The sequence below is a fragment of the Leucoraja erinacea genome, chromosome 25, assembly GCF_028641065.1.
Source record: "Leucoraja erinacea ecotype New England chromosome 25, Leri_hhj_1, whole genome shotgun sequence".
Taxonomy (NCBI): domain Eukaryota; kingdom Metazoa; phylum Chordata; class Chondrichthyes; order Rajiformes; family Rajidae; genus Leucoraja; species Leucoraja erinaceus.
The window spans coordinates 23,422,818-23,711,175 of NC_073401.1; the positions used below are offsets into that span (position 1 = coordinate 23,422,818).

At 45.2% G+C, this 288,358-nt stretch overlaps 4 protein-coding genes across 16 annotated transcripts; 3 read left to right on the forward strand and 1 right to left on the reverse strand.

The window, feature by feature from the left end:
* Nucleotides 1-484: 484 nt before the first annotated feature.
* LOC129709100 (oxysterol-binding protein 2-like) lies at nucleotides 485-180,967 on the forward strand. Of its 4 annotated transcripts, XM_055655214.1 has the most exons (15): nucleotides 513-846; nucleotides 27,308-27,516; nucleotides 104,089-104,339; nucleotides 130,539-130,737; nucleotides 144,158-144,205; nucleotides 154,279-154,396; nucleotides 157,345-157,411; nucleotides 159,607-159,774; nucleotides 168,285-168,530; nucleotides 171,030-171,150; nucleotides 173,180-173,283; nucleotides 174,686-174,781; nucleotides 175,534-175,718; nucleotides 177,365-177,585; nucleotides 179,530-180,967. In XM_055655214.1, exons 1-15 carry the CDS (start codon nucleotides 683-685, stop codon nucleotides 179,670-179,672), a joined length of 2,340 nt encoding a protein of 779 aa, XP_055511189.1. In that variant the 5' UTR covers nucleotides 513-682; the 3' UTR covers nucleotides 179,673-180,967. The 4 variants fall into 4 exon arrangements, with proteins under 4 accessions (XP_055511190.1, XP_055511189.1, XP_055511191.1 ...); XM_055655215.1 differs by lacking the exon at nucleotides 144,158-144,205 and having other exon boundaries at nucleotides 485-846; XM_055655216.1 differs by lacking the exons at nucleotides 513-846; nucleotides 27,308-27,516 and adding an exon at nucleotides 74,375-74,864.
* A 16,829-nt stretch (nucleotides 180,968-197,796) lies between these two features.
* Nucleotides 197,797-233,858, forward strand: si:ch211-102c2.8 (uncharacterized). Of its 5 annotated transcripts, none has more exons than XM_055655209.1 (18): nucleotides 197,799-199,031; nucleotides 200,967-201,048; nucleotides 202,656-204,167; nucleotides 206,352-206,433; nucleotides 207,547-207,697; nucleotides 209,512-209,624; nucleotides 211,181-211,307; nucleotides 211,834-211,953; nucleotides 215,386-215,490; nucleotides 216,105-216,287; nucleotides 217,106-217,225; nucleotides 218,636-218,883; nucleotides 220,932-221,070; nucleotides 222,894-222,980; nucleotides 226,150-226,319; nucleotides 229,876-229,951; nucleotides 231,672-231,893; nucleotides 233,720-233,858. In XM_055655209.1, exons 1-18 carry the CDS (start codon nucleotides 198,888-198,890, stop codon nucleotides 233,735-233,737), a joined length of 3,699 nt encoding a protein of 1,232 aa, XP_055511184.1. In that variant the 5' UTR covers nucleotides 197,799-198,887; the 3' UTR covers nucleotides 233,738-233,858. The 5 variants fall into 5 exon arrangements, 4 of the variants coding, with proteins under 4 accessions (XP_055511187.1, XP_055511184.1, XP_055511186.1 ...); XM_055655211.1 differs by having other exon boundaries at nucleotides 231,746-231,893; XM_055655212.1 differs by lacking the exon at nucleotides 217,106-217,225 and having other exon boundaries at nucleotides 197,797-199,031.
* ccdc117 (coiled-coil domain containing 117) lies at nucleotides 222,858-260,065 on the reverse strand. 5 transcript variants are annotated; one of them, XM_055655223.1, is made up of 7 exons: nucleotides 259,937-260,065; nucleotides 253,707-254,054; nucleotides 246,918-246,971; nucleotides 241,389-241,646; nucleotides 240,566-240,703; nucleotides 239,559-239,796; nucleotides 222,858-223,119 (listed from the first exon to the last, which is right to left on the reverse strand). In XM_055655223.1, exons 2-6 carry the CDS (start codon nucleotides 254,012-254,014, stop codon nucleotides 239,586-239,588), a joined length of 969 nt encoding a protein of 322 aa, XP_055511198.1. In that variant the 5' UTR covers nucleotides 254,015-254,054; nucleotides 259,937-260,065; the 3' UTR covers nucleotides 222,858-223,119; nucleotides 239,559-239,585. The 5 variants fall into 5 exon arrangements, with proteins under 5 accessions (XP_055511198.1, XP_055511195.1, XP_055511197.1 ...); XM_055655220.1 differs by lacking the exon at nucleotides 222,858-223,119 and having other exon boundaries at nucleotides 230,327-239,796; XM_055655222.1 differs by lacking the exons at nucleotides 222,858-223,119; nucleotides 259,937-260,065 and adding an exon at nucleotides 259,338-259,535 and having other exon boundaries at nucleotides 230,327-239,796.
* A 3,482-nt stretch (nucleotides 260,066-263,547) lies between these two features.
* On the forward strand, nucleotides 263,548-282,519 carry tcn2 (transcobalamin II). Of its 2 annotated transcripts, none has more exons than XM_055655218.1 (10): nucleotides 263,548-263,779; nucleotides 265,720-265,801; nucleotides 267,978-268,155; nucleotides 269,728-269,873; nucleotides 271,997-272,137; nucleotides 273,351-273,547; nucleotides 275,010-275,181; nucleotides 276,266-276,449; nucleotides 280,031-280,152; nucleotides 282,321-282,519. In XM_055655218.1, the coding sequence occupies exons 2-10, from the start codon at nucleotides 265,741-265,743 to the stop codon at nucleotides 282,380-282,382; spliced, it is 1,263 nt and encodes a 420-aa protein (XP_055511193.1). In that variant the 5' UTR covers nucleotides 263,548-263,779; nucleotides 265,720-265,740; the 3' UTR covers nucleotides 282,383-282,519. The 2 variants fall into 2 exon arrangements, with proteins under 2 accessions (XP_055511193.1, XP_055511194.1); XM_055655219.1 differs by having other exon boundaries at nucleotides 265,725-265,801.
* The last annotated feature ends 5,839 nt before the right edge of the window (nucleotides 282,520-288,358 follow it).

Below are 288,358 nucleotides of genomic sequence, written 5' to 3' on the forward strand. Positions count from 1 at the left end.
CTAACGTGCTGTTAGTGCCCCTTTAAAACTGTCTAGTGAAGGTGATTTGACTATATTGTTGTCTAGTTTATTCCATTCTCTTAAGGTTCTTACAGAGAATGAGGTCTTATAAATATCTGTCCTGTCGAATGGAATTTCTATTTGCAGATCATTTCTCTTTCTTGTTCTTTCTGTTGTGTCTTTAACAAACATATTCAACGTTTACGTAGGGAAGACTTGGATTAAAATCTGGAAATGGTTGAATAGACAGGGTAATTTAATGCATCAGTTAAATGCGTCCACCCTTTGAGGAACTCTCATCTCTGCCCACTAAACACAAGAACCATGTTTTAAGACTGGCGCCACTGATGTCCCAAAAGATGTATAAATATTTATTTTAAAACAGAGGACTGGCGTTGCTTGCAGATTGCTGCTGACAATTTGAAATAGGATTTTTGTTAACGTGTCTGTGTGTGTGTTATGCTGCAGAACTGAGGCTCAGGCTGGAGGCCGGTACCTGGAAGCCCCTCGGCGCAGCTTGCCGGACCTTCCCCCGAGGCTGGGCTGGTCTGGGCCGGGCCAGGTCAGGCCGCGCCGCCTCCTCCTCCTCCTCCTCTTCTCCGGGGCCCGCCTCCTCCATGGAGAAGCCGGCTGCCACTTCGCTTCTCTCGGCGTCGTGCGGAGACTTGCCTTCGGTCGCGGGATGAGTGAGGCGACTAGGGAGGCGGTGAGCTCGGCGGGCCCGGCGTTGCCCCAGGCCGCCAACGCCGACACCCGCCGGGGCTGGCTCCACAAATGGACCAACTACCTGAAGGGTTACCAGCGCCGCTGGTTCGTGCTGAGTAACGGGCTGCTCTCCTATTACAGGTAGGTACCAGGCACCGCTGCACTTAGTATTGTGCAAGTTAGGGGCACGGATTTGGGAAAATCCAGAATTACTGAGCATTTGTTTTGTGTGTGTGTTTGGTTTGAGGAGCGCACAGTTAAAATGACAACAAGTGAAGCGCTCCAGAGCTCAGTATTAGGAACATGTTGCTCTCAATTCACTTTAACGTGTTGAAAGAAGTTCATCTGCTGCTTGTGCGCGTTGGGTTTATTTTAATATAGTAAATCAGCCCGAGAGGCTTCAAGGGAACATTGTAAAACATTTTTGGCAGTGTGGTGGAAGCTGAAACACTTACTGCATGTGATAGATGCCTAGATGGCCACTAGAAGAGTCATTATCTACTAGGTACATTGGAAGAGCCATTATCTACGAGGGTATGTACTGAGACCTGGGAGGTGGGAGTAATTTAGTCAATTTTTGGTTGGCATAGGTGCACTTGATAGATTGATGGCACCATGTCGGGTGAAATTGGAGCAAATTGATAAAGGTTTGGGCAAGGAGGTAGGTCATAAAGAGAAACACAGAAAGACGCAAAAATGCTGGAGTAACTCAGCGCATCAGGCAGCATAGAAACATAGAAAATAGGTGCAGGAGTAGGCCATTCGGCCCTTCGAGCCTGCACCGCCATTCAATATGATCATGGCTGTTCATCCAACTCAGTATCCTGTACCTGGCTTCTCTCCATACCCCCTGATCCCTTTAGCAACAAGGGCCACATCTAACTCCCTCTGGATAGAAGGAATGGGTGACGTTTTGGGTCATGAAGAAGATGTGAACAGTTGGAAAGATGAAGAGAATTCTGGATTTAAGTCCTAGGCTCATGCGAACACGGGATCATTGATGGAGTGATTGGGATTCTTCAATACGATGTAATTAGTTTTGGGATGAGGGGCAAATCATGAACGTGGTTATCTTTAAAGCAGAAAATGGAAAGAAAATATGCTTTGTGCACAGTGAAGGTAAGCTAACGAAAATACATTTGCTATTTTAATCCATGAATGAAGAAGTATCCATTCAATGTAGAAGAACAATCAAGAAGGCAAATAGAGTACCATGACAAGGAGTCAAAAAGTAAACATAAATGGGTGGAAATGTGCTCAGAAATTATTGTCCTGCCCAAGCCCTGCAGTGTACGGTGCCATTTCTAATGTCTGGCATCGCAGGGGAGGATGTTTTAGCAGAGAACATCAAATTGATAGCTTGCATCTAATGAAGTATTGTAAAGAAATGCTTGGGAAATCTGAGCTTTTAAGCAGCAGAGATGGCTGAAGGTCGAGTTGGTGGAGTTCTTCAAAACATGTAAAGCAAATGCAAAAACAAAAACCTCAACTTTCAGATCAAGGATCACAGGTTTGAACTAAAACAAGAGGCACAGTCGGCATTACTTTCAAAATCATCTTCACATTCAATGACTGACATTAGAATGGATATCTGGGTGGATCTGTAGAACTTCAACAATGGACGGGGGGGGGGGGGGAAATCAACCACTACCTTTTCAAGTCCCAGTGGACGTGGAAATTTAAGCATGATTTTGTTCACACACTGCAATCCTAAGAATGATGCAAAGCAAAATGTGGAAGTAATGACTTTAAACATAATATATTTTAAGTGCTGTGCCAATTTCTCCTCTGGGGATTGGTACTCTGTAAATTACAGCCAATTAGGTACCAAATCCTTTTGTCGAGCAGGAAAGGATATCTAAAGTAATAAATGGAATTGCTGGAAATAATTGGCAGATCTATGAATACTGAAAATGCAAGAAAAACGTCTGGGAGTGATGATTATAAGAAGGCTGTAATGTGCCAAGGTGAATATTCAGTATATAGTGCCCTCTAAAATGTTTGGGACAAAGACCCGTCATTTATTTATTTGCATCTGTACTCCACAATTTGAGATTTGTAATAGAAACAAATCACAAGTGGTTAAAGTGCACATTGTCAGATTTTATTAAAGGGTGTTTTTATACATTTTGGTTTCACCATGTAGAAATTACAGCTGTGTTTATACATAGTCCCCCATTTCAGGGTACCATAATGTTTGGGACACATGGCTTCACAGGCGTTTGCAATTGCTCAGGTGTATTTAATTGCCTCCTTAATGCAGGTATAAGAGAGCTCAGCACCTAGTCTTTCCTCCAGTCTTTCCATCACCTTTGGAAAATGTTTTTGCTGTTTATCAACCTGAGGACCAAAGTTGTGCCAATGAAAGTCAAAGAAGCCATTATGAGACTGAGAAACAAGTATAAAACTGTTAGAGACATCAGCCAAACCTTAGGCTTACCAAAATCAACCATTTGGAACATCATTAAGAAGAAAGCGAGCTCTGGTGAAGCTTACTAATAGCAGGCCAAGGAAGACCTCCACAGTTGATGACAGAAGAATTATCTTCATAATCAAGAAAACAAAAACTCAAACACCTGTCTGACAGATCAGAAACACTCTTCAGGAGTCAGGTGTGGATTTGTCAATGACCACTGTCTGCAGAAGACTTCATGAACAAAAGTACAGAGGCTACACTGCAAGTTGCAAACCACTGGTTAGCCGCAAAAATAGGATGGCCGGGTTACAGTTTGCCAATAAGTACTTAAAAGAGCAACCACAGTTCTGGAAAAAGGTTTTGTGGACAAATGAGATGAAGATTAACATATCAAATTGATGGCAAGAGCAAAGTATGGAGGTGAGAAGCAACTGCCCAAGATCCAAAGCATAACACCTCATCTGTGAAACACGGTGGGGTGTTTTGGCCTGAGCATATATGGCTGCTGAAGGTACTGGCTCACTTATCTTCATTGATCGTACAACTGCTGATGGTGTTAGCATAATTAATGCTGAAGTGTATAGACACATTCTATCTGCTCGATTTCAAACAAATGCCGCAAAACTCATGAACCGGCGGTTCATTCTACAGCAAGACAATGATCCCAAACATACTGCTAAAGCAACAAAAATAATTTTTCAAAGCTAAAAAAATGGTCAATTCTTGAGGGGCCAAGTCAATCACCTGATCTGAACCTAATTGAGCATGTTGAAGAGAAAACTGAAGGAGACCAGCCCCCAAAACAAGCATAAGCTAAAGATGATTGCAATACAGGCCTGGAAGAGCATCACCAGAGAAGACACCTGGCAACTGGTGATGTCCATGAATCGCAGACTTCAAGCAGTCATTGCATGCAAAGGATATGCAACAAAATACTAAACATGACTATTTTCATTTACATGACATTGCTATATCTCAAACATTATGGTGCCCTGAAATCGGGGGACTACGTATAAACACTGCTGTAATTTCTACATGGTGAAGCCAAAATGTATAAAAATGACCTTTATTCAAATCTGACTGTGCACTTTAACCACCTGTGATTTTTTTTCTATTACATATCTCAAATTGTGGAGTACAGAGGCAAATAAATAAATAAATGATGGGTCTTGGTCCCAAACATTATGGAGGGCACGGTATGTATATATGTTGCCCCCAAGTCTGTGTAGTTCAGAGCCAATTTGGAGGTTATAGTGATTAATAGGTTGATGATTGTGGGGAAGAAGCTACTCCTGAACTTGGATTTAAAAAAAACCCACAAAGTGCTGGGGTAACTCAATGGGAACAGATCGGATGTTCCAATGGATAGGATGTTCCAACCAGAAACGCCACTTATCCATGTCTGAAGATGCCGACTGACCTGCTGAGGTACTCCAGCACTGTTTCTTTTGGAAGGTGAGATGTGTTTCTTGAACAAGCATTGACTTTAGAGCTGTTGATGAGAACAAGGTCACATAGCATGGATTGGAGATTTAAAGTTTCATCGTTAAATCTTATGGATTTGTGGGATAAACTATTTCCTCAGAACATGCCAGAACATGTCAGTTTTTCTTTCAACTTTTTCTTATTTTTTAGTATGTTTTAAAGTATGTATTTTGTGTTTCTTTGTGTGTTTTGTGTGGGGGGGTGGTAAGGGGGAAACCGCTTTGGTCGCCTCCTCCATGGAGAGGCGACTTTTTTCCAGGTCGCCTCCCCCGTGGCCTAACATCAAGGATTGGCACGGCCTTTCCCGGAGACGCGCCCGTGGCTTCAGCGGCGGGCGCAGCGTGGACTCTCGGCATGGAGCAGGTGAGCCCTCGCTGGGGCTCGCTAGAGGGGAGCGCTCCGTTTCGCTGGCCCGGGGCAGCCGGCAGCCTGAAGTCGCGGCCTGAAGTCGCGGTCTTCAGAGCTCCAGCTGGTGCGGCGTCTACAGCCCGGGATCCCTCGTGGGGGACCCGGGGGAAGAAGAAGCCATCACTGCCGGCCCGCGGCCAACTTCTACCGCGGGGCCGGCATGGACTTGCCAACACCCCTGGAGGGGAGCTTCAACCGCCGGCCCTGCAGTCTACGGTGCTTCTGGCTGCGGCGGAGACTTTAAATCTCGACCGCCGGCCTGCGGCCTACAACAACTTAAAGCCGCGGTCTCCGGTGAGGAAGAGCCGATCCTGGACTGACTCTGGACTCTGGTCCTGTCCACGGGGGGGAAATGGAGGAGGACTGGCCAAATGTTTGTGCCTTCCACCACAGTGATGAATGCTGTGGTGGATGTTTGTGTTACATTTTTTATTGTGGTTGTGTGTTCTTTATTATTGTATCGCTGCTGACAACCCAAATTCCACCTGCCTGGCTGTGTGGTCATTAAAATACAATACAATAAGAAAAGAGGAGCAGGATTAGACTGCTTGGCCCCAGATGCCTGCCCTGCTACTCCACACCACCGTGTCTTTTTGCAGGGGGTGTTGGGAAAATTGAGAAATTTCCAGCATTTTTCAGATTTATTTCAAATTTCCAGCAACTAGTTTTTTTTTTTAACTTTTAGAATGAATGCTGAGAGTTTGTAAATGTTCAGACAAGCATCAAATGTGTGTTTACAAACAATCCAGTGTTGGCCTTTACATTGGCCAGATTGAAAAGAGGTTGTTGGTGTGAATGCTTACTACAAATCCAACTGGCACAAGCAACTCTGCAAGAGTGCTTAAAGGCCAGATTGGCTTGGCTGCCTGCTGTTACTGCATGTTCAGTATGCATGACCCATACCAGATGTGACACACCCTGGAATACATTGGAGAAATAAATGAAACCGCTGATTAATGTTTTGATAAACCACATAAAGACCTCGATTGTACTTGAGGATCCAAAGATATTAAATATAATGTTGAATCATCCAGCACTAGTAGCAGTGAAGTTATTTGAGACTGATTTCAGCTATGAATTCACTATTTGTTAAATACATTGGTTGTACTGGAGAAGATGTATCCATGTTGTAAGAAGCAATGCTGTACAAGATATCTTAGGATAGATAACCTTATTTATTTTATCTAAAATGCCAAATATACTGTTTTGATGATGAGAACAGCATTCTAATTTCAGCTGTTTTTTCTGTGAATTTGTTTCAGTTATTGATCATAGTCTCTGTGTAAAGTTGCACAATAACATCCGTTCAGTAAGAGAGGTATTAAATAAATTGAATCAAGCACCATTCTGGTAAGGTCAACCTCACTGCACTTATGTTCTATCAGTTGACTTGCCAGCTCATTGGTTTCTCTTTCTCATCCCAGTCACTGATTAAGGATGAGACTCCTCACAAGACTTTGACCCGAATGAGCTATCTGAATCGAAGGTTTGTTATTTTAAGATCTCGAAGAACTTTCAAATATTCTCTCCCTCCATCCCCACCTGCAGCAAGGTGCGTCCGCACTTCTGTTACATAGATACATAGAAAATAGGTGCAGGAGTAGGCCATTCGGCCCTTCGAGCCTGCACAGCCATTCAATATGATCATGGCTGATCATCCAACTCAGTATCCCGTATCTGCCTTCTCTCCATACCCCCTGATCCCTTTAGCCACAAGGGCCACATCTAACTCCCTCTTAAATATAGCCAATGAACTGGCCTCAACGACCCTCTGTGGCAGAGAGTTCCAGAGATTCACCACTCTCTGTGTGAAAAAATGTTTTTCTCATCTCGGTCTTAAAGGATTTCCCCCTTATCCTTAAGCTGTGACCCCTTGTCCTGGACTTCCCCAACATCGGGAACAATATTCCTGCATCTAGCCTGTCCAACCCCTTAAGAATTTTGTAAGTTTCTATAAGATCCCCCTCAATCTTTTAAATTCTAGCGAGTACAAGCCGAGTCTATCCAGTCTTTCTTCATATGAAAGTCCTGACATCCCAGTTACATGTAGTCAGCTTTTCAACCAAAGGTCCAACCAAAACAGACAATTTCAGACGCTGGTTTTGTTTATCTAGTTCTGTCGAGTGTGCAGATTTGTTAGTTCTGAGCCAGGATGTCAGCTGATGCTGTTGAGTCGAGCAGCAGGAATTGTAAGTGAACAAAAGCTCTGTTTCAAGCTGCTCGGCCAGCTGCACTGAATGAGTTGCTGACCAGTCGACAATGATCCACAGGCATGGAAAAAATCTTCTGAATGTAATGAACAAAAGTGCCAGCACTGACCTCCCTTGTCCCTTTTAAACTTCTCCTTCACTCTCCTGAATTAGCGCCTCCACGTTATGTCATATCTCAACTGAAGGTATTGAAGTCTTCCACTGAAGAGTGCATTTTGGTTATATTTTGAGAAGATGTCTCGTGTGCTTGGATTCCTTGGTTTGAAAGTAGACTGGAGTTGATGGGACTGATAATAAATCAACCACCTAAATGGCAACTCCAATAAGTAAATGAAAACACAGGTTGACTGCATTTTCAGTGGAATGCTTTAGGGATTAGAATTGAGTCATTTTATCCAATCAAGTGTGCCTTTGTAACCTTCAGCAAATGGATATTGCAAGTAGATTAATTTTGTTATCAGTCTAATCGACAAAAAGCTAGAGGGTAGTAATTAGGTGGGAGTAAATGGGAAAATTACTGGTTTATTTCTGGGCTTGTTCTTTGAAGAGGTGCCCTTAAGACGAGCAAAGGAGACAGCTGGAAAATAAGTTAAGGAAAATCTAACATTGTTATTTAATTGCAGGATACTTGCTGGTCTGAAGCTTGCATAAACTGGCATGGTCTGACAAACGTGTAGCTTGCAGTAGGCATATTAACTGGACACATGATCCCTAATGGAGAGGTGTGTAGGAAGAGACTGCAGATGAGTTAAACTGAAGATAGACACAGAATGCTGGTATAACTCAGCAGTATCTCTGGTGAAAATAAATAGGTGAAGTTTAGGGTCGAGACCCTTCTTTCGACCGTCTAGATCTTTGAGACCTTGGATCTAAAGAAGGGCCTTGACCAAAAACATCACCTATTCCTTTCCTCTAGAGATGCTGCCTGACCTGCTTAGTTACTCCAGCATTTGTGTCTATCATCCCTAATGAAGAGACAGGTAGACTAGTGAAAAGCACTACAATAACGTTTGAGTAATGAATTATGGATATTGATGGGATTTCATTTTTTATGGCATGGTTACAACTAACTTCATTGCCTTAAATAAGTATGAGATCCATCTGTGAAATGAGATTGTTTGTCCTAAGATCGCTGTTCCTTGGGCCTGGCCTTCTGATCAGAAGCTAGCTTCTAGTTAATTGGCAAAGTTCCCTCCTGTCTGAGGCTTTTCTGACCAAAGTTGGCTGCTCTTGGGCCTGAAGATCAATATTATGAATGTGCAGCAATGTAATGGTCATTTCTGTATTTGTCTAAAAGTTGCAATCGTTTTTGCAAACAACTAAAAATCTTCAGTTCTTTTTTTTGTTCTGCTTAGTGTTGTTAAAATACATTGGATTTATTGGATTTTAGCACATTCCTCAGCTTCTTGCATCCTTTCAATTTAGTCTCAATGTCTGTCGTGGAGATGTTGCTGAGGTACTAGAATAGTCCAGATAAATTCCTCTCGGGGCAGGCATGATTCCGGAGGGGAAGTGACAGCAAACAACATTCTCTCATTCATGACCTTCCTACACTTGCCTCTAATCTGGTCCAGCCACATCCTTTTGCTGCGGCTTTTTAGCCAAAACATGACATCATTGTTAAATGTCATGTGCTTGACTTTGTTTTGGTTTATTTTAGTTGAGAGATACAGCGTGGAAACAGGCCCTTCGGCCCGCTGACCCTGGCACCATCCAGCCGTTTCCCCCACACACTAACGGTATCCGACACACAGGAGGGACAATTTACAATTTTTACCAAAGCCAATTAACCTACAAACCTGCACGTCTTTGAGGTGGGAGAGGAAATTGGAGCATCCAGAGAAAACCCACGCAGGACACGGGGAGAACATACAAACTCCAGATAGGCACAAAAAGCTGGGGTAACTCAGCAGGACAGGCAGCATCTCTGGAGAGAAGGAATGTGTGACGTTTCGGGTCAAGACCCTTCTTCAGACATACTCCATACCCGTAGTCAGGATTGGACCCGAGTCTCTGGCGCTGTAAGGCAGCAGCATCTCTACCGCTTTACTTTGTGGGTTCTTGCATGTTTGTCTCAGATGCCCACTGTGTGATATCTAAGTGAGTGTATATGGGAATATATTGTATGTACAGATTTTCTCAACGGATGAAAAGGAGAAATTTCAAAACAAATTCCATGTTTAGCTGGTTTTCTTGGTTATCAACCTGCAGAATAATTCCAACAAAAATATGCAGAACCCTATTTTGGGATTTGAAGCCACTCTTCAAGGATAGACATATTCTGGAGGGGGATGCCCACAGTCTTTTGCTTGCCTCTCGCCATTTCCAGCTTTCACAACCCAGCTCTCAGCTGCCTGAATGGGTGGTATACAATCCCTGGGCCATCAGCCGAGGTTCAGGATACCATCAGAGCCATGCATGACTGACAATCTGAGTTGGAAGGTCAGCAGATGTAAGAGGATGCCTATCAGCTTTGTGAGGAAACAGTGCCAAACTGCTGTCAGGACTTTACAATAAGTGCTGCAATGTTCTGTAATTGGACACCTATCCTGAATTGGAAATTGGCGGATTACAATTCCTGAGAAGGTTTAAATTTGAGTCTACTGATGTGGTTTATTCTTTGCTGCTGACTTCAGAAATGTTGTGGGCAAATATCACTTTTACGAACTCTATATATGTGGCCAAGATGTTTACGTTGCAAACATAATCCTTAAACTCTTCTTTGACTGTTTTTGAAACTTAGTTGTACCGTTAGAGAAGAAATATCCAGAGGCATTTCGTTTAGATTAGAGACACAGCATGGCAACAGGCCCTTCGGCCCACCGAGTCCTCACTGACCACCTTGCACTAGTTCTGTCCTAGACACTAGGGACAATTTACAGAAGCCAATCAACCATCAAACCCGCTCTTCCTTGAAGTGTGCGAGGAAATCGGAGCACCTGGAGAAAACCCACGCGGTCACAGGGAGAACATTGCAGACAAACTCGATACAGACAGCACCGGTAGTCGGGATTGAACCCAGGTCTCTGGCCTTGGGTGAGGCAGCAACTTTACTGCTGCACCACTGTGTTGCCCTTTTGCCCAAGGCATTGAGGGGAAAAAGGTCAATGAAGTTACATTAGGATCATTCTGATGAAGAACCGGGATGGGTTTGACAGTCTGCTTGATGTCATTTGTTGTATGTAAGCTTTTCTGAATGAATAGGCAGACCAAAATATTGTGGTGGCTGAAAACAAACTCAAAATGCTTTGTCAATAAGCTCAACAGCATATTCCAAAACACATAGTATAAACATTGTTGCCATTGTGATAGTGTTGTTGATTCTTCATGAAAAAACCTATTCAAGGTAGCACCGATGGAATATATATATAGTGTCATATATAATAAATATTATATCAAATAATATTATATCAAATAATATGTTATTGTATCAAATAACATATATATATATTGTATCAAATAACATATTATTTGATCGTATTATTTTATATATAATATATATGACAATAGAGGAGGAATAGAGGATTTGTTGTGTGCAGTCAGCAGACTGGAAGGTCAGATCAGGAAATGAATTTAAATCCTTGCCAAGATTAACTTCTCAAAGGTAACACAATGTTACAGAATTTCATATAAATTCTGAGAAGCTGCAACATAAACATAGTTGTGCAGTGATCAAATTATTGGACTAATCTGGAGAGGTTTCTGAGGGATAAGATATGTATGTTTTTGGATAGGCAGAGACTGATTAGGGATAGACACTATGGAGTGAGAGATAAATGGCACAGTTGCTGCCTTTCAGCACCCAGAGACCCAAGTTCGATCCTGACTGTGGGTGCTGCCTGTACAGAGTTTGTACGTCCTTGCTGTGACCGCGTGGGTTTTCTCCGGGTGCTCCGGTTTCCTCCCACACTCCAAAGACGTACAGGTTTGTAGGTAAATAGGCTTTGGTAAAATTGTAAATGTCCCTCGTGTGCAGGATAGTGCTAGTGTACAGGGTGTTTGCTGGTCGGCACAGGTTTGGTGAGTTGAAGGGCCTGTTTTTGTGCTGTATCTCAAGTGATGGTTGGCGAGCGTATAGTGTTGATCTTCGTGACTGTTTGCGCTGGCTGGAGGGGCCAAGTAGCCCACAAGTATTCCTAATTTGTGTATTAATATTTGGATCCTACGATTTCTTAGATTTGTCTCATTCAGCCACCAAGATTAGCAAGATATACAGAACATCATTATAGAGCACGATGAGCAAAGAAACCTTGCTTGTCCTTCTAAAGCTCGCTAACTGCCGAGATAATTGCACATTTCAACATGGTTTTAAAGCCTCCAACTATAGATTTGTTTGCCTCTTTATCGGAATGTTTTATTTTGCAGCCAATTTTATTGCTCTGATCTGGGTAATACTTACAAAGCTTTTAGTGTCAATTGAGATGTTTAACTGCTGATTACCATTTTTAGACATCTCTAAGTCCATTCAGCGCCTATTTTCTCAATCTGAAACAGTAAAAAGGGAAATACAAATAAATAATATTTGGAATTCAGATTTTATAAAAGGATGGAGTTTAAAAAAAATAAATAAATAAATAAAAATCTTGCTTACTGGAAAATCTTTGGATAGAATTCTCCAACACAGGTCACGGGGAGAACACCATACAGACAGCGTCCATAGTCGGGATGAATCCTGGGCCTCCGACGCTGTAAGGCAGCAACTCTATCACTGTGCTGCGTTTAAAAGAAAGTCATACTGATGTGTTTCTAACAATTTAAGTGAGTTCAATGTCGACATGATATGCTGGGAATAATCTTTGAAAAACAAGTAATTTTGGGTTTGGGTCACAGCCTGGGAATCTGCATTCACCCGAGTACTGAGAGATTGTTGCATCGTTATTGGCGCCAGTGAATTAAAAGTTCTGCAACTTTTTGGGAAGCGCAGGAATCTTTACGTGAGGCCAGCCTGTAAATATCCCTCTGTTACAAATGTCAAAAAATGCATGAACTGTTTATTATTCTCTTTATCAATATGTACACTTCTATGTGCAAGATTCCCGAATCTAGCATTGCCTTTCAAAGTAATTCATTATACACAGTGCTTTGGCACTTTTCTGAGGAACATGATAGACAATAGGTGCAGGAGTAGGCCATTCAGCCCTTCGAGCCAGCACCGCCATTCAATGTGATCTTGGCTGATCATCCCCAATCAGTACCCCATTCCTGCCTTCTCCCCATATCCCCTGACTCCGCTATTTTTAAGAGCCCTATCTAGCTCTCTCTTGAAAGCATTCAGAGAACTAGCTTCCACCGTGCTCTGAGGCTGAGAATTCCACAGACTCACCACTCACTGTGAGAAAAAGTGTTTCCTCGTCTCTGTTCTAAATGGCTTACTCCTTATTCTTAAACTGTGGCCCCTGGTTCTGGAAATGTTAATGATAATAAAATGATAAACATGATAAAATGTTCATTCTTTCTTTTGGGGAAATCGTCCCACTTAGGCTCAATGTGATGTCAATAGCACCATTATGTCTATATTAGTTCCCTACAAGTTGGACCATTCAGTGGGTAGCACAGTGATGCAGGACAGCACACAGCTTGTTGGGGCAAGCAACGAGTAGGACAGACAAAATGTGATAAAAAGGAACTGCAAATCCTGGAGTAACTCAGCAGGTCAGGCAACCTCCTTGGAGATATAGGTGATTGTTTTGGATCAGGAGCCTTCTTCAGCAAGGATTGGGACAGTTTTTCACAGAAAGCACAGTAGACCAGGGTATGCTATGGCCAGGAATTGCACTGGAATCCTGAATATGTAACAGCTTTAATAATTGTAAACAATGTCAATAGGTCGGAAACCCACAGCATTGGTGAAATGCTCATTTTACACCCCCTTAAGTATTTCTCTCTGCACTGACTTCGGTGAAGAATATAGGGCCTGTCCCACGAGCATGCGACCGCATGCGGCAAGCGCGACCAAACCGGAAGCGGGGGCCGCGCGGAGATCAAGTGAGTGACATGAAGTTCGAGCGAAGTCTGCGGGAAGTTCGTGCGTGACGTACGGCGTCGAGGCGGTGTGTACGCCCGTCGAGGCGGTGCGTACGGCCTCAATGCGGCTGCGGGCTGGCAGGGCGAAGCCACGCGGAATTTTTGAACTGTCAGTTTTCCGGAACCCCGCGTGATGTCGGAACCAGCTCCACACAACTCCGGCGATCGAAGTGGGACCGGCCCCGCGAGGCCGTACGGCTCAAGCGACCACGTTAGGTCACGCTTGCCGCATGCAGTCGCATGCTCGTGGGACAGGCCGTTAAGATTGTTTGGTTGGGAATCCAGCTTGCACCTAATCCGACCAATCCAGGTATGTGGAACGTAATATTCAATGTTCCGTCTTTATGTAATCTTAAAACATCCACTTTTCCACAGCCGTCTCTTTTAAAACTACAGATTATTACATTTTTGGAATTTATCAGTTTACAAACTCATTAACTTAAATTTTTTTTCAAAAGCTTATAGTAATTAGGACGTTTGTAAAATTCCAACATCCCTTATTCATAAGGTCATGTGATAGGAGAGGAATTAGGCCATTCGGCCCATCAATTCTGTTCCGCCATTCAATCATGGCAGATCTATCTCTCCCTCCTAATCCCATTCTCCAGCCTTCCCCCCCATAACCCCTGACACCCGTACTGATCAAGAATCAATCTATCTCTATTCTTTGCAATCTTGTTTATATTTTCTTTTTATCTTTAATTATCCACAGATGGATCACTTTTCCTCTGTTCCTTATTTCTTATTGGTGCAATAGCATGGTAGAAGCTGTAACTGAACCTGGATGTCACGGTTTTCAGATTCCTATACTTTCTCCCCTATGGCAGGAGTGAAATGAGAGTATGCCCAGGGCTGTGTGGGTCCTTGTTGAGGCTGGCTGCCTTTTCTGACAGCGCCTCATATGGATCCCTTCGATGATGGGGAGGTCAGTGTTTGCCACCGTTAATAATCTCCTTCATCCCTGAGCGTTCGAGTTGCCAAACCAGGCCGTGATGCAACCAGTCGATATGCTCTCTGCCTACACCTGCTGAAATTCAAGGCAGTATTCGTCGACATACTGAATATGAAGATGTTTTATGCGATATGACATCCTAACTGTAACGCCAACACTTACACCTATACAGACATTAGTTTTGAATGAGCTGCCCGAGTAGATAGTTGAGGCAGGTGCTATAACAGCATTTAAAAGACACTTGGATATAACATAGAAACATAGAAAATAGGTGCAGGAGTAGGCCATTCGGCCCTTCAAGCCTGCACCGCCATTCGATATGATCATGGCTGATCATCCAACTCGGTATCCAATCCCTGCCTTCTCTCCATACCCCCTGATCCCTTTAGCCACAAGGGCGACATCTAACTCCCTCTTAAATATAGCCAATGAACTGCCCTCAACTACCTTCTGTGGCAGAGAATTCCACAGATTCACCACTCTCTGTGTAAAAAATGATTTTCTCATCTCGGTCCTAAAAGACTTCCCTCTTATCCTTAAACTGTGACCCCTAGTTCTGGACTTCCCCAACATCGGGAATAATCTTCCTGCATCTAGCCTGTCCAACCCCTTAAGAATTTTGTAAGTTTCTATAAGATCCCCCCTCAATCTTCTGAATTCCGGCGTGTACAAGCCGAGTCTATCCAGTCTTTCTTCATATGAAAGCTCTGCCATCGAAGGAATCAGTCTGGTGAACCTTCTCTGTACTTCCTCTATGGCAAGAATGTATACATGGTTAGGAGAGGTTTAGTGGGATCTGGACCAAATGTGGGCAATTGGGACTAGCTTAGGGCATTGTGGTCAACATTAACAGATTGGGTGATGAGCCTGTTTCCCTGTTGTTTAACTCCAATCTCAATTTGCTACTTTTATTAAAATATTTTTGCTGCCTTTATGTGCATTTGACGGCAAACTCGAATCAGCCTTTAAATTGTCCGGTGCAGATTTAATACCGACCAACCCTATTTTTCAAATTGAAAATCTCCTTAGAAAAATGATAATAATAGGATGATAGTTTGAATTTACATAAGCATACGTGGAATAATCACTGATTATGCCACTTAAATGAAGGGCATTTAGATCTGTTCTTGTTAGTCATCCACGACTGATTTCACTGGGACTCTGAAATTACATAGCTAGATACCATTAAAATGAGTGGGATGGAAATGTAGATGCTGGTTTACACTGAAGATCGACACAAAATGCTGGACTGCTCTCAATCTAATGAAGGGTCTCGACCCGAAACATCGCCCATTCCTTCTCTCCAGGGATGCTGCCATTCCCGCTGAGTTACTCCAACATTTTGTGTCTGCCATTCAAACTAGTCAATTTCCCCACTAAAATAGCAACAAGCAGAATTCCAGAATGTAAGCTATTATTGCTAGCAGATGCTTTATATGTATTCAATCATTGAAAGTGAACCAGCTTTGTTGTGGGGAACAGGTAATGCGTAGCACAATTCTACTAATGTTGCCCAGAAGCTTATGTTAATATTTAACATTGAAGGATATAGTATTTCTGAGAATTTGTAAATTGTAATGCAAGGGTTTTTCAAAACTGCTGAAATCCGAATGCCTGAAAAAAATGGTGTGGTCTGCACTACACGTACATTACAGAAGTTAGTCACAAACAGAACGTTCTTTGTTCCGTGGGGACTGTGATGCTTTGTGTGTACTGAGACGGCACCATTCACTGGTGCAGTAGGCATGACAAGCAATAAATTCTTCTATTGCTCCACCAGCCCAGTGGGGCATAAATGATCAGTTGTGGGGATTTGCCACCTATGGTTGACCTAATCTAATTTTTGGAAAAGTTTATCCCCTAAGAATGTGTCTGACGGACATTTGGGACTTGGACCTTCAGGGACTGTGAACAGGTATCTATATTGTTGATTGATTGATTGAAATTTCTTTATCCCAGGAGGGAAATTGATCTGCCAACAGTCATAAAACACAAGATACATGAAAGATGAAATTAAAGTGACGAGTGGAAAGGATTGGGGATGTGCAAAGATTTGAGGAGGGGGTGGAGGGGAGTCGGTCTACCCCACGACAGAAGGGGGAGGAGTTGTACAGTTTGATAGCCACAGGGAAGAAGGATCTCATGTGGCGTTCTGTCCTGCAACTTGGTGGAACCAGTCTGTTGCTGAAGGTGCTCCTCAGGTTGACCAGTGTGTCATGGAGGGGGTGAGCTGTATTGTCCAAGATGCTCCGCAGTTTGAGGAGCATCCTCCCCTTCAAGACCAGGGCACAATATTATATGGCAACAAGCTGTATTTTATATGTGAAATATAACATATTTTGGGAAAGTTGGGTCACTCCAGATTATTCTCTGCATAAAAGTTGCTCAACAAAAGTGATGGATTCTAAAATAAGAATATTAACTATCGGTTTGGAGTCGAGGATTACAGGATATGTGTCATTTGAGGCATGATGTGGGAAATACTGAGGGTTGACAGTATTTTCAAACCTATATTTATCAAAGATCTTCAAAAATTTGGTTTTTATGGCATTTAAATTAGGTTCAGGAATTAGCCACTTCGGTATGGTATCCATGCAACAAGATCACGACTGACCTGATTGTCAACTCAACTGCATATTCCCAACTGTCAATGGTAATGTTTAATTCCCTTGCTTATTAAGGACCTTTCTGCCTCAAGTCCATCATAAAAATGTTCAAAGACTCAGCCACCACTGCCCTTTGAGGAAAAGAGTTCCAATGACCTATTTGGATAAAAACATTTTGGCTCATCGCTGTCTTAAATGCATGACCCTTTATTTTTAAATAATGGCAATTAGATCATGATTCTCCCACAAGAGGAAACATCTTCTCCAAGTCCACCCTGTCAAGACCCCTCAGTGTCTTGTATGTTTAATTATGGCACCTCTAACCACAAGCAAATGTAAACCTAGCCCATCTAACCTTTCCCAGAAAGTGCGGAAACAGGCCCTTCGGCCCACCGAGCCTGCACCGACCAGTAATCCCCACGCATTGACACTACCCTACACACACACTAGGGACAATTTTACATTTACACCATGCCAATGAACTTACCTGTACGTCTTTGGAGTGTGAGAGGAAAACAAAGACCTCTGAGAAAACCCACGCAGGACACGGAGAGAACGCACATAATCCGTACAGACAAGCACCCGTGGTCAGGATCGAACCCGGGACTCTGGCGCTGTAAGGCAGTAGCTCTACCACTGCGCCACCGTGCCGCCCTAGTCTACTAAACTTTTCAAACACCTTCCGTTACTGTAAAAGATACTCCTGATGTCCTGTGTAACTGATGGATAATCTCCCTACTTTTATTTTCTGTTCTCCCAGCAATATATCATCACATTCTGTTAGCTATCCTATTATCTGGCGTATCTAACCTGCTGCAAATCATGCACTTGGCCACGCAGATCCCTCTGCACCTCAGCGCGACAACCATTTTATTCTTCTTGCCAAAATTCCAGCTTTGGGTGGCACGGCAGTGCAGCGGTAGAGTTACTGCCTTACAGTGCTTGCAGCGCCGGAGACCCAGGTTCGATCCCGACCACGGGTGCTGTCTGTACGGAGTTTGCACGTTCTCCCCATGACCTGCATGGGTTTTCTCCGAGATCTTTGGTTTCCCTCCCACACTCCAAAGATGTACATGTATGTAAATGTAGGTAAATTGGCTTGGTAAATGGGAATAGTGTGTGTAGGAGAGTGTTACTGTGCGGGGATCGCTGGTTGGCGCGGACCCGGTGGGCGGAAGGGCCTGTTCCCGCGCTGTATCTCTAAACTAAAATGAACTTGTTACATGTTTCCAACAAGTTCTTCTTCTTTCGTGTGGCGTGCACAGCCTAAAGTTGTAGGACAACTTGTTCTATTTGATGTTCTGTTTGTGCACGTCGAGTTGATTGCATTAGTCGAAACAGGGCAGACCACGTGAAGGTTGCAATCTTCCACCCCACCAACAAGTAAAAGACCCATAAACATTTACTCGGGTTCCTATTAGCCAACTATTCCTCTATCCACACCAAATATTAACTTCGACATCGTGAGCTGCATTTCTCACTGTGATCTTTGCAATGCTTTCTGATGAGTCAGCGGGCATCATCAGAGACCTGCACAGCCACACTCTCTTCATCTGGTTGCATCACGGCCTGGTTCGGCAACACAAACACCCAGGAACGAAGAAGATTGCAAAAAGTGGTGAATGCTGCCCAGTCCATCACGGCTACTGACCTCCCCTCCATCGTCGGCTTCTACAAGAGTGGCTGTCTCGAAAAGGCAGCCAGCATCATCAGAGACCCACACCACCCTAGTCACACTCTCATTTTACTCCTGCTATCGGGAAGAAGGTGTAGGGGTCTGAAAACTGTAACGTCCAGGAGCAGCTTCTTCTCTTCAGCCATCAGGCTAATAAACACTACAACCTCCAAATAGGCTCCAAACTATATAGACTTGGGGGGAATTATTTTTTTACTTTTCACTATTAATTATAATAATAATAATAAATACTTTATTGATCCCCTCAAGGAAATTCAGATGTCCAGAAGCCCCCAACCAACAAACCCACAGATTCAAAACGAACTCAGACAGAAAATACATAGAATACACTGTGGACACAACCTGAGAGCAATAAATACTTAAAAAGACCAATAATTAACAATTAAAAATTAAAAATTGCAAAAATGCATCCCCCTACAGCCTAGCGGTCCGAATTATAAAATCTAATGGCTGCAGGGGTGAAGGATCTCCTGAACCGCTCCATTCTACAGGGCAGGGAGAGGAGCCAGTTGTTGTTCCGAGTGCTCTTTTGACTCTCCAGAATTACATGGAGGGGATGCCCGGGGTTTTTCAGGATGACCTGCACCTTGTGCCTCATACACCTGAGCACATCCATCCCAGAGTCTACTCTCCCCTCCAGCACTCAGCTAGCTCGTTTGACCAGTTTGTCCAGCTTCTTGTTGTTTTTTTCACTAATGCTATTGCCCCAGCAGACAACAGTGTAGAAAATAACACTTGCAACTACAGTGTTGTAAAACATGTGCAGCATATCACTACACACATGGAAGGATTTGAGCCTTCTGAGGAAAAAGAGTCTGCTCTGCCCTTTTTTGTAGAGGGAGTTAGAGTTGACAGACCAGTCCAGTTTGTTATCAAGGTGCACTCCAAGGTTTCGGAACATATGACAATGTAACACTCTTGACTCAAATGCTTTCTGTAAATTTGCATACATACACTGACTCTCCTTGATTCACAGAACAGGTCACTTATTCAAAGGATGCCCTAAATTTGTGAATTGTGATTTTACTACCACAAAACCATGTTATGCTATGCCGAGTTACCTTTATTTATTTATTTTCTCTTAAAGTAAGTATCTTTAATAATAGCTTCTCACATTGAGAGCAATTGGCTACCTTGATGTTAAGTGAGTTATGTGACAGGCTGGCCAGTAAGAGAGAAAAACAAATTAAGAGTAAAGATGAGTCTTGCTCTCCCATGTACAGTGGGTGCTCGATAGCCATTATCAACAGAGCTTTGATGAAGGCCATGTCATTGCTCGCGAGAAGAGCTTGTTAGGTAGCAGTGTTTATCACAACTAACTCATCCAGCCAAGCTTAGCTCGGGGACTTGCTTATTTTCTGTGAAGTAACAGGAAAGGTTGGATGTTTGAATCATGGCTCCTCTCTCTTTGAAATGCAAGCAAACAGGAGGGGTTGGACAATCTTGGATTGTTTCCTCTCAAGCATCGAAGGCAGAATCTGACTGTTGACGAACGCCCCAGAATCTGAAGAATAAATGCCTATTTCCTTCGCTTTGCTGCTGCACCCGCTGAGTTTCTCCAGCTTTTTTTGTGTAACCCAGAAACTTTGTGCTGGAGTAGCTCAGGAGGGGTTGGACAGGTCAGACAGCATCGAAGGCAGAATCTAGTTGCGAACTCTGTAACAAATAAATTCATGGTTGGAGTACTCATCAGACAGCCTTCCGACTTCATGGTTAGGCAAACCCTTCTCATCCCTCCCGACCCCCCCGATACCTTACCCCCCTGCAACCGCAGGAGTTGTAACACTTTTGATTGTCCAGAGATCCAACTAGAAAGTGCAGTTGGGTGGCCTTTGGGAAATTAAAACTCGGTGGTGATGTCCACTTTTGAAAAATGTCTATTAACGATGACCATTGTCAAATACCACAGTCTAATCATCGTGCAATTTTCAGGAGGAGGTAAGAGAATGCAAAACAAACCCCTTCAGAATTTGTAGGAAGGAACTGCAGATGCAGGTTTTAAACCGAAGATAGACACAAAATGCTGGAGTAACTCAGCAGGACATAGAACAGGTGACGTTTCGGGTCGAGACCCTTCAGAAGAAGAAGAGTCTCGACCCAAAACGTAACCCATTCCTTCCCTTCAGAGATGCTGCCTGTCCCGCTGATTTACTCCAGCATTTTGTGTCTGTCTTCCCTTTAAGTTTTCTTTGGATTTTGGCAGGAAGTCATATTTATCTCCTCGCCATCAACACTCCACCTTCGTCCCATTTGTGATTTGTTGTGCAACTGGGAAGAATGGTCAGCTCTTGAGCTGAGCAGCTGTGGGATGACTGTAGACAGGTGACGATCTCAAGTCATTTCATTCATCCTTGCCCTTAGGAAGGTATGTAATAACTTTCCTCTGCTATGCCAGAGGCTTGGGATTGTATTTAAAAGAAAATAGTATTTGTTCTCTGCAGTAAGCTGGACCTCTAGTGCGTTGTGCCATCGTTATTTATGCTCGGGAACCGAAGCCAAAGGCAGCTTAAGTTGAAACCATTAGTAATAGTATTCGGCACAATTGTCCTTCTGAATATATTGATGGTTGCTCTTGTGTGACGAGAAGGGAGCAGGATCAAAGAGGGGACATTGAATTCTCCTCTCTGGGGTGTTAATTACCGATGTGTTGCTTTTTAAAAACCTATTCCAAATTCAGCACCATTTGGACTGATCAATATTAACTTCAACTTGGATGGTGTCATTTGATTAGGCATGTTGTTCTGATGTTCCCTTTGTTTCATTTCAGAATTGTCATCAGTATCTGGTTTACGATCTCCACCTCCCGGTTCATTCTACCCATTGTGAGTTCAGGGATAGCCCTGTGAGAGTGTTCTACTGTTTAATTACATTGTGGCTGAACTCTCTTCCATATTCTTTTTCTGTTTTTGATCCAAATTGCCTTGTCTCATTTGACTCGGTTTTGCAAATTTCACTTGACCCAGTATTTGCAGTCATTTGGAAGGAGTGCATTCTAAATTTCCACAGATTTTGGATGGCACAGAGATGCAGTGGTAGAGTTGCTGCCTTACAGCGCCAGTTCGATCCAGACTGTGGGTACCATCTGTATGGAGCTTATATGTTCTCCCTGTGACCACATAGGCTTGGTCTGGTTTCCTCCCACGATCCAAAGACGTGCGGGTGTATAGGTTAATTGGCTTCTGTAAATTGTGCCCAGAGTGTAGGATCGAACTAGTGTAGGATAGAACTAGTGTGCAGGAAGGCCGTCAGCATCCATAAAGACTCCTCACACCCTTGTAATGGACTGTTCGAACCCCTACCTTCCGGCAGACGTTACAAGGCCTTCTACGCCCGCACCTCCAGACTCAAGAACAGCTTCATCCCCAGAGCTATAGCGGCTCTGAACCGGCCCTGCTGAGTGCCCCACAAACCCCATGAACTGTCTCCCTCGGATAATCACATCGCACAGACACATTTGCACTTTAGACTGTTTAGACTGTTTTACTGTTCTTTTTACAAACCATGTTCTCGGGGTATCTAAATCTAAATTTTATTAGTTGCTTAAGTTATGACATCGGATGGAAGCTGCATACCAAATCTCGTTGCACATATGTGCAATGGCAATAAAATATATTATTATTATTATTATTATCATTGGTCGGCGTGGGCTGAAGGGCCTGTTTCCACGTTATATCTCTAAACATAACCTAAATGCTACACGATGGTCTTGTGCTGACCTTTTATGATTGTATCCCTTGTTCCAAATATTCCCACTAGAGGAAATGTTTTTTTCTGTTAAATTCCTCGAAATGCCTCTTGTTCTCTCGGAACACTGTTGCATGACTTTAAAAACCAAAGTCTGGCAAATGTTGAAGGCCACTGCTTTCTCCATGCAAGGTTTAATGTATTCTTGTGTGAAGACAGTCCTGAGTTAGTGTAGAGGTCCTGTTTCATAAAGTCACATTGAACAAAGATCTCTCTAACTGTTTTCAGTTGGTATTCCTATTAACAGCAACAATGCATATTGAAAAAAGATGCTGACTATGTAGTTTAATGAGCATTGACAAACTCTGAATGATCTTAGCTGTTTGAAATGCTTTGAATGATTACTTGTTAAATGTAATTATTATGGTTTATCCATCTGGGTATATTTTCCATTGAATTATTACCATCACATTTCCTACTTCCCTTTGTAAATTTTACTTAACAAGATGTGGTCAAGTATACTATCGATGCGACCTGTCGCAATAATGTTTCCAGACATTGGTCCAACCAATGAGCCTGAAGATGGGTCTCTACCTGAAATGTCACCCATTCCTTCTATCCAGAGATGCTGCCTGTCCCACTGAGTTATTTCAGCATTTTGTGTCTATCTTCAGTGTAAATCAGCATCTGCAGTTCCCTCCTATACGGCCCAATACACCGTTAAGAACCAGTGGGCAGCACGGTGGCACAGCGGTAGAGTTGCTGCCTTACAGCACCAGAAACCCGGGTTTGATCCTGATGACGGGTGCTGTCTGTACGGAGTTTGTACGTTCTCCCTGTGACTACGTGGATTTTCTCGGAGTGCTCCGGTTTCCGCCAGCACTCCAAAGACGTACAGGTTTGTAGGTTAATTGTAAATTGTAAATTGTCCTGAGTGTGTAGAATAGTGCAAGTGTATGGGGTGATTGTTGGTCGGCACAGACTCTGTCGGCCGAAGGACCTGCTTCCACACTATATCTCTAAAGTCAGTGAATCTGTGCATGCAACACATGACGCAACTTCTAGCAGTGATCAGTTTTGATTTATTACCGAGTTTCTAAGAGGCTGGTCACTTGCTGTTACAATATTCAAACAAAGTTATTTGATGTCTGAACATCAGTTCACCAACACCTAAGTGCTTTTTCTGCACTTTCTAATGTTTTAAAAGAATTGGTAAACTTAAATCTCAGGCACCCCGCGTTTTACGTGGGGTTTTGAGCTTGAATAGCAGCGTGTAATTCAAAAATGTGTAAATTAAGCATTAGCAGCAAATTTGAACGGGTTATTCCAAAAATACCAGCATGTAAATCAAGCTTTGGTACTAATGGAACAAGCGCATCATTTCTGAAAAGCACATAAATCAAACACGCATAAAATGCAAGGTGCCTGTACAAATGTTTATATTGACTTTCACTAGACGAACAAGAAACATAGGGATCTCTGAATTTAATCAAACCAGAATTCAACGGCTGGGCTTGACAACTCTGGTCTACACCAAGCTGCTTGTCAAACAGTTCTATTTCCTAGGAAATTGATGCGGAGGGGAAGTGTTGTTCATTCTGAAGCATGTCAGTATTAAGTACTGGATGTCTTGGAGCACACAAGGGTGGGTAAATCCCCAGAGCCTGATAAGCTGCATCAAAGACTGTTGCAACTTTGTATGCTCCATGAGAGCTGAAAAATGCTCCACATGACCACAAAGGTCGTATAGCCAGTGACTTCACTTAATAATAAATTCAATCAAACCTGCATCAAAGAATCTGTCTAATTGGTCTGCAAGACCATGCTGGACATTCTGCTTCACATTATCTTCTCCCACCTTGTGCTAATGAGTTCAACATTCTCATTGACAATTTCCGCTGAACTTCCACATTCATTTGTTGCACCACACAATCTTCCCGTGAATGTCCTTACCCCAAGGTGATGTTCAGGGTAATGACCCTTCTTCAGGGTCCCGAACCGAAACGTCGCTGATCCACAATCCTCAGAGATGCTGCCTGACCTGTTGAGTTTCTCCAGCATTTTGTGGCTTTTTTTCCCCCCTCCATTCTATCCCCTATATTCTACTGTGTAAATCAAAAATTGCACTTGGTATTGTTCCTCTGCCAGTCTTGTATTTACAAAGTTGCATTTGGCTTCTAGCTAAACGACACTTCCGTTTAATGCTGTAATTCAATGTGATGAGTCATCTACCTCAAATGTTTAACTGTTTTTATCTCTGAAAATGTTGCCTGAGACATCAGGTAGTTCCTTTTTATATTTACGTAAGTACACACAGACATTTATTTCATCCTTGTTTTCAGACTCTCTATGCTATGACCATTTGCTCTTTTAACTGCCCTGTCCCGAGTCGAGATATCTGTTTTTTTCTTAGTGCCCCGATTGTAATGACTCTGATCAAATCCATAAACTCGAAGGTTCGCTTCATAAAATGTCTGCCTGTTTATCTTGCTTCTATTTTTTTTTCTTTGCCTCTGTCCTTCCCATTTGTTCCTTTCCAAGTGTTTAAAATCTTCTGCTTTGAGAAGTCTATTATTTTGTACATCCTTGTTCCTGGCTCAGCATCAGATTGTGTTGGCTATTACTCCCTGTGACATTTTGCTACATGTGAAGGCTCTATTTCAATGCAGTTTGGTCATCAAATACCTTCAACGCAAAGACCATCCGGAGGCACTTTGTTGAAATGAAGTGTGTACGTGTGGCCACTGTGTTGCTCTGAGAAACATGGCAGTCAATGAGGGGAGTTAAACTGTGGCAAACAAGAATGAGATAAGAACCAGATCACCTATTTCAGTGCCAGTTAAGCCATGCATCTTGTCCAAACACTGTGGCAATGACATTGTTCTAAGTGTAGAGTGTTTCCCTGAAGAGTATATCAGCTCTTTTAAGAAGCTGCCTGACAGACAACACTACTGCCAACATTGCATTCTAATAGTGCAGTACTCGAGTGTCTGCCACAAGTGTTGTCTCAAGATTCTAAATCGGTGCTCTAGCCATGATATTTTAAGTTGAGCAGATCTTGTATCATTGTTTAAATGCTTACACTGTTTTAAGTTAGATTTTCCACTAATAGAACGCCACATCTGACAAAACAAAATTTCCCCAAAGGCAAACAAGCATTGCAGCCGAGACTTTGCTGAAGTCGTGCCTAGAGTACAACTTGGAGATGCCAGGACTAGTAACTTGTGTGGATTTAGCCATACAGCATGGAAACAGGCCCTTTGGTCCAACTCGCTAGTCCCTCATTTCCATGCTTGGCCCATAACCCTCTAAACCTATCCTATCCATGTACCTGTCCAAATGTCTCTTAAATATTATGGTAATATCTGCCACAACTACCTTCTTCGACAGTGTGTTCCGCAAGAACCTCAGCAGCAAACACGATACACACTACGTTATGTCCCACCAACATAATTACAGGTTATCAAATCACACTATACCCACCACCCTTTGGGTAAAAAAAGTTACCCCTCAAGTTCCTATTAAATCCCCCCCCCCCCCCCCCCCCCCCCCCCCCCCCCTCCCCCCCCCCCCTCACCTTAATCCTATGTCCTCTGGTTCTCTATTCCCCAATTGGGCACATTTACCCAATCTATTCCAATTTCATTGTAAATTATACAATAAATGAGTCTGATCATAGCTTTTAATCCAGTGTAGAGAGGACTGAAGAGGTGCCTCGACCTGAAACGTCACTCATTCTTTCAGAGATGCTGCCTGTCCCGCTGAGTTACTACTTCATTTGGTTACATCTTCAGTGTAAACCAACATCTGCATTTATTGTTTATCACAGCTAGCTAATGGGCAAAGGCATTTTGTGTTGTATATGTTGCTCCATGGCATTTCACAATGCTTCACCTCATTGTGCTACTCCTGAATGACAAACAATCTGGTTTGGTTAAGGGACAAATGATTGACACTCTTCTAGAGCCATAATCATAGAGCCATAGTGATACAGTGTGGAAACAGGCCCTTCTCCCCAACTTGCCCACACCGGCCAACATGTCCCAGCTACACTAGTCCTATCTGCCTGCACTTGGTCCATATCCCTCCAAACCTGTCCTATCCATGTACCTGTCTAACTGTTTCTTAAACATTGGGATGGTCCCAGTGTCGACTACCTCCTCTGGCAGCTTATTCCATACACCCAACATACCCTTTGCGTGCAAAGGTTACCCCTCAGATTCCTATTAAATCTTTTTTCCTTTACCTTGAACCTATGTCCTGTGATCCTCGATTTCCCAACTCCGGGCAAGAAACTCCGTGCATTCTATTTTCTAACAATTTTGTATCTCATCCAAGGATGCATCAATAATGCAGTACATCCGCTTGAATTTGGTGGCTATCCTGAATGCGGTCTGGTGATGCATTGATCCCGATTGGACCTGCGCCACGCTGATAGTGCAGCTGCTTATGAACAATGGAGCTCTTTAATTGTTTTATGACTCGTTGCCTACGGAAGATGTCATCCGACTGTTCATGGGAAAAGATGATGAGCTGGAGGGGATGGGACAAGGGTTGGAGGATTCAAACCACACCAAAGAATGCAAGTGCAATTAGTCATTAATTGAATACAACAACTCCTTTGCAAGGGCATCTGCTTATCAAAGGGGTAATCAAGTAATCAAACATGTAAACCAAAAGATTTGGGCGTTTAATGGACCCTTCTGTACAGATAGCATGGTGGCAAGTGTGGTATCATTTCCTGTATCACACTCCCAGATCAGTAATTGTTCTTGTTCAGTGTTAGTTCTTAGAAAATTCATACACATGCCTTGAATAAGGATGGATCCCACTGCACTTGACCCTATCATTACTTACTGCGTTTGAGGAGTTTGCTCGCATGGCCCAGTGAGACCGGTTGGAAGAAGCTTCTGGCCTGTGATCAATATATATTTGGGAAAACAAAATAATAATCAACAATAATAAACATGTGAAAGACAGCCTGCTGATTGTATTTTCAGTAGGGCACATTTGTACGCTTAAGCGGAGGTAACTAAAATCATTATGTTCCTATGTAAAGCTCTTGAGTGTAACTGGTATGACCATTCACCAAGCCTTTTATTGTTTTGTCGTTTTCCCCAGGACCCAGGCGGAGATGGCGCACACGTGCAGAGGCACCATTAACCTAGCCACGGCCCACATCGATGTAGAGGATGCCTGCATCATTGTGCTGTCAGATAGTGGGCGCACGTACTACCTGAAACTAAGCTCGGAGGTGGAGCGGCAATGCTGGGTGACGGCACTTGAACTGGCCAAGTCCAAAGCTATTCGGATGATGAGCAATCAGTCAGGTAGCATCTGTGCAGGATGCTTAATATATGTCCCTCACTCCTACTTGATAATAATGTTGACTTCAAATCGCTTTGCACAGAGATACCTTTGCTGCATTCAATGTGAATTTGAAATTCACAGGTTGAATTTGCATTCTTCTTCACTAAATTCTTCAGACATTACAAGACTGCAGTTACAACCCATGTGTCGGGGTAGTGCGGTGGGTGGGAGGGTGGTGTTGAGGAGTGGGGATTTGGTAAAGAACTGCAGATGTTGATTTAAATCGAAGGTAGACACAAAATGCTGGAGTAACTCAGCGGGACATGCAGCATCTCTGGAGAGAAGGAATGGGTGACGTTTCGGGTTGAGACCCTTCTTCAGACTGATGTCTGGGGAGTGGGCGGGACAGAGATAGAAAGTAGTCGGGGAGAGTGAGACTGGTAGGAGAAATGGGAAGGGGGAGGGGATGGAGAGAGAGGGACAGCAATGGCTTCTTGTAGTTAGAGAAGTCAATGTTCATACTGCTGGGGTGCAAGGGACCCAAGCAAAATGAGGTGCTGTTCCTCCAACTTGCGCTGGGCCTCACTCTGACAATGGAGGAGTCCCAGGATAGAAAGGTCAGTGTGGGAATGGGAGGGGGAGTTAAAGTATTGAGCAACCGGGAGATCAGATGGGTTTAGGCAGACCGGCCAGAGAAATGATCAGTGAGCCTGCGCTTGGTCTCGCCGATATACAGGAGTCCACTCCCGGAGCAGCGGATACAGTAGGTGAGGTTGGAGGAGGTGCAAGTGAACCTCTGCCTCACATGAAAAGACTGTAGGGGTCTTTGGACGGAGTCGAGGGGGGAGGTATAGAGACAGGTGTTGCATCTCCTGCGGTTGCTGGGGAAAGTACCTGGGGAGGGGGTGGTTTGGGTGGGAAGGGACGATTTGACCAGGGAGTTGTGGAGGGAACAGTCTCTGTGGAAAGCAGTAAGGGGTGGAATGGGAAGATGTGGCTAATAGTGGGATGCTGTTGGAGGTTGGGAAAATGTCGGAGAATTATGTGCTGTATGTGGCGGCTGATGGGGTGGAAGGTGAGGACAAGGGGGACTGTCTTTGTTATGAATGGGGGGGGGAGGGATTTTTAAAAAAAAAAGCAGTTTTACAGGTTGAGCTATCTGTCTATGTATCTCTTATCAAGAAACTGTTTTCAAATGAGGTATTCCCAGTCCATCTCCCAACCATTGAAGGGATTTACAGGAGTCTCTGCCTCAAGAAGGCAGCCAGCATAATCAGGGACGAGAAGATATAGGAGCCTGAAAACTCTAACATCCAGATTCAGGAACAGCTTCTTCCCCACAGCCATCAAGTTATTAAACATTGCAACCTCCAAATAAGCTCCGAATTTTCCAATGACGTGCTGGTTTGTAGATTAATTGGCTTGGTAAAATTGTAAATTGTTGTGTGTGTGTGTGTGTGTGTGTGTGTGTGTGTGTGTGTGTGTGTGTGTGTGTGTGTGTGTGTGTGTGTGTGTGTGTGTGTGTGTGTGTGTGTGTGTGTGTGTGCCTTGTGTGTGTGTGTGTGTGTGTGTGTGTGTGTGTGTGTGTGTGTGTGTGTGTGTGTGTGTGTGTGTGTGTGTGTGTGTGTGTGTGTGTGTGTGTGTGTGTGTGTGTGTGTGAGTAATTTTAGCATGCGAAAAATTTTGATTTACTTTCCCCCCACAAACATCAATTTGCCTTGCTATGGCATGTAAGTGTCTCTAGATGGTGCTGCTGTGTTAATAATATTGTTTAGATAATCAAAGTAACATCAGAGTCTAATTTTCAGGGAGTACATTTCAACATTCAAAAAATTAACCAGATTTAGAGATGAAGCTTTAATTGAGGATTTATAACCGAACCTTTAAAAAAAAAAAAGAAGGTAGACAAAAATGCTGGAGAAATTCAGCGGGTGAGGCAGCATCTATGGAGCGAAGGAAATGGGTGACGTTTCGGGTCGAGACCCTTTTTCAGACTGAGGAAGTGTCTCGACCCGAAAGGTCACCTATTCCTTCACCCCATAGATGCTGCCTCATCCGCTGAGTTTCTCCAGCATTTTTGTCTACCTAAGAGAATCCAGCATCTTGATGAATGATGAAGGGATGCCCTCATTTTTCCCGTGGTATGGAAATGCTGAGGGATGTAGGCTGCCGTGCATGGGTTGGCTTTCATGCCGCTATTGGCATTTGCTTCATGCAAACTGCTTTGTACAAAACCATGAACATTTCGAAGATTATGTAAAGTCAACAAAAGTTGTCACTATCTGGGAACTGTCAAAACAATGACGTATCTGAAACACAAATGAAATTGGCAATAAAATCAAAGCCCCTGAGCTGCTTAAGATAGCAAATGAGAAGCTTACAGTTCGCAACAGCAGGTCTGTTGGAATTGCTTTGAGTTCTTCACTGCCGGAGGTAAGGGGAGATAAGTATTTAGCCTGAACCAGAATTCCAGATACATCTCTGTCTCAACGAGTTAGCATTTTATATGGTTAAGGCATTTGCTTTCAAAAGAATTGAGACATTATATACAAAACAGATGCCACTGCAGTTGATCAAGATGGGCCATATATAAATTGGATAAACATAAGTTACAGAAAATGTTCAAAGCAGATCTAACATTACTGTTAGATGTTAGATAAGAGAAGTGAAGAAATGAGTCAATCTGTCAAAGACCAACTCTTATCTGCCTGCACAGAATCCATCCCACCCATCCCTGCATATCCATGTGCTGATCCAACAATCTTTAAATGCCGCTATCACATGTGCCTCAATCACCACCACCGACAATGACAGCACATTCCAGGCACTCAATGACCCTATATATTAAAGAAATACTTGCTCTACATATCTTTAAACTTTGCCCCTGCCTTAAAGATATGCCCTCTAGTATTTGATTTTTTTTCTATCCTCTCATAGTTTTATACACCTCTGTCAGGTCTCCCTGCCATCATTTGGCGTTCCAGAGAAAACAATCCAAGCCTGTCCAACCTCTCCCTGTAGCTAAAGCCCCCCTAATTCGGGCATCATTCTCATAAACCTCCTCTGCACCATTTTCAAAGTCCCGTCGTCCTTCCTAAAACGGGGCGACCAGAACTGCACACAATACGGGCTAATCAACTTCCTATAAAGCTGTATTATGACTTTCTGACTCATGTACTCCATGCCTCCGATCAATGAATGCAAGCATACCCTATGCCTTCTTTACTGCGCTGTCTACTTTTGTTGCCACTTTGAGGGAGTTATGGACTTGAACTGAAGTAACAGAAAGCTCGCAAACATTTAAGTTCATCACAGCATCTTGTGTATCCAACAGAATGATGAATCAAATCGAGGAAATTTGTAGCTATGTTAATCCTATTGTGCAGCTAGCTTCTGGCAACAAAGCTGCCTGTCAGGAAATGCTTGGGGATAAAATGAAACTGTGACAATCCTTCTAACTATCTTGTGTGAGAGAACCAAATTACAGGTAACTATTGGTCATTCCTTAAACAGAATGCACTAATGTGTTTAACCTATTGGAAGATTAATCAATAAACAATACAGAGGAGTTGGAGAAAGGGCAGTCAATGCCAGTGTTTTATACACACATCTTTACCTGGTGCTCTATGTGCTAACAGCGGTGGGCTATAGAAATCGCTTGGTCCTTTGTCCAAATGTGTCTCATTGAAAGTGATGCGATTTGACGGGGACGCATTTGTAATTCAAAATGCTGTGATGACAGGATTTTCCGTAAGCACAAGAAAACTGTAATCTGATCAGGCATTAAGATTGAAATAAATAATTAGCATCAGGATTTCATTTGAACACTTATCGATGGTCCATAGTTAAACCAAATGGGATTGTGCAGTTACCCAAAGAATTTAGTCATAGAATCATACAGCTTGGAATGAGGCCCTTCAGCCTACTTGCCCATGCTGACCAAGATGCCCCATCTACATTAATCCCTCCTGCCTATGTTTGGCCCATATCCCTTTAAACCGTTCCAATCCACGTACCTATCTAAATGTCTTTTTAAATGGTGTTATAGAATACAGCTTCCAAAAAGTAACATGAAAAATACAATTGAAAATATTACAAAGCAGATTCAATGTAAGATGATAAGGGTTGTGTGGAATGCTGTTGGGAGCCTTGAGTACATGAGCATTGTGAGTTCTGTCTGAGTAGTTGTGTTTCTTCTGTAATTTTCATGGGAGTACAGGGCAGCCAAGTGTAAATGCAAGAGGGGAGCAACAGCTCACAAACTATCCATCCAACTCTTGCCCCATATAGCGCAGACTGCAGGTCCCACTTTGACCTCATCAGTCATCCCAGAACTCACAACATTTGTGTAGAATCGAAGAATCATGCTGGATTGCAAGGGAATACTTAAGAAGAGGAAGATGAAGACTTCTTAATGTCAGATCTTGCCTTGGCAAGATAAATGGAGACTTGGCAGCAACAGCAGTGTGATATATATCCTGTTGATGATGTAACACTCCGAGCCATTCCTCATGACATAGCATGATACTTGCAGGTTATTAGCCAAATGTCTCCACCAGGTCTGGAGGCTTGCAAATAAAGACAGTCACTTCATTCAGCTCACAATTTCTGTGATAATAATCGATACCATTAACCAGGGTAGCATCGTTCATTCTTCTTTGTGAAGACATTGGGCTATTGAACAATCCAGTATTGAATCTAACCCCCCACCTTCTCTGAGGAAGTGTCCTTGTGATTAGATGGGACAGAGAATTTCATTGAGATGCATGGCGAGATGGGGGGACCAATAAAACCCTGGGCCTTGCAATTACACTTGTTGTAGGACAATAGACAATGATTAGACTATCGGGGGAACTGTGTGGAAGTGGCGAGTCTTGGGGTCAACATGGTTGATCGCGACGAAATGAATGGAGGGGTGTGGCGGATTAGAGCTACGTGCAGGGTGCCATTCTGTATCTTATGTAACACTCTGAGCTGTTCCTCACAACATAGCGTTGTGCTTGACTTGAATAAGATGTGCATTGCTGTAGCCACTACAGGCCAGGGTGACTTAGTTCCTCATTAGTGGGGGGTGTCCTGACAATTTCTGTCAGAATGCCAAGGGGCTGTCTGGGAACAAAGCTTCAGGGGACCTTGAGCCTTTATGAAGTGCATTTAACATCTGATGATTTGATTAAATTAATGGAAGCAGATATAATTGTATTTGTTATGATGGAGGAAGGAGCGGGTTCTTTGAACAGCCCCCACTGAAGTATCAGCAGGTAGATGTAGTTCTAGAACATTCTGCACACTTAAAGTTTGGTTTTGAGATTTGGAATCACCAAAACAATATCTCCCCATTACCAGAGATCAGCAATATCTCGGCCATCTTCATAAGTTCATCGGGCATAGGAGCAGTATTAGGCCATTTGACCCATCGGGTCAGCTCCACCATTCGAACATAACTGATCTATTTTTCCCTCTCTCCCCCATTCTCCTGCCTTCTGCCAGTAACATTTGATGTCCTTTCCAATCAAGAATCTATCAATGTCCGCATTAAAAATACCCAATGACTTGGCCTCCACAGCCATCTATGGCAATGAATTCACCACAGATTCACCATCCTCTGGCTAAAGAAACTCCTCCTCATCTCCATCTCACAATCTATTATGATCCCATCACTGTTTATCACCCGGTCAACTGGTATCATCTGCAAATTTTGCTTCAACCGCTTGTTATTAATGTGTGGAAAATTTCTCCGCACTCCCATCATGGACTTCTGGGCAAAGTGCTATCTACCATCCTCCTGTCTGTCAAACAACTATTACTTACCATTCCCTGCTTTCTGCCTTTTAGCCAACTTCCTATCTGTGCTGCGACCAGGCTATTTAGTTCCCTGGACCTCAACTTTGCTAAGTGTTGCAATTTGATTAGCATTATGGTTGTGAAAACAATGTAGTCTTTATCTTTGAATTCTTGCTGTTACTTTACTCTTTGTCCATATTTTTACAATATATTAACTACTCACTCATTTATGCTTCCTGGTTTAAATTCTGCATGCTTGAGGTTTCTTTATTCTGATGGATTAAAATATCATGCTGTTGACGGCTTTGCTCCCTCGTGTTTCAAATCCTCTAGGAAAGGGCACGGCTTTAAAACGATCTTTGAATATGCGTTGCCGTTCAGAGGCCTGTGAAATGTATGTGGTCAGCGTGTTGAATACTGAACGCAATACCCTTCTGCACTGACGGCAAAAAAAAACAGGCGCTGGGTGGCATAGTGGCACTGGTGGAGCTGCTACCTACCTCACAGCGCCAGAGACCCAGGTTCGATCCTGGGCCTCCTCTGGGTGTGGTGCTGTCGATGTAGGTCTGAAGAACTTTGCACATTCGCCCTGTGACCAGAGTGGGCCTCCTCTGGGTCCAGCATTTTTGTCCGGTTTTCCTCTGTAAAATGCCCCACCTCATAAATCCAAAGTAGATGAGAAATGAGGCAGGTGAATCGTGATTGTAGGTCTGAAGAGGGGCTGTATCTCTCTGCACAATTTTTGTCTATTTTTATATTCCTGAATCCTGAATCCGATCTTGCATTGCAATAGTCTCTAGTCGGCACTGCGTTCAGCCACCTTCCTACTATCTGAAGAACGCTCATATTTCTATGTTCAGTTAATTTTGCCATCCATTCAGCTACTTGTCCTATGACTTCAAAATGTTATTTTCTATTTTGTGTTTCTATTATCAATGGCCGTTTTTAAATTCAGATGGATGATATATTCTTGGAAAGATGTCAGCTAAGTAGACTGTGCCTGTGATATATTATCTTTGTTTATCTTTCTGCCATCTTTCCAAGAATCTTGACAGATCATTTAAGCATAACTCAGCCTTTGGGAATTGATGTTGACTTTTTTTGTTGTATTTTGCGTCTTTAAATAAAATCATCAAGAAATACAACACAGTATCGGGTCCCTCAATCCATCAAATCCACGATGACTATCAACCACCTACTTGCATTAAGCCTACATGAATCCCATTTTATTCCCCATGCATTCCCATCAGATTCAAGAAGGTACCACTGGGGATCATTTACAGTGGCCAATTAACCAGTCTTTGAGGTGTGCGAGGTGCCTGGAGAATAGACAAGCTCCGTGCAGACATCACCGATGGTCAGGATTGAACCTGCGTCTCTGGCACTGAGGCAGTTGCTCAACCAGCTGCATTATTGTGTTTAAGAAGGAACTGCAGATGCTGGAAAATCGTAGATACACAAAAATGTTGTAGAAACTCAGCGGGTGCAGCAGCATCTATGGAGCGAAGGAAATAGGCAAAGTTTTGGGTCAAAACCCTTCTTCAGACAGCATTATTGTGTTGCCCTGTGAGTGACTAAGTTGAATCCCGCACTTTTCGACGAGAAGGTTAACTAAGGCAATTCATGAATACTGTGGATACAAGAGTCTGTTCGAGGACTGGCTCACCACGTACCAGAATAAGCATTCACTCTGTGGATCTCCATGGCTGCATTGTGTATTATCAGCTGTATAATCCAATGCAGTCTTCTTCTCCCTCGTGTCCGGCCATCTTCTATGTCACATCTTTCCGGTCGGTCAGTGACGGCTGCAGAATTGGCTACTTCAGTCAGTCACTGTGGTGCAGTTTCTGTCGTCGGCATTGCTAGGGATGCGCCACGTGGAGGCTTCTGCTTGCATCATTCCAATTCAGTAATGCCCTTGTCCCACTTCGGAAACCTGAATGGAAACTTCTGGAGACTTTGCGCCCGACCCAAGGTTTCCGTTCGGTTCCTGGAGGTTGCAGGTGGTTGCCGGAGGTTGCAGGTAGTGGAAGCAGGTAGGGAGACTGACAAAAACCTCCGGGAACCGCACGGAAACCTTGGGTGGGGCGCAAAGTCTCCAGAGGTTTCCGTTCAGGTTTCCTAAGTGGGACAGGGGCATTACTCATCAAGTTGTCGGATAATATTTCCAAACGTATGGCCTCTTCCTGCTGGAAGGGCGAGAGAACGGGGGGGGGGGGGGGGGGGGGGGGGGGGGCACAGTGGTGCAACGGTACAGTTGATGCTTTACAGCGCCGGGGACCCGGGTTCGATCCTGACTATGGGAGTTGTCTGTTCTCCCTATGGAGTTGTCTGGAGTTTGTACGTTCTCCCTATGACAGTGTGGGTTTTTTCCGGATGCTCCGGATTCCTCCTACACACCAAAGACGTACGGGTTCATCGGTTAATTGGCTTTGGGTTAAAATAAACTTTGTAAACTGTTCCTGGTTTGTAGGATTGTGTTAGTGTTCGGGGTGATCGCTGGTCAGCATGGACTCGGTGGGCCGAAGGGCCTGTTTCCGCACTGTAACTCTAATATCTAAACGGGTTCGTAGGATAAACACCACCTGAAACGTTTCTTTCAAGTTGCACGTGATCCTAACTAGGAAAGATATTTCTGTTCCTTCATCTTTGTGTCTTCTAAAGCTTGGCATTCTCTATCCAGCAATACTACAGGAGTATCTATACTTGACAGCATCTAGTACAAGAAAGAGGCTTAACACCAGTTCTCGGGGCAATTGGGGATGGACAATTAATGCTGGGCTTGCTCGTGACTATATAAAGTTAAATGCTTCCTATCCTTTGGAGAGGAGCAGATTTGTCTTTCTGCATCTTGGCTTTCCTTTATTTAGTTCTTGCAAATTGTGCATTGCCTTTGTTCCTCCTGTTCTTTCTCAATATTTTAACAATTTTGTTGTTCAACTATTGGTTAATTTCCTTTAAAGTGTTGCAGTTGAATCATCTTGCAGCTCCATTATCAGCCGTGTGTTCCAGGCTGGAATGATTTGCTGTGTTGTGCTCCAGTTCCTACCTCTCTTTCCTCGGACATTCTCTGGTGTTTTTTATTCTGGCACTGGAAACAATTTCATATTTACTCAATGAAAACACTAGTTTTGAACAAAGCAGCAATCTCTGTTTCTCCAAATAACACAAGTCTATTTTCCCGACTACATTTTAGCAAATTTTCTCAGCATCTTTATCAAGGTCTTAATGTCCTTTCGAAACTCAGCTGCCCTGAGCTGGAAGCAAACTTGATCCAGTGATTTGTAATGGTTCAGTACGCTTTTGTACACTGTGCTTGTTGATGAAGCCAGAGATCCTTTATATCCCATTAAAATCTCTTCTCGATTTGTCCCATTACCTTCAATGGATTTGCCTTTGTTAATTCCAATTCTCTGTTGATTGCTACTCCCCTATAATATAGTACCACTTGGTTCAATCTACCAGATATTATTATGCTGTACAAAATTAATGATCTTCCTACTTCTGTTAACTGTCAAAGCTAGCAATTTATCCATGTCCTCCTGAAGTCTGATAGTGTTTTTTTTTGTTTGTTACATTTCCAAGTGTGGGATTTCTCCGGGTGTTCCAGTTTCCTCCCACACTCCAAAGACGTTCAAGTTTGTAGGTTCATTGGCTTTCGTAAAAATTGTAAAGTTGTCCCCAATGTGTAGGACAGCGGGACAGGCAGCATCTCTGGAGAGAGGGAATGGGTGACGTTTTGGGTCGAGACCCTTCTCCAGTCTGGAGAACTGGAGATCCTTTCTTTCTTTCCAGAGATGCTGCCTGTCCCGCTGAGTTATGTGTCTATCTTCGGTTTAAACCAGCAACTGCAGTTCCTTCCAAAACTAAACTAAAGTTCCTTAGTCAATTTTGTATTCACATTGCCACTGCTTCTCTCGTCTCTGTGGGAAGACTGTTAGCCATTACACTCACGTGTTCTGGACAGTGTTCAAGGCACTGGCACAGCTGTGCGATGCTTTACACAGTCGACTTGTTTGCTCTCTCAGCAGTGCGGAACCATCACATAGTCTGCTCTCACTAAAAATAAATCTAATGCAGCATCTGCCTTTGTTCAGTTATACATTTTTGTGTTCCACTATAAAAAACGTTAGAGGTTTCTTTCTCCTGATTTTAGAGTACTGCTTCAGTCTGAAGTACAGAATCCTACATAAATTCACTTCCTGACCTCCTGATTTGTTAAATGAGGACTTCAGGAAAACAGCTGCAGCCAAAAAAAAAAATGATTGAGGTGAAAGTGCTCCAGTATTCATGACGTCAGGCGGCTTCATAAAAGAGAAATTAAAGTCACATCTCAGGTCTTTACTGGAAAATGTGAACGTGGTTTTAAGCAGGCACAGAGACTAAAAGTAAGGAGAGGAGAAAGAACTGAAGGGAAGGCCAGTGAAGGGTAGAAGGCAAAGATTAAATGACAATGGGGATGGTAATAGAACACATGAAGAAACAAATAATTGACCTGGAGCACATGTATAGGGGAATAGCACTTGTCCAAAAGGCTATGAAGATGCTTCCCTGAAAGATGAGATATTGGTCGCCAAACTTGCCTTGGGTTACATTGCAATGTTGTGGGAGCTGCACAATGAAATTGACTAGTTGCCCCAAAATGGGATTCAGGCCAGCCTTAGGAACAGATCAATGTGTTTGCAGAGTGATCGTTCAATCTCGGGTTTGTGGTGCGTTGCAGAGTCCCACAAGATATAATGAAATTAGCAGCAAATCCCTGTTTCAGCTCAGGAAATGTATAGAGCTCTAGTTGGTTGGAAGAGAATAAATGTGAGCGCATGTGATACCCATCCTTCCCTCGTGTGGATGAAGGAAGAGTTAGTGGTTGAAGAGTGAACCAGAATTGTGGAGGGAATTGATCTTTTGAGTTACTGAAAGGAAAGTGAAGATGATGTCGGAGGGTAAAATTGCTCTGAAGCTGGTGAAAATTGAAGGACATAATTGTGATGGGTGAAACTACTAGGGACAAGATCAGTTGCTTCTTGTTTCAGGGATGGGGAAGTGGTGAGAAAAATGCAGTGTCAGACCAACAAAATTAAAGACGCTGACATGATTGATGGTGGAGGTGTGTGGATAAGGAAAATATCAGAAGCTGAAACATTAATTATGTTTCTCTTTCATCAGATGCTGCGAGATTGACTGAGTTTTCAGAATTTTCAGTTTTTGTTATTATCAACAACAAATGGACTCTCAAGTAATGCATTTCCTCTCAAATGAAAGTTGGCAACTGTTTTTCACCCTGTCTTGCCATTCTTTCATTCTTATCGCAAATTCTGAATGTGTAAGTAAGTCATGGGACCTGCATCTCCGATATCCCATTGCCTTATTAAACACCAAAACAGTGGAAGGAAATACATAATCTGGCAGATCAATCTCTGGGTCTAAGTAACTTTAAAAAAGAATAATCTAGAGAGTATTTTCATTAACCCCATGGCTGGTTTCAGCAGCAGTTGGATTTGGGACAAAATTGTTCAGTTTAGTTCAGAGATCCAGCGCGGAAACAGGCCCTTCGGCCCACCGAGTCCGTGCCAACCAGTGATCCCCGTACACTAAAACTATCCTACACACTAGGGACAATTTACAATTTACAGGGGAAGAGGATTAATTATTATGATGCCTGCAAGTGATTTTAGGAAACTACAAGCAATTTGCAATTTGAAACTTAATGCAGAGAAACTTGCATTGTTGAATTGGAGTGAAAGTCTACACAAGGGCTGCATTTTAAAAGGACGAGAGAAACAAATTAAAATTGTTCTATTGATTGCTTTTGCTGCTATTCCGAGCTCCATATAATAGACTTGTGGGAATGTTATTGGTCTCAGCTGGTTTACCAGATTCAGTCTCCATTATTGCTATTGTACCATTTTACCTGTCCATTTTCTCCAGGGATGCTGCCTGACCCACTGAGTTACTTCCAGCACTTTAATTCTCCATATTCTTGATGCTTCCATTGTTGCGGTTCCATAGCTCACCACCAGATGGTGAACACACAGAGACATTCATGGTCCACTTGTCCAGTGTGTTTGGGTTTAATATCAATATTTATTACATGTCATTTGAACCTCATTGAGGCTCAAACGAAACTGCGTTTCCACAGCCATACAAACAAAGACAATATCATACAGACATGCACACAATTCAATTTACAAAAACATCCATCACAGTGAACCCACTGTGATGGAAGGCAAAGTCTTTTCTCTCCCCTGTTTTCCATTTCTCTCCCGATGTCCAAGCCCCAGGCGGGCGATGATAAGTCCCACGGCCACTTTAGGCCACGTGGGGCGATGTAGGGCCCCGCTCCGGGTCGTTCAAACCCCGTGACTCGGGCTAGAGAAGACGCGTTGCGGGAGCTCCGGAAAGCGGCCTCTCCACCCGCGAGCTCCCGATGTCCCGACAGTCCACCGGACCTGCGGCTGCAGCTGGAGCCTCTGGGCTACGTGGTCGAGCCGCAGCAGCGAGTCACCACCGCTCCCCACGCTCCGATACCGGCCAGCCCCACGATGGTAAGTCCGCAGCTCCGCAGGCTCCGTGACTGGAGCCTCCAGGTCGTTCAGGCTGGAGACCGCTCCACGGCGCTAGGCCCCAACGACAACGGAGACCCGACAGGAAAAAGCTCGGGCCTCCCGTACAGGGAAGAGATTTTTACAAAGTTTCCCCCTTTCCCCTGCCCCCCACATATACACAGTTAAAACACTATTAAAAAACACAAACAACTACATTTAACTAGACAAAAAATAAAAAAAAGGCAGACCAGCTGTAGGGGCCACTGCAACAGTGAGCCGCTCCGCCAACCTTGATAACAAAGTGGCTTCTCGTGCATTTTATACTGACACTTAAGTTTTGCCCAAAATCTGTATTACATAACCCCACTGTGCTACTTGTTTTGTATATGCACAGCATTAGTGCCACCTGGAAAGGCGATTTGCATTGCTGCACCCAAATTTTGCACTTTCAAGATGAAATGACCTCTGTACAGCTTCACTTGTGTATCCTGCTAAAATGAGAAATTTGAACAAACACTCGCAGAAGATATGTGAAGGGAGCGGACTGCGGGACTGTTGTAGGGACTGAATGCATCAGTGGAGGAAATATTGTCCCTTTTGACATTTGACATTGGGAACACTGATTATGCACATATTCTAATCAACACTGTTCACCAAATGCCACTCTCAAAATGTCAGCTCGAATCAGTTTCCTTTTTCACCAACCTGCCTCCAAATTTCATTGCAACTCAAGTCACTGCAATTTCTTCCACTTGTCTTCACCAACTGTTGCGATGTTGGGGAAACAAGCTAAGATGTTCAAGCGGATTGCAGACGTATTGAATGTAATCATTTCTTCTTGCTGTAGAATGGAAGATTTGTTTTAGTCCCTTGTGCCTTTCTCAGTTTACCAGCAAGACATACAATTCAGCTTCTTGATGCCTAACACTGCAGTGTGCAGAGTGTGCAGAGTTGGAGAGAATACTGCACATATACATGATGGGCAAACATTTAAAAAATGTGTTTCTTGGGGGAGTAGATTAGTTAAATCTGTAGCCAGATACAACTACTCTCCATGGTTGCAGACAGGAACTGCAGATGCTGGTTTACTTTGAAGATGGACAAAATGCTGGAGCAACTCACCGGGACAGGCAGCATCTCTGGATAGAAGAAATGGGTGACATTTTGGATCGAGACCAGAAACGTCACCCATTCCTTCTCTCCAGAGATGCCCCGCTGAGTTACTCCAGCATTTTGTACTTTCCATGGGTAACAGTCGTGCAGTTCAGAATAACATGGGGAAATCTAAGGATTCCTGATCACATCTGGAATTAAACAAGATTGCACTCTCTCCTCTATTGCATTGAATCTTTTGTCGAACGGCTGACTACCCGAGGCAACAGAGGCACTCGTGACAATCCTTCCCTTTACCTGGATGATGTGCTTTGACGCACTGTCACTCTGCAGAATGGTGCATATCTGTGACCATGTTTGGAGGCCAGGATTCATTGCTACAAAAACAAGACTGTGTTCTTGAGTAACTGGTTGGACCAATACTCTGTTCACTCGCCGTTGAGTCTGTTTAACTGAAGATGCCTGAAATCTAGTTTGGAGAAGCTAAGGCATCCGCCCAGAACTAGTGGAGCACATAGTCAAGGTAAATAGGTTGGGGTGCTCCCTCTCTACTGTGGTGAAGAATTTGGCCATCGGGTGCAAGGTTCACTTAGTGTCGCTGTTTGTGGTGCTGGTGTGAATCATACCCCAGCACCGTGCTGCGGCAGTTGTTCAAGCTGCCTTCCATTTCATCTGTAGATCCAAAACCAGTCAGTGAAATAGGAATTTGCTGGTCTTCCAGTTCAAGGTCTTGTCTGCAACCAAATGCTGCAGACTACATTCCAAGGTGCAGAAATCCACATTGAAAGATGCACTGAAGCCTGGCACAGTGGCTACAAAGGCCCTTTGGGGGGGGGAAAGCTACAGTCCAGGGATCTCCCACCACCAGACACATTGAGACAGCCGTATGTAATAATCTCTCAAACCCAAGATCTTAAACACATGATATGTGAAGAGAATTGCCAATTCCAACCAATTACTGATCCCTCTTCTGTATAATGTCAGGGATCATCAAGTTGCTGCATGAGTGGGCCATTGCAACTTGTTGCCTGTTATTAAAAAAACAGCACATATATAATTAAGCCAAATTATTTCACAGCCGTGGCAACTACTTATGATATACGCATTGAAAATAACATGTATGGTCTGCAGGTAATGTATTAGGTCGACTCGGATCGCTAAACAAAACCATCTTTTTCAGGAAATGGCAATCTGAATCTGGTTTACAGGCAGATTTATTTTGCAGGAGCCAACTATGCATGCCACATAAAATCAATAGCCAGTGTAAATTAGAGGAATCTGTATCTGTTTGAGTTGAGACTAATATCGCAAATCTGTGAAGGCTGATTGGTAGCAACCTTGAAGCCTTTTGCAGGGGGTTTAATTTTGCTGGAAGTGTTGGCGGATTGGGAAAACAGCAAAACATTGTGACATGACAGGAATTTGATGAGCTGTTTACAGCAATCCATCGGTCTGCTGCAGTACCACCATTCTCTCACAACACCAGGGTATATATACTTGGTATTGCCGTTGGTTTATTATTGTTATGTGTACCAAGATACAGTGAAAAGTGTTCGTGTGCTATTCGGTGAAATCAAATCAAATTGTACATGTGGTGAATCAGGCCTTACGCAAAGTACAACTTATGGTGGAAAAAGAAATTTACCATTGTGTGGAATTTACACTTGAGACTGCATGGAGACTGGCCCTTGGGCCCACCTGGTCCACGTTGACCAACAATCAGCATTAGTATTATCCTACACACTACGGACAATTTACAGTTTACAGAAGCCAATTAACCTACAAGCCTGGGTTACACAAAAAAGCTGGAGAAACTCAGCGGGTGCAGCAGCATCTATGATGCTGCTGCACCCGCTGAGTTTCTCCAGCTTTTTTGTGTAACCTTCGATTCTCCAGCATCTGCAGTTCCTTCTTAACCTACAAGCCTGTATGTTTTTGGAATGGGGAGGAAACCGGAGCATCCAGAGAAAATTCACGGGGACAGGGAGAATGTCTAATCTCCGTACAGACAGCACCCATAGTCATGATCCAACCCCGGGTCTCTGGCGCTGTAAGGCTGCAACTGTACCGCTGCACCGCCCTAATTGTTTCAGCAGTGTAGCAATACAATTACAAAGAAAACGTCTTGGGTCCATAAGTAGGTAGGTCGGAAGATCGGAATACTTTGCCTATGTGAGGATCGTTCAGAAGTCTCATAACACTGGGGCAGAAGCTGGTCCTGAATCCTATTGTACATGGCTTCAAGTATTTGTATCTTCTGCCTAACTGGAGAGAGGAAAAGAGAGGATGACTGGGGTGTTGGCTGCTTTCCCAAAGAAGCATGAAGTGCAGATGGAGTTTATGGTTGGGTGATGGACAGGATTATGGCCACATCTCTCTGCAATTTCTTGCGGTCTTGGGCAGAGCAGTTGCCTCACCAAGCTGTGATGCATGCCGATAGTATGCTTCCACTGTGCATCTGTAGAAGTTTGTAAGTGTCATTGGAAAAATGGCAAACTTCCTGAGGAAGGAGAGGCTTTGGTGTGTTTTCCTGGCCACAGCTTCAATGTGATTGACCCAGGACAAGTTGTTGGTGATAATCACACATTGCAGCTTGAAGCTCTCGACCATCTCCACTTCAAAACCATGGGGCGTGCACTCCTCCTTGGGGTACTTTCCCCTTCAACAGCAGAACCTGTAACACCCGTCACTATACCTCCCTCCTCAACTCCATCCAGGGACCCCAGCAGTCCTTCCAGGTTCTTCCATTGTTCCCGAGTGAATAGCCAACAGCAGAAGGCCACTGTGATTTGTCTTGCTTTTTTCTGGACCGTTGCCACAGAAGGCTGGACAGAGTTGACGTGGATAAGCTTTTTCCATTGAGAGTAGGGAAGATTCAAACAAGAGGACATTATTTGAGAATTAAGGGACAGAGGTTTAGGGGTAACACGAGGGGGAACTTCTTTACTCAGAGAGCGGTAGCTGTGTGGAATGAGCTTCCAGTGGAAGTGGTGGAGGTAGGTTCGATTTTATCATTTAAAAATAAATTGGATAGGTATATGGACGGGAAAGGAATGGAGGGTTATGGTCTGAGTGTAGGTAGATACGACTAGGTGAGAGTAAGTGTTCGGCACGGACTAGAAGGGCCGAGATGGCCTGTTTCCGTGCTGTAATTGTTATATAGTTATAAGGCTGCGGATATTTTCAAGGCAGAGATAGATAGATTCTTGCTTAGTACTGGTGTCAGAGGTGATGGGGAGAAGGATAATGGAGTTAGGAGGGAGAAATAGATCAGCCATGATTGAATGGCAGAGTAGACTAGATGGGCTGAATGGCCTAATTCTACTCGGTCTATTCCTTATGACTTTATGATAAGGAGGAAAATCGAGTAAGATCCTTCTCTTCCTCACTCCTGAATATCTCTTTTTAATAGAGTGACTATAGATTAAAAGCACAATGCCAACAGTTATCACAGTTGAAGAGCTGGGGTGATGTAGAATTTGGTTGTTGCCAGTATAGTGACTTTTTTGGCCAAAACATGGTGGAAACTTGATGAAACTACCTGGGGAGTGGGTGGTTTGGGTGGGAAGGGACCAGTGAACCAAGAAGTTGCAGAGGGAGTGGTCTCTATGGAAGGCGGAAAGGGGTGGGATTGGTAAATGTGATAAGTGGTGGGATCACGTTGAACGTCACGGAAATGTCAGAGGATGATGTATGTGTTGGATGCAGAGGCTGGTGGAGTGAAAGGTGTGGACCTTCTCTGCCCTTCTTCTGGGGGGGGGGGGGGGGGGGGGGGGGGGGGGGGGGGGGGGGGGGGGAGCAAGAGCAGAACTGCGGGACACAGAGGAGATGTGGGTGACGGATCCATCCGAGGGGAAAAAACACATTTACTAAAAAAGGACATCTCGGATGTCAAAACGAGTACAGTAAAATCAAACATAAAACATTCAGATATATGGCTTGAACTAGTTAACAGTTGAAGGACAAATGGTGCCCAAAGTCACAGTCGTTCTTGGAAATAATCATTCTTGGAGACAGTGCCATGCATCCATTTGTGAGTGAAGATGAAACCTTGGTTTAAATCTCATTCGAAGGACATCATCCTTGTCCTTGCAGCGTCGACTCGTTACTGCACTGAAATGTCAGCCTGGATTACACGCGGAAGCCTCTGGAGTTGAAGCCCCAACCCCTGCCGTCTCACACGAGACGGATGCTGTTAAAGCAAAACTGACACTTACAGTATAACATGCCCGTGTTATTGACATCAGAGGGAAGGTGGTGGTGCTCTTTGCCAGCCTCAAAGTGTAACCAACATCGGTCGGGATATTGGAGAAGCCATTCAGCCTTTGGTGTATGTCCTGGCTATCTCTCTTAATATCACCAAACCACCCTACCTCATACACATCCAATGGATGGGAGGAGACTTCAAGCTCTGGGAAGTTTATAAATGTATTCAAAGCTTATTTTGATGAAGGAGAGGAGCTTTCACCCTGATTAATGAATCTGCGGGAAAAAACATATTCACAACGTGCCAATCGTTTAACCTGAGTCTCCAGCATCCCCAAATTCTGAATGTGAATCTAACGACTATTGCAATGATTATTTGTGGTTCGTCCTATCCAAAATGAGCTGTTACATTGACAGTCCCATAAATTTGATGTCATCTGTTCAGTCACTGAAACGATCTCGAGGAGAGGTTCTGTTGAAACGTTTGAAGGGGAAAGTTGAAATGTGATTAGTCAACAGAGGTTAAGACGGAGGCGATATTTTTCATTATTGCATGGACTTCCATTTTGTTTATGCTTTCCATTAATTTGTGAGTGTTCCTCTGGTTTGGTGTTGGAAAATATTGAATGTACTGCACCTTCACCGGCTGTTTGAATGGCTATTGATATTTCAGGGATATACTTTTTTCCAGACATTGAATTTGATTTATATCTTACACACACCCTAGGGCAGGATAATTGAACTGAGGGCGTGCTGTTGGAAGGATTAGAATTGAAGGTAGACCTTTCACTGCTGGCATTGTTGATCTATTTGCCACTGACATATTAAATGCATGGATTTTATAGTTATCAGACAATGGCTTCATTAATCATTCAGAATGCCTAAGAGCCTCTTATGGTCAAAACTCAAGTGATCGTAGCACATAATTGGAAGCTACTTTCTTACATCTGAGGTCCGAGGGGACTCGTTTTGTCATTCATGTATTGCCATGTGTATCAGCAGCGCTTTGCTAGTTGGACAGCTACTTCACTATTTTGTGTCGGAAGGAACTGCAGGTGCTGGTTTACACCGATGATAGACACAAAATGCTGCAGTAACTCAGTGGGATAGGCAGCATCTCTAGAAGGTGATCAAGAAGGAACTGCAGATGCTGGAAGATCGAAGGTACACAAAAGTGCTGGAGTGCTGCTCGAGACCGTATATAAACTTGTCGTGTTCAAGAAGGAAGTGCAGATGCTGGAAAATCGAAGGTAGACTTGCTGGAGAAACTCAGCGGTGCAGCAGCATCCATGGAGCGAAGGAAATGGGCAACGTTTCGGGCCGAAACCTTTCTTCAGACTGACTTCTATAAACTTGTCGTGTTGTATATACATCCTCCTGCCGTGATGCAGCCTTCCTCTTCGAGGGAGAATGACATGACTATAGAGTGTGGTGTGTTTACATGGATGGTTCCCAATACAATTCATAGATTTTAGATGTTTGGTTTAGAGATAAAGCGCAGAAACAGCCCATCGGCCACCGAGTCTGCGCCGACCAGCAATCTGAAGGGTCTCGACTCTCTCTTCCCGAAACGTAACCCATTCCTTCAGCCTAAAGTTGTAGGTGCAACTTGTTCTATTTGATCTTGTTTGTGCACGTCGGGTTGATTGCATTAGTCGAAACAGGGTGGACCACGTGGAGGTAGCAATCTCCCACCCCACCCATACACTAGTATTATCCTACACACTAGGTACAATTTATAATTTTACCAAGCCAATAGACCTACAGATCTGTACGCCCTTGGCAGCTGCCCGTAGTCAGGATCGAACTCGGGTCTCTGACACTGTAGTCACAAGGCAGCAACTCTAACGATGTGCCACTGTGCCCTTGGTGATGAATAGATCGGCAGTTAGTGCATGGATATCTTAAATAATCAATGTATCGCAAATTTAAAAAGTGAAAGTGCTCATTTGGCTGTGATGGCATTACAGTGTTTAATAATTGATCGATCCAGGTTATTGTAACATCTGTGAAAAGGGCACATTGATGTCTACTGCTGTCAGACATTCTGATCTAAAATGGCACCGCGTCGTAGTCTATTTAAATTTGCATGATGCAGTCCAAAGAAATTGATGTGGTTATGTGCCTACTGCTTTGTAGTCATTGTATTCTAGCCTGGCAAACCACCAGGCTAGCAAAGATGTTTTATCAATCAGCAGTTTATATGTAACCCCCCCACCCACACACCCCTGGTCTCTGCTCGAAGGTTGACACAAAATGCTGGAGTAACTCAGCGGGACAGGCAGCATCTCTGGAGAGAAGGAATGGGTGACGTTTCGGGTCGAGACCCATCTTCAGACTGGTCACTGCTCCATGTCTTCCAAAGTTCTTGCATCTGCTCAGCTGTCCCCCCTTTCAATCATGCGCTGGTTATTCAAGCAGCAACATCTTGCTGTTATTTATATCCCTAACAGGTTATGTGCACAGGAAGATCTTACAGGACTATCAACAGAAATAAATTCCACTGAGCCACATAAAATGGGTAGACGAGCGACAAAAGGCGTAGCTAAATAGATTGCTTTTTTAAAAGAATAAAGATCGGTTTGTGAAAATAATAGATTCCAGTGATTGAGGCGCAGAGAGCTGACGGCGGGGCAGCTTTGGTGGGGAAATGCAAAAATAAATCTGTACCTGCTGGAAATACGAAATAAAATTCAGGATGAAATATAATCGAGCTGAAACGTTAAGGTCTCTCTCCACTATTGGCCGCCCGCCCCTGTGTTTATTTCCTGTTCAAGAAGGAACTGCAGACGCTGGAAAATCGAAGGTACACAAAAATGCTGGAGAAACTCAGCGGGTGCAGCAGCATCTATGTAGCGAAGGAAATAGGCAACGTTTCGGGGCGAAACGTTGCCTATTTCCTTCGCTCCATAGATGCTGCTGCACTCGCTGAGTTTCTCCAGCATTTTTGTGTACCTTCGATTTTCCAACTACAAGCGATTTTCCAACTGAAGAAGGGGTTGTCTCCGCCTGAAATACTTATCCTTTCATGCCTTGCCATCTCCCTTTTAGCTCGTTGGTCTGCTGGAAGTTTTTATTTGCGTGGGTTGTGTTTGGGTTTCAGTACAGTGTGTGTGCAGAGCAAACTTCAGCCGCGTCTGCTGTGTGGGTCGTTCAGCTCCGGGATTCATCAGAGTTGAAGCCCGAATCAGGTCAGGACATGGGAGTGTGGTGGATTTGGCTGTTGGGAGCCTCAATGGACGGAATACTTTACCTCGGCTTACGTGGCCAGTCAGTGCAGGCGGGCGGAGGTGGTTGGCGGTGAGGGGTGATGGGGCTGGGGAATGTGAGGGAGCGGCAAGGTGGGGTTGCTGCCGCTCCCTCAGCGCTGGAGACCCGGGTTCGATCCTGACTACGGGTGGAGTTTGTACGGAGTTTGAGCATTGTCCCTGTGACCTGTGTGGGTTTTCTCCGGGTCCTCCGGTTTCCTGACACACTCCAAAAACGCATGGGTTTGTAGGTTAATAGACTTCGGTAAAAATTGTAATTTGCCACTGGTGTGTGTAGGATATTGTAGGGCAATCGCTGGTCGGCGCGGACTCGGTGGGCCGAAGGGTTTGTTTCCACGCTGTATCTCTAAAATATAAATCCAGCTCATTTGAGATCCCCTGGGGAACGGTAGGTGCTGGAATCGTGAGCGAAACACAAAGTGCTGGAGGAACTCAGTGGGTCAGGCAGCATCTGCCTGGTTAGTGTCAGGGGTTACGGGGCGAAGGCAGGGGAGTGGGGTTAGGAGGGAGAGGTAGATCAGCCATGATTGAATGGCGGAGTAGACTTGATGGGCTGAATGGCCTAATTGTACTCCTGTCACTTATGACGTTATGATCTGGAGAGGGAATGGTCGGCCTGAAGAAGGATCAAGACCCGAACCGTTCCCCATCCATTGCCCCCCACCGACGCTGCCTGAGCCGCCGAGTTCCTCCAGCACTCTGTGGGGTTATTGGTTCAGATGCTCCCCCCCGCCTGTAGTAGGAGTTTCAACGTCAACCGTGGGGAAGTGGCGTCTCCTGCCACGTTCCTCATAAAGAGGAGACATAATAAACAGCAGATACTGAAATCATGAACAAAAACAGTCTGAAGAAGGGTCCCGACTCCGAACGCCGTCTGCTCTTTCCCTCCCCAGATACCCCCGTCCAGCAGTTAGTGTTTTGCTTTCATAAGTATTTTCCCTGGAAGAAATGTTTAGCGTGAATTCAACCCGCGCGCTATAATGTTTACAACACGGCAGGAAACTGTCTTCCAGATTGCTTTAAAATGATAGAAATGTACCTGGAAAATGTGGACTTACTGCCTTGTAATTGGGTGTTGGGGTTGTCTGTCCACATCAGCAGACACATTCACATATAAATATATATATATACAAGCTCGCACTCATGTATTCTGTCCAAGCTGTTCACAACTGTCAGAGTCAGAGGGCTGTGTTATTTTTGGATGTGGTGTTTTATTGGACGGAAGATGTCTTACGCAGCCCCTGAGGTAGTGGGACTGTGTTCAGTGGGGTTGGCGAGAGAGCCTCCGTCTGCCTCGGCAGCCGCGCACTGCTCTCTCTCCACAAGCTGGGAGCGACCCTCTCTGCACGGGAGGTGAGTGGATCACGTTGGATGGGACGAAAACATCGGACTGACCAGTGATCAGGTAGACATTCGGCTTGCTTTGTTTCCGGTTGGCATTTGGTTCTCTCCATCTCTTTGTACTTGTGTGTTGTTTGTCCTGGTAGTTCAGGTCAGTCAGTCGAGATTTTGGGTTTTCACAATCTTTCGTCGAATAAACCTCTTATTTTCAGTCTCTGTTTCTCCCGTCACATATGAATGTGAATCACCCTGTGTGTGTGTGTGTGTCGGTCTGTCTGTGTGTGTGTGTGTCTCTCTCTCCCCCCCTCTCTTTCTCTCTCTCTCAATCCCCTCTTTCATTGATCTGACCAGCTCACAATTAATGCCGAGATCCTAGCAGGCATGAAAGTGAAGAAAAACAATGTGTCTTTCTCAGCCACGTCGTGGAGGTTACGTTGCTGGTATAAGTCGAGTCTCAAACACTGATCTTTGTGCCTTGGGAAACATAAGCAGTTGAAGCCGAGTGTTTATTTTATGCAGAGCGAGGAGCAATCTGCTTGGTATTTCAGTTGGCCGTTTTGACCTCTCCCGGAACGTAGACATACAGTAATGTCTGTTTGGCAGCTATTTGGCAATAACTAACCTTTGACGATTTTCACCCGACCCCGGGGAAATACAACGCTGCCGAGCTGTTATGGCTCCTTAATTAGTATTTATAAATAAACCAGGTCCCTAATGAAATATCTGAAAGTCACATATTGTGGTCAGCATCGAACAAGTAAATACGCGATGACTCTTTTGTGAGGGCGCAGGGGAGATTTACTGGGGATGTTGAGCAAAACCACAGTGCTGGAGGAAATCACTGGGTCAGGCAGCATCCGTGGAGGGAATGGACAGACGACGTTTCGGGTCGCCAGGAATGGAGCAGCTCAGATTTTCTTTGGAAGCGATGAGGCTGAGAGGAGATTGAACTGAGTTGTTTTTCAATAAATGGGGCGTAGAAAAACTAGCAGAAGGTAGAAAAAACAGAAACGCAGAGAACAAAGATATAATTTATTTGGTGAAGGGGTTCGAGGGGAGACGAGGAATAATCTTGTTGCACAGGGTCTGGGAGGGAATCTGATGCTCCCGGACTGAAAGGCAGAAACCACCCTCACGTTAAGACACAACCTGGGCGTGTGTTTGATGAACCGAGGCCCGGCTAAGCACCCGGCGCTGGAAGGAGCGATGATCCCGCGTTCTCCCGGCATAGACACGAGGGGCCGAGCGGCCTCCCTCCTAATAAACATTTCTTGAACCTGACGGGAACGTCGTCCAGTGAGACGTATTTTCGAGCCCTTGGCTCTTGGATGGGACGCTCGCCATTTATAGTCACACAGCGCGGAAACAGTCCATTCGGCCCAACTCGACCATGCCGACCAAGATGCCCCATCCAAACATCCCATGTGGCCATAGCCCTCTTAAACCTTCCCTGTCCATGTCCACATACGCGTTGTTACTGTATCTGCCTCAACTACTTCCTCTGGCAGCTTGTTCCATGCATCCACCACCCGCCGTGTGAAAGGTGTCCCTCAGGTTCCTATTAAACCTCAACCCCTCACCTTAAACCGATGCCCTCTAGTTCTTGATTTCCCTACCCTGAGAAAAAGACTGTGTGCATTCGCCCTGCCCTGCCCGCCAGAGATGATGTTTGGCCTGCTGAGTTCCTCCAGCACTTTGTGCCTTACACAAGATTTCAGCACCTGCAGCCCCTTGTTTAGTTTAGAGATACAGCACGGAAACAGGCCCTTCGGCCCACCAGCGATCCCTACACCTACTAGGGACATATCTTACATTTACCAAGCCAATTAACCTACAAACGTGTACGTCTTTGGGAAGAAACCGAAGATCTCGGATAAATCCCACGCAGGTCACTGGGAGAACGTACAAACTCCGTACAGACAGCACCCGTAGTCGGGATCGAACCCGGGTCTCCGGCGCTGCATTCGCTGTGAGGCAACAACTCTACCGCTGTGCCACCGTGACTGTGCGGACCGTTATTGTTTTGATGCTCCCGAGTCCTATTAGCCGGTTCGGGCCATGCTTTGGGGCATTAAGGTGATTGAGGTACATATAGACCCAGTGATCAGGCGAGATCTACCCTAACTACCGGAGTTTTTTTATTAACGTCCGTGGTTTGTTAGAATTCGACTGAGAGAGAGAGAGAGAGAGAGAGAGAGATGGAACGCGCCTGAACCAAGCCTTGGAGTTAATGTTGGAAACAAAGAACTGCAGACACTGGTTTATACCAAAGATGGACACAAAATGCTCGAGTAACTTGGCGCGCCAGGTCGCATCTCTGAAGAAAAATGATAGGTGACGTTTCACGCCGTGACCTTTCTTCCGACTGATTGCAGAGTCCCGACCCAAACCGTCACCTATTCATTTTCTCCAGAGGCCCGATGCTGCCTGGCCCGCTGAGTTACCCCAGCATTTCGCGTCCATTCATGGGATTCTGTTGCCCTGGGTTGGAGCCTGGTCTGGCGGTCTAGGGGCAGTGAGGTCAGAACGGTGCTCCCCAACTCGTGTGTAGGAAGGAACTGCAGATGCTGGTTTACACCGGAGATAAACACAAAATACCGGAGTAACTCAGCGGGACGGGCAGCACCTCCGGAGGGAAGGAACGGGTGACGTTTCGGGTTGAGACCCATTTTCGTTCTTCTGGTTCATGGGAGGAGACCGGGGATTGTGTACAAGAGGATAGGCACGAAAAGCTGGAGTAACTCAGCGGGACAGGCAGCAGCATCTCTGGGTAGAAATAATGAACTGCAGATGCTGGTTTAAACCGAAGATAGACTCTACACAATTGTGTACAGATGTCCCTCAAGCCATTGGAATGGCGCTGGGAGACGGAGAAATGACAAGGCGAGGGAGGGGGGAAGGAAATCAAATATTGTTAAGTGCACAAAGCGACACACACACACACACACACACACATCCTCCCGGCGTCTCGCTGCATCTGCTCGCTGGCTTTGTTCCACCCCCCTGCCCTCCGCTGGCTGTGCCGGGGGTTAAGGGCGCTCCAGCGGGTAATGCTGTAATGCTCGGCTCCCCGGGAGCGCTGCCTGGCAAGAAGTCGAGAGTCCGCCTCGTCCCCTCTGCATGTACCCACGTGGAGCTCCGAGGTGCAGCGATGTGTCTCAAACTCTTCAGTCACCTGCGCCTGCAGCTGCACCAGACTGCAGCGTGTCTCTTCAGCGGCTGGCAAGGTCAGAAGGTCGAATATGAAACACCTGGCGTGGAAGAAGGGGCTTTGTTTTTTGTCAGCTGCGGTAGAGTTGCTGCCTTACACTTACAGCGCCAGAGAGAGCGCGGGGACTGTCTGTGCACTGAGTTTGTTACGTTCTCCCCGGTTTCCTCCCACACCCCCAAAGACGTGCAGGTTTGTTGGTGTGTAAGAAGGAACTGCAGGTAACTGTTGGTTTACAGCGAAGACAGACTCAAAAATCTGGAGTAACACAGCGGGACAGGCAGTATCTCCGGACCCCTTCTTCAGACTGAAAAAGTAGCTTCGGTAAAAACTGTAAATTGTCCCTAAGTGTGTGGGATAGTGATAGTGTACTTGGTGATCGCTGGTCGGTGCAGACTCGGTGGGCCGAAGGGTGTGTGTTTCTAAACACAAAAACGAGGGGAAAAAACAGAGCGACACATTTAGCAGATTTGGTCGTTCTCAGCATCTCCCTGTGTCTGTTTGTCTGTCTGTCTGTCTGTGCGTTGTTCTCGCTTTCTTTATGTTTTGTGATGTGATTCCATCGCGGTTGCGGGAAGCGACCGGTTACAGTTCGCGGCGGCAAGGTGGCGCAGCGGTAGAGTTGCTGCCTTCCAGCACCGGAGACCCGGGTTCGATCCTGACTACCGGCGCTGTCGGTACAGAATTGGTAGATTCTCCCTGTGACTGCGTGGATTTTCCCCGGCCGGGTGCTGCGTTTTCCTCCCAAGACGTGCAGGTTTGTAGGTTAATTGTCTTCTGTAAATTGTCCCTAGTGTGTGGGACAGATATCGCTGGTAGGCGCGGAGTCGGTGGGCATAGGTGGTCCTGTTTCCGCGCTGTATCTCGAAACTGCGGTTTATCATTGCAAGTAGGGGAGTCTCTACTGTTGCTGAGGTCGGCGCGGTTGAAGTGTAGCAGGGAAAGAGGTCCAGATAGGTTTGGAGAAGGAAGTGGGCAATCACACCGTTCACTAGATGGAGAAGTTGTGTCAGATTCTCATTCATTTCATTAGTGAACCTCGGCTTCAATGTAACACTCGTTTATCATTGAAATTTGGGAAGAACAGGCGAGGAAATAAACGCTCTGGTCAATCAGTTGTAGATCAAATCTCCCGGTCCTTCATAGACCATACAAGAGTCAAGAAGTCAGCGTTGGAATTAACATTGGGAATCAGCCAGGAAAGTCTTGCCTGAACCTCATCCAGGGATGGGGGGGAGAGCATTGGCGCTACGAGTAGACCCGCTGTCTTACGGCGCCACATACCCTGGTTCAATACCCACCAGGGGAGCTGTGGCCACTAGTAAATTAGAAACATAGAAAGTAGGCGCAGGAGTATGCCATTCGGTCCTTCGAGCCAGCACCGCCATTCAATACGATCATGGTTGACCATCCAGAATCAGTACCTTGTTCCTGCTCCCCCCCCCCCCCCCCTCCCCCACATCCCTTGATTCCGTTAGCCCTAAGATCCATATCTAACTCTCGCTTGAATACATCGAGTGAATGGGCCTCCACTGCCTTCTGTCGCAGAGAATTCCACAGAATCACAACTCTCTGGGTGAAAAAATGTTTCCTCATCTCAGTCCTAAATGGCCTACCCCTTATTCTTAAACTGTGACCCCTGGTTCTGGAGGTTTGCAAATGAATGGTTGAAGGTCGGGAGAATAAAAACATGAATTAATAGTCGACTAAGACTTGTGAGAATGGATGATTGATGGTCAGTGCCACTCCATTTGCCTTGTCTCTCTGCTACTCTTTGAATCTAATTTGGGGTTTTATTGAAGGGAAGTATTTGGAACAAAATGTCTGTATATGTGAAGCCACAAGGAACTGCAAATGCTGGAATCTTGAGGGAGAAAAACATAATGTGCTGGAGGAACTCAGCGGGTCGGGCAGCATTTTGGGAGGGACCGCATGGGTTTCCTCCAGGTGCTCTGTTTTCCTCCCACCTCCCAAAGACTTGCAGGTTTGTAGGTTAATTGGCCCTCAGGTGTAAGCGGATTGATGAGGAAGTGAGATTATATCAAACTAGTGTGAATGATGGTTGGCGTGGACTCGGTGGGTCGATGGACCTGTTCCCTTGCTGTTTCTCTAAACTAGACCTTCAGTCTGAAGTAGATTCCCAAACATTACCTCCCCAGATGCTCTCTCCGACCCGCTGAGTTTCTCCAGCACTTTGTGTTTTGCTCTGTATATTTTGAGTTAGATTGGCCATTGTTTAAATGTTAGCTTCCTCTAATGAGGTTTGTGTAAGCCTCTGTGGTGTTTTGTAATTGACCATGTATAGTTGCTAGAATATAGACACAAAATGCTGGAGTAAGGAGCCTGTCCCACTTACGCGATCTTTACAGGCGCCTGCGGCACATATCTTAGGTCGTCGAAATTTTCAACATGTTGAAAATTCAGCAGCGACTCTTTGGAAAAACCGTAGGCTGTATGGTCATGAGACGTCTCCTAAGGTCGTGAGAGATCGCCAAAGAGTCGTAGCATCTTTCTGGTCACTGCTGAATTTTCAACATGTTGACATTTTCGGCGACCTATGACGGGTGCTGGCGGTCGTCTGTAAAGGTCGCGTAAGTGGGACAGGCCCTTAACTCAGCGGGTCAGGCAGCATCTCGGGAGAAAAAGGATGGGTGATGTTTTCGGGTCGGGACCCTTCTTCAGACTCTTTGGGTCTGTAGAAGGGTGCTGACCTGAAACGTCACCCATCCTTTCAGTCTGAAGAAGGGTCCCGACCCTGAGTAACTCCAGCACTTTGAGTCTATCTTCGGTGTAGACCAGCATTTGAAGTTCCTTTCTACACGTGAATAGGTGTGAGGGAGATCTTCCCAGAGACCTTCTCCCTTTGGCTTCCTACTGCTGATGCCCAATTAGTGACTCTCAGCAGCTGAGTTCCGAGATCCTTTCAGAACATTGAGCTTTAGCAAAATCCTGCAGTGAAGAAAGATCGGGAGGTTTGAACCACAGCTAATTTAAAAGTGAAATGCTAATTATTGATCTAATAGTGCTGGTGAAATCTTTGTTTAAATTGCATAAGGACTACACAATGCTGACTGATTGTGCGGGTTGGTGAGTTGTATGCTCAGCAAAGTGCAGGAGGACAGCTCCTACTGCATTACATTCCCTGGGCAAATAAAGCTAGAGTGGGTATAAATTAATCTGGATGCAGCAGACAATAGCTGACACTGTATAAGTGCAGCCAATGCATTTTTCACCTTTGTCATTGTAATAATATTTTGTGCAATTTCCTTGTCACTTTTAAACTTATTAAAGTTGGGAACTTTAGCTAAAGAGCCAGAGCTCATGCCAAAAGATTCTTCCTAATGGGTAAATGTAGAAAAATAATACCAGGTATTTTAAATCTGTAAGATAGGCCTGGCCAAATAGGCTTTTATTAAATATCCTGTTTGTGAAAATAATTCAGCTCCGAGTAAACTCCAGGGAAAGAATAAGTTCATAAATTCTAGGAGCAGAATTAGGCCATTTGGCCCATCAAGTCTACTCTGCCATTTAATCATGGTGGATCTATCTTTCCCTCTCAACCTCATTCTCCTGTTTTTGCCCCATAACCCCATGACAGCCTTGGAACAAGAGACAGATGAGTTCAGATTTTGAACATTGAGGATTAGGTGTGAGGAAGCCACGTTTGAAGAATAGTTAAAGGGGAACATTTACTAACCTGTTCTGCTGAAGTGGTGGTGGGTGGGTTTGGGGTGAGGGAAGGGGAGGAGATGGGAAAGATCAGAATGGACAAGAGCTATAAGAAAGGACCATGTTGCCTGTTCATTCCCTCCACTGACATTGCCTGACCTGCTGAGTTATTCCACCAGTGTTCTGCTCAAGATTCCAGCATCTGCTGTTCCTTGTGCCTCCATTGTATCCACTTGTTTAATTCTTAGCTGAAGTGAAATCGTTTCATGCTGGTGATGTGACTGAGCTGCAAAAAAAGATTGAAGTGGAGGATAAAATATAGCTTATCACCAAAGAAGCAAAGAATTTTGATAGTTATTGTGAAAGGAATAAATAATAACAGGAAGCTGATTTATTCAACTTTTGAAAAATATTGGGTGATTTTGGTTAAAGTTTGGACCTCAGCACGGTTTGCTTTTGTTGAATGGTTGCAGATTGCTTTCTGTGAGTGAATGCTGATTCTGGGTAGGGATGTTTTCCATTGTCTAGTAGCTGCAATATTTTGTAACTGTACTAGCTTTGTGGCTCTATTCCTTGAACCTTGGCTCAATGCTATTTACTCTGTGTTTGAAGTTACAGTCCAGCGTTCAAACAATTTCAATTTCTAAAAAAACATTTTGTCTAAAAAACAATGTAAAAGTAATCATCCTAACATTAGAAATTGAAATGGGACTTGTGATCCTTTGAAATGCTATGGTTATCAGCACAATTGCTGTGGGATCTTTATTAGCTGGGCAAGTGGGCTGAAGAATGGCAAATGGAGTTAAATTCAAATAGGTGTGAGCAGTTGTATTTTGGAAAGTCAAACCAGATGAGAGCAGTGAATGATAGGCCTGATGAGTGTGTTAGAGCAGAGGGGTCTATGACTACTGGTACACAGTGACCTGAAGCTGGCATCTAAGTCTTTTGGCATGGTGACAGGGAATTAACTCTAAAAGTTGGAACATTATGCTACAGTTGTACTAGACTTTGATGAGGCTGTACTTGGAGTATAATATGCAGTTTTAGTCACCTTGCTGTAAGAAAGATGCCATTAAGCTGGAAAGAGCGCAGAGAAGATTTACAAGGATATTGCCAGGACTTGAGGCTTAAGCTGCAGGGAAGGTTTAGGCAGGCTAGGACTTTATTCTTTGGAGCGCAGGAGGCTAATGGGTGATTTTCTGGAGGTGTATAAAATCATGAGGAGAATAAATAGGTTGAATGTGGTGTCTTTTTCTCAGGGTAGAGAAATCAAGAGCTCGAGGACATAGGTCTAAGGTGAGAGGGAAACAATTTAATAGGAATCTGAGAGGCAACATTTATATAGAGGGTGTTGGGTGCATGGAATGAGTTGAACAATGAAGGGGTTGAAACAAGTACCATAACAACATTTAAAAGACATTTGGACATATATGGACGGAAAAGGTTTAGAAGGGTATGGGCCAAATGTGATCAAATAGGACTATCTTGGATGGGCATCTTGGTTGGCGTGAATGAGTTGGGCCAACAGAGTCTTTTCCAATGCTGCCTATCTCTCTGACCTAAAAATAGAGATTGGTGGAAATACTGAGTGGTCAAGAGATATTAGTGCAGAGAAATACTCAGCTGGCATTTCAGGTCAAGGATCCTACATCAAGACTGGGAAAGTGAGAAGGTGCATGTTTTAAGTTGCAATAAGGGTGGAAGTGGACAGTTCAACAGGGATGTCAGTGAAGCAGAACAGAATTGTCAAGATAATGATTACTTTAAAAACCATCAGTTGGAACAAAATAATTGAGAGACAAATGTGAAGCTTAACAAATTGAAATAGAAAAGTATGACCATATCAGTTGAAGTTGAAAAGAAAAGTACAATATTTCAATAAATATTCAGTTAGCCACAAGTGGAAAAGTCTAGAATTGTCTAGAACATCTGTGTCCATACCCTTCTAAACGTTGTGGAACTTCAATTTCCTAACTGTCGAGTTTGCAGGATGAGAATACACTGCCAATTTGGCAACTATTCAGTTTCAGTCCCAGTGTCTACCAATTCAGCAATAAATACCTATTTAAATACATCCAATTGATTTATTGATCAAAATGGATACTGCCCAAGCGGCAATAGGCCAGACGAGGTGCAATTTTTTATTCACCAATAAATGTCAATATAAGCCCATTTTGCCTTAGTGACAAAAAAAAAACACTTATTGCGTTAAAAATAATCATAATTTATTAAACCAGCCAAATATTTTAAAATATAGACAGCCCACTGAAGTCATATTTGTATTTTTCAATAGTTTTCCCTTTCAACCAACATGCTGTTTTAAAGCTGGTAAGATTACATTATTAATCTATGTATAATTCACTTTTTATATTTTGACAGGTGATTAATTAAAACTTTTTATTGTATATTATCATTGGTAAATAGTTTGTACACACATCTAATTTTGTGTAGCCCTGAAAATTCAAATCTACATAAATGGAAATAAATTCCTAAAAATACTGATTTTTATCTATTGAAATTATGAAATTACAAAAATTGTTTTCTATTAAGATTGACTATTTAGCCGTCTGAAGAAGGGTCTCGACCCGAAATGTCGCCCATTCCTTCTGTCCAGAGATGCTGTTCCGCGGAGTTACTCTTGCATTTGGTTGTCTATCTTCGATTTAAACCAGCATCTGCAGTTCTTTCCTACACACTGACTATTTAGCTTATTTATTATATTCTCACAATTTCTCTACTCCAGAGCTTGTATCTCCTCCCTGTCATGTACAGTCCAGCTATGATATGAGAATATGAACTAAACCATTTTGTTATAAAACCAAACTCTCAGACTAGCCTAGCTCATATCCAGAACTATTTGAGAAAAAAATTCACAACCTGTGCAAATCCCAAAGTGAGTTACCACCAATTGAAGTGTCATCTGGATTGTAACATGGGAAATGCAACAACAGTAACTATCTTTACACAGCGATCTCCCACAAGAAATAACCTGATAGCTTATTGTGATATTATTTGCAGGGTAAATATTAACCAGTAAACTTGGGGCAAATGCCAAGCTCTTCCCTGAGGTGGTGTCCTGGGATTTTTCACATACACCAACATCCCTGATTTAATATTTCATCTTTAGTTTAGTTTGGAGATACAGCACGTAAACTGGCCCTTTGGCCCACCAAGTCCGCCCCAACCAGCGATCCCCCTACACTAGCACTATCCTACACACAAGGGACAATTTGCAATCTTTACCGAAGCCAAAATATATTTGATAACCTGTGCATCTTTGGAGCGTTGGAGGAAACCGGAGAACCTGGGGAAAACCCACACGGTCACAGCGAGAACGCAGGCAGCACTCGTAGACAGGATTGAACCCAGGTCTCTGGCGCTGTAAGGCAGCAACTGTACCACCGTGCCATCGGTTTGATAGCAATGCAGCACTCCTTCAGTTTTGCATCGGAGTGGCCATCTACATTTTTGTGCTACACGTTTCTGAAGTGGAATTTGAGCCTATAGCCTTCTGTATGAACTGAGTTACGGGCAAAATCCTTTACAATAAACTCCTTCTGCACGCCTCTGATCATAATCATTAGACAATGCCAGGTAGTAATAAATGTTTGGTGTCCTTGGAACAGAACACATTGAAAGATAAAGTGCAGGCCCAGCAGCAATTAGGATGGCAAATAGCTTTTATTTGCCTGTAATGAGACAAGTTTTGTGCAGGAGTAAAGACATCTTGCTGTCATTATGTGCAGCCCTGGTGAAAATCCACCTGGCTGGAAGGATGATATAATAATTGTGAGAAAATAAAAATGAGAGATAATAATTATTGATACCGATATTTATAGAATGACAATAGGTTTAGAGGGATCTGGGCAGGTGGAACTAGTGTAGTTGGGGCACGTTGGTCGGCGTGGGCTTGTTGGGCGAAGGGCCTGTTTCCTTGCTGTGTGATATGACTGATATTTTTTCTAGGATACTTACTTACTAATATCGATTGATTCCAAACTCTGGGAAGTCCCATCGTTTAAGTGGGGTTGGGGTAATTCCAGAGCCAGCGTTAGATTAGATTTATGTTACATTATCTTACCTTTTAATATAAATTTATCCACTTGCCATACTGAGAGTCAGAAGAAGATTGACTAGACTGGTTCCTGGTTTGGTAAGTTTGTCCTATGAGGAGAGATAGATAGGATGGCACAGGTAGGGTGGCACAATGGCACAGCAGTAGAGTTGCTGCCTTACTGCGCCAGAGAACCGGGTTCGATCCTGACTACGGGTGCTTGTCTGTACGGAGTTTGTATGTTCTCCCCCGTGATCTGCGTGGGTTTTTCTCCGAGATCTTCGGTTTCCTCACACACTGCAAAGACGTACAGGTTTGTAGGTTAAGTGGCTTGGTATAAGTGTAAATTGCCCCTAGTGTGTGTAGGGTGGTGTCAGTGTGTGGGGATTGTGGACGCGGTGGGCTGAAGGGCCTGTTTCCACACAGTATCTCTAAACTAAACTGAATGAACTAAGATTGAATTGACTTTGCCAAGTGCTATTCTTGTGACGGCACGTGCCACTACACATTTGACATCTTTAAAAAAAAATGTCATTATTTCATTTATCCAGCCAGGTGACACGTATGTTTATTAAATGTCCGTACTGGCAACATTTTTGTCTACAAAAGACACACTAGGTGAGTATTTTCTGGAGTTTAGATGAATGAAAGTAGGAAATTCTACTTTAACTACTTAATAACAAAACTTGGAAATTTGCAGGATTATCCTCCCCTCCGTGGGGGAGTTGTGAACCAGGCATTACAGTTTTTTTTTAAAGTATGGTGGGCCATTTATGACTGAGGACTGAGATGAGAGGGATTCCTTCAATCCAAGAGTGGTGAACCTTCGGAGTTCTCTACCATGGACGACTGTAGAGTCTCAGCCATTGAGTTCATTCCAAGCAGGGGTTGCCAGATCTTTGGTTCCTTAAACAATCAAGGAATTGGTGGGGGTTGGTGGGAGGGGGGATGGTGCTGTGCTGGAAGACCTGTTGTAATCTTGAAACTCAAGGGCCAAGATAATCTACTCCTGCTCTTCCTTCTTATGTTCATATGTTTATAATTCCTGGGATGTTCGTTTGTGTTCTCACTCCTGGAACATGGGTATCATTAAAATGCTGACCTTGCACACGGACAAGGTGAATCCTCCATAAGTATTTGAATAAGGTTTCCTCCTGGTTGCTTACTTGCTTGTCACCAACGTCTGGCTTCACTTGGATCATGATAAAGGTGTGTGCGGCACAGTGAGTTGGAACAGTGGAGAAGGGGGAAATAAAATACATCTTTAAATTGAACTTTATTGTCACCAGGTACACAGAAATTCCCTTTTGTGCATATAATTTAGTAAAAATCTTATTGTGCATTGGCACAATCATACGTTAAGTACAAGAGTGTAAGAATTGTAGATAGACGCAAAATGCTGGTGTAACTCAGCTTGTCTGGTGGCATCTCTGGAGAAAAGGGAAAAAGTTCTGGGTCGGAACAGGTCTATTGTCTATTGGAACCTTTCCAAGAATTGTAGATCACTCTGCGGCAGTACACAGTACACGTTTCCGGCGTCAACTTGTATCCTTCAAGTTGCAAACATCTTAAAAATGTAGAATATTAACTTGGCCTTAAAGGCCCGTTGTCCTGGCGATAGCACTGGGTCGGTGTTGGCATGGCCTGGCCATGATGTCGGTGTCCTCCTACGCTGCTCCATGCTGCTGCAGGCCGCGTCCAATCCCCGTGTTCGGCCATTGTGAGGTCTCCAACAGTGCCCAATCTAATTGATCCCCCAGCTGCTGCAGGACCTCCAGTGGCCCAGTCCATGGACACATCGACCCACAGACACACCATCCCCTCGTCTCCTGCAGCCCCCCTTCCCATCACCCCCTTGAGCCCGTTCACTGGGGCACCTCCCACAGCTGACCCAAGTCTGTGCACTGGTGCACCTCCCGCCACAGCAACACCCAGAGCGCCTCCTAGGGCACGGGAGGTGAGCTCACAGCCCGCTCGCCAGCACCGTTCCTCTCATCTATCTGCCACGACCGCCATCTTGAATCATAGGCCAACTATATCTCCTACTAACGATTTCTGAATTATGAGCATTTTCTAACTGCACTAGATTTTTTATTTTATTTATTCATTTTCTGGCATCTAGGTATCATTTCCCTACCAAATGTAGGTAATCCAGTGTACATTTAATGCTGTGATATGATTATGTCTATTGGGAAACTAGCCTCAAGCAAAATAATTGTTAAAAATATTTTCTCACGAAGAATCACATGTATAGAGCTAAAAGCAGATGTCATATCATCTGAATGAAGAAGCAGGTTTGCTAACTGGCCTGGAATGGGAATGAGGAAATGAAAATAATTATAAAGCCACAAGATGAGATATTCTATGTGATGTTGACAACCTGGTGCTCAGAAAACAATCTGGCTCTGAACACCAGGAAAACAAAAGAGCTCATTGTCGACTTCAGGAGGCACAGCACCGACTTAGTCCCCCTACACATTAACGGCGAGTGTGTGGAGAGGGTCAACACCTTCCGGTTTCTCGGCATCCATATCGCTGCTGACATCTCCTGGACGGACAACACGACGGCGGTCATCAAGAAGGCTCAGCAGCGGCTGCACTTCCTGAGGGTCCTCAGGAAGCACAACCTGGACTCTAACCTGCTGCTGACCTTCTACCGCTCGTCCATCGAGAGCCTGCTGACATACTGCATTACAGCATGGTATGGCAGCTGCACCATGGCAGACAGGGAGAGGCTTCAGAGGGTCACCAGGACAGCGCAGAGGATCATTGGTTGCCCTCTCCCCTCCCTGATGGACATCTACACCTCCCGCTGCCTTAGCAGGGCAAAGAAGATCACCAAAGACAGCTCCTATCCTGCGTTTGGACTGTTCGACCTGCTGCCCTCTGGAAGGCGCTATAGGTGCATCAAATCCAGGACAAACAGACTCAGGAATAGCTGCTTCCCGAGAATTATATCTACCATAAATTCAAATCCACACATGCACTGACTACACCGCCCAACACGGACTTCCATCTGTATATATGTATATATGTATGTAGCGCCGTAGAATTTGTGCACCTATTCCCCCCCCCCCCATCTCCCTTCTGTTTTGTTTTTCTGTTTCTTGTTTTTTGTGTAAAATTGTATGTATGCACTGAGTACGAGCAGCTTTCAGTTTCACTGTACATGTATAGTGACAATAAATGGCATATCATATCATATCATGTGATGATTCTGAGCAACTCTAATGATGATGGCCGTAGCTGTAACTATTTTCAATGGAATTACAATTAGACGCTAATCTTGCTCTGTTGAAAGTCACTGTTGGGGATTAACATCCTCAGGGCTTGTTCTCCAGAGAATGCGGTGTATCTCTTCCATTCATGAAGAGTCTTGCAGATGTTGCTGTAGGTTGCTCTGTGGACGCAAGATGAACAACAAAATGGCAATGAGAGAGACCTCATAGTGCAGGAGCAACTCAACGGATCAGGCAGCATCTCTGGAGAAAAGGAATAGTTCTGGTCATCGGACTTCTGGATCTGATGAAGGGTCTCCATCTGAAACGTCACCTATTCCTTTTCTCCAGAGATGCTGCCTGCCCCACTGAGCTACTCCAGCATTTTGTGTCTATCTTTGGTGTAAACCAGCATCTGCAGTTCCTTCAAACACAAAATGGCAGTTGGATTGGGCAGGAAAATTGGATGTTCAAGTGCGTTGTGCTAGTTTTCCGATGAACCATTCTGAGGCAGAGAGAAAGGGAAACTGTGTTTGCAGAAGGATTTAGGGCTTGGCAGGAGGAACATTTGTGTTGCAGCCCAGTAATACTTTAACTAAAGAGAGAGTTGGACCTTGTAATACATGAAACGTATTATGCTGAGGATTGTTAACATCACATGGCTCTTTGTATTTACATTAAACATCAAGTGTTTTACATCAAATTATGTCCATGGATGTTTCAGAGACGGTGTTTATAAAACCACATGACTAATCTGGGAATTTTAACTCTCTTGTTTCTATTTTATTGATGCTTTTGAAGTCGTTGCTCCTCTAATCCACCTCCAATGTTGGCCTCATGCATTACCCCTGTGTATTTTCTCCTTGGAACATAGAATAGGGCTGCATGGTTGCGCAGCGGTAGAGTTGCTGCCTTACAGCGCCTGAGACCTGGGTTTGATCCTGGCTACGGGAGCCTGTCCGTACGGAGTTTGTCCGTTCTCCCCGTGACGTGCGTGGGTTTCCACCGAAAACTTCGGTTTCCGCCCACACTCCAAAGACGTTCCGGTTTGTAGGTTAATTGGCTTTGTATGAATGTAAAAATTGTCCCTAGCATAGGATAGTGTTAATTAAGTAAGTACGTAAGTAAGTACGTTTATTGGCCAAGTATTCACATACAAGGAATTTGCCTTGGTGCTCCGCCCACAAGTAACAACATGACATACAGTGACAGTTACGAATGACTCGAAAACACTAAACATTAATAATAATAAAACATTAATGATAAAGCACCATTGATCAAGCATGTGAACCAACAAAATACCAGATCAAAGGGAGGCTACAGATTTTTGGCTGTTGAGTAGAGCAACTACTTGTGGATAAAAACTGTTTTTATGTCTGGCTGTGGCAGCTTTGACAGTCCGGAGTCGCCTTCCAGAAGGAAGTGATTCAAAGAGTTTGTGGCCAGGGTGGAGGGGGTCAGAGATGATCATTAATGTGCAGGGATCGCTGTTCAGTGTGGACTCGCTGGCCCAAGGGGCCCGTTTCCATGCTGTATCTCTAAACTAAACTCAGCAGTACAGTGCAGGAACAGGCCCTTTGGCCCATAATGTCCTTGCCGAACATGATGCCAAGTTAAACTGATCTCTTCTGCCTACATGTGATACATATAATCTCCATTCCCTGCATATCGTGTGCCTATCCAAAAGCCTCTCAAGCGCCACTTTTATATCTGCCTCCTCCACCACCCTAGACATCCACCACTCTCTTGTGGTGGACACAAAAGCTGCCTTATTATTGCAGGGCCTCAGAGCTGTCCAGCTGATTCATTTTAAACCCAAACCCGCTGTTGCCCAATTATTAATTTTGACCTTACTTCAGCCCACAATGTTGATGTTAAATATGATACCTAGTTAAACTGATCTCACCTGTCTGTACAGGATCCATATCCTTCTATTCATTGTACTTCCATGTGCCTAATTAATAGCTTCTTGAACACCACTATCGTACCTGCCTCCATCACCAGCCCTGGCAACGCATTCCAGGCTCCCACCACTCTCTGTGTAACAAAATACTTGCCCAACGCGTCTCCATTTAACTTTTCCCCTCTCACCTTTTAGCTGTGCTCTCTAGTGGTGGACATTTCCAACCCTGGGGAAAAGGCTCTGACTGTCTACCTTATCTATGTCAATCTTCCTTGTGTCTTTCGCTCTTCTTACTCCTGACAGTGGAATGTTGAGATCAACGTCCATACTGCTGGGTTTGTAAACTGCCCAAGCGAAATATGAGATGGACACAAAATGCTGGAGTAACTCAGCGGGACAGGCAGCATCGCTGGAGAGAAGGAATGGGTGATGTTTCGGGTCGAGACCCTTCTTCAGGATGAGGTTGTGTTCCTCCATTTTCCGTGTGGCCTCTTCCCGACAGTGGAGGAGGCCCATGACTGAGAGGTCAGTCTGGCAATATACTGTTGTTCAGGTGGTGGCTTTGCAACAAAAGCCAGTGTCTGAGTAAACCTTGGAGTTGACTTCAGCATAGTATCTCCACACATCTTCCAATAGCGTGCAGAAGAGGCGAGCACCGATTAGACAACGGTTGGCACAGTCTTGACAGTATTTGTGGAGTTACTTGACATGGAAGGTCAGGAAATGTGGTCACGGTGTTTACGATGGCCAAAGCAAGGAATGACGACAGATTAATGGAGAGGATGAGGCAAAGCTGCCAAAGGAGGAGAGTCTGGATCGTGATTTAATTTAAGGTGAGCAATATTTCATGATGACTTGTAATAATGGCTGGATGTGTTCAGGGTTGTTGCACTTTGTCTAGCCTTAGCCACCACTGTGCACTGTATTTCAGTTACATTGTTATAGTTATGGAGGGTGTGCTAGCAAGATTTGCAGATGGCAGTAAAGTAAGAGGAATAACTTATTATTTAGAGAACTGTGGAAAGTGTAAAATATGCTTGGGGGGGCACACAAGCTAGATTGCATTCAATATAAATAATAATGAAAATAATAGCAATTCTACTCTGAATGAAAAGAGACTGTGTATGTTAAACTGGAAGGATTCAGGGCTTTATACATTCACAGAATATTAAAGGACATCTCAGTTTGATAAGGCTAATAGATTTAATAATGAGAAGTTTAATATAAAAGCTGAGAGATGCCAGCATAAAACTTTAATAACATTGAAGTTAATTTTGCATAATACCAAGTGCAGGTAATTCAGAGTCCCAGTTAATGCTGTAATAAGATTCTGCCTGTTTGGAAATTAGCCTCACCTGACATGAATGTTAAAAGTATGGCATTTTCCCACAAAGAATCACTTGTGTGAAATACACCTGCTGTAAGGGCAGGTGACACATCATCTGAATAAAGACGTAGGTTGATGGAGTTGATGTAATGGGATTGAGGCGAGTGGAAGAGATATTTATAAAGCACGAGATGATGTATTCAACGCATCTTGATAGTTCTGAGCTACTGGTGTGATGACTGTTTTGAGTGATAAGCTATACTTGGAAAAGTGGAGGTGGAATTGCTATCGGCATTAATCAGTGCTCCACTGAAACCAATCAGAGGTTTATGTGTGGTACCAGACTCCACACTCTAGGATTATTGAGGCACAATCAGATTCACGCGATTTCCAGCCAGTGCAAGGAAAGATAATTAAAAAGAAAAGACTCGAGGCTGTTCTTGTAGGAACAGTGCAGAGATTAAGGCAATGTGGGACAAGGCAGACAGCGAAAGATTGTCTGCAATAGTGGTAGAGTCCAGAAATCAAATTCATAATTACAAGGTTAAATGTAAGAAATGTAAAACGAAGAATAAAATAAGCTTTGCATACATCGAGAGTGTTCTGAATTTAGTTTAGTGATAGGGCATGGAAGCAGGCCCTTCGGCCCACCAAGTCCATGCCAACCCGTTCGCACCAGTTTGATGTTATCACACTTTTACATCTGCTTCCTACACATTAGGGGCAATTTACAGAGGCCCATTAGCCTACCAGCCTTCACGTCTTTAGGATGTGGGAGGAAACTGGAGCACCAGGAGGGATCGCATTCAGTCACAGGGAGGGCGTACAAACTCCACGCAAACAGCACACGTGGACAGGGTGGAACCAGGGTCTCTGGTGCTGTGAGGCAGCAGCTCTACCATTTTCACCACTATGCTGCCCTCTGTGGCACATTCCTCCAACATTGAGGTAGAAATAAGGGAATACAGGAAAAGGGATGTGGGAACGTTAGATTAATGGGGTAAAGTCTATTTGCTCACCTGAAGACTACATGCCAAGACAAATTAATTAGGCCAGATGATATGATTCCGTAGAAAGAAGGAACTGAGAATGCTGATTTACAAATGAAGACACTAAGGGCTGGGTGTTGCTGCCTCACAGTGCCTGGGTTCGATACTGACTACATGTGCTGTCTGTGTGGAGTTTGTAAGTTCTCCCTGTGACTGTGTGGGTTTGCCGCGGGTGTTCCGGTTACCTCCCACTTTCCAAAGACATGTGGGTTTGCAGATTAATTGGTTTCTGTAAATTGTCCTCAGTGTGTAGGATAGAACTAGTGCACAGGCGATCTTTGGTTGGGCTGGACTCGACGGGCCGAAGGCCGTGTTTCCACGCTGCATCTCTAAACTAAAGCTGAGCTAAACTCAGTGGGTCAGGAGAGTTCTCAGGGGAACATGAACAGGTAACGTTTTAGGTCAGGACCCTTCTTCAGATGGACTGTGGGGGGGGAGGGGGTGGGAAAGAAAGCCGGAAGAGAGGATGGCTGGGACCAAGGCTGACAAAGGTAAGGAGATTACTTGATAGATGGGTGGTTGGAATAGGGGAAGAGATGAAAAGACAGAGTGTGTGAGACAAGAGTGTTGAAGAGTTGCGATTTGTGCAACAAGAGGAAGGAGAGGATAGTGGAGCAGCTGCAGTTTGCTGCCTTACCCCACCACAGACCCAGGTTCGATCCTGACTATGGGTGCTGTCTGTATGCAGGTTTTATGTTCTCCAGGTGGGATTTCTCTGGGTGCTCTGGTTTCCAAAGATGAGGTTTGTAGGTTAATTGGCCTCTGTAAATGAGTGTGTAGGATGGGTCCTGGGTGATTGCTGGTCAATACGGACTCGGTGGGTCGAAGGGGGTGTTTCCACGTTGTATCTCTAAACTAAACTAAACTACAGGAAGGGATGTAGGTGGAAGGGGAGGGGGAGAGGAGAAATAGATGTGAACCCAGGTGGGGCACTGGGGAGAGGTGGGGAGGAAGAAGGGGAGTTATTGGGGGAAGAAGGAAGTGATGGAGGGTTTTGTAGTTACCTAAAGTTGGACAATGTAGTATTCATCCCATTGGGTTGTGAGCTACCCAAGTGGAATGTGAGGTGTCGTTCCTCCAGTTTGCGTGTGGCCCCTGTCCCACTTAGGAAACCTGAACGGAAACCTCTGGAGACTTTGCGCCCCACCCAAGGTTTCCGTGCGGTTCCCGGAGGTTGCAGGTGGTTGCCGGAGGTTGCAGGTAGTTATCTCACCTTTATCAACCTATTACTGAAGATAGACACAAAATGCTGGAGTCGCTCAGGCAGCATGTCTGGAGAAAAGGAACAGGTGACGTTCCGGGTCGGGACCTTATAGGCTTTGTCCTGCCCCTCCTCTCTTCCAGCCTTCTTACCACCACCCCCTCGCCCCCTCCACCTACAATCAGTGGGAAGAAGTACCCGACCCGAAGCATCACTGATCCATGTTCTCCAGAGATGCTGCCTGACCCACTGAGTAACTCGAGCACATGGTGTCTTCTAAAATCCTTTTGGATTTGCGAGACTCAGTGGCCTTGATTGCCATTAGTCGATTGTGCCAGCAGGGTGGAGTGAAACTGCTTTCCCCATCCAAAAACGTATCATGGGAAAGAGGGTAATGGGCAGAAGTCAACCAACCATGTCTCCATCTTGCCCGCCACCCCGCTGAGCATTGTGTTAATCAGAAGATAGACACAAAACGCTGGAGTGACTCCGCGGGACAGGCAGCATCTCTGGAGAGAAGGAATGGGTGACGTTTCGCATCGAGACCTTTCTTCGGTCTCCACCCAAAACGTCACCCATTCCTTCTCTCCAGAGATGCTGCCTGTCCCGCTGGGTTACTCCGGCTTTTTGTGTCTATCTTCGGTTTAAATCAGCATCTGCAGTCCCTTCCTACACATTGATTTAATCAGTGTCTATTCCAGATTTGCTGAAACAAAACAGAAAGAGGCAGAAAATCCCAGCCTAAGCTTGGTTTTGAATTGTTTGCAGTGGCTGTGACATCCCTTATAAAGTACAGGGATTGGCACAAATGCGGAGTTCACAGTCTATCTCTTGACGTAGTGGGGGACATCTGCGCACATTATAGTCTGCCAATGAAAGCTTTGTGAATATCCCTGCACTCATTATGTCCAACTGCACGGGGAAGGATTATTTAAAGTCTGCCGATGTGATAAGTGAGGTTGCCATTTCTGTACAAGGAGTTTGGTTTACGTACTTGTGATTTGGTGACTTTTCCCACCTGCAGATTGACGATTGACGGCAAACGCGTTCATTAGAAGGTGAACGATGGAAAGTAGGTGGAAGGGAGGGAGAGGATAAAGTAGATACAAGGCCAGGTGGGGGCAAAGGGGAGAGGATGATGAGCTGCTATTCCCCCAGTTTGCCTGTGGCCCAGAATAGAAAGGTAAGTATGGAAATGGGAAGAGGAGTTAAAATGGTTAGCAAACGGGAGATTATGTAGGCTTTAGTGGACAACTGCCTGCATTAGCATCTAAATCCGTTGACTTGGCTGTAATGTAAAGGTATTTGTTTTTTTTAATTTCAAAAAATAAACTTTATGGAAGCATATTCAGATCTTATCACTGGCTGCAATCTGATAGGATGGAGTTATTGATGCAGATTATGGGTTTTAGAGCTACAGGTGGTGAGAGGATGGATTTCAATGCTAATCAGAACAGCTGGATTTTAAGCCCTTGGTTATATTGCATGCTTGATTACTAATTACAGCGAGCAAGCACTGGTGTCTATAACCTGTTTTGTTAACATACCTTTAATACCTTTAGATCAGTCTTAATGCCTGCTTCTTGGCTGGGCGTCAGTTTTCATCTGATTACGTTCCACTCTGGTAGTTTTGAATGCTTCTCCATGTTAAAGGCACTATTACACGGCACAAAGACAGACACAAAATACTGGAGTAACTCAGCGGGACAGGCAGCATCTCTGGAGAGAAGGAATAGATGATGTTTTGGGTCGGAACCCTTCTTCAGATAGGCAGGTGGTTGGACAAAGGCCAGCGATGAAAAAGCAGAAGATGTACATCATTCGATTTCTTTACCAAGTGGTATTGCAAGATGTGGATGTAAAGGACAACATTCCACAAGCGTTGATTATTATCTGTATCAGGCCACGGCATTTTACTGACTAATGTGCACAGGCTCACACTAGTCCCTTTCCTTGCTTCTCATCATTTACGATGCCCTTTACTTGCCACTCTCCACTCGGGTGCAATGGTCGACCTCACGTTTGGCGACATTGAAATCCAGTTTATTAATATTTCTTTGTAATTTAATGCATTTGATGCTGTGTAAGTAATTAATTTGAGATCATCAGTGGGGTGGTCCACACATATTCTCTGATGCTTAAAAAGACCAATAAATCAGGAAATCTGCTGCAACGTCATTGATTATTGCTTCAGAAAATCGACCGCACGTTTAATGTTTAATTTATTATTGTCACGAGGTACAGTGAAAAGCTTTTGTTTGCGTGGCAGCCAGTGAAAGGAAAGATTAAACATGAATACAAACAAGCCGTCCACACTGCACAATTACAGGATAAAGGATACAATATTTTATTGCAAGAATGTAACATTGAAGTCCGATAAAGTCTAATTAAAGATAGTTCAAGAGGTCCCCAATGAGGTAGATGGGAGGTCAGGGCCACACTCGAACTGATGACAGGACCATTCAATTGCCTGATAACAGCTGGGAAGAAACTGGTCCTGAAATGCTTTTCTTTCTGAGTGAAATAAGCAAAATAATCAGCTGATGTGTTGATGCCAAGGGCTGAATTCACAACAGGGATAAGCATCCCTGGAAATATAGATCTCATTGTCACGGGTAACAGTCTTCATGGTCCAATCATCCTCAAAGGCATCGAGGAACAGATTCTGTACAAAACGCTCAACCTCTGCCCTGATGCCCCGGGAGGATGTGTAGTCGATTGTGAAGTGGTAAATGCTAATCTTAGCACCGCAGGATGTGAGCTGAATCAGCAATACAGAAGTCTCTGAAGAGGATCTGTGCAATGGAATACTAAAGCAGGAGACCTATGCAATCTGAAGCAAAAATAGTAAAAGGGGGATATCGTGTGCAGGTCGGGCAAGTTCTGTTCTGACAAAAGGTCTCAGATCTGAAGTATTGATTATGTCTTCTTTCACAAATGCTGTCTGACCTGCTTGTGGTTCTGGCATTTTCTGTTTTTGCTTCACCTCCTGACATCCCAATAGTTTTGCTACCATCTACAAGGTGCTGGTCTACAGGTGCTGGTCTACAAGGTGCTGGACTACACCATCAATTGCCTAACCATTCAAACCTTGCATCAGAAGCGCATAGTGCCTACAATATATAGAATCTCGTAAGTACGCTGCAGTTACTTGTACTGGAGCCACAGAAGTGAGTCTCCATTCACGCATTACAATCGCACTACTCTTTTAAATCTCTACTCCGACTTCCCTTTATCGTGTATCTGTACACTGTGGACGGCCCGATTGTAATCTTGTCTTGTCTCTCTGCTGACTGGTTAGCGCGCAACAAAAGCTTTTCACTGTACCTCGGTACACCTGAGAATAAACTAAACTCAAGAAACTAAACTCAAAACTCAAAATGGCTTTGCTAATCCAGCTTTGTCTCCCAAACCCACCACCCCTCGCCCCCCGCACAAGGGCAGCGAGTGTTTGGGGGTCTGCAGCTCTCCTCCCAAACTCGTACATCATGCCGACTTGGAAAACTGTTGCCGCTCTTTATCCCGACGGGTTTGAATCCTGCAGGAGCCCTTTCTCCAGAAGGATGCCACTTCCTTCTCACAGGCTGTAAATACCAGACCAGCCCGAGATGCTCAAATATAGACAAATGGGAATAAAGAAAAAAAAAAAATGCTTCTATTGGAGAATAATGCTATAGCAGCCTTTCAGAACTTGCATTAGAAATGCCTCAGTTGGTAGAACTCTGAATCAAACAATCATGGATCATGGAAGGGTTCTGATCCGAAACATCACCTGTTCCTTTTCTCCGCAGATGCTGCCCGACTCGCTGAGTTACTCCAGCATCTTGTGTCGATCTTTGGATCATGGACCAAATTGGACCAGACTGGCACTCCCTCTGCAGTATTGATAGGGTACTGCAGTTCAGAAGCAGGCCCTTTGAAGCAGCACATCTATGACTGAAGAAAGACACAAAATGCTGGAGTTAAGGGCCTGTCCCACTTATGCAACTTTTACAGGCGACTGCCGGCACCTGTGACACGTCGCTGAAATTTTCAACGTTGAAAATTCAGCAGCGACCAGAAAGACACTCCCATTCTTTGGGGACCTCACCCCCCCATTTGGTCGTGAGACGTTTCCAAACAGTCGTAGCGTCCTTCTGGTCACCGCTAAATTTTCAACATGTTGAAAATTTCAACGACCTGTCAACATGGGTGCCAGCAGTCGCCTGTATAGGTCGCGTAAGTGGGACTGGCCCTTAACTCAGCGGGTCAGGCAGTTGCTCAGGAGAAAAGGAATAGGTGGCATTTCTGGTCGAGACCCTCATTCTGACTGCCTGGGACCTGGGTTTGACCCTGATACAGAGTGTGCATGTTCTCCCTGTGACTGCGTTGGTTTCTTCCGCGTGCTCTGGTTTCCTCCCACATTTCAAAGAATGCCCAGAGACTTTCACTCCAGAGTAAGGGAATCAAAAACAAGAGGACATCTGTTTAGGTGAGAGGGCAAAGATTTAATAGGAACCTGAGGGGTGACCTTTTTACCGAGAGGTTGGTGGATGTATAGAATGACCCGCCGAAGGGCCTGTTTCCGCGCTGTATCTCTAAACTAAACTAAACCAGAATATAGAGATGCAGTACTTAAGTTTTTTGGCAGTCCGTACAGCTCCTTGCTGTGAAATAGAGGCATTGCCTTTACAGCTGCACAGCATAGAAACAGGCCCTTTGGCCTAACCTGTCCATGTTGACCAAGTTGACATACTGGACTAGATTTATTAGCCTGTATCTGGCCCATGGCCCTCTGAATCCTTACTAATCATACGTGTGTGTGTGTGCCGGAGTAACTCAGTGGGTCCGGCAGCATCTCTGGAGAACATGGATAGGTGGCATTTTGGATCGGGAGTCTCGGGACCCTTCCTCAGTCTGAAGAAGGGTCTCGTCCCGAAACGCCACCTATCCATGTTCTCCAGAGATGCTGCCTGACCCGCTGAGCTGCTCCAACCCACTTTGTGTCTTTTAAAATAAATCAGATTTGGTTACAGATTGCAGCTCATTTCAAGAGATCTGTTTGAACTCCGTCAGTTCAAATGAGAAGTGTTCCCGATGTAATCTAGATTAAAGTGGACGGCGTGCAGCCGTTATGCTGTGTTCAGTCTGGATGGCAACGAAGGGGTTAAGCGCTGGTCCATGCTTTAGTGTAAGCAGCGGTGCATTGTGGTATGGAAGCCTGCAAGTCAGCACTGATGCAACGAGTGAAGCGGAGAGCGTGGGAGAGTACCCGGTGAATGGGACAGCCTGCTGCTGCTGCCCGGGCCCGTGAAGGATGTATCCTGAGAGAAGCGTGGCTGCTGACTGAGGAAGACCACTGAGGAGAAGAGCTGCCACTACGCCTTGCCTCGTTGTCCGACCCTGCCTCGCTTCCCAGGGCGATGAAGGGCAGAGGCTGCTGGGAGACGGCATCCAACCGCTCCTTCTGCAACTCCGGCTGCCTGAGCAAACTGAAGAGGGGTTAGTGGCCTTGTTCTCTAGTGCTTCTCCTTTAACACAAAGCCTGGCTGGCTGGTGAATAGCAGGCATCCTTGTGCACGCCTTTAAAAAAAACCCATAGTCAGCAGCTTACACGAGCTGTAATTGCAGCATACACCTTTGGATCGGAATAAAATCCTGTAAAATATAACAGTTCTTACTCTCACGTGCAGAGGAGATTTGAACGTACATTGTCGATAATAAATTTCAGGGCCATTATCATGTGCATGTCTCATTTGGTTTAATAGTCCATTATTAATCACTGTATCGCTATGCGTTGCAATGAGCGAGTGACATTCCTTCAGTACTGTGGGTAGGGCAGCGTTTTTGCCTGCTTTCATGGAATTATTTTTCATAAAGATTAAGGAACACTGCAACAGTAAAAGTGGGACAAGGATCAGCAAAAAAAAAAATCTGATATATTCGATCTATTGAATGTGTCCCTATTTCCTTACACAGAGGGTGTGACTAGAATGCAAAAGCTTCACATGGTTTTATCATTACAGCAAGTTTTATTCGTGAATTCATCAGTCAGAAGGGCAAAATAAGGACATTCGGCCCATCGAGTCTACTCCACCATTCAATCGTGGCTGATCCATCTTTCACTCTCAACCCCATTCTCCTGCCTTCTCCCCATGACCTTTGACACCGTTATGGGCCTGTCCCACTTAGGCGACTCTTTAGGAGACTACCAGGGACTAGTTTGAATGGAATTCACCTACGACAACCTGGCGACAGCCTATGACAGCACCTACGACAACCTATGACCGCAAGAATTGTCGCCAATGTCGCTGAAAAATTTTCAACATGCTTTAAAAATACCTAAGGACTTGGCTTCCACAGCGATCTGTGGCAGTGAATTCCACAGATTCACCACCCGTGGTCACTTCCAGATACAGTTGCCCAAAAATCGGAGCCATTTGCACATTTTTAATGCATAAATACAGTTTAGGGCCTCCTGGATCATACTTTTCATTGTTGCTTGATGCCTGTAGGATTTTCTTCTGGGCCCCAATGCCCCTGTCCCACTTAGGAAATCTGAACGGAAACCTCTGGAGACTTTGCACCCCACCCAAGGTTTCCGTGCGGTTCCCGGAGGTTGCAGGTGGTTGCCGGAGGTTGCAGGTAGTGGTAGCAGGTAGGGAGGCTGACAAAAACCTCCGGGAACCGCACGGAAACCTTGGGTGGGGTGCAAAGTCTCCAGAGGTTTCCGTTCAGGTTTCCTAAGTGGGACAGGGGCTTAAGGTAGGATTTGTCTCACTGTCTCCAAGGTTTGCTTTGCATTAGATGTGGATTATTTCCCTGCTGCTCACCGACAGAAACTGACTGTTCAAGTGCAACCTTGGACCAGCTTTCCTCACCAACCAAAACGGGGAGTAAACCGTGCAGAAAGTAGGCAAAGAGATGCAACTTTAGAGATCCCGCTGAGGCATTGGTGTTTGACCACGGTCCCTGCAGACCCATTTCCCCCAACTCCAAGTTTATTCCCTGGCTACATCACCACGTCCGGCACCTCAGAATTAAAGGAACGCTCTCTTAGAGATGAAGAGACATTTCTCTAGTCAGAGGGTGGTGAATCTGTAGAAGCTGTTGCCACAGAAGGCTGTGGCGGTATAGTCAGTGGATATTCTTAAACCAGAGATAGATAGATAGATTCTTCATTAGTACAGGTGGAAGAGGTCATGGGGAGAAGGCACGAGAATGGGGTTAGGAGGGAGAGATAGATCAGCCATGATGGAATGGCGGAGTAGACTTGATGGGCCAAATGGCCTAATTCTATTCCTATCACATGATAATATGACCTTATGCTGCACTCACCGACCGGTACCTTGATGAATTCTTGCCTCGTGGTGAAGGGGAGAAGGGGAGGTTGGAAGAAGGGGAGGGGGGAAGCCAGGGGGGGAGGGAAGGGGGGGGGGGGGGGGGGGGGGGGGAGGACTCTCAGTGCTGGTGCCCCTCAGGCCAGACTACATCATGGATGCACAGCAGAACTCTGAATCCCTCTCCCATACACCTCCCTCAACAGCTCATTACCATAGCAACCCTGACCTCCCACAAAGCGAAACTCCCCCTGTTCTATCCATCCCATTGCAAGTTGAAATAAACTTTTCCCTCTTTCCCGGTCTGAAGGATTATCCAGCTGAAATCTTATCTCCTCTTCCCCATCCACGCATGCTGCTCCCTGACGCGTTGAGTGCATCCAGCATTTTCTGGTTTGAATTGAGTTTAGTTTATTGTCATGTGTACCGAGGTACAGTGAAAAGCTTTTGTTGCGTGCTATCCAGTCAGCAGAAAGTCAATACATGATTACAATTGTATAGTGTATAGATTCAAAGGTTTCAAAGGCTTCAAAGGTCTTTTATTGTCACATGTAGCAATTAAGGTAAAGTGATATGTGAATTACCATACAGCCATGCGGAAAAAAACTAACAAGACACACAACTACATAAAAGATAACATAAACATTCCCCGCATTCCTCATGATAAGGGAATAACGTGCATTTACTGGCTTTAGTGCAAGCTAAAGCCAGTAAAGTCCGATCAAGGATAGTCCGAGGGTCACCAAAGAGGTAGGATGATTCAGTTGCTGATAACAGCTGGGAAGAAACTGTCCCCGAATCTGGAGGTGTGCGTTTTCATACTTCTATACCTTTTGCCTGATGGAAGAGGGGAGAAGAGGGAGTGGCCAGGGTGTGACTCATCCTCGATTATGCTGCTGGCCTTGCTGAGGCAGCGTGAGGTATAAATGGAGTCAATAGAAGGGGAGGTAGGCACAAAATGCTGGAAATAGCAAGCTTTAACTTACAGTTATAGAGTCATTGGGTCTTACAGCGTGGAAACAGGCCCTTCGGCCCAACTTGCCCACGCATGTCCCATCTACCTGCCTGCGTTTGGCTCCTGTCCCTCTTAATCTGTCCTATCCATGCACCAGCGTATAAAGTCTGAAGAAGGGTCTCGACCTGAAACGTCACTCATTCCTTCTCTCCAGAGATGCTGCCTGTCCCGTTGAGTTACTCCAGCATTTTGTGTCTACCTTCGATTTAAACCAGCATCTGCAGTTCTTTCCCACATATTTTACCAGTGTTTAAATGTACCTTAAAAGTTGTGATAGTGCCTGTCTCAACTACCTCCTCCGGCAGCTCATTCCATACACCCACAAGCCTTTTTGGCTCACATCCCTCTAATCCTGTCCTATCTACGTGCCTGTCCAAATGGTTCTCAAGTGGTGTCATACTACAGGTACCTGCCTCAACTAACTCTTCCGGCTGTTTTTCCATGCACTCACACCCTCAGTGTGAAAAGGTTACCTGTCAGATTCCCATTAAATCTTTCCCCTCTCACCTTAAACCTATGTCCCCTGGTTCTTGCTCCCCCTACTCTGGGCAAGAGACTGTGAGCCTTGCTGCTACCAAACATCTATCGTTCCAAGAAGTCGCCTCTCGGAGGTCACTTTCTAAGCTGTCCCTTTAACTACTTTGATACATGTCTTCCTCCCAGAACCTGCCCATCTATGGATGATCTTGGGGAAAGCGAGTCACATATTTGCCACCCAAGAAGCTATCTGCCTGTGTTCAGATTAAATAATGCTGGATGTACGTAGCAGTTCATGGCATGGACACAGGGCTTTAGGCCCAGCTTGCCCATACCCCACTACAATCGTCCCACATTCCTGCGTTTGGCCCACATCCCTCTAGCCCTTTCCTATTCATGTACCTGTCAGGGAGCACGTGTGAATGAAGAAAAAGAGAGAATATTTCAGGTCAAAAATCCTTCAGACGTGGAAAGATAGAAAATGTTGTTTTAACTTGCAGAGGGGTGCAGAGGGGTAACTTGGGCCGGCATGGTGGTGCAGGGGTAGGGTTGCAGCCTTACAGTGCCCGAGACCCGGGCTCGATCCTGACAATGGGTACTGTCTGTACGGAGTTTGTACGTTCTCCCTGTGACCGCATGGGTTTTCCCCCCCACGCTCCAAAGACGTCCAGTTTTGTATGGAGTTTGTACGGGTGCTCCGGTTTCTTCCCACACTCCAAAGACGTACAGGTTTTTGGGTTAATTGGCTTGGTAAAATTGTAAATTGTCCCTAGTGTGTAGGATAGTGTTAGTGTGTGGGAATCACTGGTGAGAGTGGACTCGGCGAACCAAAGGGCCTGTTTCTGCGCTGTATCTCTAAAGTCTTAAAATCAAAATATCTTTTTAAGTTCCGTCAAATGAAGGGTGAATGTCATACAGGGCCCTGTGGACAATTCCTCTGCTCTTTTTCAACTGGTCCCATGGGATTGTGTGGAAAGCAGACGAGAGCTGAGTTTACGATATGATAAAACTTTATTTAACCCAGGAGGAAAATTGTTCTGCCAACAGTCATAAAACGCAACAACGTACATAAAACATGAAATTAAAGTGACGAGTGGATAGTCCAGGATTGGGGGGGGTGCAAAACTGGGGGGGGGGGGGGGGGGGGGGGGGGGGGGGGGAGGAGGTTGGAGGAGGGGGAGGAGGGGGGAGGGTCAGTCTACCCCACGACAGGAGGATGAGTGGTTGTACTGTTTGATAGCCGCAGGGGAAAAGGATCTCCTGTGGCGTTCTGTGCTGCAGGGCACAGAACATCTCATCTGAAAGATAGATCTCCACCAACATTCACAGATTTTTGTTGTCAGTTCCTGGAGTGAGAATTGAACCTGCAAACTTCTGACACAAAGAGGCAAGAGTGCCTTCAATTAAGTCACAGCTAACACCGATGCTTCATCCTTGCCATCTCCACCTCTCCCCAACCTCACCTTTAACTGTTGCCTCAGTCACAGTGACAATAGACAACAGGTGCAGGAGTAGACCATTCGGTTCTTCGAGCCAGCACCGCCATTCACTGTGATCATGGCTGATCATCCGCAACCCGTTCCTGCCTTCTCTCCATATCCCTTGACTCCGCTATCTTTAAGAGCTCTATCTAACTCTTAAGAGCTCTATCTCTCTAAGCATGCAGCTGTTTCCCAAAACTGTTAGAGCGGAGGTCTGACCAACACCTCATTGTAAATTGAATTTGACAGGTTAATTAAACTGTTGCAGAAGCAAACCCTTTGTACATTTCACCCCCATTCCTGCTGCTTAGGAATCTATACTTTACTAATGTTGCTTTCCTGCCTGCTTGTGCTCTGTAACCTGCAAGTAATAGGGTTTTGATGCTTCCTTACTGCATGGGCACAGACTGCACGGAAACGCTGCATGCCCTGTTTGGTGGGAACAGGCTTTGGACTGATACCGTAGCCTACAGTAATCGTGGAGTCTGAAGAAGGGTCTCAACCCAAAACATCACCCATTCCTTCTCTCCAGAGATGCTGCCTGTCCCATTGAGTTACTCCGGCATTTTGTGTCTGCAGTAACCACGTGGACAGACTTAATGATGGCTTCATCGTTTTGAAATAAACGGGTTAGCTCCAATGTTAAAAAGTACAAAAAAGGATATTGAGGTTCAGCTGCCCATGTCCTCCAGAGATGCTTCCTGACCCGCTGAGTTACTCTAGTACACTGTGTTCCACACAAGCTCTCAGCATTTACAGTTCATGTTTGCATATTCATATTCATATCTGTAAATATTTGGATAGACACAAAATGCTGGACTAACTCAGCAGGTCAGGCTGCATCTCTGGAGAAAAGGAATAGGTGATGTTTCGGGTTGATACCCGTCTTCAGACTGGGAGTCCGGGGAGAGGGAAACTAGGGGTGTGTAAAGGTTGAGAACAAATCAGAGCCGGCACCGATGACCAAGGTAAGGCGGAGCTCACAACGGTCCATTGTTGGCTGTGGAAGAGGTTAGTGAAGGGTGCGTGGATGCTGACAGTGAAACCAGCAGGGTGACTAGGGAGGGGCGGGACAGAGAGAGAGGGGTTACTTGTTCAGGCGCCCGGCAGAGAGCCACAAATGTAACTAACTGCTGATCACACAGAGGGTGGTGGATATAAGGAGCGAGCTGCCAGAGGAAGTAGTTGGGGCAGGTATCCCCATTTTGACAGATATATGGATAGGAAAGGTTTAGATGGATATGGGCAAAATGCAGGCCAATGGGACTAGCTAAGATGGAGTCAATTGGTCAACAAGCCTCTTTAATGCTGTATCACTCCAGGACATGACTTACTTGCATTGAAAGATGCATGCCAGCCTCATCCTTGTATTGGCAATGTACTTAAATACATTTCATATACATTACAGGTACTTTGTACATCTGCAATATATTGTGTGATGTAGATTGCATATCTGTCTTGCTTATTGTATAACATTTTCTTGTCAAACTTTGGTAAAGACTATTTACTGTTACGAAACCCATCATGTTCAACAGAGGCAAAGGAAATTTACAAGAAGAGGGATTCCTGAACAAGATATTACAAAGCTGAGAGTGAGATGTGATAATATGGGTACATGGCCACAGTGATGCATCCTCTGTACAGCCCCCTGACTGGATAGCACACAACAAAAGCTTTTCACTGTACCTTGGTGCACACACGTCAATAAGCTAAACTGAAGCAACGACACACTGCACCCTGTGTTTGTTCACATTGTATTTCAGGGACAGTGTGAAACAATGTGACTCACTGCACCCTGTAACATTAGCACAGTGGGCGATGCACTATACCCTGTATATCCCAGACCGTCGCACAAATCAACCTCCCTTCCATTGACTCCATCTCTACTTCACGCTGCCTACATGCAAGGCCACCAGCATGATCAACGACCAATCTCACCCCCTCTTCTCCTCTTTCCCATCAGGCAAGAGGTGCAGGGGTTTGATAAAACATACCTCCATATTCAGGGGCCGTTTCTTCTCAGCTGTATTCAGGCAGCTGAACCATCCTCTCAAAACTAAAGAGCAAAACCTCCCATCTACCTCATTGGAGACCTTTGAACGATCTTTAATTGGACTTTATCGGATTTTATCTTGCACTCAACTTTTTTATGAGTTTGCGTTTAGCTTATTGTCACTCAAAACAAAACGTTCAAAGTTAAAAACCAGTAAAGCCTGATTAAAGATCGTTCTAAGGTCTCCAATGTCTTACACAGAAGTGAGATATTACATCTTGTGACCTGTGACATTGACACAATAGTCAATTGTGTCTTTGATTGTGTCCATAGTGTTTCACTGTATCCTGTGTCCACCTGCACTGTAACACACTGTATCCACATTGTAACACATTGTAACACACTGTATCCACACATTGTAACACACTGTAACACATTGTAACACATTGTAACACTGTACCCTGTGCCTTTCCACATTTTACCCTGTGGGATTTACACTATGACTTGCACACTGGGTTTATTGCACTGGGATGAGGCATTGGTCCCTGTGCTGTTTACACTGTGGTGACACACTGCCTTGCTGTTGCCATGAGGTGCTGTACTGGTCCCTATGTTGAAGCACCACACAGAACTTGTCACTCTAATGAATCCCTTGCGTTCTCATTTGTCGAGTCTGACTCGCGTTTCGTGCTGTCCTGATCCTGTCAGTCGCTTTGCGGTTCTTTGCAGTTAGCCCCTTTTGATTGACTGGTACTTTATTGTCACGTGTACTCGGTACAGTGAAAGTCTTTGTTTTGCAGAAATGCACTAGTACACAAAGAGTCGCCACGTTTAGGATGCTGATAACGTTACAACAGCATTCAAGATTGTCCCTGTGACCCTGTTCCCCCGCACACACGCTGGGCCCCTCATTGTTCTCTCAGCAGTAAACTGTGTTATTACAGCAGGTGCTGTAAACAGTGTTATTAGTTTCCTTTAGTTTTAGAGATACTGCGCGGAAACAGGTCCTTTGGTCCACTAAGCCGGCGATGACCAGTGTTCCCTGTACACTAGCACTATCCAGCACACTAGGGACAATTTACAATCTTTACTGAAGCCGACTAATCTACAACAGGTATTTGTGATATGGAATTATTAAATTGGATAGTTATATGGACGGGAAAGGAATGGAGGGTTATGGTCTGAGTGCAGGTAGATGGGACTAGGGGAGAATACGTGTTCGGCACGGACTAGAAGGGCCGAGATGGCCTGTTTCCATGCTGTCATTGTTATATGGTTATATGGAGAGTGGGAGGAAACCGGAGCATCCAGAGGAAACCCACGCAGGCCACGGGAAGAACGTACGGAATTAGTTTGGGTGTAAAGTAAGGAAGAGCAGGGAAAAAAATACATGGATGGGACTGGTCCATATATTCCTAAAGAGAGTTTACTCATGGTAGTACAATGTATAGATAGAGAATGAGTAAATGCATGTGCAAAACGGACTGGCAAGGGTATCACAAAAGAAAAAATTGTAAAGTGGTTGATGGATTGTTTCTTTGAGCAAGAACGTTCCCATGAACAGGTATTTCCGAATTGTTATAACAAGGAACTGCAGATACTGGTTTATACCAAAGATAGACACAAAATGCTGGAGGAATTCAGCGGGTCAGGCAGCATTTCTGAAGGAAATGGTTAGGAGATATTTCCATTTCAGACTGAAGAAATGTATCGACACTAAAAGTCGCCTATCCATCTTTTCCAGAAATGTTGCCTGACCCGCTGAGTTACTGTTTCTATTTCCAGCTTAGTTTAGTTTGGTTTAGAGATATAAACATGGAAACAGATCCTTCGGCCCACTGAGTCGGCCCGCGCCGACCAGCGATCTCTGCACATTAACATTATCCAACGTACACTCGGGAAATTTACAATTTTAACAAGCCAAAATACCCAGCCTACCAACCTGTACATCTTTGTGGTGTGGGAGGAAACCGGAGCACCCGGAGAAAACCCACTCAGGTCACAGAGAGAATGTACAAAGGCCGGGCCGACAAGCACCCATTGGCAGGATCGAACCTGGGTCTCTGGCGCTGTAAGGCAGCAACTCTACCGCTGCACCACCAGTGCCACAGGTACCTGTTTGTTCATGTGTATGAAGTAGAACTAATAACATATCTGGTAGTTAAAAATCCTGGAGGGAGTAGTGGTCACAACATGGTAGCGTTCCAGATCTGACTCTAGGGTCGACAATCTCACTCCATCAACTTATATATGGGCAATTACAAAGCATAAAGAGAGAGTTGTCAGGACTGGACTGGGAAACTAGTGTTAGAGAAAGGTCAGTCAATGCCCAGTGATTGATATTTAAGCCTCGAGTCTATAAAGTCAGCAGTAATTTATCCGAGAAAGAAAGATGATGCGAAAGCTGAACTATCTATGGCTAACAACAAAGGTCATGGCAATTATTAAATCAAAAATCTCAGTCCTGGATAGAGTGGATGTGGAGAGGATGTTGCCAATATTGGAGGGGGGGGAGGGGTGTCTAGGATCATAGGCCAAACGCCTCAGAATAAAAGGACAGACCTTTAGAAAGGAGAAGAAGATACATTTCTTCAGTCAGAGGGCATCGAATCTGTGGAAGTTGATAACACAGAAGGTTGTGGAAACCACGTCAATGGATTTTTTAAAAGATGGAGATTGATAAGTTGATGATTAGTACGGGTGTCAGTTATGAGGAGAAGGCAGGAGAACGGGGTTGAGAGGGACAGATAAATCAGCCATGATTGAATGGCGGAGTAGACTTGATGGGCCGAATGGCCTAATTCCACTCTTGTGACTTATCAACTTAAGAGCATAGAGAATGGTGAAAGCTGAAGTTGGACCAGAGGACTGGGAACTGTTCAAGGATCAGCTGCTGATGAGTAAACAGACTAATAAATAGAAAGAAATTGCTTATAACAGTAAACTGGCAAGTAATAGCAAAATAAACAGCAAGAGCTTCTGTGGTTGTAAAGAAAGGATAGCTGCTGTTGTACGTCATTCATCCTTGAGTAAGAATGTGACACCTAGTGTATGGCAAAAATAAGACACAATGTGCTGGAGTAACTCAGCAGGTCAGGCAGCATCTCTGGAGAATGTGGATAGGCAATGTATCGATTTGGGCCCCTTCCCGAAACCGAGACGTGGGAAGGAAGGAACGCGACCCGAACTAAGGGGAGACGAGTTCTGACCTGAAACGTCACCGATCCATGTTCTTCCGAGATGCTGCCCGACCAGCTGAGGGTTCTGGGCATCATGTTGTAGGAACTATGTTGTCAAGCTGGAAAGGGTGCAGAGAAGATTTACGAGGATGTTGCCAGGACTCAAGGGTGAGGTTAAGCAGGCTCAGACTCTATTTCTTGGAGCACAGGAGGATGAGGGATGATCTTATAGAGGTGTGTAAAATCATGAGGGGAATAGATCGAGTGGACACACAGAGTCTCTTGCCCAGAGTAGGGGAATCAAGAACCAGTGGACACAGGTTTACGGTGAGCGGGGAAAAGATTTAATAGGAACCCGACTAACTTTTTCGCACAGACGGTGGTGGTTGTATGGATCGAGGTGCCGGAAGACGTTGTTGAGGCAGGGTGTATGACAACGTTTAAGAAACATTTGGACAGGTGCGTGGATAGGACAGGTATGGACATGGCCCAAACACAAGCAGGTGGGACTAGTGTAGGTGGGATATGTTGGCTGTTTTGGTCATGTTGGGCCAAAGGATCTATTTCCACACTGTATGACTATAACTCAGGACTCTATGTCAGGAAACATCACTGGAGAAAAAGGATAGATGACATTTTGGGTCAGGAAGGGTCTGAAGAAGGGTCTTGACCAGAAACAATAGACAATAGGTGCTGGAGTAGGCCATTCGGCCCTTCGAGCCAGCACCGCCAGAAACCTCACCCAAGTTACACCAGCACTTTGTGTGTATCTGTGGCATGGAAGAGAAGGCCAGATCAGCCATGGTCATTTTAAATGGGGACGGGGGGTGGGGGGAGTGGAGGAAGAGGGCGAATGGAAAGCTGGAAGGGTTGAGGACCAGGTGGATTCTCCTACTTCCATCTTCTCGTGCTCTTGAGCGCTTGCCGTTTCCTTGCCCAGTCTCCCCTTCGTCAATGGGGAAAATGGTGTGGTGCACATGATCTCTCAAAGGGCAATCTCCAACAAAATTGTCATCATGGTCACACAGTCATCAATAGTCACTGCCTGTGGAGTAAAAGATGCTGTGTCAACGTAACGGGAGAATTGCCCGGAGACCAGGAAGCGGTTTGTAGAAGTGGATGATCGTGCGATGAACAGATAGGAAAGATCCAAGATCCTCACTACTCTCTGAGGGGTTAAAAAAAATTCCTATACACACCTATAGTCATTCTGCCAAAACCCATTTTCCACAGTCATTATAAACTAACTGTGAGCAGCCTGCATGTATAAGTTGACCCACCATGCTCGATCCAAGACCAAACTGTTGATCTATAAAATTCCAGCAAGATATATTTGCTGTCTTCCCTTATTTGTAAATCCACATCACTTCAAGCTGTTTGTCTCCCAACCATCTTATCGACTTTGACTTCGATCCCTGCTGAATTTGGTTCACACTGCTGTGAAAAACAAATTGTAATCATGTATTCACTTAATTAACAGGATGGAATGCAGTGAAGGTAATTCTACAAATTGCCGTCGCATCTGCTTCTCATGTCTGCGCATCAACACATTCAGATTCACTCCTACTTCCCACACCTAGAAGTGAACTTGACAGTGCAGTGGATAACGCGTGTATACAAACTTTGGAGTCAACCAATTTCCGCACAAGAAGGACCCAAAGTAACTCAACAAGTCGTTGCTTTGGCAACACAGTGGCGCATAGCTAGAGTTGCTGCCTCACAACGCCAGAGACCCGGGTTCGATTCTGACTATGGGTGCTGTCTGTACGGAGTTTGTACGCTCTTCCCCTGACATGTGAGGGTTTTCTCCGGGAGCTCAGCTTTCCTCCCACACGCCAAGGACTTGCAGGTTTGTAGGCCAATAGGCTTGGTAAAATTGTAAATTGTCCCTAGTGTGTGTAGGATCATGTTAGTGTGCGGGTGTCGCTGGTCGGCGAGGACCCAGTGGGCCGAAAGGCCTATTTCCACGCTATATCTCTGAACTAAAGTAAACTAAGTCAGGGAGCATCCCTGGAGAACATGGATAGATGCTTCCCGGAGGTTCCCGGAGGTTTTTGTCAGTCTCCCTACCTGCTTCCACTACCTGCAACCTCTGGCAACCACCTGCAACCTCCGGGAACTGCACGGAAACCTTGGGTGGGGCGCAAAGTCTCCAGAGGTTTCCGTTCAGGTTTCCTAAGTGGGGCAGGGGCATTGGCATAACACTATCCTACACACACTAAGGATAATTTACACTTATACCGAGCCAATTAATCTACACACCTGTACGTCTTTGGAGTGTGGAAGGAAACCGAAGATCTCGAAGAAAACCCACGGGGTCACGGGGAGAACGTACAAACTCCATATAGACAGCACCCGTAGTCAGGATCGAACCCGGGTCTCTGGTGCCTTAAGGCAGCAACTCTACTGCTGCGCCACCGTGCCGCCCCAATTTGGAATTGGAAGAGATTGGATAATCATACTACCATTTATTGTAGGATTAAGAAAACTTTGGTTATTGTCCATGGAATTATTTATTACAAATGTAGATTATTGTGGTTGTTGGAGCTGGAACATCTCTGGACTTTGCCACAGGACTTCCTCAGTCCCAGCCCAACAACAGTGTGTCAATGACCTTCCATGGACTGGATCACCAATAGGATCTCCACAGATAGTTGAGCTGCCTTCAGTTCCACCTGCTGTTCTATTGAAGTAATCCATGTCTACCTGCTCACCGGGACAATACTCAGGCCGAGAGGTGCAGTGCGTGACCAGTGGGGGGGCAGGAAGTGCCACAGTGCTTGATGCAGCAGGAGGCAATGACTGGAGGAGTGTGAGGAGGCATCGAAGAGGCAACCGCTGAAGCAATGTGGAGAGGGTGAGGGAGCGGAGAGCGCTGTGGCATTTGTGTCTTTAAGCCTGACTAAAAATATAATTATAAAAAGATAAGAGGTAAAATAAATTGTTGTGAACAGCCACTGGGAATAGTTTGGGCTGTAAATGTTCCACAAAGTTTGTTGCTCTGAATCCTCTTTTGCACACTGTGTTACCTCAATTTGCAATATTCTTTTTCTTTGTCCTTGACCTGCTGTCTAAAGCTGAATTGAAATCATCTTGGGTCAGCTTCTTTCTTGTCCGCTTCACTAACTCAACTCTTTCCTCAGCTGTGCCTCGCTTCTCTCTCACTATCCTGCTCTTTAAGACCTGCTCACTTTAGTGGGGGGAGGTCAAGCACGATGTTCAACATGGAACATGTACAGGCGGGCAAGCAGGGAGAGCTTCAATCCCAATAGGATTATTTTTCACTCATACCAAATGAACGGGACTGTCGTATGCTGAGATAATGGAGCAGCTGGGCTTGTACACTCTGGAGTTTAGAAGGATGAGAGGGCATCTCATTGAAACATATAGGATTGTTAAGGGCTTGGACATGCTAGAGGCAGGAAACATGTTCCCGATTTTGGGGGAGTGCAGAAGCAGGGGCCACTTTTTAAGAATAAGGAGTAAGTCATTTAGAACAGAGACGAGGAAACACTTTTTCTCACAGAGAGTGGTGAGTCTGTGGAATTCTCTGCCTCAGAGGGCAGTGGAGGCAGGTTCTCTGGATGCTTTCAAGAGAGAGCTAGATAGGGCTCTTAAAAATAGTGGAGTCAGGGGATATGGGGAGAAGGCAGGAACGGGGTACTGATTGGGGATGATCAGCCATGATCACATTGAATGGCGGTGCTGGCTCTAATCCTGCATCTATTTTCTATTGTCTATTGTCTATTGAACCAAATGAATCAGTTGCTGGGGAAATTTGCCATGGTTAATCTATTTAACTTCGATAGTTCCCAAAATCATTTTCTGAGGTTGAATGGGAAGCATTGGTTAGTGTGTAGGAAGGAACAGCAGATGCTGATTAAAACCACTAAAGGCTGGAGTAACTCAGCGGGTCAGTCCAACATCTCTGGAGAAAAGGAACAGGAGAAGTTTCGGGTCGAGGCCCTTCTTCAAACTGAGAGTTAGAGGAAAGGGAAACGAGATATCGACGGAGATATAGCGAGATATGAAACAAATGTATGAAAGATATGCAAAAAAGTAACGCTGGTAAAGGAAACAGGCCACTGTTAGATGTGGGAAAAGGTGAAAACAAGTTACTGACAATGAGACTCAACAAGACGACTTTGAAACTAGTACAGCAACTTGGGTGGGATAGGGATGGAGAGAGAGAGGGGATGCAAGGGTCAAGATGCATTAGTCAGCATCTGGAAACATATGTCTCATTGGAGACATCCAAAGTAAGATTCATAACACAAAGTGCTGGAGAAACTCAGTGGGTCAGGCAGCATCTGGGGAGTTAAGGATCACAAGCTGAAACATCATGTGGCCATTCCCTCCCCCACATGCTGCCTGCCCTGCTGAGTTCCTCCAGCACTTTGTGTTTTGCTCAAGATTCCAGCATCTGCTATATCTTGTGTCTCTAAAAAAGATTAATCGAGAACAATGCACACCAACATGATAACAGTGAAGGTATCTTTTTGTATTCAATCGTCATCTGGCATGTGTAGGATGGCAAGTTATCACGGAAACTTGGTCTGATTTAGACTTGGACTTTACTTTAGAGATACAGCGTGGAAACAGGCCCTTGGGGGCATGGAGTCCCTGCTGACCAGTGATCATCCCGTACACTAACACTATCCTACACACTCGGGACCATTTACAACTTAAAGAAGCCACCTAACCTACAAACCTGTACGTCTTTGGAGCGTGGGAGGAAACCGGAGCACCCAGAGAAAACGTGATTGAGAACAGGCAAACTCCGTATAGACAGCACCCGTCGTCAGGATTGAACCCGGGTCTCAGGCGCTCTAAGGCAGCAACTTTACCATTGTGCCACCGTGCCTGTAATATTTCCGCTTGTTTGGTACGAATGGAAAGGTTTAACAATGACTGAATTAAGCCCAGTGTAACAATGATTTTGGGCAGTACAGTACCGTCAAATCTTCAGTTTGAATTGGACTTATCTCTGCAACTTTGTTGGGTCAATACTTGTTGGGAAAGTTAGCCCAGCCCATTATCCCTGTGAACACATGGGTTTTCTCCGGGTGCTCCGTTTCAATCCACATCCCAAAGTTTGAGGTTTAATTGGCATCTGTGAATTGTTCCTAGCGTCTGGGATAGAACTACAGGTGATTGTTGGTCTATGCGGACTCAATGGGCTGAGGAGCCTGTTTCCACATTATATCTCTAAACCAGTGGTTCCCAACCTTTTTTAGCTCATGGCCCCCGTGGGAGCTTTTAATTTTTCTGTGCCCCCCCCCCCCCCCCGACATTATTAGCGGAAAAAAAGTACTTCAATATTATAATACCTTCCATAAAAATATCTGTGTCTATTCATTGCACATATATTCTCTTTTATTCTATTCCACAAACATCAAAAATATTTCAACTACATAGATTTAAATTTATTAGAATTGAAATTTAGGAGGCAACAGGGTGGTAGCTCTGTGGCCCCCTTCATTGAACCTGTGGCCCCCTAAATCCCAAAATGTTTCTGTGGCCCCCCCTGAAATTTGCCATGGCCCCAGGTTGGGAATCACTGCTCTAAACTAAACTAGACAGTGGTTATATGATATTCTCTCCGTATTTTCCAGCCTTTGTCTATTCTCACTTGTTGGCGCTGAAATCTCTCAGTCTTTTCTTATTGTCAGTGTTGGGTTCTTGGATCATTGGTCCTCCAAAATATTCCAAATGGAATTTAAACTGGAGGTGGTGGAGGGAGGGCTTAAGCCAGAAAGGGTTATTGGGAAGAAAGAGCTACTTTAAATTTAGTTGCATCTGGTTGGGTAACTATAGTTGGGTGGAGATTATTCCATGCTTTAATTGTGCGGGGGAAGAACGAATTGCTGTACACATCTGTCTTTGTAGCTGGGATCACAAATTGGATCGAATGCCCTTGTCTGCTCCTAATTGGTTTGGGTTTGGTGTAGGTCTTGTAGTCTATGTCGAGCTGACCATTTAACATTTTGTAAAAACAGGTCAAACGGTGAGCTTCACGTCTGTCTTGGAGAGGGTTCCACCCCAGAGAATTCAGACGTCTGGTGACACCCGCTTCTCTATCATAGGTGTTAGTAACAAATCGAGCTGCTTGTCTCTCTCAAGTCAAGTCAAGTCAAGTTTATTTGTCACATACATATACGAGATGTGCAGTGAAATGAAAGTGGCAATGCTCGCGGACTTTTGTGCAAAAGACAAACAACAAAACAACCAAACAAATTATAAACACAATCATAACACACATATTCTTTTACATAATACACTCTCTCTCCATTCTCATCTTTGTTGCTGAAGGTAGTCTTTGCTTTGTCATTGAGCTGTTGCTCCAATGAGGGACTTTTTCAGTCTGTGATAAGCTCTCCAGATAGACAGAGGAGGCTTTTCACGACCTGTTCCTTTACACATTTAATGCTATTTGAGTAATCAGTGTGGGAGGTGCTTTGGAGTTGTAGAACATGAAAGCTGAATCACTGCAAAGTTTGCCGGATCTGTCAACCCACTTTTCGGCAATTAATTCTTTTTTTAAACAAAAATTGTGCGATTATTCAAAGATTAGAAGAGTCACTAAATATATCAGGGAATCAGGAGGTACTTTATGCTCTTGTTTTGATGCAGGCTAATGGTCAGCGTTGCCAACCCATTACCCCATGAAGATAGACACAAAATACTGGAGTAACTCAGCGGGACAGGCAGCTTCTGTGAGAATGTCAAATAACTCTGAATCCATACATGAGTGTTTAAGAAGGAACTGCAGATGCTGGAAAATCGAAGGTACACAAAAATGCCGGAGAAGCTCAGCGGGTGCAGCAGCATCTATGGAGCGAAGGAGATAGGCAACGTTTCGGGACGAAACGTTGCCTATCTCCTTCGCTCCATAGATGCTGCTGCGCCCGCTGAGTTCATCCATACATCAGTGTAAGTTGTTTATTAAGAAAGCACACAGAGCTCAAATACATAGGTGTTGTTAGCTCAAGCTCAATGACGAATCTAACTAGAGGCTGGACTAGTTAGCAGGCTAGATGATATATGAGACACTAAAATTAGATAGCTGATCGAGTATGCAGTGGTATGCAGGAAAACATAACATGCACGTCTGGAGGTAAGGAATGGGTGACATTTCCGGTCGAGACCCTTCTTCAGATTGAGAGTCAGGGGAAAGGGAATCCAGAGATATAGACAGTGATGAAGAGAGATATGGAAATATGGAGATATGGAGAGATATGGAACAAATCTACTGTAGACCGGGGCTTCACGATGTTACAGGCCGCAGTTTCCCTCTCTCCCTGACTCCCAGTCTGAGGAAGGGTCCCGACCCGAAACGTCACCTATTCCTTTACTCCAGAGGTGCTGCCTGACCCGCAGAGTTACTCCAGCATGTTGTGCCTATCTCCTTATGAATGGTCAGGTAATGCTACTCACTTACTCGCTGGCCGACAACAGACCTGTTGTGACCCATTTGCAGTGATCCGTCGCAGATTAAGCTGCTTTGCTCTTCTATAAATAAGCATCCACTACGATCACACATCTCCGTGGCAACCATTTAATTGCCTGGAGCCTGGCAAACTGTATTCCCCAAAGCAGCAGCTTGAGATTCTGCGAACAACTGTGGGATTCCATCAAATTGATGCAGTTGGAAAGGAAGAAATGTGTGGACCCTGGGAGAGGAAGGAAGAGATTAGTACGGGTGTCAGGGGTTGCGGGGAGAAGGCAGGAGAATGTGGTTAAGAGGTAGAGATATAGATCAGGATGATTGATGAGTACGAATGGCCTGACTCTGTCATCGCTTGGGTGCTGCGGGCCATTAAGAAAAGGCAGGAGAATGTGGTGCAGGAGTAGGATTCGGGAGAGATATGATCAGATCATCCATGACCTGCCTTCTCTCCATACCCCCTGATCCCCTTAGCCACAAGGGCCAATGGCGGAATAGCCAATTGATGAGTTCCGATTCAATGGCCTGATCTCTGCTCCTATCGCTTGTTGTTCTAACATCGGGAACAATCTTTGAGCCTGTCCACCCTGCTGCAGGAAAGATGCCATTAAGCTGAAAATAGAGCAGAGATGATTTACAAGCAGGGAAGAGGACAGAGTTCTCAGAGCAATGGAATCTGGTTGTGGTTCCTAATCTGAGGAAAGACATTCTTGCCATAGAGGGAGTACAGAGAAGGTTCGCCAGACTGATTCCTGGGATGGCAGGACTTTCATATGAAGAAAGACTGGAAAGACCCGGCTTGTACTCGCTAGAATTTAGAAGATTGAGGGGGGGATCTTATAGAAACTTACAAAATTCTTAAGGGGTTGGACAGGCTAGATGCAGGAAGATTGTTCCCGATGTTGGGGAAATCCAGAACAAGGAGTCACAGTTTAAGGATAAAGGGGAAAGTCTTTTAGGACTGAGATGAGAAAATCATTTTTTACACAGAGAGTGGTGAATCTCTGGAACTCTCTGCCACAGAAGGTAGTTGAGGCCAGTTAATTGGCTATATTTAAGAGGGAGTTAGATGTGGCCCTTGTGGCTAAAGGTATCAGGGGGTATGGAGAGAAGGCAGGGATGGGATACTGAGTTGGATGATCAGCCATGATCATATTGAATGGCGGTGCAGGCTCGAAGCGCCGAATGGCCTACTATTTTCTATGTTTCTATGTTTGGGGAGGGAGGTGAGAGGCTCCAGGAGACTGCTTTAAGGATTGGGTGATGAAATGCCCAAAACCAGGGCCTGGTGCTCCTCAGGGAACAGGTCTGTGTTGGCAGACTTCTGGCCGGTGCACCCTCTGGGTTAATGGGGTGGAGGTTCTGAGACTGGGAGGTGCTGAAGGAGTCTGTCCAGTGTAAACTATTGCACAGCCATCATGCAATGCTGTGGAGTATCACAAAATGCTGGAGCAGCTCAGCGGGACAGGCGGCACCTCTGGAGAGAAGGAATGGGTGATGTTTTGGGTCAAGACCCTACTTCAGACTGAGGGTCCGGGGAGAGGGAGACCAGAGATGGGGAAGGGTATGGACTCCCACTCTGTTCAAGAAGGAACTGCAGATGCTGGAAAATCGAAGGCTGGAGAAACTCAGCGGGTGAGGCAGCATCTATGGAGCAGAGGAAATGGGCAAGGTTTCGGGCGGAAACCCTTCTTCAGACCCAGTCTCAATAAGAAGCATCACCCATTCCTTCTCTCCAGAGATGCTGCATGACCCGCTGAGTTACTCCAGCATTTTGTGTTTATCTTCGGTGTGCACCAGCATCTGCAGTTCCCTCCTCCACATAACCCAGTGGATTGGCAGCTCTAGCAGTGTGCGGGAATTGGGGAAGGTCAGCGGTTAGGAGAACAGAATTAATTGGAAAAGAAAATGTGTCAGGTTTTCTCTCTCCATCTCCAACGAGCCGACTGCTCCCCTGGGGAGAGTTCTGTAGCTGCTCCCTGTATCTGAGGAAAGGGCAATAATTGGGTCTTGGCTCTGCAACTGTGACAGCTACATCTAACGAGGCCACTTATGCTGCCGAGCTTCTTGCTTCCTGTCAATCAGTCTCCTCCCCCCCGCAGTTCATAGGCGAGACTGATATCGTTCATCCATTTCAGTGCAATGAGACGTACAGAGAGAAGAGCAGCCTCTCTGGTCTTGCGGACATGACAAGAATAGTTTATTTTCCCAGCTATTCTGCCATTTTTCTTAAATACGTTCCACCATTTCTAACCCTCTCTTTTCTAAATCCTCCCCTTTACCAAACCTTTTTACTGACGATAGATACAAAAAGCTGGAGTAACTCAGCGGGTCAGGGAGCATCTCTGGAGAAGAGGATTAAGGTGACGTTTTGGGTTGAGACCCTTCGTTTAATTGTCCATTCCCCTTTTATTCCTCTCCCATTTGTCTTCCTTATTCATTTTTCTCTTGCCCGACCATCCCTTCCCCATCCTGTTTTCCTCTTGTCCCTGTCTTCCCCTCCTTTACTATTTCCTCACCTTGTCTCCTCTCATCCATTGCTCTCTCCCACCTCTCTCTCCCCTCCCACCTCTCCCACTCCTCCCCCACTTTCCTCTTTCCCCTCCCAACTCTCTCTCCCTCTTCTATCTCCCCTCCCATCTTTCTCTCTCCCCTCCCACCTCTCTCTCTCCCCTCCCACCTCTCCCACTTTCCTCTTTCCCCTCCCAACTCTCTCCCCCCCTTCTATCTCCCTCGCCCCACCATGTCTTGTCCGACCACGGGTGAACATTGGGGAACATCGGCGAGGAGGTTGACTGGACTTTGGTTCCTTCCCTCAGAGTGGGGAACTTTGGTGCTGCTGTGGGGATGTTTGTGTTGTGGACAACCGTGTTTTGGTGTTTTGTGTTTTTTTTTTTTTTTTTTTCTTGTATGAATGTAAGGAAAAAATAATTTCATTGTCTCTTCATTGAAGACAATGACAATACATTAAATCAAATCAAAATCAAATCAGTCTTTCCCCAGCCCTCCACAAAGCCCTTCTCCTTTGGCCTCTGCACCCTGCTGCTTTGTTCTATATCACCCTACCCCTGTCCCTCCTATACCTGCCCCATCATGTGTCCCACAATAGCTCTCACCAGTGCTTAACGTGCTGTTTTGAAGCAGTAATCTGGCACAGTTTTCTAAACGCACCAAGACAGACGCACCAAATCGGAAACACTTCCAAGGGTATTAAAAGATTGCACATTTTCTGCAAATTTATTGAAATCGAATTTCCATTAATTTACAGTTGCACACTGTATTCCATCCTTGTGCTTGCTGGTGTAACTTGGTGTGAATCAATAACATACTGATCCACTATATTCATATCATTCACCACAATGTTTCCTGTGAGGCCACTGTAAATGTCAAAACCAGCAATGATGTTTAGTTTAGATTATACATCGCGGAAACAGGCCCTTCGGCCCGCCGAGTCCGTGCCAACCGGCGGTCCCAAGTAAAATCAATCATCGCCCATGTTAACACTGAGCATAAATGCTTCCTCAAGCCATTTAAATTAAAGTAAATCTTTTCAATGCAGCTAAGTTATTCGTCTACACTATTCTATATATTTAAAAAAAAAATAATATCTTTGTGTTTTTATTTGATTAATAGGATTTGAGTAATCTCTAAACAAAAACAGAAAGTGCTGGAGTTACCAATTTGCCTGCTATGGGATGAAGTTATTTTGCAAATATTCAGTAGTGGTTATGCTCCTTAAATTGCATTTAAATTTAAATAGCAGTGTCTCTTCGGGTTGTGTCACTAGGTATAGCTTTTTCTCAAGGTACTTACTCAACTCCATCTTTCCTATAATTTTTTTTCAGAATTATACGCTATGATAGAACTTTATTTATCCCAGGAGGGAAATTGATTTGGCAACTGTCGTGAACCATAAAATACATGAAACATCAAATTAAAGTGACGAGTGGAAAGGATTGGGGATGTGCAAAGATTGGGTGGGGAGGGGTGGGGGAGGGTCAGTCTACCCCACGACAGAAGGGGGAGGAGTTTGTACAATTTGACAGTTGCAGGGAAGAAGGATCTCCTGTGGCGTTCTGTACTTAATAAATATACTTAAATAAAGCTTGCGGATTTAATTTAAAGATTGACACAAAATGCTGGAGTAGCTCAGCAGGTCAGGCAGCATCTCTGGAGAACATGGAAAGGTGACATTTCAGGTCGGAATGTCTCCAGACCCTTCTTCTTGACCTATACATGTTCTCCATCGATGCTGCCTGACCCACTCAGTTACTCCAGCACTTTCTGTCACTTTTTGAGTACAAACCAACATCTGCAGCTCCTTGTATCTTCTGAGTTATTTCTAATGTTGGTAAACGCAAGACGGCACTGGAGGTGATACTTACTGCTCCTTTGGAAAACAAAGGAGTTCATAAGTTATAGGAGCAGAATGAGGCCATTCAGCCCATCAGGTCCACTCCACCATTTAATCATGGCTTGGCTATCCCTCACTCTCACCCCCATTCTCTTCCCTTCTCCCCATACCCCCTGACACCTTTAATAATCAAAAATCTGTCAATCTCCGCCTTAAAAATATCCGTTGACTTGGCCTCCACAGCGATAAAGAATATAAATTGTCCATAATGTGTAGGGATAGTGTTAATGCACGGGGATGTCTGGTCGGCAAGGACTCGATGGGCTGAAGGGCCTGTTTCTGCGCTGTATCTCTAAACCAAATCTAAACTAAAAATAGAAAATGCAGGCAGGCCTGGTGCAACCGACACACCCATCCCCTCGGCCTCCGCAAGCTTGCCCCTATGTATGTGCTGTCCATAAGTCGATCATTGGAACCCTGGGGGACAAACATATATCTGCATTGCTCCATGTATGCTCTATATAGCGAAGATTATCTGTTCAATTAATCCACCATCTCCTTGATTTCTATTCTCAATTCCCCAGCCGTCGATGTTGGCAGGAGCAACGTTCAATTTATTACCCACCTTTTTACAATATCAACACAACCTCTTACATACAGACTTGCATACAGTGCTGTTTTTTTCCCTTGCATATAATCCTTCAGTCATTTGTTGACTCCTCGATCCTGTGTTGAAGATCCACCCCTTAATTCCTGGACCTGTGTCAGGTGATGACTGAATGAAGCAGGCGTGAGCTGAGGCTGTGTGAATTCACGCCCATTGGACTGCTTGTTATATGGGATTTGCTAACCTGGCCTCTTAGCGAACTGCAGCGGATCCAGCTCTAATGGAATAAATTAAACTCTAGAGGAACTGGCACTGAGCCTCCGCAGTCAAAATGTTAATATCCCTCCTGTCACCTTATTCAGAAAATGAGGCTTTACCTTGCTTAACTTTGCACTAAACGTTATTCCCATATCATGTATCTGTACACTGTAAATGGCTCGATTGCAATCATGTATTGTCATTCTGCTGACTGGATAGCACGCAGCAAAAGCTTTTCACTGTACCTCGGCACACGTGACAATACAATAAAATAAACTGATGTGTTGGAGGTGCATCTCTCTTCCATCAGGCAAGAGGTATCGAAGTGTGAAAAAGCACACCTCCAGATTCAGGGACAGATTCTTCCCAGGAAAAAGCTGGAGAAACTCAGCGGGTGCAGCAGCATCTATGGAGCGAAGGAAATAGGCAACGTTTCGAAACCCTTCTTCGGCCCGAAACGTTGCCTATTTCCTTCGCTCCATAGATGCTGCTGCACCCGCTGAGTTTCTCCAGCTTTTTTGTGTAACCTTCGATTCTCCAGCATCTGCAGTTCCCTCTTAAACACAGATTCTTCCCAGCTGTTATCAGGTAACTGAACCATCCTAGCACAACTAGAGAGCAGTGTCCTGAGCTACTATCTACCTGACTGGAGACCCTTGGACTATCTTTAATTGGACTTCACTGCACTTTATTTGGACTTCACTGCACAGTAAATGTTATTCCCTTAATCATGCATCTGTATTCTGTGGATGCAGCGACTGTAATCATGCATAGTCTTTCTCTTGACATGTGTAGCAAGTATCAAAAGCTTTTCACTGTACCTTGGTGTACATGAAAATAAAATAAACTAATCTAAAACAAATAAACAGTATCATACATGCTTTTGGAAATGTTAGTTAGGTTTGAGTTTTTAACTTAATCGGTAATTCTATTGAATTTAAACTGTAATGTTGAAATTTTAAATTCTGAGTTTCTGACATTATATTTCTCTTTGATTGACACAAAAAGTTGGAGTAACTCAACGGGTCAGGCAGCATCTGTGGAGAAAAGGAATACGTGACACTTCAGGCCCGAGACACTTCCTCAGCCAGACGCCTCGACCCGAAACGTCACCGATCCCTTCTCTCCAGAGATGCTGCCTGACCCACTAAGTTATGCCCCTGTCCCACTTAGGAAACCTGTACGGAAACCTCTGGAGACTTTGCGCCCCACCCAAGGTTTCCGTGCGGTTCCCGGAGGTTTTTGTCAGTCTCCCTAATGGTCGAAAGTGGTTTCCGCTTCTTCTATGTTCCGGTGATTATTTCAAAAAATTCAAAACCGGCCGCGACTAAAAATAGGTTGTAGTTTTAAAAATCGGTAATTTTTTAGTCGAAGCCGGTTGCGATGCTAGTTGAAGGTGGTTGCCGGAGGTTGCAGGTGGTTGCCGGAGGTTGCAGGTGGTTGCCGGAGGTTGCAGGTGGTTGCCGGAGGTTCTATGTTCCGGCAACCTCTGGCAACCACCTTCAACTAGCATTGCCACCGGCTTTTGAATTTTTTGAGATAATCGCTGGAACATAGAAAAAAACGGAAACCACTTTCAACCATTAGGGGAGACTGGCAAAAATCTCCGGGAACCGCACGGAAACCTTGGGTGGGGCGTAAAGTCTCCAGAGGTTTCCGTTCAGGTTTCCTAAGTGGGACAGGGGCATTACTCCAGCTTTTTGTGTCAATCTTCGGTTTAAACCAGCATCTGCAGTTCCTCCCCGCACATTATATTTCCCTTTATTTGAACCTCACAGTGATACTTTTACCAGCCACTGTGGTGGTGGATGCTTAAAACATAGATTGATAATGGGGGCTAGAGAGCGTTCACATTGACTGTATGCTGTGTCAATGCACTCCATAATAACAAGACTGATGGGGGTATATTCCGTCTATGAACCTGCTCCTATAAAACCCATCATAGCCACATCAATCAGTGCTGAAATTTGTATTCTACGTTCAATTAAACGCTTTTTGTTTTGCCCCATTAAAATTCAGGCACTGTTCATTGTCGTGGGTGCAGCTCATCAGCTGTGCAGTGTGCCGTTTGTCTTCATAAAATATTGAAATTTGTTAGACGGAAGTAATTTCCAATTCCTATGAATTTCATGACAGGCCATCTAATTCTGAGCATGGCCCAGCCTGAATGCAACTTGCATGTTCACCCCTCTTCTGCAGATTAACCTGATGGATGAAACTGCGCCAGTTGATACAAATTGCACTCTTAGGAATAAATGAATATTTCCCCCAGGCTGACACTGATACAAGCCGTGAATCTTTCCCATGTGAGGCGATTAATGTTTCTTGTGCTAGCAATGCCCAGACCCGTTGGCTGGTAAGGGGTGTGCCGTTCCTAAGCTATATAGCGCCAGAGAGGACTCAGCAGGTCCGGCATCATCTCTGGGGGACATCTACCCTTCTGCAGAAGGGTCTCAACCCGGGTCACAGTTTAAGGATAAGGGGGAAATCTTTTAGGACCGAGATGAGAAAAACATTTTTCACACAGAGAGTGGTGAATCTGTGGAATTCTCTGCCACAGAGGGTAGTTGAGGCCAGTTCATTGGCTATATTTAAGAGGGAGTTAGATGTGGCCCTTGTGGCTAAAGGGATCAGGGGGTACGGAGAGAAGGCAGGTACAAGATACTGAGTTGGATGATCAGCCATGATCATATTGAATGGCGGTGCAGGCTCGAAGGGCCGAATGGCCTACTCCTGCACCTATTTTCTATGTTTCTATGAAATGTCACCCATCCATGTTCTCCGGAGATGCAGTCTGACCTTCTTAAGTTACTCCGGCACGGGGTTAGACGGGATGCTGCGGTGGAGCACCAGAGACCCGGGTTTGATCCTGACTACGGGCGCTGTTTGTGCGGAGTTTGTACGCTCTTCCTGTGGGTAAATGCGTGGGTTTTCTCCGAGAACTCCGGTTTCCTCCCACGCTCCAAAGACGTACAGGTTTGCAGGTTCATTGGCTTTTGTAAAATGGTAAATTACCCCTTGTGTGCCGGGTAGTGTGAGTGTGCAGGGACCGCTGGTCAGTGGGCCGAAGGGCCTGTTTCCATGCTGTATCTCTCAACTAAATTAAACTGAAACCACCATTCGCAGTTCTCTGTTTCTACATCACTTCAGGGAGGATTGAAATGTTTCTTTGCAGTAGAATAACGAGGACAGCCTTCATGATACCAGATTTGTTCTGGTCCTTTTCATGCCTTGTAGACTCCCTCTCCCCTGACCCTCAGACTGAAGAAGGGTCTCGGCTCGAAACGTCGCCCATTCCTTTTCTCCAGAGATGCGGTCTGACCATCTGAGTTACTCCTGCATTGTGTGTCTACCGTATGTGTATTCCTGATGGTTTCAAGATCACCCATCTCTAAACACTTTGTCCAGCCTCTCACAACCATCTCCAGTATCTTTACAGATTGAAAAATAAAATGTTCATAACTAGGAACGGTGGCGCAGCGGTAGAGTTGCTGCTTTACAGCGTTTGCAGTGCTGGAGACCCGGGTTCGATCCCAACTACTGGTGCTGTATGTACGGAGTTTGTACGTCTCCCCGTGAGTTTTCTCCAAGGTCATCGGTTTTCCACGCCAAAGACGTACTGTGCAGGTTTACAGGTTAATTGAGTTGGTGTGTGTAAATTGTCCCTAGTCTGTGCAGGACGGGATAGATAGATAGATAGATAGATAGGTAGATAGATAGATAGATAGATAGATAGATAGATAGATAGATAGATAGATAGATAGATAGATAGATAGATAGATAGATAGATAGATAGATAGATAGATAGATAGATAGATAGATAGATAGATAGATAGATAGATAGATAGATAGATAGATAGATAGATAGATAGATAGATAGATAGATAGCCTTTTATTGTCATTCAGACCGAAGTCTGAACGAAATTGCAGCAGTCATACATATAATACAATACAATAAAACAACAATAAACACATATTAACATCCACCACAGTGAGTCCACCCAGCATCTCCTCACTGTGATGGAGGCAAAAGTCTTAGGTCGCAGTCTCTTCTCTCCTCTTCTCCCTCTGCGCTGGGGCGATACCCCCCGGGCGATGTTAAAAACAGTCCCGCGGCTCAAACACCGCGGCCCGGGGTGGTTGAAGCTGCCGCCCACCAGTTCTGCAGACGCAGCCGCTGGCCCGCGGCCGAACCCCGGACTCAGGCCACCACCGCCAGAACACCATCCCAGCCACCCTCACGTGAGTACTGTGCCGTCTTCAGCCTCGGGCTGGGCCGCCCCGACATGGGCGCCGAACCTCCCCCGGACCGGGCCGCCCCGACTTCGGCGCCGACTAATGTGCGGGACTCGCTGGTCGGCACGGACTCGATGGGCCGAAGGGCCTTTTTCTGCGCTGTATCTCTAAAACTAAACTAAGGAATACCGATAATTGTTCTCCTTTGTTGTTGCAGCTATGTTTAGTTTAGTTTAGTTGCTTGTTGTCACCTGTACTGAGGTACAGTGAAAAGCTTTGTTTTGCGTGCTATGCTGTCAACGAAACGCCAATACATACGTTACGATACGATAGAAGTATATTTATCGCAGGAGGTAAATTGGTCAACATGATTACATTCAAGCCCACAGTGTACAGATATAAGATAAAGGGAGAGGATTGTAATGAATGTTAGCAGATCGTCTTCTGGGACCAGCACGCCAAGAGTAGCCTGGCTTTGGAGCCATCTTTGAAGCAATAATTAGTTGAGGAGGCAAGTTCTTGAAATGCCCCAAGGTTAGAAACTTTACACAGCTGCTGAATGTGCCCGTGGAGATTGTAACCTGTCACTAGAGATGAATACCAACAGTGAGGAAGGAATTCATCTCTGGTGACACGTTACAACCTCCAAGGCTACATAAATCAGTTCATTGTACCATTGTACTTTGTAAAGCATCGGTTGGTGAATTTGTGCAGTCTCTATACATGCAGAAAGGGGGAGAGAGAAAGAAAGAGGGGGAGAGAGAGAGAGAGAAAGTGAGAGAGCGAGAGGGAGGAAAAAGGAGAGGGAGAGAGTGAGAGAGAGAAGATGAGAGAGTGGAAGGGAGGGACAGAGAGAGAGAGAGAGCAATCTAGCACTAGTTAATGTTAATGTCATTCTATGTTAGGCTGACAGATAGCTTCTTCAAATCGCAAATCAAAATCAAATTTTGATACCAAAGTGGATAACCTCACTTTTATCCACATTAAACTCCATCTGCCATGCATCTGCCCACTTACCCAACCTGTCCAAGTCACCCTGCATTCTCATAGCATCCTCCCCACAGTTCACACTGCCACCCAGCCTTATTGCATCTGCAAATTTGCTAATGTTACTTTGAATCCCTTCATCCAAATCATTGATGTTTATTGTAAATTGCTGTGGTCCCAGCACCGAGCCTTGCGGCACCCTACTAGTCACTGCCTGCCATTCTGAAAGGGACCCGTTAATCCCTACTCTTTGTTTCATGTCTGCCAACCAATTTTCTATAAAATGTCCGCACTCTTCCCCCAATACCACGTGCCCCAATTTTGCCCACTAATCTCTTATGTGGGACCTTATCAAATGCTTTCTAAAAGTCCAGGTACACTACATCCACTGGCTCTCCCTTGTCTATTTTCCTAATTACGTCCTCAAAAAATTCCAGAAGATTAGTCACGCATGATTTCCCCTTCGTAAATCCATGCTGACTGGGACCGATCCTGTTACTGCTATCCAAATGTGCGGCTATTTCATCTTTTTATAATTGACTCCAGCATCTTCCCCACCAACGATGTCAGGCTAACTGGACTATAATTCCCTGTTTTCCCTCTCCCGCTTTTCTTAAAAAGTGGGATAACATTAGCTACCCTCCAATCCACAGGAACTGATCCTGAATCTATAGAACACTGGAAAATTATCACCAATGCATCCACGATTTCTAGAGCCTTTTCCTTAAGTACCCTGGGATGCAGACCATCAGGCCCTGGGGATTTATCAGCCTTCAGTCCCATCAGTCTACCCAACACCATTTCCTGCCTAATGTGGATATCCTTCAGTTCCTCCGTCACCCCAGATCCTCTGGCCACGACTATATCAGGCCTACTAAATTCACCCCACATCCTCCTGCATTCCAAGGAATAGAATCCCAGCCTGCTCAGCCTCTCCCTAGAACTCAGGCACCTCGAGTCCTCTCTTGTTCCTGTATTGGATGTGTCCCGGGTTAAGGGGAGAAGGGAGGCGAATGAGGTTAGGAGGGAGAGATAGATCAGCCATGATTGAATGGAGGTGTAGACGGGCCGAATGGCCTAATTCTGCTCCTATCACTTATGACCTTTAGTTTAGTTTAGTTTATTGTCACATGAACCGAGGCACAGTGAAAATCTTTTGTTGTGAGCTAACCAGCCAGCGTAAAAACAATCCATGATTACAATCGAGCCATTCGCAGTGTAGATACATCATAAGGGAATAATGTTCAGTGCAAGGTAAAGCCAGTAAAGTCAGATGAAAGAAAGTTCACGACTACCATCCTGTCCTAAATGGTCAGTGGTGTAACCATGGCGACTGTTGCTCCCTTCCGCAGATGACTCTGGTGACGAGGAGCCGACGTCGCAGTCGGACAAGAGTGAGCTGTACACCACCCTGCGGACACTGGCCAGCAAGCTCGACGACCTGAGCCAGTGCAACGACCTCATCGCCAAGCACGGGGCCGCCCTGCAGCGGTCCCTGAGCGAGCTCGAGACGCTGAAGCTGCCGGCCGAGAGCGGAGAGAAGATCAAAGCCGTCACTGAGCGGGCCACCCTCTTCCGCATCACCTCCAATGCTATGATCAATGTAAGTGTAACCATTGCTCACCCTGGCTGTTGTTTAAGCACCGTGTCCCACTTAGTACGTGTCATGTCACTAAATGTTGCTCATCTGTGCCTCCCCCTCTCATTTTCCTCCCCCTCTCCTCCTCCCCCCTCTCACCTCCTCCCTCCTCCCCTCCTCCCCTCCTCTCCCCTCTCCTCCTCCCTCTCCTCCCTCTCTCATCCCTCTCCCCCTCCCCCTCCTCCCTCCCTCCCTCCTCTCCTCCCTCCCTCTCCTCCCTCCCCCCCTCCCTCTCCTCCCCCACTCCTCCCCCCTCCCCCCCCCTCCCCTCCCCCCTCTCCTCCCCCCTCTCCTCCCCCTCCCTCTCCTCCCTCTCTCCTTCCCCCATCTCTCCGCCCTCCCCCCTCCCCCCCCCCTCCTCCCTCCCTCTCCTCCCCCTCTCTCCCTCCCCTCCCTCCTCTACCCCCCCCCCCTCCTCCCCCCTCCCTCCCCCCTCTCCCCCCCCCCTCCTCCCCCCTCCTCCCCCCCTCCCCCCCTCTCCTTCCCCACTATCCTTTCCCCTCTCTCTTCCCCACTCTTCCCCTCTCCATTCCCCTCTCCTTCCCCCTCCTTTCCACTCTCCTTCCCCCCTCCTCCTCCCCCCTCTCCCCCTTCCCTCTCCCCGACTCTCACCTCTCCCCACTCTCCCTCTCACACTCTCCTAATAAAAGGGTTATAAATGTATAACTGTTTCAAGATCATAAAGGTATTGAATTTGTAGGACGTTTGGTTTCCCTTATTGTCATGAGCACCGAGGTACAGTGAAAAGCTTTTGTGGTGTACTAACCAGACAGCGGAAAGACAATACATGATCCCAATAAGAAGGAACTGCAGATGCTGATTGATACTGAAGATGGACACAAAATGCTGGAGTAACTCAGCTGAATAATTGTGCTCAGTCCGCCTTAGCCTACGCGATCTCCCGGTTACTAAAGATTTTCACTTCCCGTTCCCACACAGGCCTTTCTGTCCTGGGCCTCCTCCACTGTCAGAGTGGGGCAACATGCAAATTGGAGGAACAACACCTCATATTTTGCTTGGGCAGCTAATGAATGGCAGAGTAGACTCGCTGGGGTGAATGGCCTAAGACTGCTCCTGTGTCGAGTGGTCCATTTTGTGCTAAAAATCTTGTTTCCCTAGGCAACAGGCCCAGTAAAACAGAGCACCATGGACATCTGTTTACATAGACCCCTTGAAAAATGATTTTTAGCTGCCAACCTCATTAACGTACCTCTCTCTGTGATATAAGTGGCTTAGAATTAATTGTTTATCATTCAGGCGTTTGATGGGCATGATTGATAGAGGGAGGTTTAATGATGGCATGCGGTAGATGGATGTCCAATTATACTGTTGGTGTGAAGTGGAACTGTTTTGTAGATAGTTTGATGTTCTCTGTAATAGAGTCAGGTTGTTAATCCCTCCAGCAACTTGCCTGTCTTAAAATAACCATGCACGTGCAAACGCTCACACCACAGAGGCGTGAGAGATGTCTTAATGCAGGACAAGCTGTTTCAATATGTTCAGTGGCATGGTGGCGCAGCGGTGGATGAGCTGCCTTGCAGCGGCAGAGAACCGGGATGGTGACACCGGGAGCTCGCGGGTCCCCGGTGGGAGACCGCTTTACGGAGCACCAGCAACCGCAACTTCTCCCGCCCGAATTGCGGGGTTGAATGTGACCTGTAGCGGGGCCTTACATCGCCCGGCGCGGCTTTAAATGGCACCGGACTTGCTAGCGCCCGCCGGGGGCTTTGACTTTGACTTTGACATCGGGAGAAGAATGGAGAGCAGGGGAGAGACAAGACTTTGCCTTCCATCACAGCGAGGAGGAGATTCACTGTGATGGATGTCTGTGTAAATTGCTAGCGCCCGCCTTGGTTCTTTTGACTTGAGAAACCAAATCGGTTTGAAGAATGGAGTGAGGTTCAAATGACAAGACTTTGCCTTGTATCACAGTGAGGATTGAGATCCTCACCATGGGCGCTGTCTGTACGGGGTACGTGCGTTCTCCCCGTGACTGCGTTGGATTTCTCCGGGTGCTCTGGTTTCCCCCCACACTCCAAAGACATAGAGGCTTTGTAGGTTAATGGGCGTCGGTAAAGATTGTAAATACTGTTAGCGTACGGGGTGATCGCTGGTCGGCGCGGACTCGGTGGGCTGAAGGGCCTGTTCCAGCACTGTATCTCTAAACTAAACTAAACTAAATTAAGAGAATCTGTTTTCTTTTTTGCCGGTTTATTTTTCACTCCGTGGCTAATTCCTATACGTTCCTCACAGCAACATAACAGAACCGGGGGTATAATCCGGATTGCCAGCCCATTACAGCATGATTGAATTGTATCTTTATGCAGGCATATCTGATCGTTGACACTGTGCATGCTTGATGTTACCAGATACATTTTATGCAATCGATTAAAATAGACTTCAAACCCGTTTTTGGGTGCTGTGCTATTGGAAATCTCCTCGCCCCTAAAAGAGCGCATTTGATCTGTTTGCTTTCGATTCTTGAGCTGACAGAGGGTTGGTGATGAGTAATTGAAGCATTGATTTCCTAGAAGGCACCGTTCACCCTGCTTCTTTCTGCATTCATTCAGCTGCAGCTGAGGTTTAATGTTTGGTTTTAGGACCAGAGGCCGTAGCCCCAGAAAGGAAATGAGGAGGAATTTATTTGGTCAGAACAGGGTGGTGAATGTGCGGAATTCATTGCTGCAGATGGATATTTTGAAGATGGAGATTGACAGATACTTGATTAGTACGAGTGTCAGGTGGTTATGGGGAGAAGGCAGGAGATCGGGGTTGGGAAGGAAAGAGAAATCAGCCACGAATGGTGCTCCATTGGTGTTCCACACCCTTTCCTGTTGGAGATCTATCAGAAGCGGAGCATCCGCAGAGCCACCTCCATTATTAAGGACCCCTACCACCCATCACACCACATCTTCTCCATTCTGCCATCTGGGAAGAGGTACAGGAGCATCAGCTGCAAAACCAGCAGGATGCTACACAGCTTCTTCCCACAGGCAATAAGACTGGTTAACGGACTGTATCTCCTCCCCATACATCATACACCAACACATCTAACCTCGCCCATACTTTGACAGCTAGGCACCTGCCAAAGCAAAGCCACTGTTCGGTCTGAATGTCTGTTTTTATTTCAATTTTTAGGCCTATTTTAGATATGGTGATTTTAATTTTTAAAGCTATATGTATTGATTCTGTTTTTATTAACCGCACTGACGGGAACTGATCGAGAAACAATGTTTTCGTTTCATCTGTGTATGTAAATACTCAGTGAAAATGACATTAAAGTAAATACTGAATACTGATTGAATGGCGGGGTAGACTTGATGGGCCGAATGGCCTAATTCTGCTCCTAGAGCTTATGAACTTATGAACATGACATTTCAGAAAATACATTAAAATCAGCTGGAAGGTAAAAGCAGATTTTGATTTTAAAGATTGGGATTGGATGAATGCCATATTTACTGGGTTTTCTGAGCATCAATTAGCTGTCATTAGTCACATTGGGAAACTATTCATTCAATGTTATCTCCATTCACTAATAGTGATTTCACTGCACTGGGTAGTCCAGGACAAGATTTGTTGCTTGTAACTAGCTGACAAAGAACAGATTTGGTGAGGGGATCTGAAACTCTTGGCAGGTTGAAAAGCAACTTTAATAAGCACAGCAGCAGCTTTCGATCCGACAGGCATTTTGGACTCTGATGAGCATTACTTGTGGTGGCCGCGTAACTCAGTCTCAACGGTGAAGCCAGTGTTTTCATTGCCTTGGGAACGGCCCCCCTCCCGTGCGAATCGTAGCTGCTATGGCCTATCATCCCCGGACACGGTGGTGCAGCGGTAGAGTTGCTGCCTTACAGCGCTTGCAGCGCCGGACACCCGACCACGGGTGCTGTCTGTACGGAGTTTGCACGTTCTCCCCTTGACCACGTGGGTTATCTTTGGTTTCCTCCCACACTCCAAAGGCGTGCAGGTTTTGGAGGTTAATTAGCTCGGTATAAGTGTAAATTGCCCCGAGTGTGTGGTGGATAATGCGGGGATCGCTGGTCGGCGTGGACTCGGCGGGCCGAAGGGCTAGTTTCCGCGCTGTTTCTCTAAACTAAAGTAAACGGGGACACTCTGAGTCTGAGGAAAGTCAAAGGCGTTGGGCTTGCAAACAGCGACCCTCATCCACTTATTGCAAAGGATTCACTGATGCAATTTAAATACGAGAACTCCGTCCTGTCCCGTGGCACTCTGTGAAGGTACGGTGATTGTGATTTGTTTGAACAGGGCCTCTGAAGCTCGCTGGAGGCTGTGGCTTTGAAGCAGCAATGTAATGAATGCTGAGGAAAGCAGCAGCTGATTAAAGGGAGCAAGGTTTCAGCACGGCAACAGAATAATCACTGCAGTTGTCGCCAGAGGATTCTGTCCTCCAGTCCCAATGGGAAAGTGGAGATAAAGGTGACCTTACATTAGTTGGAGAGAAGGGATTTGATTTGGTACAAAGGAAATGAGCACTGAGGGTTGCAGAGCTAAGAAAGAAACAGTGAAGGCATAAACAAATTCTGTAATTTAATATTTCCAAGTATAGAAACATAGAAAATAGGTGCAGAAGTAGGCCATTCGGCCCCTTTGAGCCAGCACCACCATTCAATATAATCATGGCTGATCATCCTAAATCAGTGCCCTGCTCCTGCTTTCTCCTCATATCCTTTGATCCCTAAGAGCTAAATCTAACTCGCTATTGAAAACATCCAGTGAATTGGCTTCCACTGCCTTCTGTGGCAGAGAACCCCACAGATTCACAACTCTCTGGGTGAAATATAGGAATACTTATTGCCATGTGACTAAGCACAGTGAGATTCTTTGCTTGCCTACACAATGTATACAACTAGCAGCCACGTACGGCACTGACAAAGTTACAAACCACGCCGGCTCCCCCTTATATCCGCCCCTCCACAGCAGTTCCCCCACGTCGGGTCCCCATTGTCCTTTGTCTCCCCCACCCCATTGTCCATTGTCCTTCCCGTCCCCCCTCATGGTGGTTCTCCACGCTCTCCGCGACCATCGACCGTGGCTTCCACCCACGAGCGCCCGGCCGGGCCCCGACCCAGGCATCGAGACTGTGGCGCCTCGAATAACGGCCTCCGGCTGTGTTCCCTGCCCACAGACGCGGCCCGTCGATAAGCCTTCAGGCCGCGCCACAAGTTTGTTTCCAAACGTGCAGACAAATGGCTTTCACTGTACCTGGACTGTGAGAATAATATTGTATTGTGACAAGAATAACTCCAGAGTGTTTAATTGTCAGATGTCCCAGATAGAACAATGACATACTTCCTTCCGGCAGCACAACAGAATATGTATCAATGCGACACGTGACTATATTAAACACAACTAAACTAAAAAAACAAAAACATTGGTTAAAACCTTCATTCACAAACAGCAGCAAATTAATCCTGTTTCATTTTGAAAACTCTGGTATGAAATATTCCTTTCCCGATTATTAGTACTTTATGCAGACTATAGATATTTTCTTTTTTGTTCTGGTTTAGGTTTTAAAATTTAAGAATGACCCTGATCATTCCCTCTCCTGCACTCTCCCAATGGGCAGAAGATACAAAAGTTTGAAAGCACGTCACACCAGATTCAGGAACAGCTTCTATCCGGCTGTTATCAGACTGTTGAATGTAACTCTCATCACCTTAGGTGGACCGTGAATTTGTTTAATCTGCACTTTCTCTGCAGCTCGACATTATAACTCCGCATTCTGCACTTTGGTTATTTCTCTCTTTGCACTACCTGTTGTACTTGTGTATAGTTTGATTGTAAACAAGTGTGATATTATTTGCCAAAATAGCACACAGAACAAAGTTTTTAATCCTGCATCTCTGTACACGTGACAATGGATCTAGGTTTATTATTGTTCAGTGTACCGAGGTAAAGTGGAAAGCTTTGTTTTGCATGTGATTGAAACAGATCAGATATACCCCACATAAATACAATCAAATCAAACTCCAATAGGTAGAGCAAAGGGATAAGGGTGCAAGAGTACACAGGTTCTCTGGATGCTTTCAAGAGAGAGCTAGATAGGGCTCTTAAAAATAGCGGAGTCAGGTGATATGGGGAGAAGGCAGGAACGGGGTACTGATTGGGGATGATCAGCTATGATCACATTGAATAGCGGTGCTGGCTCAAAGGGCCGAATGGCCTACTCCTGCACCTGTTGTCTATTGTCTATTAAGATACAGTTCTCAGCGTTGTAGCACTATTAATATCACAAGGAGTTCAGCGAAATGATCGCCGAGCCTGCGCTTGGTCTCGCCGATGTTTAAGAGTCCACAGCTGGAACAGCGGATACAGTTGATGAGGTTGGAGGAGGTGCAGGTGAACCTCCGCCTCACTTGAAAGGACTGTCTGGGTCCTTGGACAGAGTCGAGGGAGGAGGTATAGGGACAGGTGTTGCATTTCCTGCGGTTGCAAGAAGAGATCATGTAGGTCTAGGCAGACTGAGCAGAGGTGTTCAGCGATCTATAGCCCTGTCCCACGGTACGAGTTCATTCAAGAGCTCTCCCGAGTTTAAAAATAAATCAAACATGCGGTAAGCACGTAGAATGAACGTAGCGGGTACGTCGGAGCACGGGGACGTCTCTTAGCGGCCCGTAACGCTAACGGCAGGTACTCGGGAAGAACTCTCTAATGGCAGGTAAGCTCGGGAAGACTCGTGAAGATTTTGCAACTTGTTGAAAAATGTGTCCACGAGATGTGGCCCTTCTGGCTAAGGGGATCAGGGTGTATGGATAGAAGGCTTACGAGCGGCCATTACCGTAAATCTCTGAGTTTGAATCAGGGCAAACTCGGGGAGAACTCTTGAATGAACTTGTACAGTGGGACAGGGCTTTAAAGCTTCTATGGTGCAGGACACTCTCCAACTAGATGTTGTCATGGGTAATTAATAATGGGCAATAAACAGCGGCTTTGTGGAGGGCAACCTCACCCTGTAAGTGAATAATACACGTGTTAATTAGAAAGCAGTTAAAACGAGCTGGAATCTGTTTTACTGATGTGTTAGAAGGTGCTTTATAGGCTTTAAATCTCTGACTACTGTTGTAGGGTGAGGGAAGATACAGTCAGTGACAGCTTGCGGGTGACAGATGGGCTGTGCTGACTCCAGCTGCCAGGTTATTTTGCTTCACTAACTTCCACAACTGGAGTTTGATGTTGTGCTGGGGAGATGTTTCAATGGGGCCTGTCCTCCCGGCGTGAGTCATCTGTAATGTATTTAACGTGAGGGTTTGTAAACACATTAAATATCACGGCCGTGTGGTCCTGCGGTTCACAAGTCACGCTGAGAAAGTGTTGGCATGAGCAACGCAGGAGTTGTTTTCTGGATGGACTTATGCCACACAACCTTGGCCACGCTCTCACTTCACTCCTGCCGTCGAGATGAAGGTACAGGAGCCTGAAAACTGTAACTTTAGGCTCAGGAACGACTTCTTCCCTGCAGCCACCAGGCTATTAAATACCACAACCTCCAAATATGCTCTGAACTACATAGACGGGGGGCATTGTTTTTGTCTTTTGCACTATGATTGTTTGCACTATGATTGTTTGTTTTATATATATGTGTGTGTGTGTGTGTGTGTATATATGTGTATATACGTGTGTCTGAAATGCTCACACATATATACACATATATACATATTCACACACACACACACACTTTGTTCACATATATATGCATCTATGAGTATACATGTGTGTGTGTGTGTATATATATATGGATATATATCTATGTATATATATGTGTATGTGTGTGTATATACATATGATATATATACACACACACACACACACACACATACATACACGCGCGCACATACATACATACACACACACATACACGCGTATGTACATACATATATATATTGAACTTCTTTTGTTTATTCTGTTGTTTGCAGAGTACTATTTTTACATATTTTTACATATTCTGTAGTGCTGCCTGCAAATAGAAATGCCATTGTTCTGATGGGACATATGGCAATAAAACACTCTTGATGAGGAGCTTCAATTAGCAGTGGTTTCAGGAGACAGCCGGAGAGGTCACAGAGCCTGGAGATGCCTGTCACAGACTGACTGGGCAGCCGTTGCAGTGTTACTGTGTGTGTGTGCGTGTGTGTGTGTGTGTGTGTGTGTGTGTGTGCCCTGCTGCCAAGCCAGTCTGACCAGCAGGGGAGTGAGTCTCACTCAGACCAGAATTAATTCCAGCAACCTGCAAACCGGTGCGGATACCATCAACCGCCTGGAAGGTAGACACAAGACTGGATAGACTCGGCTTGTACTCGCTAGAATTCAGCAGATTCAGGGAGGATCTTATAGAAACATACAAAATTCTTAAGGGGTTGGACAGGCTAGATGCAGGAAGATTATTCCCGATGTTGGGGAAGTCCAGAACTAGGGGTCACAGTTTAAGGATAAGAGGGAAGTCTTTTAGGACCGTGATGAGAAAATCATTTTTCACACAGAGAGTGGTGAATCTGTGGAATTCTCTGCCTCAGAAGGTAGTTGAGGCCAGTTCATTGGCTATATTTAAGAGGGAGTTCGATGTGGCCCTTGTGGCTAAAGGGATCAGGGGGTATGGAGAGAAGGCAGGTATGGGATACTGAGTTGGATAATCAGCCATGATCATATTGAATCGCAGTGCAGGCTCGAAGGGCCGAATGGCCTACACCTGCACCTATTTTCTATGTTTCTATGTAACTCCAGATGCTGGTTTACAACAAAAAGGACGTACATCTCCTTTGTTTCCTGGCATCATGATGAACATGGGTGAATGATTCTGTTGACTTTTGCTCACCACTCCCATTATCGTCCCTTGTCCTTCATTGCTGGCTCTGAGTAGCCACACTACTGGCCCCGCGCTTCAGATTGGTAAGGGCTCGGTGGGGGGGTGGGAGGGAGGGAAGATGGAGGCTTGATGCTGCCTCTGCCAGCCGCACTCGTTCATCTCTGTCCGCCCTTCGGGAATCCTGTAAAATTAACTCATGGAGATTGTTGCGTCTCGAGAGATACCAGAAGCATTCCAAAACGCATTTGGCATTGACAAATGGACTATCCATTGCTCCACCCGTCCTGTTTTGTCACAATCATTGATCGCTGTTGCCAGAGACTGAGATTGATTGTGGCTGTAATCCGTGATGCACCTTGCTGTTGGTAAAGTCAAACCTAAAGAGGAAAGCTAGGCATGAAAACCCTCTGAAGAAGGGTTTCGACCCGAAACGTTGCCTATTTCCTTCGCTCCATAGATGCTGCCTCACCCGCTGAGTTTCTCCAGCATTTTTGTCTACCTTCGATTTTCCAGCATCTGCAGTTCCTTCTTAAACATGAAAACCCTCTCACTGTTTGACCAATTGGCTGGAGAATGGAGCCACAGCATGCTCCGGCTACCTCCTGCACTGCACGCCAGCCATTATACGATGCTGCCCTTAAACCTCTGGGGGTAAGTCTCAGTATGATATATCCCAGGTGTTCTAAGTATCTAGGAAAACAACAAACCTTCTCGGGCGATAGACACAAAATGCTGGAGTAACTCAGCGGGTCAGGCAGCATCTCTGGAGAAAAGGAATAGGTAGGTGATGCTTCGAGTTGAGACCTGGAATAGGACAAAATTACCTTAGTTTAGAGATACAACATGAAACAGGCCTTTCAGCCCATCGAGTCCACACTGACTATTGATGACCCGTTAACACAAGTTCTATGTTATCCCAGTTTCACACCACTTCCTGCACACTGGGGACAATTTACAAGGCCAATTATACTACAAATCCGCACGTCTTTGGATGTGGGAAGATACCAGAGCACCCGGAGGAGACCCTTGTGGTCACAGGGAGAACATGCAAACTCCACACAGACAGCACTGGAGGTCAGGATCGAATCCGGGTCTCTGGCGCTGTGAGGGAGGTGCTTTACATGCTGGGCTACTGTACTGGCCTCTTCAAAAATACAATATCCGCTAAAATAACATTGTCTGAATTAACATTGAATTGGGACTGTTTGGCAATTTGTTGTGCTGATACAGACGAGATGGACGGAGTGCCTTTGAGCCTGACGTTCATGTTCACATGCTCATAAGTGATAGGAGCAGAATTAGACCATTCGGCCCATCAAGTCTATTCCGCCATTCAATCATGGCTGATCTATCTTTCCCTCAACCCCATTCTCCTGTCTTCTTCCCATAACTCCTGACACCTGTACTAATCAAGAATCTATCTATTTCTGCCATAAAATATCCATTGACGGACTCTACAGCCTTCTGTGGCAAATAATTCCACAGATTCACCACCCTCTGACTAAAGATATTCCTCCTCATCTCCTTCCTAAAGAGTCGTCCTTTAATTCTGAGGCTATGACCTCTGGTCCTAGACTCTCCCACTAGTGGAAACATCCTCTCCACATCCACTCTATCCAGGTCTTTCAGTATTCGGTGAGTTTCAATGAAGTTTCCCCCCCTCATCCTTCTAAACTCTGGCGAGTACAAGCCCAGTGCCATCGAACGCTCATCATATGTTCTTCCAATCATTCCTGGGATTATTCTCCTCCGGACCTTCTTCAGCCCCAGCACACCCTTCCTAAGATGTGGGGACCAAAATTGCTCACAATACTCCAAGTACAGTCATGGGGGGAGCTGGGTTTATAAGCAGTACAGGTGCAGGAAGTGAGGGATCGATCGTTCTGATTGCCACGTGTGGCGACATCATCAACATGTTCATTTAGGAATGCATTTGTGATGTCACTGCATATAGCAACATCGCATCTCCAGGAGCCAGTAACATCGTACACTGGCTGGGAGCACAAGCTAACACCAACAGGAGCTGGAGAAAGCAGGAGAGGTACAGGCTGGCTACCACGCATTCTCACTCCTGATGAATGAAGTGGCAAGAACCATAATTTGAAATATAAGAGTTCAAATACTTACGCCAAATGTTTGGATGAAGTGTGTCACATGATGTCTCCTTTCCGTTTGTGAATCAGGCACTGTGGTTTTATGCTTGGGCACCTTACAACCCAGCGGTATGAATCTTGACTTCAAGTAACCCTTATATATCCCCTCTACCTCTGTCCCTCCCACACCCTAGTCGTTGTGCTAGTTTCACTGTCGCCCTGGTGAGTTTCATTGTCTGTACAACTCATTATCACCCAGCCCACAGTCAACAATGGACCCGTTCCTTCATCATCGTTACTTTTTTGCATATCTTTCATTCATTTGTTGTATATCTCTCTATATCACCATCCATATCTCTTGTTTCCCTATCCCCTGAATCTCAGTCTGAAGAAGGGTCTCAACCTAAAACGTCACCTATTCCTTTTCTCCAGAGATGCTGCCTGACCAGCTGAGTTACTCCAGCTTTTCATGTCCATCTTATCCTTTTCATGGGGTTTTTTTTCCCCAGGTGACCATAGCTATGGGGAATGTTTAAAATATCACTTTTAGTCTGCTTTGGACAAAGTTCAGGGTTATTTGCTGAAAGTTAACGCATTAATCTTCTGGGTCAGATGTATAACATTTGCCTTCAAAGTCGATTGCATAACACTTTCTTTCAGGCTATTTCAATTGAATACAAATTGTTTCTGGGGTAAAATGTGTTAACGACCATTGTTGCCTTTACCTTGCACTAAACGTTATTCCCTTGTCATGTATCTATACACTGTGAATGGCTCGATTGTAATCATGTATTGTCTTTGCGCTGGCGGGTTAGCACGCAACAAAAGATTTTCACTGTACCTCAGTACATGTGACAATAAACTAAACTGAAACTGAAATTGAAACCCCTTGAATTCCTCGTGGTTCCAATGACTGTCATTCTCCACCTTGAATATATTTAGTGACTCCACTGAAATATGGTTTGTGTTGGGGATGATAATTCCCTACCTTGCCGTCTCCTTTTATAGCCCAGCAACCTTGTACTTGCCTTGACCATTAGAAATACAATTGGAACATATATAGGTTGTTGATTTGATGTACATTATATGCCCCAGCATGCCACAAGGTAAACTGGCAGCAATGGGAAGGAATAAATCCCAGTTATCTCCCTCATGCTTCGAATTTAAAGGGAAAAGAAAGGAATATTGAATTCCGTAAAGTGGAAGCACTTCATTCAATGAATAAGTAAAGCACATGGATTAAAATAAATGCATTGGGTAAAATCTGCCTTTTTTGGTAACTACGTGTGCATCATAAAACATTTGGAGCTTTTTATTTTGCAGTATCACACGGTGGCGCAGCAGTAGAGTTGTTGCCTTACAGCGCCAGAGACCCGCGTTCGACCCTGACTATGGGCGCCATCTGTAAGGAGTTGATGCATTCTCCCTGTGACCGTGTGGGTTTTCTCCGGGTGCTCAGCTTTCCTCCCACACTCCCAAGACGTGCAGGTTAATTGTCGGTTAATTGGCATTGGTAAAATTGTAAATTATCCCCAGTGTGTAGGATAGTGCTAATGTTTGGGGATTGCTGGTTGGCACGGACTCGGTGGGCTGAAGGGCCTGATTCCCCGCTGAATCTCTAAAGTCTGAAGTCACAGTTCTGCTCTGGATCAGGGACGTGGGATCATTTGAAAGGAAATCTGACAATTGGCAACATATATCCTCCCTCTTGATCGAGCCAAACATGATTCAGATAACCAGGACTCTGAGCAAGTGATAATGACTAAAGATGTACGATACAGTGCCTTATGAGATCTTCACACTCAAACTGGAATGCAATCTAACTGCAATAATCTGTCATTATAGTCAAGTGTTTGATTTGTCCTCTGGGCAACTTAATCTCAGGGAAACAGAAGTTTTAATGTGTATAACTGAGGTAGGCATGAAGTCTATGCAGCAGAGGTGTAACAGCTCAAGATCCAGTTGACCAGTCTGTGTCCTGATTACATTTTATCTTTGTATGCTTCATTTTCAACTTCCCCAAGCTAACAATGATCTATCTATTCTACATTTTCATTGAGCTTTGTCCCCAGTGATATCTTGCTCTCCCCCAACTCTCATTTTGAAGAAGGGTCTCGACCCCGAACCCCATTCACCCATTTCTTCTATCCAGAGATGCTGCCGGTCCCACTGCGTTACACCAGCACTTTGAGTCTATCTTCGGTGTAAACCAGCATCTGCAGTTCCTTCCTACACATCCAGTTGACTTGCTCTCTCTTTCATCAGCAGCAAAGTAGACTGTGATGCAGCCTCTGTTTGTATTTTCGAAGGGGCTGCTCCTTGCTTTCTGGCTCCACTTTAGTCCCACCACCCTCATCCATGGGCACCCAGTGCGTAGGGGGAGTGTGTAGGACTGAGGATGTCCTGGTTGGTTTGCTCCTGGGCCTGGCCAAGTTGGCCATTTGTGGGTCACGGCTCCTTTTCCGAGGTTACATCTGTGCCAGGGTGTCCCTTGAGAAAGAACATGCGGTGCCCACGGGCACCATGGATGGGTTCTGGGACCGCTGGGCATGGGGGAGGGGTCAGCTTTATCCTGGGAGAACGTGCAAACTCCGTACAGACAGCACCCGTCGTCAGGATTGATCCCGTGTCTCTGGCGATGTGAGGCAGAAACTCTACGGCTGCGCTACCATGTAAACTGTGCAGAGTCTGCTGAAAACTGGCTTACGCATCTCCACGGTTACACAATGACGCCCGACAGACTGCGCACAATACTGAGTTTATACCGCACTCAAATTCACCACCTCTCACCTCTTTCCGCCTGAAGCCATTTATTTGCAGTCGCCTTCTCACCACTAGAGGGAGTTGATGGCAATAAAGTCCCAGAGACACAAGGAACTGCAGGGGGTGGGAGATTGCAACCTTCACGTGGTCCGCCCTGTTTCGACGAATGCAATCAACCCGGCGGGCACAATCAACTAAGATCAAATAGAACAAGTTGTCCTACAACTTTAGACTGTGCATGCCATACGCAAGAAGACGAAGAAGGAACTGCAGGTGCTGAAATCGTGAGCAAAACCCAAAGTGCTGGAGGAACTCGGGTAACATCTGTGGAGGGAATGGAAAGGCAACATTTCGAGTAGGGACCCTTCCTTCTTCAGACTGACATAAGGAACTGCAGATGCGGGAAACCTGAACAAAACACAAAGCTCTGGAATAACTCAGAAGGTCAGGCAGCATCTGTGGAGGGACATGAATTCTGAGGACGGGTTTGACCCGCTGAGTTACTTCAGCATTTTGTACTTAGCTCAAGCTTTGCAATTGTTCATCCTTAAGGTGGATTTAAAGAATAATACTTATAATACGGTTGAAGAAATACAATAATTTAATAATCCTATATAGCATTTCCATTTTTACCAGATCAATCTACCTGGTTCCTTCCTATCCATTTAGTCTCTCCAGCCCTTTTTCCTTCCTACAGCAACATGCAGGTCATATTTTGAGTTTCTTGCTGAGTTTCACTCTGTAAAACCCGTTATCACCCACCGTACAGCCAACAATGGACCATTGTGGGCTCCACCTTTCCTTGATCATGGTTGCTTTTTGCATATCTTTCATTAATTTGTTCTTTGCACCTTCTATATCTCTCGTTTCCCCCTCCTGACTCTCAGTCTGAAGAAAAGTCTCGACCCGAAATGTCACCTATTCCTTTTCTCCAGAGATGCTGCCTGTCCCGCTGAATTGCTCCAGGTTTTTGTGTGTCTGTCTTGAGAGTATTATGTGTAAGCAGGAACCGCGGATGCTGGTTTAAACTGAAGTTAGACACAAAAAACTGGAGTAACTCAGCGGGACAGGCAACATCTCTGGAGAGAAGGAACGGGTGACATTTCGGGTCGAGACCCTTCTTCAGACCTAACTTCAGACTTGAGCATATTAGTTTAAGAAGGAACTGCAGATGCTGGAAAATCGAAGGTAGACAAAAGTGCTGGAGAAACTCAGCGGGTGCAGCAGCATCTCTGGAGCGAAGGAAATAGGCAACGTTTCGTCCCGAAACGTTGCCTATTTCCTTCGCTCCATAGATGCTGCTGCACCCGCTGGAGTAACTCAGCGGGTCAGGCAGCATCTCTGGAGAAAAGGAATAGGTTACATTTCAGGTCCAGATCCTTCTTCCTCTCTCTCTCTCCCACTTTCTCTCCTCCTCCTCTGCCTACCCTTCATGCCTCTCCTCTTTCCCCATCCCTACCCTTCTTCCTTCCCCCCCCCCCCCCCTCCCCCCCCCCCTTCCCATTCCCTCCCTCTCTCCTGCTCTTTCCCTTTCTACTCTCTATGCTTTTCCCTGCTTCCCCCTCCTGTTTGTCTACCTCTGTTAATCTGCCCCCTCCCCCCATTCTCTCTCGCTCACTCACTCACTAACACACACACACACTCACTTATATCGGTTCGCCCTCTGCCAATCCCTTCTCTCTGGGTCTCTCTCGCGGTGGCATCACCCGAGACGGAGCATTGTAACTACACGACAGATGGCTGTTAGTGTCATCCTCCTCTCAGTCACACGGCGGCACTTCTGGTTAATTAGAGTACTCAGTCACATGTGTTTGATTCGGCTGCTGAATCTTGAGCCAGCCTTCCCCACTTGGAAGCGACTGACAACAGAGCAACAGAATAAGGTGAGCGCGGCTCCTGTGTACAAGGCGGGGACTCTCTCTCTCTCCCTTCCTCCAGCAGTGTGTTTCGGTGATCTCTGTAGAAAGCATGCCAGAGGGGAGGGGAGGGGGGGGGATGTGTTGAAATCTGTCTGTGTCTAGCGCTGTGCACCGCCACTCTAAAACTGGCTTTCTGTTGTTTGGGCTCGGGGAACAGGCTGGGAGATGTGAGGAGAGGGAAGATAGACACAAAAAGCTGGAGTAACTCAGCGGGTCAGGCAGCATCTCTGGAGAGAAGGAATGGGTGACGTTTGGAATCGAGACCCTTCTTCAGGCTGGGAGTCAGGGGAAAGGGAAACGAGCGATACAGCCGGTGATATAGAACAAACTAATGAAAGACATGCAAACATGGGCTGGGTGAAAACCAGTCCAGACATTGAAACTCAACAAGATGTGACTGGGAGCTGGTGTTGTTTACGCCTTGCTGAATCTGGTCAAAGCCTCTGGGGTCCTGCCAGTTTGGACAATGTATAACCCAGATGTTTTTGTGCAGAGACGTGAAGGAAATTGGAATATCGGAGTCCGTGGGGATCTTAGTGGAAAATCTGTGACAACATATTATTTGTTTTATTTTTCTCTTTCTCCCTCTCCCTCCCCTCCCCCTCCCTCCCTCCCTCCCTCTCTCCCTCTCTCTCTCTCTCTCTCACACACACACACATACGATTGTTTGTCAAGCTCCTTTCTCTGAGTAACGTCCGGCATTGGTGAGTGGAATTTCTCCTTGGCAGTCCAGTCCAGGTTTTGCTCTAGATATTTACACTTTATCCACTTTCTGCCTCAGTGTGTTTCACACCTCTCAGATGCGCTGGCAACGCAACGCTGAAAGCCACAGTATACCAATTAACTAACGAGCCTTAATGACTGCCGGAACCCAGTCAGCTCAGCAAGATGTGGGTATAAGGAACCTACGTGATCGAATCTGCATTCCCCAGGGATTGCCTGTTCTCCAGGATAGTCCTAGAGTCTCCTGACATGGGGAGGTGCGGGGATAGAGTGACGTGATTAATGTACTGACATTGCTGTTGCTCAGAAGTGACAGGAGCAGAGTGAGACCATCATGTAGAAGATTGAGAGGGGACCTTATAGAAACTTACAACATTCTTAAGGGGTTGGACAGGCTAGATGCAGGAAGATTGTTCCCGATGTTGGGGAAGTCCAGAACAAGGGGTCACAGATTAAGGATAAGGGGGAAATCTTTTAGGACCGAGATGAGAAAAACATTTGTCACACAGAGAGTGGTGAATCTGTGGAATTCTCTGCCACAGAAGGTAGTTGAGGCCAGTTCATTGACTATATTTAAGAGGGAGTTAGATGTGGCCCTTGTAGCTAAAGGGATCAGGGGGTATGGAGAGAAGGCAGGTACAGGGTACTGAGTTGGATGATCAGCCATGAATGGCGGTGCAGGCTCGAAGGGCCGAATGTTTCTATGTCTACTCCGGCATTCAATCATGCCTGATCTATCTTTCCCTCGTCACCCCATTCTTCTGCCTTCTCCCCATAACCCATGACATCCATATATGTTCCTGTGTTTTATAAAATCAGTGTGTGTCTGAAACACTGTTCACACGATGCTGAGAATCTAACGCAGCTACTCTAGGCTTTCTGCTTGTTCACAATACATCCTGTGTAGGAGGGAACTGCAGCTGCTGGTTTATACCGAAGATAGATACAAAGTGCCGGAGTAACTCAGCGGGTCCAGCAGCATCTCAGCAGAAAATGATGGGTGATGTTTCTGGACCGAACCCTTTTTGAAGAGAAAACTCAGGGACTCAAGTAGGCAAGAGGAGGGAGGGGGGGGGGGGGGGGGGGGGTGAACTTTGACAGGATAAGACTCTCTGTGGAAAAATAGTCTTGATTGTGTAAATGTGCAATATCCATAGAAAATGCTGTGAATGGAGTAACTCGGCAAGTCAGGGGCAGCATCTCTGGAGAACATGGATAGGTGACGTTTTGGGTCGGGGACCCCTCTTCACACTTGTTTCTCCATGTTTATGTGTAAAGTGGATACCGCAGTGTCTTGGTGTATGGTGCACATGTCGTGTATAGGTATATAGAGTCATAGAGTGATACAATGTGGAAACAGGCCCAACCTGCTTACACCTGCCAACATGTCCCAGCTACACTAGTCCCACGTGCCCGCGTTTGGTCCATACCCCTCCAAACCGGTCCTATCCATGTACCTGTCTAACAGTTTCTTAAACGTCGGGATAGTCCCAGCCTCTCAACTACCTCCTCTGGCAACTCGTTCCATACACCCACCACCCTTTATGTGAAAAGGTTTCCCCTTCAGATTCCTATGATATCTTTTCTCCTGCACCTTAAACCTATGTCCCCTGACCCTCGATTCACCTACTCTGGGCAAGATATAAGTAAAGTCATGAATTTTACATCCTGTCAGCCCAGGGGAAGAGAAAACTCAGGGACTCAAGTAGGCAAGAGGGGGGAGGGGGGTGAACTTTGACGGGAAGCAGGCCATTCGGGACCATCTTAACTTGTCCATCCCCCATGGAGTGCATTAACCTATTGAGCCCAGGATCCCCCAGTGAGCCCGGAATTAAATTCCAAGAGATGACCATTTGATGCGTGGATACTACACAATGGATACACTCATGTATACTCATGGTACATGTATCATAGAGGTTGCACATCAACATGGTTGCAAGAATCAAGGAATTTAGGTCGACTGATTTGTTGTGAAAATCAAGGTCACTCGGAAGGACGTTAGTCTTGCCTGTAATGTGTCTGGGTTGTCGGTGCAACGCATAAGAATAAGAAAATATATTTATTTTGAAACTTGGTGTCACTTCATTTAATCTGCTTTTTGTAGAGATACACACAGAGAGCCAGTTCTTCACCAGTTAGTTAATGCTTTATACTGCAGTATTTCACATTAACTGCATTTTAGATACTTTAGACCTTAGAGATACAGCCTTTCGGCCCACCGAGTCCACGCCGACCAGCGATCACCCCGTACACTAACACTATCCTCCACACTAGGGACAATTTGCAATTTCACCAAAGCCAATTAGCCTACAAACCTGTAGTCTTAGGAGTGTGGGAGGAAACTGGAGCACCTGGAGAAAACCCACACGGCCACAGGGAGAACGTACAAGTTCCTTACCGACGGCACCCATAGATCGACCCCGGGTCTCTACTACTGTAAGGCAGCAACTCTACCGCCGCGCCACCATGCCGCCCACAACATGCCGCCCACAATATCCTTCACCATTGCGGATTGATATCCTTGCATTTTCAACCCAACGCCCCTTTGACAACTCAACAGCTCTGGGAGGGGGTCAGTCATCACCTCATTAGGTCTACCACCCAACCAATGCCAATTATCAATTTTTGTAAACGGGCACCTGCAGTTCCGTGAGCCCATCGATGACCAACTCTGCCCTGAGAATATTCCTGATAATGAACACTCCGACTTAGAATGAACCATTCTACATTTCCTTGAGCATCTTCTGTTTTGATCTGTCATTTTCACACCTTGCCCTTTCATATCTCTAGTTTCCCTCTCCCCTGACTTTCGGTCTGAAGGAAGGCCTTGACCCGAAACGTCAGCCCATTCCTTCTCTCCAGAGATGCTGCCTGACCTGCTGCGTTACTCCAGCATTGTGTGTTCAACATAGACCTTAAGTATGGTGTGCTGGTTATTATCTGTATTAAAAGCATGTTGCTTTTTGCATATTGCTGCAAGTTTAGTTTTAGTTTAGAGATGCAGCATGGGAACCGGCCCTACGGCCAACTGAGTCCTCGCCAATCAGTGCTTAGCTTAGAGACACGGTGTGAAACAGGCCGTTCGGTCCACTGAGTCTGGCCAACTACTCGTTCTATTCTACACACTAGGGACAATTTATAGAAGCCAATGAACCTAAGCATCTTTGGAGAGTGGGAGGAAACCAGAGCACCCGGAGCAAACCCTTGTGGTCACAGGAAGAACGTACAATCCCCATACATATAGCAGGCGTAGTCGGGATCGAACCCAAGTCTCTGGCGCTTTAAGGCAGCAGGTCTACCACTGCGCCACCATGCCACCAGGTTGTAATTTGTGTGTTATGAAGGTGAAATAAGATCCTTGGTCTTCTACAGAATCTTCTGCTGAACCATAGCAACAATCGATCTTCACCAAAATGTGGTGTCACACTGGAGTTGTCCCTCGAGGTGTGAGGATCATGTAATAGTTTCAATCTCTTGTCTGTGTGCTCCTGCTTCCAACAACATGGTGCTTGCTGTCAATGTGACAGCCATCCCTGGCGTGAGACCAGTATTGGGACAATTTACAACAAACTGTTCAGACACACGGGCAGTCACAAACGACCAGGAGTGGAAGCTATAAGTGACAGTGTATGGCATCTGCAGCTTCTAACCAGCTCACAAAAAAAAAGCAATGATCTTCTGCACAACAAATCTAATTATCATCTTAGGTACACAAAAAAGCTGGAGAAACTCAGCGGGTGCAGCAGCATCTATGGAGTGAAGGAAATAGGCAACGTTTCGGCCCGAAACGTTGCCTATTTCCTTTTCCTTCGTTCCATAGATGCTGCTGCACCCGCTGAGTTTCTCCAGCTTTTTTGTGTACCTTCGATTTTCTAGCTTCTGCAGTTCCTTCTTAAACACTAATTATCATCTTATACAGGCATTTCACAAATGAACTCAGAGGAGAAAACAATGACCGGCAGCAACAGTTTACAGTCAACAAAATTGTTCATAAGTCATAGGAGCAGAAGTAGGCCATTCAGTCCATCGATTCTACTCTGGCATTCAATCACGGCTGATCTATCTTTCCCTCTCAACCCCATTCTCCTGCTTTCTCCCCATAACCCCTGACACCCCTGCTAACTATGAGCCTTAAACATATCCTAATGACTTGGCCTCTACAGCCCAAGTCTAGTGTACTTTTAGTTTTGTATTATGGGAGGGGGTGGTGGGGGGAAACTTTTTTTATCTCTTTCCTCGATGGAGATGCAAGTTTTTCCGTGTTGTATCTCCGTCTGCACTGCGGCCTAACATCGAGGAGCTTGCGGTCCCTTTGCGGTCCCTTTGCTGGGAATCGACTTCGGGAGCTCCAAGCTGCAGGAGCTTCGACTGCCCTGACACGGGAGCGTCAACCGACCTGATCACGGGCGCTTCGATCTCCGCGACGTGGGCGCTTTGATCGTCCCGACGCGCTGGCTTCAATCGCCCCAATGCGGGAGCTTCTATCTTCCAAACTGCGGATGGTTCGACTCCCCCGATAGCGGGAGTAAAGCAGGAAAGATGGTAAGACTTTATTGCCTTCCATCACATTGGGGAATGTGGAGGAGCCGTTGTGGTGGATGTTTATGTCCAATTGTTAAGTGGTTGCTTTTTTGGTTTCACTGCATGGTAAACCAAATACCTTGTATGTTGCCAAACATACTTAGCTAATAAATTATGATTATGATTATGATCTATATATGGCAATGAATTCCACAGATTCACCACCCTCTGACTAAATAAACAACCCCTCTGTATCTACCCAGTTCAAGCCTTTCACTATTCAGTAAATTTCAATAAGGTACTCCCTCATTTCTCTAAACTCCAGCGAGTACAGGCTCAGTGCCATCAGAAGCTCATCATACATGAATCCAGTCATCCCCAGGATCATTCTCGTAAATATCCTCTGGACCCTCTCCAACGCCAGCACATTCTTCCTCAGTTATGGGGCCCAAAGCTGCTCACAATATTCCAAATGCGGTCTGACCAGTTCCTTATAAAGCCTCAGCATTAAATTCCTATTTTTATACTCTAGTCCTCTCGAAATAAATGCTAACATTGCATTTGCCTTCCTTACTGTAAATAAACCATTTGCACCTTCATTTTCTGAATCCTCTCCTCATTTAGAAAACACTCTGCATATTCGAGGGCAGCGCCGTCGTAGAGTCTGAAGAAAGGTCTCGACCCGAAAACGTCACCCATTCCTACTCTCCAGAGATGCTGCCTGACCCGCTGAGTTACTCCAGCATTTCGTGACTACCTTCGCTTTAAACCAGCATCTGCAGTTCTATCCCGCACAGTGGTAGAGTTGCTGCTTTGTCACATCGCCTGAAACCTTTGTTCAATCGTGTCTGCTGGTGCTGTCTGTGCGGAGTTTGTACGTTCTCCCTGTGACCGCGTGGGTTTTCTTCCAGGTGCTCCGGTTTCCCCCCACACTCCAAAGACACCATATTTGCAGGTTAATTGGCTTTGGTCAGTTGCAAAAACTCTTCCCTAGTGTGTGGGAAACGGGGTGATTGCTGGTCGGGCGTGGGCTCGGCGGACTGAAGGGCCTGTTCCCGTGCTGTATCTCAAAAGTCTAAAGTCACCGTGTACTGTTTAAACTGAATTCAATCTGCGCTTTTACCACTTAACGTGTTGCTGGAGTTTAACCCATCGATGGAAATGTGGTGGGTTCAGTGTTTGCCGGAACATTTTGTGTGCGGGTGATTACTGAGCTGAGGGGAGCTTAGTGCAGCGTGAGAGATGTCCTCCACATTGAGTCAACATTCAAGTTCAAGTTCAAGTGAGTTTATTGTCATGTGTCCCTGTATAGGACAATGAAATTCTTGCTTTGCTTAAGCACACAGAACATAGTAGGCATTTACTACAAAACAGATAAATGTGTCCATAGACCATGATATAAATATATACACACATGAATAAATAAACTGGTAAAGTGGAAATAGCAGAAAGTAGTTATTAATAATCAGAGTTTTGTCCGAGCCAGGTTTAATAGCCTGATGGCTGTGGGGAAGTAGCTATTCCTGAACCTGGTCCGAGTTGTTGTACACTGGAGGGTAACTTGCACCCTGAGCATAGCCGACCACTATAGTCGTCACAAATTGGGGAAGGAGAAAGGTTGCCGTAGCCATGAGTTAGCAATGATTGTGAAGACAAGACACAAACAGCTGGAGTAACTCAGCGGGACAGGCAGCATCTCTGGAGAGAAGGAATGGGTGACGTTTCGGGAGTGAGGCTGAACGCAAATTGGAGGAACAGCATCTCATATTTCGCTTGGGCAGCTTACAGCCCAGTGGTATGAATATAGATTTCTCTCACTTCAGGTAGCCCCGGCATTCCCTCTCTCTGTCCCTCCCCCACCCAAGTTGCAATAGCTTCTCATTTTCACCCTACAAACAGCTAACAATGGCCTGTTTTGTTTATCATTGTTACTTTTTTGCATATCTTTTATCCATTGTTCTTTATCTCTCCACATCATCGTCTATATCTCTCATTTCCCTTATCCCTAACCAGTCTGAAGAAGGGTCTTGACCCGAAATGTCACCCATTCCTTCTCTTCAGTGATGCTGCCTGATCCACTGAGTTACTCCAGCTTTTTGTGTCAATCTTTGGTTTAAACCAGCATCTGCAGTTCCTTCCTACACGAGCAGTTATTGTGAACTGGTGATGATTTATTAATACTCTGTGGATTTTTCGGTCGATGCTGTCATCGCCTGGAGCTTTTGCCTCTGAGCGTCTGAGATATTTGCTGAACTGTGTTACAATTACGCGGGAGGGTCCATTTTGATTGCCTTGGGTTCGCCTCAGGATCCGATGAATTAATGACGATGTGAATCGAAGTGAGAGACTTGCTCGAATCCCTTGATATCAGCAATGTGCGAACAACACAGGAATGCTTGTGCCTTAATGCTTAACGTCCACTAATGACATTCTAGATCAGTGCTTGCTGAATGTAGAATGCCATGTATTTAACCACCTCTCCTTGTAGTCACATATGGGAATGTTGATGCCATCTCCCTTGTCCCCTCCACAATGTCGCAGCGGTAGTGTTGCTGCCTCACAGCACCAGAGACCCAGGTTCCATCCTGACTATCCTGACTATGTACGGAGTTTTACGCTCTCCCTGTGACCTGCCTGGATTTTCTCCGGGTGCTCCGATTTTCTCCGACACTCCAAAGATGTATTTGGGTTTGTAGTTCAATTGGCTTGGTAAAATTGTAAATTGTCCCTTGTGTGTGTAGGATGGCGTTAGTGTACAGGGATCGCTGGAGGAGACCCAGGGCAGAGAGGTCAGATTGGGCGTGGACCCAGTGGATTGCAAGGCCTGTTTCTAAACTAAACTAAACTAAAAAATATATGGATTTTGTCATTGTTTTAACTGCATGCACGGAAGTAACTTCAAAAAAACAATGTTTTCAACAAAGGTCAGAGCAGCTTGTAAGGAATGTAGATTTGCAAATCGATGCATTAATGTGAGATGCAATTCAATGAAGCAGCCTTAAGACCCCAGTCTATCACACAGACCAACTTCCCCACCATCAACTCCATCTAGACTTCAGGCTGCCTTGGAAAAGCAGCTAATGTAATCGGGGATATATTTTACCCCAGATATTCCCCTTCTCTTCTCTCCCATCAGACAGAAGATACATAAGCTTGAAAGCACATATCACCAGATTCAGGAACAACTTCTTCCCCGCTGTTACCAGACTACTGAACAGCCCTCTCATAAGCGAGGGTGCAGTCCTGACCTACCTCATTGTGGACCTTGGATATTTTCTCTGTAACTATGACGCTATAATACTGTAACACTATATTCTGTAATCTAGTATTTTTCTCTTTGCGCTACCTGTGGTACTTGTGCATGACTTGATTGTACTCATGTACAGTACTGAAAGAGTTAATAGTCAAAAGTAATGTCGTACTACAGTGACAATAACAAACCAATACCAATATAATCTGATACCACCTCACCTATCATTCAGCTACAAAATATTATTCACATAGTTTGAAACTAAATTTACATATAACCTTGTCTAAACCTAGTTGAAGCATCCAACTAATTCCATTGGACTAAATACCTTCTCGTGTATTCTCCCAAGTTTATGGTATTCCAATGGGCCAGATGTGCACAGTTCTGATTTCCTTTTCTCTCTCCATTTAGGCCATGTAAAGGACCAGGTTCTTTCGTTTCCATTTCTTTCATGTTGACTTTCTGTACTGGCTCGCTGATGTATCTAATGAACAACCAGTAGTTTGGGACATGGATATATTTCTCAATATATGTTCAGCATCTGGGTATATTGGAATGGCCAAACTGGACTGCTTGCATTAACTGGAATGCTATTTCATACGGTTGGCAGTACCTTTTCAAAGCAAGGTTGAAGAACGGGCGGCAAAGTGGCATAGGGCTGCTGCCTTACAGCGCCAGAGACCCGGGTTCGATCCTGACTACGGATGCTGTCTGTACGGAATTTGTACGTTCTCCCTGTGACCAAACTCAATGCTAGCATTAATTTCAAGAGGGCTTGCATACAAAAGCAGGGGTGTAATGTTGAGGCTCTCTACAAGGCGTTGGTAAGGCCGCATTTGGAATATAGTGAGCAATTTTGGGCAACATATCTGAGGAAGAATGTGTTGGCTCTGGAGAGGGTCCAGAGGAGGTTTACAGGAATGATCCCAGTAATGAATAGGTTAACCTATGATGAGCGTTTGGCGGCACTGAGCCTGTACTCGCTGGAGTTTAGAAGAATGAGGGGGGAACCTCATTGAAACATCCAGAAGTTATTGTATTTTGTCTGTGCATCCTCAGACTCACTCTCTCTGATCAGTTTTCCAACTCCAGTGAGTTACTAGCACAGAGTGCACCTGCTACCTTGCTTTCTAGAGAGCGGTCCTCAACTGCTATCTACCTCATTGATGACCCCTGCTACCTTTGATCAGACGTTACTGGCTTCACCCGGCACTAAACGTTATTCCCACATCGTGCATCTGTACACTGTGAATAGCTCGATTGTAATCAAGTATTGTCTTTCCGCGGACTGGTTTGCACGCAACAAAAGCTTTTCACTGCACCTCGGTACATGTGACAATAAACTAAACTGAACTGGGTGTAGGATAGTGTTAGTGTGCGGGGATCGCTGGTCAGCGCAGACTTGGTGAGCCAAAGGGCCTGTTTCCGTGCTGTATCATTAACTAAACTAATATTGTAATTCCAAGTCTACAGTGTGTATACAATCTTGAGCGGAATAAACAGGATGAATACACAGAGATGGAGAGTCAAGGACCAGAGGAGGTAGGTTTAAGGTGAGAGAGGCGAGATTTAATAGGAACCTGAAGGGCAACTTTTTCACAAAGAGGGTGGTAGGTACATGGAATAAGCTGCCGTAGGTGGTTGTTGAGGCAGGCACGAGAACATTTGGACAGGTACATGGATAGGAAAGGTTTAGAGGGATATGGACCAAGGGTGGGCAAGTGGCATAAGTGTAGATGGGACATATTGGTTGGCATGGGCAGGTTGGGCTGAAGGGCCTGTTTCCATGCTCTATGACTTTATGAATAACCACATTGAGTTCACGGCAACGCCGAGGCAAGAGACAATGAAGGATGGGCAATAGAGTCCTTTAACTGCATCGCATGAAAACAGACCTTTCGGCCCAACTCATCCATGCTGACCAAGTTGCCTAACCAAGCTGGTCCAGGTGCAGGCACCATAACCTTGCCCATGGATGCAGGTCTTTCCCATGCACCCATTGACCATTGCTTCACTCCCTCTCACCTTGTTACTGATTGCTGGTAAGCGTTGCCCCTTGCTGTCTGTCCTCAGGCATGCCGGGACTTTCTGGAGTTAGCAGAGACGCACAGTCGCAAATGGCAGCGGGCCTTGCAGTACGAGCGTGAGCAGCGGCTGCGCCTGGAGGAGACCATCGAGCAGCTGGCCAAGCAGCACAACAGCCTGGAACGAGCCTGCCGCGGAGCTCCTGCACTGCCCAGCAGCTCCACAGAGCTATCCAACGCCAGCAAAGGTAAGCCTGGATAGACACACACTGTCACACTGACAGACAGACGATAGATAGACAGACAAACAGACAGACAGACAGACAGACAGACAGACAGACAGATAGATAAAAATGCAGAAGGAGTAGGTGACGTTTCGGGTCGAGACCCTTCTTCAGACTGAAGAAGGTCTGAAGTAGGGTCTCGACCCAAAATGTCACCTATTCCTTCGTTCCACAGATGCTGCCTCACCAGCTGAGTTTCTCCAGCATTTTTGGCTACCTCCGATTTTTCCAGCATCTGCAGTTCTTTCTTAAACATAGATAGATAGATAAAGATAGATAGATAGATAGATAGATACTGTATTGCCACACGCTCTGTGAAGCTACAGTGAATTATTTTGTATTTACATACAAAGTACACACAAGTATTACCCCTAGGGCTGATTGCATTCTGAGGAAAAGTTAGATAGACTGGGCTTGTATCTACTGATGTGTACAAGAGTGAAAAGTGACTTCATTGAAACATGTAAGATTTTGAGGGATCTTAAAGTGATCTTTTGAAAGATCGACACAAAAAGCTGGAGTAACTCAGTGGGACAGGCAGCATCTCTGGAGAGAAGGAATGGGTGACGTTTCGGGTCAAGACCCTTCCACAGACTGCCAACCATAGACACACTAAGCTGGAGTAACTCAGCGGGACAGGCATTCTGCATTGAAGAAGCTCTCCTCGTCTCTCTGACGAGAATTCTGCAACAGTCTGAAAAAGGGTCTCAACCCGAAACGTCACCCATTCCTTCTCTCCAACAATGCTGCCTGACCTGCTGAGTTACTCCAGCTTTGTGTGTCTATCTTCAGTTTAAACCAGCATCTGCAGTTCCATCTTACACACGTGATGTTTTGGAACGCTCTCCCTGATTGCAAAGTGATGGAGGCAGAGTCTTTGAGTATTTTTAAGGCAGCGATGTGTCTTCTCTTGCTGAACAAAGGGGTGAGCAGTTAACACAAGGAGTCAGGAATGTGGAGCTGAAGTTAGACATAAAACGCTGGAGTAACTCAGCTGGTCAGGCAGCATCTGTGGAGAAAAGGAATAGGTGACATTTTGGGTCAGAACCCTTCTTTGGACATAAAGTAGAGGTTGGGGGGGTGGAGGGGGGGGGGGGGGAAGATATAACCAACACGAGAAAAGGTCAGAACAAATCAGGGCTGGCAACAGGAAGGGTGGAGCCCACAATGGCCCATTGTTGGCTGGGAAAGGTGTGATAACAGGAGAGATACAAGGATGTGAACTGTGGAACAGGTAGAACGACCAGGACGGGGGAAGGGGGGAGAGAGGGGAGGAGAGGGAATGCAGGAATTACTTGAAATTAGAGAAATCAATGTTCATACCGCTGGGCCGTAAGTTAATTAGTTTGTTAATTAGATCAGCCGTGATCTTATTAAATTGGAGTGGGCCTGAGGGCTGAACTGGCATCCTGACTCATAGAGCATGTGCACTAATATGTCTGTCTCCGGGGTACGGTGAACATTGCCTGCTTATTTTGCAGGACCATTTGTACAGGAATAGAACTTCGCAAGAGCCGGTTCCCAATATGACCGCACTTGTTGTAGTAAAGCCCAAGGAAGTTCAATTGCCCACTTTTGGCTTCCTTCAAAATGTAGCCCATCTCCTGATTCCGCAAACCTCCGCTTCTCGAGTTTATCGTGATGGTCTTTCACTGATGATTGCAAATGAACGGTTAGGTTCTGGGCCTGAGGAAGAGTCTCGATCCGAAACGTCACCTATTCCTTCTCTCCAGAGATGCTACCTGTCCTGCTGAGTAACTCCAGCATTTTGTGTCTATCTCTGGTGTAAAACCAGCATCTGCAGTTCCTTCCCACACAATTCACTGGTCATCTTGTTTTCCACAATAGTTAATAAGATGGCTTTTGTGAATATTGTGTGGAAAAAAAACTTTTTTCACACAGAGAGTGGTGAATCTCTGGAATTCTCTGCCACAGAAGATGGTTGAGGCCAGTTCATTGGCTATATTTAAGAGGGAGTTAGATATGGCCCTTGTGGCTAAAGGGAGAAAAGGCAGGTACAGGGTACTGAGTTGGATGATTAGCCATGATCATATTGAATGGCGGTGCAGGTTCGAAGGGCCGAATGGCCTACTCCTGCACCTATTTTCTATGTTTCTATTAGCATTAATTTAAATGTAAGATTTACCTTCTCAGTTCCTTGCGTTTAAAGTATTTTTGAGGTGCTTCTCCAATTAATCCTTGGCAAACCTCTTCCCTTCTTCCTTGATCACTTCTGTTGAGGTTTCACGGAGTGACCAGGAAAACTCCCTGTAGTTTCACATTTATTCAGTTTTGGGGATTTTAGGTGGTGCTAACGAGACGGACATTTTTTCCCATCCCTCATTTCTTTGGACAGGATGTTGGGGTCTGACTCCTTGAATCACTGCAAGATAGTTCAGAGCTTCCTGCACTGTTGGAGCTGTACTCATCCAGGTAATTGGAGAGTATTTCAACATGCTTCTGATTTGTGCCTTGTAAATAATGGCAGGAAGGTTTTGGGGGTCAGAGTGTGAGTCACGAGCCACAGAACACGTCCGCTCTGGGCTGCTCTAGTTTGGAGATACGGCACAGAAATAGGCCCTTCGGCCCACCGAGCCCATGCAGGCCAGCGGTCCCCGCACACTAACATGGCCCCACGCACACGAGGGACAATTTACAATGATACCAAGCCAATTAGCCTATAAAACCTGTACGTCTTTGGAGTGGGGCAGAAAACGGAAAACCCTGACTGCACAATATTCAACTCCTCAGCAATCGAATAAAAACGTGAAAAGAAGAAACTACAGTGATGTGGGGAAAGGACAAGGGAAAAATGGTGAGATGGGGGAAATGGGTGAGCTCATTTTAAGAGCTAAGTCATTACAAAGGCATATTGGCATGGTGTGTAACGGTAGAGTTGCTGCCTTACAGCACCAGAGATCCACGTTCAATCCTGACTACGGGTGCAGTCTGTGCAGAGTTTGTATGTTCTCCCCGTGACCTGTGTGGGTTTCCTCCAGGAGCTCCAGTTTCCTCCCGCACGCCAAAGAAGTACAGGTTTGTAGGCTAATTGGCTTGGTATAATTGTAGATTGTCCTTAGTGTGTGTGTGTAGGATAGTATTAGTGCACGGGGATTGCTGGTCGGAGCCGGCTCGGTGGGCCAAAGGGTCTGTTTCCGCGCTGTATCTCTAAACTAAATGGTTAAGTTGAACTTGTTCTGTGTTGAAGTTTGCTGTGAATCTCTGTAACATGTTTAAAAATATACAAGACCTTCAGCTGGCAACTAACTGCCTGTAATTATAAACAGCTGCAACCAGAATCTCATCACTAAAGTCTCAATAAAGTGTAAAAATGTGATTTAAATGGTTTGAGGATCTCATTGTGCCTGATAGCACCAGAGCATTGGTAAGTACCAGATAAGTGCTCAATAAGTTGCCTATAAATAACCCGTACCCATAACACTGTAATTACCTGCTTTAAATATAATTGGAAGTGCTTGGCCGATACAGGACCCTTCTTCATAAATATGTTATGAAGAGGGGGAGGGAATTCAAAGGGAATCATATTAATAATGATTAAGGCCCAGTCTGAAAAAGGGTCTCGACTCGAAACGTCATCCATTCCTTCTCTCCAGAGATGCTGCTGGTCCCACTGAGTTACTCCAGCTTTTTGTGTCCATGTTCGGTTTACACATAGACAATAGGTGCAGGAGTACGCCATTCGGCCCTTCGAGCCAGAACCAGCAACAGTTTAAACCAGCATCTGCAGTTCCTTCTTACACATATTAATAATCTATCTGTTTTGTTCATTTGATCTATTGGTTGGTTTAAAAAGATTATCCAGATCACATGAAAACACTCTTCATTCTATAAAGAAACTAGAATGACATGATGCCACATAAAGGATCCAGTATATGGAATTTGATGATAGACACAAAATGCTGGAGTAACTCAGCGGGACGGGTAGCATCTCTGGATCGAAGGAATGGGTGACGTTTTCGGGTCGAGACCCTTCTTCAGACTGAGAGTCAGGGGGGGTGGGAGACAGATATATAGACGGCTAAGATGTTAGATCAAAGGGGACGAAGATCAAGAATACATCATTGATAGCTGAGGGGAAGGTGACAACGAGGCATACAATCAGTAAAATTTAATCAGGATGATGTCTCTGTGATATTCTTTGAAATGGGTGTGAGGACATTATTCGGAGTGTATGGCGTTGATAATCCTGAGAACATTTCTAATTCAAAACGATGTATTGTACACATGAAGGATAACTGGGGGGTGGAAAACAGTAATGCCGTCAGTCAGGATACATTTGGTGGAAAGTCTTGAGTAGGTCATGTAGCATTTGTAGTGGATACACAAAATTGTAAAATTGCCTTTAGTGTGTGTAGGATAGTGTTAGTGTGCGTAGATCGCTGGTCGGTGCAGACTCGGCGGGTAGAAGGTCCTGTTCCGGCGCTGTATCTCTAAACTAAACGATGATTCATGCAACCACCCTTGACAGGTAGGGAGGGATACGGAGTGCGATAGGGATTGTACGAATAATTTACCTGTATTTAATTGAAAGAAACAAGAAACTAGTTTACAAAAATAGACACAAAGTGCTGGAGTCATTCAGCGGGTCAGGCCAGCATCTCTGGGGAACATAGATAAGCGACGTTTCAGGTCGCCTCCCACTTGTTCCAAATTAAAACTGTAGCTATGGACACATGCATGGGCCCCAGCTATGCCTGCCTTATTGTCGGTTATGTCGAACTGTCCTTGTTCCAAACATACCCTGACACCATCCTCCAACTACATTGGCGACTGCATTGGGGCTGCCTCCTGCACCCATGCAGAACATTGATTTCATTAACTTTTACCACTTACTTGTTTTGCAAGAATGATCCCAGGAATGAGTCGGCTAACCTATGATAAGTGTTTGTCGGCAGTGGGCCTGTACTCGCTGGAGTTTAGAAGAATGAAGAGGGACCTCATTGAAACATACAGAATAGTGAAAGACTTGGATAGAGTGTATGTGGAGTGGATGTTTCCACTAGTGGGAGAGTCTGGGACTAGAGGTCACAGCCTCAGAATTAAAGGACGTTCTTTTGGGAAGGAGGTGAGGAGACATTTCTTGAGTCAGAGTGTGGTGAATCTGTGGAATTCCTTCCCACAGAATGCTGTAGTGGCCAAGTCAGTGGATATTTTTACAGCAGAAATAGAAAGATTCTCGATTAGTACAGGTATCAGATGTTGTGGGAGAAGGCAGGAGAATGGGGTGAGGAGGGAGAGATAGATCAGCCATGATTGAATGGCGGAGTAGACTTGATGACATGAGATGAGGTAGATATCATCTAGTTCATTTTATGTCCTTTACTCATCTCTATCGTCTCCTCCAAGCATACCGCCCTCTGATAGATGATTCTCGTTACCTCAGTTTCATCCTGCATGGTCCCGAGCCCCGCAGTTTTGTCCAAACCTCTCTGCTGGCCACCTCACTTTCCTTTACCACTCCCCTGTAATCTTGTTCCTTTTAATTCATCTGCTCATATCCCTTTCTGTAGATTGGGAACAGTTTTTGTTTGATTAAGCCTGTGGTCTATTTTGAGGGCAATTAATAATTTGAATTATTCATACAGAAAACAGCCCAAAACAGACTGTTTCAGACTCAGCACAGCTGTGAAGCAGGTTATCATTATGAATTATGAATTCTGCAGATGACAACTCTGTGTGTAATGAGGGCGTTCTCTATTGGCGTGATGTTGCACCAAGGGACTTGCGCTGTGATGCTATTGTACAGGGGGATTATTGTACAGCAGTCATATTCTACAGAGGGTGGAGGAAGGAACTACAGATGCTGGTTTGCACCAAATATAGACACAAAATGCTGGAGTAACTCAGCGGGACAGGCAGCATCTCTGGAGAGAAGAAATGGGTGACTCTTCGGGTTGAGACCCTTCTTCAAACTGAGGAAGTCTGAAGTTAATGTTATTCCCTTCATCTGTGCACTGTGGATGGCTCGATTGTGATCATGTAATCTTTCCGTTGACTGGTTAACACGCAACAAAAGATTTTCACTGTACCTCGGTACACATGACTATAAACTAATAAACTAAACTAAGCCATAATGAGGGGGACACACTGCAGTGACTTACAGAGGGAGCCAGGCTGCTCTGATGGTGTATAATGCATGTGGCCAAATGTTCCTGTGTGGAGAAAATAAAGTGTGAATATTCCTCTGTTGAATTAGATGCAGCTTCACAGTCCCATTTTCCCCACATGTTCTCACATCTTTGTACTCATTGCCTTTTCACTTAACTCGCAAAATCTCATAAAGATCCTATTTAAAGACCATAACTGTAAATTGGGCTTGACGAATGACAAGATATTTCACACTCGGTAATCATGTTTCTATGTACAGCTGATATTCTTTTTCACATTCATTGTTTGCGAAGTCGTCACCAGCTGCAAAGCCAATGTTTCTTGCCTTTCCGTCGCTGCTCCTGAACAGAGTGGTGTGTGCTGGGATATTTAATACTCATCGATCAGCATTGAGGGTCAGTTAGCCATGGAATGAACAAACTGGTTAAGGGCTACACATGTACTCCTCCGAAAGATTTAATGAACGAGATGGGTTTGTAAACAAAACTCTGGTAGTTTTGTTTGCTTTAGTTTAGAGGTACAGCAGTGAAACAGGCCCTTCGGCCCACCAAGCCCAGGCCGACCAGCGAATCCCCCACACTAGCATTGCCATACACACGCACTTGGGACAATTTGCATTTTATACCAAGCCAATTCGTACGGAATGCGCCCGTAGTCAGGATCGAACCCGTGTCTCTGGCGCTGTAAGGCAGCAACTCTACTGCTGTGCCTCTGTGCCGCCTGACATCCTCATGGTTATCACAGCGCTAGAGATCCCGGTTCGATCCTAACTTCCTGCTGTCTGTGTAGAATTTACACGTTCTTGCTGTGACCTCGTGGGTTTCCTCCGGGTGCTCCAGTTTCCTCCCACATTCCAAAGACGTACAGGTTTGTAGGTTAATTGGCCTCTGTAATAAAAATGGCCCGGTATGTGTAGCCGTATTAGGAGTGGCACAGGGGTAAAGTTGTTGCTGTACATCACCAGAGATCCAGGTTCAATCCTGACTATGGATGCTGTCTGTGTGGAGTTTATGCGTTCTCCCTGTGACTGCTTGGGTTTTATCCAGGTGCCTCATTTTCCTCCCACACTCCAACCACTTGCAGGTTTGTAGGTTCTATTAATTGTACATTGTTCCTGGTTTGTAGGCTAGTGCTGGTCAACGGGGTTATTACTGGTCGAGACCCTTCATTCAGACTAACATCAAATTCATTGTTTTTTTTCCAATTCCAGATTATTAACTGAGTTTGATTTTAAATTCCACTATTGCTATGCTGGGATTTGAACTCTTATTTGTGGATCGTTAGATCAGGTCCTAGATTAACAACTGCATCACCACTATACTATAGAGCTGTGAAATCAATGAGAAAACTAGTTTTAGCTGATACACCCACCTGTATCCTACTTAACTGGACTCGGGCTACAGTAATCCAAGTGAAGTTGATTCGACAGGGTGTTAATACAATGGTTTAATGTTGGATGAATTTGCATGCAAATATTAGACTGAAGCTATTCTGAGATCTCTGTGATATGTGCAATGACATTAAGCATTTTATCGCGATGCATCACACAATGGTTTGGAAACAGCTCCATCCAAGGCCTCATGAAATTGCAGAGAATTGTGGACGCAGCCCAGACCATCACACAAACCAACCTCCCTTCCATTGACTCCATTTACACTTCACGCTGCCTCGGCAAGGCCAGCAGCGTAATCAAAGTCGAGTCGCACCCTGGCTACTCCCTCTATTCCCCTCTCCCATCAGGCAAGAGGCACACAAGTGTGAAAATATACACCTCCAGATTCAGGGACAGTTTCTTCCCAGCTGTTATCAGGCAACGGAACCATCCTATCAACAGCTGGAGAGCGGTACTGAGCTTCCATCTACCTCATTAGAGACATTCGGCCTATCTTTAATTGGACTTTACTGGACTTTATCTTGCACTAAACGTTATTCCCTTTATCCTGTATCTGCACACTGTGGATGGCTCGAGTGCAATCACGTATAGTCTTTCCACAATGCTGGAGTAACTCCGCGGGACAGGCAGCATCTCTCGAGACCCTTCTTCAGACCCGAAACGAGAATTTCGACTCGAAACGTCACCCATTCCTTCTCTCCAGAGATGCTGCCTGTCCCGTGAGTTACTCCAACATTTTGTGTCTAAAATGTAAAGTTGTGCATTTTGGAGTGCTCAATAAAAGAACAATATTGATTAAATGGGAGAAAAATTATAGAAATTCTTTCCGATACAACTTTACATTTTACTCCCTTTGCCAACTTTTTGTACATCGATTTAACCCATCAACCTCTGCAAAATGCTTGTTTCATCCTCGTTTTGCCCAGCCACTTCTTTTGGTATCAAATGCAAAGATTGGCTATCGTACATTTTTTTTTCTCTCTGTCATTGATATATATTGCAGTCTCGGCACTGATACCTGTGGTATCTACACTCTTATACTTGGAATGAGTGTGCCTCGTGTATAGTAGGATTGCCCTTGAATGGTACGCAAAAAATAATTGCTGTACTTACTGTAGGTTCACATGATAATAAATGAACACATTGAATTGAGCATTGAATAAAGTGGAGTAATGTGAGATTATCCACTTCACAAGGAAGAATGCAAAGCAAATGATCATTTAAACGTAATAAGCCTAAAAAAAGTTGCGGCTTCTGACACACTGCGCCCATGTTCCATGCAATTTAAAATTAACTTGTGATCTCAGTTTTCCAGCACTGCTTGCAGAGACACTTGTGTAGCATCTTTATCACTGGTGCTGCCTGTTTGTTTAGAGCCTTTTCTATGCTTATCCCACTCACAGTCTCATCTAAAGGACGTCCTTTTACGAAGGAGATGAGGAGAAATTTCTTGAGTCAGAGGGTGGTGAATCTGTAGAATTCTTTGCCACAGACAGCGGTGGATATTTTTAAGGCAGAGATAGATAGATTCTTGATTAGTACGGATGTCAGAGGTTACGGGGAGAAGGCAGGAGAACGGGGTTGTTAGGAGGGAGAGATACATCAGCCATTATTGAATAGTGGAGTAGACTTGATGGGCAGAGTGGCCTAATTCCTTGTGGCCTTATGAGGTTATCTCTTTATTGACCAGTTCTACGGTACTTAATCTAGTGTTAAGGGCCTGTCCCACGAGCATGCGACTCCATGCAGCAAGCGCGACCTAACCAGAAGCGGGGGCCGCGCGGAGGTCGAGTGAGTGACATGAAGTGCGAGTGAAGTCCGCGGGAAGTTTGCGCGTGATGTATGGGCGTCGAGGCAGCTGCGGGCCGGCAGGCCGTTGCCACGTGGAATTTTTGAACACGGTCAGTTTTTCTGAGCCCCGCGCGATGTCTGGACCAGCTCCGCACAACTCCATATGGCTCTGGCGATCGAAGTGGGACCGGCCCCGCGAGGCCGTACGGCTCAAGCGACCACGTTAGGTTGCGCTTGCCACATGGAGTCGCTTAGGTTGCGCTTGCCGCATGGAGTCGCATGCTCGTGGGATAGGCCCTTTAGTAATCCAGTTATCCTTCCTCGCTCTCTGCCTTGCTCCTGCCTGTTCTGTCCATTGAACTTCCTTCTATGGTCGTGCATAGAAGATATACAGAGGGTAGGAAGCAGGGAGATTCCCATTCTCACACTGACCTTTCTGTCCTGGGCCTCCTCCATTGTCACAGTGAGCCAAACATAAATGAGGAACAACAGCTCATATTTCGCTTGGGCAGTTTACAACCCAGCGGTATGAATATTGATTTCTGTAACTGAGTAACCCCTGCATCCATCCCCCCCCCTAGTCATATTACTAATTTCACTGTTGCCCTCTTGAGTTTCACTGTCTGCATAACTCTGTATAACTCATTATCGCCTAGCCCACGGCCAACAATGGACCATTGTGGGCTCCACCTTTCCTTCATCATTGTTACTATTTGCATTTATTTAATTCATTTGTTCCATATTTCTCCATATCACCATCTGTATCTCTCATTTCCCTCTCCCCTGACTCTCAGTCTGAAGAAGGGTCTCGCACCAAAACGTTGCCTATCTCCTTCGCTCCATAGATGCTGCTGCACCCGCTGAGTTTCTCCAGTATTTTTGTGTACCTTCGGTTTTCCAGCATCTGCAGTTCCTTCTTAAACACTTATCTGGAGGTTGTAGTGTTAATACCAATAATGACTGCAGGGGGAGAAGCTGCTCCTGAACCTTAACATTACAGTTTTCAGGCTCCTATATCTTCTTCCCGACGGCAGGAGGTAAATGAGAGCGTGGCCAGGGTGCTGTGTGTCTCTGACTGGCGGCATTATCTAGCCCCTTGAATAATGATCTACAGTAACCATTATTGCAAATTGATTTTTAAATGCCATTTGTATGAATGACTTGCTGTTTGCTCAGTACCACGTTGGTGTGTGTTGCGATTTGTCACAGCAAGTCACTGTCAGTGTCACAAGAGTCAACAGCACATTGCACAGACAGAATGGGTCCAAAGGATTTAACAGTCAGCTTATTCAGTTTACTTTCAATTCATTGTTATTTTGGTGTTTTGTTTCATATCTGCTCACACAGCAGTGATTATTGTCGCTGACCTAGACCTAGATGGCCTTATTTTCAAGGCCCTGTTAACATCCTCCAGCCCACTCTATTTCTCCAAGATGCCTCGTCTCCAAATTGTGTCCCCCTTATTGGAAGCACGTCTAGTCGCAGAGGCCCTCGACCAGTGGCGGACTGGGTCTAAAAATATTGGTTGCCAGGAGACAAAGGGGGCCCACCCACAACTACAATGCTATCATTTAACAGGGGCCCACTTGCCATCACTTGCTATCACTTCATCAGGGGCCCACTTGCCATCGGGCAAGCTGACACCCTGGCCAGTCCGCCACTGCCCTCCACTCTGCACTTTTCTCTATCTCTCCCTCATTCTAAGATCCTCCGTAAAAAACCCAACCTCCTTGGCCAAGCTTCTGACGATAGAATTAATGTGGCAGCGCTTGGAGATGGCGGGGGTGAGGAAGAGACGCAGGGTTTGTCTATTTGGATGAAGTCTGCTGGCTTTACAATGACTGTGGGAGAGTGATGGGGTGATGTGCGACTGTTGTGTGAATAAGCTGCAGCAGGACAGGGAAATCAGGAGAGGAGGAATGGGACTAATGGGATTGCTGCCCTGAGAGATGGCCTGAACAATGGGCCGCCTTCTGCTTCGACGTTAGTCCTCTTGTACAACAGATGTCACCCGGAAACTTTTGAGCCCAAATAAATGAATGGAATCGGGGATTGTGCCCTAGAGCAGATCTCGGTGGTGTATCTGGACAGCTACTGGTTTGTTGAATGAGACAGTCGCACAGTTAATCACACTGTTCATTACAATCCATCTGTCAGACCTGCTTTCTGATTCCTCGTTGGGCTCTGACTGTCACGGGTAGTTAACGACATCGATGAGCGCGGGTGGACAGCATTGGTAAATAGGCGTCAGCCTCCACTGAGCAGGCACTCAGCATTAAACATGAACTAACTGGATGAGGGAGAAACCGAAGCAACGTGAGATTTGCTGCCCTTGGCAAGACAGTGTTGTGAGTTACGAAAGTGCTGCAGAGTTGATCAGAGGATGCCTGGCCTAGGTCCTTACACAGCTGTCCTTGTTGAAGTAACGTGAAGTCTGCTCCCACTAAAATCAACACCAGCTCCGTTCAAGTAACTGGTATAATTGGTAGGCACAAGATGCAAGAGTAACTCAGCGGGTCAGGCAGCATCTCTGGAGTATCATCTTGTGTATGTGCATCATATTGTGTATGTGATCAATACATCTGATTTATTGATTGATTGGAGAAAAATTATGGGTGACATTTTGGGTCGGGACTCTTCTTGAGCCTGAAAGTAGGGTGGGGGTGAGTGAAGAACTGAAGGTGAGAAAAGACCAGGATTGAAATTGGGGGTAGAATTGCAGCTTCCCATCTGCTCATCGGCCTCTCTCCATGTTGGAGATGGTAGACTGGAGCAATGCTGCGAAATCTGAGGGGTGGCAATACAGAAATAAGAAATTAACCAAATATTGAGCAGATATTAAATTTCAAGAGAGAGTTTGATTTAGCTCTCGGGGCTAACGGAATTAAGGAATATGGGGAGAAAGCAGGAACGGGGTATTGATTTTAGGTGATCAGCCATGATCATATTGAATGGTGGTTCTGGCTCGATGGACCAAATGGCCTACACCTGCATCTATTTTCTACGTTTCTGCAAAAAGTTGCAATCTTTTGCAATCATCTGCATTTTTTGCTGTTTGTCAAAACGGACAATTTAATACAGATATAATTATTCCCACGTCAGAGAGGCAAGTTGTGACTTCATTTCAGAATGGAGAAAATCAAAATGATGTCCCTATTTTTGCCCTAATGTTGTGTACTGCTGCATTCTTTAAAGTTTTCCTAATATTTATTTTATGGGGATGTGCATTGTATTATTGGAAGGAATAAGTGCAAATAATTTCAAAGGCAATTTCCAAGAGTCTCCTGCCGTGATATGTTTTTGGGATCGTTGAACAAATGGCCTTGCTCAAGGCTGCTGCTTATCTTAAGTTGTTCTCTCTGTTCCTCGTCCCAAAGTAGATACCAAGGATTTGAAGCTGCAGTTGTCTCCCCCCACACCCACCTGTTCCTTTGCTCTTTTTTCCTGCTGGAGGTTCGTTCATTCTTCATGTCTGTCCTGTTCTATCCGAGTAGACTGTATTGATTGGTACTAGTGTTAGCGGGTACATTTACTGGACCTTGGTTCATCTTCCAAACCAGAAGCGGAGAGTTCAAGTCCTTCTCCAGGTCCTTGGTCAAGATCCTTCTCCCAGACTCAAGTCCTTACATTAGTTGTAGGCACACAATCCAGGTTGTTTCAGCTCCATGTTGTGGGAGGTACACAAAAATGCTGGAGAAACTCAGCGGGTGCAGCAGCATCTATGGTGCGAAGGAAATAGGCAACGTTTCGGGCCGAAACCCTTCTTCAGACTGAGGGAGCACTGCACTATCATTGGTACATTATGTCAAATGGCAATGGAAGATTTTCCCAATGTCTAAGCCAATAATTATCGATTAATTAAGGCAATTAATCTCATTATCATCACATGAAAATAATTTATAAGGAATAGGAAATTTATAAGAACATTGTATGCACTTATTGGCTGTGGCTTTTTGTAGTGACTGCACTTACAAAGTATTCAATGAGCTATAAAGTGTTTTAAGACACTTTTAAGTAGTGGAAAGTGCAATATAAATGCTAGTCTGTCTTTCTTTTACATGCCTTCCAAAGGAAGCTGGACCGATTCTTGGCTGGGGAAGAGATCGCACTGTTTAAAAGGTAGGTAGATTAACTGTTAATGATCACATTGGATGTCCTTATCTTGATTGCCTGCGAGTGATGAGTGGAGGTAGATTTGGTTACGATGCCTCAAACTGATGCGGGACGGTTCAGGAAGATTGCTTTTCAATGCATCGAGATCACACTTGATGTTCTGCTGGATTTTAGCACACACAATCTCAATGGTTCAATAGTGTTGTATTTGACACATGTGAAGCTGTATATTTACACATGTTTTAGCGCCCTTTCCAAAGTCCAAAGTCCGGTCCCCCCACCAGCTTGGTCTACCGGAGGCTCCTGCAGGTATAATGAAGATAGAGTCTCTTAATTAGAATTTTTAGGACCAACATCCCTGTCATCATCGAGATTATGTAATGGCATCTTGTATAGTTCGTAAGTTATACAGTATATCACATGAATTAAGGTAGACGTTGTCATCTTGATGATATAGTCGAGCATTCTGTTCCATATGAGGACAACAGACATAGTCCATTTGTGTCTTGTTTCTGCCACTTCCTGATAGTTGCGTCTTCACGGGCAACCAAACTCCAATAATCTGCTAATCCCGAGCACCTTTTCATATCGCTCCTGACTCTCAGTCCACAGAAGGGTCTCGACCCGAAACATCATTCAGAGATGCTGGTATACAAAAATGCTGGAGAAACTCAGCGGGTGCAGCAACATCTATGGAGCGAAGGAAATAGGCAACGTTTCGGGAGTTCCTTCCTACACATGTGTTGGTGGTTCAGCATCAGGCTCAGGGGGAATGGATCCAGTGCCCACGTTCCCTCTAGAACTAGTTAGCATCAGTTCCCGAAATCTTTCTCACTCACCAACAGCTACATTCTCATGCTCCTTTCAACACCCTGACGTTGCCATAACTTGCCCTCCATTAACAGATTCCATCCCCCTCCCCTGCCCCGTTTCCTTGCTTCCTTCAACGTACTGGAGGACTGGTTCCTGCACCCCCCCCTTCAACACATGAGGGCTTTAGTTCCTGTCCTCACATGTTAGCTCACCGGGAGACCATTTCCATGTTCTCTTGAAATTCAACTGCTTTCTGTTTCCCTGGCTCCACTGGGATTCACTTTTTTTTCCTGTTGCCCATACTCCCATGAAACTCACTGAGTTGATTGGAAAATGTATTCCTCCAGTTTGCAACATCTCAAAGAAGATGTGAGTTAAGAGATGTGTTGGAGTTTTAATAAGAATGTCAACCTTCCATTGACTTTATGCTGCCTCCTTCCATTGATGCCACCTACACCTGACGCTGCCTCGGCAAGGCCACCAACACAATCAAGCACCAGTCTCACCCCGGTTACTCCCTCTTCAACCCCTTCCCCCATCAGGCAAGAGAGCACACCTCCAGATTCAGGGACATAGCAACATAGAAAATAGGTGCAGGAGTAGGCCATTCGGCCATTCGAGCCTGCACCGCCATTCAATATGATCATGGCTGATCATCCAACTCAGTATCCTGTACCTGCTTTCTCTCCATACCCCCAGTTTCTTCCCAGCTGTTATCAAGCAACTGAACTAGAGAGGGGTCCTGAGCTACTATCCACCTAATTGGAGACCCTCAGATTATCTTTTAGAAAGAACTGCAGATGCCGGAAAAATTGAAGGTAGACAAAAATGCTGGAGAAACTCAGCGGGTGAGGCAGCATCTATGGAGCGAAGGAATAGGTGATGTTTTGGGTCAGTCTGAAGAAGGGTCTCAACCCGAAACGTCATCTATTCCTTCGCTCCATAGATGCTGCCTCACCCACTGAGTTTCTCCAGCATTTTCGTCCACCTCAGATTATCTTTCATCGGACTGTACTGGACTTTATCTTGTGCTAATTGTTTTACCGTTTATCCTGTGTCTGTGCACCATGAACGGTTCGATCGTAATCATGTATAGTCTTTCCACCGACTGGTTAGCACGCAACAAAAAGCTTTTCACTGTACCTCAGTACCGGTGGCAATAAACAAAACTAAACCATCTGGGGCCTCCAAAGTCCCAAACTGCTGGAGTAGCAAGTACATTTTGCCTTTAAATTAAATCACTTTAATGCTTTTTGATTAAAATGTTATGTTGGGGAACAAGAAGTAAGGAAGTAAAATCCAACAAGATGTATGGATCTATATTTATAGCAGCAATATAATCCTCTTTGTGTTTTAAGCCCAAGCGAATGAATTTTATATCGCTGCTTAGCATATAATTATGTGGTAATTAGTATTGTATTATTCAGTGCAATCAGCAGTCATGGCTGGTAATGACTTAATTATCTTTGTTACAGATTGTTTGAGAGTTGATTGCGTTGAATGAAAATCAGGTTCATGGTTTCTTCTAGATACCTAACTTCCCGACTGAACTGATGGTTTTGTAATGGAAGAGCAGTTATCTATTTCTTGAAATAAATGGATTTGCCAATTAGTTTATCACAAGTGAGGCAGACTCTCTCTGGAGTGTTGATACTGCTGGGAGAAACTACCACAACAGTTATAGTCATAGAGTCTTACAGCGTAGAAACAGGCCCAACTTGCCCACACCGGCCAACATACCCCATCTGCACGAGCCCCATCTGCCTGCATTTGGCCCACATCCCTCTAAAATGTCCTATCCATGTACTCTGTCTCATTGTTTCTTAAACGTTCCAATTGTGTCCGCCTCAACTACCTCTTCCAGCAACTCGTTCTCTGCACCTACTGCCCTGTGCGTGAAAATATTACCCCTCAGGTTCCTATTAAATCTTTGCCCTCTCACCTTAAACTTATGTCCTCTGGTCCTTGATTCCAAGCGGCGAGAGACTGTGCGTTTACCTGATCGATTCCTCTCAAGACTTTGTACACTTACACTTTTTGTACACGTTTGTACAGTTATGAACAAGTTGAATGACAGAGCAACATTGAAGGTTCTGAATGATAATAGGACAATATTTTCCTATTGTCTATGAAAATGTCTTCCCAAGTAAGAGCCTGCCCACCATCCGTGTTTCTATGTAAATAATGTGTAATTCTCTGCAGTTCAAAATTCAGCCGATGACCTTCATTGGTCTGTACGGCTTTATTTTATTATTCATTAGGAAGAGAGGGTAGCATCTCTATATGACCCACTTGCTGCCGACCTGGCATTGGGAGAACTGGCATCCAACTATCCAAAAGCCATTTGGAGCTGGATAGTGGGAAGGTAGAGGTGGCACGGTGGCACAGCGGTAGATCTACTGCCTTACAGCGCCAGAGACCCAGGTTCAATCTTGACTGTGGGTGCTTGTCTGTACGGAGTTTGTACCTTGTCCCCGTGACCTGCATGGGTTTTCTCTGAGAGCTTCGGTTTCCTGCCACACTCCAAAGAAGTACAGGTTTGTAGGTTAATTAAAGTTAAATTGTCCCTAGTGTGTGGTAGGGTAATGTTAATGTGTGGGGGTCGATGGTCGGCGCGGACTCGGTGAGCCATCGGGCCTGTTGCCACGCTGTATCTCTAACCTAAACTAAACTAAAATGCGTGTGATACAGTGAGACCGTGAGTGATGTTGAAACAGGTGAGAAATGGGAGAAACTAAGAATGAATCTGTCCCAACTAGTGCAGAGCAGCAACTAACAAAACAATTACCTGAAGTTGGAACAGTGGTCAAGGTCTTGTTGGAGAAGCAAGGAACCGCAGATGCTGGTTTACCAAGGAAAGACATAAAGTCCTGGAGTAACTCAGCAGGTCAGGCAGCGCCTCTGGCGAACATGGATAGGTGACGATTCGGCTCGAGTGACTTCTTCCTGACCCGACCCGGAATGTCACCTGTACAGAGCGTCTTCGACGTTAACAACGCCAGAAAAATAATGGCTGTGAATTCAACTTTAACCTAATTTTATTTTTAACTGCAGATGAAGGTGGTATCTGGATGTAAACAGAAAATCTTGTGCTTTTCTAGAATGTGGAGTAAATCCTTTTCTTTCTCAGTGAAGGGAGAAGATTTCGATGTTTAAAAGCAAACCTCTTCTGCGTTACATGGACAGCATTTGGTCCATGCTAAAATTCACCCAATTCACAAATTTGGTCCAAAATTTGTGAACCATACATATTTTTCCATTGACGTTTTACTGAATACAGGAAATATGGTTAAGGTCTCATAGGTAACATTTATTAATTACAGGTTAAATGCTTGATTACAATGTGTATTGGCCCATAGTACATTTACATTGTGCTCAGGAAATAATGCCCCCCATAATATTAAGTGGAGAACTGTAATTTAGATTTGAGTGTTATTGTAAAAGAAACAAATTGCATATCTGTTAATTTTCATTTCCGTCATCTTCAATGATTCAAAGTAAAAATGTCCCCGATGGATTGTTTTGTTATGTAATCTATCTCACAGCATTATTTTCAAGAAGCTTTGCAATCACTGACTGATGTGATGCTGTTGGGCACGTTGCACTATAGAAGCATCTGCTCCTGGGTAAAGCTGTGATTCATTCCATTTAATTATCGTTGAGTAAATGGACTGCAGCTCACCCTGAAGTCTATGTACTTCAGAAATGGGGAATGGCATTTTGGAAATGTCCTCACAATTTTAGAACATGAATCAGAATTTAGCATGAAGCAGCTTGTTTGCAGCTTTTAAACCAAGATGCTGGTAAATGTCTCGTCTTGAATCCTTCCCTTCTACCTCGAGTTTTCAACACCATTTTTTCATCATACAAAACATAGAAAATAGGTGCAGGAGTAGGCCATTCGGCCCTTCGAGCCTGCACCGACATTCAATATGATCATGGCTGATCATCCAACTCAGTCTCCTGTACCTGCCTTCTCTCCATACCCCCTGATCCCTTTAGCCACAAGGGCCACATCTAACTCCCTCTTAAATATAGCCAATGAACTGGCCTCAACTACCATCTGTGGCAGAGAATTCCAGAGATTCACCACTCTTCTGTGTGAAAAATGTTTTTCTCATCTCGGTCCTAAAAGATTTCCCCCTTATCCTTAAACTGTTACCCCTTGTTCTGGACTTCCCCAACATCGGAAACAATCTTCCTGCATCTAGCCTGTCCAACCCCTTAAGAATTTTGTAAGTTTCTATAAGATACCCCCTCAGTCTTCTAAATTCTAGCGAGTACAAGCCGAGCTAGTGAGTACAAGCTTTATCATAAGGGCGGCATGGTGGTGCAGCAGTAGAGTTGCTGCCTTACAGCGCTAGAGACCCAAATTCGATACCGACTACGGGTCAGTCAGTCCAGCCAGTCAGTTTAGTTTATTCGTCACGTGTACCGAGGTACAGTGAAAAGCCTTTTGTTGCGTGCTAACCAGTCAGCAGAAAGACAATACATTATTACAATCAATCCATTTACAGTGATAAGGGAATAAGGTGATAACGTGATAAGGCAATAAGGGTGCTGAATGTATGGAGTTTGTACGTTCTCCCCGTGATCACGTGGGTTTTCTCCGAAATCTTCGATTTCCTCCCACACTCCAAAGATGTCCAGGTTTGTAGGTTAATTGGCTTGGTAAAAATGTAAATTCTCCATAGTGTGTGTAGGATAGTGTCAAAGTGATGGGATCACTGGTCGGTGCAGACTCTGGACCACAGGGCCTGTTTCCGCGCTGTAACTCTAAACTAGACTAAAACTAAACTCAGCAGGGCAGACGGCATCTCTGGAGAGAAGGAAGGGGTGATGTTTTGGGTCAAAACCCTGCTCCTGTTTTCTCCCGTTTGCATTCTGTAAATTGCAGCTGGTTCAAGGACCTGTTTATAGATCCCAACGTCTACAGACCATTCTACACAGAAGCCCACCCTGAGCACACGTCACTCAGCCCATGGTGTATGTTCTGGAAACTAATGCTGCAAGAATGATGTGTAATAAGGCAACCAACTGCCTATTTTTTTTATTATCAAGTTGAATATAGTGATTTGAGTATAGAAGCTGGGAGAGAGATACAAAATGCTTGAGTAACTCAGTGGGTCAGGAGGGATCTCTGGAGAAAAGGAATAGGTGACGTTTCGGGTTGAGACCCTTCTTCAGTCTGAAATCTGAGTCAGGGAATGGTTTGCCCAGAGTTGGGGAATTGAGAATAGGTTTAATGTGCAGGGGGAAAGATTTAATAGGAGCGGGGCCTGTCCCACTTAGGCAATTATTTGGGTGACTGCCACAAAATCTTCAACGTGTTGAACATTTTTTGGCAACAGTGGTGACAATTTTTGCTGTCGTAGGTGCTGTCATAGGTTGTCACCAGGTGTATAGGTGAATTCCATTGAAACTAGCCCTTGGTTGACTAAAGAGTCGCCTAAGTGGGACAGGCCCTTTCAGGGGTAACTTTTTTACACAACGGGTAGTGGGTATATGGAACAAGTTGCCAGAGGAGGTAGTTGAGGCAGGTACTATCGCAACGTTTAAGAAACATTTAGACAGGTATATGGATAAGGGTAGGTTTAGAGGGATATGGGCCAAAAGCAGGCAGGTGGGACTAGTGTAGATGGGGCATGTTGGTCACTGTGGGCAGGCTGCATCATAGGGTCTGTTCCCACACTGTATGACTCTACAACTCTGAGGTAGGGTTATATTGTTAGTTTATTTGGCCCTGCTGGAAAGTCTACACATCTGAACATGGAGCTGAGTTTGCTGCACTGCCCCCGTCTGTGACTATAATCAAATTGTCCGCCAACCCGAGAAGAATTGAGGTGAAGGAAGAATTGCCATGGTAACTAGGCTTTCGGGATCTGGAAGGGTGAAAAGTACATGAGCTCCTGCTAACAGATATCCTAGATATTCGGTGTACGTAGCTACCAGGCGGATCACAGCCCCAGGACTCCACCGTTGACCTTTGAGTTTCAGTGGCATAGCTTTGCAGGTTTGCCATGAGGATCAGTTGTTGTTCTGTTTATTTATTTCCCAGGTTTAAGGTGAGGGGGAACCTGAGGGGCAACACAAAGGGTGGTAGGGGTAGAGTGACACGGGGGCACAGTGGTGCAGCGGTAGAGTTGCTGCCTTACAGCGCCAGAAACCTGGGCTTGATGCTGCCTAGGGGTGCTGTCTGTACAGAGGTTTGTACTTTTCCCCCTGTGACCAGCTGGGTTTTCTCCGGGTGCTACGGATTCCTCCCACACTCCAAAAGCAAACAGATTTGTAGGTTCAGTATCTGAGGTAAAAGTCCTTAGTGTGAGGGATAGTGTGAGTGTATGGTGTGATCGCTGGTCGGTGTGGGCTCAGTGGGCTGAAGGCCCGGTTACAACGCTGTATTTCTAACGTCTAAAGTAAAGTCTATGGAATGAGCTGCCAGAGGTGTTCGTTGAGACGGACATTATCACAATGTTTTAAAAACATTTGGACAGGTCAGGATATGTTTAGAGGGAAGGTACACAAAAAAGCTGGAGAAACTCAGCGGGTGCAGCAGCATCTATGGAGCGAAGGAAATAGGCAACATTTCGGCCCGAAACGTTGCCCTATTTCCTTCGCTCCATAGATGCTGCTGCACCCGCTGAGTTTCTCCAGCTTTTTTGTGTACCTTCGATTCTCCAGCATCTGCAGTTCCTTCTTAAACACTAGGTTTAGAGGGATATGGGCCAAATGCAGGCAGGTGGGACTAGTGTAGATGGATGGGGCATGTTGGGCGGTGTGGGCAAGTTGGGCTGAAGGGCTTGTTTCCACACTGTGTGACTTCTATGACCAGAGCATTAGTCAAGGCAAGGCCACCAGTCATTGCCCATTCTTCAGTGTTCTGGAGATGGTGGTGGCGAATCTTACATTTCTGCAAGGTTTCTGGGTGGAAGTTTTCCCTCAGTGTTTTGTAGGGTGGAGAGATTTTTGACAGCGACACATGAAATGCAGAAAACAGTTTGTGTGTCTTATGCTGCCACAAGAACAGTGTAATGAAGATAAATGGGATCCAAAATTATCCATTGAATATGAAATACAAATAGACCCATAAATCATTCTAAACAATGACTGTCCAATAACCAGTGCCATGAAAATAAAAAGAGTGCACAGGCTGGAAATTTGAAAATGCCGGAAGCTCTCAGCAGGTCAACCACACACAGCGCCACACACCCGGGTTCAATCCCGACTACAGGTGCTGGCTAAGAATTTGTACGTTTATACGTTCTCTCTCTCTCTGACTCCAGTTGCTGCAGTTTCCTCCCACATCCCAAAGACGTACAGGTTTGCAGGTTCATTGGTTTCTGTAAATTGTAAATTGTCCCTATTGTGTAGTATAGTGCTAGGGTAAGGGGTGATCGCTGGTCGGCGTGGACTCGGTGACACGAAGGGCCTGCTTCCACACAGTATCTCTGCAGTCTTTAGCCACTTTCAGATCAAAGAGACTATGACGTGAAATGTTAGCTGTTTTTCTTTTCATCGATGCTGCTTGACCTGCTGAGTATTTTCAGCAGTTTCTGTTTTTATTTAAGCTGGTGCTGGGTGTTTGGTGACTTATTCAGTGCCTGTAACCTCTGACATTTTAAATCATTTTAATATTTTCCTGAGAATGGAGAGATTTAATCTTGATGCCTCACCATTCACATTTTTTCTATAACTTTCACCTTGTGGAGTGATGTGATCTGTGGTCCACCCTCACCCGTCCACTAATGCGAAACGCTGATGGTCTTGTAATGTTAAACTTTTCACCTGCGTCCAAGCTCAGGGGAAAACCATCGCACACAGCTCGACATTAAGTTGTTGGAAGGAACTGCAGATGCTGGATTAAATCCAAGATAGACGCAAAATGCTGGAGTAACTCAGCGGGACAGGCAGCATCTCACAAGACAAGGAATGGGTGACATTCCGGGTCGAAGCCCTTTGTCAGACTAGTCAGGGGAGAGGGAAACAAGAGATATAGACAGTAATGTAGAGAGATATAGAACAAATGAATGAAAGGTATGCAAAAAAGTAATGATGATAAAGGAAACAGGCCTTTGTTAGCTGTTTGCTAGGTGAGAATAAGAAGCTGGTGTGGCTTGGGTGAGGGAGGGAAGAAGAGAGAGGGAATGCAGGGGTACTTGAAGTTAGAGAAATCAATACTCATACCACTGGGTTGTAAGCTGCCGAAGCGAAATATGAGATGCTTTTCTTCCAAGGAAGTTCATTTAGTTGTCATTAAGTTGTCATTTGCACTAACAAAGTGTGGGAATGAGAGGTGCAGGAGACAGAGAGATCTGGGGCAACAAGAGCTACTCGTGTGACAGTATTGCTTCTGTATAAAGACACTAAGCAGCGGGCATTTGCCACCGACCAGGGCCCTCGGTGCTGTTTCTCCTCCCACCAAGTTACAATGGAGCATCATAAGCAAAATGAGCCAAGTTACATATTTCGCTTGGGCACCCAGCGGTATGAATATTGATTTCTCTAACTTCATGTAACCCTTGCATCCCCCTCTCTCTCCGTCCCTGTCCCTCCCCCTCCCCCACCCTAGTCGTCGTGCTAGTTTCACTGTCGTCCAGCTGAGTTTCACTGTTTGCATCCACTCATTATCATCTTCTCCACAGCCCAACAATGGACCATGGTAGACGCCACCTTTCCTTCATCTTTTCTGTCTTTGATCTATCCCTTTGCATACGTTTCATTCATTTGTCCTACGTACCTTTTCACAGCTTCCGTTTCTATCTCCCCTGACTCTCTGTCTGTAGAAGGGCCTTGACCCAAAACGTCTCCTATTCCTCTTCTCCAGAGATGCTGCCTGGCCCGCTGAGTTACTCCAGCGTTTTGTGTCTATCTTTGGTGTAAACCAGCATCAGCAGTTCCTTCCTGTACATACCATGGAGACAAGCTCTGTGGACATTTTTTTCCGACGAAGCCCAAGGAAACTAACTGAACGCAGCCGTAATTCCCAGTTCTCAGGAGGTTCTGTTGGGAGACCGAGAGATTTCAGTGCTGTGTACTTGCGTATTACAAATGGAGCTAAATACACTCGGTGGCTGGAGTTGTACAAAAGAGAGCTTTATTGTAAAACAAATCTGCCCTGTACATGACCCTGCGGAGACTGTTGAGGCGGAGAATTATGAACCGTTTAGTTCCTGGCATCAACAGCCATCACTTTAATCGGGAGGGGTAAGATAGTGCTTGCATCCTACATAACAAAGGGCCCATTTTAACCCAGTTCTTCAATGCAGCGAGAACAAGACTCGTGAAAGGGGAGACAAGTGATGAAGATGAGGAGACCGAGTATTTTGATGCCATGGAGAGTGCACCAGACTTCATCACAGTAACCACGGACCCGACGGAACACAGGTGAGTGATCAGTGCCGCCGAGCGCAGAGACGCTGCTCATTCACCTTGAGCACAAATAGTTACTTCCAGCCCTGACTGACAAAATGAAATGCCTTCTCTGTGAAATGTGTGTTTTTTTTTTAAATTTTCTATTTGTAACCTTGTTTTAAAGAGATGAGGCATAACAATCTCCACCTTCAGATCTCGGTATGAAAGCTCCTAAAACAGTCCGAGGGTGTATACAGTCAGTTAGGTGCGGCACGCTGGCGCTGCAGTAGAGTTGCTGCCTTACAGTGCCCGAGACCTGAGTTCAATCCTGATTACAGGTGCTGTCTGTACGGAGTTTGTATGTTCTGACTGTGACCACGTGGATTTTCTCCGAGTGCTCCCATTTCCTCCAAAGACATACAGGTTTGTAGGTTAATTGGCTTCTGCAAATTGTAAATTGTCCCCAGTGTGTAGGATAGTTCTAGTGTAAGTGTAAAGATTATCCCTCAATGATTGATCCACCCACACTCCATAGACATACAGGTTTGTAGGTTAATTGACTTTTGTAAATTGTGCCTAGTGTGTAGGATAGTTCTAGTGTACGGGGTCACTGGTTGGCTTGGACTCAGTGGGCCGAAGGGCCTGTTTCTACGCTGTATCTCTAAAGAAACTAAAGTCTAAAGCTGAAGTGGAAAAAATCAGCAACGCAAGGGATAATCTCTCCGAAACCTAAGAATCTTTTCCCTTTGGAAAGAGATCATAACCCACGCTGAGCCTCTTTAGGATAGAGAATTGTTTCCTACTTTAGGAATACACAAGCAAGATTATTGTTACAAGTTATAAATTCCTTTGGTGTGTTACCAGTGTGCAGGAATTGATGTGATTATCAACTCCGATCATCATGTTCCCATGTCCCTCAAGGGGTGGGTAATATTCTTCTGATTTAGTCACCAAATTGCTGAGGGATATTTAATTTGTGATTCATAGTGGATTCTGTAACCCTACACAAAATAAACTCAAATCAAATCATGCACATTAGGCAGTTTACAACCCAGCGGTATGAACATTGATGTCTCTAATTTCAAGAAACCCTTGCCTTCCCTCACTCTCCGTCCCTCCCCCACCCTAGTGCCCTGCCAGTTTCACTGTTCATATCCCTTCACCTCTTCCACAGCCAACAATGGACCATTGTGGGCTTCACTTTTATAGTCATCTGTAATGTGTTCTGTACCTTTTCATACCTCTAGTTTCCCTCTCCCCTGACTCTCAGTTTGAAGAAGGGTCTCGACCCGAATCGTCACCTGTTCCTTTCCTCCAGAGATGTTGCCCGTCCCACTGAGCGATTCCATTTTGTGTCTATCTTCAATGCAGATTACAAACCCATTTCAAAATCAATCTTGTCACAGAGGCTCCATCATATCTTTAGCCACAGACCAACCAGTTGAAGCTTTTTATTGTAGGATGAATAGTTAGTTTTGTGTGTTTTTGAGAGCTCCCTCTGTCTGTTGAAATAATATTTTGTTCCAGGCATCAGTGGTGACTCAGTGAAACAACCCTGACATGGACAGTTACAATTGGTCCGGTTGATGGTCACACCACTGGCATGCTTTGTTGCTGAGATTAGTCATCGTTTCGACGTGTAGTTTTACAACTAACCAAAAGAAAAATAAATTTGTGTTTTATATTTTGGAATCTCAACACACTTTATAGCAATCTCCTGTCAACAAAATGCCATAAACAATGAGATACTGACCAACCTAATCTGATTTAATGTACAACAGGTAGAAATGCTCAGCAGAGGCAGTGAATTGCTGGTGCTTTTATGTACAGTAAACCCTTGTTATAATGGACCATTGGTTGGCATCCATTGTCGTCAAGTGTCCTCTATAACCGAGTTAACCATATAACCATATAACAATTACAGCACGGAAACAGGCCATCTCGGCCCTACAAGTCCATGCCGAACAAATTGTTTTCCCCTTAGTCCCACCTGCCTGCACTCATACCATAACCCTCCATTCCCTTCTCATCCATATGCCTATCCAATTTATTTTTAAATGATACCAATAAACCTGCCTCCACCACTTCCACTGGAAGCTCATTCCACACCGCCACCACTCTCTGCGTAAAGAAGTTCGCCCTCATGTTACCCCTAAATTTCTGTCCCTTAATTCTGAAGTCATGTCCTCTTGTTTGAATCTTCCCTATTCTCAAAGGGAAAAGCTTGTCCACATCAACTCTGTCCATCCCTCTCATCATTTTAAAGACCTCTATCAGGTCCCCCCCGATAGGGGGTTAATATTAACTAGTTTAACCCAAGGCCGGGGGGGGAGCGGGGCAGTGGGGGGGGGGGGGGGGGGGGGGGGGGGGGGGGGGGGGGGGGTATTCAGAGCCCGGGGCACGTCAGAGCCCGCAACCCCACACGCGGTGAAGAGCCTGTTTCTGTGCTGTACAACTCTACGACTCTATGAATCCAGTTACTAATGTGCAGTTCCCTCAATGCCCGTAGAGTGACTCTAGAAAGACAGCAACATTGCCCCGCCAGTATTTCATTGCTCACATCACAAATCACTTTTAGATTTGTTTAGAGATACAGCATGGATACAGGCCCTTCAGTCCACGCTGACCAGTGATCATAGTCATACATCATGGAAACAGGCAATTCAACCCAACTTGCCCATGCCGACTGACATGCCCCATCTACACTAGTCCCACTTGCCTGTTTTCAGCCCATAATTTACAGAAGCCAATTAATTAACCTACAAACCGGCACGTCTTTGGAATATGGGAGGAAGCCGGAGCACCCGGATAAAACCCACACGGTCACTGGGAGAACATGCAAACTCCGTACAGACAACACTGGTAGTTAGGGTGGAACCCGGGACTCTGGCTCCACCGCTGCACCACTTTTGTTGAGGTAAGGGGCGTGCCTAAATGCTGCCTCACCTGTTTGAAATTTCTCACCTTGTGTTTGCGTGCAGGCGCACAGGAAGCAATGTCAGTGCGACGAGCAGCGAGCAGACTGAAACTTGGAACCTGGACAGTCAGGTGAGTAGCAACGGGTAGCAGCGATCGCCGGTCTTGCCCTTTACACCTCCTGAATTTGCCCTCAACTGATTGATCGATGAAAGGCGGTCGGTCATTCACACTTGGTCTTGTGGCATCAGATGACCGCGGGCTCGTCTTTAATCAGCACAACCCCAGCAGCTGAAGAAGGGTCCTGACCTGAAACGTCACCTGTCCATTTTCTCCAGAGATGCTGCCTGACCCACTGAATTACTCTCGCACTTTGTGCCTGTCCCCAGCAGATGAAGTGTTCCTTGTTGTGAAATGCATGGCGATTAACAACCTAACCCCACAGCCAAAGACGTGCGGGTTTTATAGGCTAACTGTCCTCTGTAAAATTGCCCCTAATGTGTAGGGAATAGGTGAGACAGTGGCATAACATAAAACTAGTGTAACTGGGCGATTGATGGTCGGAGTAGACTCACAGGGCTGAATAATAGACACAAAATGCTGGAGTAACTCAGCGGGACAGGCAGCATCTCCGGAGAAAAGTACTAGGTGACTTCTCAGGTCGAGACCCTTCTTCAGAGTCAAGCACCTGACCCACTGAGTTACACCAGCATTTGTGTCTATCTTTGGTGTAAACCAGCATCTACACAATGGGCCAAATGGCCTGTTTCTATGTTCACGCGTTCACAAGTTATAGGAGTAGAATTAGGCCATTCGGCCCATCGAGTCTACTCCGCCATTCAATCATGGCTGATATCTGCCTCCCATTTTCCGATATCTAATCCCATTTTCCTGCCTTCTCCTCATAACCCTTGACACCATGCTGTCCTCTCTAAACTAAACTAAAATGTCAAAATCGTGTGACCTTCAGAAACTGAGTATCAGTCCTGTGACGATATGTGGGGGGCCATGGGGCATTAGGCGGGACCTCAGCTCCTGCCACTTGTGGACTACTTGCAACATTAATATTACTTACATTTTGTTCAGCAAAACGACTACTAACCTTGAACCACCTGCCCTCCAAATACAGGGGAACTGAGGGGCCAGGTATAAAGTGTGATCGACCCCAACTTTAATCCGACTTGCCAATGACATTTCATTGCCCCTTCTAACCCTTCTAATAAGCCTGTTTAAGTTCTATCTTGCTTGCTTTATATTCCTCAAAGCCCCTTTCTGATTTTGTCTTCCTAAGCTTTCCTTCCTTGGTTCCTTTTCCTTTTCTCCAAATTTAGAACCTCATCTAAGATTCCCTTACCTTGCCATCCTTATCCCTCCTCCTGACAGGAACGTGCCTGTCCTGAACTCTGAATGACAATGACTCTCATATAGCCAGTGCGGACACCCAATAAAAAGTGGTCCCAATTGACTCCTTTTAGCACCTGCCCGACAATGCTGCAGTCTGCCTAATCCCAATTAAGTGCATTCCCAGAAGGTCCAGACTTATCCTATTCATAACTATTTTAAAACTTATGTAGTTGTGATCACTGCTCACAAAGTGTTTTTGCACTGAAATACCAGTCATCTGGGTGGCGTAAGGTGCAGATTTGATGAACAGCACCTTGTATTCCGTCCCAGTACACATCAACCCGTCAGTATGAAGACTGAATTATCTAACTTCAGGTAACCTGCTGCCCCAGTCCCTCTATCCACATGCATCCTCCCATATGGGCCTTTCTTTCCCCCAAACCCTGCTGCCCCCTCTACTCAGCTTCTTTCCCACACACTCCTCCCGTCACGTCCCATCCTCCCCCTCTTCCCATCCACCTGTTATTTGGACCAATGCTTCACCTTCCTTTCCTATCATCAGATTCCTTCTTCTTCCACCCTGGTTACCTCCACCGATCACCTCCCAGCCTCTGCTATTATTCCCAGCCCTCTCTTCCTCTCTCTCCCTGACTCCAATCCACCCTTCCTCACATGGATCCATCTATCGCTTGCCAGCTCTTACGCCAACCCCTTTACCTCTTTGTACTGACGATCTCCCCTCCATTCTTAAAGGTTTCGACCTGAAACCTCAATTGTCCATTGGCCTCCACAGATGCTGCCGGACCCGCTGAGATCCGACAGCAAGTTTGTGTTTTGCTCCTGTAGTCACAAAGTTGCTCAGTCAACTGTAAAAATTGTGCATTTTAAATGTATTAATTTTTTCTTGGAACTGGTGCCGAGCCTGGTTTCATGAAGTGTCTGAACCGAACCTCACACTGGCCGTTTTGCCGTCCTTTCTGCAGGGCTTTGACCTTCCACACCAGGCTTCCTCCAGTACATCAGCAAATAGAACGGTGAAGCTAAACAGAAAGAGACGGACCCATATCCCGGAGAAACCCAACTACAGCCTTAACCTTTGGAGCATTATGAAAAACTGTATTGGGAAGGAGCTGTCCAAAATCCCCATGCCTGTAAGTAACCTACTTCCGCATCCCGTTTTCTGTGTGTTGCTTCAGATGCTGGTGCGAGGCAGTGTTTATTACACTGCCAACTGGTATGGACTCGTAACTCCAAGGTACATTTCCTCCCATTTTATTAAATTGAACTCTCCTAAGTGCGTTTTACTACTTGGCTGGAAAAAGAGGACGTTGGACTCAAATACGAAAGACTCATGGCATAGGACCTGTAGTTGATCTTTTTAGTTTAGTTCAGGGATACAGCACGGAAACAGTCCCTTCGGTCCACTGAGTCCGCACCAACCAGCCATCCCCGCACACTTACACTATCCTACACACACTAGGGACAATTTACAGTTTTACCAAGCCAATTAGCCAACAAACCTGTACGACCTTGGAGTGTGGGAGGAAACCGGAGCTCCTGGAGAAAACCCACACGGGTCACGGGGAGAACGTACAAACTCCGTACAGACAGACAGCACACTGGATCGAACCCGGGACTCTGGCGCTGTAAGGCAACAACTCTACCGCTGCACCACCACGCTGCCCTGTTGTCAGCCTCCTGAAGTTGCTGTGCCATTCAATAAGAACGTGGTTGAACTCCCAATACCAATAACTCCACATTTTCGGCCTACCTCGGGTAACCTTTCACCTCCGTAGACGTATGAGGAATCTGTCCAAGGACCCAGAGATAGTTTGAAATACTCACAAGCTACAGACTGAAGAGATTTTGCCTCATTTCTGTTTTTAGTGGATGAGTAAAAAAAATCATAGAGGGAAAAAGGCCCTTTGGCCCAACTCGCCCATGCTGACCAAGATGCACATCTAAGCTAACACATTTGGCCCATATCCCTTACTATTTATGTACCTATCCAAATGTATTTTAAACATTGTTTTTGTAGCTGCTTCAATCATTGTCTCTGGCAGCTCGTTCCATATCTGTGTGAAGAAGCTGCCCCTCGCGTCTCTTTTAAGTCTTTCCCTTCTCACCTCAGCCTATTTCTTTTACTCCCCTTCCATGGAAAAGCACCAGTGTACAATCACCTTATTTCACTCATGATTTCATACACCTCTCTGTGGTCACCCCTCAGTCTTCTCCCCTCCAAGGAATAAATTCCGAGCCTGCCCAAATTTTCCGATGCCTCAACCCTTGATTCCTGGCAACATTCACGCAAATCCTCTTTGGACTCAAACCAGCTTAATCACACCTTTCCTGTAACGGGGCGACCAAAATTGTACGCAACACTCCGTCCGTTGCGGGATCACTGACCTCGGGGTTTTTCTCCGGGATATCTGGTTTCCTCCCACACTCCAAAGACGTACAGGTTTGTAGATTTAATTGGCTTTGGTAAAATTGTTAATTATCCCCCATGTGTGCAGGACAGAGATAATGTGCGAGCATCGCTGGTCGGCCCGGACTCGGTGGGCCGAAGGGCCTGTTTCTGCGCTGTGTCTCTAAAATGAACTAAAAACGAAACTACATTCTGGACACAGCAGGTGTGTAAGGAAATTGCAACGTTCATTGTTTTGCTGTATAAGCCGGCGCTGATGTGAGGTAGAGGCAGGCCGATTGCTATCTCGCTCACATTAATACGCAGTTTGGAGCCCAGCTCACTATAAACTATAGTGGCAAGGTGACCTTGAAAAGGTAATTGGAGGCGTCCAATTAAGTAAGGTTCACTGAGTATGTTCCTCTGCTTCCTAAAGCAGAGATCTGCAGATTAGAGTTTGTACATTATATTTACGACAAGGCAACTTTGGAACACCGAGCCCATTCCGACCAGCTATTGCCCCAGACGCCAACACTATCCTACACACTAGGGACAATTGACTATTTCTTTACCAAAGCCAATTAGCCTACAAACCTGTACGTCTTTGGAGTGTGGGTGGAAACCGGAGCACCCGGAGAAAACCCACGCGGTCATGGGGAGAAAGTACAAACTCCGTACAGACAGCAGCCGTAGTCAGGATCGAACCCGGGTCACTGGCGCTGTAAGGCAGCGACTCTACTAATATACCACAGTGGCACCTTCCTCTTATTTCACATTTCCAGCCTGTTGGATTTATTTATTTATGTAAAGCGGCGCATTGTTAATTGAATGATAGGGTTGCTGCAACATTGAAGGATCCCACTCCCTCCGCTCTGTCCCGTTGCCCTGCAGGTTATCTTCCCTCGTGCTCGTCTCCTCAAGCCCTCCCACCAGTTCTGTGGGTCCTGGGATGGCTGTTGAGGGCAGTGTGGGGAATGCAGCAGGTGGGGCGGGTGCTCTGTGGTGGATGTTCCTGGTGCTCCTGTCCACTCCCCCTGTGCTCCTGATCCACTCCCTCTGCTCCTGATCCACTCCTCCTGTGCTCCTGGTTCACTGCCTCGGTGAAAGCTCCTTTCCCCCCGTCAGTGGTCCTGGGTCACGGGTTGCCAGGGGTTGGTGAGAATGCTACAATTCTTCATGGAAACTTTCTGTACAATTGCCTTTTGAAAGCAATGATTGACTCCATTGCCACCCCCTTTAAAGGTTAGACAATGTCACTGCTCTCTGCAATTTTTTTTTCTTAACATCGTCCGTCAGTTTATTAAATCACTTTGAGATCACTTTCTGGCTCACTGTTTCTCCCCCTCTCTCTCTCTCTCTCTCTAACTCTCTCTCTCTGAGTCATTATCTCTTTCTAATTGTCTGATTTTCCTGCTCATTGTCTCTCTCTCTCACTCATTCTTTCTCCTTTGCCACCTTTCCTCTCTGTTGCAAAACTCTGAATGCTCTGGGATTATACATATGCAATGCATATACCAGGTACTTGATGAAGGCTTCCTTTAATAGCACGAGATTTGCTGCGAGGGTGATGACGAAAGCCCACAGCAGCTTATTTCTGAGGATGCATGTGTTGTTGCATTTCCAGGGAAGGCGCAGGTGAAAAAATATTGGAAACTGGGGCAGCTATTTATAGTGAGTGTGAGGAGCTGGAATAATTAATGTCTCCTAGGAAACTGCCAATTTGGAAGAGAATACCTTGACTGTGACAGGCTTGTCTTGCAAGATGTGGAGCCACAAGATGGTTGGGAATGGGATCACTCTTTAATCTGCTGCATTGTGGAATGGAAGCCTATATTACAGGTTATATGCCTACAGCATGTGCCCTTCCCTCCTACTTTGTACAGTATGACTGATTATGAATTATGATTATGAATGCATTGGACATTTGTGTTCAGTGGAGTGTTGGGTGGGTGTGTTTGGAAAAGTGTTTGCTCTAAGTGGGTAGGGGACGTGGGAGTGCTTGTTTTCTTGATTGGTTTATATAGTTTAGTTTAATTTAGAGATACTGCGCATAAACAGGCCCTTCGGCCCAACGAGTCTGTGCTGATCGGCGACCCCCGCACACTAACAATATCCTACACACACTCGGGACAATTTACAATTATACCAGGCCAATTAGTCAACAAGCCTGTATGTGGCTGGGGTATGGGAGGAAACGGAGCACCTGGAGAAAACCCGCACAGGTCACGGGGAGAAGTTACCAACAGCGTACAGACAGCACCCGGAGTCAGGATTGAACCTGGGTCTCTGGCGCTGTAAGGCAGCAAATCCACCGCTGCATCACTGTGCCGCCCCCAAAGTAATTTTGCCTGATTCCGATCCTTTTTTCTGTTCTTTGCCAGTTCCTGAATAACATATTTGGCTTATTCTCCTTTCTGCCCAGAATAGAAATGAAAGCAATTGGTAACCCACATAAAATTTCCCGCCTACTTCGAGAATGGCAAACGAAAATTGAGCCAGAAAATGTAGTTCAATTAAATCTTTAAAGCTTGGCCTGCTTTAGGCTGACATATACTCTTTCTAACATGCTAACCTTTATGCTTTAATTGGATGTGACGTTGTAACCTTTTCCAAAGCACTAGGTCAGTCTCATAATTGTAGATTTGTTATTATAACATCCTGCTAAAAATGGAAATGGTATCCCATAGTGTGATTGTCGAATCTGAAATGATCTCTTCCTAAAATTCCCCAGCCCAATAAGCAGTTATTTTTGGCACTTAGCTATTCCTAAACCAAACTAATTATTCCTAAACTAAACTAATGCATTTCGTTGTCTCTGTACTGTACACTGACAATGACAATTAAAATTGAAGAATCTGAACCAATGTAGATTCAGAGTTAAATTACAAAAGACTTGTGTTTAGCCACAAGTGATCACCTTTGTAGTTTAAAGGCACAGCGTGGAAGCAAGCCCTTCGGCCCACCCAGTACTCGCCGACCAGCGTGCACCAGTTCTATCCTACACACTAGGGGCAATTTACAGAAGCTAATTAACCTACAAACCTGCATGTCTTTGGAATGTGGGAGGAAACCTGATCACCCGGAGGAAACCCACACAGGTCAGGGGGAGAACGTACAAACTCCGTACAGACAACATCCGTAGTCAGGATCGAACCCTGGTCTCTGGCGCTGTAAGGCAGCTGCTCCACCGTGCCGACCCCCTCTTCTGACCTCTTGCTGACCTCTTTCACCGTCAAACGCTTCCACATTGACACAAACTTATCTTCTTCATGAGCTGTGACCATAGCACAGCACATTTCTTTCGTGAAGGAACAAGGTTATTGATAATCCGGACACTGGGAGTTCTATTGATCAGTAGGTTTGGTGTTAGTCCAGAACCTTAGTTTGCAGTGGAAGTTGAAAAAGTGACAATGGGAAATATAAAATGGACAGTGGCCATCCTGTTTAAGATGGAGACACTGTACAACATTGATGCATTTTCCAGTGGACTCCAAGCTGCGAGCCTTGGTCACTGCGCTCGACATCTACAGGAGACAGTGCCACCTACTGGAGCCATAAATTAAAAGCATCAACGCAGAGAGAATGGAGGAGACAAGGCAAAGATTATAGGATAAATAGAAAGTAACAATGGTGCAATAGATCTTTATTATCATAGAATCGTACGGTGTGGAAACAGGCCCTTTGGCCTAACTTGCCCACATCGACCAACATGTTGCATCTACACCAGTCCCACCTGCCTGCGTTTTGCCCATATGCCTCTAAACCTGTCCTATCCATTTACCAAATATCCAAATATTTTTTCAATGTTGCGATAGGATCTGCCACAACTACCTCCTCCAGCAGCTTGTGTGTCCCCCCCCCCCTCCATATGCCGAGGTGCAGTGAATTCTCTTTTGCTTCAGGATCAGTGAGGTTATTGCCATACATACGTACAAACTCTGATTAAGTACAGAATGCATAGAAACAGCCCACTCCTGTACGGAGTTTGCACATTCTCCCCATGACCTGCGTGGGTTTTCTCCAGGATCTCTGGCTTCCATCCACATCCCAAAGACGTGCAGGTTTGAAGGTTAATGGCCTTCTGTAAAATTGTAAATTGTCCTTGGTGTGTAGGATCGTGCTCTTGTACGGGGCGATTGCTGGTCGGCACGGAGTCAGTGGGCCGAAGGGCCTGTTTCCGTGCTGTATCTCTAAAGTAAAGCTGCCAGACCACACTCTTGAAAGAGTGGGGGGAGTCGAGGGGGGGCTGCAGTGGGGATGACAGGGGTCGATTGAGTAGAGTCCAGCAGATTCAAGATTCAAAATTCAAGAGAGTTTATTGTCATGTGTCCCCGATAGGACAATGAAATTCTTGCTTTGCTTCAGCACAACATTGAGTTATACTCAATTGGAATAATCTCCACAGGAGCCAATCTGTCAGGTTTTTCTTGAAGGTTTTCCCTGCAGGGTGCTGACACTATTTGCATCTGCATCAGGACTTTCATCAGCAGTCAAAAATAATCCCTTAAACTGGAGTAAATCTTTGAATAGCTTTGACCCAAATGCTTGCTGTTTCCCTGCTGTCTAAGCTGATCAAGGTCTATCTGAAGTTACGTCCTGTGACTCAACCTGCACAAAGAACAGCAGGCTGGTATAGCCAGGAGATCCTGCCACTGTTGATTTTATTTAACTGACAAAGCAGACAAAAGGTATAAAACACTCAAATCCCATCCTCGGAGGGGAATCAGTGTCACAGATATCACCCACTCCAGTGCACAGCTGGTGACATGGAGACACAGAGCTGTACAGCCCTTCGGCCCAACTTCCCCACACTGACCAACATGCCCCATCTACATTAGTCCCACATGCCTGCATTTGGCCCATATCCCTTTAAGCCAAAGGTATAGACAAAATGCTGAAGTAACGAATCGTTACAGGCAACATCTCTGGAGAGAAGGAATAGGTGACGTTTCGGGTTGAGACCCTTCTTCAGACTTGTTCTATCCATGTACCTGCCTAATTGTTTCTTAAACATTGCAACAGTCCCTGCCTCAACCACCTCCTCTGGCAGCCACCACCCTTTGTGTAAAAACGTTACCCCTCGGATTCCTGTTAAATCTTTCCCCCTTCACCTTAAAGTTTAGTTTGGAAAAATTAACTTGGTAAATATTATGACTCAATATGAAATGGAGGTAAGATTCTTGCCATCTTCTGAGTGAGTATCTCAGTGCACTGGAAATTTGTGTATTCAGTGATACAGCTGTTGTTCCCCCTTCTGAAGAAGGGTCTCAATCCGAAACATCATCCATCCGTATTCTCGGAGGCTGCTGAGTTACCCCAGCACTTTGTGTCCTTTTTTCCCATTATTGATCCTTGCTCAACGACTTCTAATCCGTAAGGTTTGGATCAGATTTTAGATTTTTAAATTTAAGAGATGCAGTGCGGAAACAGGCCCTTCGGCCCACAGGATCGATGCCGACCAGTGATCACCCTGTACACACGCACTATCCTACATACTAGGGACAACTTGCTATTTTACCAAGGCCAATTAAGCTATAAACCTACAAACCTGTACATCTTTGGAGTGTGGGAGGACACCGGGCCACTCTGAGAATACCCATGTGGTTGCAGGGAGAACATACAAACTCTGAACAGACAGCACCCGTAGTCAGGATCGAACCCAGGACCCTGGTGCTGTAAGGCAGCAACTCTACTGTTGCACCGTGTGCCGCCCAATAAGATTGAACCCATTTGTGATGCTTCATTGTGGTCGAATCGCTTTCCAGCACTTAACTCAACTCTGGATCAGTGATGTGTTCAAGAAGGAACTCCAGATGCTGGAAAATCGAAGGTACACAAAAATGCTGGAGAAACTCAGCGGGTGCAGCAGCATCTATGGAGCGAAGGAAATAGGCAACGTTTCGTCCCGAAACGTTGCCTATTTCCTTCGCTCCATAGATGCTGCTGCACCCGCTGAGTTTCTCCAACATTTTTGTGTACCTCTGGATCAGTGATGTCAAGAGTAAAGAGTGTTATATTGTCACATGTCCCAAAATGGAACTAAAAAATCCTTACTGGCAGCAGCGCAACAGGTATGTAAACATAGACTCAAGACTAAAGACTTATCTTTACTCCCAAGCCTCTCCTGACGTCCTCTGAGTGAGGGCTACATGTAGATATGTATGTAGTTTCTTTTGTTGTGCTATTCTTATAACAAATGTAAAGCACTTTGGCCAACGAGAGTTGTTTTTTAAATGTGCTATATAAATAAATTTGACTTAACTAGTATTCTGTAAACAGCATAATAAACAAGCAAACAATAATAGTGTAAAGTGTAATAATAGTGTAATAATAGTGTAAATAATAGTGTACTCGCTAGAATTTAAGAGATTGAGGGGGGATCTTATAGAAACTTACAAAATTCGTAAGGGGTTGGACAGGCTAGATGCTGGAAGATTGTTCCCGATGTTGGGGAAGTCCAGGACAAGGGGGTCACAGTTTAAGGATAAAGGGGAAATCCTTTAGGACCGAGATGAGAAAAACATTTTTCACACAGAGAGTGGTGAATCTCTGGAACTCTCTGCCACAGAAGGTAGTTGAGGCCAGTTCATTGGCTATATTTAAGAGGGAATTAGATGTGGCCCTTGTGGCTAAAGGGATCAGGTGGTATGGAGAGAAGGCAGGTACGGGATACTGAGTTGGATGATCAGCCATGATCATATTGAATGGCGGTGCAGGCTCGAAGGGCCGAATGGCCTACTCCTGCACCTATGTTCTATGTTTCTAAAGACAACAATGATGTCCCAAAATCTATGAGGTTCAGAGCTTATTTGGAAGTGTTTAAGAACCTGATGGTTGCAGGGAAGAAGCTGCTGCTGAACCTGGACGTTATCGTTTTCAGGCTCCTATACCTCCTTCCCGATGGCAGGGGTGAAATGAGTGTGTGGCCAGGGTGGTGTGGGTCTCTGATGATGCTGGCTGTCTTTTTGAGGCAGCGACTCTTATAAATCCCTTCTGTGGTGGGGAGGTTGCCACCCGTGATGGACTGGGCAGTGTTCACCACTTTTTGCAATCTTCTTTGATCCTGGGCATTTATGTTGCTAAATCAGGCTGTGGTGCAACCAGTCAGTATGCTCTCTACTGTTCACCTGTAGACATTTAAGAGAATATTCATCGAATTAAAAGATGGGTGTGAAAAATTAATGCCACGTGCAATTGTATCCTCATCGACTTAATTAAGCAAGACCTTTGACCTAATGTTTCTTCTACTTGCAGGTTAATTTCAATGAGCCTTTATCAATGCTTCAAAGACTAACTGAAGATTTAGAATATCACGAGCTATTGGACAAGGCAGCTCAGTGTGAAAACCCGGCTGAGCAAATGTGCTACGTGGCCGCATTCTCCGTGTCTTCCTACTCAACCACCATCCATCGCACAGCAAAGCCATTTAACCCTCTGCTTGGGGAGACCTTCGAGCTGGACAGGCTGGCGGAGAGTGGCTACCGCTCACTATGTGAACAGGTGAGGGGGGACCCTTTGCGGCAGGCAGGGGCCTTGAACTATACTGTACATTTCCTTGATCATCATCTGCTTTGACCTGTGTCGGAAGGAACTGCAGATGCTGGTTTACGCCGAAGATAGTCACAAAATGCTGAAGTAACTCAAGCAACATCTATGGGAGGAAGGAATGGGTGACGTTTCGAGTTCAGACTGATCTGCTTTGATCTGTTCTTTTCAAAATCTTACATTTTCTTTGCACCCTTCCCCCTCTCTCGTCTCCCTCTCCCCGACTCAATCAGAAGAAGGGTCTTGACTCAAAACGTCACCCATTCCTTCTCTCTAGAGATGCTGCCCGTCCCGCTGACTTACTCCAGCATTTTGTGTCTCTCTTACTGTGTTCCCTGTCGGATTCTCATGCCCAATAATTTCGGGTTATGAAGCATGTCTCGCCAAAAAAGTGGATGGGGCTGCAGCCCCATCCGGTTCCGCGGCCCATGTTCTGAGCTTGAAAGACCATTCCCTTTCATTTCATTGGAACATTTCTTCCTGTTTTTGGCCTGTAACTGTGTGTTGCAAGAATGTAAAGCCATGTTAAATCTTGGGTCAATTCAATTTGGGTCGATGACCAAATGATCTGGATCTAGGATCCTCTGGCCAGAAATATTCCACCCCACGGATTCGACCGGAAATTAATTTGTTATGGTGTGGTCAAAGGTCTGATCATCATCTACTACTTCATCGTTTTGTGCGGCACAGTGACGCAGCGGTAGAGCTCCTGTCTTACAGCCAGAGACCCGGAATCGACCCTGACTACGGATCCTACGGTGCTGTATGGAGTTTGTACGTTCCCCCCCATGACCTGCGGAGGTTTTCTCCGGGATCTCCAGTTTCCTCCCACACTCCAAAGACGTACTCGTTTGTTGGTTAATTGGCTTGGTAAAATGGTAAATTGACCCTAGGATAGTGTAGGGCATGGGTGGGGAACCTTTTTATGTTGGAAGGCCACATTAAGTTAGCTGTAATCTAATAAGGCGGCATCCAAGAAACTTCAATTAGATATAGGATTATTTTGTTGAATCTTCTTTTACTCTTTGGTATTTTAAATACGTTCATTTAAAGATTAAAATTAAAATAATGAAAGACGAACAAAAACATATTAATAAAAATAAAAGGATTTGTTGTACAAAATTTGGATTAATTCAAAAGACTGCACCTAATGGCCTAGAATGCCGCATGAGGCCTTAAGGCCACAGGTTCCCCACCCCTGGTGTAGGACTCGGTAGGCCGAAGTGCCTGTTTCCACAGTATCTCTAAACTAAACTAAACTAAATCTAGCATGCATACCCAGGATTAAATCTCCAAAAACTGAGTAGTGCAAAATCAGTGAACTTGATGGATTGACAAAATAATAAGATTTTGTTCCAGTCATTAATTGACCCAACTGTAAAAATGACACACAACGACAGAAACTCTAAGGCTGTTAAACTCATGAATATTAAGAACCAATCTTGCATATTCTGTCATACACTATTACATTGATGACTGCAAGCTCGATTTATAATTAAAAGCCCAGTAAAGGTGTTGATGCTTTCTGTCACTAATAATTACAGTTAATATACATTCGTGGTGTATTCATAAATAAATTTGAATATTTTTGGAAATTATATAGCGATGCCATTTTCTGCTTGGGTTATTCTACTTCGTTACTGCTGAAAATTAATTTGGAATATGGATTTTCTCCTGAGCTCAAGCTGCCAGAATACCCCACTCGCGTCCCCAGAAGTTCCACTGGTTCCAGCTTTGTGTAGCAAGGAACTGCAGACGCTGGTTCACACCGAAGATAGACGCAAAATGCTGGAGTAACTCAGCGGGACAGGCTGAAGGAATGGGTGATGTTTGGGGTTGAGACCCTCTTCAGAGTCTGAAGAAGGGTCTCGAACCCAAACGTCACCCGTTGGTTCCAGCGTCGTTCATTCTGGGGAACAAGCACCCTGCGGCTCTCTTTATTATCAGTGGGCCTTTACAATCACTACCCATTAATGTCTAGATCAGTATCTCCAAGCCACCACTTTGTTTTGCCATCTGGATCCAGTCCCCTCATATTCCTCACCCTCCACTTCCAATGTTGCTTCTCTCTTTCCATCCCCAGTCCCCTGCATCTCTCACTCCATTTCCTACCCAGCTCTTTCTCTCCCAACATTTCTTGTCTCTTCTCCTTTTTTTCCCCCTCCATTCCGTCACCTCACCTTCTCTCCATCCATTCCTTGCCCCGTCCCTTCCATTTCCTGCCTCTGCTTCTCTCTCTCTCCATTTTACACCCCGCATCTTCTCTCTCTCTCCATTTCCTGCCCCCTCTCCTTCACTCCCTCCATTATCCGTCCCTGAGACCTCTCCCCCTCATCCCCTATGTTTGCTCCACCTCCCTGTAACAATGAAACTTCCAACAGCTTTTTCTGCTGATATTGAGGCACATCTTGTTGGCTTGCCCTGATTAGTTTTCTCTCACCCTCCTGCACGCAGGTGAGCCACCATCCACCCGCTGCGGCCCACCACGTCTACTCCAAGTGCGGCTGGACCCTATGGCAGGAAATCACCATCGCCAGCAAGTTCCGTGGGAAGTACCTCTCCATCATGCCGCTAGGTAAGAGACTGGTTTTAGTTTTTTAGTTCCGTTTATTGGTACGGTGAAAAGCTTTAGTTGCGTGCTATCCAGTGAGCAGAATGACAACCCATGATTACAATCGAGCCATTTAGTGTGTGGATACATGATAAGGGAATAAAGTTTAGTGCAAGGTAAAGGCAGCAAAGTCCGATCAAGGATAGTCCAAAGGGGTAGATAGTACTTCAGCTCAGCTCTCTGGTTGAGGTAGGATGATTCAGTTGCCTGATAACAGCTGGGAAGAAACTGTTGCCAAATCTGAAGGTGTCCCTCAGCTTGCAGCTGGGATAATGGGATATCCAACAGTGCTCTTCACAACAAGACCTGTGCAATTTTCTATCCAACACACAAGGAGGCAGTCAAACACTTTGCAATGAAAAGTCCCCAACCTTGGGTTGACTTTTGCTAGCATTTGTCTCTGGCACAGGGAGGAGGAGCAGTTCATAGTCATAAAGGGGGGAAACAGGCCCTTTGGCTCAACTTTCCCACACCGCCCAACATGCCCCATGCTGGTCCCACCTGCCTGCATTTGGCCTACATCCCTCCAAACCTATCCTACCCATGTACCTGTCTAAATGTTGCATAACCGTCGCGACAGTATCTGCCTCATCTGCCTCCTCTGGCAGCTTGCGCCATACACCTACCAACCTTTGTGTAAAACAAGTTGCCCCTCATGTTCCTATTAAATCTTTTCCCCCTCACCTTAAACCAGTGTCCTCTGGTTCTCAATTCCCCTTCTCTGGGTGAAACAATCTGTGCATTTATCCCATCTATTGCTTCCCCTCTGGAGATTTGGATGAGGAATTAACATTCTCAGATTATTTGAACATGTGTGGCACGAAAGTTAATTCCCATCTGATCATTCCAATCTTCACACGATGTTTTACTCCAATCAATTTCTACAATAGCTTATAGTTCTTGGAAAATCACCTCAGTCGATCTGGAGCATTCAATATTAAAATGTCTTTCAAAACACTGGATTTCTCATAGAGATAGTCTCATTGAGTCATACAACAGGGGTACGTTGGGCCGAAGGTCCTATTGTCATGTCACCATGCAGTTCATAAATTCTAGGAGCAGAATTAGGCCATTTGGCCCATCAGGTCTACTCTGCCATTCAATCATGGCTGATCTCTTTCCCTCTCAACCCCATTCTCCTGCCTTCTCCCCATAATCCCCAACACCCATACTAATCAAGCACCTGGCTCCACGAAATCTGTTGTTCCTCTTGCATCCCCGTCAGCTTACCACCTGCCCCCAATTCTCCTGCTACTTTCCTGCACCATGGGCCGATATCATCTGCCAACCTACCGACCTGCATGTCTTTGCAATGCGGGAAGAAACCGGAGCACCTTTTTTTTAGACACTTTGAGAGAAACAGCGTGGAAACAGGCCCTTCGATCCAGGGCGTCTGCGTCGAACACTGGCTGGTGATCACCCTGTACACCAGCACTATCCTACACACTAGAGACAATGTACAGAAGCCAATCAACCGACAGACCTGCACGTCTTTGGAATGTGGGAGGAGACCGTAGCACCCGGGGAAAACCTGATGGGGAGAATGTACAAACTCTGTACAGACAGCACCAGTAGTCAGGATCGAACCCGGGTCTCTGACGCTGTGAGGCAGCAACTCTACCGCTGCGCCACCCAATTGTGGGTTGAGTGATTTAACCTTTTCTCTCGAATTCATTACCATGAAATCCATCCTGTTTAGAAGCATCTGAGCTTCCTACAGCAGTGCAGGCAGCCATTGTTCAGTGCCTCTGCTGGTCCTGCTGACCCATCGAATCTTGCCCTTCTTCGATTTGTGCTAGAATTTTTGCCTGTCAAATAGAGATCTGTTTTCCCCTTGGATACATCTCTCCTGCCTCTGCAGCTATTGTTAGGTTGTCAGACTGCCAGCGTGTTGTGGTCGAAGCAAGGGGTACAGGATGGATGGTTCACCTCAGATAGAAAGACGCAAACGTCCTATTGTCTCTGCTCTCATCTGCTTCTTGTTGTCCCGCAGGTGCTATTCACTTACAGTTCCACACGGGGCGCAACCACTATATGTGGAGGAAGGTCACCTCCACTGTACACAACATCATTGTCGGCAAGCTGTGGATCGACCAGGTCAGTGACAAGCTTGGTATAACTCTTACAAACTAAACGTCAGGTCAGAACAGAAACAAGAGTACTTGGGTTAACTGGTGCAGTGGTGGGGAGGAGATGAAGGTGGTTATACATGGATCGGTGAAGCAGTAAGTCAGGCAGTTTGCCATTGTGTTGTGTGTTGTGTCCTTTTGTTTGAAAACATTGGGAATGGATTAGGGCACGAGGACCATCCTGGATCTCTGGCGCAAAGATGTCCACACGTTCACCGTATCCACCGAACCAGTTCCATAACAGGCGAGGAAATTTAAAGTAGCTCTTTCTTCCCAATAACCCTTTCTGGATTAAGCCCTCCCTTCACCACCTCCAGTTTAAATTCCACTTGGAATATTTTGGAGGACCAAGAAACCAAGAACCAAGAACCAAGATGAGTGGGCCAGCAGAAGAGGGTATGGTTGTTTGTCAAGGTTGATTGCAGAAGGCACCCCTTGCACACACGGGCAGTCGGGTGATGAGTGGGACTTGATCCCCAGGCCTGCAGCAGCTGGATCAGGGGCGCCTCAGTATTTCCAGTATGTGGACTTGGCTTGTTGGCCTTTTTCCTTTTCTTTGCAAACAGCACCAAACTACGGCGACTGTGCATTTGTGGGTTGTGCAACAGAAGTTCAATGTGCTGTGCATACGTGACAATAAAGAACCCGAGGGCGACACGGTGGCGCAGTGGTGGAGTTGCTCCCTTGCAGCTCTTGCGGCGCCAGCGCCCCGGGTTCCATCCCGACCACGGGTGCTGTCTGTACGGAGTTTGTCCGTTCTCCCCATGACCTGCATGGGTTTTCTCTGAGATTTATGGTTTCCTCCCACATTCCAAAGACGTACAGGGTTGGAGGTTAATTGGTTTGGTATAAGTGTAAATTGTCCCTGGTGTGTGTTACTGTGCGGGGATCGTTGGTCGGTGCGGACTCGGTGGGCCGAAGGGCCTGTTTCTGCGCTGGATCAATAAACTAAACCATTGAACCATTAAAAAATGAGGGGAAATTAATCAATTTCTGCCACTCCGTCCCTCTCTCTCTCCCTCCCTCCCTCTCTCTCTCTTTGAGCTTTGTACGTTCTTCCCGTAACCTGCATGGGTTTTCTCCTGGTGCTCCAGTTTCCTCCCACATTCGTACAGGTTTGTAAGCTAATTGGCTTCGGTAAAATTGTTTCCGGTGTATGTAGAATAGCGTTAGTCTACAGGGATCATTGGTCGGCGTGGACGCGGTGGAGCCTGATTCCGCGCTGTATCTCTAAACTAAACTAAACTTCAGCAATTCATTCAAGAAAAAATCAAATCCAGTTTTCATTCAACTGTAGACTATCAATTACAAGAACTTGTAATTAAATTCTTGTGAAGATTCAGAGTGTAATCGTGCATTCTCTCCTTCAGTCAGGAGACATCGATATCATCAACTTCAAGACAAAGGACAAGTGTCAACTCAAATTCAGTCCCTATAGTTACTTCTCACGGGACTGTGCCAGGAAGGTGAGTGGCACGACGTATTCTGCCTGTGTAGCGGGGATTTCCTTTTAGCAGCAGAATGCTGGTTCATTTAATTTGATCGCAACTATTAAATTATTTGCTGTTTTTTCAAATTCAGTGTGGTCCAAAAATAATCATAACTGATCTTTGAAATTATCACCAACAATAAATTGTGGCATCAGGGACAATGCGGGGTTTGGCAATGACACTTGTAGTAGGGCAAATTCATGTGAAATATTGTATTTACAGTGGTTAGAAAGCCCAGGGCTGCATGGGAGCGCTATCGCTCACCATCAGAGCACATGTGCGATGGCACAGATGATCTCGGCTTGGCCCAGTAGCTTAGTCCTGGTCTTTGAAGAGGGAGACGAGGCGATCACAGGCTTCTTCCTGCAGTTCACCTTTGCCTCGGGAGGCCACTGGCAATCTCTCAATTATCCTGGCAGCCAGCCTTTGCCTCTTGTGTGTGGGCACAGTCCCTCATTGTCTGTGGGCAGCAAGAGGTTCTGGTGTCTCAGACTTGTCCCCGGCAACCCAGTCTTGACCACGCGGTGCCGAAGATGGTCTCAGGTTTGTCCCAGTGGCTCAGTCTTCCTCGAACCTGTGACAGGGGGACACAGCTAACAGGGAGGCTCCCAACTTTGTTACCCTTACTCTCTTTCCTCTCAACTTCCCCCCCCCCCCCCCCCCCCTCCCCCTCCCCTCCCCCTCCTGATAGGTAACACAATGAGAACATTTTTCTTGTGGTACAACAGGTGACAGGTGTAGTGACAGACCGAGATGGAAAAGCTAATTATATCCTGTCAGGGACATGGGATGAGAAGATGGAGTTTGCAAAGGTTGTACAGAGCAGTCAAGATGGGACCAGTTGCGAAGGCAAGCAGAAAACCGTCTACCAGACCCTTCCACCCAAGGTGCTGTGGAGGAAATATCCACTTCCGTGAGTATTGCCTTCACACAGATAGATTAACACATGGTGTAAATTTATCAAACATCATCTCAGGCATTAGACTGTTTTGAATGCAGTCTGGAACAATTTGTGATCTGGAGTCCTTTCAAAGAGTGGGCACAGATTCAATTAGCTCAATTGCCTCTTTCTGTGGTGTGGGATTCTGTGATCCATAGAGCCACATCTGGTTTATCACGAAGTCTACACCAACCTTGTGGTAAATAAGCCATGCATGCTGGTACATACCATGTAACATTTCTTGTCGTCGTTTCAGATGCGGTAAGGTGCGTGTTTGCCATTTCCCCTCCTATCTTTAGTTCTCATCACTGCTGTCACCTTCTCCCTCCACCCAATCCCAGTCTTCAAAACTTAACTTGACCAATCACCCATGTTCCAATTTTATACTAGTGTTTATGTGGAGAAACTGCTTCCTATGTTGGTTGTGACTGGCCTAATTCCAGTTTTAATATCATACTCTCTTGTTTTTTGGCCCTTACCCAAAATAAATATGTATTTATTCTACTCCACTGACTCCTAAAATACCTCAATTCTTCAGCCACAAGCACTCAAATTAGTCATAGAGTCATACAATGTGGAAACAGGCCCTTTGGCCCAACTTGCCCTCACCGGCCAACATGTCCCAGCTGTACTAGACCCACCTGCCTGCATTTGGTCTATATCCCTCCAAACTTGTCCTATCCATGTACCTGTTTAACTGTTTCTTAAATGTTGGGATAGTCCCTCTCCACCTCCTCTGGCAGGTTCCTTACACCCACCACCCTTTGTGTGAAAAAGTTACCCCTCAGATTACCTTAAATCTTTTCCCCTTCACCTAGAACCTATGTCCTCTGGTCCTCGATTTCCCTACTCTGGGCAAGAGATTTTGTGTATCTACCCGATTTATTCCTCTCATGATTTTATACACCTCTATAAGCGGAATGGTACCATTCGGCACCGCCGGTTCAGCGCCTCCGTTTTGGATGGTTAGGGTTAGGGTTAGGGTTAGAATTCAGGACTGCTTTTCGTGAGGGATGGCCGATGGGGGTTTTTAACGTTTTAGAAAGTTCATCAAAATTTACTGACCTGCATTTCATTTAATATGTTTCTTATTCTCACTACAGCATGCTGTTGAATTTATTTTGTCATATGTATTTAGCATTAGCACTGACATAAGACTGTGCTAATGTGCCATAGGGAAGGAAATGTTGAAAACTTAAAGCAGATCGTTTCCTTTGCAGCGCCAAAAAGTACCCGACCCAACCCTAACCCTAACCCTAACCATAACCCTAACCCTCCAAAACGGAGGCGCCGAAACAGCGGTGCCGAAAAGTACCCAACCCACTATAAGATCACCCCTCATCCTCCTGCGCTGCAAGGAATAGAGACCCAGCCTACTCAACCTCTCCCTATAGCCCAGACCCTCTAGTCCTGGCAACATCCTCGTAAATCTTCTGTGAACCCGTTCAAGCTTGACAATATCCTTCCTATAACATGGTGCCCAGAACTGTACACAATTCTGGAACCTATCCTCAAAATGTAGCCTTTTAAACTCTGTCGAATGTTGTGTACCGTTCCGAGGCCATTAGATGTGGGTTCCCTGCTGAGAATCACAGCAACAATATGTCCTTCTGTTTCAGCGACAATGCAGAAAACATGTACTACTTCTCCGAGCTGGCGTTAACCCTGAACGAGGTGGAGAACATGACGGCGCCTACTGACAGCCGTCTGAGGCCGGATCAGCGCCTGATGGAAAACGGCGATTGGGAGGAGGCAAACGTGGAGAAGCAGCGGCTAGAAGAGAAGCAGAGAGCTACCCGCCGTTTGAGGGAAGCCGAGGCAGTCAAAGCCTTGGAGGACGGTGAGAACCAAGAGTGTGTTGGGTGAGGCTCAGGGAAGAGTGAAAGCAGAGCTGGCTGACAGGGTAAAGCAGCCCTCTCGACTCACACCAGTCCTTAAACCCAGCTCAGCCTCCCATGACCTGTGTAGACATCAACGTATCCTTGATAAGTTCTTAGTTCATAAGAGATAGGAGCAGAATTAGGCCATTTGGCCCTTCAAGTCTACTCCACCATTCAATCATGGCTGATCTATCTTTCCCACTTAACTCCATTCTCCTCCCTTCTCATCATTACCCCTGACATCTGTACTAATCAAGAATCTATCTATCTCTGCCTTAAAAATATCCATTGACCTGGCCTCCAAGGCCTTCTGTGGCAATGAATTCCACAGATTCATCACCGAGCACATTGGTAGAACTATCCCCAGACGAGGAACAATCACCGATCCAGTAGCTGGAGTCTGGCCATTAGGGGGGGGGGAGGGAAACTTCACCGTGAAGAAAGGAGGTGGACTTCGTATTGAAAACTGACATTCCTAAAAGTCCAGAAGGAACTTGGAATGAATGAATGATACTTTATCACATGTGACATGTCACATTAAAATTCTTTGTATTGCATACCATACACAAAGTATGCAAAGTCACCACATATAGGGCGCCGACAGTTACAAAGTGTTCAATGTTCTCCTGATGGTCCCTCTTTGTTCTCTCAGTGGCCCCCCCACGCCGGGTCCCTCTGTCCTCTCGACGGTCCTCCCATGCCAGGTCTCTCTTCGTTCTCAGGCAGATGGGGCTCATCAGCCTGGGAAGGCAGTCCACCTAAGAGAGGGAAAACTCTGATTTAAAACCTCCAGAGTCGGAGCCCCTAAGGCAGTTCATCATTGTCTACAACCTCGCTCTGACAGCTCCTGCGACAGCGCTGTTGCCAAACTGTAACGGCCCCGCTGTTCCTTTGGATCGATCAGCGACATGGAAAGGGGGGGGACGTGCTGCATGACCAACAGCCTGTCCTCCATATGACATCGCCCAGGCTTGCATCCGACCCCCACACATCACCTGCAAACTAGGATGCATCACCCATGACTGAGGGGGGCCTACTACTTCCTACCTACTACAGTGACTGTGCTTCACAAATTGCTTGCACGGTGCTTTTAGATGTCAGGATGTTTTGAGAGCCACTATTTGTGGGTTGCACAGTGACACAACTGGGAGAGCCCGGGCCACAGAGCCCCAGAGATCCTGGTTCAATCCTGACCTTGGGTGCTCTCTGTGTGGAGTTTTGCTCCCTCTGATCACACAGGGTTTCATCTGGGTGCTCTAGTTTTCTCCCATGCCCCAAAGGCTTGTGGATTAGTAGGTTCATTGGCCACAGTAAATTGTCCCCAGTGTGTAGGTGAGCAATGGAATGAGGGTGGAGTTGATGGAAACGTTCGGAGAATGGGGCGGCACACTGGCGCAGCGGGAGAGTTACTGGAGTTACAGTGCCAGAGTCAGGTTCGATCCTGACTGCTGTCCGTATGGAGTTTGTACATTCTCCCAGTGACCATGTAGGTTTTCTCTGTGTGCTCCGGTTTCCTCCCACAGTCCAAAGGTGCACAGGTTTGCAGGTTAATTGGCTTTAGTTCAAAAAAATTGTAAATTGTCCCTAGTGTGTAGGATAGTGCTAGAATGATCACGGGTCGGTGCGGACTCGGTGGGCCAAAGAGCCTGTTTCTACGCTGTATCTCTAAAGTCTAAATTAAAAATGGGGATCAAAGTAGAATTTGTGTAAAAGGATAGACACACAAAGCTGGAGTAACTCAGCGGGTCAGACAGCATCTCTGGAAAGAGAGAAATAGGAGACATTTTTGGTTGAGACCCTTCTTCAGACGGATGGTTGATGGTTGGCACAGACTCGGTGGGCCAAGAGCCTGTGCGTTGTCTCTCTGTGACTCGATAAATGAAATCCTGTTCTTTCAATTACAGGCAGGGACTGTGATGCTTACAAGCCTGTGTGGTTTCAGAAGAAGGAAGACCCCATCACTGGAGAGGAGATGTATGTTTACAAAGGTGGCTACTGGGAGAGTAAGGAGACACAAGACTGGAACCTGTGCCCAGACATTTACTGAGTGCGGCCAACTCCAGGCCAATGGACCTCAGAGTGTCCTCTGTCACCAGCAGAAGAGGAAAGGAGCAATGCCAACCTCCACTGTGGGACAACACAACGGAAACGTACAGGGCAGCTTTCTGGTACCAACAATGTCAATGCAAATAAACACCACAGCCCCACTCCAAAGATACAACACAGCTCCCTCCCCTTCCCCCTCCCCAAATAATATCACCCAGAGAAGATTCATGGAATTATTTTTGGCTACAGGTAACTGCAGAGGGAGAACGGTGGGTTGATTGAAGACCGGGATTAGTACCAGTGTTCTAATAGCCAGGTACTCCTTAAACCCCCGACTGTTGATGTGATCTGCAGTTTTGGATAAAAGGTCAGAGTTTTGCTCAACAAATTAGTCAGAGCCATACAGTAAGGAGACGGCCCCTTTGGTCCAATTCACCCATGTCATCAGTCCTGCCTGACCACATTTGGCCCATATCCCTCTAAACCTTTCCTATCCATGTACTTGTCCAAATGTCTATTAAATGCTATAGTACCTGCCTCAATTACCTCCTCTGGCAGCTCGTTCCATATACCCACTACCCTCTGCGTGAAAAGTTTGCCCCTTAGGTTCCTATTAAATCTTCCCCCTCTCACCTTAAACTTATGTAATCTGGTTCTTGATTCTCCTACTCTGGGTAAAGGACTGTGCATTCGCCCAATCTATCCCCCTCATGATTTTATTGACCTGTTTAAGATCACTCCTCAGCCTCCTGCGCTCCAAGGAATAAAGTCCTACCCAACCCAACTCTCAGCCCTCAAGTCCTTGCCACAACCTTGTAAATCTTCTCTGCACTCTTTCCAGCTTAACAAGATCCTTCCTATAGCAGGGTGACCATAACTGAACACAATACTCCAAATGCAGCCTCACCGACATCTTTAACTGTAACATAACATTTTAACTTCTGTACTCAATACCCTGACTGATGAAGGCCAACATCCCAAAAGCCTTTTTGACCATCCTTTCAACCTGTGACTCCACCTTCAGGGAACTATGTACCTGCTCTACAACAGTCATCATGGGCCTGTCATTCACTGTGATGGTCCTGCCCTGATTTGACTTCCTGAAACGCAACACCTCGCACTCATTTGTATTATACTCCATTAACCATTCCTCATCCCAATTGCCCAACTGAGGCCTCAGAAACCACTCCAGTAACTTGCTCACCGAAGATGATGGCTCACTGGTCTATAGTTCCCAGGCTTTTCCTTGCAGCCCTTCTTAAATAGAGGCATAACGTTAGTCACCCTCGCCTCACCCATGCCATATCATGAAAATTCTTCTCTAGCCTCCCAAAGTGTCTTTGGATATATCTGATCAAGCCTGAGATTTATCCATCTTCAGGAGCCTCATCCAAAACCTCCTCAATCGTAATACAGACTGTCCCCAAGACATCTCCATTAGCTGTCCCATGTTCCCCAATCTTCATGTCTTTCTCCACGGCAAAAACTGAGGTTTAGTTTAGTTTATTGTCACATCTACAGAGGTACAATGAAAAGCTTTTGTTGCATGCTAACCAATAATCATTGGTGAAATAATAATTGAGGACCTTGACCATGTCCCGCAGCTCCACACAGAGACGATCGTTTTGGTTTTCTACATTATCAGTTGGAATTAGATTTTACTGTTAAAAACAAAATGCAGAGGTCTCTGGCTGTAGCACTAGACTGGAATCAGCCTGGGTTTGGGAGCAACATTGGCCTTTTACTGTAATATGTGAGAACTCACAGATGGACACTTGGCCTGTATAAAGAGCAAATGGCTGAGGGAAAAAAAGGGTCTGCTGCAAGAAATTATGAGACAAACTTGAGGTGATCAAGCAAACTGAGATTGAAAGTTTGCCTGTAGAAGGTGAAATGTAGATCTTACCGGCCACGTTTGTAGATTGCTGCTCCGGAACAAAATCCCTTTTGGGTATTGAGTAGGTCAACTGATCTGTTATGCTTTAGATCGACGTAAAACATACGTTGATCTAAAGCGGCGGTGCAGGCTCGAAGGGCCGAATGGCCTACTCGTGCACCTATTTTCTATGTTTCTATAACATCTTCACATTTCTAGAGCGTAATTGCAAAATTACAGAAATCACACTGCAAATCACATTGCAAGCTTTAAGTGTAGGGATTCTACATTGTTTGACACAAAAAATCATTTGCTCTAACATGCAATGCATCATCAACATTATTTTCTACCTCACAATCCAGTGAATTCTATATTTCACTGCACAATGGGCTGCTAGACTACTTACTAAAGACAGCCTTCCACTCCCCAGTACCCTGAACTGCTGGTTGTTACAGGTTGGGATTGCTATGATCTGATTCTAGCCCCCCCCCCCCCCCCTTCTCCACACCACAAGCCCTACAGATAAAGCACGACAATCAGAACTTACAGTTGGTGTTACACATCCAGTGGTCGATGCGTTCGGGCAGGCATAGACATAGGCATCCTTAGAGATGTTGAGGTAACCGTCTATTAAATGTCAGAATCGTTCCTCAGCAAGTAAAGGGTGGCATATTGGAGCAGCGGTAGACCTGCTACCTTATAGCACCAGAGACCCGGGTTCAATCCTGACTATGGATTGTCTGTACAGAGTTCGTACGTTCTCCCTGTGACTGTGTAGATTTTCTCCAGGTGCTCTGGTTTCCTCTCACACCCCATAGACGTCCAGGTTTGTGGGTTAATTGGCTTTGGTAAAATTGCCCCTAGTGTGCAGGATAGTGTTACTGTGTGGGGTGATTGCTGGTCGGCATCTCGGTGGGCCGAAGTGCCTCTTTCCATGCGATATCTCTAAAGCCTAAAGTCTCCATGAATGTGCCACAACCAGCAGTGGTGTGGACTAAACATGTGAGATGCCAGTGGTTTCAGGAACTTTAAGGGATAGCTGATGGGGATATACTTCCTGGAAGGGTCCTCCCTCATGCACTGATGTCCCATCTTATCGTCCTGTAAGCTGCATCTAATGTCATGCTTCGGTGGTCTTAACTGGTGTGGGGGGTACAGGAATGCAAGCTGATGAATTGCAAAATTATATCTCACTACGGGACAGACTACACCGATTGCACCAGGGTCCCACTCCCGACTGATTTCTACACTGGGTCCAACAAGACTGGAGCAAGCCATATGGAGGGAGCCATGACACAGCCAGATAGGCAGTCAACGCCACAGATGCACAGAGACAAAGGCTGCAACCAACTGGCTTCAATGGAAACTGAGATTTTATATGCCAAGAGTGTCGCTGTGAACCTCAGAATGACCCCACTTGTAACACAGTGAGAAAGGCTCAGTCCAGCACCCATTCCTTGCTCTTTCCAACAGTGCATTCCCGACTGTGACTGAAGTCTGATCAGTCTGCAGAAAAATAAGTGTCCATGCTACATAGACCTGTGCAGCATTCTGCAACAGAGACGGGCAACATCATATAGAGAGCACAGTCAGTAACCATATCAGTGCATGAATGAAATCCATCCACTGGAATAATATTCACACAGGAATGGATGGCTTCAGTTTAATTTCAGCTGCAGGACAGCATATCAATAATGTGTTAATGGCACTGAAGTACTGATCTAAACGTGGAGAAGGTTGTTGCTTATTGACGTTTATGAAGGCCTCCTGTTGCTCAGACCTTCATCAAAGGAACAGACGCCTGAAGTCTCTCGTCGTGCTCCCCTTGGCTCCCAATCATGTACAGGGAGAGAAAGTCTCCTCACGGACGAGTTGCAGATTTGACATTAGGTATTCATGAGGAGTTGAATGAGAGTGTTCTGGTCACAGAAAAGCAGGGCCAAGGCAGACCCCAGGAATGAGATGTTTAAACCATTCCTTGGATCATAAAGTCCAAAATGCCTAAGCACCTGAATAACAGTTATTCTAATATTCCTGTGCTTTTCTGAGTGTTGGGACACATTCTGTGCAGTGTGCATGTTGTGAAGAACTGCAAAGGGAATACCATACAAAGGGAGCATTTACTGTGATGGAAACACCAAGTTATCATTTCACAATGAAAGCATGCTTTAGATATCTGTTTCCAACCTGGAGTTCAGAACCTATTGATGGAGCATCAGGTAGTACCAGAGAATGATAAGCCCAAGGCATCTTCCACCAGCATTAACGATTGGTCTAATTTGGGGCAATGGCCTTACATGAAGACAAATTCAGATTAGTTTAAAATTAAACCAATCAAGTTCTATACATCTATATTTCTCCTCCATATCCCTGAGATGACTGAACATTTGCTGTCGATGAAGGAAGTTATTTTGACCCCAGAAAGAAACAATGGGATGTGTTATCTTCATGGCTTCTCTAATCTCTATCCCCTGTTCGGCCTTTTTCCTTCCAATTATTGTTCTTGCTCAGTCCAGTACCTTGATAATATTTTACCAGCTTTGATCGGCCCTCTCCCACTCTTTCCTTTAACTGTTTCTCCCTGAACCTACACCATCCCACATCTCCACCCAGGTCCCCCGCTTCTGGAATCAAGGAACTGAAGATGCTGGTTTACAGTAAAAACACGGAGTGCTGGAAGAAGGGTCCCAACCCAAAATGTCACCTATCCATGTCCTCTAGAGATGCTGCCTGACCCGCTGAGTTACTCCAACTCTTTGGGTTTTTCCCTCCCCCCACCTATGACTGCTTTCCATTTCTCTTCCAAGCACTTTGAGACGTGATTTTTCCTCACTGAAGGCACTTTATTAATGATAGATCATGGATATGATATTAATTTCTCATTTTTGCACAAACATTTGGCCCATTCCCATTAATTACAACGTCAATTATCGGAGGAACCATGGATCTGGCTTGTCAACCACCCTACCCTATAACTTGTGAACGCACACTCAATAACAATCCAAATAACCTTGATCTTCAAAGATGCTGCCTGGCCCACAGAGCTACTCCAGCATTTGTGTCCCTTCGATATAAACCAGTTCCTTGTGTCTCTGTTGAAGAACATAATTACTTTTGTTTAAGAAGGAACTGCAGATGCTGGAAAATCGAAGGTAGGCAAAAATGCTGGAGAAACTTAGTGGGTGAGGCAGCATTTATGGAGCGAAGGAAATAGGCAACGTTTTGGGTCGAGACAGATTGATGTGAGGATGGGGGGGGGGGGGGGGGGAAGACGAAAGAAAGAGGCAGAGACAGTGGGCTGATGGAGAGCAGAGAAGGGGTGGAGAAAGCAGGGACCACCTGAAATTTGAGGTCAATGTTCATTACCTTTGTTATTACTTTGAGGAGGATTGCGTGCATGCATCTACATTTTTCCCCTCTCGATTTCCCCCCCCACACTGGGTAACTACGAGTACAAGCACAGTTCAAGGCAGACAAACACAGCAAATTGCCCGGCTCAATAGACAGAGAGTTATCGGTTGGCTTGTAATGGAAGCAAGCTGAAGAAAAATAACAGGCCGCAGAGACCAGAGTTAATGACCTGTCGTCACTCAGCAACACTAATTGGGTGGTTTTCAGGAACCAGTTCCCCAATGAGTCGGAATGATCAATAACACCCTGAAAAGCAATTACCTGGGGCTAAGGCCTCTGCATTATGTTAACAGTGAAATCCTGACATACATTTAGAACCATCCGTGGTTGTGTTGCAAATGCCTCACCACAAATGTTTCATTTTAAATGTGCCTGCAATTTTAAATGCAGCAACTCCTACCTGTTAACTGGGATTTGAAGAAATGTCAAGTAGAAACTAGATAGTTTGACGAGGAAAGCGAGAAAAGAAAAAGTGAATCGCCCCTCGCCCAACTTCCCCACCAGTCCTTTACTCCAGTCACCATGAAAGATGTGGCCTGTGTTTTAACAACCCTGACTTCAAAGTAACCCCTCTCGAATGAAACTCCTTTAAGGATCCTTGGTTTGTAATAAGTCCATTTTGATTATCCAATTACTGGGCTGGTCTCACGATTCCATAATTGGCCACTATGTACATATATTGTGCCCATTAGCACTACTTCATTTTATACAGCAGGATTAGTTGTTAAGTGTATGAATCTAATACCACAGGACAAACATAACTCATTACTTTCTTATGTTTGTAAAATGTCAGATGCAGTAGACTGCCACCAACGGTTGTGACTTCTTTGTGAAAAAAACCCAAATAGACCGTGTAAATATTTACAATGTTTAAATTGTTTAGAACGTAAAACTGTGATTGTATAAATCTGCAGTTTATACTTAATTCTGACTAGTAATATATTTGTAATTTGTAATATATTAAGATTTATTTCAAAAATGTGAAAACAGTAATGTTTACCCTGAGTGTCTTCATCCTGTCTTAAAGCGAAATGGGAGCTTATGAGAAAGCTGAACTTGTTGGTCTGATGATGATACAAATCTGGAAAGAAATTGATAGATGGTCAGCTTCCATTGAGCTTTTCTCTTTTCCCTCAAGTTTCCCATTTGTTGCCTCTATTTTTACTGCACTTTTCACCCATGTTGGCAGCATAATCTGACCCCTCAGTTTTCCAGCCCTTATCCACAAAACCTAACTGTTATTAATATATTTTTTAAATACCCTCTACAATTGATCAACAGGCCATGTGGGTGCATTCTTTCCCATTGCCTTTCCCACTGGCATGGATGACACGAGTGTCTCGGATCCTTCCTCCTTGCTGAGGTTGCTTCAGGTTGATGTTCTCAATACTTGCCCATTGCACAGATGCTGAAAATGGAAGACAGTGCTCTTTGTACCAAATCACCACGCCTTCCTACTGAGATATGCTTGCGAAGAGTCCATTTGGCTCCAGTAGATAAGACCATAGAAGACCCATCAGACCACCATGTCTGTGCAGAACTTGATGCCAAGACCGTCAACGTGCACATAATCCATATCCCTTCATTCTCTGCATATCCATGTGCCTATCCAAAAATAATTTAACGTATCTGCTTCAACCACCACCCCTGGCAAGCAGGTTCCAGATACTCGCCACTCTTTGTGTAAAGAAAAAACTTGCCCCGCACATCTCCTTTAAACTTTGACCCCCTCACCTTAAATCTATGCCCTCTAGTATTTGATTTTTCCAAAAGATTCTGACCATCTATGCCTCTCATAATTTTATATATCTGACAAAATGCACTGTGTGTAGGCTGCAGAGGGGTCATTGACCCCTTGTTAATCTAAAGTTGTGCTGGTAATTTTATGATAATACGAGGCAAACACCTCTCATCCTAACACTGTTGATCTCACCCAAGATTTCCAGCCTCAGATGAAAAGTTACGATATGCCAACTACGATTTTGCAATGAGTTATTTCATTTGAACAACACTATTAAACGCAGTTCTCTGGCCTTGACCTTTGATAGATCTGGTTTGATAGATCTGTCTCTACCTTTGATAGATCTGGGTTGAGCTGAATAATATCAGGTTTCTCCAACTATTTCAAATCAGAAACCTTTTGAATTGGACAGGGTGTCAAGAAAATTGGAAAAACTGCAGATTCTGGAAATCTGAAATAAAAAGAGAAACAGCTGGAAACATTCAGCAGATCAGGCAGTATCTGTGGAAAGAGAAACCGAGTTAACATTTCCGATTGAAGATCAGAAATTCTCTTTCCACAGATGCTGCCTGACCTGCTGAACATTTCCAATGTTTTCTGATCTAATGTCAAGATGATAGGTTTCCTATTATTTTAAACACTCGGGACAATATTTGAATAGTCATCTCTTTCTCTAGTCTCCTCATTAGGAGTGGTAAAAGTTATCTTGAACTTGTCTCTAACCCATTTTGGATTAAACACGTTTTTGACATCTCTCAATAGAAATGGTTTAATTTACATTTTTGATTGATAATTGAAACAATTATTGTCAAAGAACACCTCCCATCGAACAATGTAAAAATTGTTAAGTAAACTGAACTGTGAAAGAGGAATAGATAATGAGACAAAAAGCTGGAGTAACTCAACGGGTCAAGCAGCATCTCTGGAGAAAAGGAATAGGTACTGTTCAGGTCAAGGCCTTCCTCGGACTGAAGAAGGGTCTCGACCCAAAACTTCACCTATTCCTTTTCTCCAGAGATGCTGCCTGACCAGCTGAGTTACTCCTGCTTTTTGTGTCTATCTTTGGTGTAAACCAGCATCTGCAGTTCCTTCCTACATAAATAATGAGTACATGCAAAGAGTACTAAAGCCTACTGTTTAAAGATGCTAAAGCATAGTGCCATAATCTCAACACAGGAGCCAGGTGGCTTATATCACCTACATCTCCACTCCTTCTGCCCCCCTCATTCTAAATGTTTGTATCTTTTTAACCCCAATCCATTGGAAAGCACTCTCAGATAGGAAGGGGGCCATATCCTCCCATTAAATGAGATGGTATTTGCAACTTACTCTTGGACTTAACGCTCTTGTTTAGACAGTATAAGACTGGGAAGTTATTCCCATCTTGGTAAACCTTGAGCGAGGGGCACCAGATGCTCAGGACGGTGGTTCATGATTCCCAGTGTGTCCGTATCATCGGAAAGCATTGGCCACCCACTGAAGATTACCGTCAACCCTTGAGGCCAGTGGCAGAACTCCACAGTACAATAGTAACATGTAAATGTATTCAATATGAAGAGATCGCAATTTATATTTAATTAAATTTTATTCTCATTGTTAGTAAAGTAAAAGCAAAGTTCAATGGTTATAACTTCCTCTAATTCTATTTTGTAATATTTAGTGGTAGAAAATGTACAGCAAACCTAGCTTGCTGAGAAAATGCAATAGAATTGTGTGTACTTTCAATGGTGCAAAAGTGTTAATCATGCTCTTCCCCAATGTACTTCTATAACCTGCTTAATTATGAAAGGAATCATGGCTCCTTAGTTTGTATGTACATTTGAATTGCTTAAAGGAATATATTTACAAACATTAATGAATTATTTCGATAAAGTCTGGGCCTTTTGGGTGCACTCACCTGCCTATTGGAATATTTCACCAGTTTGGTCACTGATTTAACCAGCACCAATCAAAATCCATGCTGACAGAACATCCGAAAACAACATCGTGTGTGATTAAAGACAAAAAATGCCAAAAATGTAGAAATAAAATAAATTCAGAAATAAAGATCCTTCTTGTGTTTGTGGTGTTATAATTATGTAAGATATCCAAACTGAGCAGTAATGAAATCCTTCAGTGTACAGTACTGAAACTCATCCGCATACAGTACTGAAAATGCAAGTAGTTTGATAATAGTCTGCAACACCTTGTCCAGTGAGAATGCACTTACTTATGCGAATGCACTGCCTACTTACTTACCATATGTAAAATCCTAAATGAATTAGTATATGCTGTTTTAGTTTAATCAGTCTGCTGCATTATGGATTCCTGGACGTAAACTAGATTGATCACTGCCTACTGTGTTCTAGATTACACATCTGCTGTGTCGCGGAAAACCCATCAATTGACTTCTCATGGATCTGCAGCCACCTACTGCTGTGTACCACTTCCCTCCATGTGAAAGTGGATCACTGGGTGGTGAATTTTCCCATGGAAGTGGCATTTTCCACCAGACTCTTCCTGTCATGCTGGAGTAACTCAGGAAGCATCTCTGGAGAAAAGGGATAGGTGACGTTTCGGGTCGGGATTAAAGTTACCAACGGAGAATCCTTAATTTAGCAGATCCAGACATGAATTGTATTTTAGTGGCAGGTGTATTCATAAGTTCTAGGAGCAGGATTAGGCCATTGGGCCCATCAAGTCTACTCTGCCATTCAATCATGGCTGGATCTATCTTTTCTTCTCAACCCCATTCTCTTGCCTTCGCTACATAACCCGTAACCAAGGGTGCTAATCAAGAATCTGTCAATCTCTACCTTAAAAATATTCATTTACTTGGCCTCCACAGCCATCTGTGACAATGAATTCCACAGATCCACTACCCTCTGACTTAAGAAATTCCTTCGCATCTTTCTAAAGGTACGTCCAGTTTTCTCCTCTCACAAATCCACAACTGAATGTACAAGTACTCCAAAAGTACTATTAGTGTGAGAACCTGGACAATGAAGGTGGAATTATTCTTCATGATCCCAGAACATTGCAGGTACTATCGAAACGTTTAAGAACCATTTAGACAGGTACATAGATAGGATAGGTATGGAGGGAGATTGGGAGTGTGGTAGGCGTGGGCAAGTTGGACCGAAGGGCCTGGTTCCGTGCTGTGTGACTATGACTATGAGTCAATTGACCTTAACTGACATTTATCACCAGCAGTGGAATCAGAGAAGGTTACAGTGCAGAAGGCAACTCATTGTACCCATGGCAGCAAAAATAAGCCAGGCCTGCAACTGTTCACTTGGGTACAAATGAGGTCATGAGTACTTTTGTTTCTGTCTACAGTTCAGCTGCCACACTTTGGGTGAAAAAGAGTTTCCCCATTCCCCCATCTAATCTCATCAATTTTCACACCGTACTAATTGTTGATGTCTCTGCTATGGGAAATAGGTCTACACTTTCTAGGCTTCTCGCTTTAGACATCATGAATAAATCTCTCCCATCGGAAGAAAATAACCCAGGTCTTGCCAATTTTGCCATCTAATTAAACGTATTCATCGCTGGCAATGCCCATATAATTCTCCTCTAAATCCTCTCGCATCTTACAAGGGTGGAAACGAACTTCTGTCCACATTAATCACCAAGCAGGTATTTACACCAATACCACATGAATCACATTTATTCAACTCCGATTCACCCGATTCCACCGGAGCAATTGATTGTGGCCACACTAACACACCATGCAATTGATTGTGGCCAATGACCTGAACAAACCTGATTGGAGAGGGAGATTGGTGAATGGTCAGCTTGAACACAGGGGTTAAAACATTAAGCTAATACCCCAGGACTGTTAAGGCTGAATAGTTTGCTGCTTATAAATGGTTGCTCTGCCCTAGCTGAGTTTAACATAAAGAATACTGTGACTTTGTACCTTCATTGGCAGTAGAGTCCTGTAATGGATCAAGCCTACAGTTGAATCTGAACAAGTATGATTGGAGAGGTTATTGGTGAATGGTCAGCTTGCATGAGGAAAGCTAATAGTAATTGCTGAATCTTTCATATTTTTTCTGAACAGAAAACTAAAGAATGTGATACCTGGCATTGTTGGTAGATGTCATAATGTAGCTACACCTCAACAGTTGGTTTGGAACAATCACTGCCTTTCTCGCCTTCAGTCATTTTATCCTTTTACTCTGGAACCTATTTCCCTTTGTCTCATTCTCTCGCCCCCATTTCTCCTTTTATATACTTATCCTCTCTTCCCCTCCCTCCCTCATTCCCATTCACTCACATTTTCTCTCTCTCCCTCCCTCTCATTTTCCTCTACTTTCTACCAACCTTCCCTCCATCCCCCAGCCTCCCTCACTCTCTCTCTCAATTTCCTCCGATAATTTATGCTCACCTTCCCTCCATCCCTCTCTCCATCAATCTTACTTTCACTCTCTTTTTCACCTTCCCTCCCTCACTGCCTCGTTCTGTCTCTCTCACCTCTCCCCCTTTCCTCGCTTTATTTCCCCCTCTCCCCCTCTCAATCTTGTTTTCACTCTTTTTCACCTTCCCTCTCTCGTTCTATCTCAGCCTCGTTCTCTCTCTCACCTTTCCTCTCTATCCTTCCTTCTTTTCTTTCTATACTTTCTCTGTTTCTCTCTCTTTCTTTCTTTCTTTCTTTCTTTCTTTCTTTCTTTCTCGCTTCGTATTTCTCTCTCTCTCTCTCTCTCCCTTCCTCGTTATCCTTTCATCCTGTTATTTCTCTCTTTGTTCCTTTCTTTTTCTTAAGTTTCTGCCTCTTTCTTTCTCCCTCTCTCTTTTTTCGTCTTTCTCTCTCTCCCTTCCTCTCTATCCTTCCTTCCTATTCTTTCTCTCTTTGTTCCTTTCCTTTCTTTCTCTCTCCCTCTTCGTCTCTTTCTCTCTCTTCGTCTCTCTCCCTGTCTTTCTTCCCCACACCCCTCCCTCCCTCCTTCCATCCCTGCTTCTCCCCAGGGCGCTAACTTTCCCGCCTGCCTTGTTCCTGTGGGCCTCTGTTGCTGAGCAACCGCGGGCGCCGCCGGCCGCCGATGGTGAAGGGAGCTGTTTCCGGCGCGTGCCGGTTGCCGGGCGACGGCCGGCCGTCGAGCTCCCGGAGACAAGAGTTTGCAGAGTTTCCTAAACCTAACTTCTGGCAGTGCAGTTGCAAATTGAGACAAATTCCAACCGGTTAGTGCTTTATATCATTGTCTACAAGCATTTCAATAAGCAATGTATTAATGGCAAGTATATAATTTAAATTGCTGTAAATTAACCGAAAGAAAAATGTAATTCTCATTTCGCAGTTTAACTCGAGGGGGTTTAAATGCATCGTGTTATTTTGCAGAGTCTTGACACCCCTTAACTTTTTTTAACCGGTGTAAAATAACCAAGTGGTTTGTAGTTTTGATTCGTGCACAACCTGTGCAGGAATACGGTCGTTTGAAGGCACTGCGCCTGTGCTCACTGGAGTTTAGGAGGATGAGGGGGTATCTCATTGAAACTCACCGAATAGTGACAGGCCTGGATAGAGTGGATGTGGAGAGGATGTTTCCACTTGTGGGAGAGTCTCGGACCAATCAGAATAAAAAGATGTACCATTAGAAAGGAGATGAGGAGGAATTTCTCTAGTCAGAAGGTGGAGAATCTGTGGAATTCATTGCCACGGACGGCTGTGGAGGCCAAATCAGTGGGTATTTTTAAGGCGGAGGTTGACAGATTCTTGATTAGTAAGAATGAATGAATAAGTTTATTGGCCAAATATTCACATACAAGGAATTTGCCTTGGTGCAAGTCATGTCAAGTCAAGTCACATTTATTTATATAGCACATTTAAAAAACAAAATGTTGTCGCAAGTGACAACATGACATTTAGTGACAGTTAGGAATGACACATAAAACATTAAACATTAATAATAAAACATTATCGATTAAACGTGAATGGTAATTAAATATAATACCAGAGCAAAAGGAGGCTACAGATTTTTGGTTATTGAGCAGAGCTACTACTCGTGTAAAAAAGCTGTTTTTATGTCTGGCTGTAGCAGCTTTGACAGTCCGGAGTCGCCTTCCAGAGGGAAGTCAGGAGTTACTGGGAGAATGGCAGAGTAGACTTGATGGGCCGAATGGCCCAATTCTATTCCTGGAACTTATAAAGACCGTTGAAGTGTGCATGCAGGGAGGGGGTCGGGCGGTATAAATCGGTGCTTTGGTACCTCAGGTTTTGCACCCAGGCTTTGAGGAGGGACTCAGTGTGGAGCAGGAGGAGGCTGGACTCGGAGGATGTCCTGTCTCTTCCTGACCACCTGTCCGGCGGTGGCACTGCCTAAATCTGCAGGTGGTCACGGTTTTGTCGACATCATAAGAGGCGCTGGACAGATCCCCATCTACACTGACCAGCTGAAAATTTTACTTTTTCGTCACTTGTGCCAAGCTAGGTGGAGTGAAATTCTTTGTTTTTTCATACAAAGTACACAGAAGAGTCGCCACAAAGGCTCCGACAAAGTTACAAAAAGTACTAATTCCTTCTTCGTCCCCCCCCACCTTTGTTTTTGGTGCCCCCCCCCCTCCATGCTATGAGATATAGTGAGAGGCAGGGTCAGAGGTGAGGTGGGGGAGATGGGTGGGACGGAAGTCGTGGAGCCTTGATGGAAATGGCAAAGACACTGAGGTGCAGTGTCTGGAAATACTGTTTATATTTCTCTTTTTTCAGTTTATTGTCACGTGTACTGACATACAGTGAAAAGCTTTCTGTTTCATGCTAACCAGTCAGTGGAAGGACAATGCATGATTACAATTGAGCCATCCACAGTATACAGATACATGATAAAGGAAATAACGTTTTGTGCAAGATAAAGTCTAGTAAAGTCCGATCAAAGATAGTCCGAGGGTCTCCAATGAGATAAATAGTAGCTCAGGACTGCTCTCTCGCTGTTGCTAGAATAGTTCAGTTGCCTGCTAAAAGATGGGAAGAAACTGTCCCTGAATCTGGAGGTGTGTGTTTTCACGCTTCTTTTCCTTTTGCCCGATGGGAGAGACAGAAGAGGGAGTGACCGGTGTGTGACTCATCCTTGATTATGCTGCTAGCCTTGTCGAGGCAGCGTGAGGTTTGTTTGTGTGATAGTCTGGGCTGAATCCACATTTCTCTGCAATTTCGTGGTCTTGGATGGAGCTGTTCCCAAACCATGCTGGGATGCATTCCGATAAAATGCTTTCTACGGCACATCTGTAGATGGCGTTTCCATCTCTTTTTTGGATCAGAAAATACAGTAATTCCAACTGTAGGGGAACAATATACATAACCCACTCGTCATTTTGAAGCAAAACTGCTATTTATAATATCTTCACTTTTCATTATTTGAGTAGAGAACATCCAGTTGATCCTGATGCTTCAGTTTTGGATGAATGGTTTTCTCTCCTCCCCCAGGACGGGCAGTATCTGTGGAGAGAAGGAATGGGTGATGTTTCGAGTCGAGACCCTTCTTCTGACTGATGTCGTCAGTCAGGGAGTGGGCGGTACAGAGACGTAAAATGTAGCCAGAAGCTGGAAGACTGGTAGGAGAACTGGGAAGGGGGAGGGGATGAAGTGAGAGGGAAAGCAAGGGCTACTTGAAGTATGTTCATACCACTGGGGTGTAAGCTACCCAAACAAAATATAAGGTGCTGTTCCTCCAATTTGCGTTGGGCCTCACTCAGACAATGGAGGAGGCCCAGGACAGAAAGGTCAGCGTGGGAATGGGAGGGGGAGTTAAAGTATTGAACAACCGTGAGATCAGGTAAGTTTAGGCAGACCGGAAGATGTTGGTCCTCAGTTCTTCCATCCCTATGGTGTGCTCTCTGTCCACACCTTAACATGAAGGCCCATCTTCAACCTGTGCCTTGTCTTCAACCTGAGATGGATGTTCAATGCAACTGTGGCAGGGCTTGAATGCCATCACCTCCGACAAGGCGAAATCAGGAGGCAGGTCAAATGTCAGCGAAGCATCACTCCCTGACGAGCTCAATGCATTTTACGCACGCTTTGATAGGGAGAACACTGATGTGCCTTCCGGAGCCTCCATTCGCCGTTATGGTATTTCAGTTTTAGGTGATGACATGTTTAGTCCAGGTGATAGTCTTCATGTTGTGCTTCCTTCTGGCTCCTGTTTGATACAGTTTTTAGCTTTGTTGGAAGCTGGTGGCATTGTGACAGCTTGTATTTGGCCGGTTTCTTTTGTATACCTGTATGCAATTTCTTTTGAAGCCCTCGCTTCAGAAAATCAAAGCTGACAGCAAAGGAATTGTGTACCGTTGACCTGGGAGAAGGATGAGATCAGATTTTTGTACAGCTTTATGGTACAGGTTACCACGCCAACGGCAGTTCCAAGTAGAAGCCAGGAAGTCACTTACCTGTTTGAAGGCTCGCAATGAGTTGAAAGGTTGTTAGATTTGGGCTTGGTTTACACTGAACAGATGCTGAAGCCAACCTTTCTCAACCTGGCCATATTAAAAGAGGCTCTATATCCTGTAGCTAAAAAAATCAATAAAAATTTTTTTTGATGAAATCGCACAACTTGAGCCAATTGGAAATCTGCATTTGCTGTTTGTAGTGCAAAAAATATTTAAATACTTATTTTGCACAATGGGCTAAAAATGTATTTGCATAGCCTTGAATGATACGGCATTGTGAACATAGAATGGTGCAGCACAGGAACAGGCCCTTCGGCCCACGTTCGGCATGTCCCCAACTCTCACCAACTTCTACAGATGCGTCGATCACTGGGCCAGGCATGGTGTCCCCTTGCTGGGGCCACAGTTCCACAGGGGAGTGAGTCCACAGGTGTTTGACATGACTCTTGAAGATGACTGTCACCTTGCCATGAGGCTGACAATACAGCCAGACATGTCCACACACAGGTAGAACCAACCCAACAGCAGGAAGATAAGACACAAAATGCTGGAGTAACTCAGCGGGACAGGCAGCATCTCTGGAGAGAAATGGGTGACATTTCGGGTCGAGACGCTTCTTCAGACTGATGCCAGGGGAGTGGGCGGTGCACAGATAAGGAAGTGTATAGATAAGGAAGTGTAAGATGTGAAAACAGGACAAAGGCAAACTAAATTTTTCATTGTGTCCATATCACACTGTTCCTGTGTATATGATCATGAACAGACCCTTGTTATTTAACATGTCAAGTCGGGTCAAGTATATTATCATATTCACAGGAACAGGACACAATGTTTGCAGCGGCATCACAGGCACAAAGACGCTGACATCACAAAAAATAGAACAATAATCATAATAATAAGGGTGGCACAGTGGCGCAGCGGTAGAGTTGCTGCCTTACAGCACCAGAGACCCGGGTTCAATCCTGACTATGGGTGCTGGCTGTATAGGGTTTGTACATTGTCCTTGTGACTTGTGTTGGTTTCCCCCGGGTGCTCTGGTTTCCTCCCACACTCCAAAGACCTACAGGTATGTAGGTTAATTAGCTTCACTAAAATTGTGAATTGGCCCTAGTGTGTGTAGGATAGTGTTAGTGTACGGGGATTGCTGGTCAGTGGGCCGGAGTATCTCAAAACTAAACTGAACTAAAATACATGGATCATACACATTCTGCAGGTTAGAAGAAAAAAAAATGAAATGCAACAAAGGCCTCTGAGGTGCCATGGCCATTGCTGCCATTATCCCCTGGAGGGACACCATACCTGCACAGTATCCATCACCTGTTTGAGAGGGGAAAGATGGGTCTGCCACCATCCTCCTGCCTTTACTGCCTTCCTGGTTGTGACCTGTTCCCTCTTCTTCTGGTGCCTTTGGTGTGACCACCTCACTAAACACACTCTCCACCACATTTTCTACATCCTAGAAACTCCACCACGCGTATTCCATGGTGAACACGGGTGGTTCTGTTGTAATGGGTATTTCCACAACAGATATTCCTTATAATGCGATTGATGGATTTGGTGGGGTGGGAGATTGCAACCTTCACGTGGTCCGCCCTGTTTCGACGAATGCAATCAACCTGGCGTGCACAACCAAATAAGACCAAATAGAACAAGTTGTCCTACAACTTTAGGTTGTGCATGCCATACGCAAGAAGAAGAAGAAGATGGATTTGGAAAGATAGACACAAAATGCTGGAATAACTCAGCGGGTCAGGCAGCACCTCCGGAGAAAAGGAATAGATTACATTTCAGGTTTGTAGTCCGAAGGAAGGTCTCGACCCGAAACGTCACCTATTCCTTTTCTCCAGAGATACTACCTGATCCACTGAGTTACTCCAGCATTGTATGTCTAACTTTGGTATAAACCAGCATCTACAGTTCCTTCCTGCACATGATGGATTAGGGAACACTATTTGCAAGACACATTGGTTATAGCACAGTCACTAATACTAAAGTGTGTCTAAATCTGTGCTTGGAAGGCAACTACATAATGTCATGTCCTGTCCTGCCATAATGTGACTTTCTGTAAAGCAAGGAACATAACCATCACATTATAGCAGAGCTACCCATTCAAATCTAACTCATTTTGCTGCTTGTTGAAGGACAACGTAATGATTCCAGAAATTAATCCTGTCCATCTCTTTTAGCTAGCTCCAATGCCTGCAATTCCTTTCATCGGTTAGGGGACCAGAACTTTGCACGTAACTCCAGAGGTGACACCATCAATACATCGAGCAAGTGCAACAATACAGTCATACTCTGATAATCCATTATCCAACTATTTGTAAATCCCATTGTTCAGCATATGGCTCACCAGATGATGATGTGCCACACTCCCCCACACACACACCAGGGCCCCATTTCTGGCATTTCCCATCCGCCTATCTTTCCCATGCTCCCTTGAAATTTGCCACAGGCTCACTGGGGAAAAAATATTCAACTGTCTTACATTTTTTAAAAAAAGGGATATTAATAGAACCGCATCCAATAGTCCAGAAGATCTGCTAATCCAGCATCATCAGAATCCCAAATGGGCTGGATTAATAGAGTTTTACTGTACTTTCCCATTTCTAAACTCTTAGTTTAGTTTTGGCCCACCAAGTCCGCACTGGCCAGCAATCCTCACACACTTACACTATCCTTCACACAAGGGACAATTTACAATGATACCAAGCCAATTAATCTACAAAGCTGTAGGTCTTTGGAGTGTAGGAGGAAATCACGCAGGTCACGGGGAGAATACAAACTCCACACTTGCAGTCAGGATCGAACCCAGATCTCTGGCGCTGTAAGGCAGCAGCTCTACCGCTGTGCTACCATGCTGCTCTTCTTCATACTCTTCTTGAATGAAGGTCTTTTCTCTCTCCAGGGGAAGTTGCTTGATTGCTGAATATTTCCAGCTCAATCCAGATCAAACTGAAGAAGGGACCCAACCCGATAGATCACCCATCCCTTTTCTCCAAAGATGCTGCCTGACTCTCTGAGTTCCTCCAGCACTTTGTGTCCATCTTGATCTAAACCCTTTCCCCTGCACAGAAATGGTTCACTGAGACCCTCCAGTGGCAATGATGGAGAATTGCAGTATTGCAATGTGACACTTCCACTCAGCACTAAGGTTATCTAACAGTTTGGTCCTCCAGAAAACCCATACAAATATTACAACATGGTTTTGTGCTCAGGCGGGTGTTGCCATTGCCCTTGTGTAAATATTAACCCGGGCCGAACAGGGAAACAGCCTGATTGGAAGTGGGAAGGAGGAGGTGAGTTGGTCGGGGGATCTCCTGGTCAGGTTGCTGCTGGGCGTGGGCCAAACAGCTGAAGGCTCCGCCTGTGTCGACTGCCTGCCCCTCTTCCAGGCTTGCATCCATGTCTGAGTATCCCTGGAGAGGGTTCCCGCGGTGACCACGGGCACTTTGCCCACTTACTGGGACCGCTGGGCGCAACAGGGCTTGAGTGCATCTTAGATAAGGATATCAACATTTTGCTTTGATATTTGCATATTCTTTTTTTTGTTGGACTGAAGTATCCTTAGAATAGAGCTTTGGTTGTCATTTTGAACCTGTAATAAACTTACTTTTGCTAAAAGAAAAATAAGTGGGAAGGATTGTCTCCTGGACAAGTTTGCTCTCTCCTGGTCATTAATTAAAAAATTGCTATCCCACTAACAAGTCCGCAATGATCCCAGTTCACAGAATTTTATTGAAGGATAAAAGATGGGGGTTTGGGAAGTGATTTCAATTAGTGTAAACATTTAACTTGTTTAAAATACACAATTGGTGTAATGAATGACCTTTGAAATATTCTGCTCTGCCTCTTGTACAGGGATGGAGACGGAGAGTCAGGTTCAAACTGAGACTCCATCAGGTCCCATTAAAGACCACTGTGATTATCTGATGGACTCCATTGATGCTCAACTCAGTCAGATGCAGGTAAAGCCGAGTTATCAATGTACAGTATCTCGAAACTAAGCTGAATGCTGGCACTAACTGGATTTTCTTTTCAGAAGGTCTACCTCCCCTTACTCTGGCAGAGGCCTCTACTGTGACTCCAGCTCTATACAGAGCCCAACAACCCAGAAGAATTCCACGGCATTTGTGAAGAAAGACCGCACTTGCTGCTGGTGATCTCTGAATGTTGGGAGGTGCATTGGTGCTGCCTGCCCTTTGGCATGGCTCCCAATGCCCCGAGCATTGCCCCGAATGACTGGGATTAACATAGATTGTTGGCATACACACGATGGGCCAAAGGGTCCATTCCTGTGCTGTATAATTCTCTGACAAATTTGAGCTATCCTGGCCTCAGTCTCAAATATCCCATACTTTTTGTAAAAAATCATTCAAGGGATAAGTGCTGTGCAGGGTGAGACAATACTTAATTGCCCATCCCTAATTGCCCTCAAAGGTGGTGGTGAATTGCTGCCTTCTTTAATCGCTGCAGATCTCGAGGTGTAGGTGCACCCGCAATGCTGTTAAGGCGGCAGCTCCAGGAGTTTGGCCACACAGTGGTGCAGCGGTAAAGTTGCTGCCTTACAGCACCAGAGACCCGGGCTTCAATCGTGCCCACGGGTACTGTCTGTATGGAGTTTGCACATTCTCCCTTTGACCCCATGTATTTTCTCCAGGTGCTCCAGCTTCCTCCCATGCTCCGAAGACGTTAATTGTCTTCTGAAAATTGTCCCTTGGGTGTAATAGAACTAGTGCACGGGTTATCATGGTCGGCGCGGACTCATAGAAACATAACATAGAAAATAGGTGCAGTAGTAGGCCATTCGGCCCTTCGAGCCTGCACCGCCATTCAATATGATCATGGCTGATCATCCAACTTAGTATCCTGTACCAGCCTTCTCTCCATACCACCTGATCCCTTTAGCCACAAGGGCCACATCTAACTCCCTCTTAAATATAGCCAATGAACTGGCCTCAACTACCTTCTGTGGCAGAGAATTCCAGAGATTCACTACTTTCTGTGTGAAAAATGTTTTCCTCATCTCGGTCCTAAATGATTACCCCCTTATCCTTAAACTGTGACCCCTTGTTCTGGAACTGTGACCCCTTGTTCTGGAACTGTGACCGTTGTTCTGGAGACTCAATGGGCCATAGGGCATGTTGCTACACTGAACCTTCTCCAATGCTAAACTAAACTATTTACCCACCGACAATGATGGGATGTTGTTATCATTCCAAGTTGGGATTTTGTGTGGCTTGGAAGATAACCTGTAAGAGGAGGAGTTCCCATTATTTTTCTGCCCGTGTCCTTCTAGCTGGTTGAGGTCATAGGCTTGGGAGGTGCTGTCTAAGGGTGCTCCAGTTTCTTCCCACATTCAAAAGACGGCGGGTTTGTAGGTTAATTGGCTTCGGTAAAGATTGTAAATTGTCCCTGGTGTGTAGGATAGTGCTGGTGTATGGGGAACGCTGGTCGACCCAGTCTTGATGGGCCGAAGGGCCAGTTCCTGTGCTGTATCTCTATACTCTAAACCAGTGGTTCCCAACCTTTTTTAGCTCATGGCCCCCTTGGGATCTTTTAATTTTTCTGTGGCTCCCCCTGACATTATTAGTGGAGAAGATGTACTTCAATATTATAATACTTTCCATAAAAATATCCGTGTCTATTAATTGCACATATATTCTCTTTTATTCTATTCCACAAACATCAAAAATATTTCAACTACATAGATTTAAATTTATTAGAACTGAAATTTAGGAGGCAACAGGGTGGTAGCTCTGTGGCCCCCTTCATTGAACCTGTGGCCCCCTAAATCCCCAAATGTTTCTGTGGCCCCCCTGAAATTTGCCATGGCCCCTTTGGGGCTATATGGCCCCAGGTTGGGAATCACTGCTCTAAACTAAATTGTTCATCGTCCGTAGTTCTCGAACGCTACAAGTCCTGCACAGCCAGCCACTGAGAGCGCCACCTTCTGGAGCGGAGAAGAGCTCCACAGCAGCACTGGTAAGAACCAGGACTTGTATTTGTTATTGTGAGGCTCTTCCTAATGGCAAAATGCCCAGTCACTTTATAATACAATTCTGACTTTTATTAAATGTTATTAATTTTCTGGGGTCTGGGTTTAGCCCTTACCCCCCCCCCCCCCCCCCCCCCCCCCCCCCCCTAAATCTGTCCATGTACCTGTCCAAATGTTATAATTGAATCCAATCTTCAATCAGACTGATGATAGACACAAAATGCTGCAGTAACTCAGCTGGACAGGCAGCATCTCTGGGGAGAAGGAATGGATGATGTTTTGGGTCGAGACTCTTATTCAGATGGGTCTCGAACTGAAACGTCACCCATTCCTTCTCTCCAAAGATTCTGCCTGTCCCGCTGAGTTACTCCAGCTTTGTGTGTCTATATTTGGTGTAAACCAGCATCTGCAGTTCCTTCCGACATAATTCAGACTGATTGGAGGAAGGAAAGTTGGAAGAGAGTTAGTGCCAATTTGCTTGCATTTAGACCCTATCCTTCTCACCCTTTTCTATCAATTTACCTGTCCAAAGGTTACAATTGAATCTGATCTACCACTTCCTCTGGCAGCTCCGCCCACATACACACCATCTTCGGTGTGAAAAAAAAACATGTTCCTCAGCTCCCTTTTACATCTTTTCTCTCGCATATTAAACCTGTGCCCTTTAGTTTAGGAGTCTCTACCCTACTAAGGTCCAGACCTGAAACATCACCTATCCATGTTCTCCAGGGATGCTGCCTCACCCACTGAGTTACTCCAGCATCTTCTGTTTTTTTTGTTGCAGTTCCTTGTTTCTACAATAAAACAACTCAGTCAGCATGGATGAGATGGACTGACGGGCCTATTTCCATCCTGTATATCTCTGTGGCTCTGTTTAAAGTCTGTGCTTCTTGCTGCTGTAGCTCTTGCTAACCTGCAGCCAGTGTGGTCCAGGGACAAAGGCCTGGTTGGGGCAGGTGGCCCCGGTGTCCTGTTGGACGTGGAAGTAAAACTCCTTGCGGCTGAAGGTGGCTGTGGTTGTGGTGGGTGGAGGGGATTTACTCCAGAGAGGGTGCTGAATGGTTCCTGCATGAGAGGAATCCCCTGATGTGCCTGCCTAGTGTGGAGCAAGTAGGTCTGTGGCCACATTCCCTGAACTGTTCTAGGTTCAACCGTGGCCACATACCTCTCCGTGGTGTGTCATAGACATACAGACACGGTAACAGGCCCTTCGGCCCAGCTTGTCCATGCCAACCAAGGTGTCCCATCTACACTAGTCCCGCCTCCCTGCATTTGGCCATATCCCTCTAAACCTTTTCTATCCAAGTCCCTGTTCAAATGTATTTTAAATGTTGTTATAGATTGTGCCTCAACTGGAAGGTAGACACAAAATGCTGGAGTAAGTCAGCGGGACAGGCGGCATCTCTGGAGAGAAGGAATGGGTGACGTTTCCAGTCGAGACCCTTCTTAAGACCCTTCTTCCTCTGGTAGCCCATTCCATAACCCCCTTGGGAGGGGGTATTGCTCCATGGGGACCTCTAGGGGTACAGAGCAACTGACCCTCCTGTCACTCTAGCTTAATTCTACAGATCCCCATGTTGTGTCTTGGTTGCAGGTCGCCTTGGCCAGGAGGCAGTCCAGCGTCTGATCGGGCCACGGGACGTGACAGTGTCGTGCAGTCAGAACCCAGGTTCCAGAAGCCATCCCGACGTTCCTTTCCCCGGGCCCGGAAGAGAAGCGGGAGACGGAGACTCCAGGAGGAGACAGTATGAGTGGAGAGTCCAGTGCCTCTTGGGACCCCAGCAGATGCAGGAAGATGCCCACCACAGCGACTCCAACAGCGTGTGCACAGAGGACTTTGCCACCCGCTTCCATGAGGGGATGGTGGACCCCGTCTGGACCTTTGACTCGGGTTCAGAGGGCAGGATGTCACTTGGCAGCCAGGATTCCCTGGAGGAAGTATCTCAGGAGTCCACCGGCCTCCATCCAGGAAACCCGGGAAGCGAAGCCTCGGATCATCCTCGGGAAGGGTCCTGTGGGGAGAAGGTCGGCCGCGACCCGATATTATGCGGGCGAAATCACGCGGTTGCTCTTTGGGAAATGTCAGGAAGAATTCGGCCGTCCCGATCCATTGAGAAGCGGGATCCTGTGGGGAGCATCGAGGAGGAGGTTGTCAACCCTGCCAGTTCTCCAGCCGAGGATCGGGAGATCGTCCAACAATTTCAAGAGTTGGAGCATGTCCTGCTGGGGAGCAGGTCCCTGGCTGGGCCTGAGTGGGATTATTCTGTGCCCCAGGGGCTGAGCTACAGGACCGGCAGCGTCGAGTCTTTGGGCCACAGGATTTCAAAGCTCAGCCGGAACAACATGTCGGAGCAAAGAAACCCCCCTCTGGGGAACGGGACCAGGGTTCCCATCTCGGCCCTAGAACCTCCTGTCAACCCAGATCCAAGGAGAGACAGCACTTTGGTCTCGAGTAGCTCTCTTGCAACCGCCCCAGGTGAGGAGAAGCACGAGGGTCTGAGCTCTGATCTGGCTGGTGTCGGAGTGAAGCTGAGAGAGACAACACAGAGAGTGTCACGGGACGGAGAGGGGCTGGGCAGAGATGTCCACCCTGAACCACCGGCCCTGTCATCTGTGTGTGTCCGCAAACCTATGCCGTTGCAACAAGGGAACCCTGCTCCCAGATTTCAGGAGGATGCCGTGCCGCTGAATGGATGCCGCTCGCCGTACCATGCCGCACACACTTCCGTGTTTCGCCACGCAGCGAATGCCGGCACCGCACCTGCAAGTGGCCGGGGCGCAGCTGAACATGCAGGTGAACCCACCATTGCAGGACAGCGGGAGGGAATGAGCGGCAGTCTTGTTGGTGGCTCTGAATCCCTGCCGTGGTCCACTGACCCCTCCAAGGACCGGCCAGTCCCGCCGCCGGCTTGTTGTGCTTGGAGGAGCAGCGTTGTCGGTGATCGCTGCCCCGTCACTCCCCACTCCCCGGATCCACCACGCCACACGCTGACCGGCTCCAGCCTCGGCGCCAAGGCAACAAGGCAGCTTGCACGAAGCAGCGCACCGGGAGGCTACAGAGGCTCTCTGTCCTCGCCCCAGGGTAAACCTCCACCAGGACACTCCGGTAAGTCAGCACTTCAAACTAAACCTCACAACTCTTGTGTGTTTGTCGATTAAACTGGAGAGCAATCGCAGATGGAGTTTAATCTGAGCAAGTGTGAGATGTTGCACTTTGGGAGGTCTAATGTAAGGGGAAAGTTAACGGCAGGATCCTTAACAGCAATGATGTACTAGAGGGTCCAAGTCCATCAAGTTTTCTGAGAAGTTGACTTTTTCTTCTTTCGTGTGGCGTGCACAGCCTAAAGTTGTTGGACAACTTGTTCTATTTAATCTTCCGTTTGTGCACGTCGAGTCGATTACATTAGTCGAAACAGGGCGGGCCACGTGAAGGTTACAATCTTCCACCCCTGAGAAGTCGACAAAGCTGATTTATATAGGTCGCGGGTGATGTGTCTAGATGGATTTTAGTATGGCATTTCATAAAGTTCCTCAGGATAGGTTGATCCAGAAGATTATGAAGCACAGGATTAACAGTGACATGGTCTTATGAATTCAGAACTGGCTTACTGGTAGAATACAGAGGGTTATGCATAAAGGACAGTATTCAGGCTGGGGTCTGTGACCAGTGGAGCTGTGACAGGGGTCTGTGCCGGGACCTCTGTTGGATGTGATGTATAAATGTCTTGTACGTAAACATGGATGGGTAAGTGTGCAGGTGACATTAACATTGCTGGAGTTGCGGACTGTGAGGAAAGCCTTCAAAACGTACAGCAGGATTCTGATCAGTTACGGAAATGGGTGGCGGAATGGCAGATGGAGATTAATTCAAGCAAGTGTGAGGTGCTGCACTTGGGGAGGTCGAATGCAAGAACAAAATAGTTCAGCCAACACCTGACCCTGTGTGGGAGCGTGAGGTGTGAAGAGGGTGCAGAGATGCACCAGTGGGATTTTGACAGGTCGAGTGAGTGGGGAAATGTGGGTTGATGCGAGTTTAACCAGGTTGGTGGCAAAACAGCAAATAACTTTGTTGTTGCGTGTCTAAAACATTCTAGCCCCTAACCCCCTTTTCCCCATTAACACAATTGTCTATAGAATTTGGTTTTCTATAACATGAGGTTACAGAGGCCAAATGTACAGTGTTGTTGAATCTACACCTTAAGTACTGCCTGCAGTTTTGGTCTCCTGATCTGGGGGGAAGAAGAGACACAAAATGCTGGAGTAACTCAGCGAGACAGGCAGCATCTCTGGAGAGAAGGAATGGCTGACGTCTTGGGTCGAGACCCTTCTTCAGATGTTCTTGTTCTAGACGTAGTGCAGTGAAGGTTCACCAGACGATCCCTGGGATGGCAATGCTGATGTGTGCAGGGATGGTTGGCATTATATTTGCTGGATTTTGACGAATGAAAGGGAATGGCATTGAAACCCACTCGGGACAGACTAGATGCAGGAAGAGGACCAAGACTGAATGCGCTGGATCCTTGAACGAAAAGAGAACTGCTGGAAGAACTCAGTGGACAAGGCAGCATCTGTGGAGGGCAATGGACAGACAGTGTATCGGGTCGTGACCCTTCTTCAGTCTTCAGAAGCAGGAAGGATAGTCCAGATGGGCAGGGAGGCCACAACCAGGGATCACAGATGAAGGACTCAGACTGAGATCAGGGAGTGGAGAACTTCTGAAAATACTCAGGCACAGAAAACTATTGAATCTAAATCGTTATATTTATTGAAGAAGTAGTTGAATTATAGTTCTTAGGACTAACACAAGGGATATTGGCAAGATACCTATAATTCATGATTCATGATTGAATGGCAGAGTAGACTTAATGGTCAGAAGGGCCTAATTCTGCTCCTTGAACTTTTGAACAAGGGATATGCGGAAAAATCAGAAAAAGGGTACTGAATTTGGATGATCCGCACTTGTAACGTGGTTATTAGTTTATTTTATTTTTTGTTATTCATATGTTATCTATGAATTTTGTTTACAGGTTTGTTATGCTGCTGTAAGTAAGGATTTCATCGTTGTGTTGTTGGTACTTATGACAATTAAACATTCTTGACTCTCTTGCCCCTCTCTCTTGATCATATTGGATGGCAGGCTTGAAGGGCCGAATGGCCTTTCCCCTACTCCTACGCTTTAGTGTTTCTATCCTCCGATTCCAGTTTTTTTTTACAAGGCTGGAGCTGTCCAGGACAGCTTGCATCAAGGCAACCATTGAGAGACTGTCATTGCTGATTTGTTATGTTGCAGGCGACGGATTCCAGGCTGATGCAGGTGTGAATGGGAATCACAGCGCGAGGACTCACTGTACTTCCACGACAGAGAGAAGCAGGTCAGAGAAACGCAGCACAGGTTTACTTCACTCAAAGCAGCTCTGGGGAAAGAAGGGAGCCTCTACATTTATAATACAAGTGTGTTTTAAGTCCTTCAGCTGTGTGATTTGCAATCATGTTGTTGGGAACTCCAGCTCTGCATTGTTACTGCCGTGCATGAGGGAGCCTCACTCTGTATCTATCTGGAGATTGGCAACCACTCAACTCTGCATCCAACCCGCGCAATGCATGATGGGAGAGTGTTTGGTGGCACTAAGTTCGTATTCATTCCTGAACCTCCATTAAATCAAATATAAAGAACAAATATTTCCGTCGGTGAGTGGAGAACACCACAATAAATTTACATCCCGTTCACTTTTGTCCCCTTCGGGAAGTTAATCTTTCATCTTGTCTGATCTGTGATTCCCAAGCTCATGGCAGGTTGTGAAATGGAAGCATTCATCTTTGCATCTGCTGCTTCTTTCAATAAGCTCATGGCCTTAAGGTCTGGAGAAAAGGACCAGGTGATGTTTCGGGTCAAGGCCCTTCTTCAGACTGAGAGTCATGGGACTCTGTCAGAGTGAGGCCACACAAAAAAATGGAGGAACAGCGCCGCATTTTTAACTCGGGCAGCTTACAACCCAGCAGTATGAATAATGATTTCTCTAATCGCGAGTAACCCATGCATTCCTTCGCTCTCCATCCCTCTCTCACATTAGTCATCCTGCTAGTTTCACTGTTCACATCCCTTCATTATCACCTCTTCCACAGCCAACAATGGCCCATTGTAGGCTACACCATTTCTGGGTCATCGGTTTGTTCCGTACCATTTAATACTTCTAGTTTCCCTCTCCCCTGACTCTTAGTCTAAAGAAGGGGCTCGACCCGAAACTAAACCTATTCCTTTTGTCCAGAGACACTGCCTGACCCGCTGAGTTACTCCATCATTTTGTGTCTATCTTCGGTCATTATTAAGGGAGCGGCTCCAATACTGTTAACCCCATGAAACAGTTACAAGGCTTGGACCAGCGATCCTGCGGTCAGGTTCTCCCTGGAACTCCAAGCTTACCTGAGCGACGGAGGCTGGTGGGGATTTGTGACTCCAATCCTGAGAGGGTCTGCTCCTGTTCCAGATGTGCAAGCTCCCAGCAAACGGTGACATATGAAAACTTTGCAGAGCGGAGCAACGAGCAAAGAAACTCCACGTGGAATCCCAGGTTCAAAGACTGTCTGAATCACTCCTGGAGGTGGAACAGAAGCCCTCAGGTGTCCAGCACTCTCAAGGTGCAGTACAACTCTTTCCTCAGACACATTTTTAAATTCTGCCACATAGGATAAGTACTAAATGTTCACACAAAGGGTGGTGGATGTATGGAACAAGCTGCCAGAGGAGATAGTTGAGGCTATCCCAACATTTAAGAAACAGTTAGTGTTTAAGAAGGAACTGCAGATGCTGGAAAAGGTACACAAAAATGCTGGAGAAACTCAGCGGGTGCAGCAGCATCTATGGAGCAAAGGAAATAGGCAACGTTTCGGCCTGAAACGTTGCCTATTTCCTTTGCTCCATAGATGCTGCTGCACCCGCTGAATTTCTCCAGCATTTTTGTATACCTTAAGAAACAGTTAGACAGGTACATGCATAGGACAGGTTTGGAGGGATATGGACCAAACACAGGCAGGTGGGACTAGTGTAGCTGGGACATGTTGGCCGGTGTGGGCAAGTTGGGCCGAAGGGCCTATTTCCACACTGTATCACTCTATGACTATGACTATATAAGTGTTGGGGAAATGAAACTCCACTTGCAATGCCTTGCACTGTGATGCACACATAGGAAGTCTCCTCCGTGGTGAAAACCCAGCTCCACATAGGAGCAGTAAAACTAGCAGACCCAGAGGATTATCGCTAACCGTGTTCCTCTGACCCTCTGGGAAGTGGTTTCACTAGTGGGAGTTACGAACAAGGATACATTGCTGCAAAATAAAGGGTCATTTAAAATTAAGGTGCATAGAAATATTTACACTGAGAGGGAGTGAACCTGTGAAATTCCCTGTTGCTGAGGGTAGTAGAGGACTGATTATCAAGTTCAAGTGAGTTTATTGTCATGTGTCCCTGATAGGACAATGAAATTCTTGCTTTGCTTCAGCACAACAGAACATAGTAGGCATTGACTACAAAACACATGAATACATAAACTGATAAAGTGCAAATAACAGATAAAGGGTTATTAATGTTCAGAGTTTTGTCCGAGCCAGGTTTAATAGCCTGATGGCTGTGGGGAAGTAGCTATTCCTGAACCAGGTTGTTGCAGTCTTCAGGCTCCTGTATCTTCTACCTGAAGATAGCAGGGAGATGAGTGTGTGGCCAGGATGGTGTGGGTCTTTGATGATACTGCCAGCCTTTTTGAGGCAGCGACTGTGATAGATCCCCTCGATGGAAGACAGGATTGTCTATATCTAAGGTGGTGATAGATAAATATTTGAAAGATTGAGCAATTGAGGGGTGTGGGGCACTGGCACAGAGGAGTTGGGACAGCATAGATCAGCAATGATCATATTGAATGGTAGGAAGGCTTGAGGGGCCGAGTGGCCTCCTCCTCCTATTTTCTTGTGTTGCCGAGTTTCTTCTTGTGTTTCAGTTTGTCAACAGGGGATATTCAACCTTAGAGGCATCTTTCCTACCCCCGCTCTCTCTCTCTCCCCTCTCACTCCCTTCTCTCTCTCTCTCCTCTCTCCTCTCTCACTCCCTTCTCACTCATCCCCTCTGTCTCTCCTCTTTCTCCACTCTGTCTAAATGTTCCTTAAACATTGCGATAATATCTGCCTCGGATACCTCCTCCAGCAGCTTGTTCCATTCACTTACCACCCTTTGTGTGAAAATGTTACCCCTCAGGTCCTATTAAATCTATCCCTGCCCCCTTGCCTTAAACCTATGTCCTCTGGTTCTTGATTCCCCTTTGGGCAAGAGATCTATTCCTCTCATGATTTTGTACACCTCTATAAGATAACCCCTCAACCCCTGCCCCATAGCTCAAGCTCTCCCTATAGCTCAGACCCCCGAGTCCTGGCAACATCCTCGTAAAAGTTCTCTTCACTTGCAGCTAGTGATGGGAGACCGTCAGTCCCCGAAGATGATGATGGAGAAAGACCTACAAGAGCCGAGATCCTTGGAGGCTCCAGCAAGGGAGATGAAGAGCGAGTCTGATCGAGCCAGGTGGTACAGAGCCTGCATGCTGCCAAATCTGAATCGCTGTTTAAAACTTTGCACCATTGTGCCGGGTCTGGGCAAATGACTTTAAATGGAAACAGAGGAGGGGAAGCTCTGTTTAAAAGGGGCTCATGTTTGGGTGCATTTTGGATTAGGGTAGGGATGGTGCCCAAACCTTGAGGTCACCTGAAGACCTTGGAAGGTCCAAACTGGTCACTGCCCCCTTGATAGGGACGAGTGAGGTTAAGTTCATAAGTAGACAAAAGTGCTGGAGAAACTCAGCGGGTGCAGCAGCATCTATGGAACAAAGGAAATAGGCAACTTTTAAGGACAAAACCCTTCTTCAGACTGAAAGTTCATAAGTTCTAGGAGCAGAATTAGGCCAATTCAACCCATCAAGTCCACTCCACCATCCAATCATGGCTAATCGATCTCTCCCTCTCAACCCCATTCTTTTGCCCACCCTATAACCCCTGACACCCCACGTATTAATCAAGAATCTGTCAAGCTCTGCCTTTAAAATATGCGTTGACTTGGCCCCTACATTGGCAATGAATTCCACAGATTCACCACCCTCCACCTAAAGGAATTCCTCCTCATCTCCTTGTTTTAAAAGTAGGTTGTTTTATTCTGAGGCTGTGTCCTCTAGTCCTAGACTCTCCCGCTAGTGGAAAAATCTTCTCCACATCCACTCTACCCAGGCCAATGATGCCTGTGGACACCGTGTGTTCTTTCTCAAGGAGCATAACCCTGGAAAAGGGGCAGGCAGCCGGCTCGGGCAAAGCCCTCTTCTGCCTGGCGCCGTGAATCACAAATGGCCAGCATGGCCAGGCCCAGGAGCAGACCAACCAGGATATCCTCTGATCTACCCACTCCCCCTCTGCACTGGGTGCCCAAAGATTAGGATAGTGGGACTAAAGTGGAGCCAGAAAGCAAGGAGCAAATATTCAAACAGTGGCTGCTACCTCACAGACTCCAGCATGGGGTTGCAGGCTTGCAGTGGGTTTACAAGCACTGACTGGTCCTGCTTCACCTTCTCCGTAAAAAGCTCAGATAATCTGGAGTGCCTCTCCCAAGTCTCCTCTTGGTCTTCTCTGTCGGAATTAGCAAATTGTTTCCTCCTCGTAGCTGAAGCTCTGGTATATGTGGAACACAGACTCTTCCAGCCCACAGAAAATTTGACTCCGTGGGCTGATATGTGAACCCACGTGCTCTGACTCCACAGAGCCTGTGGGCTGTTCAGGGTGGGCTTGGTCCTGATCCCACTGTCATGCAGTCTACCCTAGACCGTGTATTCCTGGGGTCCACAGCAAAGTAGCATGCGTTTAACTGTAGTTTAGTTTAGAGATACAGCACGGAAACAGACCCATCAGCCCACCGTGTCGCCTGTACAGTGTCAGCAGTGGTTCAACACAAGAGTGGAGGAGGAGGAATCTGATGTTTCTGCTGTTGCACAGTGTCACAATGGCAGGGAATTGTATCCACACTAGGAACAGTGCTCTGAACACTCCCTCTCTCACTCTTGCCCTCTGTCTCTGACCATCCCATTTTCCCTGCCTCAGAACAGAGTCGGTAAATCTGGGGCTCGGTGAGGATGGCAGGCGGCAGGAGTTACGAGATGCTGGACGTGGGAATGATCTCAACAACACACCAAACCAGAACATGACAGCAGACAGGACGCGGAGCCGGGTGAGAGACCCTCACACATTGGGTGTTTATCAGTGCTCCATAGATTCTGGCCTCCACAGGTGTCAAGTCAACGTTAAACATAGATAGACACAAAGTGCCGGAGTAACTCAGCTGCTCAAGCAGCATCTCTGGAGAAAAAGGATGGGTGATGTTTCGGCTTGGGGCCCTTCTTCAGACCTCAGCACGCGGTTGCAGGATTGCAGTGGGAACACAGACACTAACTAGCCCTCCTTCATCTTCTCCATAAAAAGCCCAGATAATCTGGAGTGCCTCTAGCACATCGTCTCATGGCCTTCTCTGTCGGAATGAGCAAGTTGTTCCCTCCTCGTAGCTGAAGCTCTGGAATCAGCTCAACGATCTGATCCTTACCCTCTTCCTGACTACACGTGGTGTGGCCCCTAAACCTCCTACCTTTGACCTAGCTGAGACTCAATGTAGGCTTTACCCTAAATATTAAACTTCCCTCTCTCGGCTTCCTTCACACTCTGTAGGTTTCTCATCCCTCTCCCTCTCTTTGTTCCCACAGCAGCCGGAAGGGTTGGAGCTGGGACAGGAGCAGAGGGCAGCTGAACTCACCCAACTCTTGGAGAGAAACAGCAACTTGGAATCAAGGGTCCAGGAGCTGGAGAGGAGCCTGGAGGCCGTGGTGAGTCCTGGCGATGAGGGCCAGTATCTCACTGGGGGTGTGAGTCACCTCCTCACCTCCTGCTATCCATCTGTTCTTCATTGAGTGCTTGCTCTAAATGATTGGCAAGCATGACACAGACCAGAGGCTGGTCCCTGGATTCACTGCACCTGTCATAGTTTGCTCTTCCTTGCCCCAAGGCGATGTTCTATGGTTTGAGATGTCTTTTCACTCTTGCAAGCGCAGGACTGCCATTAGTGAAGGGAAAGAGGGCGTGGGGGGTAAACTGGGACCTAGAAACCCACGAGGATTGAGGAGACCATTCTTCCTAATGGTAACAGTGAAATGAGAGCGCGGCCAGGGTAATGTGGGCCCTTGATGATGCTGGCAGCATTTTTGAGGCAGTAGTTCCTATAGATGGTGAGGAGGTCGGTATCTGTGATGGACCAGACAGTCTCTTCGTTCCTTGGTGATGGAGCTGCCGATCCAGGGCGTATGACAGTGAAATGCTCCCGACTTCTTGAAGGTGTGCATTTCCCTCACCGCAAGGTCACGTTCTCTCGCTTTACACCTGGTAGAGGGTTCGTCCCCGGCCCCTGCAACTCTGGATGTTTCCACGAGCTCCTGGCGCAGCTGAGGGTCAGTGCCCTGGGGAGGATCCTGTCGGAGAGGGAGCTGGAGCAGCTGAGGCTGAGGGAGGCGGTGGTGGTGCTACAGGTGGAGAACGAGGCCCAGCTGTCCGCCCTGGAGACCCTGAGGCAGGAACGCCAGCGGCAACTGGCCCCGGGGGCCGTAGAAGAGCAGCGGAGGCAGGCAACCGGACATCGCCCATCACCCACTGCAGTCCCCGGGGCTCTGAGTTCAAATCCCAGCCCAGACAGCTGAGTGCATCACCAAGGTGCAGTCTTTGGGATTAGATATTAACTATGGTGGGGCAGCGATAGTTGCTGCCTTACAGCGCCAGAGACCTGGGTTCGATCCTGACTACAGGTGCTGTCCACAGGTACTGTCTGTGTGGGTTTTCTCCAGGAGCTCCAGTTTCCTCCCACATTCCAAAGACGTGCAGGTTTGTAGGTTAAATGGCTTGATAAAATTGTAAATTGTCTCTAGTGTGTGTAGGCTACTGTTAGTGTGCAGAGATTGCTGGTTGGTGCGGACTTGGTGGGCTGAAGGGCCTGTTTCTATGCAGTATCTCTAAACTAAACTAAACCTGGTTCAATCCTGACCTTGGGTGCTGTCTGTGCAGAGTTTACTTGTTCTCCCTGTGAATGCTCTCCCCCCTTACCTGCACACAGGTATTCCTGCCTTCTCCTGAGCCTTGTCCTTGATACACAGCTGAGATAAGAAACATGGTGATGAGGTTTCTAGGAGGTTGTATCCTGCTGAAACCAATGGATTTAGTTGATGTTTTGCTCTGGGATTCATTGTGCGTGCGTGTTCCCTGTTTGTTTGCGTGTGTCCGTGAATACGCCATAGAGCCATACAGCAAGGAAACAAGCTCTTTCGCCCACCTCGCCCACGACAACCTGATGACCCATCTGCACTAGTCCTATCTGCCCATATCCCTCCAAACATTCCTACCTGAAACCCGTCTAAATGTCTTTTAAAAGTTGTTCTACTACCTGTCTCAACTATCCCCTCTGGCAGTTCATTCCATACACCCACCACCCACAGTGTGAAAAAGCTACCCCTCTGGTTCCTATTAATTCTTTCCCCTCTCAACCTAAACCTGTCTGTGTATGTGTGTGTGTGTCTGTGTATGTGTGTCTGTGTATGTGTGTGTGTGTATATGTGTGTGTTCATGAATGTGTGCGTGTCCCCGTGAATGTGTGTGTGTCCATGAATATGTATCCGTGAATGTATGTGTGGATCTATGTCCATGACTATCAGTGTCTATGAATGTGTGTGTCTGTGTATGTGTGTGTGCGTCTGTGACTGTGAATGTACGTGTGTGTCTCTGTGAATGCATGTGTGTGTGTGTCCGTGAAAGTGTGTGTCTGTCCTTGTGTGTGTGTTTGTGGGTCTGTACAAGTGTGTGTGTGCGTCTCCATGAATATGTGTGTGTGTATCTGCTTTGTGGTGAGAGCTCTTATTGACCTTCAATTATTAGAGGAATTATTCGTGCAACTAAGCAGATCAGAACCCAACCACTTCAGAAGTGAGGGAAGAAAACTTGCTGTTTATCCAACTATACTGTGATTTTTCACATTGAACAGTCAAGTGCTTGTATCAAACTCCAAAGCGATACATTTCCAGTGTTTCAGGAAGGATCAGTTCCTTCTCGGGTTAGATAAGGGTGACTGGTAGCTTTGCTAGTAATGGCCCTATGTTGAGAATAAACATCTACATATTAGTAAAACTCTTATCTTGTTTGTTATTATGTCTGTGATGTGTGTGATCCTGAAATTACGGCAACACCATAACGCTACCATTTTTGGCCTACCTTACTCACCATTGTCCTGTGGTGTGTTGTATCAAGTTTGTTGTCCTGTGGTGTGTTGTATCATATTGATGTTATATTTTACAAGTTATTCACATTTTAAACTTTTAAAAATTCACTTTTCACTTTAAAAAATCCAATTCCTCTGGCCCTGCCTTTCCACTTGCCTTGCCCATTACATTGTTAACAAATGACAGGACTCCCAGTGCAATGAGAGATTTGTTGCATTTAATGTTATTTAAACGTGTTTAGTGGGGGAGTGGATAGGGGGAGGTGAGGAGTGGGGGAGCAGGGAGATCGAGGGAGAGGAGGGAGGTAGGGAGGGGAGAGGGGTTATGGAGGGAGGGAGTGACTGAGGGTAGGGGAAAGGAGACGGAGGGAGAGATGAGGGAGGGACTGGTGGAAGGGAGGAGGAGAGGGGAAAGACGAGGGGGAGTGCTGGGCGATGAGGGGAAATGAGCCGTGTCTGCGCAGTTGGGGGCTATGGGTGAGTGGTGGAATATTGCGATAGGTTGAACGGGTTGCGTTGGGGGAACGGGTAAGTGGTGGAATATTGCGTTGGGGGAACAGGACCCAACGGGTCCCCCTTGGTCTAGTGTCTAATAAAAATGAGTCAGAAGAAGGTCCCGACCCAAAACAACACTTGCCCATTCCCCACAGCGGATGCATCCTGACCTGCTGAGTTCCTCCAGCACTTTGTGTTAACGTCTAATAAAAAGATGTGAACACTCTTTGTATATGATTTGCGTTGCACTGTATATTTTGTGTGATCGGTATTTTACTTGCAATGTATATCTCGCTCAAAACGAAGCATCAGTAATAGGCGTACATGTTTCTAGGAATAATATGTACAGACTATCAACACACAAAAGGCCTATTTTCATCCTGAAACAAGGCACTTTGTACGAGGGATTAAACCCCTCCACAATACCGATAGACTTAAAGCCCATGAAGGGCTTTGGGGCCCATTGGGAACTTTGGGGCATTGCTGTTGATCCTACTTTCTCTTTCAGACGGCCAAGCATGAAGAAAGTCTGAGTTTGAGAGATCAGGTTTGGCCTTCGGAAGAGGCGATGAAGAAACTGAGTGAAGAACTGAAGCAGGAGGCAAAAATGATGGTGAGCAACATCTTTATGAGGCACGTGGGCGCATTGGTCAAGTAACTGCCTTATTGCGCCAGAGACTGTTCGATACTGTCCACAGGTGCTGTCTGTACAAAGTGTATCGTCTCCCTGCGACTGCGCGGGTTTTCTCCGGGTGCTCCGATTTTTTCACCCACACTCCAAAGATGTACAAGTTTGTCGGTTAATTGGCTTGGGTAAAATTATAAATTGTCCCAAGTGTGTCAGGTAGTGCTAGTGTACGGGGTGATCGCAGGTCAGCGCAGTCTCAGTGGGCCGAATGGCCCGTTTCCGCGTCGTACCTCTAAAGTCTAAAGTAAAGAGATTCTGAGCCCGGACATCCCCAAATTATACAACTATACATTATAGTTTAATAGCTAATACGCAAAGTTGTTCAATATATCTTGGTGTATGTGTTAATAAAAAAAAATAATAAACCAATACCAATATAATATTTGTGATACTTATAAATATACTTACAATTATACGTAATAACTTCATTTTAAAATTAAGAAAAAATTATTTTGGCTGTGAATGGTATTCCACAATGTGAGATACTCACTGTGTGTGTGTGTGTGTCTGTCTGTCTGTCTGTCTGTCTGTCTGTCTAGGTCCAGAACGCCCTGGCTCAGGAGTACAAGAAGTGGGAAGCAGATCGGGAGGAACAGCTCCAACAACAGCAGTCGTCTCTCAAAGAGGAGAATGAAAGAGCCATCACTCAGTCAAAGGAACAGCTGGCAAAGGAACGATGGAATTCACTGGCGTTACAGAATAAAATGATCGAGTTGCAGAAGGTTGGCATGTAAAATGCTCTGGGATGAATGGGTAACTGTACTGCTGATCAGTTGAACAATATCATCTACATCAATGATTTGGATGAGAACCTATAGGGCAAGATTAGCAAGTTTGCTGATGATACAAAAGTGAGTGGTTTTGCAGATAGTGAAGATGGTTGTGAAAGATTGCAGCAGGATCTGGATCAATTGGCCAGGTGGGCTGAGGAATGGTTGATGCCATTTAATACAGAGAAGTGGGAGGTGTTGCATTTTGGGACGTCTAACAAGGGCAGGACCTACACAGTAAATGGTATTTTCAGCACTCTCCCACATCCCTTTACCACTCTGAAACATATTGTTGAAAGAATGCAGCAACTGAGGTCCGCAGCTCTCCAGGGTAAGCTGGGTGATGCAGACACCCTTGCAGTCACACTCCTACAATGATAGAGTCTGTCAGCTGCCAGTGGAGGGTCTGCCAGTGTTGCCATGTGGATTTGTCTTGTCTCTCTAATGGAGCAAAGTGTTGATTGTAACATGACCATAACGTAAGTGTTCATCAGAAAGATGATTGTGTTAGAGTCATAAGGAATAGGAGTATAATTAGGCCATTCGGCCCATCAAGTCTACTCTGCCATTCAATCATGGCTGATCTATCTCTCCTTCCTAATCGCACTCTCCTGCCTTCTCCCCATATCCTCTGACAACTGTACTAATCAATCAAGGTTGGGTTTCCTTACTTCCTGCTCTCCAATCCTCTGGTGTTCCCTGAGCCCCTTAAAAGTTGCTTGAGTGCCTGATTCTCCTGCTCTCACCTGCTACCCTGTTTGTGTTGGCAGAGGGTTCAGGAGCTGGAGTTGAGGAGTCGCTCCCTCCAGCAGGAGAAGGAGCAAGCTGTGCGAGACGTGGCTGAGGACAAGCAGAGGGAGCTCCAGCAGCTCAGGAAGGAGATGCAACTGGTAGGTCACTGACAACCTTGGCTTTAAAGTGTGGTTCCAGCTTCCCAAAAGGATGCACCTTTGGCAAGAAGATGAGGAATTTATTTAGCCAGAGGATGGTGAATCTGTGGCATTCATTGCCACAGACGGCTGTGGAGGCCAAGTCATCGGGTATTTTTAAAGCGGAGATTGACAGATTCTTGATTAGTACGGGTGTCAGGGATTATGGGAAGAAGGCAGGAGAATGGGTTGAGAGGGAAAGATAGTTCAAACATGATTGAATGGCTCAGTAGACTCGATGGGCCGAATGGCCTAATTGTACACCTATAGCTAATGAATATCACATCAGCCCTGGGGGAGAGTAGGATCAGAGAAGGAGACACCAGGATTTACCGATCTGCTGCCCAAAGCTTGGTGATCCCCAGTTCTGTTTCCAACTGCAGCAGTGCTGCTGGGGTATATTAGAGGAGGCATCCACCAGATGGAGTGACTTGATTACTGGGGGGTTGGGATGGGGATGCTGGTGGGGTTTTTTTGAGGCACGCCCTTTATTCTCCCATTCCGACTCAAATCATGCAAAATGATTTTAGTTTGGTTTAGAGATACAGCACGGAAACAAGCCCTTCAGCCCACTGAGTCCACGCTGACCAGCCATCCCTGTATACTAGCACTATCCTACACACAAGGGACAATTTACAATATTTCCTGAATACAATTAACCAACAAACCTGTATATCTTTTAATTTTCACATTCAAAAAGCAAAGTGCTGGAGGGTGTTGGCAGTATCTGCAAAGGGAAACTGACAGACCTTTTGGGTTGAGACCGAAATGAACATGTTTCATTCATAAATGAACATGTATCTTCATAATACTGATGATCAATCTGAAGAAGGGCCCCAATTCCAAACGTTGACTGTCCATTTCCCTCCAGAGATGCTGCCTGATCTGCTGAGTTCCTCCACCAATGTTTTTTTTGCTCAAAATTCCAACATCTGCAGCCTCTTGTGTTTTAATTTTCATGTTGATTGGTTGGTTATAGATTTTAGGCGCAGAATTAGGCCATTTGGCCCATCGTCTGTTTAGCCATTCAAACATGGCTGACCTATCGAAGGTACACAAAAATGCTGAAGAAACTCAGCGGGTGCAGCAGCATCTACGGAGGGAAGGAAATAGGCAACATTTCGGGCCGAAACCAAGGGTTTCGGCCCGAAACGTTGCCTATTTCCTTCGCTCCGTAGATGCTGCTGCATCCGCTGAGTTTCTTCAGCTTTTTTGTGTACCTTCGATTTTCCAGCCTCTGCAGTTCCTTCTTAAACACATGCCTGATCTATCTTTCCCCCTCAACCCCATTCTCCTGCCTTCTCAACATAAGCCCTGACACCCGTACTAATCAAGTACGTACCCATACTAATCATCTGCTCCTGTGTCCAGGAAAAGGAACGCGAGGTCAAGAGGCTAGCGTGGAAGGTGGAGCAGTCAGAGAGAGAGCTGGCTAACCTGCAGTCCAGGAGCAGTGAGGCCACGGTGAAACAGAGGGAAGCCCAGGAGCAGAGGGAGCAGGCCGAGGGATCCTTAGTGTCCACGATCAGAAAGGAGTGTGAACGCCTTCAAGCATTGATACGGAGCACAAGAGGAAGAGTACTGGCGGAGGCCATGAGTCCATCATCCAGAGAACTGGGGTAGGTCATTGTAAACAGAGATGCCATCCTCTGCCAACTCCTTTGCCTCTTCCGAGCTATCACATCCTTAAGGTATGTGATGGAGCACAATACACACAAGCAAGGGTAAATAGTCAGAGCAAGAAACTATATGCTGGGAATCCAAAAGAAAACCAGAAAAGGCTAGAAGTACCGAGCAGTCAGGAAGCATTTGTGGGCAGAGAAACAAATAACATTTTAGGTTTCCGTGAGAGTTTTGAGAAAAAGTGAAAAGTCAAGAACTGGAAAATTGAAAGCATAATCGTCTTCGGATGTAAAGAAGAGGAATGGAGAGAGCAGAGGGAATGACCGTGATTGGGAGCAGGTTGGCCAGGTAACAATTAATAGTTGGAGGTAGAAAAATAACATGGAACTGATTAAAAGAAAAAGGTACATTCACATCTGTAGAGAGAGGGAAATAAAGGGCTTCAAGCAAAATTGTTCCTGCAGCTCACTGTTTCAACTTGCTCTTATCCCAGTGAACAGGTTTCTTCATACCTTGATTTTTTTCCCCTCCTCATCCAGTTAGGGTCGTAGTTAAACAGCATGAAATGAGGCCCATTGTCCATGCTGATTAAGTTGCCATGCATTTTTCCATCATCACGACACCAGCCTTTTCTTCAGCTGGACTCTGGCTTTCATGTATAAAAAGTTCATTCATTTTATGTTACAGTAAGTTCTTTAAAATCTGACCCCCATCCCAGTGGTTAGAATAGCAATGATCAACCGGTTGTGACCTTTGCATACAATGGGAATGGCAGAGACCCTGCCTGTGTAAAGAGCTAGTTTTGTTTTGTTTATTGTCACATGTACCAAGATTCAGTGAAAAGCTATTGTTGCGTGCTAACCAGTCAGTGGACAGACAATACATGATTACAATCGAGCCATCCACAGTGTATAGATACATGATAAAGGGAATAACATGAATAATATTTAGTGCAAGATAAAGTCAAATAAAGTCTGATTAAAGATAGTCCAAGGGTCTCCAATGAGGTGGATGGTAGCTCAGGAATGCTCTCTAGTCGTTGGTAGGATGGTTCAGTTGCCTGATAACAGCTGGGAAGAAACTGTCCTTGAATCTGGCAGTCTGCGTTTTCATACTTCGGTACCTTTTGCCTGATGGGAGAGGGGAGAAGAGGGAATGGCCAGGATGTGACTTTACCTTGATTATGCTGTTGGCTTTGCTGAGGCAGCATGAAGTGTCACTGGAAGGGAGGTTGGTTTGTGTGTGTGATGGTCTGGGCTGCATCCACAATTCTCTGAAATTTCTTGTGGTCTTGGATGGAGCTGTTTCCAAACCATGCTGTGATGCATCCCGATAAAATGCTTAATGGCTAAGTTGTGACTGAGATTTAGAGAATTACAATAGGAAACTGGAAGATCACTGATCAATGGAGAATACAGGGGTGCAAACTCAGAACCTCATCAGGAGAGAACTTTATGGATTGAGCTATTTTTCAAACACATCATTGTCATGTTTAATTTGGCTGCAAAATATGCATTTTATTTGAGGCTGGAGATGTAGCAGGAAGTTGAATGCAAAGATGTGTGGCTGGACCTCAAAGCTGTTGGCTCCATGTTTGCAAGACATCAGGTGAGTAGTAGGGTCCATTCTGTGTGACATTTACAGGACATAGTGCAGGATTGTCGGGTGAGGCTGGCCTTTGTGTGGGTTTACATGATGTGGGTCTCTCAGGGTTGACTTTCCACACCATCGTGATTATTGGAGTACTACGCTCCCAGGAGCACATGGGGGGGGGGGGGGAGGAGCTGTCAAAGTACTGCTGCTGCAGTTACATTCAATAATTATGAAGCAGCTTGAATGCAGAAGAGAAGCAGATCAGTGTTCATAGCATCTCAATCTTACAGTTCATCCATTTCTCAGTGCATTTGGCTTCCATTCTTTTCAAATGGCCGAAGACAGAAATGTCTACATCTCTCCTCCAACCTGCACGTCAGAAGGGTATCTACTGGAGTGGGGCTCAGTAGAAAGTCTACTCTGCAAAATAAATATGCCTGTTGCTTTACAGAAGCCCATCACAGATGACACTGGGGGAAGCTCTTCACACACTGCACACAGTTGGTGAGGATATGCATCAACTTGTGATGGACCTGCAGCAGAAACTGGAGACCAAGTGGCAAAAAGGACATTCTCCACAGAGGGACAAGGTACCAGATGCTCCAGTGAAGTGTGTTAGCTGCATTACTTTGCTTCAGATGTGGTCTTGGACTGATTTCTGCGCAGTGGAAAATTTTAATCACACATTTGTGCCGTTCATACAAACTCATTTGGCCAAGTAATGACGTTGTGATGTTTACAAAAGGTCTTTTAAAATACCTAATGCAGTAAAGACATTTCTCTGCACTTCCACTTTAAGTTGTAGGCAGGGCAGCGATGAGGCAGAATGTAGAATTGTTGTTTAAGATGGATGACCATGAGTCAGCATGTTCTATTCTTCTCCATTTTAATTTCCTTTGGCAGGGAAGACGTAAAATAGCCTGCAAACCCACTTTAGATCAGTTTAAACAATTATATTAAATATACATCAGTTGTTGATTATATTGCACACACCTTTTGATTTAATGTAAATGGATATCTGAATAAGCTATCTCCAGACAACCGGACTGTGTGGTTAAAAAGGAGGAGGGGGGAAGGGGGGGGGCAGTGTGGGGGTAGTAAAGCTTGATCTCATGAAAGGGGCAGCAGACTTGTTAAGGGTGGCACAGCTGGTAGAGCTGCTGCCTCACAGTGCGAGACCCACGTTCGATCCTGACCTCAGATGCTTTCTATGTGGTGTTTTCACGCTCTCCCTGTGGCCACGTGGGTCCCCGTTTTCCTCCCCTATCCCAAAGACGTGTGGCTTTGTACGTTAATTGGTCTGCAAAATTGCCCCTTGTGTAGGGAGTGGATGCATCAAACGGGTGATCAGCGGTCAGTGTTTCCACGCTGTATCTCTAAACTAAACATCAACGGGAAGAACAGCAATAAACTTTAAACTGTTGACAAATGCGTCATTACTTAAATGAAATTGGAACAGAGCATACTATTGGGTTCACAGTAATTGTGCCAGTTCCACACACACACACACACATGACATTTGCCCTCCACAGCACAAATTTTATAACCATTTTTTCCCCAAAGGATTTGGGAAAAGAATCACGTTAAATGTTGGTCTTTTTTTTTTTTTTTTTTTTTTTATAAAAGGCTTGCATTTATACAATGTTAATGCCCAATAATTACTTTTTTAATTATTCACATAATCACTTTTTGATATTGGTTACTATTGTTGCCCAGGATATGAGGGTCATCTCCAACACAATACCACTTAACCAGCATTAATGGCCATGATTTAAATTACTGCAAATTAACCCAGGTTATCTTTATTAATACATTAACGGTCTATGCTAATGCTCTGTCTCTTGCACACTTGCTAGGCAGCAGCTAGCTGTTCCATTACATTAACTGCCCTCAACCTATGATTGAAGACCCCCAGATAGACACAAAATGCTAGAGTAACTCAGCGGGACAGGCAGCATCTCTGGAGAGAAGGAATGGGTGATGTTTCGGGTCGAGAGCTTTCTTCAGACTGAAGAGTCCAGAGCATTTTAACACAGGAGTTAAGGATCGAGCTACATGCCCATAATTGGATTTAAAGGCACTGATGCAAGGATTTGCACAGAACTATTAAAAAATATTAATACCCTGCTTCTCTTTAACAGGCCAATTAAAGCAACAAATAATAGTTAATTGCTTTAATTGGTCAGCAACCCTGCCAAATGAACTTTTATTTCTGCCTGTGGAGCCAGAGCAAACCTGGCCTGAATTACAAGAAAACAGTTTGTACGCCAAATGCACTGAGACTTGTCTCAGAGGGACATTGTCACCAGGCAATGGGCAGATATTTAGTACCTACATAGTTCAGTAACATTGTGGTGCTACTCATCAACTCTTCCACTTATTGCAAACCCAATTTTATTTTTTCGGTCTTTAGGAACGAGAGGTCAGACAGCACCAAGGAGAACAGTTTTTGCTGGAAAAGGAAAAGGCTCTGGCAGCCATTGAGGACAGATTGCTCCAGGTAACTCCATCCATTCTCCACCTCAAGGTTATTTCTCATTTTCACGAGTGACATGGTATTTTGAAACAGAGTAGATTATGACTTTAAAGACTGTCACACGGATAAGTTCTCCTGAAATCGGCCTGAGTTCTTGCAAGTGCTGTAAAAAAAAGAAAGAGCTTGCAATTATATAACACCCTTTCATGATCTTGCAATGCTTCAAAGTTGTTTGGCAAACCAGTCAGCATTGTAATGTAGAGGAACTGGCAAAGTCCCACAAACATCAATTCATCTGCCAATTACAATTGAATCAGGTTGATGAATATATATTGATTGGCAGAGCATACCTGTTCTCTGCTTTCACATCCACCTGAGGTTTAACCTTTCATCTGACCCTGTCAGGATTATGTGTAGACCTAATTCCCATCCACAAAAGAGGTGTACATTATGTATTTCAAGCACAAAGGGCACTGTGCAGTGTCTAAGAACGTTGGGCGAAAAAGAGGATGACAGCATCTCTAATATTTATTTGTTTAACTTAGTTTTAACTGCTATGCCCCTGTCCCACTTAGGAAACCTGAACGAAAACCTCTGGAAACTTTGCGCCCCACCCAAGGTTTCCGTGCGGTTCCCGGAGGTTTTTGTCAGTCTCCCTACCTGCTTCCACTACCTGCAACCACCTGCAACCTCCGGGAACCGCACGGAAACCTTGGGTGGGGCTCAAAGTCTCCAGAGGTTTCCGTTCAGGTTTCCTAAGTGGGACAGGGGCATTATGATATTCTCAAAACTTTGCAGTTTTCATTTACATTGGTAACCGGGTTAAAAAGGTAGGCAGCTTGAATTGGATGCTGGTTATTCTCAGCTGATTGAGAACCTTTAGTGCTTGGGAATATAAATCTATTGGTTCGCCTGAAGCACAGTGAGTTTTGAAGTGGTTCATGTCTCCACACTCCATGGACGCTAAGAGATTGCAGGTGCTGGAAACTGGAGCAAAAACTGAACAGCTGAACTTGGCGGGTCAGTCAGCATCTGGGAAGGGAAATGGGTAGTTGACGTTTCAGATTGAGACCCTTCATTTGGATTAGAGTGTGGCCTTTGGTGAGCCTAGGGCAATAGTGCAGCTTCATATTTAAACTAAGAATTAATTCAAACACGGCAGGCCACCTTCGGTGCCATCTTGGAATTCCTGGATCTTTACCAAGTCCTGGAAAAGTGCAGGAGGTTAAAGGGGCAGTCAAGGTCCCTGCAGTTTAGTGGATGAGGGGGAATCTCAAGGGGAACAATATCAAGGGGTATGGTAAGAGAGCGGGGATTGGTTTTGAGATGGGAGGATCAGGCATGATTCTATGAATGGTGAAGCAGATTCGAAGGGTTGGTCTAATCTTAGTCTTGTTTTTTTCGGTTTGTAAGATGTGATATCATCTTTCTATCAGGTGCATTTTAGGGAGTTTGGAAATAAATCAAAAGCAGGATCTCCAAGATGGTAACCTTTTACTTACTTGTGTGCCTCGCACTAGCGAATACAGAAATAGACATTCTAAACGGTCAGAAGGAGATAGAACAAATTAAGGTAAATGTCAGACAAGTGCAAAAGCATTGGTGCAGTAATAGTGGGGAAATTTCACTTAGCCAAATATTAACTGCATTACAATCAGTGGGAAAGCCTAGAGAGAAGAGTTCCAAAATTACACTCCGGAGCAGTTTTAAAAATCCAGTATGTAGGAAGCTCAACAAGATGGGGGCGGACGGCAATTCTGGGTGGGGTTCAAGTTATGAAACTGGCCGGGTGGAAGGAGAGTTAGGGGGAGAGTACTTTTGAGATGGGGATCAAAATTCAGTTGGATTTAGCTTGGTTATTTGCAGAGAACAAAGATGAAATGGGAGTGGAGACTATAAACTGTGTTACGGCCAGTTTTATTAGACTAACAGGTGGACTGGAAGCAGTTACTTGAAAGTTTGTCGATATCAAAGCAACAGGAGGCATTTAAGGGTTGGATTCAAGGATTTTGAGGTATTGGGCTCGAAGGATGGATAAGGATCAGGATAGGACTGCCAAGTGTTGAACGCTTTGGATGAAAACAGTGCTCAGAGGTAAGGCGAGGCAACAAGATAGGCTAATGAGAGACAGCAGAAATCCTGGAAGATCAGTGTATTAGTGCAAAATTCAAAGAAAAAGAGAGAAAATTCAAAGAGAGGGTATGAAAACTGAGATCAAAGAAAATTCATAGATATTTCATCCATAATTGGTTAAGAGAATAACAAAAAATAGAGCAGTACCAAAAAGGCTAAGTACGTATGATGGCAGAGGCTGGTATAGGCCTCATTGAATATTGCGAGTCATCACAGACATAGGGAAATAGGTACTGATGATGTGGATGGCAGATCGGCGTGAAATACTGGACAGGAAAAATGTTTTAAGGGATTTAGCAATTTTGAAAATGGATACATTATCAGGCCCAGATTAAATACATTCCAGTCTGCCGTTTGAGTAGAAAGGTGTTTAATCCAGTTGAATGCAAAGTGATGGATTATGAGCAGGTGTAAAGTTAATGCATGGTAAAGAAGATACTGAATGCGTGGAAGAGCGGAAAAGTGTATGACCACAGATCCTTAAATACAGCAGTCAACAAGGTGAGTAAACCGTATTAGATCATTTACTTCACTAGATATAGAATATATGGGCAAGAAGGTTATCCAAGGCACAAAATGCTGGAGTAACTCAGCGGGTCAGGCAGCATCCCTGGAGAGAAGGAATGGGTGACGTTTTGGGACGAGGCTTTTCTCCAGATTCTTCTAGGTTATGCTAGAACTGGTTGGGGAACAGCTTTGTAAAGGTGGAGTTCTGGAATTGAAATCCTGAAAGGGCGGTAGCCCTCCACAGTTAAACTGTCTTTGGATGTGTACTGGAAGAACCAGGATCTATACAACCTGGGGATGAAACGTAGGACAAGGATCGTCAAATTACTGCTTACAATTGATTAGCCTCCACCAAAAAACGGCAAGGAATTACAAAAAGTCTCAGGGCTGGTTATTATAACCTTTTTGTTTCAATCACCTCGGTCAAATTAGTCAATTGATATGCAAAGGAGTTACCTTCTGACTGAACAAGGAGATGTGATGTATGTGCTCCCAGACTGAGCCATCCAGGTCTGCAATAGTGTAAATGGTTCCTGTGTTGTCCATTGCACAGAATCGCAATGAGGTCAGCAGGTTGCAGAGCTCGCCAGTGCCGGACTGTGGGAGTGAAGAGGAGCACACACTAACACAGCAGCTTCTGGGGAAGGCCACTGAGTCACGAACAGTCCAAAGGAATATTGCCAAATGGACGTTTGAGGAAGAATTGAATGAAGAACTTGAAAAGTACGTGACTTTCATATCACTTTAAGTGTCGTCAGAAATAGTTTTACACAATAAGAACATAAGCAGGAGGAGACTAGTCTGCCTCTTAAGGCTGCTACACCATCTGATAAGATCCTGGTTGATCCATTCTTGGTCTCAACACATTCCTACTCTCTCCCCTTATCTTGTGACTTCCTTGTAGTTTAGTTTATTATTGCCACATGTACTGAGGTACAGTGATTTACTTTTCTTCGTTCTACAGCATTATCATGAAAATGTATTAAGACCTATTCGAAATATTTCACTTTCTTCCTACAACCCCTACCTCAGCCTCCCCACCAAATCATTCAATACTGTTCCTGACTTTCCCTTGAAATATAACTCTCTTGCTCTGCTCTTCCTGATTACAATTAGAGATTGGACTGTGTCCCACAGTAGACTGGTGAAATAAAAACAGAACATGTTGGAAATATTCAAGCAGGTCAGGCAGCATCCGAGGAAAAAAAACGGAGTTAATATTTCAGGTCTGAGACCCTTTGTCAGAACCTAATTCTCACAAACAGTCTCAGAACTGAAATGTTAACTCTGCTTCTGTTCACACATGCTGTCTTGCCTATTGTTTCTAGCATTTTCTGATTTTGTCTCAGATTTTAAGCAGCTGCAGTCTTTTTTCCGTAGATAGGTGGAATCTGCCTCGACTGTTTTACCAGCTATTTGGCAACAACAGGACGATTCATGATTATCCTGGTATCCATGTAGGTATGATGACATTCCAAATCTAAAATATTCCTCAATAATCCAGGTCTTTTTTTATGAATTGGATAGTCAAATCATGGTGTCTGGATAGCCAAGCTGGGGGCTTGATTTCCCTCAAGCTATGAGAGAAGTCATGTAAATCTGCCAGAACTAACAACCTCCAGTGTAAATATAAGGCCCCAATTACTAAATATACATTGGCTTGCTTTAATGGACGGCCTGCAGCACTTTTTGTTTAATGAAATACTGTCAGCAGTTAAGAGTTATTCCAAAAGGAAACAGGCCTTTCAGCCAACTCGCCCATGCCTATCAAAGTGCCCCATTATTTAGCAGTGTTTGGCCCATATCGCTATATATCTTTTCTATTCATGTGCCTGTCCAAATGCCTTTTCAGTGCTCTTATAGTACCTGCCTCAACTTTGTTCTCTGGCCACTCATTCCACATACCTACCACCTTTCTGTCAGGTGGGAACTTGGATTGCAGCCGGACTTTCAACTTGTAAACAGTTCCGTGTTACCAACAGTGTAGGAAGGAACTGCAGATAATGGTTTAAACCAAAGTTAGATATAAAAAGCTGCAGTAACTCAGCAGGACCGGCAGCATCTCTGGGGAGAGGGATAGGTGACATTTCAGGTCGAGACCCTTCTTCAAACTGAAAGTCACGGGAAAAGGAAATGAGAGATTTAGACGATGATGTAGAGAGATATAGAACAATGAATGAAAGATACGCAAAAAAAGTAACGATGATAAAGGAAACATGCCGTTGATAGCTGTTTGTTGGTTGAAAATGAGAAGAACATAGGACAAAAAGACCAATAGAGGAATGGGAAGGAGAATGAAAGTGTTTAGCAACTGGGAGATCAGGTAGGTCCAGGCGGACTGAGCGAAGGTGTTCAGAGAAACGATCGCCCAGTCTACGTTTGGTCTCGCCGATGTATAAGAGTCCACATCTTGTGTTATGAACAGTTCTGAGGAACAGGACCCTGTCGTAACCGGGGAGGACCCATAAACTGTATGCACGTGGGGGGTCTGATAGCAGCAGCATTGTTTTGTTCCATGTTAGGACTTGATCCGATTTTCATTCACTGTAAACCAAGCTCCTCTTACTACTCGATCTCATTGCACCTCAGTGTTCGAATACGTTAATACTAACTGCACATCAAATTAGATGATGTTGAAACAATTTGCTGTTATATTTCTTCAAGACAACCATTAATCTACCCAAAGAGAAAATAACATCAAGTACACTGGCAACGCCACCTAGGAATGCGGAAAAACTACTAATTTATCACTTTATACTACCTCTTACTCGTAAGAAAACAGTAATTCCTTTCCACTTGTTTTAACATTTTTATGGGCACATTTTACTGTGATTTGGAAGCATTTTTAAAAGACTGTACGGGGGAAGAAAGATTCAGAAAATAAGTTTTACACATACATAATACAACTTAGACCTGTCCATGTGAATTGCCATTATCTAAAATTCCAACCAGCTAGGTCCCAGTAATTGGATTCCACAGGTCCGAATTAAATGATTAACTGTTTTCTATTAACAGCACTTCGTTCTATGTGGAAAGCAAACCCTCCCTCCCAGCCGTGCATGTCGAAGGTACCCTGGGATCTGACAACCTCGCTGCAGGTCCATCAGAAATAATCTTTATAACTATATACCAATTCCCAATGCTACCTCTGGATTCTAATCTCAGAAAGGGGATGCATCATGAAGCACTAATTCTTACCCCAATGTTAATTTCTGCTAATTATCTATCACAAACAGCTAATCCCTAATGCTCAGGTTTATCCTTACCAGAGTTACAAAGAAACATAGAAAATAGGTGCAGGAGAAGGCCATTCGGCCCTCCGAGCCAGCACAGCCATTCATTGTGATCATGGCTGATCGTCCCGTATCAATAACCCATGCCTGCCTTCTCCCCATATCCCTCGACTCCACTAGCCCCTAGAGCTATATCTCTCTTAAATCCATGTTGAATTTCATATTCCATGTTATCTCTTCTGATTCCTAATAGCCAACTTCCCTTGGAGTTATACAACCAAAAACAAGTCTTACAGCCCAAGTCCCAACCCATGCTGATCAAGATGCTCCATCTAAACTAATTACATTTACTCGCATTTGGCCCTTATCCTTCTATACCCTTCCCATCCAATGTTCCTGAAGAAGGGTCTTTGTCCTGAAATGTTAACTGATTACCTTATTCTGACTGACCAGCTGAGTGTTTCTTCCATTTAGATTTTAATTCAAACTTAGCAACAGCCTTTTGGGTTTAAAGGCCAAAGAATGGAATTTTGAGCAAGGTTTGTCTAATATTGAAGTAATATTTGCTTGTCGAAAGTTAGATATATGATAGATGATGATACCAATAAGCAGAAGATTTCCAGAAAGTTAGGAGATATACACCAGGACCAGTCCAGTAAACCTGCACCAGACTAGTCACACTAAGCAGGTTGTCACAAGTTTTCTCAGAGGAATAATGGGTATAGGAAAACAGCAAATTGGTGTAATTGATTAAAAAAAGGGATTTGCAAAAACAAATGCTGCTTATAATACAATATTCCCACATGATAGCTCTTGGCTGCTTGGTAAAAACGAGACAGGTTTTACAAGGGAAGGTTGCCTGCCTGCCTGTCATACCACTTGAAGACAAAAATAACTTAGCCAGTGGAGAAGTGTTAAAAATAAAAAACAAAATACAATGAATTAAGAACAGTGGCTTGAGGGGAATGTGGTTAAATTCACTATCAATACATTGGGAGTAAAATAATCAGTTCTGTAGGTTACACTTATTGTTTCCTTAACTGTAGGGATGTCTTGAAGAATACAATTGAACATCAAAAGAAGATTGAAAAGCTGGAAAATGAAATCCACCAACTATCATTGGTAACTTTTCTGAGTTCATTTAAATACACAATATGTAATACATGGTCATGGGCTGAGGATTAGCCGTGGCAAGCGGAGAGCTGCTCCTTTAGCCATATTTACCTGCAGCATCTTTTGGGTGGACAATGTCCCAGCTTGGTTATTTAACAGTGACCAGTTTTAACTCATCACCCAGATCCCTGAAACTGGCTCTTAATCAGCAAGGTCCAATGGATAACCGACAGCTGATTTAGCCTCCCCACTGGGTGAAATAACTCAAAACGCTCAAATACTTCAAACCACACTTAAATGAACAATCAAAATAATCAAGCAACTTATTAATGGTAAATTAACATATATTTTTAAATAAACTTAAAATACTGGAAAATGCATTTATAAAAAAAAAATCACTGCATTTGTTAACTGGAAAAGCCATAAAGTATTTGAAATTTGCTTGTTTCCCTCTCATTGAAATAAATGCAGTTGCTGAACTAGCAATGGATCTAACATCATATGCAGGTTCATTGTTCAGATTGAGGATAGGCACAAAGTGCTGGAGTAACTCAGTGGGTCAGGCAGCATCTCGGGATAAAAAAGAATAGGTGACTTTTCGGGTCAGGACCCTTCTCCAAAGAAGAAAGGCTCCGACCCGAAACGTCACCCATCCTTTTTCGCCAGAGATGCTGCCTGACTCGCTGAGTTACTCCAGTACTTTGTGTCTATCTTTGGTATAAACCGGCATCTGTAGTTACTTTCTACACTCAATAGTAGACAGAAATGCTGGAGAAACGCGGCGTGTGAGGCAGCATCTATGGAGCGAAGGAATAGGTGATGTTTCGGGTTGAGACCCTTCTTCAGACAGTCAATGGTCAGATTTCCTGTCATAACTGCTGGGGAAACTGTGGGAAGTGATAGTCCACCAGGGTTCCAGGAGGAATCCAATGCTAGAATGTAGCAGATTATCAGCAGTGAGGTCCTCTCAGGAAATTCAAGACTTCCCTATTCATGTGCTGGCCCTCAAAAGTATCTTGGATGGTCATTCTGGATCTCACCACAAATAATTATGCATCTCTAAACAAACAGTGTCATTCTATAGAGAATAAATACAATGTTCCTGGTTGTGCACATCTCTGAAGTTATGTTCTGGACACAGCTCATCGATGCAATCATTGAGAAGGCCCTTAATGCCTGTACTTCTTTAGAAGATGGAGGAGATTCGGTACATCCACGAATACGCTCTTAAACTTCTACAGGTGTACAGTAGAGAGCATATTAACGGGTTGCATCATTGCCTGGAGTAGCAATTTAAACATCCAGGAACAATGGAGATTACAAAAAGTGGTGGTCCATCATCAGTACTGAACTCTACTCCATCGATAGGAGCTGTAGGAGGCGCTGCCTCAAAAAAGGCAGCCAGCATCATCAAGGACCCACACCACTCTGGACACACTCATTTCACTCCTGCACAATTCCAGGTTTCTGAAAACCATTATCTCCATGTTCAGTAACAAGTCACTTGTTTTTTGCTTTCCTCGAACTGCAGATACTTATTGCACATATGGGTGACGTGGATTTCAATTATTTCCATCAATTCCTGCATATTACAGCTTCAACACATCATCTCCGCAACTGGGTCCACCTTAATTTAATTTGTTAAATATAAAGCTGCTTTGCCATTTCCTCAGCAGAGTGTAGAATTATACAGTACAGTAATGTGTGTGTGCTTTTTATTCCTTACAAGGAGCACAGTGAAAGTTCTCATTTGCGATGCGTTTCCACTCCGTCAATGGCTTCCTCTACAGTCATCTCTTTCAGACAGCAGGATTTTGGGACACTGAAGCTGTTCCGTCATTTGCAAAGTCGCGTGAAGCAGCTCCGAGCAGAAAACCGCATCTACCATGGAACTGGCCTGGAGGATGTGAACACTCTGCACATTGAAGCAGGCAACTCGTACAAAAAGATGGTGAGTAGGTTACTGGCCAGTAAAGCACCAGCAATCAAATTGATGCAGAACTTGTACAGAGAAACCAATAGAATACTGGTCTGGAGAAAACACCCTTGGGACCTTACCAGTACCAGATCACATCTGGTAGTACCTGGGCATCTTCTTCTGAACAGGAGAACTGTTCCAAGTCTACACACCCCCCGCATTATGCAAAGCCTTTGAGGATTATCTATAACCCAAAGTCTGCCTAAATCAGAAACCCGGTACGCTGAGATTGCTATTGGCCGAGATGACAAAAATTGCACAAGTACGTTAATTAGTCATCAGTGATAATGTTAGTTGATTAATCTGATCTTATCCAAAACCTTTTTTGCTCTAGTTCTATTTACCCCTTCCATTCCTTTCATAAATTCACTAGTTCTAGGAACAGAATTAGGCCATTGGGCCCATCAAGTCTACTCCGCCATTCAATCATGGCTGATCTATCTTTCACTCCCAACCCCATTCTCCTGCCTTAGCCCCATAACCCCTGACTAATCAAGATTTTACACATTTTTCCTACTTTTCATTCTTACATTTTAGAGCCTTTTCTCCTGCCGCATTAATTCGAACCACAAGCCCCCACTCTGCCCTCCATCTCCAGGAGAACAATGAACGTGAAAGGAGCTGGAATCACAATCACTCTAGTTCTGATACCCCATGAATCAGAATCTCCCTTACTGCACCCTTTATAACATCACTTTCCTCTGTATTTTACTTAACCAGTTTGCAGCATTCCCAGCAATCTGGAGATTAATACCTTCGAAACCCTGCTTAAACACTTAAAAAAAAATCTTACCCCTCCCTTCATTGTCTTTTACTCTTGAGCGAGTGAAAGAATATACTATCCTGGAATCACACCTGCTCCCATAAATACAAAATCCCTTTTACGTTCTTTAACTGACTGGACGATTGCAGCCCAGGGAAAAAGGATCTGTGTCTACACTATTTATGCTTCTCAAAATGTTATATACTTCTATCAACCTCCCACACACCAGAGAAAATAATCTAAGTTTGTCCAAAAACACAAAGTGCTGGAGTAACTGAGCGGGTCTGGAGGACATCGATAGGTGACGTTCCAAGTTAGGATCCTTATCCAGACTGTTTTTGCTGAAGATTCCAACATCCGCAGTTCCGTGTCCAAGTTTGTCCAATCCTCTAATCCAGACAGCATTCTGGTAAACCTCTCTTGCACCTTCTCCAAGGCCTCCACATCCTTCCTGCACACCATTTAAGACATTTGGACAGGTACAAGAAAGGAAAGGTTTAGAGGGATATGGGCCAAACGTGGGCAAGTAGGCTGGAGTAGATGGAACATCTTGGTCAGCATGGACAAGTTAGGTGACAGGGCCTGTTTCCTTGCTGTATGACTCTATAATTCTATCTATGACTCCATAAAATCCTAAAGCAGTTAAATTCAGTGGTACGTTTAAGCAAGAACTGCAGATGCTGGAAAAGTCGAAGGTAGACAAAAATGTTGGAGAAACTCAGCGGGTGAGGCAGCATCTATGGAGCGAAGGAATGGGTGACATTTCGGGTCGAGAACCTTCTTCAGTCTGAAGAAGGGTCTCGACCCGAAACGTCACCTATTCCTTCGCTCCATAGATGCTGCCTCACCTGCTGAGTAAATTCAGTGGTACAATCATTTTGCTTTGTAAATCTGTGCCACCCCATCTCTCCCGAAACACTGTAACCACCTTGTGGACTCCAACTGGAATGGTGGTCTGATTACGAGCTCCAGTTGAAAGAAAAGGCTAATTCAGATCCAGCAAGGCTCTATGGTAACTTTTCTCCCTTCTCTCCAGAACCAGCTCAAGAACTAATTGGAATGGGAGATGAGATCTGGGGAGGAAGCATCATTTCACTTGTCTCGATCCGTTTGCAGTGAGAGATTGTACATGATCCAAGCCATCTATTATTCTGCCAAATGAAGCCAGGACTTAACCCTAGGCTGCAGTCTACCCTGCTAACATGGAGAAGCTGGTCTTGATCACGCGCAAAACCCGAGTTCTATGAGGAAAGAGAGACTGAGTGCTATAAACGTAAAGTCTAGGGATACAGCATGGAAACAGGCCCTTCGGCCCACCAAGTCTGCGCTGATCAGCAATCATCCTACACACTAGAAACAATTTACAATTTTACCAAAGTCAATTAACTTACAAACCTGCACATCTTTGGAATGTGGGAGGAAGCCAGAGTACCGGATGGAAACCCACGCGGTCACAGAGAATGTACAAACTCAGTACAGACAGCACCCGTAGTCAAGATCAAACCCAGGTCTCTGGTAATGAAAGGCAGTTGTACTGCTGTGCCATTGTGCCACCCTAAACTATTTAAATAACAATTTTAAAATATATTCAATGCTAAACTCCTTCAATTCTTTGCAAGAGAACAATGCAGCTTTCCTAAACATCAGTTATACCAAATCAGCCTTGCATTGGATTACTTAAAATGCAAAACTGAACAGATGTAATCTGTTGAATGGTTACCACAACAGATTGCACAATGGTGGGCATGATATTTAATACATCTACTCCACCATCAACATCCGAGACATAGAAACTTCTCATGCTTAAAAATAAGTCACCACTACCAGAACCAGTCAGAGATTGAGCATTCTGCAGCTATTAACTTCCCAAAGCAATCTACCACACAAAAGTCAAGGTGATGGAATGATTTCAACTCCAACAGTATAGAACTACGGGACAAAGCTGACAGCTTGATGATACAACGTACTCCCTCCAAAATCTAAACCAGTCATGTAAGTTGATGCTTCAAAAATAACTTTCATCTAAAAGAAAGCTATGATTGCCTGTAAATATATCATGCAATGCAGTGTCAGATTTAAACAATATTATGCTGTGATTATCTTGAATTGTTTTACATTATAAATTACATTAAATGGTGCTATACAAATTCAAGTTGTTGTGTTTGATTTCACCGAGATAGAAGCCATAATGCTGTTGGTCGGAATGAACTTGATGGGCCGAAAGGCCTGTTTCCATGCTGTACGACTCTGATCGTTATATACATAAATATTTAAATGTTTAAAAATTACTGCGGTAGATGCACCTGAAAGGCTCATATCTATTTTTAACATTGGAACTCTTGTGTGCATGCAATGTTACATTTAAAGATAGTATCTTGTGTAATGATAATGTCAGCCACACAGAAGCTACCCTAATTAAAAGGAGCATATTGACCTGTCTCTCAGAGTAGGAACACTGGTGCACTTCATTCAGGTGAATCATACTTACAAATAAAACAAACATGAAACATGAGGATTAAAGAAAGTATGTTGGGTAGATTTACTGATTCAATCCCAGAAACAGAACAACACAGAATGAATGGAGTAATTGGAACACAACATACAACAGAGTATTTTATTGATTGTTTGGCACTGCCTGGAGACAGACATCCTTGCATGCTAACACAATTTATACTAGTGTATCCATTGTGAAAAAGATTCACTATGCACACGAAGTCTGACAGCTAACGTTTTTTTTTACAAATATCGACTTGTACCTTTATGTACCAGTTTTACTTAACCCAATCCCAGTTACTCCATTAAAGCTAATTCAAAATCAACTGAAATGGCATCTTTGAGAAGATGCCAAAATATCTTAAGAACTTTTTGAAAAGTTTAGGATAAGACTAGTGCAAGAAATCTATTCCTCCGCTTCTATTGTAACCCAGGAGAAGCTAAAAGCACAAGGGTCTCGACCTGAAACGCCACCTATTCCTTTTCTCCAGAGATGCTGACTGACCCGCTGAGTTACTCCAGCTTTTTGTGTCCATCTTCAGAAGCTAAAACAAGACAGCCTAAAGTAACAAACATCAGTAGCCATGTACAAACTTAAGAGAAATTCCTCAACCTATCTGTCCACAGAATTCAGTGGTGACCAGACTAAAACAATTTGTTAAGACTATTTGTTCTAGGCACCACTTAGTAGAGGAACCAAACCCAAACTCAACCAAAGACCCACATGCAACTATTTTTTCAAGCGTTTGGACCAATTAACGATATTATTCAAGTTAGTTCACTTGAGCTAGATCCTATTTTGTGAGATGACAGAAGAGTCTATTTCAAGAACCAACACAGCAACTTTAAATAAAACCGAAATCTCCTTTCTAGGAATTGAAACTAATAAATATGCTACTAGTATACAAATAGTGGTGTCCACTACAATGGGGAAACCAACAACAGTTAAGTGACCATTTTGCAGGTAGACAAAAATGCTGGAGAAACTCAGCGGGCGAGGCAGCATCTATGGAGCGAAGGAATAGGCGACGTTTCGGGTCGAGACCCTTCTTCAGACTGATGGCTTTCTGGAGAATACCTCAATTCAGTTCACAAGTGTGAATTCAAAACATCATAGCCACTTTAATTTCCTATCTCAATCCAATTTATTTTTTGACCTCTGGTGGAACTTCCACCGAAACAACGCAAGCTCAAATGACAGCATTTCTTCTTCCATAGGTTCCAACCTTGGGGACTCGACATGGAATTAAAAAATTCCAAACAATTAAACTTTCTTTGTGCTAAAACTGGAGAGCTCTGTTGCAAGGTCATCGGCCTGTAAATGTTAACTCACGTTGTTTTTATAGATATTGTCCGACCTGCTAGGTATTTCTAGCAATCTGTGAGTTTAGATTTCTGTATGCCAGCTTACCCCCCAAAACAAAGCAGCTTACAAGCCAGCGGTATGAGTATTGATTCCTCTAACTTCAAGTTACCGCTGCTTTCCCTCTCTCCATCACTCCCCCTAGTACTCAGAAAGGTTCTGCTGTCTGAAGAAGGGTTTCGGCCCGAAACGTTGCCTATTTCCTTCACTCCATAGATGCTGCTGCACCCGCTGAGTTTCTCCAGCTTTTTTGTGTAACCTTCGATTCTCCAGCATCTGCAGTTCCCTCTTAAACAAGGTTCTGCTGTCCTACTGATTGTGTGCGGCGTTGTCATCTTCCCCATGGTTAACAATGAACTATTCTACATTTCCATTTTATCATCTGCTTTGATCTATTGTTTCAACACCTTATCCTTCCCCTGACTCAGTCTGAAGAATGTTCTCGACCCAAGAAGTCACCCATTCATTCTCTCCAAAGATGCTGCCTGTCCCAGTGAGTTACTCCAGCATTTTGTGTTGTATTTGGTGCAAACCAGCATCTGCAGTTCATTCCTACACATATCTTATATTTCCCAGTATTTACTCCCTTCAGCAGGCCACTCAGCTATGATTAACAAGCCTTTCCCCCTCTGGTAGCTGTATCATCCAGTTTCTCTTTTTATTTTTTTATGTTCTGTTCCTGTTTTCTTCGCTCCCTGCAACTTTCAGCTTTTTCTTATTCAGATGAAAGGTCATTGGCCGGAACTGTTAACTCAGTTTGTCTCTCTAGAGAATTTTCTGTACTTGTGATTTCCAGCATCTGCAGTTTACTTTCTACCTCAATCCCCCTCATATTCTGAAACACTTCCCAATTTTCTAAATGGTTTCTACTTCACTGGCAATTTTAATGCTTTAATAGCCCACCACTAGCAACAACCCACCCACGCCCCAATTTGCCACAAACGTCATTTATCTGCTGGCTATCAACAATCCACACCCTTTTTAAAATTCCATTTTCTGCTCCACAATTAAATAGGCCTCTGGAATTTCTTTGTGAAAGCCCCTTCTCCAGAAGACAATTTCTGTTTTGTAGTCAGACAACTTCCCTCGTCTGAGAAAAGTTGCCCTCAAGTATCTACCAATCCAAATTCCTTACCCACAGAAGCATCCTGGCATTACTCAGTGTATACGATAACACATCTCTAATAGAGAATGCTTTCTTCTCAGCATTTTGATGGGATCATGAATTTTCTTTTAACATTAGCACTTACATCTCATAATATTTTAATGATTACATATCAGGCTTGCAATTGTTACCGAACCTACACGGAACAAAAGGTTTATAAAAAAACTCTTCCAGTTCGATGTTCTAGTGTTTGTTCCTTAATGGCATATTTCTCACATTCCTAATGAGACAACATCTATAATAAACTTGTTAATAGTGGTAGCCAACACAGTAAAACAACGATAATCCATTATCTGACGATGTAGTATCTAGGAACATTTGCCTCTGCCCACGCCACTCAGCAGGGCTCTGGTTCACATGCTCCATTTTAATTTACTTAAGACTCAGAGTCATAGAGCACGGAAACAGGCCCTTCAGCCCGACTTGCCCACACCAACACTTGTTGGTTCACTAAAAATGTATTTTTATATGTTACACATCAATATAAATGTGAATTAACATTGGTTTTAATAATAGAACATCCAACAAGTTGAAAGATCTGGCACCAAAGTCCCGAGGGTGCGGATTACATTTCATTGCAAGCTGCTTAGGGGAATGCAACATCTTCCCTCCAAAATTCCAAGTGAGTTTATCCCAGTATGAGTTTATTTAATTACTCTAGGCAATACTGTGTCGACAACAAAATCTAGGGTCACCCACATTTTCTTTTTTTTTTTTTTTTTTTTTTTTTTTTTTTTTTTTTTTTTTTTTAAAAGCTGCAATACAAGTATGTGATTTTGGGTTTGATATTCAATTGAAAGAGCAAAATAACATGGTAGGAATCTTTCAATGCCCATTCACCACCTGCCTAAGCTGACCAGTTCCATGCCAATAGGAGCATTCCGAGACTTCCGAGGGGAGGTTGCACCCCCCCCCCCCCCCCACCCCCCAGCTTATTATCAGTATTTGCAAGTGACTATCCCTATCCATTAATGTCTTTGAAAGTCAGGGAGGCCCACCCAAGGATGACTGACTGTCATAAGCAATGCCTCATGCCTCCAATGCCCAATGATTTAGCCCAGCATCTTGCCAAGACACAAGCCTCATGCAAACCAAAAGTCAGCTCTATACTGACAGTTTATGAGTGCTTTGAGTCATATCACAACTTATTGTGGAAGTGGTTGCTTTCTTATTTTACACTTTTCCTAACACAATTTTTGGGTGTGGGTGAAAAAGAGCAAACACACAAATGCTTAGAATGTAACAAGTATATACGAAAAGATTAATAGCTGTGACATTGACAAGTAGAGATCTTAAGTGCACATTTCTTTTTTATACAATACCCCTCAATTTTTATTTAGTTTTCTCTCCATTTTGTATATAGTGCAAGAAAACTTAATCTTTATCTTGAGCTCAATACCAAATAAGTTCATAGTTAAAACATTTTCAGCCAAAGTTGAGTCAAACAATACTTCCATGTACATCCATATTCCATACAAATCTCTTGTACACTTCATGGAATGCCTCTACCACTTCCCTATCTTGTCATGTATTACATAGAAAACAAAATAGCATTTCAAGAGCATTATAAATTACGGCACTTATTTTCTTAAAACTAATCACAAGTAAATATTTGACACTGGACAGCCTATGGCTGATTACAATGGGAACAGACTTAAAAATATATTTATAGAAAGGATATCTATGTGCAGTCACAGACACTACACAAGACTGCAGCAATGACTAGCTTCAGTGTTTGGTTTATGCGAGAACAGTGGGGACATCAAAACCTCAGTGTCACTTAAAATCTTTAAAACGTTAACAATACTCCATTTCCCGCTGATGGAGAATCTTGGCAAGTTACAATGCTTTTACCCCACAGATCTGTGCCGCAAGCTGCCTCTAAAGCTCCATGTCCTCTTCAACTGCGCTGGTTTGATTCATATCACCACACATCAAGGATGAATCCAGTTTTGTGTTCTTGTTGTATAAATCAGGATCACATTGTGGCTCCCTATGCTTGGACTTCCTTTGCTCTGTTAAAGCTGCAAGTTTATCTGAAAGAGGCTCACATGGGGGTCTCCACAGAACAAGTTCCATGCATGGACGATTCCTAAGATGGCAAAAAATAAATAAAAAATTGGATATCAAATCAAAGCATGCCATCAAGAATCCAGTGTTTTAAAGGTTCATCTATAATCACATTCCGTTTACATAGTTTGCTTATCTCTCGTGACATTCAGCATACTGCTCAAACCAGGCAATTATGTTCACAGCCTACAGCTGGAAATGGTCTCTTAATTCAGGCTTAAAAATAAACAGAAGTCACTTCTGTCAATGCTCCAAATGCTACTCATTCTGCTATTCATAAAGTATCAGACAGGCAAAAGGTGAACTTGTTTCATCCTCATTCACACAGCTAACACTATATCTGGTACAATAGATTAACAAGAAAAAAAAATATCCAGGGATGCTCAGCAAGTCAGTCGTTGTTAGAAAGAAGAGTCAATATTTCAGATGCCTTCTCAATCAGAAAAATGTCACAGATTTGAAACGTGAAAATGGAAGCAATAGTCCTTGCAACACAAAAGTAACTGATTGGCAATAATTGGGGCACTAAAAGCTAACGCACGATTCCCAAGGCCCCTTGTGGACTCACAGCAAGATATTCCAATTTGAATACGGGACTGATTTTTAGTCTGCAGACGCTAACGTTCTCGCATCCCACCTGTAGGTCCCCATAAAATAGCGTGGATCAACAATGAATAAACTCACTCTGAACGTTCATTTGAAGAGGAAAAGATGGTGAAAAGGGGAAATGCAACCTATCATAATTTAGACACGTGAAGCTGGTTAGATGGAAAAATGGTGGTCATACTTACAGGGATTCCATTATTGTATGAGGCAAAACTTCTTCCAGGCCATGTTTCAGTTCTTCTCGGAGAGATTCAGACAAGACCAGTACCGGCAGATCTGAAATCTCAACCGTGTCAATTTCTGAATCATCTCTCCCATCCAGTCTGTGGAATGGAAATTACGTTATAATATGTTAATAATGTGTAAGGAATAAACAACAAATTCACCCCGATCAATCTGCAAAATAGCAGTTGGACCCACCACTCTCTAGGAAAAGATATCCTATGATTTCTGGAATGGAATCCATGCTAATTAAATCCCAAATGTTTAATTTGTGTATCTATTTTGCCTCTCACAATTATCTCAGCAATGCTAAGTCTTTAACATACTTATTAATTTGAAATGGCAATATGTTTAAATTTTGCTGAAGGGATACCGCAGTCTCCAACATTATTGTTTTAAACTCAAGCGCAGGAATTATTTTCTTCTAGACCTCCAAATTCTTATTTTTCTCCTGCCCATCAAAATTAAAATATAACTTGTCTCTCCTTAAAATAGGTTTCAAAGTGTTACTTTTAAAATTATCATCTGCAAACAGATCTTTATGCAGTAAAAGATTTCAGGAATGCTATCAAGAAGCTTCCTGGATCTCAATCCATTGAGTACAAGGATTTCTTACAATATTGAGGATGGCAAGTGCACAGTAGGTCCAGATTAACTAATTTCTCAAAAGCTGCAGCACTTTACAAAAACACCACTTGGTCAGAATAGGTTAAGGATGGAAGCCTTCAATGACTTGCCAAAACCTCCAGCAGATTACAGAAACGGGATACAGATTCCACCACCTACCGATCTTCAATTTCTTTCAGCCTTTCCAGTCCGATTTGGTTTGGATCAGTTTTCACCTCCATGCAGCCCTCCTCTTTGTTCTCAACCGCCCTATATTCCTGTGAGGTAGATTCATCCTGCCAGGAAGTGGAGGCAACATCAGATACCCCATTTCCCTGGGGACATGGAATGTAAGGCCAAGAGCTGCATGAAATGCTTCCTGAAGGTACCAGGTAATCCAGCATCTTCTCAGTTAAACGTTTCTTTTGAGCAGGAGCTCTGCGAGAGGATTCAGCAAAAAAATTAGTAGGATATACTATTTAAAAACTGCACTATTCATTTCCATGGCAAAAAAAATAATTAATTAATCACCAATAGCTACATGTGCTTTAGTTTAGAGATGCAGCGCAGAAACAGGTCCTTCAGCCCGCCGAGTCCGTGCCGACCAGCGATCTCCGCACACTAACACTATCCTGCACACTAGGGACAATTTACAAATTTACTGAAGCCAATTAACCTACTCGTATTTGGAGTGTGGGTGGAAACTGGAGCCCCCGGATAAAACCAACGCAGGTCACTGGGAGATCTGTACAGACAGTATCTGTAGGGATCAAACCCGGATCTCTGGTGCCTTAAAGTTACATGATACTCAGCTAGGTCATGGTTAACCTATGCTGGTAGCTTAGTTCTCCAAACAAATGATGCCTTTTTTTAAAATAAATTCTGGATTGGATTATTACAGCTATAACGTTATGGGATAAATTTAGGGAATGGGGAGGGCAGCAAAAAAGATCAATTGCTTGAAATCACAACAAAGCACTCGTAGATGTTGGCAGATTAAAAATCCTTGGACAAACCATCAAATTCCATTTTTGAAAGTGTCCCGAATTTCCAATAGGCAAAATACAAGAGTCAATGTACTGCTATACAAATTAGATTAGCAGGATCATTCATTGTTCTGCATTTAATTAACCAAGGTGAACAATATAATTAGATTTCCCATTCAATCATTTCATGACCCAAACTGACAGATGTTAAAGTAAAATAACTCAACCAGTAATTTAAACTTAGCTCTTCCAAATTTGTACCAAATATCTCAAGAAATACAGTACCCTCCATAATGTTTGGGACAAAGACCCATAATTTATTTATTTGCCTCTGTACTCCACAATTTGAGATTTGTAATTTAAAAAAAATCACATGTGGTTAAAGAGCACATTGGCAGATTTTATTAAAGGGTATTTTTATACATTTTGGTTTCACCATGTAGAAATTACAGCAAAGTTTATACATAGTCCCCCCCCCATTTCAGGGCACCATAATGTTTGGGACAGTAATGTTATGTAAATGAAAGTAGTCATGTTTCATATTTTGTTGCATATCCCTTTGTATGCAATGACTGCTTGAAGTCTGCGATTCATGGACATCACCAGTTGCTGGGTGTCTTTTCTGGTGATGCTCTTCCAGGCCTGTATTGCAGCTGTCTTTAGCTTATGCTTGTTTTGGGGGTTTTCTATTCTGCATATAAAAGGCATGCTCAGTTAGGTTCAGATCGGGAGATTGATTTGGCCACTCAAGAATTGATTCTTTTTTAGCTTTGAAAAACTCCTTTGTTGCTTTAAAAGTATGTTTGGAATCATTGCACAAGTTAATCTTCATCACATCTGTCCACAGGACCTTTTTCCAGAACTGTGGTTGCTCTTTGAAGTACTTCTTGGCAAACTGTATCCTGGCCATCCTATTTTTGCAGTTAACCAGTGGTTTGCATCTTGCAGTGTAGCCTCTGTATTTCTGTTCATGAAGTCTTCTGCGGACAGTGGGCATTGACAAATCCACACCTGAAGAGTGTTTCTGATCTGCCGGACATGTGTTTGGGGATTTTTCTTTATTAAAGAGAGAATTCTTCTGTTATCAGCTATGTAGGTCTTCCTTGGCCTGCCAATCCCTTTGCGATTAATAAGCTCACCAGTGCTCTCTTTCTTCTTAATGATGTTCCAAACAGTTGATTTTGGTAAGCTTAAGATTTGGCTGATGTCTCTAACAGTTTTATTCTTGTTTCTCAGTCTCACAATGGCTACTTTGACTTTCCATATAACCATATAACAATTACAGCACGGAAACAGGCCATCTCGGCCCTACAAGTCCATGCCGAACAAATTTTTTTCCCCTTAGTCCCACCTGCCTGCACTCGTACCATAACCCTCCATTCCCTTCTCATCCATATGCCTATCCAATTTATTTTTAAATGATACCAATGAACCTGCCTCCACCACTTCCACTGGGAGCTCATTCCACACCGCCACCACTCTCTGCGTAAAGAAGTTGCCCCTCATATTACCCCTAAACTTCTGTCCCTTAATTCTGAAGTCATGTCCTCTTGTTTGAATCTTCCCTATTCTCAAAGGGAAAAGCTTGTCCACATCAACTCTGTCTATCCCTCTCATCATTTTAAAGACCTCTATCAGGTCCCCCCTTAACCTTCTGCGCTCCAAAGAATAAAGCCCTAACTTGTTCAACCTTTCTCTGTAACTTAGTTGCTGAAACCCAGGCAACATTCTAGTAAATCTCCTCTGTACTCTCTCTATTTTGTTGACATCCTTCCTATAATTTGGCGACCAAAATTGTACACCATACTCCAGATTTGGCCTCACCAATGCCTTGTACAATTTTAACATTACATCCCAGCTTCTATACTCAATGCTCTGATTTATAAAGGCTAGCATACCAAAAGCTTTCTTTACCACCCTATCTATATGAGATTCCACCTTCAAGGAACTATGCACGGTTATACCCAGATGCCTCTGTTCAACTGTATTCTTCAATTCCCTACCATTTACCATGTACGTCCTATTTTGATTTGTCCTGCCAAGGTGTAGCACCTCACATTTATCAGCATTAAACTCCATCTGCCATCTTTCAGCCCATTTTTCCAAATGGCCTAAATCACTCTGTAGACTTTGGAAATCCTCTTCATTATCCACAACACCCCCTATCTTGGTATCATCTGCATACTTACTAATCCAATTTACCACACCTTCATCCAGATCATTGATGTACATGACAAACAACAAAGGACCCAACACAGATCCCTGAGGCACCCCACTAGTCACCTGCCTCCAACCCGATAAACAGCCATCCACCATTACCCTCTGGCTTCTCCCATTCAGCCACTGTTGAATCCATCTTGCTATTCCTGCATTTATACCCAACAGTTGAACCTTCTTAACCAACCTTCCATGAGGAACCTTGTCAAAGGCCTTACTAAAGTCCATATAGACAACATCCACTGCTTTACCCTCGTCAATTTCCCTAGTAACCTCTTCAAAAAATTCAAGAAGATTAGTCAAACATGACCTTCCAGGCACAAATCCATGTTGACTGTTCCTAATCAGACCCTGTTTATCTAGATGCTTATATATATTGTCTCTAAGTATCTTTTCCATTAATTTGCCCACCACTGAAGTCAAACTAACAGGTCTATAATTGCTAGGTTTACTCTTAGAACCCTTTTTAAACAATGGAACAACATGCGCAGTACGCCAATCCTCGGGGACTATTCCCGTTTCTAATGACATTTGAAATATTTCTGTCATAGCCCCGGCTATTTCTACACTAACTTCCCTCAATGTCCTAGGGAATATCCTGTCAGGACCTGGAGACTTATCCACTTTTATATTTTTCAAAAGTGTCAGTACTTCTTTTACTTTGAACCTCATAGTATCCATAGCTACTCTACTAGTTTCCCTTACCTCACATAATTCAATATCCTTCTCCTTGGTGAATACCGAAGAAAAAAAATTGTTCAATATCTCCCCCATCTCTTTTGGCTCTGCAGATAGCTGTCCACTCTGTCTCTCCAATGGACCAATTTTATCCCTCCTTATCCTTTTGCTATTAATATAGCTGTAGAAACCCTTTGGATTGACTTTCACCTTACTTGCCAAAGCAACCTCATATCTTAGCTTTTCTAATTTCTTTCTTAAGATTCTTTTTACATTCCTTATACTCCTCAAGCACCTCATTTACTTCATGCTGCCTATAATTATTGTAGATCTCCCTCTTTTTCCGAACAAGATGTCCAATTTCCCTTGAAAACCAGGGCTCTTTCCAATTTTTACTGTTTCCTTTCATTGGAACAACTTTGGTCCTCGTGTTGATAAACAGTTTCCAACAGTGATGGAAAGACTTGGTGCTGGGAGCTCTCTTATACCTGCATTAAGGAGGCAATTAAACACACCTGAGCAATTACAAACACATGTGAAGCCATGTGTCCTAAACATTATGGTGCCCTGAAAATGGGGGGGGGGGGGGGGGGGGGGGGGGGGACTATGTATAAACACAACTGTAATTTCTACATGGTGAAACCAAAATGTATAAAAAATACCCTTTAATAAAATCTGACAATGTGCACTTTAACCACAAGTGATTTTTTTTCTATTACAAATCTCAAATTGTGGAGTACAGCGGCAAATAAATAAATGAAGGGTCTTTGTCCCAAACATTATGGAGGGCACTGTGTGCAAGTAAGTTACATCTTTCCTTACCAATGACAACCTACAGCATTCAATACCTCAGCTGTGTGCTGTGTCCCAATCTCCCTACTACAAAACTACTATTCATAAGCTAATTAGTCATAAGAGCAGAATTAGGCTTTTCAGTCCAGCAAGTCTACACCATTCAATTGTGGCTGATCTAGCTTTCCGTACATTCTCCCCTTGATTGCCTGGGTTTTCACCGAGCGCTCCAGTTTCCTCCCACCCTTCAAAGATGTACACGTTTGTAGGTTATTGCCTTCTGTAAATTATACATTGTCTCTAGCGCGTAAGATAGTGTTATTGTACGGAGTGATCATTGGTCGCTGCAGTCAGTGAGCCAAATTGCCTGTTTCAATGCTGTAACTCTAAAGTCTCTAAAGTACCTTGATTTCTTACTATTTCCATCTGAGAATCTTACCCAGATACAGAAGAATGTCGGCAAACAAAAGGTAGCAATGCAGCCATGCAACCCAAACAACGTACAACGCAAACTCTTTCCTGAAGCCTTTTTGGAAATAGTAGATCCAAGGTGACATTTTGCTGTTGAACATAACCCGATAAGCAAGATGATTCAATAGATCATGTGAATTAAGAGAATGTACACAAAAGGCATTCAACCAGAAACTACATAGAAATTAAACGTTTGAATTGTGCATTTACCTTGATTGATATTAGTTCATAAAAAATTATAGAACAAAAGACATGCCATCCTTTTGCTTCATCATATCCCCGTAGCTTGTAACTCACTTTGACTCCAACTGATTTTGTTTTCTCCCTACATTTAAATAATCCGATTCTGTCTTTTAATGAGCAGAGAGTTAAGCCATTGTTCACAATCATTTGGTGGTCATCGTTGGAGGCATGTTCATCACTATCACATAAGATCAACATTCCAGCAATTTATAATGAAAATGTAGAGCAAACTCAATGGCGAGTATGAATATTAAATATCCACCAGCATTTTTTTGCCTCAAATTCCGATAACATTTCAAAACAGTTTTACAATTTTACTCACTCTTCTTCCTCCTGCTCCCGCTTGTGCTTCCTTCTGGAACAAAACTCATTCCTCCTATTGAAAAAGGAGAAATCTATGTTAGTTGAAAGAGGAAAGCTATAAAATAATTATTAATTAAATTAGCATTTTGACTTCCTTAAAATTTAAAAATCACACCAAATTTATTCTACCTGCTTAAGAGAGTGATTTTTCTATAAAACTGTAAAGTGATGTTGTAGAATTCTTTTAGGCTCCAAAGTGCCATTGGTAATCTAATTCCCGAAGATCCTCAAAAAGTTAGTTTTGGGAAACAGCATATCACTTTCTTTTGAAAGCAGACACACACTGGTGCAGATTTCAAATACAATTAGGCACACACCATTTTTAATTAGTGGGCAATGGTCACTTTGCAGTGCATCATATCCGCAGTGCGTGCTTTCATAAGCCAAGGAGCACTGTAGGTAAATGGCATGTGCAAGTAACAGAGACTGGGGCAAACACAGTCACATAATGCCGTCCCACTGACATCATAAAGAGTGTCATGCAGAGTCATTGACCCCAGCGACACAGTAAGGTTCAGAGTCTGCAGATTACCAAGTTTTGTGTTGAAATATCGGCTTCTGTTAGGACTGGAGGACAACAGTGGTAACATGGTGGTTAAGTGAGCAAACTAGTAACTCAAATGGGCTGGACTAATAGGCCAGTGAAAATTCAATATCAGATTTTTAAATAAAATACTTTGTAACGACACTCATAAAATTAGCAGATCGCCATGAAAACGTATTTGTTTCAACAATTTGCTGCCATTTCAAGTGGTCAGTTAAGGTCTAGTACATTAACCGTTAGTGATCTTCTCTTCAAGGGTGGAAACCTGCCATTCCTACCCAGTTTGGCCTACACACGACTGCACACATCTACGGAGACTCTTAAACTCACTGAAGTGACCACTGCTTAGTGGGCAATTAGGGTTGGACAATAAATACTGGCACTGCTCATGATGTCCACATTCTGAATTTTTTATTTTTATTTTTTTAATTCCTATCATTCTGGGCCACTTCTTTGTTCAATGGCAACTAATAAAGATTTCCACAACAACCAAATGAACTGTTCCAAGTAAGTCAAAAGTACTAGAGGTTTGAATGCAGAGAGAGGCTGGTGATTCTAATACGTTACAAATAACCCACTCTCCAGTCTGTCATAAACCATCTCAATCAACCCTGCCATCAGGGATTCTCCATTCCACTCCCTAAAGTTGAATTGAATTGAAAAGCTCTTTTAAAACATTTTCTTGTTCCTGGTACCACCATCCCTCTCAATTTTGAATTTCTCCAATGCACAATACACATTGGCAGCCACCTTGGATATCCATGATTTGATGCATATTTTCTGGCATCAATTGCAAAATGCTTTGGAAGGTTCATTCACATTAAGACTGCCTTTTGTTGGTAAACACTGAAATCAACTGGTAATACAGGTGGTTCTGCATTTAAGTGAGAACTAGGTTAGGAATTTGCCCATGCATTCGAAGAGAACGCCAAATATCTTTATTAAGATTCATGTGTGGAAGAACTACACATCTAATTTTAATTTTAGAGATGCCGCGCAAAAGCAGGCCCTTCGGCCCACTGAATCCGTGCCGACCCAGTGATCCCCATACACTAACGTTATAACTATCCCACACTAGGGACAATTTATAATCTTTGCCAAAGCCAATTAACCTACAAACCTGTATGTCTTTGGAGTGTGGGAGGAAACCGAATACCCAGAGAAGATCCACGCGGTCATGGGGAGAACGTACAAACTCCGGACAGAGAGCACCCGTAGTGGGGGGCAGTGTTAGCTGTGAGGAGGATGCTAGGAGGCTGCAAGATGACTTGGATAGGCTGGGTGAGTGGGCAAATGCATGGCAGATGCAGTATAATGTGGATAAATGTGAGGTTATCTACTTTGGTGACAAAAACAGGAAAGTAGACTATTATCTGAATGGTGGCAGATTTGGAAACGGGGAGATGCAACGAGACCTGGGTGTCATGGCACACCAGTCATTAAAAGTAGGCATGCAGGTGCAGCAGGCAGTGAAGAAAGCGAATGGTATGTTAGCATTCATAGCAAAAGGATTTGAGTATAGGAGCAGGGAGGTTCTACTGCAGTTGTACAGGGTCTTGGTGAGACCACACCTGGAGTATTGCGTTCAGTTTTGGTCTCCTAATCTGAGGAAAGACATTCTTGCCATAGATGTAGTACAGGGAAGGTTCACCAGACTGATTCCTGGGATGTCAGGACTTTCATATGAAGAAAGACTGGATAGACTCGGCTTGTACTCGCTAGAATTTAGAAGATTGAGGGGGGATCTTATAGAAACGTACAAAATTTTTAAGGGGTTGGGCAGGCTAGATGCAGGAAGATTGTTCCCGATGTTTTGGGGAAGTCCAGAACAAGGGGTCACAGTTTAAGGATAAGGGGAAATCTTTTAGGACCGAGATGAGAAAAACATTTTTCACACAGTGGTGAATCTCTGGAATTCTCTGCCACAGAAGGTAGTTGAGGCCAGTTCATTGGCTATATTTAAGAGGGAGTTAAATGTGGCCCTTCTGGCTAAATGGATCAGGGGGTATGGAGAGAAGGCAGGTACAGGATACCGAGTTGGATGATCAGCCATGATCATATTGAATGGCGGTGCAGGCCCGAAGGGCCGAATGGCCTACCCCTGCACATATTTTCTATGTTTCTATGTAGTCAGGATCGGACCCAGGTCTCTGGCTCTGTAAGGCAGCAAATCTACCGCTGCGTCACCGTGCTGGTGCTTCAATTAAGTATTGGAGGACAATTGGCCACTTTCATCAAATCCATGCTTTCAAGAAGGGAAGGGTTAGATATTGGACTGGAGAATAAAAGGCAGGTCGGCTTTGCAACAATGTAAATAATTCCCAGGCATTGAAATAAGAAACATCATTAACATAAACAATGGTTTGACAAAGGGTCATCGATGTGAAATGTTAACTCTGTTCCTTTCTTCACAGATGCAGCTGACCTGCTGGTTATTTTCAGCTTTTACATTATGTAATTGTGATACTGGAGCTGAGTGGCAGAGATTAATTTGAAAACTCATTCTTGCAATAAGAAAAGTCTCCAGATGTTGATATTTATTGAAATAACCAGAAACACAGCATTTAAAGAACCAAAACAACAAAGAGATATATATATAGTAACATATCGGGGCAGGTGTAATACGTCACGTAATTCTAATACAATCTCTCTGCATATGGAATACTTGGGTTATATAACGGGATTATCTCGTTTTCTACCTGTAAACACTATTTTTAGCACCTTTGGTAAACATAGTATTTATTGACATTACAACCAAACACCACCACAGTATCCATTCTGGAATGTTTTAATTAAATAACAGCAAAAACAAGTTTATTGTCAAGTGTCCCTGTATAGGACAATGAAATTCTTGCTTTGCTTAAGCACACAGAAAATAGTAGGCATTTTCTACAAACAGATAAATGTGTCCATATACCATGATATAAATATATACACACATGAATAAATAAACTGATAAAGTGCAAATAGCAGAAAGTGGTTATTAATAATCAGAGTTTTGTCCCAGCCAGGTTTAATAGCCTGATGGCTGGGGGGAAGTAGCTATTCCTGAACCTGGTTGTTGCAGTCTTCAGGCTCCTGTACCTTCTACCTGAAGGTAGCAGGGAGATGAGTGTGTGGCCAGGATGGTGTGGGTCTTTGATGATACTGCCAGCCTTTTTGAGGCAGCGACTGCGATAAATCCCCTCGATGGAAGGAAGGTCAGAGCCGATGATGGACTGGGCAGTGTTTACTACTTTTTGTAGTCTTTTCCTCTCCAGGGCACTCAAATTGCCGAACCAAGCCACGATGCAACCGGTCAGCATGCTCTCTACTGTGCACCTGTAGAAGTTAGAGAGTCTTCCTTGACAAACCGACTCTCCGTAATCTTCTCAGGAAGTAGAGGCGCTGATGAGCTTTTTTGATAATTGCGTTAGTGTTCTCGGACCAGGAAAGATCTTCAGAGATGTGCATGCCCAGGAATTTGAAGTTCTTGACCCTTTCAACCATCGACCCGTTGATATAAATGGGGCTGTGGGTCCCCCTCCTACTCCTTCCAAAGTCCACAATCAATTCCTTGGTTTTGCTGGTGTTGAGGGCCAGGTTATTGCGCTGGCACCATATGGACAGTTGCTCGATCTCTCTTCTGTACTCAGACTCATCCCCATCAGTGATAGGTCCCACAACAGTGGTGTCGTCAGCGAACTTGATGGAGTTCGCACTGTGGTTGGCTACGCAGTCATGGGTATAGAGTGAATACAGTAGGGGGCTGAGCACACAGTCTTGAGGCTGACACATTTCCACCAATACGAACAGACTGTGGTCTGTAGATGAGGAAGTCGAGGATCCAGTTGCAGAGGGATGCGCAGAGACCCAGTTCTGCGAGTTTGGTAACCAGTTTGGAGGGGATGATTGTGTTGAATGCCGAGCTGTAATCGATGAATAACAGCCTGACATATGAGTTTTTGTTGTCCAAGTGGTCCAGTGTGGAGTGGAGGGCCAGCAAGATCGCATCCACCGTTGATCTGTTGTGGCGGTAAGCGAACTGCAGTGGGTCCAGGTTTTTGTCGAGGTAGGAGTTGATTTGCTCCATGATCAGCCTCTCAAAGCACTTCATCACCACCGGCGTTAGTGCCACTGGTCGATAGTCATTGAGGCACGTCACCTTACTCTTCTTGGGCACCGGTATAATTGATGCCCTTTTAAAGCAGGTGGGGACCTCAGACCTCAGAAGTGAGAGGTTGAAAATGTCCGTAAAAACTCCCGCCAGTTGGTCCGCACAGGTTTTTAGAACACGACCGGGTATACCATCAGGACCAGGTGCTTTTCGGGGGTTCACCCCTCTGAAGGATTTCCTGACGTCGGCCTCTGTGACTGAGACTGAAATGCCATCACAGCGAATGGGGGATCAGGAAGGCACATCAGTATTCTCCCTGTCAAAGCGTGCGTAAAACGCATTGAGCTCGTCAGGGAGTGATGTTACACCGACATTCGAGCTGCCTCCTGGTTTCGCCTTATAGGAGGTGATTGCATTCAGGCCCCGCCACAGCTGCCGAACATCTGTCTCATCCTCAAGTTTGGAGCAGAAGTCCCTTTTGGCCTTTTTGATGGCCTTACCAAGGTCGTATCTGGACTTCATGTAGGCCACTGTATCATCGGACATGAATGCCCTGTGTCTGGACTTTAGAAGAGTGCGGATCTCAAAGTTCATCCAAGGTTTCTGATTGGGAAACACTCGGAAAGGTTTTTGTAGGGATGCAGTCCTCCACACATTTCTTTATGAAGTTTGTAACGACTGTGGCGTATTCGTTCAAGTCCGTTGCCGAGTCCTTGAACATTGCCCAGTCTACAGACTCCAAACAGTCCTGGAGTTGTTCTTCTGCCCCCCCACGACCAGCTCTGTGCTGTCCTCACTTCTGGGGGTGCGCTCTTCAATTGCTGCCTGTAGGCAGGAAGAAGCAGCACCGCGGTATGGTCGGACTTACCGAAGTGAGGGCGAGGGATAGAACGATAGGCATTCTTGATGGTGGTGTAGCAGTGGTCGAGGGTGTTTGGTCCTCTGGTGCAGCAGGAGACATGTTGGTGGAAGTTGGGGAGTGATTTCTTGAGGTTCGCCTTATTGAAGTCCCCAGCAATGGTGGTAAATGCCTCGGGGTAAGACGTCTGGTGTTTGTTGACCACGGCGTGCAGCTCCTCCAGTGCCAGACGGACGTCTGCCTGGGGTGGGATGTAGACCGCGGTCAGGATAACGGAGGTGAATTCTCTTGGGAGGTAGAAGGGACGGCACTTCACCGCCAGATGTTCGAGGTGTGGAGAGCAGGAGTTGGACAGGACTGCCACGTCGGAACACCACGCAGAGTTGACCATGAGGCAGACGCCCCCTCCTCTCCCTTTCCCAGATGCCAGGGTAGGTCCATACGGTGGATGGAGAACCCTTCAGGCTGGACCACTGAGTCTGGGGAGCTGGGGGTGAGCCATGTCTCTGTGAAACAGAACACAGAGCATTCCCTCAGCTCCCTTTGATAAAGCAGTTGATAAAGAAGAAACGGCATTGTTTCTTCACTGTCATGTAGCATTGCCTCCCTTGCAGTATTGTGGGTACACCCACACTTACAGGTTTAGAGGTAGCTTACCACCACCTTCTCAGAGGCAATTAAATACTTGCTCAATCTTTGAAGAACACATCTCTTCAATTTAGGAAAAAGGGAATAAGAGTCAGCAATTAAATCACAACAGTCAAGGGCCAAAATTGAAGACATTCCTGTTTCAAAATCCTGGCGCAGCTTTCATATGCGGTTTTACTGAATATCTCCAGGCAAAATATATTCATCCAAGTTAAAATTGTACTGTAACTTTTTTTATCCTCCTCTAGCTGCTCGCCATCGAGTAAACAGGGGAAATACTTAATTGTTGCTATAATAGTCCTGAGTGAGCCAATATAATAGAGGCAATAGAAAGTGATGGTGTTAGACATAGGATCATTCTGCAGAAATCTTTCCACTGACTGGATAACACGCAACAAACGCATTTCACTGTACCTCGGTACACGTGACAATAAACTAAACTGATTACTGAAACATTAACTTTTTTTTTAAAATTCCTTAATTGTGTAACCTTCTCCCTGGATTCAACACAAGCAACACCCAAACTTTGCTCATACTATCAACAATGGCGAGTTCGAACAACTTCCATCCAAAGACAGTGATAAAAACTCTCAATACTCACATGGGCATGTGCCTAAATTCATAATTTGCAGTAGATCTCATTCCATTCAAAGGATTGCATACGGGAGTCTCCATAGCGATGTCCATGTTTTCATGTATACCATCTGTCTGCCTAAAGCCGTTTCCATTTAGTTGTAAAGCGGGATTACAATACACTGGTATGAAGCATTCTGGCTGCTGTTTTGGATTCTGGACGTGTGCTGCTGAATGTGATGCATTTCTCCCATACACATCCAATCCAGGTGACTGAAACAGCTGTCTGCTTGAGGGTGCCAAGGAGCTGTAACAGAGACTGTGTGCCATCACCATAGCAGGTAATGCACTCAAGCGTTCAGATAAACGTCAGTCCCTGTTAAAAAAAAAGCATTACAATGTCAGAAGATCCATTACAGAAAGATACTTACTTCTCCTATGCAATTCTCAGGCAGAATGACCAAAACATTGCACACAAAGAAATGAGCATGCTGATTTAATTAAGCCATGTTAGAAACACTCCATTCATTTCCATAGCTTTCTTTAGAGCAATAAAAGGCTCATTAATCCAAACCGCTTGCATTGCCGTGTGAATATTTTGCTATATATAATATATATATATTATAACACAAGTTATAAAACTGGCGACATTAAACTCCTTTTTATTCTATCGCTAGTATTGAGGACTACACTGATTACTCATGCAATTTCTGTTTTAAACACATTCCCACCATACCAAATAGAATTCTACCCTCATGAGGACACTCCTTCACTTCAAGGGCTCAATACCACAGGTACAAGGAATTGTATCCATCAAGATATATATTAATGACATCACAAACATCACAGTGACACTGGTAGATGCACCCTCACCCAGCATGCATTTCTTCCCAGTCTAATGCACTTACAATTAATAGGGTTTGACATGATATTTTAATAATATTGCTGCTCAAACTTGGCTTGCGTAAATATTATTGATGTACAAAGTTAAATGCGAACACAATCAAGATTGAAAGATTGCTTGAACTACGGTGAGCATTTCCCTATTCAATAAATGAATTCCCAATTTTTAAATTCAACAACACTTCCACAACATAATTGCCAAAAATCCATGCTTCTTTTGAGAATCCAAAATTAATCAGCCTTGAATGTTTTCACCAAGTGAGCATAAACAGATTCTGAATAGCAATCCAAATATACAGTGAGGAACTTCTCTTGGTCTTAATCCAAAATGGCCTTGAACCCGAGATGCTCTTGTATGTTGTTAGCTCGCCTAACTATCCTCTCAGCATGCACACTTTCAGGCACTCAGAGTCTTATGCTTCATCGAGATCACCTATTCTTCTACACTCCAAACAATCTCTCATCTGACAACCACATCGCCATAAGAATCAATGAAATGAATCTTCATTATACCAATTTCAACTTAACAAAAAAGCCTATCTGGCTTCTGTCAGAAAGAATAGGTACCAATCAAAAATCGCCACTTAAACTAGAATCTGCTCACTTGGTGCAGTTCATCCATTGACCCCCCTGTTAAATGTTAGCATCTAATGCCTTCAATAGAAAAACAAACAAATGGAATCTTGGTTTTCTATTTAAAGGCATAGAATATTAACATCATAATTTAAACCCCATCCCACCTGTGTCCTTACAATAAAACTATAATAAAACTACAATAAAAAAGTTAATTGTAGAACAAAGTTTGGGCTAGGGGGCTTGCAATAACAAGTTTTGGTAAATACATCTGATAACAACATACTAAAAATGCTGGAGCTGAAACAAAAAGAAAATGCAGGGCAATTAGGAGATCAAGCAGAAACTTAGCTAATGTTCCAGTCTATTACCGTTCTTAGAGATTAGAGAATAAAAAAAAACTATAGAGAAGGGAGAGGGAAGGAAGGAGAGTATATAGAATAAAAGGATGAAGAATGACTGAATGAGTAAGTGGTGCTGATGCAAACTAAAAGAGGCGCTAAACATATGAAAATAAAAGAGTTGTCTGTGGGATGTTTTAAATGCCAGGCAATTAATGAAATTTGAGATTAATAAAATTTAAATATTTAATCATATGTGCTACTGATTTCCACTCAGGTGTTATTTTCACAGAATCTACCCAAGGCTTTTCCTTCTCAACCTTTTTGTCAGTGTTTCAGCAGATGGTTAGCAACCAACATCCATTGCAAGCCCAAGAACTCGCACATCTCTACCTTGTTGACAGTTCCTCCTACCCTGTGATCTGCAAGAACTCATTCTATTCTCTAGTTTGTCGGGTTCTGCTGCATCAGTTTCTCACGATGCCATTTGTCAAAAGTGCTTCTGATATGTCTTTTCCTCAACCATAATTTCCCCTTCAGTACTTGTGGACAGACAGGTCAGTTACACCATTCACACACTTGACACCAGATCCGATTCAGACACTATTCCAGTGTCGGTCATGAAAAGAGATTACTAGGAGGACAGAGAAAAAGATTCAAGAAAATGCTCAGAGCCTCTGAAGAAATGCAACAACCCGATTGACTCCTGGTAATCTCTAGCCCATGACAGCTTAAACCATAGAAGCAGAATTCACACTATAAGAGAACCAACACCAGGCATTTGTATCACAAAGGCCCTCCACAAGTGGCAGGATTAGACCACCTCAGCAGCTACCGATTTGTCTACCCTATCTGCCACCATCTGCCCCTTCTGCAGCCTGAATGGCCAATTCTCATACTGACCCTGTTGGTTCAGTGGGCTCTGAAGTGGCTGGAGTGGAAATTGATCACCAATTTCTAGAGACTGCATAAGATGACGAAAACAGGTGACAGGACTCTCAATCTTTTCCGATCCATTTCCAGCATTTCTGCTCTCAGTTCTTCTCCCACTCACCCTCCCCTCCCTCCTTTTCCAGCATTCCTAAGCAATGTGCTCTGCCTCGGGTTTTCCATCTTCACTCTCCTCACAACACTTTCCCCTGTAACTACAGGAGACACAGCACAGAATAAAAGATCAGAAAATACAGATACGCGGAATCTGAAAGACTGAACAGTAATTGTACTACCCAAGACACAAGAAATGGTAGAAAGTTGTGAACACAACCCAGTTCATCACACAAACCAGCCTACATCCACCCCCCACCCCATCAATCGACTCTATCTCTGCTTCATGCTGCCGACGGGAAAGCAGCCAACATATTCAAAGACAACTCGCAACCCAGTCAATGCCTCTTCTCACATTGGGCAGAATGTACAAAAGTTTGAAAGCATGTATGACCAGATTCAAAAATGGCTTCTTCCCTGCTGTTATCAGGCTCTTGACAAACCTCTCCCATGCTTCGGGCAAATTAGGTCCATTTTTTATCTGCACTTTCTCTGCAGATGTAATACTATATTCTATTTTGTCTTTTGCACTACCTGATGCACTCCCATATATTATGATCTGCCTGGATAACATGCAAAAAGCCTTGTCACTGTATCTTGACACACGTTACATAAATAAACCAATAACTATTTCACTCCACATATGCTGCTTGAACTGTTGAGTATTTTCACAATGTATTTCAGATACACCTTCCCATTTACCTCCAGCCTTCCTGACATACAGGGACCCAAGCCCACTTTCCCATTTATTTGTAGTTTAAATTTAATATCCTGCATGCTCATGATGTGGTCTCAACACACTTGAGAAAATTGAGTGACTTCATTGCAGAACATTTGTTCAGCCTAAAAGTGGACTTCCAGTTACCTAATTCTGAAGAAGGGTTTCGGCCCGAAACGTTGCCTATTTCCTTCGCTCCATAGATGCTGCTGCACCCGCTGAGTTTCTCCAGCTTTTCTGTGTAACCTACCTAATTCTTTAATTCTCTAGACAACTCCAATCTGTGTTTGGCCTCCTACACTTTTCCAACAAAGCTCAAGGTACAGCACTCATCTTCAGACAATGCAGTCTTTAACAAGTTCAGATGTTCACCCGCTCCAGCCTTAAATCCTATAGCTTTAGTTGTACATCAGTCACTGAAAGTAAGCCAATTTGTGAGAGGATTTGAGTTTAGGAGCAAGGGGGTCCTACTGCAGTTGTACAGGGCCCTGGTGAGACCGCACCTGGAGTATTGTGTGCAATTTTGGTTTCCTAATTTGAGGAAGCACATTACTGCTATTGAGGGAGTGCAGCATTGGTTCACCAGATTAATTCCCGGGATGGCGGGACTGACGCATGGTGAAAGAGTGGGCCAACTGGACTTGTAATCGCTGGAATTTAGAAAGATGAGAGGGTATCTTATAGAAACATGTAAAATTCTTAGAGGATCAGACAGGATAGATGCAAAAATGTTCCCGATGTTGGGGGGAGTCCAGAACCAGGGGTCACAGTTTAAAAATAAGGGGTAGGCCATTTAGGACTGAGATGAGGAAAAGCTTTTTCACCCAGAGAATTGTGAATCTGTGGAGTTCTCTGGACGCTAATTCACTGGATGTTTTCAAGAGAGTTAGATTTAGCTCATAGGGCTAAGGAAATCAAGGGATATGGGGGAAAAAGCCAGAACAGGGTACTGATTTTGGATGATCGGCCATGATCATATTGAATGGCGGTGCTGGCTCGAAGGGCCTAATGGCCTACTCCTGGACCAGTTTTCTATGTTTCTATGTTTTCCTTCCGCTCTCCTGAAATCAAAATTGAATTTGCCCTTTTATACTTCTACATAAGCAATATGAATTTTAGCACAATTATCGTGGCCTCTGTCCTACAACAGCCAGACCTTTTCACCAATTTGTTGTCCTCTCTCTTTCCCTACAACTTGTTTCTTTGCTAACTTCACAGTTCTGTTGAAAGTGTTTCACACCATGGCTTCGCTCTCCACAGATGCATTTCCAACATTTTCTGTTCTTTATCACGAATGACTTGGTTTGCTTTGGCATGAAGCCTGCATTGATATTTCTTTCTTGCTAGATTTTTAACAGTTAAAACCAAATTTTGCACATCCTGCAAAGGCAAGGGTCTATTTGTGCATTACCTGTAACATGTTCAAAGCACCTAACTTCCAGACATGTGGAGAAAAAGTGCTTAAAAATACTACACAAAAAAGATAACTACGATCCTCAGATGGAACCGGAAACAATGCCAATACCTATTTTGAACTACGTTTGACAGCAGGCATGTACTTTATACACATCCAGTGCTCCGCCTCTGTTCCCCAACCTCATTATTTTCTGGAAACTTCCAGAACATCTTTAAATTGTTAGAAGAACATGTAGATTTTATGCTTTAAACCACGTAAGCCATTGATTACGTGTTGATCCCCAGGAAAGCCATCCCACCTCTCTCCTTTGTTCTTGCACCTTAATCTCTCACATTTCGTGCAAGACACACCTCCAGATTCAGGGACAGTTTCTTCCCAGCTGTTATCAGGCAACTGAACCATCCTACCACAACTAGAGAGCAGTCCCGAACTCCTATCTACCTCACTCGAGACCCTAGAACTATCTTTGAATGGACTTTACTGGCTTTATCTTGCACTAAACGTTATTCCCTTTTACCATGTATCTGTACAGTGTGGGTGGCTCGGCTGTAATAATGTATTGTCTTTCCGCTGACTGGTTAGCACGCAACAAAAACTTTTCACTGTACCTCGGTATACGTGATATAATAAAACTAAATATGTTCATCAGTTCCCATTCCTCACCAACCGTACGTAAGTCCAAGTTACACGGAGGTAGCAGGACTTCTCTGCCTTCGCAGCCAGTGAGGTGGCCACACACAGCGCGTTGGGACTTCCGAGCCTTTGGAACTGAACCGGATTGTAAACATTTACGTCCGCTAGTAGGCAACATGAACAGGATTCTTGGGGTTGACGGTAGATGAAGGGGGAAATAATAAAGAGTGTGCAACAGAGTGGTTTGGGCGATTGGGTTGGGGACATGCTACAGGACTGGCTTGGCAAACATCAGCGCAGATGTCATAAACACCCCACATGCACGGTGCAGATCTGCTGTTTGTATTTGTGACACACAAGGGCACCGACGCTCAAGTGAAAAGCTGTGCAGCGGCGAGGGTGACTGCAAGGCGCGCAATCACCGATAAAGCGGCCGACCCCGCGACCGCGGACCCTCGACACTCCACTCCACTCCCCTCAGTGATCGCCGACACTCCCCTCCCCTAAAGTACGGACCCTCGACATTCACCGGGAACGCGGTCCCTCGACACTCCCCACAACCAACGGACAATTCAGACGCCCCCTCGGCCGCGTAACAGCGCCGAGGTTTATGACTCTGTGCCACCGACCTGCGCGCCGATTCCCCGCCGCTCCTCTCCCTCAGTTGCCGCCGCCGCCTCGTCCCCAACGGCTCGCACGGCGTCCTCACAAACGCCCGCTGCGATTGGCTGGTGAATTACACCCGATCATGCGCGTTGCCGCGATTGGGGCGCGATCGCCATCTTTGTTCGGGGCACAACGGCTGGAAGGCTGTTGGTCGCCATCTTTCTGCGGGGCAGAGCGGCTGTCGGGCTTTGGATCGCCATCTTTGTTCAGGGCAGAGCGGCTGGAGCGCTTCAGACCACCATTGTTGTTAAGGGCAGAACGGGTTGGGAGGATTAGGTCGCCATCTTTGTTCGGGGCAGAGCGACTGGAAGGGGCGAGTCGCCATCTTTGTTCGGGGCAGAGCGACTGGAAGGGGCGAGTCGCCATCTTTGTCCGGGGCAGAGCAGCTGGAGTGCAGCAATGGTTTGGTTACCGCTGACAGCGCTATCGATGAAGCTGATCTATTGTGTTCTGGTCAAAGTCCCTTCAAGTTACGTTTTACATTGTTTTGTGAGGAAATATGTCAACCCCAAACAACACGGTAACATCTGTTACACATTTTTAAATTCGGCGAGGGTTCACTGTTGCTTTATTTTAAGGATAACTAAATCGCATTGAAGTACCAAGACACGGTTGCAGTCAATAACAGGACATCCTCATCCACGATTTGTCAAATTATTTTGAAAACTTCTGGACAAATTTGCTAATGTTACTTTGAATCCCTTCATCCAAATCATTGATGTATATTGTAAATAGCTGCAGTCCCAGCATCGAGCCTTGCGGTACCCCACTAGTCACTGCTTGCCATTCTGAAAGGGACCCGTTAATCACTACTCTTTGTTTCCTGTCTGCCAACCACTTCTCTATCCATGTCAGCACTCTACCCCCAATACCATGTGCCCTAATTTTGACCACTAATCTCTTATGTGGGATCTTATCAAATGCTTTCGGAAAGTCCAGGTACACTACATCCACTGGCTCTCCCCTGTCCATTTTCCTAGAAGATTAGACAAGCATGAATTCCCCTTCGTAAATCGATAGGAGACTTTCTACAGTGCATGTGCAGAACTGATGACTGAGCCTTTCAGAAAGGTCAATCTGATGTCTGCACAGGCGCTCTCGAGCCTAATAGGCAGATGGCGTCTTTCCCCTGACCATCTGTTGAAAGCGACATTGAGCTTGTCGGGGAGGGGCACATAATACTTTCACTTTGTAGCCTATTATAGCGTGAAAGAGTTGTTAGATCCTCATTCATGCTGCAAAAATTAAGTAGCAGTCAATTAGTGACCCTGCAGCTGGAGAGATGAGGATAAGTGCTGAACTCACTTGGGTATTAATACACAGAGGATTATTGTGATACCTCTTTGCTCACTGGCTGCAAGTCCATTTCCAGAAACAACAACTAGGTTGCTGCTTTGATGAAATGCCTTTGTTTTGCATACAACCCGGTAAAATACTACAGCAGACTTCACCCAAGCATTACATGATAGTCGTCATGCCAACAAAGTTACAAAAGTTCACCAACAGTCCAATATTCTGCCTGCCGCCGCGTGTGGCAGCAGGCAGCCCCACGAAGTGTTCCCCCGTCGTTTTTAGATGCTCCCCACTGGTTCCCCCTTTCGTCTCGGTGCACCCCTGCTGGGTCTAAAGTCTTGCTCCCTGATTTGAGCTCAACAGCACCCACCTAAGCACCGAAACAGGCCCTTCAGCCCACTGAGTCCACGCCGACCAACGATCACCCCGTACATTATTAGCACTATCCTACACACTTGGGGCAATTTACAATTATAAACAAAGCAAATTAACTTCCAAACCTGTATAGCTTTGAAGCGTGGGAGGAAACTGGAGCACCCAGAGAAAACCCATGCAGTCACAGGGAGAATGTGCAAACTCTGTACAGACAGGATCGAACCGGGTCTCTGGCTCTGTAAGGCAGCAACCTTACCACTGCGCCACCGTGCCGCCCATTGTTTTGTATTAATGTGTGTCCCTTGTGCTTGATAAATAGCAAAATCATGCAGTGCAGCAAATCTTTTAAGTGTAAGCAGCCCTCTTGCAGGAAGTTTATTGCATCGGGCAGGGTTCAGGAAAATAATTATCATCTTGTTCTTTTTATAGTAGGATGCTATTGTACAATGTTACTTGTGTCAGCCAAAGTCTGCAATAATGACATTATTGCCCTTTATCCCAGGATCGGAATTACCCCATCCCCTAGCTTATCTACAGTGTCTACTATCCAAGTAACACTGAAGTTATATACAACTGTATTGTTGGCCTTGGCGATACCTAACACTATAAGAGTTATCATGTCATCAACACTGCCTCACCCTATGGTCTCCATAAACCACAGATATGTAATCACATCTGATTCAACATGACAATGCAAATACACTCTGTGTATGTATGTGTCTCTACATTTCCCCTTCCTATATCTGCATCTCTGTTTTGTCTCTGATGGTCTAATTTAGTCTGCAAAGATAATTCTCAAGTTTGTGTCTTTTGGCTGCTTAGGAAACTCATTTGTGACCCGAAACGTAACCTATTCCTTCGCTTCATAGATGTTGCCTCACCCGCTTAGTTTCTCCAGCATTTTTGTCTACCGTCAATTTTTCCAGCATCTGCAGTTCTTTCTTAAACACTCATTTGTGCTGTAGGTGTATTCAACATTGTTTTGGGATGGATGTAGAAACAAGGGACTGCAGGGTTTTAGATTAGAGATACAGCACGGAAACAGGTCCACTGAGTACGTGCCGACCACCAATCCCCGTACACCAGCACTATCCGACACACTGGGACTATTTGCACTTTTTACCAAAGCCAATTAACCTACAACCCTGCATGTCTTTGGAGTGTGGGAGGAAACCGGAGCACCCGGGGAAAACTCACCTGGTCACAGGGAGAACTCCGTAAGTTATAAGTTATAGGACCAGAGGCCAAATGACCTAAATCTGTTCCTATAACATGAATATCATATGATCCTCTTCTGATAATGCAAATATCAAAATAATCATTTAACATGTCTGATCTTTTTATTTAAATTTCATGTACAATCAATAATTTCCCTCTTTTTCTCATCCCTCCCTCTTCCTTCCTCCATATCTCTCCCCTTTCCCTGTCTCTCTCGATCCCTCATTCTCTCTTCCAGTCTCTCTTTCTCCTCTCCCTCTCTTTTTCTCTCCCCTCCCTCATTCTTTATCTCATTAACCACTCTCCCTTTATCTCCCCCTCATTCCCCTCCCTCAATCTTTCTTTTCCCGTCACCCTTTCCCTCCCTCTTTTTCTTTCCTGTATCTTCCTCTTTCAATCCCTCCTATGCTTCAACCTCCTCCTCCACTCTCCCCTTTCTTCCATCCCCCCTTTCCCTTCCCACTTCCCTCTCTCCATCCCTCATTCCCTTTTCCCTCCATCCGCTTCCTCCCTCATCTTCCCGTTCCATCCCTCTCTCCTCCTCACACCCTCTCTCCTTTCCTCTACCACCCCCCTGCCTGCCACCCCTACTATCTCCCCCTCTCTCCCCTTGCCTCCTCTATCTCCCGGTCCCTCCCTCCCTCCCCTCGGTTTACAATCTTGCTGACCGAAGCAGCAGCCAGCAGCTCACATGATGAGCGAGCAGCGACTCGCATAGCAGACGGGCGGAAATCTCCCATTTCCCAGTAGGGACGGTACTGGTGTTGGTGGGAGCGCGGCCGGGCGGCGAGTTACCCCTTGACCAGCGACCCGCGGGGTGACAAGCAGCTCGTCCCGGGGCTCACGCCGTTACTAACCTGCTGCCTCTAACCTCTACTCACAGTTGGACTGGAGAATCTCTTACACGTTAGATCTCCGCGGTAAGAAAGTTTTAACTTTGGCCGCTCAATTATGTTGTCAAGGGGAGGGGAGGATGAGGAGAGGGGGAAAGGGGAGGGAAGGGAGGGGAAGGGGGAAAAGGGGAAAGGAGGAGAGGAAATGGATGGAGTGGAGGGGGAGGGAGGGAAGGGGAGTGAGGATGAAGGGTGGAGGGAGGGAAGGGGAGTGAGTGAGGGGGGGGTGAGTGAGGGGGGGGGAGTGAGTGAGGGGGGGGGAGGGGGGGGGAGTGAGTGGGGAGGGGGGGGAGTGAGTGGGGGAGTGAGTGAGTGAGGGGGAGTGAGTGAGGGAGGGAAGGGGAGTGAGGGGAGGGGGAGGGAGTTTAACAAACAAACAAACAAACAAACATCACACTCTGCGGATGGCAGTGTATGCCAGTAGTAAGATTCCGACGGTGCAGGAAGGATCTGACTGAGGGTCCCTCCCTCTCACCGCCAGCCAAGCCAGGTCTTGGTGCTTGTTGGTGAATTCTGGTGATGAGATATTTCTCCAGACAAGCTGTGCAGTCTGCTCAGGGAACCTCGCCACAGGATCCATCACGTCCCTTCCCTTCAGTGCCTGCAGAATGTTCCGTGCTGACCACTGCCTGATGGACGTGGCAAAGGTGTTGGCCTGGAAGAACTTTTCCACAAAGGACAGGTGGTCCAATGTTGATTTATACATCCCACCTAGATAGAGTGGATGTGGAGAAGATGCTTCCACTAGTGGGAGCGTCTAGCACCAAAGGCCATAGCATCAGAATAATGGGTTGTACCTTTAGAAAGGAGATGAGGAGGAATTTCTTTAGTCCAAATGTTGTGAATCTGTGGAATTCATTGCCATTGAAGGCTGTGGAGGCCAAATCAATGGTGTATTTTTATGGCAGGGGACTGATTCTTGATTAGTAAGGGTGTCTGGGGTTATGGGGGAAAGGAAGTGGGGTAGAGAGGGAAAGATAGATCAGCCACGATTGAATGGTGGAGTAGACTTGATGGACCAAATGGCCTAATTCTGCTTGTATCGCTTTAGAACTTATGAATTCCATCTCGCCGTTAATTCTGAACTTAAGAAGTTAAGTAGAGTGTTTGTTGACGCACCAAGTCACCTCTAGAATTTTGTATATTCTCGATCAGCAAAGCTGAAACGTCAACAGGAGCAAGTGGGAATGAGGAGTTAAAGTTCTGATCGGATTAGCCATGATATTGTTGAATGGCAGAGCCAAAGTAAAGAAATGAGAGACCTCTAACTTTTAGTCCGAACATTGATACCACATCCTATCTGTTTTATTGATATGTGTGTGTGTGTTTCATTGTCCTATCTGGGACACATAACAATAAACTCTCTTGACTATTGGGACATATTCCAGTAAAGGAATAGATGAGGTAGATGCACAGAGTCTTTTGCCCAGAGTAGGTGAATCTTCTTCTTCTTCTTGCGTACGGCGTGCACAGCCTAAAGTTGTGCAACAACTTGTTCTATTTGATCATATTTGATTGTGCACGGCAGGTTGATTGCATTTGTCGAAACAGGGCGGACCACGTGAAGGTTGCAATCTCCCACCCCAAGTAGGTGAATCAAGGACCAGATGCCAGGTGTAGGATGAAAGAGGAAAAGATTTAATAGGAATCTGAGGGGTGACTTTTTCATACAAAGGGCGGTGGATGTATGGAACAAGCTGCCAGAGGAGGTAGATGAGGCTGGGACTATCTCAACATTTAAGAAGCAGACAGGTACATGGATATGGACCAAGTACAGGCAGGTGGGACTAGTGTAGGTGGGACAATTTGGGCTGAAAGGCCTGTTTCCACACTGTATCACTCTATGAGTAACTCCACTAATAATTTGTTTGGGACTGGGTTTTTTTGTAATTGTCCCCAACAATTTTTCTATTTTATCGACGGGGAAATGCACCAACTTTTAAATAATTGCATTGCTGTTTTTGCAGAGCAGGTTGCATTGGTGCATCATGCAGCCCGGTGTGTTGTTGTTGTTGATGTCCTACATGGGAGTTCCCCTCCTCGCACACAGTAAGTAGAACGCTCTGTGCATCAACTATGAATAGCAAGCACTGCCCGCTTTAAACATGGTGGAATTTACTTGATGGTGCAGCGGTAGAGTTGCTGCCTTACAGCGCCAGAGACCCCGGTTCGATCCTGACTATGGGTGCGGTCTGTACGGAGTGTGTACATTCTCCCTGTGACCTCATGGGTTTTCTCTGGCCACTTCTGTTTCCTACCACACTCCAAATACATGCAGGTTTGTAGGCTAAGTGACTTCTGTAAATTGCCCCTAGTGTGTAGGATGCAAAACTGGCCGAACATAGAACTAGTGTATGGATCATCATTGGTCGGCACGGAATTGGTGGGCTGAATGGCCTGTTTCCACACTATATCTCTAAACTAGAACAGGCCCTTCAGCCCAAAATGTCTGTGCCGAACGTGATGCCAAGCCAAACTCTTGTCTGCCTGCACATCATTCATATCCTTCCATTCCTGGCACAAGCTTATGTAAAAATGTTTTAATTGCCACTGTTGTAACTGCCTCCACCACCATCCCTGGCAGCGAGTTCCAGGTACCCACCCACTGGGTGGTGGTGGTTTGCCCAAAGAAACTTGCGCACAAGTTGAAACAGTGTGGGCTCAAAACTCTATGGAATTGGCCACACACATAAAGGGCTACTCTTTGCAGGTGCCACTGGCTGATGTTTCACCCAATCACTGAATCATAGTCATAGTCATACAGCATAGAAACATGCCCTTTGGCCCAACTTCCCCACACCACCAACATGTCCCATCTACACTAGTCCCACCTGCTCATACCCCTTTAAAACTGTCCTATCCATGTACCTGTCTAAATGTTTCTTGTATGTTGCGATAGTATCTGCCTCAACTATCTCCTGCCGCAACTCGTTCCATACACATGCCATGTGTAACCATCACTCCTATAACCTCCTAGATCATCTGGTCCGTGCTCTCTTGCTGTCCTCTCCTCACATTACATCCTATTGCTCCTGTGCACTGAATCATAGAGACGGATTGTGCTGGTCCATTTAATCAGCAACAGCAGAGCTCCTAATGCAAACATGGGCTTAGCTGTGGTTTAAGTGTTCAACATAGCTGTGGGTGGTTACTGCATAGGGTGAATTTGTTCTAGAGGAGATCCTCAATCCCCACTATCACCTGTATACCAAACCCACCCCCAGTTTTATATTTGGGGTGTTAAAGATAGGCTGAGGGTCTCCATTGAGATAGATAGTTGTTCAGGACTGCTCTTCAGTTGTTGGTATTTAGAGAACCTTCTGTTCTCATTGACACTGAGTGTGTGAGTATCTTGAGGGGGATTTTATAGGAACAAGGAACTGTGGAGACTGGTTTACACAAATGGACATAATGTGCTGGAGTAACTCAGCGGGCCAGGCAGCATCTCTGGGGAAAAAATGGATAGGGTGATGTTTTGGGTCGGGGCCCTTCTTCAGACACAAAGCTGGGGGAGAAGAGAGGCAGGTGCAGGCGGACAGGGGGGAAGGGTGTTTCTGATGGACAGATGGTTGGAACAAAGGCCAGAGGTTAAAACAGAAGGTGTGAGGCAGATGGATTGAACTGTGAAGCCAGAGGAAGGAATGCCGAAGGAGGGGGAGGGGAAAAATAGATGCGAGCCCAGGTGGGGCACAGGGGTGGAAGGGCGCTGTTCCTCCAGGTTATGTGTGGCCGCACTCTGGCAATGGAGGAGGCTCTGGACACAAAGATCAGCATGGGAAAGAGAAGAGGGATTCAGGTAATGGGCGTCCATGCTGGGATGGTGGTGTCATTATCATTATCAATATCATTAGTGGGCGGCACGGAGGCGCAGCAGTAGAGTTGTTGCCTTACAGTGCTTGCAGCTCCAGAGACGCGGGTTCGATCCTGACTACGTGTGCTGCCTACGGAGTTTGTATGTTCTCCCCGTGACCGCGTGGGTTTTTTCCGAGATCTTCTGTTTCCTCCCACACTCCAAAGACGTACAGGTTTGTGTGTTCATTGGCTTGGGTTTGAAGGCTTGGTATAAGTGTAGATTGTCCCCAGTGTGTGTAGGATAGTGTTAATGTGCGGGCATCGCTGGTCTGCACGGATTCGGAGGGCCGAAGGGCCTGTTTCCGCGCTGCATCTCTAAACTAAACTATCAACAGATAGTTATTTTGTCTGTTATTTGCTCTGTCTGTGTCAGAACTGAATCACGAGAAGGCCATCGTAGCCTTGAACTCCCTTCTCCTCAGATCCACAAGGACATTCCCACCCAACCCCAGTGTCCACATTGCCTTGCGACTGTCAGAGAAACACAACCTCCACGAGGAGCAGAATTACCTTCACCGGCTGAAGACTGACCTCCGGAGAATCCTGTCCAGGTAATCATCCCTCATCTGATTCGAGTTGAGTTTATTGTCACGTGTACCGATGTACAATGAAAAGCTTTTGTTGCGTGCTAACCAGTCAGCGGAAAGACAATACATGATTACAATCGAGCCGTCCACAGTGTACAGATATATTTAGTTTAGATTAGAGAAACAACGCGGAAACAGGCCCTTCGGCCCACTGAGTCCGTGCCATTCAGTGATCCCCGCACATTAACACTATCCTACACAGAACTAGAACAATTTACAAATATACCGAACCAATTGGCCTACGTACCTGGGTGTCTTTGGAGTGTGGGAGGAAACCGGAGATCTCGGAGAAAACCCACGCAGGTCACAGCGGGAACGTACAGTCTCCGTACAAACAACACCCTTGGTCAGGATTGAACCCGGGTCTCTGGCGCTGTATGGCAGCAACTCTACCGCTGCGCCACCGTGCAGCCCTACATGATACAGGGAATAACGTGAATGATGTTCAGTGCAGGATAAAGTCTAGTGTAGCCTGATCAAAGATAGGCTGAGGGTCTCGAATGAGGTGGATAGTTGTTCAGGACTGCTCTCCAGTTGTTGGTAGGATGGTTCAGTTGCCTGTTAACAGCTGGGAAGAATCTGTCCTTGAATCTGGAGGTGCGCGTTTTTACACTCTATACCTTTTGCCCGATGGGAGAGGGGAGAAGAGGGAGTGGCCGGGGTGAGACCCGTTCTTGATTATGCCGGTGGCCTTGCTGAGGCAGCGTGAGGTGTAAATGGAGTCAATGGAAGGGAGGTTGGTTTGTGTGATGGTCTGGGCTGCGTCCACAATTCTCTGCAATTTCTTGGGATGGAGCTTGTTCCCAAATCGTGCTGTGATGCACTGGGCTCCTAAACACCAGCCCCCTTCCACCTGGTGCTGTGGGCTTCCACTGACAAAAGAACAAGATTAGTGAAGGTTTGAAGGATTTAAGCAGGATTATTCAGTACAGTCCCAGATTTCGATTGAATTTATTGTGCATTTAAAGGCTGCTTAGTGCTAATGCGTGAAAACGATACTGGCAATCGAAGCCATGCTGGTACATCTTGGGCCAACAAAATAGGGTGGCACGGTGGCGCAGCGGCAGTTGCTGTACAGCGCCGGAGACCCAGGTTCAATCCTGACTACGGGTGCAGTCTGTACAGAGTTTGTACATTCTCCCCTTGACCTGTGTGGGTTTTCTCCAGGATCTCCGGTTTCCTCCCACACTCCTAAAGCGTACAGGTTTGTAGATTAATCGGCTTTGTCAATTGTAGGTTAATCGGCAAAAATTGTCACTTGTCCCAAGTGTGGGGGATAGTATTAGTATGCGGGAATCGTTGGTCGTTGAGGACTCGGTGGGGCCGAAGGGCCTGTTTCCGCGCTGTATCTCTAAACTAAACTACACTAAATGAAACTAAACAAGGGGAACCAGGGTTAAACAAGAAGGCCCAGGATCAGATGAGGAGATGGAGGCCAGGGCAGAGGGCTAATGTTACTATCAACAATTTTTTTTTTTTATCTTGGTGATAACAACAGTGTGACTGCCTGACGCTTCTCTCTCTTGGCTCCTTCAGGGCAGAGCAGGGCACTCGGCCCTTCACCGGCCTTGTGGCCTTGCATCTACTGGCACTGCGTGCCTCCTGCCAGGACCTGCAGGAAAAGCGTCAAGCACTGCTCTATCTGAAGAAGAAGCTCAGTGCTGAGAGGAACCATACCATATGTACGTACTCCACTCTTCCCCACCTCTGTCCTGTGCTGCTCTTACACAGTTGTTATGTTTAGTTTAGTTTAGAGATACAGCACGTAAACAAGCCCTTCGACCCACTGAGTCCGCGCCGACCAACAACCCTCATAGGCTTTACTATCCTACACACTAGGGGCAATTTCTTTTTTACCGAAGCCAATTAACCTGCAAACCTGCATGTCTTTGGAGTGTGGGAGGGAAACCAGAGCACCCGGTGAAAACCCACGCAGTCACGGGGAGAACGTACAAACTCTGTACGGGCTACACCCACAGTCAGGATCGAACCCGGGTCAGTAAGGCAGCAACTCTACCGCTGCGCCACTGTGCCATTACTTGGCCTGCTGTCTAACTCTTGTAGTTACAGGTATCTCTATCTCTCTGAAGTCATGGCTGCAAATCCCAATTTTAAAATTTCCATTTATTTAATTACATCTGGAATAAGATCTTCTACACTGCCAATCAAACCCAAGAGAGGGGAATCGGCCTGATTTATTTGTGTCCTGGGTTCCACTGCAGTGCGCTTGATGCTTGGTTGGCCTCTGAAATGGTCGCTCCGTCATTTAGGCAAGAGGAGCGAAAGCAGTCCCTGCCGGTGACATCCATGTCTGATGATTACGTTTATAAAATAATTAATCTGAATAAAGAATGTAATGATATGTGGTCTATATTGAAATACATGTCTTTAATATTTGTGTTCAGTCACCACATCCCAGTTAATGTAGTTTTGCACCTGTGCTTTTGTGTGCTTATGATGTCATGTGTGTGTGTGTGCATCCGCATCTGTGTATTGTGTGTATGCATGCGTGTCTGTGTATGTATATGCGTTTCCGCGTATTGGATGTGTGTTTGTTTCTGTGTATTTGTGTGTGTGGTTTTGTGTATTGTGCGTTTGTGTGTGTGTGTGCATGTGTATTGTATGTATCTGCATCGTGTGTCTGTGTATTGTGTGTGTATTTTTGTGTATTTGTGTGCGTGTGTTTTTGTTTCTGTTGTATTGTGCGTCTGCATTGTGTGCGCACATGCCTCTATAGGGTGATTTCACGATAGGTCACTGGAGCGTAGATCAGCACCCATGTGACCGAAAATCTCAAGTGGAGGACATGCTAGACATCCGGTACATGTTAGTGGATGGGAAAACACGCACTTTCCCACCCGTTAAAAACATAGAAAACGGCCAGGTTTTGATCTGCAATTTATTGTGCCAGTCGGGGTGACCGTGAGGCACAGCTACCTAGATTTACAGTTAAAAAAAAAGATAGAAACTAAGGTAAATTAAAGAGGGAGCTGAAGGTGCCAATCCAGCGGAAGTGAACAGCGGACATTTGCCGTGGAGATTTAAAGGTCCAAAATATCGGGAATTATCGCGTTTGCTCGCTGAATTTCATCAAAAGTAAGTCAATAATGCCTTACTTTTGAAAGTGCGTGTGGGAAAGTGCGTGTTTTCATATCCACTAACATGTACCGGATGTCTAGCATGTCCTCCACTTGAGATTTTCGGTCACGTGGGTGCGGATCTACGCTCCAGTGACCTTTCGTGAAATCACCCTATACATGCGTGTGTGCGATTGTGTGAGCGTGTCGAAGCTCCCAACGTACACTTAATTCATGTTTTCTTTAAACGTTACACAGCAGCATAATACATTTTCCAGTGAACCTGGTAAATATAAAAGGTGGGGAAGGATTTACAGAAGCAGGTATATTTTGAAGGATCTGAATAAAAGTGCAACACACACCAACCACCCGGTGATCCAGGAGTGAGACTGGAGGTTTAGCCGGATAGTGGGTGATTGGAGTTTAAGTGTCCCCGTGTTCTCCAGCCGTTAGGCTGTTCTCTGTACTGCTGTTGCTGCCATCCTGTGGTGATGAGGATGCACTACAAACCTCTCAACGTGCTGAGCGTGGCCTCACTCTTGACTGGAGCGGGCGGGCCCAGGTCAGTATGGGAATGGGAAGGGAACATGTAGTGTTTGGCAACCGGGAAATCGCCTCGGCCAAGGCAGACCCAGGTCTGGGTTAGTGGAGTGTGACTAGCGCGGTTCTCCCACATCAGCCAGTGTTGCTGTTCCACTAACACCCCGTGCCTCACCTTACTCTTGCAGATCATCAGGTGCCTTTGACCAACTACTACCAGTACAGTCTGGGCGTGCTGGCCCTCTGTGTGAATGACATACGGATAGATCACAGTGTCCTGTCTGGCTTGGTGCCACATGACCACCACCACCACCACCACCACTCAGCAGGTGAGCAAACTCATTCCCTGCTGCGATATTACTGACGTTATTACTGATGGTATCAGCGGTGTAGTGGTGCAGCTGGTAGATCTGCTGTTTCACAGCGCCAGAGACCCCGGCTCGATCCCGACCTCGGGTGCTGTCTGTGTGGAGTTTGCACTTATTCTCTGTGAGTTTCTTCTCCAGGTGCTCCGGTTTCCTCCCGCATCCCAAAGATGTGCGTGTAGGTGAATTGTAGGTTAATTGGCCTCTGTAAATTGCCCCTGGTGTGTCAGGAATGGATGAGAAGGATTATAGTTAATAGGATGGAATTAACAAAAAGCTGGACTATCAGCGGGACAGGGGTCAAGTACAAGTGTCACTATACACACATAAGCATTTAGATACATCTTGGAAAAGCATCTCATATACAGTCCAGGTATATAGCAGTAGTACACTGGGTCAGTATACAGAGTGGCCAATTTGGGTGCTATTTTCAAGTCCCAGGTGTAGAGTTCTTAACCAGGACAAGGGGAAATTTAAGGATAAAGGGGAAATCTTTTAGGACCGAGATGAGAAAAACATTTTTCACACAGAGAGTGGTGAATCACTGGAACTCTCTGCCACAGAGGGTAGTTGAGGCCAGTTCATTGTCTATATTTAAGAGGGAGTTAGATGTGGCCCTTGTGGCTAAAGGGATCAGGGGGTATGGAGAGAAGGCAGGTACAGGATACTGAGTTGGATGATCAGCCATGATCATATTGAATGGTGGTGCAGGCTCGAAGGGCCGAATGGCCTACTCCTGCACCTATTTTCTACGTTTCTATGACCATGAAGACCCGTTGACCTGGTGGCGTTGCAGGGTCGGCCTGACCAAGCGTGGCCATTGGTGTCCTCCACCGCTCCGTGCCACTGCAAGTCGGGTCCGGTCCATGCTCCAAGCCTCCTGGAGCGGTGCCAGGCTTCTGCCGGGCCTCCAGCTGCCCACTCCACAGTTGAGGCACTGCAGGGGCCTCCCGCAGCTGATCTCCTCACCGGCTTTCCGTCCGAATCAAACTCCCTCCTCTCCGGTCCACGGGGTGGGCAGAGGCCGGGCTCGGCGGCTCCTCTCTCCAGCAGGTGCCCGGCTCCCCGGTGGGCGAGACGGGCCCGGTGTCCGGTTTGTCTGCAACTCGCCGGGGGCCACCTTCGTGCGTCTGGGCAACCTGTACGCTGATGGTTAACGTGCCTGTTTCAATGGTAGACACCTCAGCGATGGTGGTGTTGGCACTCAAGTGCGTGCAAGAGTCTACAGTCCCCGGCCGTGATGTATGGATGTACAGCACTGAGAGAAGGCTGAAGGCCCAGCAGGCCGTCAACAAGCTGATGGAGAAGATACAGAGATGGTGGAAAAGCAACGGGGAAGTGGGCAACATTTACAGCACCCCCCTGGTTCTGCAGGTAACACAACGCTCACCCCCCCCCGTCCATAATGCGTTTTAGACGTCACACATCCAGTAGCCAATGCATGTTGGCAGAGAATCCATGGTCTTCCCGTCTCTGATCTTCATCAGCATCTCCCTGCAACGCCGCCTCCATTATTCCACTTGTTGGGATTGCTCTTGCACTTTCCCCGATGGAGGGTCTCAACTGACGGCTTCACTCTCTACGATCCACCCAAGCATTCGTTGTCCTCTTTGAAGAGCTCTTTGAGGCGTACACCCCTCCTCTCTACCCCTATCTCTCTCCTCTTGTTTACTCTCTCTTTTCCTCCTCCTTTCCCAACTTGTCCTCCCCCTCTCCCATTTCTCCGCTCCCCTTCCACCCACTTTCTTCTCCGTCCCCCTGTTCCCTTCTCTTTCTAGCCCCATCTTGCCTCTCTTCTCCCTCCTATCCTCCCTCTCTTCCCCCTATTCACCCTCATACATCCCAATGTCCTGCCCACTCTCTTCCACCCCCTGTCCTCCCTCCCTCCCTCCCTCCCTCCATCCGCACTCTTTCCCCCTTCACTCTTTTCACTGAACACTTGCGCCCGCTCTGCCAAGGCCTGCTGGATCTCCCACTTGCCAATTATTTTAACTCCCCTTCCCATTCCCATACTGGCCTTTCTGTCCTGATCCTCCTCCACTGCCAGAGTCAGGCCACACACAAACTGGAGGAACACCACCTCATATTCCGCTTGGGTAGCTTACAAACCAATGGTACTCCAGCAATTTGTGTAAAAAAACATCGGCCATCCTGTTTCTCCAGAGATGCTGCCCGACCCATTGAGTTACTCCAGCACTTTGTGTCTATCTTCGGTAAGAACATTGAATGCTGGAGTAACTTAGCGGGTCAGGCAGCATCTCTGGAGAAAAAGAATAGGCAACGTTTTTTGGACAGAACCTCTTCTTCACACCATTTTATATTTGGGAGGAATCGAAAGAGAAGTCGTTAAGACGACCTAGTCTGCAGGAAGAGTAGACAAAAGTGCTGGAGAAACTCAGCGGGTGCAGCAGCATCTATGGCGCGAAGGAAATAGGCGACGTTTCGGGCCGAAACCCTTCTTCAGAGCAGGGAGAGGTTGGGCATGCTCAGACTTTATTCCTTGGAAACTGAAGACCATTTCCGCTAAACGCAGGAGAATGTTAATAGAGGGAAATTGGCTGTGTCTGAGGCGAAGGAATAAACGGAGGTGCTTAAGGACTTCCTGGCGGGGGTGTAGAGGGACTGAACATCCTTAGTAAAGATGAGGGACTGGAAACCACAAGGTTTATTAAAAGAGTGTTCAGCACCCCATTGTATAGTGCTGCCCTGTGAACCCATTCTGTCTCGTGGTACCCAATGCCTGTCTCGGAGTTACATTCGGAGCCTATTGTGTATTCTCTCCTGTGCCTTATGCACGTTGTACTTTAACTGAGCATCGACGGTTTGTTCTATGCAGGCTCTCTTGGCCACGGGAGACACGGAAAGATGGTTAAAAGGAAAGATAAATCTATTGAATAAGTCCAAGCAAGGAGCCTTTCAAAACCCAATGGCATTATCCCAACTATTGCCTGTTCTGTACCGGAAAACCTACCTGGATATTGGCCAAATGGACTGCCGCAGTAAGTCTGGTAAGAAAGACTCCTCCAATGGTGAAGGGGACTGAGCTGCTTGGTTGCCCGGGTAATGGGTGAGGCCAGCAGATCACCAAGTACACAACATATATTACACACCATGAAAGTGGCATCACTGGGGTGAGGAAGAAGGCTTTTGGCAGGCGAGCCTTCATCAGGTAAGAGAATTTAGTTGAGAAACTGGGACATTATGTCACGGATGCACAAGGTGTTGGTGAGGCTGCAGCTAGAGTGTTGTGTTCCGGTTTGTTTGGTTCATAAGTATTTGGAACAGAATTAGGCCGTTTGGCCCACCAAGTCTACTCCGCCATTCAGTCATGGCTGATCTATCTTTCATTCTCAACCCCATTCTCCTGCCTTCTTCCCATAACCCCTGACACCAGTACTAATCAAGAATCTTGTCAATCTCTACCTTAAAAATATCCATTGACTTTGCCTCCACGGCAGCCTGTGGCAATGAATTCAACAGATTCACCACCCTCTGACTAAAGAAATTCCCCCTCATCTCCTTTCTAAGGGTATGTTCTTTTCTTCTGAGGCTGTGGTCTCTGGTCCTAGATTCTCCCACTGGTGGAAACATCCTCTCCACATCCACTCTATCCTGGTGTTTCATTATCGGTAAGTTTCAATGAGGCTCCTCATACTCTAGTGCGAGTTTGGCCGAATGGCCTAATTCTGCTCCTATAACTTATGAAATGGCCTTCTATAGGCAAGATGCTCCCCTTGTGCCTCCACGGAGCTGAGATCAGCCTTTATCTGAGCCGTTGCAAAACATGTTAGAAACATAGAAAATATGTGCAGGAGGAGGCCATTCAGCCCTTCAAGCCAGCACCGCCATTCAATATGATCATGGCTGATCATCCAAAATCGGTACCCCGTTCCTGCTTTCTCCCCATATCCCTTGATTCCATTAGCCCAAAGAGCTAAATCTAACTCTCTTGAAAACATCCAGTGAATCGGCCTCCACTGCCTTCTGCGGCAGAGAATTCCACAGATTCACAACTCTCTGGGTGAAGAGAGAGTTGTGAATCTGTTCCTCTTCATGAAACCAACGTGAGTAACTTTACTCTTTTGTTGACAGATGAGCTGAGGTGGGTGGACCTGGAACCGCAGGAGCCTGAGACGAGGTCGCAGTCGGGGTTTGTTTACATCAGCGTGAAGGGGAAGAATTTGGTGACGACTTACACGACCAGAGTGCCGCTGCTCAATCAGATGTCGCTCCTCGATGTACTGCAAGCAGCCAGCAGAAATGATACAAACTTCACGTAAGGCTATGATTTTAGACTTTAGAGATACAGTGCGGAAACAGGCCCTTCGGCCCACTCCTGTACATCTTTGGAGTGTGGGAGGAAACTGGAGCACCCGGAGAAAACCGGACACAGGGAGAAAGTACAAACTCGTACAGACAGCACCCATAGTCAGCATCGAACCTGGGACTCTGGCGCTGTAAGGCAGCAACTCTACCGCTGCGCCACCGTGCCTCCTTTTTGGGACACTGGGTATTTTTAAAGGGTAGATTGACAGGTTCTTGATCCATAGGGTGTCAAAGGCTGTGGGGAGAAGGCAGGCGAAGGCTGTGGGGGGCAGAGCTATATCCTGCATCTCAGGAGTGGGCAGAAGTGCTGCCTCACAGCTCCAGTGAAAGCTGGTTCGATCTTTTAGCCATCTTTTAGGTTAATCTGTAGAATTCATTGCCACAGACGGCTGTGGAGGCCAAGCCATTGGGTATTTCGGCAGTGTCAATTGACAGGTTCTTGATTAGCAAGGGTATCAAAAGCTATGGGGAGAAGGCATGCAAATGGGGTTGAGAGGGAAAGATAAATTGAATGGCGGAGTAGACTCGATGGGCTTATGAACACCTGCACAATCTCTCTCTTTCTCTCTCTCGCGAGAGAGGCTCTGATCTTTTCCTGAAACTGAATGATATAACCAGTCAAGGATGGTTTTGCGCACAGTGACCTCGCACTGGCCAAAGAGAGGAAGAGCACATTCAAACCAGCAGCCAGAATTGGATTTGATTCCTTTATTGTCATTCAGACCTTTCAGTCTGAACGAAATTACGTTGCCTGCAGTCATACATATAATAATAAATAACAAAACATACATTTAACACAAATTAACATCTACCACAGTGAGTTCACCAGGCACCTCCTCACTGTGATGGAGGCAAAAGTCTTAAGTCTCTGTCTCTTCCCTCCTTGTTCTCCCTCTGCACTGAGGCGATCCAGGCTTCCGTTGTTGTGACCCCACCGGATGATGGTGAGTAAGTCCCGCGGCTCAACCGAGCTCCGCGAACGGGCCGGTTCAGCTCTGTCGCCCGGGGTTGTAGAAGCTACCGCCTTCCAGCCCAGCGGACGCAGCTGTAGTTACGGGAGCTCCGGAAAAACAGGTCACCAACCTGTGACCTGCGAGCTCCTGACGATGTCGTCCACTGGCCCGCGGCCGAGCCCCGAATTCAGGTCAACGCCGCCTCAGCCCCGCAGCCGGGCCACCGCCACTGGAACACTGCCTCAACTCCAAATTCGGCCAGACTCTCTGTTCTGTTGTCCTTTAGAGTCAAGGTTCTGCCGATAGTTTTGAGTGAGCTCAGGTTGATTTTAACCTCAAACTAACTAAGAACAACTAGCCATCATAAATCCAGGGCTTAAAATAGAGTACTCGGAATATGGAATCATTCTGCATGCAGCAATCATGGTGAGTTGTACACGTGGGAAGTGTGGGCTGAATATAGCTTGCTGTGGAAGATAGCTAACTCAGGGTACATAGACAACTTTTGTTCCCGTTTGAAAACCAAGCATTTTGGCCCAATATTGTATTTATTATTATCAAGGGGAACCTGCCAGACGATAACTCAACTTAAGATAGACACAAAAAGCTGGAGTAACTCAGCGGGACAGGCAGATCTCTGGAGAGAAGGAATGGGTGACATTTCTGGTCGAGATCCTTCTTCAGACTGGAGGATCTCGACCCGAAACGTCACCTGTTCCTTCTCTCCAGAGATGCTGTCTGGCCCGCTGAGTTACTCCAGCTTTTTGTGTCTATCTTCGATTTAAACCAGCATCTGCAGTTCCTTCCTACAGGTAGAACTCAACTTGATGGGATGGCTCGATAGTGCCCCCTGTTGGCAAAGCATATTAAGTACAGGCTGACAGGTTCTTGAACACAAGATAGACACAGATTGATGGAGCAACTCAGCGGGTCAGGCAGCATTTCTGGAGGGGGAAAAAAGGGACACAGAGTGCTGAAGTAACTGAGAAGACTGGGCAGCATCACTGGAGAAAGCAAATACATACAAAATGCTGGAGTAACTCAGCGGGTCAGGCAGTTTTGTTGTCTAATGCATTTCGTTGTCTCTGTACTGTACACTGACAATGACAATTAAAATTGAATCTGAATCTGAATCTGAGCATCTCTGGAGAATGTGGATAGATGCCATTTCAGGTTGGGGTTGACCCTTCTGAATCAGTGTGAAGAAGGGTCCCAACCCAGAACGTCACCTATCCATGTACTTCGGAGATGCTGCCTGACCTGCTGAGTTACTCCAGCAGTTTGTCTCCTTTGTTGTGAGTGGTGCAGTTTGATTGACAGGAATTTATTTGAATGGCCTATCTTTGACCGCCATGCAGTTTGAAAGATCCTCAACATCTACTCAGAATGACGTTTATCTGCAGCCTGAGGAAGAAGTTAGATTTAATGGCTCTTTCCAGGTCATAGGCAGAAGATGGACACAAAGAGGGAGTTAGATGTGGCCCTTGTGGCTAAGGGGATCAGGGGGTATGGAGAGAAGGCAGGTACGGGATACTGAGTTGGATGATCAGCCATGATCATATTGAATGGCGGTGCAGGCTCGAAGGGCCGAATGGCCTACTCCTGCACCTAATTTCTATGTTTCTATGTTTCTATGTAAAATGCTGGAGTAACTCAGCGGGTCAAGCAGCATCTCTGGAGAAAAAGAATAGATGACGTTTCAGGGTCGAGACATGAGCCTTTATGCTCTGGCATTAACTAATGGCTGATCTATGTGACGCTTTGTTGAGTTTAGTTTATTGTCACATGTACCGAGATACAGTGGAGAGCCTTTTTGCTGTGTGTTAACCAGTCAGTGGAAAGACAATCGAGCCACCCAAAGTGTACAGATACGTGATGAAGGGAGTAACGTTAAGTGCAAGATAACATCTGATTACAGATAGTCCGAGGATCTCGGGAGCTCAGGACTGCTCGCTAGTTGTTGGCAGGATGGATCAGTTGCCTGATAACAGCTGGGAAGAAACTGTCCCCGAATCTGGAGGTGTGCGTTTTCACACGCGATAACCTTTTAGTGCAAAATTCTTACGGGGTTGGACAGGCTAGATGCAGGAAGATTGTTCCCGATGTTGGGGAAGTCCAGAACAAGGGGTCACAGTTTAAGGATAAAGGGGAAATCTTTTAGGACTGAGATGAAAAAACATTTTTCACACAGAGAGTGGTGAATTTCTGGAATTCTCTGCCACAGAAGGTAGTTGAGGCCAGTTGATTGGCTATATTTAAGAGGGAGTTAGATGTGGTCCTTATGGCTAAAGTTATCAGGGGGTATGGAGAGAAGGCAGGTACAGGATACCGAGTTGAATGATCAGCCATGATCATGTTGAATGGCGATGCAGGCTTGAAGGGCCGAATGGCCTACTCCTGCACCTATTTTAGGTTGGGGGTTTCTAAGATAAAGCCCAGTGAAGTAAGATTAGAGATAGTCTAGGGAGAAGATGTTACCACCGGCCAAACCTCTGTTCTCTCAGGAGCGACGTTCCCATTGACAGCTGCTGCTCCTTGTGTTGGTTAAAATGTTCTCATTCCTTCCTCTTCACTGTAGCTTTGAGACTGAGCAGACTCTGTGGGGACCTTTCCTGACCTCAGTCAACCACGTCCCGGGACAAGACGACACGAATACTTACTGGCGTCTGATTTCGGGAGCACACACTCCACTTATTGAAGGTAAGAGGCTGTTCCGGGTGGCCCTCTGTTGCAGGCCCAGCCAGGTAGTGAGTGAGCTGACAGGAGCATGGACTTTAGCAACAGCTGCCGAGCAAGAGGCTCCTCTGACCTGCTCCTCGTTCAGCTGGATCCCACGTCTCAGCAGTGGGTAGTGCTGCTGCCTCACAGCTCCAGTGAAAGCTGCTTCCATCCTTTAGCCAGAGGGTGGTGTATCTGTGGAATTCATTGCCACAGACGGCTGTGGAGGCCAAGACACTGGGTATTTTTAAAGCGGACACTGAAAGGTTCTTTAGTTTAGAGAAACAGCGCACACTATCACTATCCTACACACACTAACGACAATTTACAATTTTACCAATTAGCCTCCAGACCTGTACATTTGGAGTGTGGTGGTAAATCCCGGAGACAACACATGCAGGTCACAGGGAGAACGTACAAGCATCTGTAGCCAGGATCGAACCCAGGTCTAGGGCAATGTAAGGCAGCAACTCTACTGCTGTGCCACAGTGCCGCCCAATCTTCTTCAGGCTGATTTCGAACCTGAAACTTTGTGTGCCCATTCCCTCCATGGATGCTGCCTGACCTACTGAGTTCTCCCAGGACTCTGTGTTTTGCTCTCAATCTGAACGGCTCGCTCTGAAGATAAGATTAGATCCGGTAATTCCTGCTCTCTCCACTAGAGGGATTGGTTTTCCACTAAGACGCTGTTGAATGCCACACTTTCTGCACTAATGGGGATACAAGTCTCCTTGAGTTTATTGTCATATTCACATGTACGGTGAGATACGGGTACATTGAAAATCTCGCTTGCCGCTGCATCACAGGCACAGACTCTGACCACTCACAAGACCACAGATTACACAGAGATGATATATAAATTACACATCAATTCTGCAAGACACTAAATGGAAGACATGTTAAAAATAAAGCAAGACACATGCAAAAATATACAAGTAGAAAAACAAACCCAAAGTGGTGGAAGAAGTGGTCTGTAGTGTTATTTTGCCGGGTGGGATTAGGGGGGCGCAGGTCGGTTCAAGAACCTGATGGATATAGGAAAGTAGATATTCTCGAGCCTGGTGGTGTGGGACTGGGCTTCTGCAACTCCTACCTGATGGTAGGAATGTTTTAGGTTTAGAGATACAGCGCGGAAACAGGCCCTTCGACCCATCAAGTCTGCGCCAAACAGCGATTGCCGTACATTAACACTATCCTACACACACTAGGGACAATTTACAATTATACCAAGCCAATTAACCCACAAACTTGTATATCTTGGGAGTGTGGGAGAAACCCGGAGACAACCCACGCAAGTAATGGAGAGAGGACGTACAAACCCCATACTGACAAGCTCCTGTAGTCAGGATCGAACACAAGCTTCTGGCGCTGTAAGGCAGCAACTCTACCGTTGCACCACCCGAATCCTTGATGATAGACGCTGCCTTCTTGGGGAGTGCCTCATGTAGATGCTATTGATGGTGGAGAGATCTGAGCCCATGATGGACCAGGCCGAGTCCATCGCTTTCTGCAGCCTCTAGTTTATAAACTTTCCGGATCCAAGGCCCCAATGAACGTTAGTGGAGATTGACAGATACTTGATTAGTAAAGGGTGTGAGGGTTGTGGGGTGAAGACAGGAGAATGGGGTTGAGAGGGAAAGATAGATGAGCCAGGATTGAATGGCGTTGTAGACTCAATTGGGCTGAATGGCCTAATTCTGCTCCTGTGACTTTTGAACTATGCTTCCATAGTCTGCAGAGAGACACAGATCGGTGTTATTGGAAAACGGAACTTTATTCCTTGGAGCGCAAGAGGTTGAGGGGTGATCTTAGAGAGGTGTCCAGAATCATGAGAGGAATAGATCAAGTAAATGCAAATAGTCTTTTGCCGTCCGCCATGCAAAGAATCATCACGTATCGGGCACGGACAAAGTTATAAAGTGTTTATGACAGTCCCCAATGTTCTCAGGCGACTCCCCCTCCCCACTCCAGGTCCCTCTTTGTTCTAATGCGTCCTCGACTGATCTCCGACACTCAGATGTTGCAGGTACACGTTGCAGACATATTACAAATTGCAGATAAGTAGCTTGTGAGCTTTAAATCAGCAGTTCTCAGTGTTGACCAGACCTCCCCTACTCTCCCACTTCACTCGTGTTGTGTTCTCTCTGCAGGGATCCAGGACTACTTCCCCAAGCCTGGAGAACACATCCTCCTGCAGCTCAGCAGCTTCTAGCAAGCAACCACCCTGTCGGGTCTTTCTCTCCCCCCCACTACACACGTGTTCCTTTGTTCTCTTCGGTCGGTGATTAAATAGTTAATTGAAAGCCCCAAATTACAGGCAAAATAATAAAGGAGTTTTAAAGCCAACAATCTTAATCATTAAATTTTACGCACTGACCTAAAGCTAAGTACTGGATGCAACAGGCATATGGCTCACGGCCAATTAAATATATCTGAACTGTAGCCACTACATCCTTCAAGTGGCAAGAGTGTTTTATTGTTACATATCCTGAAACGGAACAATGAAATTCTTGCAGCAACACAACAGGTATGTAAACATACTACACTATAAATACGATAACCCACGATAAACAACAAAAAAATTAGAGTATATATATATTAAAAAAAGACACCAATAGTGCAAAAATAATATCCCCGAGTCTACATAGTTCGGAGCCTATTTGAAGGTTGTAGTGTTTAATAGCCTGATGGTTGAAGGGAAGAAGCTGCTCCTGAACCTGGATGTTACAGTTTTCAGGCTTCTGTGCCTTCTTCCTGATTGCAGGAGTGAAATGAGAGCTTAGCCAGAGAGGTGCGGGTCTCTGATGATGCTGGCTGTAGATTCCCTCGATGGCGGGGAAGTCAGTACCCATGATGAGCTGGGCAGTGTTTATCACTTTCTGCAACCTTCTTCGATCCTGGACGTTCGAGTTGCCGAATCAGGCCATGATGCAACCAGTCAACAGCTTCTACAACAATACAATCACATTGCTGAACTCGGAGTCCCGCCGATAGATTTCTCCGGTCCCTCTGTCCCCATTGTTTAATTATTCTGTATTTTTTGATTATTCTGTATCTTCTCTCTTTCTATTTTTTTAATTTCTTTATGCACAACTACTACGGACTGACACAAAACTGCATTTCGTTGTACTCATACTTGTATTTGTGCGATGACATTAAAGTTGAATTGAATTAACATTTAAAACATACTCTCTACTGTACACCTGTGGAAGTTTAAGAGACATACCGAATCTCTTCAATCTTCTAAGGAAGTAGAAGCGTGAATGGACATTAGATTAGTTTAGAGAAAAAGCAGGGAAAACAGGCCCTTCGGCCCACCGAGTCCACACCGACCTGTGATCCCACCACAATGACACTATCCTACACACACTAGGGACAATTTACACTTACACCAAGCCAATTAACCTACAAACCTGTGCGTCTTTGGAGTGTGGGAGGAAACCGAAGTTCTTGGAGAATACGCACGCGGTCACGGGAAGAACGTACAAACTCCGTACAGATCGAACCCGTAGTTGGAATTGAACTCGCGTCTCTGGCGCTGCAAGGCCGCAACTCTATGCCACTGTGTTGCCCTATATAGACAAGTTATTTACTTCTATTCTATTCTGACCACTCTGCTAAAAAATATTTCAAGAGGTGAATTATAATGTTGGGAAGAGCGAGGGGGGTGGAGGGCGTGTGTGTGTGTGTGTGTGTGTGGGATTCCGCTTTGTGGAAACTGCGGGTCTCTCAATGCCGGGATTTGCAGGAATTCAATGGTGGGGAGGGCAGGAGGGCAGGGGTCACATTCCACAGTGACTGGGTGGGTGGGAAGTACCTGCATTGTCTTCCATCACCCACCAGAGGGCAGTGTGATTCCCCGGTACTCACTGCATTGACCGATGAATGTCAGGCCGTATGGATGAAGCTGGTGGTGTGTTTGGACAGTTGTAGACACTTGGGTGCGCTTCCCTCCCCCCTCCAACCCTAAGGAATTTGGATATTTGTTCGTTAGATGTTCATTAAAAATCTGATCTGGTTTCCCCAAGTGGAAATCATCTGGAAAATCCCCACAGCACAGCCAAGAAAGCTCACCCACGCCTCTACTTCCTTGGAAGGCTTAGGAAGTTCGGCATGTCCCCAGCAACTCTCATCCAACTTTTATTGTGGTGCATCAGAGCATGGGTTGGGAACAGCTCCATCCAAGACCACAAGAAATCGCAGAGAATCGTGGAAGCAGCCCAGACCATCACACAAACCAACCTCCCTTCCATTGACACCATTTACACCTCTCGCTGCCTCGGCAAGGCCAGCAGCGTAATCAAAGACGAGTTGCACCCCGTCCACTCTCTCTTCTCCCCTCTCCCATCAGGCAAGAGGTACGGAAGTGTGAAAACGCACACCTCCAGATTGAGGGACAGTTTCTTCCAAGCTGTTATCAAACAACTGAACCTTCCTACCAATGATTAGAGAGCAGTCCTGAGCTACTATCTACCTCATTGGAGACCCTTGGACTATCTTTGATCAGACTTTATTACACCTTATTCAGCCCGCACTAAACATTACTCACGTTATTCCCTGTAACATATATCTGTACATTGTGGATGGCTTGATTGTAATCATGTGTTGTATTTCCCCCAACTGGATAACATGCAACAAAAGATTTTTGCTGGCCTCAGTACACATGACAATAAACTAAATTAAATAGCACTCGCGATGCAAGCATTAGTTGTGTTTTGATTCCCCCCCTATCTCTGTGTGGTGTTCTTAAGGGGTTGGACAGGCTAGATGCAGGAAGATTATTCCCGATGTTGGGGAAGTCCAGAACAAGGGGTCAGTTTAAGGATAAGAGGGAAATCTTTTAGGACCGAGATGAGAAAATCATTTTTTACACAGAGAGTGGTGAATCTGTGGAATTCTCTGCCACAGAAGGTAGTTGAGGCCAGTTCATTGGCTATATTTAAGAGGGAGTTAGATGTGGTCATTGTGGCTAAAGGGATCAGGGGGGTTTGGAGAGAAGGCGGCGACGGGATACTGAGTTAGATGATCAGCCATGATCATATTGAATGGCGGTGCAGGCTCGAAGGGCCGAATGGCCTACTCCTGCACCTAGTTTCTATGTTTCTATGTGTGTGGCTGGTAGTTCATGCTTCAGGTCATTCTCCACACAGACAGGCAACTGTGGCCGGGGCAATGGTTATCATCTCTTCTGGCCCTTGGGCTCCTTGTGCCACTATCTTCAGTCATAAGCGGAATAGTTGGGGTGGATACTCAAGTCTTTTACCCAGTGTAGGGGATTCAAGAACCAGAGGTCATATGTTTACAGTGAGAGGAATATGATTGAAGATGAACCTGAGGAGACCCGAAAAGTCATCTGTCCATACCCTCCACAGATGCTGCCCGACCCGCTGAGTCCCGCCAGCACTTTGTTTTTAGCTGAATGTCGAGAAAGATGTGTATGAATGATATTATTGCAGAGCCATAAGGTTATACAGCACGGAAACAAACCTACTGGCTCAACCCATCCAGACCAACCAGGTTGTCTACATGAACAAGTCCCATTTGAATGCATTTAGCCTATATTCCTCTGAATCTTTCCTACCCAACGTGCCTTATATTCCTTTTAAACATTGTAAATGTTCCCTTATCTGGCAGCTTGTTCCATTTATCAACCACCCTCCGTTTGTGTGAAATAAAGTTGCCTCTCGGGTTCCTTTTAAATCTTGCCCCCTCCGGCATTAAATCTATCCACTCTAGTTATAGATTGACCACTTGCCCCATCTAATTGTGTATACCTTTTTAGTTTAGTTTAGTTTCGAGATACAGCACAGAAAGAAGCCCTTCAGCCCATTGAGTCTGCGCTGAGCAGCGATGCCCGTACACTAGCACTATCATACACACAGTACGGACAATTTTTACCAAAGCCAATTAACCTACAAACCTGCACGTCTTCAGAGTGTGGGAGGAAACCGGAGCACCCGGAGAAAACCCCAAACAATCAAGTGGAGAACGTACAAACTCCGTACAGGCAGCACCCGTAGTCAGGATCGAACCCGGGTCTCTGGCGCTGTAAGGCAGCAACTCCACTGCTGCGCCACCGTGCCGCCCTATAAGGTGTATACCTCTATAGACCTATAAGGTCTATAAGTTCACCCTTCAGTCTTCTACACTGTATGTTACTCCTATTCACTTATTGTGATTATGACATATCTTTGATTTAAAAAGGAAATGCAACGTAACTGAGGTGGGTTACCACAGCATGGCACTTAATTTGTCCCGGGATAGAGTAATATTCTAGTTCAGTACAAGTAATACTATATGTAAGCACTTAGATACAAATTAGTGAGCATCTCAGTTACAGAACAAGTGTAGAGCAGTAGATAGATAGATATAGATAGACATAGATAGATATAGATAGATAGATATGCCATTTATTGTCACTATACATGTACAATGAAATTAAAAGCTGCTCGTACTCAGTGCATACATATAATTTAGTACAAAAAACAAGAAACAGAAAAACAAAAACAGAAGGGAGAAGGGGGGGGGGATAGGTGCACAATTCTGCGGCGCTATATACATATATACAGATGGAAGTCCGGGTGTTGGGCTGTGAAGTCAGTGCATGTGTGAATTTGAATTAAGAGTAGTTATAATTTTCGGAAAGCAACTATTCCTGAGTCTATTTGTCCTGGATTAGTACACCGAGGCAGTATAGAGTCGGCTGAGACTCTCAGTATCGGGCTCTTGCCACAAGAATTAGAAGGTTGCAGAATGTCTCCAGAGCTGACAGCATTGCCTGCAAACCTGATCAACAAGTCATGGAGTTATATAGCACGCAACCTGCCCACACTGACATGTCCCATCTACACTAGTCCCATCTACCCACATTTGGTCCTTATCCCTAAACCTTTCCTATCCATGTACCTGTCCAATGTACTTGCAAAGTACTTCTTGCTCTGGTGTGCTGCATTCCAATCAGTAACCCTGCCTCCATTTTAGTGCCCCTTGCAGCAGGACAGTTCGGATGGCACGGTAGCAGGGTAGGTAGATCCGCCACCTCACACCTCCCACATCGGTTCAATCCTGACCTCGGATGCCGTCCTTGTGGAGTTTGCTCGTCCTCCCTGTTTCCACCCACAAATCCCAAAGGTATGCGGATTACTGGGTCACGGTCATTTGTCGCTGAAAATTGGCCCCAGTGTGGTGGTAAGTGGAAGAATCTTGGGGGAGCTGATGGGAATGGAGGTCGAATGGGATGAGTGTGAATGGGCGGTCGATGGTCGACAGGCCAAAGGGCCGGCTTCTGTCCTGTATCTCTCTGTGATTCTAATGATTCATATTCCATTCCATGCATCTGAGCGCCATGTCTCGGCTGAAGCTCTCGTGCAAGGCTGGGGGAGTGCTGCTCTATTGCAAAGCTGCCCTTCACAAATAACATTCCCATGCAGCCCTTCAGGTGACACTGTGGAATCCCTCACTCTCCTCAATCCTCACAACCCCTCACTCTCTCAACAACCGCTCACTCCACAACCAGTCACTCCCTCCTCAACCCCTCACTCTCCTCACAATCCCTCACTCTCACCACAACCCTCACTCCTTTCACACCTGAGAACCTCACTCCCTCCTCAACTCCTCACTCCCTCCTAAAACCCTCACTCTCTCCACAATCCTCACAACCCCTCACTCCCCAATGGAGCACAACCCAGACGGGTGTAAATAAAACCCCCTAGAGAAGATAAATGAATCGAGGTTTGCAATGCTGCAGACCCTGTCGTGAGTCGGTGGCAGCCTAAAGGTCCGGGGGGGGGGGGGGGGGAGATGTTTCTCGCCAGAGGAGGGAGGAGGCGCAGTCATCCCGCCGCTCGGATGGCAGCCCCTTTGTACGCCTGGGAAGATGGGTGTTCTGAATGAGTGGCAGTACAAAGGCCAGCACCGCACTTCAAAAGGGAAAAAGGCACATTTCTCCGACTGAACTAACCCTTTGACCTGTGCTCTGCTTGCACAGACCAGCGCTGGTATTTGCAGAGCTCCAGGTTCCCGCTCCCTGGGAGAGACACATCTCCCCACTCTCTCATTAGCAATGCTCCCGGGGGGATTGCAGGCGATTAGGTTACACCCCGGGGTTCTTCCATCCTCGCTTCCTTCCAGGTCGTTTCCCCCAAAGATCTTTGGTTTCCCCTTTAACTCGAGGCTCCCCGTGACCTGT

What these genes read in the sequence shown, in the direction of transcription:
- LOC129709100 (XM_055655214.1), top strand. Translation starts at nt 683, where the DNA reads ATGAGTGAGGCGACTAGGGAGGCGGTGAGCTCGGCGGGCCCGGCGTTG. An exon ending in GATGATGAGCAATCAGTCAG is followed by an intron (nt 27,517 to 104,088) that starts GTAGCATCTGTG and finishes TCCCTTCCGCAG; the next exon opens with ATGACTCTGGTGACGAGGAG. An exon ending in GCTATCCAACGCCAGCAAAG is followed by an intron (nt 130,738 to 144,157) that starts GTAAGCCTGGAT and finishes TGCCTTCCAAAG; the next exon opens with GAAGCTGGACCGATTCTTGG.
- si:ch211-102c2.8 (XM_055655209.1), top strand. Translation starts at nt 198,888, where the DNA reads ATGACCTTTGAAATATTCTGCTCTGCCTCTTGTACAGGGATGGAGACG. An exon ending in AGAGCTCCACAGCAGCACTG is followed by an intron (nt 201,049 to 202,655) that starts GTAAGAACCAGG and finishes TCTTGGTTGCAG; the next exon opens with GTCGCCTTGGCCAGGAGGCA. An exon ending in AGGTGTCCAGCACTCTCAAG is followed by an intron (nt 207,698 to 209,511) that starts GTGCAGTACAAC and finishes CTTCACTTGCAG; the next exon opens with CTAGTGATGGGAGACCGTCA.
- ccdc117 (XM_055655223.1), bottom strand. Translation starts at nt 254,014, where the DNA reads ATGGTGATGGCACACAGTCTCTGTTACAGCTCCTTGGCACCCTCAAGC. An exon ending in CGGGAGCAGGAGGAAGAAGA is followed by an intron (nt 241,647 to 246,917) that starts GTGAGTAAAATT and finishes ATCCTCTCGCAG; the next exon opens with AGCTCCTGCTCAAAAGAAAC. An exon ending in CATACAATAATGGAATCCCT is followed by an intron (nt 239,797 to 240,565) that starts GTAAGTATGACC and finishes TTGCCATCTTAG; the next exon opens with GAATCGTCCATGCATGGAAC.
- tcn2 (XM_055655218.1), top strand. Translation starts at nt 265,741, where the DNA reads ATGCAGCCCGGTGTGTTGTTGTTGTTGATGTCCTACATGGGAGTTCCC. An exon ending in GCACCCCCCTGGTTCTGCAG is followed by an intron (nt 273,548 to 275,009) that starts GTAACACAACGC and finishes TGTTCTATGCAG; the next exon opens with GCTCTCTTGGCCACGGGAGA. An exon ending in AGAAATGATACAAACTTCAC is followed by an intron (nt 276,450 to 280,030) that starts GTAAGGCTATGA and finishes TCTTCACTGTAG; the next exon opens with CTTTGAGACTGAGCAGACTC.